The 288,358-nt window shown below is 38.2% G+C and overlaps 1 protein-coding gene and 1 long non-coding RNA gene across 17 annotated transcripts in view; both read left to right on the forward strand.

The window, feature by feature from the left end:
* The first annotated feature begins 24,954 nt into the window (after positions 1-24,954).
* Positions 24,955-180,368, forward strand: FBLN2 (fibulin 2). 4 transcript variants are annotated; one of them, XM_025174300.2, is made up of 18 exons: positions 24,955-25,071; positions 72,831-72,928; positions 73,496-74,922; positions 111,020-111,131; positions 120,767-120,896; positions 131,173-131,359; positions 136,987-137,193; positions 145,888-146,007; positions 146,443-146,544; positions 158,237-158,371; positions 160,404-160,541; positions 160,867-161,010; positions 164,660-164,788; positions 166,811-166,936; positions 168,186-168,302; positions 168,397-168,525; positions 173,084-173,207; positions 176,821-180,368. In XM_025174300.2, exons 3-18 carry the CDS (start codon positions 73,599-73,601, stop codon positions 177,176-177,178), a joined length of 3,582 nt encoding a protein of 1,193 aa, XP_025030068.1. In that variant the 5' UTR covers positions 24,955-25,071; positions 72,831-72,928; positions 73,496-73,598; the 3' UTR covers positions 177,179-180,368. The 4 variants fall into 4 exon arrangements, with proteins under 4 accessions (XP_025030068.1, XP_007421864.2, XP_087990281.1 ...); XM_007421802.3 differs by lacking the exon at positions 24,955-25,071 and adding an exon at positions 56,154-56,337; XM_088134155.1 differs by lacking the exon at positions 24,955-25,071 and adding an exon at positions 68,935-68,954.
* Positions 180,369-187,875: 7,507 nt separating this feature from the next.
* Positions 187,876-288,358, forward strand: part of LOC148216712 (uncharacterized) — a 134,119-nt gene continuing 33,636 nt past the window's right edge. For 3 of the 13 annotated variants that reach the window (XR_015794870.1, XR_015794866.1, XR_015794867.1), the window contains exons 1-5: positions 187,876-187,914; positions 231,683-231,799; positions 231,887-231,938; positions 233,049-233,277; positions 237,038-237,121. This is a non-coding gene — a long non-coding RNA (uncharacterized LOC148216712). The other 10 variants (XR_015794875.1, XR_015794874.1, XR_015794868.1 and 7 more) reach the window with 8 other exon arrangements.

The following is a 288,358-nucleotide window of genomic DNA, read 5'->3' on the forward strand; positions in this document are numbered from 1 at the left end:
CTTTGAATGTAAGCATATTTACATTTTTACAACGATAGTTACTGCCTGTGTATAAAATCAGTAATTGGACACTTTAAGTATTCCTGAACAGTGCTCATATGTGGTCTGAAATACAGAAAGGAGAGCAAAAACAAGAACTTTGAGCCTGTTGTAGTATTGGGATCAAATGCCTAGAAGGCTCCTTCCTTTTGTAGCAGCAAATGTTATGCATTGACACCCATCCTCTGTGATTTTATCTTCTTATATACCTATTACAAGCCAAGGCTTCTGAAAGGGGTAAGTGGGGATGGGGTGGGCAGATGATATCCCATGCACCACACCATCACAATACAAATGATGCAAATTGCATATGGTATGTCACTTCTGTCATGATGTGACTAACACAACTTATATTGTGTCATTTAACATTGACATCATGACATGTGTGATATCCTCATAGTTCCTAACTGTCCTATTGTCACAAGGAATCGTTTTGCCTTTGCCAGCTATTTTCTCAAAATATGCAATCACCAAAACACTGAAGACTTTAAATTTTCATTTTGATACAATCTGTATAATTGCTTCAAGAAATGTGTATTGCTTGAGGTTTCATGTTAGGGACTATTTTTTCATGCAATCAGCCTTTCCCTTCCTCTTGTACATTTCACATTCCCCCAATACACCATGAAGAATCCGGAGCAAATTTGGGTGGTATACAGGATGCTATAAAGGCAAAGTGGGATCTGTTACCTAATGGTGTCTCTAACTATGGCAGAGGGACATAAATAGATACAACCAGTATTGATTCAAGATGTATTAATAGAACAGAAATAGATTTTTAAGCTGAAGGGTTTTTTTTAAAAAAAAGATTGGAATTCTGGACCATTTAAATATGAAATATTAGGTAATCCTAAGATTAAGTCTAAGCCTCTTTGTTTTCCATTATGTAGATCACAGACTACTAAATGATGGTTGGCAGACCATCCTGCATTCCAACATACAGTGCACATTTAGCTGGAAATAAATTCCTTTGGGACTGACTTTCAGTTAAAAAAACACTGAATGATGAGGCAACAGCAAGGACTTTTATTTAATAAACCTTAGCCTTACAATGCTGTTATAGATTGAATAAGAATATAAAAAGCCAGGACAAGACATATTCCATATACTTTGTTTTCTTTGACTGTTGGTACAGCTGTAAGAAGCAAGAGGTAAATAGTGAATTATTTTGATGGGCATGTTGGCACTTGATAAGGCAGCAATTCTATTGGACAAGTCCATAAAAAATGTGCAATATTGTTATAGTAAAAGTGAATCCCTTGTCACAGTAATTTTCCTGTTTGTGATGAATTCATTGTTGGTTTCATTTGCATAGTAGAATAACACAGCACAGTGTCATAGAACTGTCTTTCATATATCTGTCCTACTGATGGATAATTCAATCTTTGTTATGGTCCTATAATTCATACACATTTATATAAAAAACACAAATAACAGAATAGCAGTAATAGTGACAACAACAAAATACAGTGGGTTTAGTTTAGCTGATAAAATCTATCATTTGAGTTTTGATATGCACAGGAATTAAAAATGTTAATTGTTTACTCAATAATGTATGAGACCTTATTTGACAGATAATGCATAACCCACTCTTTTATCCTGGTAAACTAGTCTGAAGTAGATAAATTACAGAAATGCAAATCCCAATATAAATTACCCTATGAATATAAATATGCTGGAGTTTCAGTGATTTGCCTTGGAATAGGTAGAATATTAAAGCAAAATATTGCTTTTTGCATATTTCACACAGTCAAAACACATTTTTCCCAGTCCATTTCCAATGAGTTGTGTTCTGTTTGAAAAAACAAACAATGTACAAGGTTAGGTGACAAAAAAATGAAAGTGACATTCCTGTAGTTCTATACTGTAGTTTAAAACGTCTTGAATTAGTTTTAAAATTAAAACCAAGGCAGTTCCAGAAACTTTAGAACATTCTATCTCCCTCTGGATCAAGGTGACTTTCTCAGACCAGGTCATTCCTCAAGGCAGTAAACAGTTACTAGAAGTAAATCTGCTAAACTGAAAGTGGTTTGAGGAGTTTTGGACATACCATTCTGGATGAAACAGGCTTGAGTACCTCAAATTACATTCAGTTTGGAGGGTTAACTTCCAGAAACTGCAATACCTCCTGTCCCCCTCCTTCACTTCATAGTCCAGATGAAGATCAGTCCAGTCCAGAGGAAAATGGAATGTTCCAGAATTCTCCAGAAGAGAGTGCAGTTCAATACATTTTGTACATCCCTATTCATAGAACCATCCATATTTTGCAAATTTTTCTTTCCATTCCCTGCCCTCTGGACATGCTCTACTTTGTCAGTATCCCTCTGAAATGCAGTGGATGTAACATTTTAGGTGTGGCTGACCAATGCAAAATCAAGACAAATGATAACTTCTCTTGATCTTGAGACCTGAGTTGCCTTGTGCCACTCTCCTCTCCAATAAACAGTTGTTCAGGTTCCTTCTGAATATGGACTGATTGCCCTTCTAGAACACTAGTAAACCCAAAAAAAGCAGCCCAAATAGCAATTGACAGACAGCGTTGTTGGTTGTGTTATGAAGTTGCAGATAGAGAACAGACCCAGGCAAATCTCCTCCACCGATAGGGCTGTCAGCTCCTTGACTGGATCCAAGTCTCTGAGTGGAAGATCTCCTTCATGTGCCACTTCTCCCAGTCTGGACAGCTGATTCCCAGGCTGGAGAGGTGGCAGGTGAAGGTGGGGGACAAATTATATCTGATGACTAAACCCATGGGATTAGCCATCTGTCAAAACCATTCTCAATCACAGCAGTACGGTGATTTTCTCACCCAGCTGACCCTGGGTCAGAAGGGGTGGGGAGGGGAAGGCAAGCCAGAACAGAGGCTATTGGGACTTTATTTATTTATGTAACTTCATATACCACTAATTATCAAATCTTCAGCAATGTCCAATTAATTGGCAATGGGGTTGATAATAGGAACAACAAAATCTATGCTAGTTTTGCTTTCTGTTGGCTCACAGACAGGAAAACTTTAACTGAGCCATGGGAAGTGTTAGCCATTCAAAGTAGTCCAGACAAGAACCACAGCTATGAGTACTAACTATCTTTATTGTAAAAGGTTACATAACAGAATCCTTCAAGACTGAAAGTATTTCTCCCCTCCTTTTACTTTCCATAAAATTAGGGATAGTCCCTTCTGAAATGTTTCCCATGCCCCTTATTCTTCTGTGGGCTGAGATATCTTTTGCATGACAACTGTTTAATTTGCAGCCCTTCCTCCTGTCTCCCAAGGTCATTCCCACATACAATTACAGGAGCCATATAAGGGTCCATGAAACCATAGCCTATAATAGCCTTCAAAATGGGTTGACCTAATTCAGCTCTTTGCTTCAGTCTAGTTCAAGGAGCCTCTGAGCTTCTACAGAGGCATCTTTTAACATCTGAATTCAAGGGCAAAAGGAACTCCAATCTGGTGTTGCCCCATATATACACATGATACACTGAAGGTGGCGAACATACCTCATACTCCTGCCTCTTATTTTCCCCACAACAACAACGCTGTGAGGTGGGTTGGGCTAAGAGTGAGTGCCTGGCTCAAAGTCACCAGCTGGCTTTCATGCCTGAGGGAGGCCTGGGACTCACCCTCTCCTGGTTTCTAGGCCAGCGCCTTAACCACTACACCAAACTAGGTGTGTTATGTTACGTCATGTAACATTATGTTAACATTACAGCAAAAGTAATCAAGATACAGAGTTCAAGAAATAAACTATAACAGACAAGTGATATTTGCAGCAGCCACAACTTCAAAAGAAAGGAGAAAACTATAAAAAACTAGAAATGTGGAACACTTTGTGATAATAAACACTGAACTTCTAATAGAAAACAGTGTTCAGTTATTTGAAGTTGCTTTATTTGAACATAAATTATACTAAACAACCAATGCATACTTATTAATTGAATATATATATATATATATATATATATATATATATATATATATACGTGTGTGTGTGTATGTATGTTTGTACGTATGAATGAATGAATGAATGAATGAATGAATGAATGAATGAATGAATGAATGAATGCCATAAAATAAGATTATGATCTCCTTATACAGAAAGCTGGTTATAATGGAAAATGGTAGTTAAATGAGTTAGGTTAAGAGCAGGGAATGATTTTGGGAGGGGAAAGAAATAGTTGACAATAGTTCCACATCTGCTTCTTCGTTTCACAAGGGAGACAAGTGCCCTGAATGGAAAGATGATAGGCTTGCTACTTGCACATCAAACGTGACTCTTGGCTTACTTAAGATACTTAAAGGCATTTGAGATGATTTTTTAAAAAGGCCTTTCTCCCTTTCAATAGATTTTAATAATTGCCATAAGTATGTCATTAGTTAATACTGAGCTGAAAGAAACCCAATTATTGAAATAGGCTGCTGTGACATGAATCTCCGGTTAGCTACTCATTCATGTTGAATAATGGAATTAGCCTATGGGCAATGCTGAAAAGAAAAATGATCATTATTACTTTGCCTCTCCAAACTTTAGATCAATGTTCTCTGTGGAGGCTTTCCCCAAGAATTTGAGGACATGCATTCCCAACATGTATGGAGGGCTGATTGACTGACTGATTGACTGACTAACTGACTGACTGATTGATTGATTATATGCCATCAAGTTGTTTTTGAGTCCTAATGACCACATAGATAGATTTTCTCCATGACTGTCTATCCCTAACCTGTTCTTTCAAGTCTCCCAAAGGTGCACTCATCACCATCGTAACTGAGGTATGGAGAGTACTGGGCTGGAAAAAGCTTTAGTACTTCAGTCTTGTTCAGGCTGGTACTCAGGCTGAAAAGCATAGCAGTGTCTGAGAATTTGTTCAGCATCAACTGTAGATCACTGTCTTTGTGCACCAGGAGTGCACAGTCATCAGCAAAGAGGGTTTCTTGCATGACTGTATAGAAGAACTTCGGCCATGTGTTCAAGTGGTGAAGATCAAAGAGAGAGCCCTCCAATCAGTACCTGATGTACACTTCAGACCCTGGATAGCACATGACAACATGCAAGTGAAGAACAGATTGAACAGGACTGGGGCTAGCATACAACCCTGCTTTACCACATTGGAAATGGCAAATGCAGCTGATGTATTACCATTGTAAAGAACCTGTCCTGTCATTCCACCATGGAGTAGCTGAATCAACTTCACAAATTTTCTCGGGCATCTATAATGTCTCAGGATGATCCAGAGAGCCTCCCTGTTTACAGTGTCAAATGCCTTTGTCAGGTCAATAAAGACAGAGTAAAGAGGCTGGTTCTGCTCAATGCACTTCTCCTGGACTTGCTTCATGGCAAACATCATGTCCGCTGTACTCTGTTCTGGCCAAAAGTCACAATGTGCCTCTGGGAAACTCCTTTTTGAGACAATGACAAGTCTGTTCAGGAGAATGCAGGCAAAGATATTGTCTGCGATGGACAGCAGTGAGATACCCCTGTAGTTTCCATAGTCTGATTTGCTTCCCTTATTTTTGTAGTGAGCCACACTGAAGACATCATGGAAGTCATCAGGCATCTCCTCTGTGGACCAAATGTCTTCCAAGGTGTCTTAGAATGCCTGTAAGGCATTTGGATCTAGTGCTTTGTAGATCTCAGCAGGAATGCCATCCTGTCCTGTTGCTTTACTTGAGTTCATCTGAGAGATTGCTTTCTTGATTTCACCAGTAGAGGGAGGCAGGTCTAGGGCATCCAAAGCTGGCAGCTGAGGAAACCGCTGTAAAACATCATGATCAATTGTGGATGGCCTATTGAGTAGATTGGAACAGTTCAGCCCAGCTGTTTTGCAGTCCTTCCTGGTCTTTGATCAGGCTTGACACATCAAATGACAGCAGGGGGGAGCATCCTGATTTAGAAGGACCATGAACTGACTTTATGGTGCTGAAGAACTCTCTGGTGGCATGCATATCTGCATAGCATTTCACCTGCTCAGCCTTTCTCTGTCACCACTTGTCCTGCATTTCTCACAGTTCCGTCTGTACTTTGGACTGCAGGTGCTTAAATTTGTCTTTCTTTGAGACAGAAGACTTCATAGGTCTTGTTCTTGGCCTGAAGGGCTGCTGAAACAGTCTTGTGGCTTTCATCAAACCAGTATTGATGTGCCTGGGTTTTCAGTCTGAGTATAGTTGTTGCCGTCTCCGTGATGACTTTAAAGTGCGTCCACTTTTCAGAACAGGTTCCTACAAGCGGTAAATTGCCAGAGAGTTTTTCATTAAGTACATCTTGGAAATGTTGGACTGGCCTGGGTCTTGCAGTCTGCTGATTTTGGATGTCTTCCTCATAGTCCTTGGTCGCTTATGATGTAAAGGGGCTATGTGCAGGTTGAGGACTGGCTCAAGTTATGGAGTCACACAGGCAATGGAGATTGCATTAGAATACTCTTTAAAAATAACATCCCTAATCTAGTATCTTTGAAGTGTCATGGAATGCTAGTGCATTGGACTCTTAAAGAAGTAAGTTTCATACGTCTTGTAAGTCAACACAGGATCAGGACAATGTGGTGGATCTTTGCAGTTCCCTGGCATCTATCCTTTTGTCTGGATTTGGGTCTAAAGACTGGGGGATAGTATGAATTCATAGAAAGTACATTATAAGTAGGCAAAATTTGTAAATTTGTAGAGCATTGTTACAGATCTCAGTTCATCAACCTTGGCACCATTTTTCTGACTTTATGGAGCATCAATCAATATGAGATAGCCTCAACCTTGTACAAGTAGGATTTTTGATCACTGAATTTTATGGTCTTCTCAACACATGTGGTAAGGCAGACTTGGAGGATATTGAATGTAATTGCTGTCTAATTCTTAAATCCCATTAAATCCATTTTAGTGCTTAAATCACAGTTTGAACTTACTTATGAACTACTCTTGTTATCTTAAAAAGGTTGGACTAAGTAATTTTTTTTTTTTTTGGCTCTTTCTAGCATTTCATTAAACAGATAGGAAACTGAGTCCAGCTTTTGGAAGTAGAATTACAAGGAAAAACAGTGTTTTTAGGTGTCTCAGGAATATCAAATAGCAGTTGTTTAGTGGAGTGCAGGCAGACTGGCTTGTTTATAATCAAGTCACTTCTTTGGGCTTATCTAATATCAACAAATAATGAGGAAAGCATATGCTCTTGCTCAACCACCATGATCTGTATGTCACCTATACGTCTATTAGACTACTGAGGAAACATCTTAATCAGTGATTCACCAAAGAAAAGGTCAGTGCTACTAACTGGCAGGTCTGCATGTGTTTCTTCTATGAGCTTTTCTTAGCTCAGCACCCTGGTCTCCTTCACTTTTGTTGTCTGTTTTTTAAAAAATACATGAAGTGTAATTTTATCACATTGGCTTTGATACTGAATTTGTGATTTTTTTTCCTGCAAAGACTACACAGAGTCAAATAAGTAAAATTTATTTTCTCTCATGGTGGCATATAATTAAAAGCATAGTGAAACAGAAATACAAAGCCATAATAAAAACATCAATTAAAGCAATCAGTTAAACGCAGCAGGAACACTGAACAACATGTGTAATTCTAGAGAAAACACAGTTTATCAGCACTATCTGATGCCTGAAATATAAACCTGAAAAGTATATTTCAGATGTACAGACATAAATACAACTAACAATGCAATTGCCCTGATGTCTGAGTATTTGCCATGCTGATTGGGCTGTGGCATTTGTAGCTCTTAATGAAGAAAACCTTGGTTTTCAGGTAAATATCTTTCTATCTAATAACCACAATACTCAGATGAAGCACTTAGGGAGCCTTGGCTAAATAAAGCTATTTCAAGAAAGAAGGGGCATTGGAGGACCTCCAAGGTAAAGGACAATGAATTATCAAAATCAGGGCTACCATATCTGGGCTGGAGAAATCCAGGTGACAACTAGGGGGTAGCAGAGAGATAATGAAATCATCAATGCTTTGCTGCCATCTAGTGGCTGATCAGACGTTTGCAGTTCAAATATGGCTTCCCTTATTCAGCATATAGGTTGTATAAATAAGGGGGGAGTACACAGCCTTGTCTCACTCTTTTGCCAACCTGGAGCCAGTCTGTTTTCCCCTGCTCTGTCCATTCTGTGGCTTCCGCATAAGTTCAATGAGATGTTCTGGGATGCCCATTTTCTTAAGCATGTTCTACAGCTTGATGTGACTGACACATCCAAAGGCCTTTCTATAATCAATGAAGCACACATTGACTTCTTTTTGGTATTTTTTGGCTTTTTCAGTTATCTAGTGTGCATCAACTATAATGTGTCATGTTTCTCTGCCTCTTCCAAAGCCACCTTGAACTTCTGGCATTTGTCTTTCCATTTCCATTGACGATCTTGAGTTTTTAGATCTGTTTCAGTACCATCAAGTGCCTTCTTTATAAGCTGCTTGTTATGGGATATGGAAACACTATGCTGCATTAATTCTGAGCCTAGCTGGATGGCCAGTTTTAGAAGGTGATTCTGTGAAATTCTTGAACTCCTTCATTTTGGAATGTGGCAGTGATCTTTTCCAGTGCAGGTGTATTGGCCAATTCCAGTTAGTAACTTCCTCCCATCTCTAAATTATAACTTCTATCTACTTTATCTTTGCTAATGGATAATTCAGAATGGAAGATATAATATATTGACAACTATTTATTTATCTTGGTATACCATTGACTACCTAAGTCTCTTATTTGTTTTCAATAATGCATATTTAAAATAGAGACATTAAAAACAATTTAAACAGCAATTTAAACAAGTAAAATAAGAAGAATCAACCCCCTTCAGGTCCTTCTGTGCTGCCTCATCATGGTGATGGTGGGGTATGTTCATCAGAGGGAATGAAAAATGCAGGGGGGAGGGAGGGGAGGGCAAAAAGCCAAGGTATATACTCCTGGCAGGATCATCCAAGTCATGAGGGTCATTCTAGCTGCCTGGTTAAAGCAAACAGGTACCTATAACTTTCAGCAATTATAAAGTAACACGTTGGAGGCAACATTTCATATTATGCAAATCAATGATCAATTTACCAATAAAACCACATGGATAGACACTTAGTTGGGACATCTAATTGCTGCTGTTGCCATGTAGGAAAAGAAAATCCAAAGCTGCAAAGACAGAATTACAGTGGGCACCGTGGAATGTATGATGCATGAACATGAGAAAGCTTGACACAGGGAAAAATAAAATGAATCAACTACACACTGACATTTTAGGCATGATCTAATTGAATGGACTGGAATTGGACATTTTCAGGCAGAAGATCATACAATTTACTACTAAGGACAGGGAAACAAAGAACAGTTGCTTTGATAGTGTCAGCCCTACAAGGTAGACCAGTTCAAGAAACCGACTCACAGGAAGAATGTAACTCTACTAAGATTGGCAATAATAACAAAACCTTGCAAGGTGACTTTTGACTTCCCTCCCTTTTATAGTCGACTGAGTCAGGGAGGAGGCAGCCTAGTCCTTTTTGTAATACTATCTCCTTTCCCAGGGCTCAGTTAATACTTCTCCCCTTGTTGTTTCTGTAACAGCTTCTGAATACTCCCTTTAAGGCCATCTCCACAGCTTTCTACCCATAGTTAAGCAGGATACAGCAAAGATACTACGTGGATATAATGCAGTCAATGACTGAAAAATGTCAATTAGACTTTGTGGACAACCCTTTAATATGATGATTATCCAAGTTTGTGCTCTAACTACTGATGCAGAAGAAGAGGAGAATGATTAGTTCTATGGTCAAGTTCAATCTGAAATCAATAGAACTCGCAAGCAAAATGTGCTTCTTGAGGTTGGAGACTGGAATGCTACAGTTGGACTATATGGCCTAGGAAACCAAAATGAAGCATGAGAAATGACTTATCAATTTCTGCCACTCCAATTATTTCTTCATTGCTAACACAGTCTTCAAACAACCAAAATGATACCTATATACATGGATATCACCAGATGGAGTACACAGAAATCAAATTGACTATAATATTGATACAAGGAGGTGGAGGAGCTCACTTATAAGAGAAAAGACAGGGCCAGGGGCTGGTTGTGGAACAGATCATGAACTACTCATGTGCAAGTTCCAAGTCAAGCTTAAACGAAAGAACAAAACCAACCAATTTACATAATCAAATCTTTCAAGGAGTATATCAGGAATTGTTTTGGTCCTGAACATCACTGATAAGTTACCAAAGCAACTTGGAATGAAATTAAATAAATCGTTAAGAATGAATGTGGAAAGAGACTGTCAAAGACCAAGAAACAGAAGAAAGCAAACTGAATGTCAGAACAAAGGGTGGAAATTATGCTGACCATGTCAACCTATGGAATGTCCTTGGGAAAATGGGAATCCCAGAACATTTTATTGTCTTCGTGTTTCTCATGAAGACAAGAAGTCTAGATAGAATATGGCAAAACAGACTGCTCCATGTCAGCAAAGAAGTGAAATATGACTGTATACTTTCTCCTTATTTATTCAAGCTATGTGCTGAATATATATTGAGGGAAGCTGGACTGGAAGAAGATGAGATGGTTTCTAAAATTGGAGGAAGAAACATCAATAATGTGTGCTCTACTGATCTAGACATTTTCGTAATGAAAGTTAAGGAGCACAGTTAAAAAATGGGTTTAAGATTAAATATAAAGAAGACCAAACTAATGATGATAGTTTGTTTTGTACTGATTTAAAAGACTTTTAAAATGTAGATAATAAATAAAATGTAGATAATGGAGCTGAGAACATTTCAAGAAAGGTTTTCCACTGGTTTGTTTAAAGTTTTGGTTAGGAGAAATGAAATGACTCCTCACAGGACAAAGATAAGTTATTGAAATGTGCTGTTTCTAAGTACATTTTTAGGCCAGTTTCAAACTCAGTAGCTTTTTTTTAAAAAACAAATGCAAGTCATGGGATCATTTTCTGCAGTTAGAAAAAGCCCTCTTCTAGCATTTGGATGAAGTATAACGAAGCACATAATTAAGCTAATGAGACTCATATGCTCCCACAATAAAAGGAAAGTGAATTTTCCAAATAAATGGAAAAGCGAAAGAAGAAAATGATTCAGAAGACATCTTGAAATAATGCTAAAAATGCAGACGTTGATTGTTTCTTGCACTTGTCTTCTCATGTAAATCACTGGTAAGTATGGCATCTGGTGGAAGAGCGTATCTTACTGTACAGCTATTGAACTCATTCTCACAGTAATGAAGCTAAACTGATTTGAGGAAAATAGTTAAGCTGCCAGAATCCCTTCAAATTGCAAAAGATGCCAAGTCACAATAAGAGACTCTGCCTTTAAAGGAAATGAAACTGAATAGCCCTATTATAAAATCTACATAAACCTAAGATTTCAGAGTATGTTTAACATACATTATTCTTGAAATTTGCATATTGAACCATGGAAGTTTCAGCTGAGTTTCTATAACACTTATCTCTCTCTGAGCTCTTTCATATTGGTGCTTTGTACCATTTGGGAATCAGTTCCTGTTTGATCTCACTACATAACCTATTTTTATTTCTGAATATGTTCCACTTAGTTTGAAATTACAGCAAAGCTGGCATTATATTTTGAATTGCTGTAACTCTGCAGAGCTTGCAAGTAGTCCATTTTCAAATTGGCAAGAATTCCTGCCTCACTTGCGTCTGGACTTAAGTCAGCCATTACTCACCCCTAGAGATTTAACATCTGGATTTTAATCTTTCTTCCTTTTCCAACCCTCCCCCCGGAGTCTTCCAATCCAGCTGCCATTGCAACATGCAGTCAGGGGACCTAACTGGGAAAAAGGGCCTGGCTGCAAAATTACTGGTATGATTTCATTTCTCTTTCACAGCTCATCAGGGTTTTTAAATGTAACAGAGGAATGGTGACAAAGCAGCTGGGAAGCTTGTGCAGAATTTCAATGCTTTTGCTTGAATTTTTAAAATAAACTTTCCTTTGCATAGTTTTCCATCACAGCAACCTCTTAGATTTCCTTTCCTTTCCTTTCCTTTCCTTTCCTTTCCTTTCCTTTCCTTTCCTTTCCTTTCCTTTCCTTTCCTTTCCTTTCCTTTCCTTTCCTTTCCTTTCCTTTCCTTTCCTTTCCTTTCCTTTCCTTTCCTTTCCTTCCCTTCCCTTCCCTTCCCTTCCCTTCCCTTCCCTTCCCTTCCCTTCCCTTCCCTTCCCTTCCCTTTTTTCTTTTGCAAACTACTGGCCAAAAACTGGATGGCAGCACTAACCATTGGTTTTCTTTTTGTGTGGAGTGGGAGAAAAGTGATTTTTCTTACTCCATGACATGTAGTAGTTCAGGGGACTAGGAGGTATATCTTTTATACACCACATTGGGATCCCGGAGGACAGGCAGGATAGAAATCTAGTGACACAGAGACAAACCACAACCATTAGATTCATGTAGCATGCAGAACCGACAATAGCCAACCAATTCTATGGCAGAGGATCAGCCCAGCACGGCTTATATGTAAAGATGAAATGAATTTTCTCCTAGGGAAGTGTCTGCCTGAGCCATTTCCAAATGTTATCTTGTGCTGGTCTTAAAAGATGCTTCAGCCCCTTTTGCCTAGGCAAGAGCTCGTGCATATCTCCCTCAAAGTCATTCCTTTACTGTCTACAAACACTGAATGCTGGAAGGGCTCCCTGCAGCCAGAGAATGCCGGGGTGGCGCATTCTCCAGGCAATGGGGTGGGGAAAAAATGAGAGCAGATCTGTCCCTGCCTATCAGAAGATAGTGGTTCTAAAAGGGTCTTTAAAGTGGATTTAAAATTCAGTTAGGAACAGAACAAGTGAATGAGGAGAAAAGATATATTTGGTTATGGAACCAATGCTACTTAAGTAAAAAACAAAAAAACCCCAAAACCTAGCATTTTAATCACCTTTCCCTATTTTCCAAATTATGCTTTTTATGTTCAGGGTCCATTTTCATGACTATCCCATTTAGGCAGTTTTGAAATTAACAGTCAAAAGTGCAACAACTAATTCATATTTGTTTTCCTAAGGAAACAAATGCCACCCCTTTAAACTAGTCACTCTGTTGGCAGTATGACCACACAACTAGCTCTTCCAGCAGACAAAACCCGCACATCATTGATCAAAACTATGCTGAACTAGATCAGAATAATATATTTTATGCTCTGCTTGCACAAGCCAGTTTTCTTTTGGTGAAGTTTTGATTTGATTTAGTCTCCTAATGCCTAGAATCGCTAAAAACATTTATTTTCTGGTCTGCTGTTTTTTTAAAAAATATATTTCTGACAAGTCAACATTTACAAATTAAGATACTATAATTAAAAATAAATGATATAAAATAATATTTTATTTGGATGATAGATTTGTTTGTTACAGCATGTGTGCTCTGGTCTTAATTTCTCCTCTTCTGCTTTTCTCCTTAGATAATGATTATTTGGTCTTTATGCATTTTGCCTCCTCCATCAGTCTCAGTAAACAGAAGAATTAGCACATGCTACATAATTATGTATTCTTCAGGCCTAAACTTCTTTCCTTTAATAATTGTTCCTTAGAACATAAAAAGTGTTTTCCTGCACCATCAAGTAACTACTTCCACCTTCCACACCTCGAAGATGAAGAGGAAATCTGATCTGGCTGGCTTCCCAGATGCCTCAAAGATGCAGGGGAACAACTGTAAACAGAAGAGCTTAGCATGAAAAGGCAATCAACAAAGAACCTAGTGGGAATCTGGCTAGGAGAAAAGATAACCTGGACATCTTGGACTGAACCACTTTTTATTTTATTTTTTTTTAAAGACAGAAAGGCAAAATTCAGCTGACACACACATACACAAAAAATTTACACTGAGCCTGAACCAACAACACATTGTTTCTTTTGTAGCAATATTTTTAGTTTTGTAGTAGACAGATGTGCTTAATTTTTAGTTTTTCTGACCAAGTAGCACCAGCAGTGTATCAACACAACTCAAGGAAACCTCCCATATTTATTACCCTCCTCCCCTTTCTTGCTTTGCAATACAAATGGTTCAACAAAGCATTTTAATACATTTGAACAAGAAAATCTTCCTGGTTGATTCAGTACTCGCATGGCTGATATACTTTTCCCCTTATTGTGTGAAGCCCATAGGCCAGTGCAGCCATTAATAACGACAACTGACCACTGACACCCAATTATCTAAACACTTAGGATGAATGAAAAAGAGTGAATTTCTCAGGTCCTAATTCCAGTACAAATAGTAGGTGCAGCGGATCTGTATTAGAAACATATATGGAGGTGAAAGGGGTCATTCCTCTTGGTGCCCTACCAGAGCCAATCAGATTGCCAGCCTCCCAGACCTTTATAGAAAAGATTCTGAATATGCTCAAGTATGATCAATCACCTTGAAAGGTTGTACAAAGATTCTGGGCAGGAGTTATTAGAGAGATTAACATCATGAATATTAGAAAATTTACTTACGGTCCAAATATATGTTTACTGTCATTATTTAGTGAGACAACAAAAAGAACTGAAAACACAACTGTTCAATTCATGATGGTTGTTGCAAGGATGGCTATAGCACAATACTGGAAAAATTCAGAGCCTCCATCATTGGATCTCTGGTATGAAAATTTATAGAAGATGGTTGTTAATGGAAAAAATGATGTATAAGAGATGAGAGATGTTTGAATATACTAGAAAAGTTGCCTTTGATTCAATCTGAGAAGCAGTTACCATTTTTTCAAAACATAATAGGCCAAATTCTTCTTTTTGTTTACCCCAGGATATACAAAAGTTGTTGGAATCTTGATTTGTTCTTTTTAATATGTTTGTTAATTCTGCTGTTATATTTTAAAATTTTAATTTCTGACTTTCATTCTCTGTTATTGTTTATACTGTATATTTTATTGTCTATTGCCAAGTCATATATCCCTTATCCTGAATCTGTCATTTGATTTGTTTTCTAAGCAAAATAAAGATTAAAAAAAAAGTATGATCAGTCACCTCCAAAGTGCTAAATTGCACTCCTGGAAGGTAAAATGAAAATGGCAGATTCCCTTTTCATGAGTAATCTAAAAAATCAGGCAGCTGCATTTTCTATACACACAGAGCAGTACAGAATAAATATTCCTGGTTTTCTATATAAGCATTAAAAAACTAGGATGAATGTTTTGCCATAAATTACTAAATTTCTTTCATTGTTAATTATTACCTAAGGTGTTTTTGTATTTAATCTTGGGTTATTGCAGTCTTTATTTCAGGGACTTCTTGGCCATCTTATGTTTTAACATTTACACACACATATATAAAAAGTAAGAAAGTAATAGGAGAAAGTGTAGAGCCATAGAGACAAGGCCAAACATCAACTATGCCTTTATTGTATTCTAGGAAATGGTAGCCGTAATAGTAAATCGTTTCTGAGCAAGCTGGAGTGGTAGTTCAGAATTTATACCCAATTAGATCTCAAACCTTTCATATTCACTTGCAGTGCCATCCTCTTGAAAGAGGAGATTTCCTTTTATGTCTAGTCCTAATAGTGTCAGTTGAAGATAGATGCTTGTTTACATTCTCTGCATTTTTGCACTCTACAGATTTCAAGAAAGTCCATTAGGTTTGGCTGGAAGCTTCCAGTCACTACCAAGCCCTCACAGGAAAGACCATTGCTTTAACTATTCTGACTTTTGTTGCCTTTGAAATGTCATTATCTTCTATGTGTTTGTTTAAGTTTATTATTGTTTTCTAAAGACTACTCTTCTCCTTACTTTTCCAGTAAATTATCCATCTTGATCTATTCTTAAGCTAGAAAACAAAACTCTGCTACTGTCACTTCACTGTTGACTGTAAATTTATTGAGCATGCAGATTGATGTAATCATTGTCTTATTAAACTAGGCTTTTCAGTTTACATGTGTAACAGTCCCCAAACTGATGTTCCCTGATTTAAAGATTCCAATGAGACAAGATTCTGTTTTCACAAGAAATCCAATAGCTTTGAAGAATTAACAAATTATTTATATTTGTGTTTGATAAAGTGTTTTTCTTAGATTTCAACTGTACATTTATTTAGTCAACATATCTTTCATTCCCAAATCCTGAACATTATCACCAGTCTTTCTTCCATTCTTTCATTTTTTAACAAATATAGGGAGGGGGAATTGACACTGAGATTCCACAAATTGGGAAGGAAGGAAGCAAGGAAGGGCTTATTGCTAAACTTGATTTCTCTGGGAGATAGAATATGATTACAAAGAGGCAAGCTGAAATTCCAAGGCCAGATTACTGAAAAAAAAATCAGATTGTTAACTAACATCTTGCAGGAATGTCAAAAACTGCCTGTTCTGTAATAAGCCACGTCTTTCAACTGATTTTTGACATGTGCACCCCATCCAGCCAAACCATTTCCTTGTAAGCTGATTTACAGATGCTAATCGTTAAGCAAGGTACCTGGGGATGGATCATGAAGTATCAGCAGCTGAGATGAAGGAAGTGAAAGAGAGATGGCTGACCTGGGAAGTACCATTACCTCAGGAGGATCAACTCTCTTCAAGTTCACCATAAGCCTTCTCCTTACATCAAACAGAGCATTTGATAAATGGAATTCCATTCACTGTTTTGCTGAAACAAGTGCTTAGATATTTGTGCTGCAAACCATGGTGTTTATTTAGGCAGTCATGGTTTTAATACAACCCCTCCCTCTACAAAATTAGTCCTAGTAATTAATCTGTTTTTCTTTTGTTCTAACCTGCTATTTTGATCCCCCCCCCCAAATAAATGCATTGCAGTAATATAATATGTCAGTAAATGCACATGGCTTTCACTTTTCAGATGAAAATATAGCTGTTCTGGAGAGGATTTGGGAATTAATTGTTGCACAGTGATGCCACTTTTACAAGCTTATAATTGGTAGCTTTGTATTTTAATTACCATCTTACTTTTTTCTGATTTGCATTCTGCTTTTAATACTTAAATTTGATAAGTTGATGTCAGCTCTTCAAGAAGCACAATCCTTGAATATAAACACTATCTTTATTGCAAGGTTACACTAACAGAATCATGCAAGTCTGAAAGTATTTCTCCCCTCCCTTACTTCTACTTTCCTGAAAACTAGGGAGGATCCCTTCTGAGGCATTTTCTCCACCCCCTTCTGTGGACTGAGATACCTTTTGCATGACAGTTGTCTAGTCTGCAGCTCTTCCTCCTGTCTCCCAAGGTCATTCCCACATACCATTATACAGTAGTTGCCTAGAGTCCAGCTGGATTCAGATGGTTAGATAAATTTCATAAATAAATAGACCAGAAACCAAAACAACCAAACAGGAACATTGTATGGACACTCCTTTGGAGTTTTGAAATTGAATAAAACATTCTGCTCAAAAGGGCACATTAGCAAATTTTCCAGCCACTTTTTGAGCGCAACACCATTCAGGCAATGAGGTTTTCTTGATCTGCCCCATATAGTTCTCAAAAAAGCTTCACTTCAGGGCTCAACAGCTTTCTCAGATGGCTTTGGTTCAAGCAAGAAGTTGTAGGATTATGGGCAAAGAATGTAAGACAGCTACTGAAAGAGAAAGTATGAGTCTTGGAGGGAAAAGTATTAAAATGCAAATTAATAATCCACAGAATGAATGGAAAATGAGCATAAGGAAAGAGGAGGATGTGGAAATAGGTTGGAACAAGTGAAAAAAATAACAATACAAAATGCCATAGAAGTTTGTGGATTTACTAATGGGAAGCATGAAGAAGGATGTCTGGTGAAAATATGAAGATAAAAAGGCTGTGGATGAGCAAAAAACTGTTTATAGGAGAACAATTGCTGCAAAACAGGAAAATGAAAGACGTTGGGTAATGTGCAGACAGAGAAAGCAATAATTGAAAGAATGTAATCTCAAGAAGGCAAGGAATGGTTAAAATTAAAAGAGGCAGAGAAAATATGGAGCTTTTTTTGATAGAAATAAAACATTGTTTTGATAGTCATGAAAAGCACTAAACACGGAACCTGAATGGGATTCAAAATAAAAGTGATGAAATTATTTGGGATGAAAATGTAGTGAAGCAATGTTGGAAGGGAGTGTTTTAGAGATTTGTACAGAAATGTCAATGACATGTTAAAGAATGGAATAAATTTTGGTATCCCACCAAAAATAATGAAAAGGAAATCATAGATGTGAGAATGTTGGAAAATAGTAAGGCTGGAGATGTGATGTGATGTGAGAAATGTTAAAATGTGGACAAAACACTGACAAAATCTTTTCTCTAGTGGCCCCTGCCCTGTGGAACAGCCTTCCTCCAGTGATTTGGTAGGCCCCCACACTTTTAGCCTTCTGGAAGGCCATAAAGAGCTGGCTCTTCCCATAGACACTGGAGTAGAATGAAACAGGATCCTGTGGATGGCCTATTGGGGGCATTCCAGGAGGGTGGCTGAGGCACTGGTTTTTGTTCATTTGCTTTTTGTTTGTTTGTTTTTACTGTTTTGTGGTCTTACTGTTGTTATGAGCCATACAGTGTTGTGTTCTAAGATGGGTAGCCATACAAATCTTAAAATAAAACAAAATAAAAATTAGAGGATGTAGATGTGTATTTTGCTGGAATGTCTACTAAAGATGGGGAAACATAAGAAAAAGCTCAAGACAGGGATTCCTAAACTTTTTGCCATCACACCTTCCTTTAATGTAATCTTAAATGTATTCATCTCCCCTAAAAATCCAACCACCAAAATGAACACAAATGAACAATGAAAACAATACTTTGGGAAAGGTGGATTTATTGTAACAGTGTACAACTAAAAGATTCTTCACACCTCCCCTGGACTCTGCACCTCCTCAAGGAAAATATACCACATAGTTCAGGAAACCCTAGTTTAAGATACACAAATGCTGATAGAAAGATAGTGAGTAATATATGACATTACTCAACTACCTCATTCCTTCAACTATTCATTCCTCAACAAGGAATGAATAGTTGAAGCAAAACCAGCTGTGTATAAGGATGTGCTTCTGCCCCTCTGTTATATTGAAATGAGAGTTGGGTATATCATGAGAATACAAGTTGAATTTGGTGGTAATGGGGTACTTAAGAAATATATGTGTGTAGTAAAATAAGAACAGATTGGGTAAAAAAATTAATGGGTGCTGAATGGATATAAATTGAATTCCAAAATGAGTGACCAGTGCAAAAGAAGTATATTAAGGTGATTTGGTCATAAAGAGACAATGAATGATGAATGAATGAATGAATGAGTGAATGAATGAATGAATGAAGATTGAATTATAAAACAAATACATAAAGGAAGTGTAAGTGGGATGAGATCAGAAAGGGACAGCTTGAGAAAGCTTTGGCTGGATGAAGTTAAAGAGAGGAGGAGATCCCCTTTGAGGTGCAGTATATCATTTACTCCAACAATGGATTTATTCCATCATTTACCATGCTCTAAATGATCATTTTAATATGATTAATGTAAGCATCCATGCAAGAATACTCCATCATTTTGCAGAATAATGCCTTGTATAAGTGCTGCCTATTATATAACGAGATAAAATATCTTCCCAGTCTTGTTAACCATTGACAAATATCTATCCAATGCATCTTTCAATTTGTTTTTCAATGGATTCTCATGTTCCCCATAGACTATAAAAGAGCTACTTGAGGGAGTAGCTTATGTTTATTTTATTTTAAAATTTGTATTGGATCCTTCTCCAGCTCTTCCACTTTTTTTTTCAAATTAATTATCCAACTGAATAAGGAAGACTGCTAATTTTCCTTAATTATAGTTTACCTGAATTCCACTGGTTTCCTCACCATCAACTGTAGAAGGTTACAGAATGGAGAGATGATTCTTCACCTCTGTCTCCAAAGCTTTTTGTGTGTGTGCCTTTGAGTCAGTCTTGACTCCCGGCGACTGCCTGGACTAGTCTGCAGTTTTCTTGCAACTGCAGCCCTCCTTCCTAGGGCTGAGAGACAGTGATGGCCCAAGGTCATCCAGCTGGCTTTGTGCCAAAGGTGGGACTGGAACTCACAGAAAAAGCTTACATGCTTTCCAAACAATCAAAGGAGGCTTCTAACTTTCCTTTACCAAGCAAGATGGAGTGGCTGTTGATTCAGAAATCTTCTGAGTTTAGGATAAAATTAACTTAGCACTCTTATGGAGAGAGCAGGCTCATAACTTCGGCATTTCTGGATTCACAGTTCCTTTTGGAAGAGTTGATGGAAGTTGTGGCCAGGAATGTCTTTGTCCAGCTCTAGCCGATAAGCCAGTTGCTGTCTTTCCTGGAACAGGATGCACAGAGGGCACTCACTCATCCTCTTATAATCTCTTGATAGGATTACAGTAATTTGCTCGACATGGGCCTGCCTTTGAAGACCACCCAGAAACTTCAGACAAAGTCTGTCCTTTCTTCTTAAACTGATTTCTGACAGCAGAATATGATTGCTGAGCAAGAAGGTCAAAAGAAAGTAAATGAAAGGGATATAGAAAGGCTTAGTTCCTCTCATTCCAGTTTTTACTCAAAAAGTATTCCAGGAAGTAAAGACAAAAATGAATGGAAGAGTTGTGACAATGAGAGTTGTCTAACGCCAGTTCCACATCAAATGTCTTATATGCACACAGTCAAATGCTGGCACTAGTATGAAAAGATAAATGCTAATTTTTTTTCAAAATGCTGGAATCAACTATTAGTGGTATCAAATCTTCTGGCTATTTAGAACTTGACAGAATGGCTGTATCTGTGAATCATTCCTAGCCGTGGTTGTACCTAAGGTTGTAGCTCTTCCTGAAGTGGATATTGCTTTTGTTTTCATGTTTGAGATTAATAATTGGCATAATTTTTGAATTACTAAAGCAGGAGAAGGAAGATGATGACTGACAGTTCTGCAGGCCACATCAAGAGTTGGAGAAGGGCTTTTTGTCCTGAAGGCACATAGGTGTTAGATTCTGTTAGTATATCGTTTACTGCTGGTATCAGAAAAATTATTGTGCTGGTGATGGCTCTGGATGGCAAACTATATTTCAAGAAGGGTGAAGGATTTTCCACCCCCACCTCCTGCTCATATGGTAGCTTTCTGGAAAAGGAAAAAGCTACAATATTTCACATTGACATTTCTAGCCTAAATATGTTCCTTTAAATTATGGTGTTTAATTTAGATCATGTTTCAGGTAAGACCTGATTTTAATTTGACATCTAATAATTTTGCTGGCGAAAAATGCATCTTTGCCAAGTAATCCAAGTTGTTAAGAAAGGACTGGGAAAGAGAAACCCGCTTCAGATGTTCTCAATCCTTTGTGGGACAACACCCAAGGGGAATGATGAGTGCAAATATTCTAATTCCATTCTCACTTCATTCTTGTTACACTCATCAGGTAGAGCATGAACTCCTAAAGCAAAATGCCTCTTCTGTTGATTTGAAGAACCTTGGAAAAGTCAGGATTGTAGAGAAAATTCCCACTTTCAAAATGTGCTTTGAGCACAAGGATGATGCTGACAACTTGGATGGAGTAAGCATAGCTAGCTTGTTCATTACTTGCTTTTGTTCTTCACATGTTGCTATAGTAAAATTCAGAACATGTGAAAAAGGCTAAGCTCAATTGGAATGTGCACTTGTCTTCCCCTTAGATCTTACAGAGTGGTACAGTTGGAAGTCCTGGATTTCTGGGATGCTTGGTTTAATCATCAAACTGCTCTTTATAATTTGGAAGGTTTTCCCAACATGGAACTGGAATCTGCCTTCTATTGATGCAGCCTAAAATGCATTTGCTGTTTTTGTGGCCATACTACACTGCCAACTCATATTTAGTTTGTGATTAACTAAACTTCCAAGATCGTACTCATCTACACTATTACTAAAGCAAGTTAATTGCAGACACACTTTCTTTTTCCTAAGTGAAGATTTTGCACATTCTTTTGGTTAAAATTTATTTGATTATTTTAGCCACTTTCTTAGACCTCTAAAAATCATCTGAATTGTGCTCTGTTTTCTAGAGAATTGTCATCTGCAAATTTGATAGGCATTCCTTACATCTTTTTATCCAAGTAATTAATGAAAAAAATGGAAGAGTATTGTGTCTAGGATTGAATTTTATTACACCCAATTGTATCTTAATGAGGGACTATCCATCGGTACTCTCTGAGGGTGATTTGCAAGCCTGTGGATCTAACTAGTACAGCAGTCAGATAATCCACCCCACATTTAATAGTTTGCTAATTAGTACACCGTGGAATACTTTCGCTCATCTCTAGAACCATCTATTGCTGTAGTTAAAATGTTTTGCATTATTAAAAATTGCTGGTGATTTCTTCTGGGAAATAATCCTTCAACACTGCAGTCAGTACCATGCTACCTGTATCAGTCATGATAGCTTTGAAGGATGTTCCAGTATGTTCCTTCCTATTGTTCATGGTATTTCCTGCCTGACATGTGCACACCCAGATGATACAAAAAGGGACTGATCAGCAGAATTTACACATACACACACATACATTTTGGGTGTGTTCCTCTATAAACAGAATCCAAACTGAATGTATCAAGCCAGAGGCGTTTAATTGTTTTAAGAGTTTTTAATCCATCACACCCAGAAAATATCTATCCAAAAATAACAGCTTCCTTTTGGTTATAGTTACACAACTGCCTTCCACAATTAAGGAAGAAGCATGATAGCCAAAACTTATGATCAGAGACATGAATAGGATAATAGAACATTTTCTAATTTATCACTTAAATGATAATTTTGATAGCATGAGAAAGAGAATACTTTATTACTTAAATGTGGGAACTCTTATATCTCTAGCTTTTCATAACTGCATGCACATTTTGCTTATGAGCTGAGCAATGACTGAGCCCAGTATGACCAAATTGTAGCACACTGAAGGACTAGGTCACCAGTACTGTCAAGAAAGGATAATAAGGGGAGGATGTTTGTCAAAATAATAACTCTCAACCAAGTTCCAAAGACTGACATAAGAAGACCTGTTCAAGATGCAGCTAATGAAAACACTGCTTTCAGGATTGTGATCTGTTGAGTTGCTTGAACAATATATCAGTTATTCTACCTTCAAAGGTATTTAAATAATGTATTCCCAGGCATTAAAAATTCAGTTGCCTGGAAAGCAAAAACTGTACTGGAGGAATTCATTTATTTAGTCCAACCTTCCTCTGAGACTACTTTTAAGATTAAGCTTTTGTTACGGCTTCACCCTGCCTACTTTATAATGTTTGAGTTCAGAGGTCATTTTCTTCCAATTGTCACTCTGCCATGTATCTCTGCCATTAAAAAAAAAAAAAGTTAAGAATAGTAAAAGAGAATAGCTACAACATTATTTTTGTTCAGTTGTCCTGAACGAAAGCAGTAAAACCTAATGTAGGATAGGCTGAAAAAGGGTGATCTCTCAGGTTCTGAGATTCAGTCAGGTTTCCATGAACTGAATAAAGAATATCGTAACCAAGCAAGTATATTATGTTGGTGTTTTAGGTGCTTCCATGTACTCACACTAAAGATTCAAGAGCCAGAACCCTATTTCTGCTAAGTTTTTTAGATGGACTCCTGAGTATGTTAATTCCTTAGAACAACAAAGCAAGTTACTGCCAGGGCTGCAGACTATGACTGTTGACTGTTCTGTCCCATTTCCTTGAAACCAAAATCCTCACTATGAAGAACTCTGGTACTTTCTCTGTGAGCCTTCAGAAGAGTTGAATGTTCACCAGCAATAGCCATGAGCAATTATGATGCTATCCCTTAACTAGATCTCAGCTTACATGCATTCACAGATGGTGGAAGTAATGTAGCTCCTTATCACTTGAATAACTTCTGCCTCCTTATTACTTTGAAACTTTGCTTTGGTTAATAAAGCTGATAGAGTCACCCCAGAGTGAGATGAGTGGCGACAAATTTGAAATATAAATAAATAAATTAAGCACCAGAAAAACTACCTTTTGGCCAAGCTATACAGGTTTATATGTTCTGTTTTATTCAAAGAGAGAAGAAAATGTGAGTAATCCACCTCCAAGGCAATTTAAGATATTTTTTAAATAGGATACAGTTTCTTTTCACTTAATTTTGTTTGTACAGTCCTACTGTAATATCATAGACTAAACCTCTGTCCCCCTTTTTATTTCTCCTTTGCCAGATTACAGATTGCAAATGCTTGGGGTGATGCCTCTCCTCATCTAAGATAGAAAATATTTATGACAAATTGTACTTTAAATTATGTACCCTTTCTTTTTCTTTCTCTCAGTGAAATGAAAATTTAGTGCACCTTCCATTACTGTTTCATTAAAACAGTAATGTTTTGTACAGCATGGTAAATGGCCCTATTTTGCTTTGAATTTTAAACTAAGGCAGCCCTTCCTTTCTCTTTTCTGAAGTAATGTTAAAAAAACAACCACCACCAAACACTTCCATTATTTCAATATGTGCAATTCTCCTTCCGATTGTTGAAAGCGATGTGCGTTTGTGGTTTGCTCTCTGCAGGGAGATACTGTGCCCAGTGTCTTTAGGGGGATGAGGTCGTCCTCACTAGAGAGCTCCTCTTTCATTCCAGAGTGAAATATTTCCAGACTTCCCTTCCACGCTCCTTTTCTAACCTTTCCCCATTTCTTCACAAACCGATTTCCCTGCCCAGGGATATTGTGCCCCCTCCCCCCACCGGTATGTTGTAACCCCCTCCCTGCAACCACGTTGCCCACCTAATTTGTATTAGTCCTGGTTCTCGCCCGAAGTCCCACATACTTCTCTCCCCACCCCGCCCCACCCGCTCCTTTGACAAAACTTTACTCTAAAGGCAGAGGCAAGCAGCGCTTCTCCTGCGCGGAGAGATGAAGGGGTGGGAGGAGAGGCATCCAGGGGGTCTCTAGACCTTTGGCATCCGTCTGCAATTAACGATGACTGATAGACCCCAGCCTCCCGCTTTCAGGTTAGATAAACAAGTTCTGCAGTTGGTCAGTTTCCCTGCACTCTTTTTTTTAAAAAAGCCCCTCCCTCCTTTCCCTTCTCCTCCCCTCCCGATTTCTCTGCCCCCCCCCTTTTGTACAAGGCAGCTGTACTAGTAGTGGCGGCGGCGGCGGCAACACAGCAACAGCAGGGTAGCACAACAGCGCCCGACGGTTGCGTGCATATGGGGGTAAGTCTTGGTGCAGGGCTGGTCTGCTTTTTGGGTGGAGGAGCAGAACCCGACCGATCGAAGGGCGCAGATGGGGGCCGCTGGCGGCAGGCGAGAGAAGGGGTCGCTGGTGAGCGGGAGAGGTGGAAGCCGAATCCCCAGGAGAGACTCTGGAGGCTTCCGAGTAAAGATCAGCTCCAGATCCGAAGCGGGCACTCCGCTTCGGCCCCTGGCGTTGGTCAAGGATGAGATACCCTCAGCCTCCCTCCGTTCCCAGGCTCGGCGGACTGAGGCTTCCGAGCAGCCCTCTCGGTCCTCACTTCCGGATTGCGCTCCCGGTGCCGAAATGCCCAGAGGACCAGGTAGCCCAGGGGGAGGCGAGCCAGCGCAGGTCACGGTGACTTCTCCCTGGGAAATTGGGCTGCTTTTCGGACTCCTCTGCAGAGGAATTAGCGCAGCACGAGCTAAGAACTCTCGAAGTTCAGCTCTTAGGCTCTTAGCCTCGGGACTTGGAGGGGCCGTTAATGCGACTGAGCAGCAGGAGGCCCTGATGGAGACGCTGAGGGGACGGGCAAATCTGCTTCTGGGCGATTGAATAGGAAATGGTAGAAGCCAGAAAAAGTCATTCGGAGAAAAGGAAAAAGGAAACGAAATCATAACGCTCTCCTTTGCTATTTAAAAAAGTACCCAAAGGAAGTGATGGGGAGATAAAAGACCACAAAGGCCGTGATTAAAATGTTTTTAAACCTCAGTTTTGCTGCAAACAATTCCCTGGGCAGAGGCACTTTGGTGATTAAGTGATACTTTTGAGAGAAGTCTATGGAGACAGAAGATGATTAAGCCTCACTAAATAAAGAATATAAGAAAGAAGTTTCCTTCTTTCAAACTTGCATTCCCAAATAATGGAAACGCTTTCTGGAAAAAACTTAAAAGAAAGCAGGGGAGTGGAGAGATCTCCACCACTGAGCAAATTGGAAAGATGATGGAGGGGAACCAATGTAAATATATTGCAACTTTCCCGACTTAGTACCTTCTACACACCTTGGGATGATGCCTTCTGGGTTTCCCAGTCAGAGTGGCCAAAGGCTTTGAATTCTGGGAGTTATGGTTCCAATTTATGTCCGGGGTACCAGACTGGGGGAGGCTACTGACCTCTGGTCAGATGTATGCCATACATGAAATCAAACACAGAAGTAACTATCTAGAGATAACTAAATTGACAAAAAAAGATTTTATCCTGCTTGGTTATATTCTTATAATCCTGTTGAGTGGTAGAAACATTTATATTGATGAGGGTAAAATATGTAGTTAAATGGAAGAGAGCTTTAAACAGTCTTTCTCTACACCACCTCACCATGAGTAAATCAGACAGGAAAAAATGAAGAATATCTTTAGAAGTCCTTTAAATTTTCCAGAAATTCTACTCTCTTTGGACAAACAATCTGGCTTCTTGTCTGCAGCACTGAGACATTTTACAAGATTTCTGTGACAGAAGGTAATGAATTGGATCTGAACTTTTATTATACAGTATTTTGGGTAGATCCTATGAAACCAAGGAATCTGAGTAAGTTCCATAGGTTTCTGTGGCTCCATTCTAAGTTAGGATCTAGTCTATGGTATGTGAAGTGTTATGATCATTTGTAGTAGCCCTCCACATAGTAGTATTATGTGTGTAGATCATTTTCTGCAACAATACAATCCAATAGATCTCCTTCTGTCTTTCTCTTTGACACTGAAGATACTACTTGGGATTTAGGAATGGTGGGAGGAGGAGAGATCAGCAGTGTGGATGATTTATCTCTGAATTATCTCTCATGCCAGTGGGGTTAAATAAAGTCATTCAGTAAAGAACTGTGATGTAGGTAAGTGACATGAACATTTACATACACTGCACTACAAATTAATGTAAAACCAGTACAAACTCAAAGGACAAGATGGTTGAAATACACACAATTAAAGAAAGCATAAAAAGCATATTGGAGGTTTGGTAAAATTGGAGGAGGAAATTAATGGGGTATCCAAAGGTATGAATTCTATAAAAAAGAGGAATAACCTAAATGGAATTGTACTGTAGACTAGGAATTATTGATGACTTCTTCATTCTTAACTTTTCTGCTGTTTTCAAATATAGATGATACTTTTCTCCTTTGTTCACTTTAAGCACTAGGTCTCCATGATTCAGGCCCTCCCTGGTTATCCTCCTGCGAATGGAAGCTTTCCTTCCCTGGGTTGGAGTCTCACTGGGATTTGGTTTGGGCATTCTGTATGTCTGAAAATACTGGAAAAACATCTCTTTGGCTCCCTGTCTCCTTGGCAAAAAAATTAGTTCATATTCAAATGATCTCTGAGAAATATTATTGAAGCCTCCATTGTATCATCTGTATAGCCTCACATCTACTCGGCTTCCTGCTGTCAAAATATCTAAGTTTGTGATTGCTGGTTCATAACACCTGGTCTTCACTCTCAGTGGTCTTCACTCCTTCTGGTTCACCATCCACCGTCATCTAAAAGTCTCTTCTTCTCTCAGACTGTATTCTTTCTTCCTTGCTGTCTTGGAACTCTTTTCCAAAGTATTTCCAGTGAGATAATACACTTTTAGTTTTTACAAAGCATTCCTTAAAACACCTTTTATGAGAAACCTTTAATGCAATTCTCTGGTTCTCAAACTCCACTTCAAATGATGCTGTAGATAAATATAAACATATGCAACTGAAACAATCACATATTGCTTCCATGTTTATGATACCTCCACTTTTCTCCCCTTCATCTGTTGTTTCCCTGTGAAAATGTTTAGTCTGCAAGCTCTTTGGAGCAGTTTTCTTCTCTGTAAGGTGCCCTGCACTGGTGAAACTTGCTATCTTAATGGTGCTGTTGTAAGAAACAAACAAACAAACAAAAACAGAGGCTCTGTGAATGAAAAAGAAGACATATTGATTCAGAAAACCTCAAAATAGAAATTGCAGGTTCAAAATAAATTAATATATTGCAAACAATTGACTAAAGTGTGATAGGAAAAGAAACCAGCAGATAAAAAACTGAGCTATTAATTAATTGATTGATTTATATTGGCGCCATTAATAGATTTGTTGCTCAAAAAACTTAGTTCTTCTTGAAGTGATAAAACTAGCAGGACTCAATTACTTTAGAGAGATGAAAGCTGGCATAGCTTAATGCTTCTCCATAAAATAAAGTTTAAACAACTAAAAGGAAAAAAACAACAACCCCAAAACTAGAATAGGCCCTCTGTCCCTAATATTTAGGTATTCAGAGATTTAAAAAAAGAAAAGCCATAAATCTGGGTGAAAGACAGCATAATGACAACTAAAATTAGTTGGTGGAAAGAGAGAGAGAAGCCAAATATCCATTTGGGATAATACTCAAGGAAGTGGTTGATGACAGAAAGCTCAATGAAAATGTAGCAGAAAAAAAGCAAATACTTATTGTGATTATTGGAAAATGATTGCAAGTAGAATGGGTGGGCCATCTAAGTGAGAATAAGTCCTTATTTAGTTAGCTTACAATATTTATCACGGGTGCTCCATAAACTAGTACTTATGGTAATTCCCACTGATTGCTGGGTAAGCCTACCTGTCTAATATGGGCTAACTTTTATACACTGAGAAAAAGATCAACTCTGAAAAATACCTGCAAGGTGCTCAGTAACAATATGAGGTCCTGGGTCAAAAGAGATCCCTTCGAAATGCAGCATCATATTAAAGGCAGTGTGTAACAGCTGTACTGTCTGCACAGTTGGTTTTTTCGTTTGCTGGACAGTTCCCTTGTAAAGGGTATCTGTTTAAACAGTTGGATAAGATTGTGGAAGAAGATTACCCTGAGTTGTTTACAAAGACAGATAGGCCTGCCTTTGGTAAACCACCCTGAAGACTGTATTAATGGCTAGTTGCCATTAGGAATATTGAAATAGTTCTCAATACACAAACTGCTCCATTTCCTTTTGACTTTGCCCCACTCCTAGCAAATTGAACTACATACAGTCCAGTAGAATTGTAGGATCAGTTGGTAACTATAATTACTTACAATCTCCTTCATGCCATCAGCTTAGTAAAAATTTCCAACCAGCCATGTATGCATGTATATCTTTATCTATACGCAAGTACTCCATTTCTCCATGTACTGAGTGTAATTACTGTTAAGGGACAAGTGCTAGCAGAATGCACCAATTCTTAGTGCTGATAAACTTCTATCCTTTTAAGCTTGTGTGTGTCTCTGTGTACTACATCCTCTTTAGCAGCAACTCCCTTTTATCAGAACCCTAATATCTGCTAACCAGACCCAGGTAGAAAGGAACATTAGAATACCTTTAATCATATTTTGATTTTAAGAATATGTTTTCAGTACCTCAAAGGAATTAAGCTATGGCTCACAGAATTCCACTCTTGGTTATTCAGTCCAGTTTGGGTAGGAAAAAGCCCTCTGATCTTGTTTAGACTATATTTTAATAATAGAGAGGGAGGCAAAGTTGTTGACCTACTACATTACAAGTCACCCAGAGATTTCCCAGTAGAACCTGATTATTGTTGGCCTCAGTGCACTGAATTTTCCAGCACATTGGAGAAGCTGTAGAAAGGGAAAAAATGGAATTGATACATATCTATTACAATAGGAATCAGTTCCTATAGAGTTATACAGCTAGATGTTAGGCCTGTGGGAATAGTCTTGCTTTACATTGATGAGGTACAGGGTGATTTGCAACACTTTTAGTTTCCTTTGGCACCTCCAGCAACTAGATGGGGCACTCCCCATGTGCAGAAGCAAAGCAATGTAGCAGTTCTGCAGGCTTTTTGGAAATCTGGGGCTGAATCGCTTTGCAAAGAAGCATTGAGGAGGTGCTTCACTTGAAGCATCATCAACACAAAGCATCCCTTTAAAGTTTGCACAGCTATAATGTTGACATATTTATTTAAAACATTTATATGGCCACCCATCTTCAAACCAAACTCTGGGCAGCTCACAACTGAATGATAAAACAATGTGCAAGCAGTAAAAAGAAAACAATAGATATAATAGATATATCACTTTTGCAAAAAGAATTTGTACAGTCACACGAACTGTATTCATGTACTGTAGTCACACAATGCATGTACTGTATATTGTATTCTGCACTGCAACTTCTGGTCATATGTATGAATTGAAATTAATCTAACCTTTTACTAAATAGATAAAGCAGCATTTGTCCTAACATTTTAACTTTTTAGCAATAGCACTGATTATTTTCTGTGCCTAGAACACAATGATCCAGTTCACACATAATGCTGAAGTATAATGTTTGTTTTTATCCTAGCGTGATGTGTGAACCAATGCCAAGTAGAAACCATGATTTATGGACCATAGGGGATGGCTTTGCACATCATACCCAAGTATGGCTTAAGGCTCCATATGAATCAGACCACTGATGCACCCAGTGTGAATATTTTATATCCCATTCACTAAAATGAAGAAATTAAATTAAGACAAATTATTATATGGGCATGGACATACACGTATAATTGAGATGAACTTTTCAAGAGAAGTTTTCAAGTACTACCATGTCAATTCCTGAATATTCAACATCAGATAACATTTCCTGCGAACTACTTGCCTGTTCAGATTGGTGAAAGTCCATTGCTTAACTGGCCTAGATAGGCCATTTCTAAAATATACCTTTCAGAAGCTGATTTCCTTACAATATTTATTATGTTCATGAAGGTTGACATGTTTTTTTATAGTCAATTTATTATTATTATTTAGCCGGAACAATTGTGAGGCGTGAACTTTTCTTATTGTGAAAAAAATCCATCTAGTGTTTCCTGACTTTCATCAAAAGAAATAACTTAGGAGTGGATACTGCAGTATTGGTCTGACCAGAAGGCTGAAGTCAGAAAAAAGCCATATCAACACTGGAAAAAGAAGAACTATTTGAGACTGTAGCAAAGTGATAGGTATGTATCTATGTATTTATACAGTTGAGTCTGTTTTCTGCTTGGGAAAATAACACTGAAGATGCATTGCTGCATTTTTCTGAAAAGCAGTTCAAGGAGTGCAAAGCAGATACATTCATAATTAAAAGAATATATTTATGTTTATATATATTGTATTGCATATTTGTGTATATGCCTTCAAGGCAGTGTTGACTCCTGGCAACTGCCTGGACTAGTCCCTGCAGTTTTCTTGGCCAAGTTTTCAGAAGTGGTTTGCCCTTGCCTCCTTCCTAGGGCTGAGAGAGAGTGACTGGCCCAAGGTCACCCAGCGGGCTTCGTGCCTAAGGCAGGACTAGAACTCACAGTCTCCTGGTCACTAGCCTGGTATCTTAACCACTAGATCAAACTGGCTGTCGTGTGTGTGTATGTGTGTGTCTATCCATCTTTCTATCATCTATACACATACACACCCACATACACACACATATACATACATATATATGCACATAGCATAAAGAACATACATGATTTATGGTTTTATTAGTTGTTATTGTTTTTAATGCATTTAATGACTTTTGTGGTTATATTTTGTGGTTGTTTTTGTATTGTTTTTTGTATTTCTAACTTTGAAAACCGCCCAGAATCTCAGCAGTAAGTTGGGCAACTATATAAATTTAATACATACATACAAGAAACTGGAGCGTTATGTGCAATAAGTAACTCAATTTCATAAGATGCATAATATTTATGCATATAACATTCAGAATGAGAACTATACCAAGAGTCTCCAACCAGCAATGGCAATGGATACCATGATCATCGTGCCATATTTTGGAGAGAATTCAAAATAACCATTTTCACCTCTGAACAATGGACACCCTTTTGCTATGACTTTTTTTTAGAGGGGGGAATTCCCTGTTAGGAAGTTGAGTAGGTGTGAGCAAGTAGAGATCAGCAGCTCTCACAGAAAAATAGATTAGCTCCTTGAAAGACAATACATTATTTCAAGAAATGCTAATGCATTTTTTCTATATATCCATGCCCAGTAAAATCTGTATGCAGGTTTTAATTTTAAGTTTATCCTTCTACTTCCTCAAGTTGCTTTTAAATGAAATATCCTCTCATTTTTCAAAAATGTGCTATTAAACATTGAATACAACAGTGGGAAAAGAACCATGCATTAATTGGGGGCCCAGGGGTGGGGTGGATGGAGGGAAGACAGAATGGAGAGGAAATGAAAGTTTAACTGTGCAGTCTTATTCACATCTTCTCCAAAATTTACTTCTAGCAAAAAGGCTTCAGATTACAATTTTAATCCCCAGTTAAGAGATTTAAGAGAAAAAAGGGAAGAGGAAGTTTGGGATCGGCATTTTGTGATTAATATTCTTCCACATTTGTTTATAGAATTAAATGCTGAGGAGAAGATCAGAGAGAAGTAACTTCTGTGGCATATTTATGTTGATAATATAACATCTCTGGGATTTTTTAAAAAAAATCCAAAAATGAGATAGGAGGAAAGAGATAATGTGTGTGTGTGTGTGTGTGTGTGTGTGTTCAGAAAGAGAATTAACTTCAAACTTCTTGTGAAAAAATCCCAAAAATCTCCCATGTTCAGAGCATGTCTCTTTGACTGGAAATATGGGGGAAAAAAAGGTGGAAAAGCTAAACACTGAAGAGATATCTTTTCTTTTTTAAAATTAGAATTTTTTGCAGAGATCTAAATATGTGATTTTAAAACCATCAAATGTATCAGAATGGTAAATTTAGTCCACCTTGCCTTAAGTTCTCAGAGCAGTGAGATACAGATGTTACATTGGCCCCATATACAAGGTTTTACTTTCTTTATTTTACACATTGTTTATCAACAATATAAAGGTATCACGTGTCTGGTTTAGATGATCATATATCCATTCTGGAATCCATTTACAGTTGCACGACATTATATCTGAGTAACTAAGCATCACCTCACACAGACAGAAATTACCCTTCCAAACTTTCTTCTTAAAATACATGAATGGAACAAAATAAAACTGGGCCAAGACGTTTGCTCAGCTATTTGGAAAGGGAAGGGAAGAAACGATTGAAGGAGGCGAAGAAGAGAATTGTCTGTCCTGAATATTTGTCGGTTGAATTTGAAATAGTGTTGTTTTTATTTTTTAAATGGCAATGGATTTGAGAAAGAGAAGAAAACCTTCTAAAAAGGTCCAGATACAGTGCACTACACATTCAGATATGGTACACCTCAGATTGCAAATGAAAACATAAAGGAGACACATATTGCATTATGAGCATAAAATAAGGGCTCCCTAAATCCCCTGCCACCAAGCTACTCATGAAGGAAGCTGTTCTACAGTGTCTGTAGGACTTTGATGGGCCCAGAAGATACCATTTATGTCACTTAATGTACCAACAGTATGATTCCAAATTATTATATTTTCTTCCCAGTTTTGCTTTAATTTGCCTGACCTGATCCTGAGGATCTTCTGAATTCCTTGTGTGTTCAAATGGCAAAATATTTAATACCTGACCAGATTAAGTGTGGGGTAGCAAATGTGTGCCACATCGAATGTTTGGATTACCATCCCCATAATCTCTTGTTATTGGCCAGAACTCACACAGCTGGAATTCAGCAACATCTGAAGAACATAGGCCCCCACTCCTAAAACAGAGAGCCTGCTTATTTATGTTTTTCAGGAAATGATTGGCAAGTTCATGAATGTTTCCTTTTAGAAGAAGCAATATAGGAAAGAATAGACCAACCTTTTCTTGATTTAATTTTGGACTGAGAGTGTCTTTAGGGTTGGAGTGCTCTGTGGACTGTTTACAGTAGTTGCATACTTCGCAAGGTTTGGACTATTGCTCCATGACTTACATGCTGATAAACTCTGTTTCTGGTCTGAGTCCAGAAAAAGCAAGAGAAAATATACAAGCTTTATTAGTGTTGAAATATGACCAAAAGGAATCGACATTGGGAATAATTATTTTTATACACTTGTTTAAAAAAAGATAGAAAGTAACCAATGAAACTGATTGAAGGCATGGTTATTGCTAAGTGTTACTACTGAATTAGTATGAATTACATGAATGAATGTAGGCAATGGAAGCTCTGCTGCCGAGTCCATTCCTGGCCATGCAGGGCAAGGAAATGTTTTTACCACAAGCCCATCAGAAACAGAGCACAGGTGAATGAACTGCTGAATGGAGAAATATTCCCTGGGCATCAGTCAGCCACCAAGAAAGGAGAGGTGCAACTTCCTTTTTACTGCCAATTGATGGTGAAAGTGCAGCGTTACCAACTCACATAGGACTGTTGCTTTTGAGGCATCCTAGAATGCAGGAGGCCTCAGGCAGCCTTCTCACCAGATTCCTCAAACATGCAAGACTTTTAGTGACGTTGGTCCTCTTTCTTAGAATGGCCATCAACTTTTAATGGTTATTAAACCCAAAGGAAGGTTGTATAAAATCATCCAATTACTTCTGAAACTGCGTTAAACTTCACTGGGGAACAGAGTACCTTACAGATTTTGTATCAGTTGTAGTCAGTTTCAGTGAAATAGCAACACATCCCACAGGTGAGTGGGATGACACTTAATTGTACATGTTGCTGATGGTTAAGCTGAGAACTCCTCACATGACATGATGCTCAACCACAATTGGCCTTCTTTGATTTGGGGATGGGGAGAGCACTGACAACTACCCTGGCTTGAATAGTGGAACCATTACCTCAAGCTGCTTACCGACCTGCATTTGTACCTATCTTGCTATTCTTTTCTGAGGTAAGCAGTGTTAAGCAAAATACAGAAAAGAAGGAAGCAATAGTAAGCAAAAGAAACGAAATGCAAAATGTGATAGAAAAGGAAATGTAGCTAAACTGAGCTTGAGCAGCATCATTCCTATGCCTCTCCTTACCTTTCTATCCTTGCAAATCATCCTTTGATCCAACACATCCATATCGTGTTGCATACATTGCCTTTTGATTTTGTTGTACTGCAGATGATTAAACTAAAACAGATTATTTGTCTGAAGAACCATTACATGAAAACCAGTAGTCGGTGACAGGGTTCTTGGTCTCAGAGACAGACAGATTGCATGTATGAGTGCAAAGCGTACCTGAAATGCTAGGCTGACTTTGCAGATTGAAAATAAATTAAACATTTGTCAGTATATTGAGTATAACATGGATATAATTGAACAATATGGTCATGTCCATCTAGTCACCGGGAACTGAAGAAAGACTTTACCTTTTTACAGGAAGAACAGTAAAGATGCAATATCTACTATGCTCCTGCAACATAGGAAATGAAATTTCTTCTTTTATATATATATTCCTTTATATATATTGAGAGCGAGAGAGAGAGAGAGATATAAGGATTACAGTGCTGAACTAGGAGTGGGGTTTTAGTACTACCTTACTGGGAAGTTGAAAAACATTCTATCTACCAACTCACACTGGACCAGCGTGAAAGATGATGGTCCATAGGACCTTCAACGAAGGTGGCTTTATCCTGCAGCAGACTGATTTCAGCTGACAATAATCACATTGCTAGTTTTATCTATATAAAAAACTGAATACTCTGTGTGTGTGTGTGTGTGTGTGTCTGTGTCTGTGTCTGTTTATATATGTAATGTGTATATGTGTATATTTATATATATAATGTACCATCAGTTCGGTGTTGACTCTTAATGACCACATAGATAGATTTTCTCCATGACAACCTGTCCCTAACCCAGCTTTCAGGTCTTGTAACAGTGCACCCATCACCACTGTAAATGAGCCCATCCATCTTGCTGCCAGTTGTCCTCTTTTCCCAGCATTAGAGCCTTCTTCAGAGAGCTGGGTCTTCACATAATGTGTCTGAACTATAGGATAATTTGAGCCTGGTCATTTGTGCCTCTAGTGAAAATTCTGAGTTGATTTGTTTGATGATCCATTGGTATGTTTTCTTGGCTGTCTATGGTATTCTCAGGAGTCTTCTCTGACAGCAAAGTTCAAAGCATCAATACTCTTCTTTTCCTGCTTCTTTGAAGTCCAACTTTCACTTCCATAGAGTGTCACCATGAATACCATTGCTTGCACTATTCTGATCTTTGTAGGTATAGACACATCACAGCATTTGAATATTTTTCCAAGGCCTTCATGGTTGCTTTATCAAGTGCTAGTTTGTGATGTATTTCTTGGCTGCTTGTTCCTTTACTGTCAATAGTTAATCCTAAAAGGCAGAAGCTATCCACCACTTCAACATCTTCATTGTCAATTCTAAGACTGGATGTTCTACCTGTTTTCATTTGTTTGTTTGTTTGTTTATTTATGCCTTCAAATCAGTGTTGATTCCTGGTGACTGCTGGACAAGTCCTTGCAGTTTTCTTGGCAAGATTTCAGAAGTGGTTTGCCATTGCCTCCTTCCTAGGGCTGAGAGTGAGCAACTGGCCCAAAGTCACACAGCTATCTCTGTGCCTAATGTGGAAGTAGAACTCATGGTCTCCCAGTTTCTAGCCTGATGCCTTAACCACTATACCAAACTGGCTCTCTCATCTTCTTTATATATAATTTTAATCCCTGCTTTTCATGCTGTTCCTTGATTTTTATTACTAGGGCTTGAAGATTCTTTGCATTTTTAGCTATGGTTAGTCCTCACTTACTAACCATTCATTCAGCGACCATTCAAAGTTATGATGGTGCTGAAAAAATAACTTTGCAGCCCATTTATGACCATTTACAGCCTTTGCAGTGTCCCTCAGTCACATGATCGCCATTACAGTCATCGTTGTCCTGTGCCTGACATGTGGTCCTCCCCCCTTGCAAAACAGAGAGATTAGAGAGAAAGGGATTGCAAAAAAGTAAGCAGTTTGCTCTTCTACAAATCAGAAGCAATGCAATTGTACCGGTAGTCCAGGGCTGGGAGCTGTGGACATGCAACGCAAACGGCTTACAATACTCTCTTGAAATCTCTTTCTCTCCAATCTCTCTGCTCTGTAAGGTATGGGGTGGCAGGGAGAAAAAAAGCAAGCAATTTTGGTCAGTAATTTCTTCTTTGCCTGAACCTTTCCCGCTGCCAGTGTGATTGCATTGCTTTTGATGTGTAGAAGAGCAAACAGCTTGCTCTCTTGAAATCTCTTTCTCTCCAATCTCTCTGCTCTGGGGGGGGGGGGGAAGCAAGCAATTTTTGTAGATAATCTCTCCTTTGCCTGACCAATCCCCCCACCTCACAGAGCAAAAGCCAAAGGTGTGAAATTAACCAGTCTTGTCTCTTTGCAGCCAGAAAGCACAGTTGCAATCACCTGCTTGCCCACTTAGCCACTGCTTTGTTTAGTGGCAGAGTTGCCAGTCCCAATTAGGGTCATTAAGTGTGTGTGTGTGTGTGTGTGTGTGTGAGAGAGAGAGAGAGAGAGGGAGAGAGAGAGAGAGAGAGGGAGAGAGAGAGAAAGAGAGAGAATGTGTGTGTATGAGAGAGTTCTGGATAAATTAAAATGTCCATTTCAGTATGCAGTTGTTGGGTGTATCTGCCTATTGCAGAATGACATCAAATGGGAAAATCCAGAACATTTGATTACAAAAATCAGTTTCTTGAACACATATCAAATCTTAAGAGATACTTAGATTAATATGTATCTCTTAACAAATAACCATAGATTTGTATGGCACCTTTTATTTCCCAAGTCTCAATAAAGCCAAATAAAAAGACTTGAGACGAGGCTTCTTTAAGATAACAGATGTATTTTGATCAAGACACAGCTGGGTGACCCCAATCAACACATTCAGAAGAGAGGTTGATGAAATCACACCTTACAACACAAACATCAGAGACTTTATAGACATGTAAATCTGTAATCAGATAGTACATCCCCTCACACCCATACAAGGGATTTTTGGGACGGTCTGAGCAAGTGAAAGGTGGTTCTTAGAAAGGTAAACTTAAATGTAACTTATTCTTCTGGTTACCAAGAGAATGGCATACAAGATTTTTCTTATCTCTCTCTCTGGAATGCAGGGCCCCACGACTGTTGCAAAAGCTTGGTAAAACAAACAACTTGTATTCATCTAATTGTTTCTTCGAAGACAATCTGGCATTCAGCAAAGAGATAAGGGGGAAGAAGAAACCAGTGCTCTTTACAAAGCAAAAGCAAGTTAACCCTTTAGAAATAAAATAGAGTGCACTGTTACAGGTATGGTTAAACATTGTGTGAAGCATATATAAAATTGTGTATATATAAAATATAAAATTGTATATCAAAATAATGCCCTTCATTTCCTCCCTTTGCTTTTGAACATAAGATGCTTCTTATGTAGTCAGTTTCACAACCTTGGGTTGTGACCAAGCCAACACATCTAGGTGTTTGTGTGGCTGGTAAAGTCTATGGTTTCAAATCTTCTGTTCCTGAATTAGGCCTCTACCGGTGGACCTAATTAGTCCTTGAAAAGATCTGCTGGTGAAGCTAGAGAGCGCTGCAATTTTAGTTTAAGTCCATCAACTGAGGAAACTTGCCAGGTATCTGGGGTTCCTTCACCTGCTTGATCCTGGATCCATACACCCAAGCTTTGATGCCTTCAACTTTTACAGCAGTGGGCGTGCTCAGGAGTACTTGCTTCGGCTCGGACCACTTTGGATCAGTGCAAGATGGGAACAGCTCCTTCACTCTGACCCACTGGCCTGGCTGGGCGATGGGTGGTACATCAGGAGCAACTGGCAAGGCGTCTCGAACCTGTAGTGAAATAAAAGATAGGACGTGCGCCAGCTTCTGCAAATATTGAGAAATGTTCTTTTCACCTGTCCATGCAGTTAGCACTTCATGAGATACAAACGGTCTCCCATAAAGCATTTCAAAAGGTGACAACATCAGTGGCCCTCTGGGCATGGCCCTAATACGTGTTAAAGCAAGGGCAGCATCTTTGGCCAGGGGAGCTGAGTTTCTTGACAGAGCTTTGCACAGCTGAGTCTTTAAAGAGCGGTTCATACGTTCCACTTTGGCTGAAGCCTGGGGCCGATAACTGGAATGTAGATGCCAAGGAATGTCCAAGAATTTGCTAACTTGTTGAGTGACATCAGAGGTAAAGTGTCTCCCATTATCTGACTCTAACCCTTTAGGGACCGAGAATCTTGGGATGATGTGTTCCACCAGGGCCTTGACCCACTTCTCCTGCCCGTTGAGATGAGGCAGGAAAGGCTTCAGGCCATCCAGAGAACAAATCTACAAAGACCAAAAGATGATTTTTGGGTCCCTTTTTGGGAAGCTCAGTAAAATCCACTTGCCAGGCTTCTCCTGGGTATTGAGCAGTACGAAGGTGGCCTGAAGGAGTAGATTTACCACTCCTTGGATTATTTCTGTGGCAGATAGCACATTGAGCCACAGCTGTTTGGCAGAGGTGCCTCAGCTTCTTGTTACTGTATCTTTGAGAAAGCCACTTGAAAAGAGGTTTGGGGCCACAATGGGCCATAGCATGACTTCTTTTGACAACCATCCATAGGATTTGAAGAGGTAACTGAACACGATTGTTAACAATCCACCATCCATCCTTCCACTTTCCTTGTGGATCAAGATGATCTCTTTGATCATAGAGAGGGGGTAGTGGGTGATCAGGCTCTATAGGAATGAGGGGTAAAAGCTGGTGAGTTTCTGCAGGCATGACATCACCGCACAGGCAGCTTGTTTGGCCCAATAATCAGCAGCACGATTGCCTCGGGAGATTTCACCTCGATCAGTCTGGTGACCTCTGCAATGAACTATGGCTAATTGAGTAGGCAAACGCACAGCCATAGCTAGTTCTTCAAGCAGTGGTTTCATCTTCAGAGCTTTTCCATCTGCCCCCACATAGCCCCGGGCTTTCCAGAGAGCTGCATGTGTGTGTGCAGCTAAAAAGGCGTATCTGCTGTCAGTGAAAATATTGGCTGTCTGCCCTTTGGCAAGATAACAGGCTTCTATAAGGGCTAACAGCTCAGCTGCCTGTGCTGACCAGTGAGAGGGCAGCTTACGTAACAAAATAGGTCCATCAGTGGTGACCACAGCCAAACCTGTCTGGCGGACCCCATTTTCAATAAAGGAAGAACCATCAGTCCAAAACTGACATTCTGCCAAGTTAAAAGGTTCAACTTGGAGGTCAGGGCGAATTCCAACAATAATCTCTAAAACCTGATGGCAGTCATGGGGGCCTTCCAATGAGCTAACCTCCTCTGATGGTCGAGGCAGGAGGGTGGCTGGGTTGAGCTGCTCACAGCGAAACAGTTTAACTGAATCATTTTCCAAAATTAAGCTGGCATATTTAGTCAATCGGGCTGAAGTGGCCCATGCAGGAAGTTTTGTTCCAGTAATGTCTGTACAGAGTGGGGTGTATATACATCAACTGTTGCTCCTAAAGAAATCTTTTCTGTCTCTTGAATTAAAAGCGCTGTAGCTGCAATTGAGCGAAGGCAAGCAGGCCAACCTTTTACCACAGCATCCAGAGTTTTGGATAGAATAAGCAACAGGAACCTTTTCCGGGCCTAATTTCTGGGTAAGGACGCCTAGTGCACATCCTTGCTTCTCAGTGACAAATAAATCAAAGCCTTTAGACTGATCAGGAAGAGCAAGGGCTGTAGCTCTAGCAAGAGAGTCCTTTAATTCCTGCCAAGCAGATTGATGTTCTCCAGTCCATTCCCAAGCCATATTTTTCTGTGTGAGTTGGTACAGAAACTGCAGCAGGGAGGGAATACCCAGGGATCCAAAGTCTTGCATATCCAGTTATGCCTAGAAATGTTTGGAGTTGTTTGATGTTTGTTGGCACACTTAGGGCTTCTATAGCACTCAGGCGACTCTGATGAAGCAGCCGAAGGCCCTTCTTGAGTACAAATGATGCGTTGAACAAGATCCACATATTGCTGTGGAGACTCACGATAAGGAGGCAATCCTTCTCTCCAGTTAAATAAATCACTGGTAGTGAAAGGAGTGTGAATAAAAGCCAATTGGTTGCCCATTGGTACTTGTCTAAGAGGGGCAAGGAGATTAGGGTCCTGCCCCCGTAGTGGAGCAACAAAAATATCAGGAGAGTCCGTGTTGTAAACAAGTCCTGTCCTGGTATGTGAAGGGCTACTCACAGCCGTTGGTGACTGTGAAGCTGCCACTAAAAAATCTTGAGAAGCTGGCTGAAAAGCAGCTGCAGAGGTTAAAGGCAGTGGGGGGGCAGTCCCAGCTGCGGGGGTTGCTGCAGCAGCAGAGCCCGTGGGGGCTGGCAATGGAGATGCCTGAGGAGCTGATGCAGGAAGCGGAGGAGGGGCCGTTGGAGTACAATAAGGGGGGGGAAATTCCTCCTCCTCCTCCTCCGTTTTGTGCTTTAGCTTTGTTTCTGTGTCCTGCTCAGCTCTCGGCTGCAGGGAAAAAAGTTTTACAGGGTTGGTTTTCAGCCCACATAGAACTTGAAGGTCTGGGCGAAGGAAGAGGTTAAAGAAAAATTTAGCATATATCTCTTCCTCAATTCTGCCACTTGAAGCCAAAAAGCTGGCAAAAATATTTATGAACTCTCCATCAACAGTACCTTCTGGTGGCCAAAATCCTACATTTGGGCCAATATAATAATGTGGCCAAACGAGTTCACAAAAAGTTTTTAGTTTATTCTTTTTAAAACTCAATTTCATTGCAACTCTGGGTTTTAAAATGTCCCAGTGCTTAAGAACACACTGCAGCGGCGTAGGGCTTTTTGCCGGCATAAAGCTTTCTGCCGCGGTTTCCTTCCTTGCTGTTTCACTCAGGCGGCTGTTGCTGTTCCCCATAGTGCCACCTAGTGGATTTTCTTCTTTTTCTTTTCTTTTTCCTTTTTCCTCTTTTTTTCTTTTTTCTTTTTAAGCCTTCTATTGCTGTGAGTTATGGTGCGTGCTGCCTAGAGGATTTCTCGGGTCTTTCCGTCAACTCGGGATTCTTTGAGAGGCACAGGAAAATTTCTCGGGCTGCCTGCTCCCTGTTCGTCTTTCCCTCGACGCAGGGCCTCAGCTCGGGATTTCTAGGAATTTCTCGGGCTGATTTTCCTTCATTCAGCTCGGGGTCTGGCCAGAGTACCCTCCCTAATGTGAAATCCTTTTCCATCTAATAGTGCACCCTCCTACCTTGGAATCCTCCTCTAGGACAATATATTCCAACACACACACAAATCAACCACGCGGATCGTCGTGGCCTCTATCGCCTCACATGGGTAATCAGAGGAAACGCACTAAGATCCTCACACACTCACTTCATGGGCAGATCTCTAACAGAAGTTTCCCATGTCTCATTCACGCACTCACAAGGCACCACTCCCCACCTAATAAAAGCATACTCACCCTTCCCAATCCGTCTTTATACAACGGAAGGGAGAAGCCTCAATTTTGGAGCATTCAGGCCCAGCAGGAGCGGAGTCTGCCGACGGCGATCAGCACAAGGTCACTGGAAAACTTCCCAGGCGCGCGCTTGACATTGATGGATGGTCTCCGTCGATTTTCCCCGTCCGCTGTTGTGAAGGCAATGAGGGGGGCTTAAAGCAGCCTCCCCAAGGAATCCCTGCCTTCGGGACTCCTGGCTGGCTCGCCAAAAATGTATGGCACCTTTTATTTCCCAAGTCTCAATAAAGCCAAATAAAAAGACTTGAGACGAGGCTTCTTTAAGATAACAGATGTATTTTGATCAAGACACAGCTGGGTGACCCCAATCAACACATTCAGAAGAGAGGTTGATGAAATCACACCTTACAACACAAACATCAGAGACTTTATAGACATGTAAATCTGTAATCAGATAGTACATCCCCTCACACCCATACAAGGGATTTTTGGGACGGTCTGAGCAAGTGAAAGGTGGTTCTTAGAAAGGTAAACTTAAATGTAACTTATTCTTCTGGTTACCAAGAGAATGGCATACAAGATTTTTCTTATCTCTCTCTCTGGAATGCAGGGCCCCACGACTGTTGCAAAAGCTTGGTAAAACAAACAACTTGTATTCATCTAATTGTTTCTTCGAAGACAATCTGGCATTCAGCAAAGAGATAAGGGGGGGGAAGAAGAAACCAGTGCTCTTTACAAAGCAAAAGCAAGTTAACCCTTTAGAAATAAAATAGAGTGCACTGTTACAGGTATGGTTAAACATTGTGTGAAGCATATATAAAATTGTGTATATATAAAATATAAAATTGTATATCAAAATAATGCCCTTCAGATTCATGGTTATTTTACATATATTTTCTCTAAACAGATAGCTGGTGTAATTCCTGATACATAATTATCAAGATATTTTTAATGGAAAAGGTCATAGTCAAAATTGCTTTTCATTTTGCTGTTGAAAGTTATATTAAAGCTGTGAGACATTTCTCATTGTTGGCAACAGAAATGGAAATTAAAGTCTGGTTTGAACATTTTCTGGATGTTTTTCTACTATTCTTACTATTTTGGCTTTAAAATAAAGACATCATTTTCTTTTTCTTCTGAACCAGTATAAAAATCAGCAATTGGGGTTGTTATTAATTTCCTTATGAAGATTGAAATAATTGCAGCATAAATTTCCCTAGCTCATATAGAACTAGGAAGTGAAAAAAGTTTCAAAAAGTGCTAGTTAACTATTTTGGCAAGAAAATATATTCAGAAGGCACATTTGAGAATCTTGTGTGTAACCCCTGCCACTTTTATAAACAGTGATAAATGTTCACAGGCCAGGATGAGAATTGCAAAGGGGCACAATCCTGTCAATTAGAAGCTTGGATTAATTTTAACATTAAAATAAAGGTGAATGAAATAGGGCTGCTTCAGTTGATTTTTAATTGGTTCTGAAATGAACTCCATTAATAATGAATAGATTTCATCATTACCATCATCCTTATGAAGTATCCCTCATTCAGGGATTGTGAAGCAGTAACAGAACTAATAGCCACCAGTTTCTTTTCCCAGAGTGCACCAATTAGTGCATCATTCTGAGACTGTGAAAGCAGAAGAGAAGGATCTCCTTTAGGTACTCAGTCATCACAGGAATGGATAAACAGCACCTTCCATTCTTTAGACCTTCAAGTTGTTTGATTACTTCAGTCTTCCCTGTGCAATGTGGATGACAGGAATCCAATGGTGAAGGATGTAAATTAATCCCTACTCTCCGTGCAGGTTTATGATTCTAAATTGTTGAAGCATAGAAAGATTGAACAGGGCTCATCTTGAAATAGATAGTTGTATTCACTTCTTGATAGTAAACCACTGGCTTCAGTCTTAGTTCTTTGGTTCATTTTGACTTTGAAACAGGAGTGCAGTGAACACTTTCTACAATCAATGAGGCTTTGTCACCCATTACAGTAGGAGAACTGAGTTGACCCATTATGTATCTCTGGAGTATATCATGTGTTAAAACTGGAAGCTCCTGGTTTACTAATTGCCTTTCATACTTTGAAGCCTGGGACCATTAATTGTTACCATTCTGAACCAAGAGTGCTTAAAGGTATAAGTTCATGGACTTATGAACTAAATTAACAGACTAGTGTGTTTATTTCAATTTTAGTCATGATGCACAGTTTTTTTAACACTCGGCAATAATAGCAACAATGAAATGGCTTTTTACAAAACAATTGTTTACAGAATAGATGATGATGATGATGATGATGATGATGATGATGATGATGATAAGCTTAGAAGACCACATAAAAGTCCTTCTGGATCAGATCAAAAACCTACTTAATCTGATTCAAATTGGAGGTTTGAAATTCAGACATGGCATGATATAACTCAATGTCACATTTCAAGGTTTGGAGGCAACACAGTCTGATTGCACCTAGTGTCAGATTGATTTGAACAAAATCTCTGACATAGGCAATAATTGAGAAGCATCAAAGTGCTAGCAGCTACTTCAATTTTGGCAGAACAGGATGAAAATAACAGGTAACTCTTTACAGGACATTACCTCTGCCAAGGTTTAACTGGATCACTTCAAGGGCTTCAATCACAGTAGCATTTGAAATATTCCTTCTGCCCCATTTTTAAGGCATGGATGAGGAAAGGGCAATACTGTACAATATTCTCCAAACTATTCAGCAAAAACTGCTGAACCAATGCGGAAAGAATCCCACTCTCCATTTTTAAAATAAAAATGTTCTTACTTTCCCATTTGCTTTTCTAGACTGGCAGGCTAGATGGAATGGCTCACTAGCAGGAGTGAGAATTATCATATAACTGTTTGCTTTCCTGGGGGCTGCAGGTTTGGCCTGGCACATTGAAGAGGGAAGTCTTTTCTGTGTATGATGCAGAATAATGTCAACTAGCAAGTCCTCGTGTGATGTAACTCCCAAGGTTTCCAGAACGAAGATGTTAAAGATATAAGAATCTAACCTTACAGAATGACAGGCAGGCATGAAAGGAAGCAGACTGGGGCAAGTAGGCTGGTATGGGAGGGGAAAGAGCCTTTCAGAGTTGAACAATTGCACCTGGCAGAGGAGGCAGGCTTTGGTAGAGTCGGATCAGCAGGTGGGCACAGAATGAGGTAGGCAGATTAGCATGCAAAGAGAGAGTGCCTTTCAGAATTGAGAGACCACACCAGGTGGAGACTAAGGTAGGTAGGCAGGCTGGTGGATAAGCCTGAATTGATCAATTGCACCAAGTCACTGGACAATTTGTCCACATTCTCAGAAAGATAAGCCTCAATGGAACACTTCCACATTGTCCACTTGCTGCAAATCCTGAGCCACCTGGACAGTCCAGGTGTCACAGAAGGGTGTTTTCTCACCTAAAACTTCCCTTCAGACAAAGGCTGCACATGTCAACCCACACGTATGATTTCTTCTTGAACAGAAGCTCCAGCCACATCATGATACCCTTGCTTAGCTTCCTTGCTCCAGTCTGCACTAGTGAGACCAGTTACTTCCCAAATCTGGAATCCTGGTTAAAAGGAAGCTCCCTGTGCACAACTAGAGAAACTTCACAAGGAAAAGCTCCTGACTGAGGATGGCTCTTATGAGATTGGTGTTGTGAAGAAAAGACTTGGAGATAAATGCAAAATGAGGGATAATGTTTCTTCTATCAACTGACACCAATCTTCTGCCTGAAGACTATATTATGGCTTTGCCACTGCTACTTAACCAAATAGTTAAGCATCATGCACATGAAACCATTGGTTGACTCTGACAACATTGCTCCAGCTTAGCCTGCAGATTGTCAGCCTCAGGAATCATCAAGCTATGATTCATCTGAGGCTGATCAACCGCAGGCATCTCCTGATCAACTGGAGCAGTCAGATGATGAGGCACAACCTCCAAGCCCTAGGTCTCAACACCTGCAGTGGTGAGCAGAGCAATGCCACTCAATGAGCCTCCTCACTGGGCAAAGGAGACCTGAGTAATTGCAGCCAGCTGCCTGCAGATAGATTTATGTAGCTGCTTTGCCTTCGGCCTTCATTGGAATCAACCATTCAGAATTCCAGCTTGTGACTCTTGTTCCTTGCTCTTGAATCCTTGACTACTGGACAGCTGACTATTTGATTTGGCTGACTCCTGGAATGAATTTGGACCATTCTCTTGCTACCTGAACTTCAAACAGAATTATTCAGGCAAGCACACTTTGCAAAGATCCTGATTTACGATCTTGTCTACTGTTATCTGCCTAGTTGTAGTAAATAACTCCTTAGCAACTGTGTCTGCATGTGTGTGCCTGCAACCTGAGTCAGAACATCTACAGTGCCAACACTGGCTTGTTTGCTGGTAGCCTTGGCATTTCAGATGAAAAGTGGAGCATGTGAACAAAGCAGCAAAACCCCTACACCCCTATGCACTGCCTTGATCATGTTGATGGTCACCATGAAAATATGGGTCAACAGCTTTTTATGTTATTCCTCCATCATATAATTCATGAGGTGACTCAACTCTCATGTAGCATGGAATCAATTCATTACTTCTGCATACAGAAGTAATACTGGTGACTTATCTTCTCATTCCCAACGTTCTCCCACCAATGCCCTCTGAAGAAATAAACGTATGGTCTCTCCCTCTGGAGACCAACATTAAAAGTGAATGTTGGGTTGTGTGGCCTTGTCATATTCTCTGCAAGAGGCATACAGGGAGGGTACCACTGTTCAGCTGAAGATAGTGAGCAAGATCATGCTGTATCTGGAGCCAGTGTTAGGTGATTAAATACTTTGCATTCCTCTGCACCAAACTCCACCAAACTACAATTATCCCCCTCTCCTCTGGATCACCTTGCTTGCCTTGGAGATCATTGGCTTTGTCCGGCTATAGTTCTCTGATGCTGTTAGGTGGTCTGCCTCTCTGTCAAAGAAGAGGATATTAGGACTTTGTTTTGCGGGGGGGGGGGGGCTTTCTCTTGGGTTTGCTACTGCCCAGCTATGGAGGTGGCAGGGCAAGAGAGTTCTTCTACTTCAAAGTAAAAGCATGGATGATATGTTCAGAAGCTTTACGTCCTTAGCATGCACTTGTGGAAGCAGGGAGGGTCCTCTTTTTTTTGGCCTGCTTGAATTGATCCCTTACAAAATTACCTGGGCATGTTTTAGGATGAGGTATGCATCTGCTGCTTGCTTCATAATCTTGTTGCCACTGCAACCAAAAGCTCAGTGGAAGAATCTTTACTGTGTGCTAGAAGGAAGTTGATTGCCCTCTGTCAGACAGAAGGCACAAATTGCCTCTTATACCCTGGCATTTCTGATGAGTTGCATTTTCTTTCCATGAGGCTTCAGCAGACTCTTTGCAGTGTGCTTCTTCACTTTGAAGTTGAGTAGTTGTTGATAGTCTATATAATTGACTTCTCCATCATTCAGTCTTTTCTTACATGAAAAGCAGCCCCATCGACTTCTGTGCTGCAGGAACTAGCACATAGCTCCCTCTGGGCCTCTTAAACATCCCTTCTGATGCAGGCGGCACAGAATTGCCTCCACCCATGCCACACTAACATAAGCCATCCCAAGAGGGAATTGAGAGTGGCAGGACTTCTTGGGGAATGTGAATATTCCCCCTCTACCTCTACCTTCCCTGCTAGGGCCTGCATCATGAGCATTGCCATGCTTCATATTTAATGCACAAATATGTGCTGCAGTGCTTGTTCAACTATATTGTAACCACATTGTCTTTAGTCCCACTGCTGAGTTAGAGCGCTATCCACCCAGCCTTGCATCAGCAGAAAACTATGCTGTTATGAAATTTGTTGACCTCACTGCATATCTCTTATCTTGCCTTTTTTGCATACATTCAAAGTCACCGCTAGTTGGTTGTCTGGATGATGTACATGCATTGCTTGATCAACAAAATAGCTCCACTGGCTATGCGGTCATTCCTCTCCACCACATTGTCAGTCAGTGGGAAAACTTCTGCCAATCATGGCACTGTAGGAACAGGGTGGGTCTCTAGGCTTCATTGTTGGCTCTTCCTTCCCCTCCACCACTTGATCATAATGTATGTCAAATTAAGTGAAAAAGCCCAGATAGGAATCACAAAAGGAGCCAAATCATTAGGAGAGATTTCTTTGGGGAGAGCACTTTTATTTAGGATTTCTTGCCTCCTCCTTTCTTTTCTTAATATCAGCAAGGGCCAACTTCCAGATTACTCTCCTTCATTGCCTGAACATCATTCAGAGGAATACAAGGGTGAAATAATATAATGATGGGTTTCCCTCCACTTACTCCCATCATTGCAGCCTTGCACAAAACTGATAAAGTTATTACTGTCAGCTAGAATAGCCCACTACTCTACCAGATACTTGAGGAACCAGCCACAGGGCAGCAGCTCAGGCTGGTGCAGCTGGTGCGAAGCTACTGAGGCTTAGACTTCTGAAAAGTGGCTTGTTGGGGGAAGTGGGACAGAGGTGGATCTCTGCCACTCCACCTGCCCCAAAAGAACTCAGTCAGCTGACCTACTGCTTCTGCCTCTGCCCATAGCTCTACATTGTTTTCCACTAATTTGTTTCATTGAGGAACACCTATTCTGAGCTTTACAAAAATCCATGGATGATTTCATAAATGGTAGGAGTATCCCACTGGGGAAGTGGAAAGAAAGTGGCCACGTTGTCCCAGTTCATGGAAAATTTTAACCACCCTGATTAAAGGTTAAAAAGCAAGCTTAATGAGTTCAAAAATTGTCAAAACTTCTAAGAGCCTACAAGAAAGGGGCTTGGAAGATGGGTAATGAAGCATGTCCAAGCTATGCAGCATGAAATGTGAGAGTAACAGGGAAATATGTGGAAGAAACAGAGACAGAGGTGGGAAGAGAAAGAATCTTTAGCCATGGAGAGAAGTGTTACCTGCCACCTCTGCCAAGTTCTTTGGGAATCAAAAAGTGAGAAATCAAATTTAAGATGTGCAAAAAAAGAGAGTTAGTAACAAGCCACACTATGCTAATCTTGGACAGAATAATGCTATAGTACTCTAACACAGGTATAGCTCAGTACGACTGAAACTTGTAAGAAAAAACCTGTTTCTTTTTAAACATTATTCTGATCAAATTAAATTTTCTTGATCCCTAAATTGGCCAGAGTAAATGTTCCAAAAGGTTTGTGGAGACTATCATGCAAGAAATTTCCTTCAGAATTCCTTCAAATGCTGACAATTAAAAAGGAGAAAAGCAAGCATATGGGTTGTAGGGTGGAATCTTTCTTTCTTCTTCTTTTCCTCAGAGACAAAGTCTTGTCATGTTGATTCTAAGAATTAATCTACCGGGGAAAACTTGAGTCTTGGGGTCCACAAGGAACACATCCTTCTAATGTATTTGACAACACATGCTAAATGCTGAGTATTTTTATTGCCATTTCAGATGCTGCTGTATCCATGTTTTAGTGAGACAACATCAAAATAGCAACAGAAGAGTTGACTAGGGAGGGACAGAATAGGATGTATCTGCCTCAGCTTGAAGTAGCCAATAAAGACATCATTTTTGCACCCACTAATGGTACCTGTCTCATTTATGGTTTAGGGATGAGAAGATGGCAGTGTTGTGGTGATACAGCAGAAAATATTGCTGGAACATATTTGTTTCATGATTACTTGTAAGTATGAAAAGGCCTAAAGCCATCAACTAGTGGAAAAAAGCAAGGCTTTTCTTTATTTGGGAGAGTAGGTATGGGGGCAGACATACACATAAGACTGAAAATTAGTGTAAGGAAAAAGTATAGAATTGGGGAAAGGTAGAGAGGATCACAACACGGGAAAAACAACAGCAACAACAAAAGCAAAGGAGTTATCTCTCTCTCCCCCTATCCCCCACTTTTTCATTCAGAAGAACTGCCCAAACATATTCTAGCAGGAGAGTAAGATACAAACAGCAGCAGCCTATAACTTTTCCAAGCACTGTGATAATAAAATTTGCAGAGGTGATAAAATTCATTGACTACCCGCTCATGCCAATATCAGAGAACCCATTATGCCATTCAACCCTCTGCCCCTGCTCCAGTTTTGTCTACATATGGAAAAGCTGCAATAATATGTCAGACTCTGCCAAAGCTAGAAATACCACAAAGCTCACTGAATTGTTAGATCAATTTGAAATGTTCCAAAATGATTTGCAGACATATTGTTCAACTCACAACTTTGCATCTATTTCCAGATTCAGTTAAGAAATCCAAGGTGATGCAGAGATGTAATCAAATTGCCTTCTTATTGAACCTTTGTGTAAAAATTTACATAGTTCTTCTATGTAGACCAGCATTCTATTCTTGCAGTAATCAACCAGATATTTGTGGGAAGTTCACATGCAAGACATGAGTACAATCTGTATTCCCCGGCATACTGCTACTTGGCATACTGCTGTTGAGATATACTGCTTCTGACCCTGAAGGTAATTTATAGCCATCATGACTATTAGGATTTGATAGCCTTATCGCCATGAATTGGTCTAGTGTCCTTTTAAAGCCATCCAAATCAGCAATGCTCATTATGTTTTATCATACTTAATTGTACATGGAAAGAAATACAGATGTCTCCTATGAATAAACTGAATTTATCCAGTGGATCCTTATGAGTTTGCTTTGCAGCACTGTAAAATCCCCTTCACCAACTTGCTTTTTGGTTCAGGAACTAACTAAACTCCTTCCAAAATATTTTGGTAAGAAAGAAAATCAGTAATGATAGCTATCTGAGGTTATCAGTCTCAGCTGTAACAGTAGTGCAGAAATGCTAAAAATAGGTATCAGGAGGAGTTTTGAGAAAATTTATTCTTCCCTGTTATTTCTCACCCATCAATAATAAAAGTTTTTTCTCTCCTGTATAGCATCCGCACACATCCACACCCACAAATATACACTTACATGGACTCCATGTTACATACATACATCACCTTAGTATTATGGACTTAAGCTTAGATCCTGAGTCAAGTCCCACCAACAGGACATTCTGCCGAGTCCCTTAAGCAACTCTGGAGGTAGCATAAGAAGCTATGGGGGAAGGAAAATCATGTTTTCCTCCCATAAGCAACAATCTCAATTAGATCAAATGGCCCTTGCACAAATGAAAAACAAATCTTTTTTCCTTAGAATGGAAATTCAGGGCCCACAACTTAATGTGCACACTTATTTGCATTCGACTCATATTCATATGCTTGTTTCTAATAATTCCAGAACTTCTAGATCATCTAATATGAACCAGAACATCTCTACAATCCATTTAAAGTTTTTGTTTTAATTTTCATAGATTCCAACTACACTTGCACTTAATAGACTTTGTTGGAGGAGAGCTGTGTTAGTCTATGATAGCAAAAAACCCAAAGGAGTCTGGTAACATCTTTTCCAGCTAGCATATTTTATAAAAAGGAATAAAGATCCTTAGGCAGAGAGCCAGATTAATCAATGATAGAAAAAAGGCATTGGATGAAGCAAGCTGCAGCTTACCAAAGCTTGTGCCTTTTAATAAAATTTAATAGTCCAAAAAGGTGCTACCAGACTCCTTCAGACTTTTGCACTTAAAAGTTAACCCAAGTGTTTGTTTCCTGTGTACTCTAGTTTTATGTTTGCTTTTTTTTCCTCTGAGCTTCCTTGTTCTTGCTTCGCTTTAATCTTTTCTTGCAGCTGTTTGCAATGCAACATTTCCCTCCAGGTGTCTTCCACTTTCCCTCAAGTGAAAGCCATTTCACTTAGCTTTTATTCCTGACTCCATTGTCAGGTAGTAAAACTGCCTCTCTAGAGCTAAAAACTGCAGTACATTGTAGTGGAGGAAGACACTTCACAGGACTTGTTTGTTTTTTGTTTAAAGCCAAACATAAACTTTTAAAAAGTATTTATATCCAAGGTTTGACAGAGTATTCTGAGAAAAAACACTGCTTATTAGAGCGGTTGATTTTATTTTCTGAGGCTAGTTTGATAGTGACTTCCATGGCAGTACAGTAGTTATAATGTGCTGGAAGTATAGTAAACAGTATCACTGTAGTATTGTCAGGCCTAGCCCAAGGAACTCCAAGAGACAATGCAAAATCAGTTCAACTATGTTTATTAGCTACAACCTCTAGCAAGAATCTTCCCAGACTGAAACCCCAGCTCCCAAGTCAGCCAGCCACAACAGTGTAAATTCCTCAGGGAGGTGCCAGTCTCATCCTCTTGTATCTCCCACGCTCTTGTGGCAAGCTAAGAAAATGCTTATCTCCCTGAGCCTGGCCTTCATAATTCCATTCCATCACAAGTATCCATGTTCTGAGGTATTTTTCTGTGGGGAAGAATATATAAAATACTCTTTTCTGATCCTACTAGATTCCTTGTATAGCACTTCAGGTAGTGGAGACGTGGTCCACACTTAAAGCTGAGTTAACATGTTTGACCATGGCTTGTTGAACAAGAGGCATGACTACTTCTGACCCTGTTGCCATTTTTATTATTTGTTTCAGATTTTCAAACAAATTTTCAATATGGTCTATAATAACAAATCAAATCAAATCAAAGTTTATTGATTAGCCCTAAGGCCCTGTCAAAATAACAATTAGACAGTAAGTAATTAATAAAACTCTTTACAAAAGTAATGTAGCAAACTGATTAAATAAAACATGAATAAAAATAGAGTAATAAGTATAAGTAGGTATACATGTAAGTGAAAATACAAATCATATTTTCATATCACCCCGGCAATTCACTCCAATCAACCCCACATATGTAGATCTCAAACGCATTGCTTTGCTTAAAAACAAGGCTACGTTGTATGTTATTTTTGGGTTTTGACCACACATAAAATGTTATTCTAATATGTGAATCCCAATGGGTCCTTCTTTTAACATATGGGCCAAGATGTAAGTCTCTCACCGTCTTATACAAGTTACAGTCGAATAGTATGTGTGCTATATCCTCAATTTCAGGTGCTCCGCATATACAGATGCGTTCATTATAAGGGAGTCTATAATAACACAATTCCAAATACAGTAAAAAAGTACAAGAATTGGACTATTCAAAAAATCAGTACAAAAATAGAAGATACTGTACAGATTAATACAAAGACCTGGCAAGGAAAAAATTGCATGTATTGATTCTAAAAGGATATGAGAATTGTGCTAGGTGTGATTGTCTGAGGAAAACATCCCAAAGAAAGGATGGACAACCACATACACCTACACTCCTCCTTTCCCTAGTAATCATACTCCTTACCTCAAAAGGTTGAAGAACCTGGAGAAGGGCCTCTGAAGAGCAGGTCATGCTATAATTTGAGTTAATCATCTTAATAAGGAGCACTGGACTTGTCTAATCCTCTCCAAGTGCAGCACACACACACGGAGGCTTGCTATAGAACAGGACTGGGTAATGATTTGGCTGTCAGGGATGTTGAACACTGAAGATATTGCCTAGCCAGGTAACGGAATGTTTGCAAGAAAAGAACCAAGCTCAGAGAACCCCAAGGACCCCACAGTTCAACCCTGAGCTACACATATTCGCCTCCATTGGTGTCAGGGATGTGCTGAAGTAGATTTCACTAGGGCTTCCTATTTGCAGGAAGGATCAGGGTTTTTTTTTTTTTTTTTTAAATGTATTATAAGCCTCAATGAAGACTTAACACACCAGAGTCTTTTTTTCATTGAAAAAGAATGGGCTCCGAAGTGCTTCCCCTTTCTTGAATTGTCTGCCAAGATTCATCTTTGTGATTTCTGGAGAGTCGGGAGCTACAAAAAAGTGCCACATATAGCTTGCAGGCTGCCAGATGGCCTCCCTCCCACCCTTGCTTAGTGTATAACATAATGGAAAAGGCTGATTGGCCGTCCTTTGGATAGCTTGGGAGTTCCACTCTGAAACATGATTTCAAATTCATCAAATACAAAAAGGGATAGAACTTAGACTGAGCCCAAATATTTATACATATTTTATCTTTTAAAATATTTTGTGTTGCTTTTCTGCACAACTCATTCTCTCTTTCTCATTGCACAAGTGATGTATAAATAAATTTAAATATAAACTTTAAGAAAGGGGAAGCACTTCGGAGCCCATTCTTTTTCAGTGAAAAAAAGACCCTGGTGTGTTAAGTCTTCATTGAGGCTTATAATACATTAAAAACAAACAAACAAACAAAGAACTATATGCTGAACCAGAACTTGCACTTCAGAGTCCATCTGAATTGAGGCAAAGGATAAAATTTCATAAACAATTAAATAGGAGATGTTAGTTTTTGAGTCTTCATGTTTTTATAGGGAAAGGAAAGGAAGACGGATGCTATGAAGTGTACCTCTCCCCGTGGCTAAATAGGTTAGATGTGTTCAGATATGAGTAAAACTATTTATTAACTTTAAAGGCTACCCAACTCTGTTTGGAAATTAAAATAGAAAAGAATTAAATTAAACTACAGTAGGAAAGAAACCTAAGGCTGAGCAAAAAGAACCATACATGTCTGGAAAACATACAATATAACAAACACAAGTAATAGAGGCTCGACACCCATCGTAGCCCCAAGCCCAGGAGAACAGCTAGTCTTCAAAGACTTTTGAAAGCTATATGGATCTCTGGGAAGAGAGTGTTCCAGAGGGCAGGCACCATGACAGGGACTTTCAAACTAGTTCTGAACAAGTCTATTAAATTTTTAAATAGTTTTCAGACAACCTACATTGTAGAGCATTTCAGGAACTTAATTTGGATGCCATCAACATTTACAAGTTGATGATTTCTAGCAGAAGTATCTACAACGGAGGGGTGGCATGGTCAAAGTATGCATGTACAAAGGGATAGGGTTTCTATCGGCAGTCAAACATCTTGGCACGTTTGCTCTTCCCCACCTCTTTAGATGCCCCTGATTCCCAGTTTTTTATTCATTCTAGATGGAAGAGATTGGAGACCTATAAATGGAAGATGACAATATCTGAATTCTGATAAACTTCTACGAACTAAGCCAGATGATTGCATAAAAAGCCCTGATAGATTTTTGAAATAAATTTTATTTAGCTTTCCAGGTCTTAGAATATTTTAATTGCTTATCTTTCTTGTTAGTTAGGGGTCGGTGAAGGCAAACAAATTCTTTAGATAATCCTATTGACCTATGATGCTATAGAAAATATTCAGAAATAAAAGAAGCTTCAATAATATCTTTAGTTCATTCTTCAAAATGAGAGAGTTGGTGAGTCTGTGATTCCAAAAAAATGTATGGTGACTACTGTGAATATATATCTATATCTATAGATATATATCTATCTGCACTCAGTCGTTACTGACTCTGCAGTGACTGCTTCTGGACGAGTCTTTTGCAGTTTTCAAGGCAAGGTGTTTCGGAAGTGGTTTGCCAGAGCCTCCTTCCTAGAGCAGAGCCCAGCTGGTGAGTGCAGGAAGCAGGGTTTCTGTTGCTTCGCGCCTTTTTCGGGTAAGCGCGGCTTCCGTGCTACCGGCAACTGCTCCCAACTCCTTTTGCAAGGCGCTGCCAGCATTTTTCCTCCCACCGGAGTGAGAGTCCCCATTTATCTACTCACGTAAGTTTTTGAACTGTTGGGTTGACAGGAACTGGGGGAGGAAGCAGGAGCTCCCTCTGCTACGAGAAGGCTGGGCTCGAACCGCTGAAGTGTTGACCATTTCTGGCCGGCAACTTTCAGCATCATTAAGCCGCTGCACCACCGCATCCCCCTGTGGATATTACTGATCTTCAACCCACTTTAAGTACCTCAAGAGTTTGTAGAAAGGTTAACCTGTATGCAGGATTAGGAACAAGTTTTATCAACATTCAGATGATGACATTTATTTAAATGCATTATTTTTTTTTCTTTTAAGATTGCCATAACTGAAGGAACTGCTGTTAATTTTCAGATCCTCACATTGGTGCTTTCTTTTGTTGCAAATCAGAGGGAGGTAAAACGGAATTAACCATATCAGAAGCACATGGTATTTCCCTGCTCAGATTACACCACAGAATCTGGGCAGTTCCTTTGGACAGGGTTGGAAAAAAGAATTTGTGAGCAGAAAGGAAGACTTGGGAGACAGAGCAGCAGTAGAATGATTGAAGACAAAAGGTTATAAGAAACTAACTACATTCACAGGTCTGTAAATCTACATATTAGCTGCAACTAAATGTTTCTGGTGACTATACATGCTTACACTTGGTTTACCTTTAGTTTTCTAACATGTGCTTTGCTGGTTTTGATTCTACTTTGTTTTGCTCTTCTTTGGTTCTGTTCTCAAGGTTTAACTCTCAGCCTTTTGAATTATTGTTTGATAGTAATTTTAACTTTGGCTTTACAAAATTTTAAAACATCTACTGGATATAAAAGGATTTAAGCAGGACGCTTAAGGTACTGAGCTCAAATTGCAGCTATGTTACACAAAGTTTCCTTTCAGGGTATTTAGGTTTTTTTTTATTATTAGATGTCTCTTAAGGAACTGGTTTATCTCTTCTCTGCAAATGGAAGACTTTTTTGCAGATGCCGCTTCTGGCTTTTTAACTCATGAATTAAGAAACATTTTTACCTTTCATCTTTAGCTAAAAAGTTTGTTGTTCTTAGGACAGATCATGAGGGAATTGTGATTCAGTGTGGCATGTTGAATGCAAGCCATATGAGGCTGCACAGAGTTAAACCTCTATAAAAACTGATGGTATGTGTTACAGAATAGCAGAGAATAATATAAATTGTGTCAAACATCTTTTCAAGTTTATCTTATGTGATGGAAAAATGCCTAGTAAGAGCCATATGTGGTACTTACAGGATTTTTAGATCTCTGCTGTGAATGAGTCTTAAGGAATTTTGCAAAGTAGAATGTTTAACAAGCAAGGTTTTTTTTAATTGTTTGCCATATAGTTAATTATAGAAATAACTGCCCTTGACTTCTGGATCAGTTCAAATAAACCATGTTTTAAAATGATATATTCAGATGTTCCCCATCCAAGTGATAATAGGTCTACTTTTAAAAAATAAAAAAGTGAGATGTGCTTTGCTCCAAGCATATGTCTTCTTTTAATAAGGGTTACATTTTTTTCTATGCATGTGATAGAATGTAATTTGCACAACTCCTATTAACAATGCATGCTGATTTGGATGAACATTTGATCCTAATCAGATTGTAGTGTTACTCCTGCTTTCAGGCAAAAGTGTTTGGGTTCTTTCTTTTTTTAAGGAATATTTTGATGAATAGATTCTTTCCAATCTGATACTTCTGTTTTGGAACAGAGACTCCATCTACCCACCCCTTGGCTATACAGAGGACAAATGAAAGACGTAACAGAGTTGTTTAGTGAGTCCTATTGTCAGTAAATCACGATGTCCCTGAGATAAATTCAAAATGCATCTGAACACATTTTTGTTTTCATACTTACCTAATTGATACAATCTGCTTATGAGTGATGACTTATGAAGTTTTTATGTACATAGTGAAGAAAAAGTGCAAAGGCAGTATTTTGTTCATCCAGATGTAGTTTTTAAACATTTATTATAGCGGATGGACTAGTATAATATGAAGTGATTAATGACATTATGATAATGGAGATGATAAAGCATAAGCTGCCCTAGATTTAAAAGTGGTTCCTGCTGGCAATAGCTTCTCCAGATGTTATTGGAAGATCTCCCTTTCTTTTGGAGAGAGGCAGCACAAAGTAGAGAATGAAGGTTCAAAAGCATGCTTAGGACAATAGCTCAGACAATGGTATGTCTAGGAAGAACTTAGAATAAAGGCCAGAGAGCAAAAGTGTCCACAGGACAGGGGGGAAATGATGAAAGGATCATGCCATTGTCATACAAGCATTTGCTCTTTTGTATATGCATTATGACATTGCATGAGACAGTGCTTGGGTCATAATAGTATGATGTGATTTCATAATTTTGATGAAAGCCTTTGGTCCTAATGGATACCTCTGCCAGACAGAAAAGTATGAAGAAAACATCTGGAAAAGAGAATAACACCAAGAATAAAAGCATATGGCCAGGCTATACACAAATGAGAGGTGCAAGATCCCAAATATTGCTCTGAAATGCACAGTCAAATTCTAGATTTCAGCCTTTAATCAAAGATTCAAATTGTGACTCTCTTATTTAAAAGTGTCTTTTCATAACTGGAGCAGTAAGCCAATCTTTCCATTTTGGCATCCTTCAGAATGTAATTTCAGAAATGCTAGCCAACATGAAGGGTACCAGACTGGGAAAGTTTTAATAATAATAAAAATGGCAGAATTAGTCACAGAATTGGCCTAGAAGTAATCTTCTCACATCACTGAGGTCACCTCTTCAATCCATGACCTTTAATCAAAGACAGAGACATCTTCTGGTGCTGTTTCCTGAAAACCATTCCATCAGAAGATCCTATTATTAGACTCCAAGATTGTCCTTTACCTTATTGTTGAGGAAACTGCCCAAACTAAACTCTGTTTTTAATTTATGGGATGATAAATAGTTTCTGGCCTTACTATACCTCTTTCAGGAAGATGGTAGTTTAAGCAAGTTTTTGCTTTGAGATGAAATGTTCTCAATCTTAGACAGGTCACATCCATCTGTAAGGAAGAAGTAGAGATTCTATAAAATAAATAAAAGCCACTCACAAGAATTTGAGTTCTGTTGTTTACAAATAAACAAAAAACAACTAAAGCAGAGTTGTTAGGAATACAATGTAGTCCTGTGCTTTTCCAGAGAATTTTGATTGTGTATCCCAACTTTTTTCAAGAGGCACTGTGAATATTAGATGTGTTGTTTCTGTCAGCTAGGTGAAAACTGCAAGTAATCAAGGAATGGAATGCTCATTGTTGAGGTAGTAAAGTGTAATGATTCCAAAGAGCTGACATCTGTCACAAGCCACCAATAAAGGGAAGACGTCTCTTTATACAAATACCACTGAATTAGCAGCACCAAGTGTGATCTAGGCCAAGCCAATCTTGGCCAGAATTTATGACCATCCTTGTAAAAATTAAAAAAGGTGACAATGTTTGTTCAATTTGTCAAACAGTCCTACCTGTTTGCACTTCTGGAAACAAAGCACTAATTGAAATATAGTAATTGTAGTTGGACTTTGTCAGATTGCTGTGTCAGCTGGCACTCCCCAGAGAGGTTGGAATAGAGGGCTAAATCTTTCTTGGAGGAACTAATGGGCCAGTGTACAGGTTTGCTACTCATTTTTCTTTACAGTAACATATAAAAACCTTCCGATGTGTTGGGATTAGCTAGCCAGTCATGTCTAGCCAATGGCTACACTGTCTTGGAATTTTACCCCAAGCACATTTGGAAGGTCCTAAATTGGGAGGGGCTGCCCTAAGGATGATCAAGGCTGCATTTCTGTGCTCCACAAGAGGAGTTCATTGTTCAGAAAAGGTCAATTCAACTGCAGGTTCAAAATGCAAAACAGAATTAGGAGAAAGATGAAAAGATCCATATAGTAAAACAAAATCTATATAGCAAAAGCAGTTACATTATGTTGGGGGCTGGTTGAGGGTTCTCTCTATTTCTAGCTGTGGCTGCTTAACTAAGGTACTCCATGTAGAATAGTCCTGTCCAATGTCTAAAGTGAAAAAACACATAGTCTACTTTATTTTGAGATTATCTTAAGTGATTGTAAAGTGGGTAAGAAACATACTGATAAAGATTTTTAACACCAAAAAGTCAAAATGAGACTGCCTTGCTTTGAATCAGAGATTTTTTTTAATGTGCAACACATAGAAAGGTGGATCAAAAAATGTGGCAACCCTTTATGGTCTCTGTTTTAAAACAAACTCTGATCCAGAACTACATGTGTTTCCCCAAAAGTTGGAATTTTATGTATGTAAAATAATAACATAGGAAATAAAAAAGATTTAAAAACTGCTATTTTATTTTAAAAATCTCAAAAGAAGACATCCTGAATATGTGTCCTCTGTACATTGTATTTGCATCCCAGTTGGTGGGATGTTTTGCATGATAGTCTGTAGATTAGAGATTTCAGGGTGAATCCACTTGGGGTGAAACTGGGCTTTGATGGCGTTTGTGGCCATAATGGGTAGTAGAGTCCAATATCTACCAGCTGGAGATGATTGTATCATAAGGAAGATTGTGACTTGGAATATGGAGGGAAGGAAGGAAGGAAGGAATGAAGGAAGGAAGGAAGGAAGGAAGGAAGGAAGGAAGGAAGGAAGGATTGTGTGTGAAACTAAGAGAAAGAGGAAGGATGTAATGATCACCTAATCTTGTGAAATGGAATTGATGAATACTTACAGGGAAATGAAGGTATGGGTTTTGTTATGAATGGAAGTGCTAAAATATATATGAAAAACTATGGATTGGTGCCACATAGGCTATTGTGGGGATGTAGGAATACATTTTCTTTTTTATCTGCACTCAATCATTACCGATTCTGCAGCGACTGCCTGGATGAGTTCCTGCAGTTTTCAAGGCAAGGTGTTTCGGAAGTGGTTTGCCATGGCCTCCTTCCTACAGCAGAGCCCAGCTGGTGAGTGCAGGAGGCAGGGTTTCCGTTGCTTCACGCTAATTACATGTTACACTTCCATGAAGAGCGACAATTAAAAAAATGGAGATTAGCTGGGAAAAAATTGTGCCACATTCTAATGAATGTGATCCAGGGGGAAAATATTGTTCTGCTAGTTGACATAAACAGGTGGGTAAGAATGAGAAAAGGTTATTGGGCAATTCATAGACTCAAGAGAATAGTAACTGGTATATAATCTGCTTAGAAAAAAATAGGTCTTTTTCCAGATAAGGGGTTTAAGCATAACCCTATCCATTCATACAGATAGTAAAGGAATGAATGAAAAAATTAAAAGCATAGTTAATTAAATTATTTATTATGAAAAATTGAGAGAATTAATGAAGACTACAAAGGTGATAAGAGGTTCTGACTGTGGGGCAGATCATTTTTTTGGTAGCCCCAAGAAACAAGTACATTGAGGTGCTTTGGTCCTATAAAGAGAACGATGGAGCGTTCTAACTGCAAAATAAGAATACGATAGGCATACGCAGCAAACTGAGATTATATTAGAATAACTGTAAGTGGATAATAAAATTGTTTTGTTTGTTTGGTGCTGCTTGAAGCTGTATTGTGTGATTCTGTTTCTGGGGAAAAGCCCCAGGATGAATTTCCATTCCCTACCTTATTGGGATCATGGGCTATTCCATGATTTTCATGAACCAAAATCCAGTTTCAGGCAAGTAGGAAAAGTGTCGTAACCATATGCAAAAAACATTGTTGGTACAGATAACCTCTGAAATAGTATGACCTTAAAGGCTTCTTTATACACATCAGTGGTTTCTACATGCTTATTTCTATTGCATGCCTGTTTACTGTCTTTGCTTTATCTTCTGTCAGTGGACTATGTATAACATGTGTGGATGGCTAGACCATTAATTCATTTTTCTTCTTTCTTCTAATAATGAGTTATATATTCCTCATCTGCGTTTATAATTTTCCTTTTCTAGAAAATGAGTAAGAGTACTTGTTTTCAGATGGAAGAAGAATGGGCAAAAGTAAAACATTTCATGTACTTGCCTATTATGTACATATAACAAATAGTCAACAAAATCAAGATATTGATCAAGATGAAGGAAGCCTATTTGTGCTTGTTATATATTACCCTGTATGCAAAAAGATGAATTGTTTTCATATCTGGTGGTAATAACAGCTATATTTTGGAAAGTCATATCTAATCAATATTCTTGAAGGAACGTAGCTTATATTTTTAAAAGCAGATTAGGATTTTAAATTATTGTGGGACAAGATCAAGGAAAGTACATGTGACTGTACATGTCCTGAAATGTTTTTTGGCTCTAAAAGGAAAAAAACTCTCAGGATACCCAAGTGGTCAACCTTTGGTGTCCACTTGTCAAGTGATAGGGTAAAAGTGGTAAAATTGGCTCAACTGATGAGAAATGTATGATTATTCCTGAAATTAAATTTATCCAGAGTTACTGCATTGACAGTTCAATTCACGTGAAAATAGTTTTTTTTAAAAGCTTATGTTTAAGTGCCAGTTCCTTGCCTTTTAACCAATCTATCTTGTCTCCACTTGAGCAAGCAAATAATATATATAACTTATGTCCTGGAAGCTAACCACACTGATAAAATATTTGCAGAATTAGGCCACATCTTTATCCTTTATTTATTTGTTATTAAAACCCTCCTGATATAGAATTAGTTTATAAACCACATATTATTTGGGAAAAGACCACAGCAACTTCCTGTGGTAAAAGGAGAATATAGTCTATAATTTCCAAAAGAAACCAAAACAGGCATTCTAACAGGATTCTGGGTTATAGAGGAAATGTGGCACAGAGCTCCAAGCTCGTTAAGAACTTACCACACATATACCTCAAGGACATAATTTGACTATGTGTGCATTGCCCCCGCCCCCCACCCCCCATTTCCCTGAAAGGCTTTTGCAGATGCTGCGCTTGGAGATGTTTTTGATTCCATATAGGAAATATAAACTGAATCAAAGCAACAATCAGCTCACTTATGAGTCATGTCACTTGTTGTCCAAAGCTTGGTGAATTTAGCACCAGACTGAAGCTTTCAGATTTCTTTGATGTGTACTTTATAGTTGAGTCCATCACTTCTTTATTTATGATGCTCCAGCATAATATCTCCCCGTGGCATATGACAATCCGCTTTGAAAAGCGAATCAATTTAATAATCCGTTTATTCTATATCAAGCCTGCTGTTTAAATAAAAACAGCAGTTAATCTTGCTTTCTATTTTCAAGCCCTAAAATGTGGTAGATTAGATTACATTTCAGTCTGCGGGAGTATCCCACGAAATGCACCTGATAAGGTGATTTAGTGTAATATCTTTTCCCCTCAATCCATGCTCATTGTTTTCATTTATAGAGGTGGTCTTTGCTGCATCTTACTTTATGGAAATGGCATCTTATTTGACATTCCATTCAAGTTTTCAAGACTTGAAAATCTGTTAAATTCTGTTAGCTCAATCCTTTGTTCATCTTTCCTTAGGAGCAAATTTGAATCTGAATATGCTTTAAAGCAAATCATAGAAGCAACATTTCCTGATCTGGGAGTTTTGCAAAAGCAGTCTAAATCACATCTTTGTCAGAAGATGATACATATGATGCATATATTGTGGGGTTAAGAATATACTCCAGTCCTGAGTTAGTCTTAAAAAGCTCCCGAGCTGAAGTGGTGCAGAGCTAGTAAACCTGGTTGCATGGAACAATTTCATCTTACAAAATATGAACAAAGGATTACAGTTTTGCTGCCTTCTTAACCATGTTTATTCAAATAACAGTAAGAAACAAAAACACTCCTCCCCCGTTGTATACTGTACAACTAAGACTGTGTGCTTATCTGAAGGAGTATTATTACCCTGAAATCCATAATTTTTGAAATCAAGAAAGACGGGAATCAGTGTGTTAATAGAGATCTAATCCAACAGAGGGGCAATTCTGTTCCATTCCAGTCATAGTGGGTACAAGTTGTCAGTGCACCCCTGGTTGTTAATTGAGGAATAAATAATGATGTCTCATATTTATATACAGGTAAATCTAATTAAGCTGCTGGAATCTCAAAAACTAAGAAACCACCTCCCAGTATCTGTAAGTGTTTCTCCTATCCTACAAAAAATGTAAGAAAAACTTTATTCCTCACATTGTTTCTCAGAATTTAATAATAATTATGTGGTGGTGTTGAGATACAGCATTTACAGTACTTCTACAGGTAGTCCTCAACTTACAACCATTCATTTAACAACCTTTTGAAGTTACAAAGGCACTGAAAAAAGTAACTTATGACTGGACCTCATACATACGATTGTCAAAGCATCCCTGTGATCATGTGATCAAAATTCATGCGCTTGGCAACCAGCATGTATTTACAAAGGTTGCAGTGTCCTGGGGCCACATAATTGCCATTTGCAACCTTCCCAGGGGCTTTCAACAAGCAAAGTCAATGGGGGAAGCCAGATTTGCTTAATGACCATGGCAAAAAAGGTCATAAAATTGGGTGTGACTCACTTAATAACTGCATCGCTTAGCAACGGAAGTTCCAGTTCCAGTTGTGTTTGTAAGTTGAGGACTAGCTGTATTAACAAAGTCCCATGATGCTCAGAAAGGAAAGTGCATACATCTTGCTGCTGCTACAGTTTCTGGTCTGAATTCTTTCCTTAGCACCTTTGGTATTTAAAGGAATACCAAAGTAATTCCTGTCAAATCCAGATAATATACAATTCAGGAAATGACCCAATATACAATTTCAGAAAGTTACACTTCTATTGCAGTTTATCATGTCAACAATTTAGAGTTTGGACATCATAAAAATCTGCAGTTACTCTAATGTGGAAGTTAGTGTAATGTGGAAGGGACATGCCAGTCCAAGGCTTGCCGAGGCATAAATTCATTCTGCTAGGTGGACAATGGTTGAGCATTACATTGAAATGTATCTTCTCTGTCCTCTATGCTGCAAGAAAGTAGCCATGTTTTTATGTGCTGAGATCTCTTACAACAGATAAACATATGGATACTCTATTGGATCTCTTTTATCTCGAGAAGAATATCTGATTCATTACTGATGGCTGACCGTCTGACAGCTAAATGTAACAGTTACAAGTAGGCTGAGGAATAAGTCAATTTGTTCTATGGTTGAATTGCTCTGAAAAGTGTTATTTGACACTCAAGAGAGCTCAGTTGTGAACCACAAAGAGAAGACAAAGAGGGTGGTGGGGGAAGAGATTACATTTTGAAAAGTGCCTAATGTACGTTTGCCTGCATTGCATGACCACCAGCTAACTTCGAGAAAAGATATGATTGGCAGACTTTCCTCAGGAGAATGAATGTTCTTAAATAGTCTGAGAGTGTTTGGAAGATCAAAGGCTAAAGTACATTTACAGGAGAAGGTTATCTGTAGTGATCAGCTTCTTGCTCTCAAAAATATGGAAATTGATAGAAACAGCTGGGGCTAAATATGTTGGAGACTGATATGGAGAAAACAAAATATGGCCCAATTGATATGTTACTGTATATTGGCACAGAATTTAACTATTCATCTTAGAAATTGTGTTGTCTGGATAATTTATTTCCCCTGTAAGGACTCTTACCGTGAGATTTATTGTGACACAGTCTATGATTCATTCAGAATTTATTTTCAGCCTTGAATCAATCTTGTGTATTGTTTTGGAGATCTGACTAAAACAACACATCTGACAAAAACAACACACAGATTAACTACGTTTAATTGGAAATGCAGAGGAGACTAGAAAAGAACAACCTTGAGATGGAGGGCTTCTGTATGTCAGTGTTAGATTTAGACTATTCTGGCTTGATTTAGTTTGCACTAGCGTGAAGATTAACAAACCTAGGAATACATTTTTGCTTTGAAGCCAAAAAACTGCTCATCTTCTTCCAATCCAGCTTCCCTCAATATATATGCAGCAATGGCAAAATAACAGTATATATTCACAATATAAAGTTTAACCAACTTTAAGCAAGAATGGTTCTCATACATACATGGTAAATATAATCACTTACAGTTTGGCTTCTAAGGGGACCATTAGAGTGTTAATAGAATAGACCAATAGAAGAGAAAATGTATAGTTGAACTGTGGAGTCCTTGGGGTTCTCTGAGCTTGGTTGTTTTCTTGCAAATGTTTTGTTACCCAGCTAGGTAACCTGAAAAGGCTAGCTGGGTAATGAAACGTATACAAGAAAACAATCAAGCTCAGAGAACCTCAAGGGCTCCAGGGTGTTAATAATTTCTAATCAGCATTGTTCTGTATAAATACCACTGTGTCTGTCTGTCCATCTACCTATCTACCTATCTTTCAGTACAAAGATTGAATAAATAAGAGAGTATACAGCTTTCTTTGCCCACCTGGAGCCAGTCTGATTTGCCATGTTCTCTCTGGACTGTGGTTTCCTATCCTGTATAGGTTTCTCAGGAGGACAATGAGAAGTTCTAGGATTCCCACATAATCGAAGGCCTTTGTATAATCAAATGAAGCACATACTGACTTCTTATTGGTATTCTTTGGCTTTATCCAGCATGCATCAGCAATGTCTCTCATTCCTTGGTTTTTTCTAAAACCAGCTTGAACATCTGGCATCTCCTATCTCATGTAAAGCTCTGTGCTGCATTGGATGATCCTAAGCCTTGTTTTGCTAGCATGTGAAATTAAGGATATTGTATGATAGTTTGCACATTCTGTTAAGTCTCCTTTCTTTAATTTGGTATCTAGATTGATCTCTTCCAAACTGTTGGCAACTGTACCATCTGCTGGCATAGTGTGGTTAGAATCTTTACGGATTCCTCTGCTGCTTGCTGTATTTCTGTAGATATTCTATCAATACCAAGAAGACGAGACTTGATAATCACCTGAGGTCAGATCTAACTTACTCTTTTAGTACTAGAGGGTTTTGTAAATAGAATATACCTTATCTTGAAAGGTATTTTGAATTCTGACATCTCTACTGTACAGAATTTCAGTATATAGCTAAATTGGATTTTCTTTCAATCAGTTCCTATCTTAGCATCTGCATCCTTTAGCATACCAATTCAAGTTCAGAAATCTTTTGGAAGATTTTCCTTGTTTTTTTCTGTATTTATTTCCATCTTCAATTCCTTTACAGATGTCATTGTAATACTACTTCTTGTCTTTTCTAATAGCTCTGTGAAAATCTTTGTTAAGTTGCTTCCTGAAATCTTTGTCTTTCTTGACTTTGGTCCCCCACCCCCACCCCTCCTTGGCAATTTCCACTCTTTGTTCTGATATCTAGTTTGCTTTCTTCTGTTTCTTTGTCTTTGGCAGAATCTTTTCACATTCATCCTTAACACATCTTTGATTTCATCCCATAGTTCTTTTGGTTCCCTATCTTAAGGTTCAGGATTTCAAAGTGATTCCTGATCCTTTCCTTGAAGATGGTGGGTATATGCTCAAGATCATATTGTGGAAACTGGTTGGCTTTGTTTTTATGTTTTACCTTGACTTGGAACTTGCACATGAGCTGTTTATGATCTCTTCCACAGTCAGTCCCTGACCATGTATTTGGTGTTCTGAATTAAGCTCTTCCACCTCCATGTTCCAATAATATAGTCAATTTGATTTATGTGTACTTCATCTGGTGAAGTCCATGTATGTATGTGTCATTTGGTTGTTTGAAGGCTGTGTTAGCAATGAAGAAATAAGTGGATTGGCAAAAATGGATAACTAATTATCTTAATTATTTCTGTTTCCTAGGCTGTACAGAACAACTATGTTTTCCTTCTTAGTATTTCCAACTTTAGCATTCCATTCTCCAACCACAAGCAGCATGAATTTGGATAACGGTCATATTAAAGGTTATCCATGAAGTCTAATAGATATTATTTGGTCATTGACTATGTTGTTGTTGTTGTTCAATCGTTAAGTCATGTCTGACTCTTCGTGACCCCATGAACCATATCGCGCCAGGCCTTCCTGTCCTTCACTGCCTCCCTGAGTTTGCTCAGTTTCATGCTCATTGCTTCAGCGATGCTATCTAACCATCTCATCCTCTGCCATCCTCTTCTCCTTTTGCCTTCAATCTTTCCCAGCATCAGGGTCTTCTCCAAAGAGATCTCTCTTCGCATTAGGTGACCAAAGTATCTGAGCTTGAGCTTCATTATCAATCCTTCCAATGAGCAATCAGGGTTGATTTCCTTTAAGATTGACTGGTTTGACCTCCTAGCAGTCCAGGGGACTCCTAAGAGTCTTCTTCAGCACCACAGTTCAAAGGCATCAGTTCTTCGGCGCTTTGCCTTCTTGATGGTCCAGCTCTCACCCAAATACTATCTTTGCTACATCTTTTCTGACTATGAAAGCAGTGCTATTTCTTCTTTGTTTTTCATGTCCTGAATAGTAAACAGTATGATCTTCTGAATGAAACTATCCAATTCCAGTCCATTTCTATTCACTGATGCCTAAGATGTCAATGCATAGTTAATTCATTTACTCTTTCACTGTATTTCCCATGTTCAAGCTTCTTATGTTCTATGTTCTTATTTTAATTCTGTCTTTGCAGTTTGGGACTTTCTTTTCCTGCACAGCATTATCGGCAACTAGACTTCCCAAAGGCTTTGATTTAACTGAATCACGAATACCATTAATACTCTGAAAAACTCAGTTCTTCCTCAGCAGCATGTTGAGTGCCATCTGACCTAAGGGGCCCATCATCCAGCACGATATTGTCAATCACTTATCTCGTCTATGCGTGTGGCTTTCTTGCTAAAAACAGGTTTACCATTGCCTTCTCCCACACAGTATGAAACGATGCCTTTGTCATTGTCACTAAAGTGATCATCTGCCTCCAGCATCTTTCTATGTCACAGCTGCCTAATATAAGGGCTTGCTTGCTTTAGCTGGGCAGCTGAGATGACCTTCATGCCTTGGGTGATCCTGCGAGAGTATATATCCTTGGTATACCCTGCCGGCCTGCTTTACTCTTCCCTCCCAAGAACAGGGGCGTTCATGCCATGATGAGGGAGCACTGCAGAACTAGAGGAAGGATCCAAATATATCAACAGTTAAATTCTCACCAGCTTCTATGGATTTTATATGAGACGGCTATCAAACCTTTGTTTTATAGCTGCAAGTTGCTCTTTCTGTCAACAGACTCATTCTTTCTGCTTTCCTCAGATTGTACTCTGTGGTCTCATTTGTGGTGCACTCAAACTTTTTGCTGAGAGGATTTATATCTTGGGCAATTTCATTCACCCCAGTAAGAATACACTAGGTAACTATCAGAACAGAGTAATGGTAAGTATAAGAGTATGGTCATGTGAATCAAGGGGCCCAGTTAAAGAGAATGTTTGATTTTCCATCACTGGAAATATGTGTTTAATTTGAACAGTGCAAGGGAGAGGAAAGGAAGGTTCTCATGAGAATAAACCAGGTGTATGGTCTTTCCAATGACACATTCCCCCACCCAGCCTTGGTAAAACAACTGGCTATTCATAGAGCCTGGGGTAACATTCAAATACATGACTAAGTCAAGCACTAAAAAAGAAGAAATGATTTATTTAATAAAGCTCGGTCCAAAATACAATATTTCTAATGGCAGAAGAAAGCTATTCATTTTATTTGCATGCTTTCCATTCTCTTCCAAAGATTGTAGCAAAGGAAGCATGTAGGCACGCTGTGGACTGAAAGCATGGGAGGCCATTGCACATGAATCAACAATGCAAACTTTCAGGAGAGCATATACAAAGGAAAATCCTCTGAGAGGTTAATTTTGATGCTTATCAAAGTTATCAAATCACTTATTGTTTATGTTCTAAATGCACAGGCACATGAAATACTGCAAAAATATCTCTGCTGAACACACAATTTCTTTTATTCAACACTTTAAGTTCTGAATTCTAAAAATTAACCTGGGCAGATTTGTAAATTAAGGCATAGAGAGAGAGGGAAGAGACGACATCATACCCTATTTTTGATGGTTTGACATGGCTGCTGATGGTAATGTTTTCTTTCTACTTTTTACAACACCTTCACCAACCAGCAACTGGTGAGCATCAGATGATAAAAGATGGATCTTTGCCATTTTTTCCATGATTCTTTTGACTTCTGTTCATCTACTTTTTAATCTTGCTCATCTACTCCCATTTTTCACTGAGTCTTCTAACCTTCTCAAAATTTAACAAACAGTGGTTACCATGACTTTTAGGTTTCTGTTACTAGTATTCATGCTCTGTTTTCTTAATACAGGTAGTCCTCGTTTAGCAGCCACAATTGGGACTGTCAACTTGGTCATTAAGCAAAGCGGTTGCTAAGTGAAACCATGACTCTGCTTATGATCTTACTTCAGCTTTCCTTTGCTTTACAGACTTGTGAAAGCTGTAAATGCAAGGATTGTTTGTAAAGTTACTTTTTCATCACCACTGTAATGGAACAGTCACTAAATGAGGCAGTTGCTAAATGAGCATACATGCATGCATGTGTGTGATCACAGGGAGGCCATGGAAAAAGGGTGCAGGGGGTGTGCCATCGCAGGGAGGCCATGGAAACAGGGTGTGGGGTACATGCATGCGTGTGTGCAATTGCCAGGGAAAGAGAGCACAGGGTGTGTGCAAACAAAGGGGGGAAGGAGGGCACAGTGCATGCAAGTGAAGAAAGGTGGGAGGAGTCTTACCCCAGTGACTTGCAACCTTCCTTGCTGGTTTCCTATTGATTTTGCCTGGGGGAAGCTGGCAGGGAAGGGTGCAAATGACCGCGGGATGCTACAACTGGTCATAAGTGCAAGCTGGTTGCCAGGCAACCAAATTTTGTTCATGTGACAGCGGGGGTGCTGCAATGGCTGGAACTTTGAGGACCGTTCATAAGTCTCTTCGTTTAGCACTGTCATAACTTTGAATGGTCACTGAACAAATGGTCGTAATTTGAGGACTACCTGTACAATTAACAGAAACCTCTATTTCTCTTGCCAGCATTTTCACAGCCAACTGTCTAATCAGACTAATGAAAAAAGAATAGATCATACAGAATATAAGTGTTTCACTGTAAGATGTTATACTTTGGAAACTGTGTACCATCATACAATTATCAAACCTTCCTTGTTTCATTTACTTCTGTCTTACCTATCAGTTCTCAAGATTGCAAAGGCCAAGAAAATGTGAAGGTGGGTAAAATCAGTATGAAAACATGTTTTAAACTGAAATGCAGTGGGAACAGACTTTCTACCAGATTTAAATATAAAATGTGCAGCTTTCACACATACCCTGATACCCTGGAAATGTAACTGAAATGCCCTTTACAACATGAAAGAACAACTAGAAATCAACTAAAATGATGTGCTGTAATGATTCTACATGAACTGCTCTAAAATGGAAACTTCAGGGTTCTCTGGGATGAATGCTTGGCCCTAATGGAATTGCAGCAGTTGAACGGTTTGGAGCTGTTGTGAATTCCAAGCTAACTGAGATAGTTGTATTAGCTAACACTGGTTTTTACTGGCCCGTCTCCTCCCTGCATACTGTTCTTCATTTATTCATGCATTAGTGACATCTTGGGGCAACATCTACAAATGCTTCCAGAACTCAGCCTGACCCCCCTATTAAAATGCCTCCTAACCTGAAGCATGTATTTTCCTGAGCTTACGTGGCTGTGACACAAGCCCAGGAAAAGGAATGGCTCCTTTGAGAACCTGTGGAGGCACAGTGAGGGTGCCCATGCTAGATCTGAAATACCTCGGCTTGCTTTGAATTCAAATAATACACTTCTCTACTTTTGAGGCTTCATGGGTGTTCTGTGAGCTGGGGTTGATGCCCATAGCTGTATATTGTTACACTGTTTATTTTTAATTCTCTGTTTTTATTGTATGTTTGGAGTTTTAATAGTACAGGTGGTCCTTGTTAAATGACCACTCATTCAGTGACCATTCAAACTTAGAACAGTGCTGAATGAGTGGTAGTTATGACCAGTCCTCATACTTACAGGCATCATAGTATCCGTGCAGTCAGTCATGTGATCATGATCTGGGTGTTTGGCACCAGCTCACAATTATGACATTATAGCATCCCACAATCACATCATCACAATTTGCAACCTTCATGTCAGGAAGTTGTAAGTCGTCATGTGAGGTCCTCACTTAATGACCTGCATGGTCCTCGCTTAATGACGGCAACCAGGACTGCTGGAACTGCCATCACTAAGCAGTGTGATCACATGGTTTTTTGACTTATGACCACTTAATGATAAGAGTTTCCAGTCCCAATTAGCATTATTAAGAAAGGACCACCTGTATTGTAAATCATTGGGAGTATATCAGTACCTTCATGTACAAAAGTGGATATGTAAGTCTCTTGCCATCACCTTCTGAATTTTATTATCAGTTTTATTTTCAATTCAGAATTTAATCATAGCTTTTGGAATCCCATATTTGGGATACATTTAAGAAGAAAGAACAGAAGTCTTTAAGGCAACCAAAATTTGCTTGCTGGTATGTAGAGTTTGTGTGCGTAAGTGCTGAAGCTACATGAATATTCCTATGTGGGCGTCCAATGTCTGAAAAGTAAAAGTGAAAAAAAGACTGTTGCAAAGTACTTCAATAGTAAGTTTATGTTTTGTGAATGATAAAGGAAAGCAAATGTGCAGTTCAGACACAGCCACACTGTTCTCTCTAGCTAATATGTTATCCCAGCTGAAGTGGAGCCAGTTTTTCCTACAGTGACATCCAGAAGCTGTGAGGGTCAGGAGTTTCACTTTCAACATCATAGTAGAAATGGGCAGACAGAAATCATTTGTCTCCCTGTCTCTTCATGACATTTTGACCTCCCACTGAAATGGTTGCTGCATGGTCATTTACTTTATTCTTCAAGTACCACAGGAAATAATAACACATGTTCTGTGTAAGAAAATAACATTACACAGATCTTTATAAAAATAGTGATATTCCACTTGACCTACAAGTCTGAGAAAGGACTCAAAGAACTGGTTTGTATTCAAGGTGGAAGACAAATCATTTTTAGACCAAACCAGATGGACTTTGGGATCTACTGTGCACTGTGCTCCCGATACTACCTTAGTGATAAAGACTCATGTTAGGGGCAAGATAATAGGTTATCATGGGAAAATAGCTTCCTGATTCCCAATATCCCTACTTTCATTGCAGGTCTTTCTCATGGTTCCTGGCGACCACACATCCTCCTGGGCTTGCTCATTATAGCAGTTAGTGCTTCACAGAGGCCCTGCAATGGACATTTACTGCAAGTAAGTTAAATTGGAGGTGAGAAAAATTAACTGTGGTAGAATAAGACTTTTCAAGTTAAATTCAGACTCAGTTGGGCCCAGTTCAGAATTAATTTGAATTAACATTTTGATGCTGCCTTGCCATTCATACTTTCATCAGAAGACTGAAGGAGATATAGTGCTGAAATATAGTCAACCTGTATCTGTAGAAGAAAGATTTGTATCTTTCTTTGCCAAGAGTTATTTTAAAAGCTGGAAGCTAAAGAAAAAGATACCCAAAAATATTAAATCCATAAACAGGGGTACTACAATAAAAATTATTGCTATTTATTTTACTGTGTGTTTATTTTATAAATAGATAAAAATACCCTTCTTAAACCCCTTTTTAAAAAGGTAGTGTAAACAAAGAAAGAAATTAAAAAATGCAGCCTGGAGTTTGGTGTCTACACTACTTGGATGAGGATATGATTAATTTTATATGTCGGTCTCCAGATGTTGGAGCTTTATCCCTTTTTAAAAATATCTCTAATGTTTAACAGGATATGGGTGAAGTATAGTCTTTAACAAAGTTCTCTTTCATAAACCCAGGCTCTAGTTCCAAAACAGAATCCAGGGAAATATTTCTGACCAAGAGCTGAATGAACAAGAATTTCAAGGGGGTGGTAAAAACAGGAAAAGAAGCCCATAAAAGATGAGAAAAGCTGGATGCTTGCCAAACTTATTTAGGAAGATTATGGATAGGCACCAAGTGTTCCATTCATATTGTATGAACGCTGTCCTCTTGGTGCTTATTTGGACTGGCATTGCAACAACACAGAAGGATTGCACAGGTGTGGAGTGTAAGCAGCCAGAAAATTGCATTGAAGAAGTTCTTGAGCCTGAAGAATGCTGTGCCTCTTGTCTGCAACATGGCTGTACTTGCGAAGGATACCAGTACTATGATTGTGTGAATGTAGGCTTTATCAATGGAAAAGTACCTGAAGGACAGTCTTATTTGGTCGACTTTGGAAGTACAGAATGTTCTTGTCCCAAAGGTGGGGGCAAAATCAGCTGCCAGTTTATGTTATGTCCAGACCTTCCACAAAACTGCATTGATGCTGTTCTACCAGCAGATGGGTGCCCGCAGTGTGGAAGAATAGGCTGTGTCCATGAAGACCAGAAATATGCTGCAGGACATACATTCCGCATGCCTACATGCAAAGTATGTCATTGCCCTAATTCTGGAGGTGACCTCATGTGCTATCAGCTCCCGGATTGTAATGAATCCACATTAACCTCCCCTAATCCATCTGATACCATGGAACTAGAGCAGCACTATGATGATCCATACAGTTATGACCAAGAGGCACCAGAAGGAGACACCACTCAGGTGGAGCCACCTAAAAAATACTACAGTTATTCAACACATTTGGAACAAGAGAGCATAGGCCAAGAACAAAGTGAGGATTATGACTACCTTGCAAGCAGTATCACTCCCCCTTCACTGACTCAGCCTATTTCATACCCAGTAATGCAGCAACAAACGAACACAAATATTCCTATCATGAATCATCCAGAAAACAGGAGCAACAGTGAAATTAGCAAGGTCAGGATTAACACAAGCACAGTATCAACAACCAGAGTACCGCAAGGATATAATAAGATCACCACTGCAAATACTATTTTAAAGGAAGAAGTCGTGGCAACAACTGAGACACCCCGGAATACGGCACAAGTGGAGAAGCTAAACGCAGTCAGCCATGGGAGAATTGAGCAAGGAGAAAATTCCCACTTTAGAATCAAACTAAACATGAGAAAAGACCAGAAACTAAAAGTACCCAAATCATTGGATTTCAAGGAGTCCAAAGGAGATAATTTCCCTGAAGTCAAATTTAATCCAACACCATCATCACTCATTGCACTGAAAGAAGACCATAACTGGATAGCCTCCAAACAGTCTCAAACACTTTATCATTACCCGCCTGATGAAGACGTAGATCCCAATTCTGTTCATACATCCTCCAGATTATCAGAAGGTAAGATTTTGATTTCAATGCCTTAACGTTAAATTAGTAAAAAAGAGTAGAACTGTTGTCTATGTTTGCCTACAATAATGAAATGTAGTTGTGATCTAACACTACTGACTCTCTTGCAGACTCAGGAGTCACAAACAAATCTTAGCTCTCTGTAGAATACTGATGTGTAGTTTTAGTGAAAGTGAGTGGGTAACTAAACAGCTGCAGTGTAATTCACCATTTTTCTTTTTATTTGAGGGGTTATGTTAAATAACATTGGACTTTTTCAACTATTCAATTTGATGGAAAAGAAACAGCTTTTGGTTTTTTTCTCCTCACGGAAAAGAAAATTGGATGAAATTCACATGGTTGGGATGTAGGCATTTTGCACTTACTGTACCTTAGTTCTGACATGACTAAGAAGGGTGTGTGAGTATCTTTCTGTCTTTTATTGCACAGTAATTATTAAAGTGTGCTGCCTTTCTGGCTTTGCACACTCCCAGAAGAAGATACCATAACAGCATTCCTCCCATGGGGAAATAGAGGCAGCCAGCGATGGGCAACCAGCATCTTCTGCCATCTTTCAGTGTTAACATGAGCTTAGAACCACCCCCAGATTTGATGGCTTTTTCCCCTATTTTTAACAAAAGGATACTGTGAATAAGGTAGACAAACAGGCGGCCTGTTCGTAGAGGAATACACTTTTAGAGGATTGCAATATAAATTTTAACACCTCATAAAAAATGTTATTGCTATCTATTTTACTTTAATTCACGTATCTTCATTAAAGATATTTGATCTAAGCAGATACTTGTCAACGAAAAAGGAAAATTAAAGTTTGAATTTAAGTGGCTTTAAAGATTTGATGAAAATACAAAATTATTATCTTAACTGAAAAAATAATTGCTATAAGTGTTTGGTCAATGTTAAGTAAGTTTGTAATCAATATTTGTTACTGACTATTACAATGTATTGGTTAAATTTTGAACATGTGGACTTCTGTGACTGCTGTATATATTCTGCGATATTATCTCAAACTGCAGTATGAACTGGTTTATGAACTGTGCTGAAAATGGAGCTGCTTGCTCCTTTGAAAGAGAAGTTCTTCTTTAATAACTGATTTGCTAAAAGAGCAGTGTTTATGTTAAATCTCTCTGTGGATTAATAAAAATATTAGTTCATCTCCTAGGGCAGTTTTTGTAGATTTGGCTGCTGTAGATAGCTTTGTCATGTGTTGAAAGGAACCAGTGATGTTAGCAATCTGAAAATGAAACAGAGAAGTTATCAAAGTTTCCAGCCCAACCAATGGATGCTTCCAGTGTGCCAGTCACCCATTGCCACAGGAACACTGAGATTATGCTCTCATGGCATGATTGGTGAGATGCAACCACCCGATATGCATGAACAGAGTTAACACAACTCATCAGTCTATGTTATGGAAACTAGAAGCGCCAAGAATGAGATTGCAGTTAGAGTAATTAAAAGAAGGACCAGTACTGTACCATAGCATTGCCTCTATAGTTACACTGTGTATTATTTTCAGACAAATTTAATATCACTTTTATGGCATGACATATTTTAATAAGCTGACCATCATATTTAGTTGGGCCCATGCCACATATCTGCAAAAGCATACAGGAAACACTGATTGTTTAGGAGCTTGACTTCTGTTACATTTCATCTCTGTAACAAAGAGCCATAAAACGATCTCTTCCTGTTCCCACTGTGATAAGTGAGATCAGATCATAATGGATATTGCCCAAAATAAACTATGCTTGCGATCTAAAGATTGCAGGGCTTGCCTCTCCCTTTCCTGTCACTCAGAGAGCCTCTGTGCTTGCATTTCTCATTTGTTTTATTGCCAGGGCTAACTTAATTGGTCATGCTTGCCATCCTAATCAGACGGAGACCTTATAGGCTTGGATTTCATTAAAATAATATCCTGATTCAGGTTAAAAAGTCTAGTGCCAAAAGATAAAACCCATTTATTTGTACAGTAAATGGGCTAAATTCCTGATTGCTGAGTGTTAAAGTTGGGAAGCTGCCATTTCATGACCTAAAGCATACATATAGAAAAGGAAGGTAAAGATCTGTGGAGGAAGAGAGAGAAAAAAAGAATCTTCTATATATTGGCATCATGAAACCTCCCAGTGGACTGAGCAACCAGTTCTCCCATTACACCGCAGAAGGCACATAGAAGTAATTTAACAAGATAGCAGTCCTTGGTTTTGAGAAAGAAGATTCTTGAGCAAGATGTCTTCAGTGATTCTCCCATCCCTTGACAAATCCACTCCCTGCCAAAATCCTTATTAGTCATTCAGTCACTCTTGCTGTCCAGAACAAGCGTGGGAAACCATGGCCCTCCAGAACTACAACTTCAAGCAACCTTGGCCAGCAAGGCCAATGATGAGGATTGCTGAAAGTTGTAACTCAGCAACAATTTCTCCATACCTTCTCTAAGTGTCAGGTTCAGCCCAAGAAACTCAGTGGGACAATTCAGGAACAGTTCAGTTTTTTTAATAGCTTACACCTACTAAACAGAATCTCGCCAGACTAACTCTAACCCCCAACGACCGCAGCTAAACACTCTGCATTCCGTAGGGTGGTGCCAGTCTCATCCTCTTAGTTTTCACACGCTCAGGCTGTGGGCTGAGGAGATGCTTGAGATTCCTCTCCAACTCCCAATGACCTTGGACCTCCTCACTCAAGTCTTCCATCCCATCAAGCCATACCTGCACTAGTACAAGAGGAGGATGCTTTTTTTTTTTTTGGCGTTTATTCTGCCTTATGGGCTTGGGGAGGACATCTGGAGTAAGGAGCATTAGAACTGAGAGCTTTGGAGATCAGCAGATTCTGTCCTGTGATGCAGGCCTAAATCCTTTGAAGAAACCACCGTTTAATATATGTTCTGTAACCTAGGATCTTTTTACCATGTATTGGTGCTCCTAGTCAGGACTATTATTGTTTAAACATTCTCTATGACAAGTCTGGAACTAAGTGCAATAAAGTATAAGTTGGCTGCTATTAAAAGCAACTTTACACATCCTTCTGCTCTTCTTCTCAATAATAATATGGAAGCTGTGATGTCACTGTACTGTGAGGGTCCAATTTTTGCAAGTAGCATCCACTGAGGATGATGACATAATGTCAGGTATTACTAGATGTTTATGTGTGGAGAAGTTGAAAAGAGAGGGCTGTGGTTTTCACTGGCAGCTTGGCAGCTTTTATTCTGCCTAAGAGACCCGTCGGAAATTCCTAGGCTGAAGCCACAGAAACCAGGACCAAAGCTCCACTCAAAGATCAGAGCTAAGATTCAAAGTTAGAGAACAAGCTAAAAGTACCTAAAAAGGTAAAATTTTGTGAGGAATTTATTTTATAACCTGAGCTAGGACTCCTTTATTTTTGTGGAAATTATGTACACTTCCAGCAAGAAAGTTTTGTGCAAAACTGCCCTTTCTTGAGCCTTCTGCAGCTCTGGTAAACAGTAAACAGCCTGACTGTGGGAGAGGGAGTTTCATTTTGTGTCTGTTAGCATTAAGAAAGCTAGTCCATCATTAGTACTGTTTCAGCACCAAGGCAGTTTCATCCTTCTCTCCTTTCCATAATCCTGACAGACGTTCCTCTCACCTATGCAATTAGCACTGGGCAAAAAGCTCCCAAAACATCAGTGGAAGGTTTATTTCATAACTCTAATTTACTATGCAAATAGAATACCATATCACTCAGAATCACAACTAGTGATTCTTCACCACTGTGGACAGTGGTGTTAATGGGATGGAGTGGCAAAAAAGGCAAGATGTTAGAAGCATGTCACAATGGAAGCCCCCCCCCCCTTTTGTATTGCACACATGTACAAAAGGGGTGAGGTTTCTTTTTCATTGTCACTTCCACCATCTTGCATTTTTTGAGATCCCCTGCAGGTGCTACTGGCTGATCTAGATTGTTACCCCTCTGTACCTGTATTAAGCAACAACTGTTTATGGAGTTTTGTACTACATCTCAGCTGGTGGCAGCACTTAGCCAACTTTGGACTTGGAAGCTAAGCAGGGTCTTAGATGGGAGACCATCAGGAAGTAGGAAGACTAGGAAGTAAACTAATATCTACAATGTTGTCAAGAAACCTTCATGGATGTATACATAAAATCATCAGGAGCTTGGCTCAGACTGAAGAAGGGTTTCCTTTTCTGTGTACTTCATTTGTGATGTATCAGGTAGTTTAAGTGTGAAGTATTCTGAGATGGGTAAATGTGTTTGTAAGAAATAAATGGTTGTACTACTTGCTCCTATAAACATCATTTGCACCCTCATGTTAAGAGGTTTCTGAAATAGTTCTCAGCATTGCTAAATACTCAATTTCTTTAGTCTTCCCAATAATTTTATATTAACGATTCTAGTGTAGGCACCAGGAGTAGATTTGGCATAATTTAAAAAGCATGTTTAAAAGGTTGCCAAAAGTCTGCTGATGTTGGACTGGATAAAGTTTTGCAGCTGTACTAGTGAATTTTCTAAACTATAGATTAACAATTTATGTTCCACTGAGAGAAATACAGAGGTAACTAGTGCCTCCAGAAATATATCATACAATAGATCATGATCAGGACCATACTTTTCTCCAGTTCTGTCCATCTAAGGCTTGATTTCATCACTGCATCCTGAACAATGGTCCTAGTACCACAATAAAACTTCAGTTATAAACTTAAGGTCAATAAGAGCAGTGGAAATAAAATCTGGATTAGTAATTTAGAAATTAAGAAGAAAACCCTTTCTATGCATTTTTAAAGCTTTTTTTTTTTTTAATCCACCCTTTATCCATTAATCTCAAACTGGGTTATAATGATTAAAATAATAAGTACATAATTTCTACAGTGAATCTACTTTAAAGAGACTAAACATAGCAGCATAAAGGAACTAATAAAAAAGGCCAACATTTAAAATACACAAAAAGACATAAAGGCCAGAAAGTGGCCTTAGCATCTAGGCTGGTTGAGGTGGAAGAAGTATGTACTTAGGTTCTGGACTCCAGTGAAGCTCTTTCTAAAGGTCCTCTCTGTTAATGTTTCAACTTTTGCCCTCTGGAGCAGCTGCAATTTTTAGGGCAACTTCAAAGGCAGCCCCAGGTAGATAAATGCTAGCAGTGGTCTGAATGGAGCTCTTGGAGCAGGGATAAGCTTGCTTAGACTTGTTGTTCTTGTTTGTACATCAGTAGGATAGAATTGTTGTAACAACACAACTGGTGTACATATGATCAGGACTGCACAGATTTCAGGAATCAAAGCATTTGTGTTATATTTTCTTATGAAAACAGGTGGTATTAACCCATTTTTTTCAAAACAGGAACATTATAAAGAATGTCATCATTCGGATTGCTTTCTTTCATTGTTGGGAGTGGAATCAGATTACTGCCTCGTGATGGTTGTTCCTTTCCTTGGAAGTAATAGTGACTCATTTGACTGTATCCATATGTATTTCATGATGAAACACATATGTTGATGTTTCCTTCTTTGTAACTCCTTGAACCAGCACAAATAATGGCTGCTGCAAGAAGGAAAATCAGTGGGACAAGAATGATCACATGCTTTTCCTTCAGTGACATTTTGAGTACAGGATAAAGGAAATGCTAAAAATGCTTTGTGGTGCTCAGAAATCCAGAGTGATTATCCTCGCTGACAAGAGGAACCAAATGATGTTTTTAAAGGGTCAGTTGCTAAGTCCACTGCTCTCTCTCCCCCCCCCCCCCCAGTTTTGGCTTAAGTAAGGTGGAACTGGTTAGCCATTTCCAGCTTAACAGGCACTGACATTCCTGAAAAAGCAATCTCCTGAGCAAATTAATTCCTTTTGTTTGACAGATTAGAATTCTTATTTGGTTCTTACTGAGCCCAGCCAAAGAGGGCAATGCATTTCCAAAGTGGTAGACTTTTCTCAAATTCACAGAGGTTTAAGGCATGGATAGATATTTAGTTCTGAATCATGCAGGGGACTGCTTGTCCTGGATATATATTGGCAAACTAAAAGCCATGTGTGTTGACCAAACAGCTTTTTGTTGTTCAGTCGTTAAGTCATGTCCGACTCTTCATGACCCCATGAACCATATCACGCCAAAATGTTAAATTTAAAGATTAAGATATATTAAGAAGACAAAAGCAAAGTCAGGCAACCTGCTTATTACTGAATGTATACTTGACAGTGAAGAACTGAAGGGGGTAGATATTTCTGTTTTCTTGGACTCAAGAAGAATTTAAGATGGATAGAGTCTTTTTGATTGCTGTGCTTATTATTTAATAAATAATAAACCAAAAGAGGAAGGCTGTGACAAACGTAGGTAGGATCAAAGGATATGAATTTTTCAATAACAATAAAGTTCAGAATAGTTAAATCAGTGGTCTTTTCAGTTGGTAATGCATAGCTGTGAAAGCTACACATTGAGAAAGAAAGAGCAAAAGAAGACTCAAGGAGGCAGTGATTAGTGGAAACTCACATGCTTTGAGGATGTGATGCAAGGAGATGATGGACTGGAAAAAGTGACTATGCTTGGCAAGGTTAAAGGAAGTAGATGGACAGGAAGACAACAGCTAAAGTGAATGGCCAAGATCAGGTATATCACTGCAGGTTGTCACAGGGTTAGACTGATGGAGGGCATCTGTCCATACAGTCAACAAGAGTTGGGCATGTAACTGATGAAGTCTGTAATGCATACCAACTTAGAAAGCCCTTTAATTGCTCTTGGTGACCTGGGATGATTCATTATGTAAGTAACATTTTCTGTTGCTACTCTCTTATTCTAGAAGTGTACCACCAACCCTCCCGGGCTGCATTTCACCCTCAAATCCTAGGGTCCAACCCCCTCAGATCTCCTGCAAATGTTGACGTCAAAATGTCACTTTTAATGTGACAGAAAGGGAAAACAAGTGTTAAATCTGTGAGGAGCAATTTTGCTAACTGTACTTTTAATTTTCAGACTTCAACTTGAAAAAAATGTTTTATGACCCTGTTTTACGCCTGTACATTGACTACAGTTATAATAAACAATATGTAACTCAATGAAGCTTAACTTTGAAGAGACATGCATAGGATCGCGTTATAAATGCCCATTTTTCATTTACATATATGGATACATACACATACACTAAGAAGTATCTTTCAAAAGCTCCAATTGATATATTTGTTTTATTAACACTTTCCTAGTCCCCCCCCCCATCATATGTGGTTGGTTACATCATGTCTTTAAACATCTGGCTTTACTGCTTATGTCTTTTTTAACTGTCTAGTGTTCAGCTTTCATCTTCTGAAATGTGTGAGCTTTTAACCTATGAAATATCACATAAAAATGTTGCATTTGTGTAGTTTCTTGTTTCTATGATTTCCATTTTTCATTTAATTTTGTATTCTACTGCAAAGCATACAGTGTTGCCTTTTTGGAAAGAATAACACTTATGGGCATGGAATAAGTTAAGATAATTACTAGAGGAACATTTTCTAACAATGTAAGCACAATGCAAACTTTGAGCATTACAGCCCTTCAGGAAACTAATAATAGGAGCCAAAGAATGCAAATTGCCCTTTGTTAGTTCAGGTGGGCTAATCTGAAACAGAGACAAATCAATGTGGTTTATAATGATTAGTATCTACATTATAGTTCAGTCGAATTAAAAGTTGCTGCTTTTAATGCTAAGGAAGATGAATTGTAGTCCATACACTTCAGAACAGTACTTATATGGTGGAGGTATGAAAGGTTATATGATAACTGCAGCATCTTTTCAATGTTATTCTTTATTAAACAAGTCACACAGCCACTCCAAAGCAAATCATATTTACTTTATAGCATTTCTCTAGTTAGGACATTTAAACCTGCACCTTTACAATTTTTCAACATTTTCACAGCATTTATTATTTCCTTTTCAGCTTTTTTTCCCTTAGACACTAATATTCATGGCATTAGTTTCTGATTCATTTTTAAACATAGTGTCTTTCTCTCAGAAAACTTCCAACATTTCCTCATTTCCATTTCATCCCAAATCATGTCCTTACTTTTGTTTTTAATTCCATTCAATTTGCTGGAGGCTCCTTGTTAGCCCATTCCATTCACTTCCAAGACAATGTTTTAATTCCATGAAAACGATTCTGCATTTTTTTTGGTCCATTTTAATTTAGCTAGGAATGTGCAGTGTTTTGGTTTTGAGGCTGAAAATGAGTGGGTGTGGGCACACTACCACACCTCTTGATGCTTTCTTAAAGAAGTTGCATCTCCCCTCCCCGCTGCCGCCATCCTCCAGGCCCTCATGATAGCTGCACAATCCCAGGCAGATACTTTTTTAAGTTGAAGAGATGCTAAGTGTATGCCCATGGCCGGTCCAAAGCACCTTGTCATCCCCTATTTGTGTCTTCTTCTACTTCTTCTACTTCTTCTTCTTTCCTGGGATTACAGTGTGTGGTTACTGTGTGAGATCAGCCAAAGATGCTGTTTCTTTTAGGCCCCACCAACTGATGTGGCACACGTACCCACTTGTACTTTGAAGCACCTTTTCAGCTTCAGCATGCTGGGCATCTCTAATCTAAATCATTCCTTGCTCTTTTGAATGACATTCTTTGTAACCATCTTTTTCTCTGTATATGCATTATATAGTTTCTTTTTCTTATCAGTTTTACAGCAATTATTCTCTTACATCTGCAGCTAGTAAAAACATCTTCCTAAGTGCTTTGGAATGCATTTGGTTTTGTTTGATATGGTTTGTGGATATCATTTGAAAGATAAAACATAATAAATATAATAAAGATTGGAACACAATCCTGGTTGGTTTAAAAAATACCTAGGCATTTTCACTTTTTTTGGGGGGGGGGGGGCGGAATACTGCTCTGTGGCTCAAGCTTCCAGGTGGTTGCTTACTAGTGGCAGAGAAGAAGACCTTGTTCATCCTCTGGAATGACCTTTTGCTGTAGTGTACTAAGAAACCCACTGATGATGTTTTAAATCATCTTTAAACCCCCCACTTTCCATTTACTCTTCTGACGTTGTATTGAATGGATCATTTTTATTCTGTTTGATTGGTTTTGTACAGTTTGTGAAGCTCCTTTGCAATAAGGTCCTTGAAAATACTTTGCAATTAAATTAGTATATATTTACTAAATAGGATTTAGTAACCATAACAATGGTTTGGACTCAATTAGTTCTTTTATAAAAACCAAAACAATATAATACTCTCACGAAAGCCTTATATAACATGTTAATTGCAGTAGTGAAAGGGGAGGAGGTGGTTGTTTTAGAAAGATTGCTTGTTTGGGGAGCTGGTAAAAAGTTATTCTGCTAAATCAGTGGCAGAATTCTTTAGGGACAATCTTTAGGGATTGTGAAATGGCAAGTAAAAAGAATCTAATAGCTTATAATGATTTTTCAGGTGGGAAAAGATTTTATATTATATTGACTGTCACCAAGCTGCTTTTACCAAGATGACTTGTCACCTAATCAAAATGTTTGATCTCATGCATGGCTTTTAGTCAAAGTCCTTCAGAGGTATAAAAGTCATTATATTATCATTAAAACCAGCAAAGCTCAATAGCATTTTGACCCCTTCCTGCCTTTGTCAAGAGGTCTTAAGGAACCATTGTTTTAGAGCATTTAAAAAAATCTCTGTTATGCTTGAAGTCTTTCGTTATGGAACTACATTATATATAAAATGGCAAGGATTCAAAAACTCAAATTTGGCTTGTAGTTTGCATTGTGATTGCATAAACTGTAAGGAGGAATGATAAAGACTTTCCATGATTGAAGGACTTCCCTTCATGGAAAATTGAAATGAAGAGGTTGAAAAGAATCTTCTTGGGCCAATGAATTGGGCTCTTTTGACTGCAATGCTTAAGGCTGTCTTTTTTTCCATTTTGCCAATTCCTCCAGTTTTCTAAGCTAAATTTTGAGTGATAATTTGAGTTTGTAAGATTTCTGAAAGTATAAACATATGGAACTAATGCAAAAATGGAACATAGCTGTGTTAATAATTAAAAAAAATCCAAGCAAAGCAAAACCTGTATTAGACCTAACCTACTCAAGGTCACAAACATATGCAGTGAGATCTCCAAAACATCAGGCTAGATGAAGTTTTTTTTAAAGCTGTTAACAAAAATATTCACAGAAAAAAGAGGGTGATAAAAAATTGAGCTGATATTGAAGTTGAGGTGACTGCATTGTCAGAGCCCATGATAAAATGTGGGAAGGAACAGTAGACACTCAGATTTATCTGTAATGATTTTCAGATTGCAGACAGGATTGTTAATATATTTTTTAGGATGAAAAAAGTGCCCACTTTCCTTAAAAATAACATCCAAAACAAACCAGAATTGTATGAAAAGAGCAGTGAATGTAGAATATAAAAATTATAGCTAAAACACAGGTAATACAAATTAAAGCTAATTCTAAGACATAAATCAATAATAGAATACTTGTTGCAAACAACTGAAACATTTTAGTAGTATAAGCACCACAGCCTCATTAGAATTAATATTTAAAATAGAAAACAATTGCAATAATTATTGTCCAAAAGAAAGCACGTGAGCATCATCAGTGAAGCTGCTTAAATTTTTATTAGCTAAATCAGATGCTTCAGCAAAACAAGAAATGGCAGACTGAAGATGGCTCCACAAAAAGTGGAGAAGCCGACTGCAGCACAATGAAGAGCTGGCGAGTAGACCAGCTCTTCATAATTCCTCTGGACAAGGAGAGGACTTGAGATCATCCACAAGTGCTCTAGGTATCTGCTCCTCATGAGGAGACCTCAAGATAGCAGTCTCTGGGGGTTTGAGACCTCTGGGAGATAAGAGAATAGCCATCTTGCTCAAACTGCGGTTGGCACCTTTGAAAGGACACTAAGTTTGCATACTTCCTTTTCTTGTTTTTGTTTTTGTTTTATACTAATTTTATTAAAAATTACAATTACAACAATAAAAACTAATACAAACCAAAAAAAAAACCCAAAAGAAAAAAAAGAAAAAAATAGAAGGTGCAGAAAAGAAAGAAAAATAGAAAAATAAGAAAAATAAGAATATAGTAAAGAAAAAAGAAAAGAAATATCCCCCTTCATCACAACACTTATAAACAATTTTAGTAAATTATCACCTTCTCTTAAAATACAACAAAATATGTCTTCTTCCCATATCCCATCTCTCATCTATAAACAAATCCTTAAAGCATTTTCCTTTTCTAATCACTTTTGGAAATTGCTTGTTAACTACTTTTCAGCTATTAGGAACCTTTGGATCAACAAGTTTTACAACACCAAATGAGTTTTCTTCAATCCTTAGCAAAAGAAGTTTTAACTACAAGTTTAAGAACTTTAAAAACATTTTTTGGGGGGGAATAAACAGCAAAAGAGTGATTAAAACTTTGATTTTAGAAAGTTACAAATGGACTAAGGGTCCAGATAAATTTGAAATAAGATTTTGTAATTAATTAAAAAGAATCCTTCCCTTGGGAAAATGCTTTTGTTTTGAATTAAAAAAAATGATAAGACTTTAAAAATTGGACACTAGAGGGAACTAGAAGGAACTAAATATAACAATTAAAGGAGAACACTCAAACTCAACTTACAATTACAGAACGAAGCAAAATATTTCAACAATGGACATATTGAAGAATGTTTTTGAACAATGGACCCAGAAGTTAATTTTAAGAGTGTCTGCCTCTGTAGATAAAAGAGGTTATGAAAGAGGAACAAGCTTTACCAGACAAGATTGAGACTGATCTGAAAGTGGATTTAAAAATGACAGACTACAAGAATGATATGGAAAAAGATGCTACACTGGACATACAAAAGAGACCAGCTGATGTCTTAATAATTAAAAGAGATATACAAATAACAATCCGAGAGAGTGACCTGGATAATTATCCTATATGAGACTTGTTAAAGCTTTGAAGAATTTTGTGAGAAGGGACAATGAAAAAATGAAAAGAAATCAAGTACTGCAACATTATTTGAATGGACTAAGGATCAAGATTGTTAGAAATGAAGGAAGGAAGGGATACAAAGTTGGTTTATTTGATCAAGGTTAAAATAGATATGTTGTTATTTCTGGCAACCTTTAATGGATTTTTGCTGATATCAGGACTGAAATAACGAGGGTTTGTGGATTTGTTTATAGATAAGAGATGTCAGGTTTAGCCCAGGGAACTCCAGGAGACCATGCAGATTCAATCCAGCAAGGTTTATTAGCTACAACCTCTATCAAGAATCTTCCCAGACTGGAACCAGTTCCCAGGGTCAGTCAGTAAACACAGCCTGCATTCATCAGGGAGGTGCCAGCCTCATCCTCTTATCTCTTCCCCGCGCTTCGGGAGACGAAAGAGGATTCTTCACTCCCCGATTCTGGCCTCCATAATTCCATTCCATTACAGAGATGGGATATGGGAAGAAGAGATCATTTGTTGTACTTTAAGAGAAGATGGTAAGTTACTAAAATTGTTGATATTTGTTGTGATGAAGGGGGAGGTCACGTCTTTATATATTTTTTTTCTTTACTATATTCTTATTTTTCTTTTCTATTTTTCTTTTTTTCTCTCTCTCTTTTCTGTACCTTCTATTTTTCTTTTTCTTTTATTTTTAGTTTGTATTAGTTTTTACTGTTATAATTGTAATCTTTAATAAAATAACTCTATATAAGAAAGAAATTTCTAAATTTCTAGTTAAGGTCATTGCCCATACAGATAGTAAATAAACATGACTTGATGTCACCTAACTAAGCCCATTATTGAGACAGCCTTCCCCTCCCTCATATTTCTGACTGAGATATAAGGTGAGCTATATATTCAGTCAAAATTTTTCAATAAGCTTTAATTAGAAATTTAGTTTTATTTATGGATTCTTGCTTATACATATACAATTAGTTTTGTTTATACATAATTAAGCTACCTTGGTGTGAATTTCACTAGGTTAATTGTTTTTTTTAGATACTATCAAATTTCAAATCCTAATGCATTCTTTTTAATATATTGCTTTCTTGGAATTCTTTAATGATTTCCAACCTTCTATTTTCCTGTTTCAGAGCTGTACGTATGATAGCATTGTAAAATGGTGATACAATGAATCATATCTGAGCTTTTCATTAAAATCACTAACATAGTAATACTGTGAGCCAAATACCAAGCTGTTTTTCATTGAAATCATTACCACTGCAGGTAATGTTTGATTCAGCTGATAACATTTATGCTTTTCTTGGTTCTGAACCAAAACATGTGAATTTATGGAATTTATAACAGTTTAATTCAAGAGAGACATAAGAGATATGAGAGTCTGCCAAGTTTTTAAAGTCATGAATTGCAGATACAAGTGAATATGCTGTTATCCATGTGGACTAACTTAGGTTGTCATTTGGGCTCTAATACTGTTTCACAAGCTCATGTTTTACTTAAGTGTAGCATTATTAAGATTTCATTGTCAGATAATTGATCGCAGATAGTAATCAGAGGAAGATGGAGATGATCCTGTCTTGTTATCCAGTAATGATAACCTGTTAAATTTCTGTTAAAATATATTTTGAGCAACATATTTATTATTTAAAATAAAAGGAAAAACTGACAGGATTAATGAAAAATTGGATGTTTTATGATTGCAATAATATTTACAGTATAATAGGAAAAATACAACACAAATATCTAAGACATATATATAGTAGCAAAACAGTCAGCAAACCCCACTCTCCCTCACATTGATGATGTTACTTAGCCTGGAAATGAATTACAGTATCTGCAAGAAAACAACCAAACTCAGAGACCACCAAAAACCCAACATGAATAACTGAAGCAATACATTAAATCACACGGTCAAAGAAAAACTGAAAGTTACAATAAAGAAACTCAGCCTGTATGTCAAGGTAATGAACAGCATTGAAACCACAGATTTAAAATGAAAAGAAAATGTTTTTATCATTTATGTAGGACAGAAGGGGACTCCAGAGTTTCAGCAGCACCACCAAGAAGTCTTTTTCTTACATTCAGTTCCAGTACAGATGGGAGAATATGCAAGGCTTAGCAATGTATTGTTGAAGGCTTTCATGGCCGGCATACGATGGCTGGTGTGGGTCTTCCGGGCTGTGTGGCCGTGGTCTTGAAGTTTTGTTTCCTAACGTTTCGCCAGCACCTGTGACCGGCATCTTCAGAGTGCAGGAGCACAGACAGGAGCAGTTCTCTCTGTGCCCAGGATGATGTGACCCTTCTGTGGGTATTTATAGAGATCTGAGGGGGAAGGGGGTTGGGGGTGTGTGTGGGGGGGTTGGGAGTGCAGCCACTCAGTAACCCAACCCCCACACACCCCCACTCCCCCCCCCTCAGATCTCTATAAATACCCACAGAAGGGTCACATCATCCTGGGCACAGAGAGAACTGCTCCTGTCTGTGCTCCTGCACTCTGAAGATGCCGGTCACAGGTGCTGGCGAAATGTTAGGAAACAAAACTTCAAGACCACGGCCACACAGCCCGGAAGACCTACACCAGCCAAGGCTTAGCAAGTTTATCTTAAAGACTAGATAGACTCACAGATGGTAAGCACTTGAACGTTATGGTTCACTGGACCAGCTATCATTTGTCAGGTTGCAGTCCTGGAAATAGCTTTGACTCCGAATAGCCAAATTCACACATTTCCTGTAAAATTATGCACATGAGTGGAGAATGGGCATGGCTTTTGGTAAGTTAAAGATAGAGAATGCTGGTTAGAATGTGGCTCGCTGACTTGTAGCTTTTATTTCTCAGCTGCCTTGCTTACTCTTTGGTGATCCCAACTTATGTTCTGACTTCTTCCCTGTAAGATATCAAAGATCAAAACTCCTGTCACTTGCTCCACACCCATCCTATTAATCCAATAAAACAATCCAATCCAATCCAATCCAATAATTTATTACACATGCACACACAGAGGTATGGTGTTCTGAATGGAACTCTCTTAATATGTTGAAAGTCAGATTGTGGAGGTCTCCATAAGCCCCAAGCCATGCTGAAACCCATTTTGTCATACATAGGAACTCAGCTTTGATGTGGAGAAGGTAAATCAAAAATGTTGATGCTGGAGTTCACATTGGCACAATATCTGGAAATTAAAATGCTCCCTTTTCAAGAGTTTTCTTTTATTCCAAAAAGTCTTTCAGATTTCTGTGATGTGCTGCTTTCTTGCCTTAAAGGATGAATTCTTATTTTCAGTCAAGGTCTCTGTCAAGGGCACTAGATTAATAATATTAAAGAGACGCATTCTTGTAAGTAAAGTATATCATATTTTCTTCTAAACAAAGTATCTCGTTAGGGATATCTCTAATGTTAGAAAATATGCCAACTTTGCCTTCATCTTCTTTCAGAATGTGTAAGGAAAACAAGAGCATGCTTTGGCTTGAACATAAAAAGCTCTTCCAAAAAGTCTAGTTGCCACAAATTAATTCTGCTTTAGGGACTTTGAAATATTTGGCTGCTAACCACATGTTTGGAATCTTTACTGTGAATGTTATTGTGATATGATGACATTTTCAATGATCTCTGGCAATTGCTCACTTGGATAAGCAAATAATGTTTTGTTTTATTTGTTTCTCTAATAGTAACAGTTGCAAAGGATGTATGCATGAATCTGTCTTGAAATGTCAGTTGCACAACTTGTGGTCCTCCAGATGTTGCTGAGTTACAATCCCTGGAATCCTTTGCTATTAGTTGTGCTTGCTGGGGGTGCTGCTTCTGTTTATGGACCATAATATTTCTGTGGGTCTCAAACTAAAAAGGAATTGGAGGTCTTGTTTTGAGATTTCCAGAAGGTAGTGCTAAGTTATATATCACCTGGGCATTTGAAGGAAGTGTTATTGACATGTTCCATTTTTCATGTTTATCTAATCCTGGAATTGTAGCTGATGTTCAGTCTGGGGTTAGTAATGGTTTGGACGTGGAATAATAATTCAGATCCAGTCTAGACTGGGTGTGCTGGGCATGATAGTCCAGTTGATGCTCAGTTGGTGCTTGTCCTGCTCTTGGTAAGAAGGTGCTCTACCTTAAGCATCAGGTTTGCTGTTTGAAGTGCAACTGGATAACTTTTCACCAGCTCTTATTTGGTATAAGGTTATGTCCTTGCCTTGGAAAGAAGTTGTTATCAGCCCAAACCTACAACTGGTCCAGAATATGGCAGTCACTTTTTCATCAAAAGTTACATACTTAAGTCCCTGCATTTTTTTTTCTGTTTGGCTTCACCAAGTCAGAGAGCAGATGTTCAGCTTTAAAGCCTTACCTCTAGAATAAGTAGACTTTTTTTTCCTGTTATGGACTGTATTACCACAGTAGTAATTCTGGGGGACCACATGCCAGTTGGAGAGCTGAGCTGAACAAATGGTGGATAAAGGCAGATCAAAGCAAATGCACCCTCTTGTCTCCCATCCTCTCCCTTTTCCACTCAGCAGCAGCAGCAGACTGCCAAGGAAGGGGCAGGTCAATTTGACCAGGGTTCTGAGTTGATCACTTGCAGAGGGCAGTTGAAACTGGCCCAAAATCTATGTGAGATCAGGCTGAGGGCTACATGGACTGCTTATCCTTTTCTAGCACTGTGAATGATCTGGTCCAATCTAAAACTTCTCCTATATTAATTTGTTTGGAACATATTTGTTCTGTGTTTCAAAGGCTGAAGTCAGTTCACCAAAAATATTGACCTGCCTTATGATTCATTAATCTCCAGAGCCCTTGTACAAAATGTCTGAGTCAAAAATAACATAGGAGACAGCAGCCAAACACCGTGGAAACTGAACTATCTTCTTCCCAGTTAAGTCTGTAGGTTTTTCTTTCTTTTTAATTGCAAAGATCAGTCTTAGTTAAGCATAATTCTGAAAGATAGTACGATACCTGATTTGACTTCTCTTATTGCAATAGATTTTTGTTATGGATTGTTTTACTCTATAGTTTGCACATGCAATTTTATTAATTGGAACTGAGGTTACAATCTTCAGCAAGCATTAATCTCAGCAGGAGTTGCTTCTGAGTAAACACATGTTTTTAGACTTCTTGGGGTTTACATTTTCACAGAAAGCCAGGATGTAAATATTTTAAACTCTCTCTGTTTGCACACATGTACATCTGGGCACACATACATGCACACAAGTTTGTGGCCAGTTTTTCAGAGCTGGCATAAGTCAAAACAGCAGTGTGGAATTTCAGCAATTGTGCTGCTCTGAATGTAGTTTTGCCAATTGACACAAGTCAAAATGCTGGCCCTTGAACTGTATAGTCTGCCTTTTATGATTTATTTCCTTTCCAGCTTTTCCCTTGGTAGGTGGTACAGAATAGGCATTTAATTAGTTGCAGGCTACAGACGCCAACCCAACCCCTCATGTTGTTTACATTTCAGAGCCAGACTGAATCTGGAATGTACTATGTGGTTGACTATGTTTGAGCCTCTATAGATTTCTTAGCTTGCATTTATGAGATGATAGCCATCTTTTCTACTGTACTGAGAAAAATAGTATTCGCTTCCAAATAGTGGACATTAATGCATACATAGTTAATTTTATGGTCATAAAACCCTTGAAATGATAGTTTCTTGAATTTATTTCAGGGAATGGCTGTATAGAGTTGCTTCATGTCTTTCTGGCTTTGCATATGCTACAGCCAAGTTTTAATGCCAAGCCAAGTCTGTTTGCATACCATTATCAGTGTGCTGTGGTGGACATATGTAGAATACATCCTGACTATTTCCAGTCCCTAGGACTGACAACAATTGAAATAAAGTGAAATAAACAAGAACAATTCAAATGCTTCTACATTTTAGCTTAGAAAATGGTTACCCATAGAGTTGTTTGATGAGACACTTGGATAAAGTCCTGGCTAATAATGTGTACTATGTACACCATGGACTTGCTCTTAATTTATAATTCTTGGGCATAGTAAGGGTAAAGCCATTTTAAGGATCACTGCTTCAATCAATACACAAATCAAACTCCATGCTTAAGAAACAAACGAACAAAAATAATTCTGAAACTAGTTGTGTAATGTCAAATTGGGCTCAACTTATGATGGCTACATGCACAAATGTTTATTATCACTTCCTCCAGTAATAACTCAGTTCTGTTCAAATAGGTTTCCAGTAAGTTCCTTGATACTATTTCTCAACTTATTCATGATCTTCCTATTCTACTTCACTCAACCTTGCTGGGCATAACTGTTTTTCTAGTCCATCATCCCATTGCATCACATGCCTAAAATATGTAAGTTTCTGTCTGCTGATCATCACTTTGAACAAGTGGACAGCCTTTATTTACTCCAGGACTGATTGACTGGTTCATCTTGCAGAACACAATGCTCTTAGTAACTGTCTCCAAATCCATAATTCAAAGGTATTTATCTTTTTCCTTTTCCTTTTTCTTGATGTCCAATTTTCACTGCTGTATGTTATTACTGGAAAGAAATATTGCTTTAATGATTCAATTCTTTGTTGTCAGGATGATGATGATGATGATGATGATGATGATGATATCTGTTCAATCAAGTCTGATTCTCAATGATTCTATGGACCAGCTTTCTCCACATTTTCTGATCTTGTATGGCTTCTTTCAGTTGTTTTATGCTCTGGTTGGTGTTGGCTTTGATGGCTATCCTTATCCTTCATAACCTTATTTAAACTTGTCATTGTCTTACTCCTTTTGATTAATCCTGTCTTTACTTCTCCAGCACACTGCATTTCTTCCTGAGTCCAAGAATCAAAACTATCTACCAGTTCTTTGAGTCAACTGTAAATTCATTAAACATGCAGGTTGACATTACTTTTGACTTCTTACTATTTCACATTGACTGGGATTTTTCACTTTACATTTTTAATTTCATCTAAGTCCTTTCCTTCAGCTAATAAAGTGATGCCATCAAGGAAAGTCTTTATAAATCTGTGGTAGTACAAAAAGAATTCTCCTTGCTTCATAGCTTGTAAGGTATTATAGACATGGCTCTTAATAAGGAATATATAAGATTGCATATGTGTTGTATCTTTCCCTGGCTTCATTTTCCCAACTCTGACTATATCAATAATGGATTAAGTGAGGGTTTTTTTGGCCAGCCTTTTGCTACAAACTGCTTCTTCCCTGAAGTGATTTCTGGCGCCTTTGGCTTAATTTGGCTATTTGCTTTTATTTTATAGTGTTCTTTTATTGCTTATGTCACACTGTAATTTGACCTGTAAGCAAGGACTCATCCAAAACAATTTGTTGTCGCAGAGAAAGGACAGAATGATAGTTCCTTCACTTCATAGGGGAAAGCATGCCAGTCTACCACTGTAACATTGTAAATTGTCCAGAGTCTTGGATTGAGGTGATCTTTTGTGATGGAATGGAATTATGAAGGCCAGGCTCGGGGAGATAAGCATTTTCTTAGCTCACCGAAAGAGCGTGGGAACCACAAGAGGATGAGGCTGGCCCCCTTCCCTGAGGAATTCACGGTGCTGTGGCTGCATGGCTTGGGAGCTGGAGTTTCAGTCTGGGAAGATTCTTGCTAGAGGTTGTAGCAAATAAACATAGCTGAACTGATTTTGCACTGTCTCTTGGAGTTCTTTGGGCTAAACCTGACATCTTTACATTTTATAAATAAATCGTTGACACTGGTAACAGACAAAAGAGTAGCATCTTCCATACCACTAGACCTGAAAATGACCAATAACTAAGAGAATATCAGATGACTGGACATATGATAAGATAGAGAGAGGTAGATAACTAGGACTAAGAGTTAGGATGAGAGATAGGGAACTGGCAGGGTAGTGTATCTTCTGCCCTATGCTCCCTAATTTAGGTGGCTATCCTCTGTTGCAGGTAGGATGCTGTCTACAATTTTGAAGCAAGATTCAGCTAACAAAAAAGTCCATTTTTGTACATGGAATGGGAGAACATTTTGCTTCTTTCCTCAGGCAGCAAAGTGGGTATAACTTCAGGAGACAGCAGACTACAGGGCAACATCGTTCTACCTTTTAACAACTCGCCTCCTCCTCCTCCTCCTCCTCCTCCATATTCACCCTCTAGGTAACAGTCAGGCAGTAAGGCCAAAGCTTGGTTGTGAGGACTGATCTGTGTGTGTGGCAGTGCATGGAAGTTTACCGTTCACTCTGTGAACTTTTATTTGTACAGTTTGAGGAATAGAAGGGGATAACGTGAAAGGGCTTTGGGAATTAAGAAAAAAAGTGTTGCTGTTTCAAGAAGTTACAGTAGTGGTTACATTTGCACCACCAAACTTTTTTGCCTTCATACTGGAAATACTGCACAGTCCCAGAAATTAATCAAATAGAACTTTAAGTTCTTCTCTTAGCGTGCTTTCAAGGAAAAGAAATATTTCAGTGGGACTATATATTGGACATGTAGCTCTCCATGCCTATACGTAAGTCTTCCCAAAATTGGTACCTCAAAGAGGGAGAGATAGGAAACCAAATGCAATTGTGAGCTTTGGATTTTAACCACACAATCAAAATAAGACTTGGATACAACAAAAGGACTTCTATTCTGTAACTCTGTGGCTTTTTTCAGAGTATTGTGTAAGTTGCTATTGACTCAGGTTTTCTTGATGTACATCATATATTTACTTGAGAATTGACTAGAACTAGAGGGAGTGTAAATGTAAATTCTGTACAAGTACAGCTGTGCTGTACTTTTTTCATATTGCTTTTAGGCATAATCCATCACGAAAGCAATCCTAGAAAAAATATCAATAACCAAAATATTTGAAATTTGATCCATCCAATCCTGAGAACATTTAATTTCCATTTATTAAAAAGAAGAAGAATATTTGCAGAACCATGGACTTTGTAGCAGATTGATAAGCTAGTATCATTCTGCGCTTGTAAGGATAAAATGAGTCTAAAACTAATACAATGTGATGTTTAAAGTCATAAAAGGGGAAAATGTTAAATATGTGATTGGCAAAGGATCATACTACATAGATTTAGTTTTAATTAAATAGAAAACGAGCAAGCCCCTCAAAGGCCAAGTGTGGTATTCAGCCATCCCCCAATGTACAATATACCCCCCTGTCCCTAGAGAAAAAGGGACTATGCGTGTAATAATAAATGAAATAACTAAGTTGTCATTGGGGCTATTAAAAATACAAGGGAGAAACTGTGGAATTACCTAGCCCATCTCTTGTTTACCCTGACTTTTCTTCTGGATTGTCCATGGTGTCATTAAATTCTGTTTGCTTTCTCCATCCTTATGGCAAAAATATGGCTCTTCAGGAGTTTGCTTTCCATTCTTTTCCAGAAAGTTAAGCTTTGCACACATGCAGCTCATAGTGGGAGGAGATGGACTTCTTAAAAAAAAAATTCCCCTAGATATTGAGAGAATCCATGAAGTATGCAGATATTCATACCCATCTGACTGGCCTAGAGGTTGGTAATCTCAACTTTAGAAGGATAAGATGACAGTGACTTCTAAAGATATTGGCAAGAAAGACAACATAGCAGATCTTGGGGAACAGGAGTAGGGGGATGCTAATGAGGGCATGTCCTGCTTGTGGCTTCTCAATGCCATCAGGCTGTGCACTGATTCAACTGCCTTCTAATTTAGCAGAATTCATATTCCTTTATAGAAAAAGGAAATATTATTTAAAGCATGTATTATTGAGAAACAATATACAGAAAGTTATATTTATTTTCACCTGTATCTAATCTAATGCACTAAAGAAAGTCATATTTGTGCATTGACATGTTGCTGACCAAAAGAGAAAACATGGCAGCCAATCCAAGCCAAAGTTGTGCATAGCTCAATTCTAGAAACATGCGCACATTTAACCATTTGATTGTCTTGTGATATCAAATCACATCTCACTGGTTTCAAGGTCTCATTCTTTTGGAGGAAAAAACAGAGTTGAATACAGTACAGGTAGTCCTTGACTTACGACCATTTGTTTAAAGATCGTTCAAAGTTACGATGCCACTGAAAATAGTGACTTATGACTGGTCTTCATTATGACCATCACAGCATCCCCACGGTCACGTGATCAAAATTTGGGCCCTTGGCAACCAGTATGTCTTTATGGTGGTTGCAACATCCTGGGATCATGTGATCACCATTTGTGACCTTCCCAGGGGCTTCCAACAAGCAAAATCAATGGGGGAACTGGATTCACTTAACAACTGCATGATTCACTTAATAACTATGGTGATTTGCTTAACAACTGTGGCAAAAAAGTCATAAAATTGGGTGCAACTCAATTAACTTAGCAGTAGAAGTTCCAGGCCCAATTGTGGTCATAAGTCGAGGACTACCTGTAGTGCCATTCTGGAATCATCCACAAAGTGATGAATTATTGAACTCAAGGAAAAATCATCCCAGAGCTGGCTGTATATAAAGCTATTTTTTGCATGTGACTTATGCTTCAATCTTCAGAGCACTTTACCATTTTTTAAACCTTTATATACTTTAAAGATGAATAAAGTATCAAATGAAAAAAACTAAAATGCATGCTCAGATATTCACCACCCTAGGGTTTTGTTTTGTTTTGTTTTTTTGCATAGAACAATATTTGATTTGCTGTTATGCATGTTTGACATTTCAGTAAGGAAGCCAGAGTGCCTCCAGAACTGAATAATGGATATGAGTTCACTCTTTATATCATGCTTGTCTTCATTCCAAAGCTATAGATTCAAGCACACTAACTAATTTCCCTGGTGAGTTTCTTAGTAAAATGCTCTTAATAGGTGGCAAGTTTATGTATTTGTAAGATCACCATGGTGACACAGCATCTGTTTAAACAGAACTGCCTCCTAGAGTATTTGACAGCCCAACCCTACCCCAATTTCCTATTTGCAAAGTGTCTATTACCAACTTTTCACCCCGTGCATGAGGTGCAAACAATAGGTTCCCCTACTGTTTGCATTATAAAAGGAATAGTGGCTATTTTATGTAGCCATCTTTAGTTACATTCAAAACCATTGTCTGATTAAAGACACCTCAGGAGTGCTTTCTCCTAGCACAGGAAATTTCTCTAATTGATAGAAGCACTCGTGCAACTGTATCTAATTTATATGGTGCCAAACATTTCAAAAATAATATTTATATGCAATTTCTTATCTTAGATCTGCCATGGCTATCTCTGCAAAACTTTCAGAGTTTTTTTAGTTAATCCAATAAAAATGTAAATGTGCAATTCTTAGCTTTAATAGAGTCCATGAGGATTGAGACAAAAGATAAATTGCGCAAATAAATATCACATCTAATTATGTTCCAAGTTTCTATAATCTTTGCGAATGCAACATGCAACCCCTCACCCCCCACACAAGCACATACAAACATACATCAACCAGACTTTCCTATTATACCAACGTGGTATATTCCACATCTAGGCAAAATGTGCCTAAGATGATAAGTGCCAATGTAAAGGCCACTATAACATCCTGACCTCAAACCACATGATGGGACAGTAAAACAAGCCAGTCCCAAATGAGCAGTTTGCTCTAAGATAACAAAAGCCTGGTCAGCCCATCCCGCCCTACTGGGCTCCACGCATTCCAGTTTCATGAGATTATGACAGAGTCCTGGCTTAGGCAGGGATGTTCCCCAGGATCTTCTTCCTGATACAGTCTCTGCTAAATGCTGGGAGTGCTCCCCTTTGGGTTATGCCCACATCCTTTTGCAGATAAGTTAGAAGCGTTTTTTGCCAACTGGCAAAGGGATTTTTCATTCAGACAGGCTTTTGCTACGCTTTTCATTATATGTTTGATTTGATTATGATTTATGGTTCATGGATCTGAGGAGCATTCTTGAAAAGTGTCATGTATACTCAGTTAATATAAATCTTTTAAAATGAGCTCTATCTTACCTCATAAAAGTAATCTGCTTCTTTTGAATAAGACCAAATATCTGAGTAGAAATACTCTGGTTAAACAAATTGCTGAATCCTAACCTTCATTTTAGAAAAGCACCTGATTATGAATTGCTCTGAAGTCAGAATAGTTGACGATACAGCCTCAACATACCTAGAAAGTACCAGACCGTGCATGGTGGTCACTGCGTTTCTTTTATTAAGGCAGTTTAAGCAATGTGAAACCTATGAATGATTGGTAGTCCAACTATTTATATATCTTTTTAAAAATGATAATGATAATTACTTATAATTTCTTTACTTGGCCTATAAATTAAGAAGACCGGTATTCCAGTTCAGACCACAGTACTGAATTTTGGGGAGAACCCACATTTGTTGATTACTTTAATCTCTCTCAACCATCTTTCTCACAATGAAGTCTAATAGCAACTACTGCTCCAGCCGCAATCATTTCCTGGGGATTTAAGAGTTCTCCTGGTTTAAAGAATCAAAGAACAACTTAAGGCTCTCAACTTTTTCATTAATCCAGGAACTATTGCCAAAATTTGTACACAAACGCTGATTACCGAAGCTAATAAACCGAGGAAGCTTCAATACTTAGCTTGTATAGATTTTATGTTTATTTGCCTCAGTGTAGAATGAACAGGTACCACCATTTCTACTTAAAAGCTAGTAGTACAAGTGACTTGATGTCTTTAGCATTAAAGTGAAGCCAAGCAATGCCTGCTTTTCAGTTTGTATTGTAGAAATGTTGACATCTTCTTCATGTCTGTTTAGAAACTGCTGTTTTTGCTCCTCAAACAGTGGCCTTGGGCCAAACACTATCTCAAAACATTTTTTTATATGAAATGAACTGGGCTTTAGAGGTTCCTGGGCTTTGAGAGTAAATATTTTCTCATTGCACCACATTAGCTTGATTTTGATTCTGGTTCCCATCAACAAAACTCACAAATGCTGTGACTGCAAACTAGAGCTCTTGCCTATATCTTCCATATTTCCAAGAATGTGACAAAAAAAATTATATCTTCTGTCTAAATGCTTGGTCCTGTGCCAAGCAAATACAAATTTGAAAGTCAGAATTGCTGTGTTGTAAAGCACCTGACAGTAGCTGGGGTAATTAGCCAGAGAGCGCTAATATATGCCTTTAAATCTGAGATGTCAGATTCTGCTGGCAAGAGAAAGGTGCAAATGTTGTTGTAAGAGTCTAGTGATTTAGCACCAGAGAATTACATGACCTGGTTCAAATGCCAAGCCAAGGTCCAAACACTGGATAAGGTGCAAGAGCTACAGTTTTGGAGTCAGAAAGTGATTTCTAACCAAGTGGCAAAGGCTTAGGGGCTGCTGTTATGTAGCCCCCAGTGCTGACATGGAATTGTTGCCTTCTCCTCTCAAGGAGGTATGCTGACCACCTTTCCTCTGCCCTTTGTAGCTGCTGGTGTGGATTTGGGCTTGGTGCTGGTTCAGAATCTGGGTCCTCACTAACACAGACTCACCTGTTCAGGCTCCTTGTATTCTGGAGCTGCCTCAGGTCTTTAATGGCCTACCACTTCCTCAGGCTGATGGTCCATCTGATCTCTCTCTTCAGCCTCTGAAGCAGTGTTAACCAGACAGTACTGACAGTGAGACTTCAGTCCATAGCAGGTAGGCATTCACTCCATCCCACAGCTGTTTTTTTTTTTTAATGGTCAGCTGCCCAGAGTTGATTGAGTTAGGCAGCTATATAAACATGATTAAATAAATAAATAAATCTCTACCCAGCAACCCAGATGCAGATCCTTCTCAGGCATTGACAAAAGAAGGGATGTATCCATATTTCTAACTCATGACTACATCTACAAAGTGTGGAATGCTGAGCCAGTTTAGCCTGAATGGTTGCCGTTGTTGCTACTGTCAAGTAAATATGAATGTGGAATGAATGGAAAATCTCAACTATGGTAGAAGGGAAAATTCCTGGATGAAAACCAAGTATAATATGAGCTGGGTCTGAATCCTTGGACTAGCCTCAGAAGGGAGTTAGGATTTCTAAGCTGAACAAATATATTCCTGAAATTCCTTCAGTCATTTTTCGCTGCTTTCACTCCTGTGAATTGCTTAATGACATTTCTGAAAAGTATCCTGGAAAACCTAAGAATTTGGAAATCAGTTGTAGCATGTAGCTGCAGTCTTGCAAGGCACAGATTCTTTTCTATCACCACATGTTGGATTTGATGAACCTGGAATTCCAAAAAGAAGTAGATGTCTTGGATTGAACCAATGAGCCTGCCTAGCATCCAGATCCCATCCTTGAAACAATGTCATCTAATGGGTCCCAGGAAGCAGGCCTTCTTGTCATGGTGCCTACCCTCTGGAATGATATCCCCCAGAGACTCATATTGCCCGATTCCTGCCATCTTTTAAGCAAACTTTGAAGACCTGGTTCTTTCCCCAGGTCCTGAGATGAGTGGTTTTCTATGGTTGTCTTTTTATTACCAGGCCTTGTTCCTTTTTTTGTGTCTCTATTACTTTCACCAGGTTGGGCCATCTCATAAAGGATTCTTCTGCTGGTTGTTTTTATGGTCAGCTGCCGAGAGTTGATGAGTTGGGCAGCTATATAAATATGATTAAATAAATATATTTCTACCCAGCAGCCCAGATGCAGCTAGGAAGCTTTGTAAGGCCTTTGAAACATTGTTATAATGCAGAAAAGTAAATGCTATTACTGCAAAAATGGCATTTTTTCATTTCTATATAAAGTACCAGGATGGACAATAGGGAGAATGGGAAGAGGAGAGTCAGGTAACTGACATGTCCAATCATGGGAAAAAGTTCATTGGCACTGTGCTTTGGAGGCAGCATTTGTCTATAGGGCATAGAACATTCACACTCACTGATGCCCCCCAGACAGGATTTTGACCATTGCAAAGCATTCTGAATATTGTAAGGAACATCTCCAAATTAAAATACTTGCCATAGGTAAGAATAAACTGTTTTATGCATTTTTGGAACTATTCCTAGGTTTTGTGTAACTAGCAAGCTTTCTAGCAAATGTTGTTTAATCCTGTATGGACAAAAAACCAAACCAAAAATCCAGTCCCCACCACAGATATTTATTTCTCTGAATGGCTCGTTAAAAGGCTCTGTATTGTTTTAACCCCCTTTCGCTCCACAGTTTTACTTGTGGATAATCAGATTTGCAGTGTGGAAATTAGCTTTAAAAAAAAAAAAAAAGGATTGTTCACTGCAGCATTGTTAAATGTTGGGGTGCCATTCAATATCAGCAGCAATGCAATATTCTGGGTAAGTTTGGAATGAAGTAGGAAAAAAACCCCAGTGTGTTTGAACAGTATTTATGAAATGACTTTTCATATGCTATTGTTCATGCACTATTGTAATGCATCCAGTTGAGGCCCTCATTGTTTCCTTCTGTAAGCAAAACCAAAACAGGAATGCTGAAATCCCATTTACTTCACTGCAAGGTAAGCATGACTAATATATGAGCCCAGTTATACCTGTTCCTGTTAAAGCTTTTCATAGTTGCTGCCACTAAGGAATCCTCGGCCTCCAGCTGCCTTTCAGCGTTGGCTTGTTGTTTGTGATATTAGCTAAAGGGTCAGTTGTCACACGCACCACTGTTTTCCTCTAACCCTGAGGATGGAGATGCTTCAGGAGCATGAGGCAATTATTGGCTCTCAAGACAAGTAACAATGAATGATGTCTTTTCTGCACAACAGGCAGGCAGGCAGACTGTTTTCCTTTTATGTCCCCTTTGGTGCAGAACTTTAGATGCAAGTAGGTGATCCAAGTAATTAGCAGGTAGGGAGATAACTCTTTCATAATTATCAAAAATTCACACGTAAGCCGTAGGCGTAAATCAAAAGAAAATATTTATAGAAATGTAAATAAAATGCATGAAAGGAGAAAGCAGTATAAGTATTTGGAAAATAAACCACAACAAACAAAAATACATAGAAGAGACTGATTGCTGAAAAATGAGGATGAGAGGCATCATACAATTTGTATTTAGAGAAAAAAGATAATTGCAAAAATGTAATGAAACAGAACAAGAAACAATTAAGATGAACAGATACAGAGAAAATATGATTTTGATGGAAATAAAATACTGTTTTGGAAATGGGTGAAGATGGCTAAACAAGGAGCCTCCAGCAGAGTAAATAGAATTTCAAAAAATAAGATTGATGAAACTAAATTTGGGATGAAACTTAAGGGAATGATGGAAGGAGTGCTTTACAGATTTGCATGGGAATGATGGGAATATGTTCAAAAGTGGAATTAAAACAAATGCTAGAAGTGTTAGTGTCCAAGACAAAACTGATGAAGTCATAAGCGCTGTGACAATTTTGAAAAATTGTAAATCTGCAGGTGTAGACCATGTAACTGGAGAAATGTAAAAATATGGGTGCAGTTTACTTATGGGATGGCTGTGCAACTTATGTGTGAAAGATGTTTCCTTGCCTGATGATTGTAAGAATGCAGTTACTGTTCTCCTATATAGAGGAAAAACATTCAGAGTGATTGCAAATTAAGTTTGCCTGGGATGGCAATTGATAGAATTCTGATTGAAAAGTGACAATGAGTAGAATTTGGTAAGGGGAGAGAGGCTTTGTGCTGGGCAGAGGCTGTACAGACCAAATTCTGCTCTTCAGCAGGGTACTGAGAAATGTATGAATGTGAGAAAGAAAGAGGATTTTTTTTGTTGTTAGTTTAGAGATAGTATAGGATTAAGTGAATTGGACTGAATTGTGTAATGTCATGTAATGTTCTGTGTGAATATGTAATTGAAGGTGGCTGAATACAATACGGTAACTGAAAGAAGTGCGAGAAAGGACTGATGTTTGGTGAATGGTTCAACTTTAAGGTGGGAGTAAGACAAGGATGTGTAATGCCCCTTAGTTCTTTAGTATATTTATAGACAAATGTATAAGGGATGCTTGGAGTGACATTAGAAGTCATTGGTAGGGGACATGAATATGTGTGTACTTTTGTACATAGATATATTGTTGGCTAAGAATGTGAATGATTTGCAGGTAATATTAGATAAACTGTATGATGCAATGAGGAATGTAGATCTGAACATTAATGTATCAAATACTATGGTTAGAGTGAATGATTGTAATTTATACGCAAAAGGTGAACACACAGATGAAACTATGTACCAAGACAGAATAATTACTAAAGATAGGGGATGAAAAAGGGCAAATGTAATAGAGAGGTAGTATATAGTTTGTTGCAAGCAATGAATATTTGTCAAAAGAAGCAAAAATGGTTGGGTTTAAGAGCCTATTTTGTTATGTGGAAGTGAGAGTTTGGTATATCAAAAAAAACATAAAAGTAAATTGAAAACAGGGGGAATGGGGTACTTAAGAAATGTGTATGGTACACAAGTGATTGGGTCAAGAATGTATGACTGCTGAATAAATGAGGACTGAATACAAAAGTGAATGAACAGTATATGAGAAAAGTACATTGAGGTGGTTTGTCATTTGGAGAGAATGAATGAGGATTGAATTGCACAGCAGATATAAGAAGGAAGAGTGAATGAGTTGAGAGGAAAAGAAAGACCAAGAAAGGTGTGATTGGATGATTTGAGAAGAACCTAGAAAAGAGGTGAGTTTAAAATACAAAAGACTACATAAGAATTTGTTTATGGGCATAGTGAGAATAAGGAAGGTTTGCAAGGATGGAACAATATGGAGAGGTATAGTGAATGGTGTTTGTGTAAGCCAGTTTTAGATGGCTTCTTTTTCTTATCTCATACCTCCATTTGTTGGCTTACTATCTCTCCTTTTCTGTGCTCTGCCTAACAGTGCTTATCTTGTGATTGATATGAATGTGTATATGTGCCCATGTAAACTTTCTAAATGATACTAAAGTGTTGGAGACATAACTCATACAAAACAAGGTAGACTGAATTAGGAATGAAAACAGAAATGTCTCCTTCCCACTTTTGGATTTTGAGCGGAACAGAAAAATTCCACAAAATATCTTAATGTCTTTTATGATAGGAGGTTGGACAAGTTTTAATTAAAATGGATATATTCCTTTAGCTATTCCTGGCAAATTTGATACCTCAAATGATATCCTGGTTTTGCATTTGAGAGTCCTTTGAAAGGTATGTGGCATTCATGGTGCATTATGATAGCCAGCTGGCTTGATCAAGGATGCTTGTGTTTTTGAAGTACTAAACACACGAAAGGCAGTTTAGTGTACTCGTAGCCACAGTACAGAAACACTTAGTTGGGCAGTGATACAAATCTCCTGAGTATTGACTGCATGTGGTTATTTATCTCTCACAAGGGTTTTGTGTTTAAATATGAATGGGTTTCTAACCTTCCTGGCAGTTCTGTTGATATCATTTCAGTTGCTGGAGAATAGCAATAGCTGCATTAAGATCAGACTAGGCAAGGTAACTATGTTCCACCTGGATCAAAATATCCATTAATGAGCTAAACGAGACAGCAGAAAATATTCTCAGCAAAACTATCATTTGATAAAAATCTGCATGACGGGATCAACTTTCAAAATTACTCAGTGAATTGCTGCATATGTTTGTAAGCAATAAAAGGAATGGTGCATCAAAAAGCAGAAAAAAATGTATCTAAGCTCCAGTGCTAATTAGAATGAACTATGACTTAAAAATAAACTAAGAATGTGATACTCCTGGTCAGAATGAAAGCCATTGCCAGCTTCAGTTATTTAACTGAAGCACTGCATGAAAACTAAGCACGATGACAATGTACCACAGATGTAAGGGTTTGCCTTCATACTTTGTTTTGTCATCCCATTTTAAAAATATTCAGAAGCTGTTTTCTTAGGCAACAGCTAAAAAAGAATAACCAAGAAAGTTTCAGATTTTTCTTCTCCAAATTTTCTCAGAGTGATTGGGTTCAAGGATGAAAGGATGAAATCCCCCTGCTACAGTGATTCATGAGCCAGTTCTTGCCTATAAACATGGGAGAAGAATTGAGGTAGTGTGATTCTACTAGCTGGCCCCATTGTAACTGAAATCAGTTTAGCAGTATTTGTGAATGGAGCTGTACAAGCAGGAATCCTTACTCTGTTGAAAAGCAAATGGCAATGCAGTTTCTCTGCCAAAGTAACTCCAGCAGACAAGACATGTGGCACGGAAATGAATTCTTTCTCCTGTATGGTCTCCCATATGGAGAAGTATCTGTTAGTACTTAAATGGGAAACCACCAGAAATACCAGGACTGTAGTTTGACTGGGGAAGGGGGGAAAAAAAATCCCAGAAGGTGGCAGTGGGAGATGTCAAGCAAGTAATGTGGGTGTGTTCTTGAAATCACCAGGAACTGAGCTTTACTTGAAAAAAGGGTTTTACCTGAGGATAGAACAGAGGTTTCGAAGCTGAAGGACTTTTGAGGATCTGCAGAGCCTTTCTTCACTTCCATTCAAGCTTAGCATTAAAAATCATGGTCTCATGAAAATATAAACGAAGCATGCTAAATTAGTTGACCTCTGTCCTGGCTAATTCAAAGTAGAATGATTATCCACCACTATGGTCCAGGAGGATATTAGCTGTTCATTTGTTTTAGGAACAAAGTCAATCAGATAATTCAGCCTGATGGTTATTCTGTTCTGCACATGAGATAAGGAGAGACATCTATTTATCCCATTTTATGTATGCCTTTTGGCATTCCAGATTTTTAATTTGAAAAGCCAAGCATAGCTGAATTATTTATTGAACACAGATTAATTTAAATGATCCTATTACTGGAAGCAGAGCAAAGACTTAAAAGAGAGATTCTAGGAGGAAGCAATGTATGAAAGCATGAATTTTGAAGGTGATACAAGAAACTTATAAGAAGGAAGAAAAAATGGTGAAAGGGAAATTGGTACATAAATACTTGTATGTGTAATTGTGGCTATATAAGCAGAGTTCCATTCAAGGTATTTGCCTGTTTGTCTTCATGTTAAGCCTGCAATTATGAATGTGGTGCCCAAGGCCTAATACGCATGCAGGAATTTCCTTTGATATCTGTCAGGCTCTGACATTTACATTAAAAAAATATTTTTAAAAATTAGAAGCAGACATGCTGCAAAACAAAGTGCCAACCTCCATCAACTTTATATTCAAGAGTGGCTCTGGATCCCACATGGACCCCAGAACTTTCCTTTAAAAAATAAACAAGGATGAGTAACTACAGACCAAGGCTTTCTCTGGAAGTGTGCCCACCTGCCTAAAGGATAAAGTCATGTAAGATAGTATGGAACATGTAGGATTGGGGTGGGGGGCTAGAATAAGTGCAGCTAGCATTTTATGAAAGTGGCACTTTGCAACTGGTTATGTTCCTCATGGCAGCTTTGTGAATGGGCACCCCCCCCCCAGCTGATTTGTGAAAGCATCCATAATATGTTTTCAGAATTCCAAACCTAAATCCCTAAAATGTTGGAGCTCTTCAATGTTAGTTATACAATTTTAAAACATGAGATACTAGTCACAATAGCAGTTGCTTCCAAATAGATAGGGAATATCAGTGAAGATTTGGAAGATCAACTGATCTGGAATGAAATATCAACAGAAACAGGAAAACTCTTTCCAGATGTAACTCGGTCGAGGGCCACCAACAGACTAAACTCTATAATGAAACTATTTTTACTTCCCTTGGGATGTCATTCTCCAACTTCAATCAATCATTCTTTGAACGAAATGCATATTCAGCATTTGCACTTGATCCAGTTACTTGGTTATGTTGTTGATATAGCACTCCATGCTAGAATCATCTACAATTTAATTATTTCAATGCCAGCTCATCTTCCTTCAACTAGAAGGTAGCACCTAGTGATCTTAGCTGATCTCAGAAGCTCACAAATTCAGGCCTGATTAACACTTGGAAGAGAAACTGCCAGGAAAGTCCAGGGTTGTGAGCTGGACTGGAAAGTTATAAGCAGATCCTAGAAGAAGACAGACAATGGCAAATCATTTTCATACTATTATCAGGAAAATTATGAGGGTGTTACTAATAGTCATCATTAGCCAAGGCTGATTTGAAGGAGACTAACCATTTTACAAAGCCACAGTCAATTATCAGCCATCAAATTTTACTCTATCCCTAGATTTCAGATTTTGATTCAAATACTTGAACATCAGAATTACCTGGACATTGTGGGAAAAAGTTGTATGAAGGAGAAATCCAACTTATTAGATTTGATTTCAGAACCTAGATATGATTCCACATAGGATGCCAACATGATGTTCAGTTTGCTGTATCACAGTGGGAGATGAATAGTCTAATGGTGGAAAAGATCCAGGTTAATTCAACAGTATTAATCTCAAGTTTAGAAAAGTAACCTTATGGAAATGTATTTTTGTTTTACTTGTACCATACTCTGCTTCAGAGAACAAAATAATACTCAAATTCAGAATGGGAACAAAAATGATATGGTGATCAGGACAGTTTAAACAGAATTTCCTACCCTTGGTCCTCTCTTTCTTTGGCCTTGTACCAGGTAATATCTCCCATCACAATATTCCATTTCAGAGATAATTTAGAGCAGAATATCTCCACAGCAGGAAATTAGACAAGATAATGTAAGCACCACGCATCTCCCTGATTCTGCTTTATAATAAAACTTTTCAAACATCTTTCTTAGTTCCTGAAAGGTAAACCAACTAAAAGGTTTTTCACCTAATGTATTTCAGAAAAGGCTTCAGGCCAAAGAAGACCTAACCAGTCCTGGCCCCCTTCCATTTGATTTATAAGTATGTGCAGAAGGACCTTCATCTGGATCATGACTCCCACTCAGAGGAGAAGATTTGATCCCTTCTTCTCTACCTGCTCTTTTTCAAATTACTTTCATAAGCTGTCTTCTTTTGTACTTCAGACTCAACTTCTTTTCTTTTTTCTATTCTCTTTCCAAGTTTTTCTTCTGAGCAGAAATTAAAACTGCAGGGCTTTTTTTTTTTTTTTTGCAATTTTTTTGGATGAAATCTAGCACAAGGAGCAAATTAATCAGTGACTGTAAGGACCTAAGTGTCCTATGGTTTCAGACATTAATGCCATTGAGTATTTAGAATGAGGGTTAAATTCAGCTTTGGCAACAAAATACATGTGAATTAATGTTTATCAACTGTAATTTGTTGTTCTACTTGGAAGCACTAATTAGTCTTTCAGTAATATCCCAATTACATTTGGAAGTGTTACTTGTATGCACTTATCTTGGTTTACTTTGGATGTTAATATGACATATACAACATTTTAACTAATTGAAGAATTAAAATTTTTAATGATGACAAACCTTTCTGTTTTATACCTGTTTTGATGATAGACTGAACTCTTGAGTGGCTCATGAGCTTCAACCATTTCTTCAACTGGACAGCTAATTTAGTATGTCTCAAATTATGGGCATAAACTACTCAATCTAAAGTTATCCTATTAACCTTCTGTATCGAGCCTGAGCATCAGAAGGCATATGGACCAGCAAAATTCAGACTGTTCCAAATGAGAGGACTTCATGGCCTCAGAGGAATTTTCTCTTCAATTAATATTTGACCAGTGATGCCTTATGTAACACTACTTGGACAATGATTTTACAAAGATAAATCATTCTTAAATAGTTGGTCAGTATTGGGTCAGTATATTACATTTTTGTTCATATCATTAGATAAAACAGGCTAATTCAAATTGGTTTTATTTGTAAAATGACCTAGAAAGCTTCATAAATATGTTCCAAAATATTTGTGAAACTTTCTAGATCATGTTATAAATAACACCAGTTTGAGAAAGAAAGATAGCTGTTCTTCCATCATAGTGATTGATTGATTGATTGATTCTTTTAAAAAAGTCAACTTTTTAAAACTTTGTGTTTTGAATCTGAGATGCTCCCTGTGCTACCATTGGCAATGCTGTCTGCTATCTGCTGTGGCATAGCTTCTTTTCTTGTATGTTCTCAGAAATCTGATTTGCCAAGCTCCATTAGAAAGAGCTGTTGGAAGTCTATGTTGGTGGAAATGAATAAGCAGCTTTGTTTTAGAGTTGTAAGGGAATGGCATGTATAAAAATGCATTAACTAAAAATGTCAGAGGCTTAATTAGATTTAAATTCTCCTTTACCTCCTGTTGCTCAAGATAGTTCATATAGTGGTTCTTTCTCCAATTTTATCCCCACAGTCTCAATCCTGCGAGACAGGTTGGGCTGAAAGAGTAAGTCATTATTAGCCAAAACCCATCTGGCAAGTTTCTGTACCTGAATATGGACTTGAATTGGTTCTCTTCAGTCTTAGTCCAATGACTTAGCTACTACATATGTAGTATGTACTACATTTAAATACAATCTGAAAGAAAATACTTCAGCGTAGAGGGCTTTCATCCATCCATCCATTTTCCAGGATATACTATTTCTTTTCTGTTCCCTCCCTTGTTCAGCAGTCAGCCAATATTCTGTGTCCACTGAATGTAGTTCTCATTATGTTCATTTGGAGATCTATTTCCATATATATTTAGTTATATTTTTGAAACACTGATGTTCTCTTGAGCCTGCTGATCCCTATTTCTTGTGAGTGGACAGTACCATTTAGAACAGAAGAATGATAATATGTCTATTCAGAAATAAGACATTATGTTCAGTAGGATTTGCTCTCTAGATTTTGTGTAATGTTTGAAGCCTCAATTATAGTTAATCAGATTGTTAAAGTCTACAGAAGTACATCATTGGAAATCTTTCATAGAAACCCACACTAGCCATCACTAGAGTCCATCATCTGGGGGGCAAGAGGCAACAAGAATCAGGCTCATATGAAGTCTATTCTAATTCTTGAGTAGCTTTCATAACCAAAGTGGCACTACACTCACACACAACAGAATGGTATCAGTGGACTTGAGTGAGAACCCCAAGTTTTCAAAGATTCCAAAAACCTTTAAAGTTGGGGAGGAAGGCAGAAGCACAAGCTTCCAGTCTTAGTTCAAAGTGTTACTATAGAACCCCAAATGATTTCAGAAGTTCCACTCACCCAAGTATTAAGATCAGCTGAAAGGTTCTTCTCTATGTCCCATTGCTGGGAGTTGTACGTCATGAAGAATGACTGATGCTTATTCTATTGATATTCTTTACCATGGTATTTATGATATAGGACAGGTGAGAAATATTTAACAAAACATATATACATAAAACAGCCCAATGCCGATTGAGCATGCTCAGCGTTCATGGAATTCCGATTATTTACTGAAATATCATCATAGAAATCTAGGATGGAGAAAGGGCAATAGAATGGAGTGGCCAAAATCCTTTATAGTGGCTTCCTGAACAAAATATTCTTTTATAGGCCCCGCTTATTTGCTCTGATATCCCAAACATATTTCATGTAGCTATATATCTGCTATTTTTCAGATTCAACGAAAGATTTAATTGAAACTTGCTGTGCTGCTGGGCAACAGTGGGCTATTGATAACAATGAATGTACAGAAATTCCAGTAAGTGGAACAGAAGGTGACATTTGCAGGTATGTAAAAGAAAAGTTTTTTTTTAAAAAAAACAGGCACACAAACATGAGTTTACAAACTTCCTGCACTGTATAATATAATCAACATTATATACTACATTCCAGGTGACACTACTGCCAGATATATTGCTTAGATTATTATTCATATGAAACTTTTCAGGCATTTTCTAGTAATATTTTGATTTAATGTAGAGGATATACTAAAATGCTCCATCCTAAACATTTCAGGTAAAAATCTGTTTCTCAAAATCTGTTCACATCTATTACTACTCATAACTTAGGAAGAAGAGTCTGCATTGTTAGACCTCTATGAATAATGTTTTTTCCAGTTGCAACCATCTGCATCTTATCCTTTACAAAATACTAGCTGTCATGTCAGGGCTGCTGTGAGGGCACAAGACACTTTTGTGCAGATTTTAAAAAGGTGTCCCTGAAATGGAGAAAGTGGGGAGCATGTGGGCCTGCTGTTTCATGTGCCATCCTGTTTGGTCAAGTGAGCAACCTCCTCAGGGACAAGCTGGCCACGCCTACGCGCTGAGCCACTCAAGGGTCCTCCCTTCTGCTAGTGGATCACTCATTTGTTTTATCCAGACCATGACAACTCTTGACTATCTTGTTATTAATAATATCGTTGATGTCTTTTAATTGTATTTGCTTTAATATTTTGATGTTATGATTGTTTTTATTCTAAGTTGCCTAGAGTCACTTTACGGTGAGATGGGATATATAAATATGATAAGTAAATAAATAAATAAATAAGGGAAGTGTCACTGATTCCTTGCACTTTGCTGGTGCCCCCTTAGATGTGATGCCCTTGTGCAATGCTCAGTCTGAATAACTGCGCACAGTGGCCCAAGGTTGTGTATTCTGTCCACATTCATATGACAGTTTGCTGAGTGCACTATTAGAGATATATGAAGGAATTGGATTTTTGAACTAAAATAGTATGGTATTCCAGTAAAGAAAAAGAAAAAAAAATCTAATTAGTCTAGCTGTGAAAGAAAAAAGGATCTAGCACAATGGGAAATTAAATTGTTGAAGTTCACATTTAAAATGCTCTCCTAGGAAAGAGGTGTTGTATTTTAATGGATCTTTATTTTTATTTCATATGCCAATGTCATACTGAATGCCTGCTCATAAAATTCTATTAATTTCAAAGCAACTTTGAAATAACATAATTTACAAAACATAACTAGTCTTTATATTGTGACTTTGCAAAAGAAAGCATCTTGTGATAAAAGCATGGCATTTAGTATTGTGACAGAATGGAGAAAATAAATACCATCTGCCATCCTGTCATGTGATCTCCCAACCATACAAACTGTACTTGTGATAACTTAAGGCAGGAAAAGAACTGAGAGACATGCACATACAGTCTGTTACAGGTAGTCCTTGATTTATGACCATTCAGCAACAGTTTGAAGTTATGACCGTGCTGAAAAAATGTAGGTACGACTGGTCCCCAAAGTTATGGCCATTGCAGCATCCCTGTGGTCACATAATCAAAATTGGAGCACTTGACAGTATGCCTGCATTTGGGACTGCAAGGGGGCTTCAACTCCCCCCCATCTTCCCCCCCCCCCATCTCTGCCCTTTTGGCTGCTCTGCACTTTGCCACCTACACCTGCCACCCCCCACTGCTCACAGCTGACCTTCACATTTTCAACCTCCTGCTGCTGACCTGGGATCCAGGCGCTGGGTGAGGGCGTAGCCCTGGGATAAGCACAGTGAGCACAGCAGGGAGGTGGAGCCTCATCTGCCGAAGGGAGCTTGCCAGGCCTAAAATTTAGCTCCCCTAGGCCGGTGCCTAACTGGCCTTAGCCTAGAGCCAGCCCTGGTTGCTTTGGGAAATTTAGTATTAGCTATACACCTAGCTACAACTTAGGACAGTTCCACCATCATATTAGCAGAACAGGGAGATAGTTGATCTTAGAATGGTAAAGCAGTTAGGTCATAAAGCAATTTGCTATACTCCATCTTGTGAAAGCAGATGGCAAAAGAGGGGAAGGAGAGCTGAAATTCTGTTTGTATGCATTAGCAGAGTGTTGCTCACATAATTATTTAGCTAAAAAAGTCAACCTCATAGAGAAACTAATGTCTTTCTATCCTCAACATGCTAATAACAACAACAGCAGCAACACCACCACCATCAAACAACATCTGCCTATCCCAGGTCCTTGGGAAGGAATCGATAGGTGGATAAAAATGCCAAATCAAATCTAAACATCTGGCTGATTGTGCAACCAACAACAACAACAACAATAAAAACACCAACTTGCTGAAAGAAACAAACCAACTAATGTACAGCACGGCTGCAGTGATAACTAAATAGCTTGGATACAAAATCAACAAACAAGAAAAAAAGCCAAACAGTACACCACCAAAATGGAAGATCAGGTTGGAAAATAAGATCAGCATGCTAAGATCAGATGCAAGCAAGCTAGAGTAGATGAAAGAAAGAAGCTGAAGAACAAGACCAAAGAATACCTGATCAAGAAATATCTCCTAGAAACAGGGAAGATCAAAGAAGCACTGGAAATAATAAAGCAGCAAATAACAACCATAGCCAAAAAGATACGAACCTCGAATTGCACACTATAGGTAGAATCTCCAGTTTCAATCAAATCAGAAATGTTTCTACCAATCCATCGATGGAGAGACTGCAATGAACCAGTCAACACCCGACAAAGAACCAACAGTGCAGTTCTGGGCGCAGCTATGAGACAACCCAAAGAAATACAACAAGAATGCAGTTTGGATAATGGAGGTGGATAAGAATAAAAAAGAAGCTGAAATGAAAGAATTTGTAATAACAGCAGAAATGGTGGAGAAAAGGGCAAAGAAGATCAAGAATTAGTCAGCACCAGGTGAACATGAACTGCATGGGTTTTGGTTGAAACATCTGACTGCTCTGCACCCACTCATTGCCAAACAGTTTAACAACATACTGCAAGGAGGTGAAATTGAAGATTGGTTAAGACCTGGCAAAACTACCTGATAATGAAAGATCCAACAAAAGGGGCAGCACCAGGTAACTAAAGGCCAATTACCTGCTTACCAAAACTTTCAAATTGCTAACTGGTGTGGTAGCTGATGCAGTCCAACACATCTAGTTGAAAACAAGCTCTTTCCATCTGAGCAGAAAGGAAACTGCCAAAAGGGCAGAGGAACAAAAGGTCAGCTCCTAATTGACAAAGTTGATTTTGGAAAACTGCAAGAGAAGTAAGACCAATTTGAATGTAGCTTGGATTGATTACAAGAAGGCATTTGACCCCCTGCCACATGAATCAAGTGCCTAGAAATAACAGTAGTCAGTAGAAACATCAGAAACTTTGTGCAAAGATCAGTGGTGCAGTGGAAGATACAGTTGCTGGTGAATGGTGATAGACTGGGAGAGGTTAATATCAAGAGAGGAATCTTTCAAGGAGACTTGCTATCACCACTACTGTTTGTCACTGCATTGATTCCTCTATCAACAATACTGAGCAAGTCAGGCCATGCCTATCAAACATCAAAAACATCTGCTAGGCTATCCCACCTCCTTTACATGGACAATCTGAAGCTGTATGGAAAAAGACCATCTGAAATAGAATCACTGCTCAACACTGAATATACAGCCAAGATATTGCAATGGAGTTTGGACTGGACAAATGGGCCACCCTTCCCATCAACAGAGGAAAAATAGTGAAAACTGAAGGAATCAAGATGCCCTATGGAAATAACATCAAGAGTCTGGATGAAGAAGTTCACTACAAATACCTGGGCCTCCTTCAAGCTGATAATGTCAAGCACATTGAAGTCAAGAAGAAGGTTAGTAGTGAACCTATGAGAGTGAAGATCTTAAAGTCCAAACTTAGGGGCAGAAATACCATCAAGGCAATTAACACTTGGGCAATTCCAGTCATTAGATACATAGCTGGAATAGTGGACTGGACTCAAGCAAAACTAGAAACCCTGGATAGGAAGACCAGAAAAATAATGACAATGAATCATGCCCTTCATCCACACAGTGATGTTGATAGACTCTACTTACCAAGGAGCATAAGTGGGTGTGGAATGTTGCAAGTACCCCAGACAGTTGAAGAAGAAAAAAGGGCATTGGAAGAATATCTGAAGGACAGTGAAGAAGATGCACTGAAGCTACTACACCATGAAGACTTACTGAATACTGAAGAGACCAAACTGGCCTATAAGAAAGACCAAATGAAGAACAGAAAAGAGACGTGGCAATGCAAAATATTACATGGCTAGTACACAAAAAAACTAGCAGGCAAAGCAGATAACAACAAGATCTGGCAATGGCTAAAAACAGGAAAGTTGAAGAAAGAGACAGAGGGGCTAATTCTGGCTGTACAAGACCAAGCCAGAACAAATGCATACAAAGCCAGAATTGAGAAGACAGCAACAGACAGCAAATGCTGCCTCTGCAAAGAAGCTGAAGAAACAGTGGACCACCAGTTAGCTTTTGCAAGAAGATTGCACAGACTGATTACAAACAACGGCATGGCAAAGTAGCAACAATGGAGCATTGGAATAACTGCAAAAGAGCATTTGCCTGCAAGCAAGAACTGGTGGACTACAAACCAACAAAGTAATAGAAAATGAAGAAGCTATAGTGCTTTGGGACTTTAGAATTCAAACATTCAAGCACCTGCCACATAACACCCCAGACTTAACAACTTCTGATAAGAAAGACAAAACAAGTCTGGATAAGGGACATTGTAATACCTGGAGACAGCAGAACAGAAGAGAAAGAACTGGAGAAAATCACAAGATACAAAAACCTGAAAATAGAAATAGAACAACTGTGGCAAAAAAAGCAAAGATAGTATCAATAGTAAGAGGCACCTTGGGTGTAATCCCAAAACATCTGGAGCACCATTTGAAGACAATCAGCACTGAAAAAATCACCATCAGTGAGCTTTATTTGGAACTAGTCAGGTCCAGAAATATTGGGACATCGACACAATTCTAACATCTTTGGCTCTATACACCACCACAATGGATTTGGAATGAAACAAACACAATGTGCCTTAACTGCAGACTGTCAGCTTTAATTTGAGGGTATGTACATCCAACTCAGGTGAACAGTGTAGGAATTTCAACAGTTTGCATATGTGCCTCCCACTTGTTAAGGGACCAAAAGTAATGGGACAATTGGCTTCTCAGCTGTTCCATGGCCAGGTGTATGATATTCCCTCAGTACCCCAATTACAATGTGCAGATAAAAGGCCCAGAGGTCATTTCAAGTGTGCTATTTGCATTTGGAATCTGTTGCTGTCAACTCTCAAGATGAGATCCAAAGAGCTGTCACTATCAGTGAAGCAAGCCATCATTAGGCTGAAGAAACAAAACAAACCCATCAGAGAGATAGCAAGAACATTACGCGTGGCCAAAACAACTGTTTGGAACATTCTCAAAAAGAAGGAACGCACCGGTGAGCTCAGCAACACCAAATGACCCGGGAGACAACGGAAAACAACTGTGGTGGATGACCGAAGAATCCTTTCCCTGGTGAAGAAAACACCCTTCACAACAGGTGGCCAGATCAAGAACACTCTCCAGGAGGTAGGTGTATGTGTGTCAAAGTCAACAATCAAAAGAAGACTTCACCAGAGTGAATACAGAGGGTTCACCACAAGATGTAAACCATTGGTGAGCCTCAAAAACAGGAAGGCCAGATTAGAGTTTGCCAAACGACATCTAAAAAAGCCTTCACAGTTCTGGAACAACATCCTATGGACAGATGAGACCAAGATCAACTTGTACCAGAGTGATGGGAAGAGAAGAGTATGGAGAAGGAAAGGAACTGCTCATGATCCTAAGCATACCACCTCATCAGTGAAGCATGGTGGTGGTAGTGTCATGGCGTGGGCATGTATGACTGCCAATGGAACTGGTTCTCTTGTATTTATTGATGATGTGACTGCTGACAAAAGCAGCAGGATGAATTCTGCAGTGTTTCGGGCAATATTATCTGCTCACATTCAGCCAAATGCTGCAGAACTGATTGGACAGCGCTTCACAGTACAGATGGACAATGACCCAAAGCATACTGCAAAAGCAACCAAAGAGTTTTTGAAGGGACAGAAGTGGAATGTTATGCAATGGCCAAGTCAATCACCTGACCTGAATCCCACTGAGCATGCATTTCACTTGCTGAAGACAAAACTGAAGGGAAAATGCCCCAAGAACAAGCAGGAACTGAAGACAGTTGCAGTAGAGGCCTGGCAGAGCATCACCAGGGATGAAACCCAGCGTCTGGTGATGTCTATGCATTCCAGGCTTCAGGCTGTGATTGACTGCAATGGATTTGCAACCAAGTATTAAAAAGAGAAAGTTTGATTTATGATTATTATTCTGTCCCATTACTTTTGGTCCCTTAACAAGTGGGAGGCACATATGCAAACTGTTGTAATTCCTACACCATTCACCTGAGTTGGATGTACATACCCTCAAATTAAAGCTGACAGTCTGCAGTTAAAGCACATTGTGTTTGTTTCATTCCAAATCCATTGTGGTGGTGTATAGAGCCAAAGATGTTAGAATTGTGTCGATGTCCCAATATTTCTGGACCTGACTGTACCTTTAACACCATCAAACAACATCTGCCTATCCTTGGGAAGGACTCGGTAGGAGGATACAAATGCCAAATCCAGTCTAAAGATCTGGCTGACTGTGTGATCACCACCACCAACAATAATGAAGACCTAGTTCTCTGTGTGCTCTGTCTTGTCTGAGAATTTAGGTACATAGCAAGGCTACCCAATCTATCTTCCAAGCATGCTTGTTTAATTGTTCATTGTAATTTTACTCCACCCATCTACAAGGTGATTATAAGGAAAAGAAAGATTTTAAACTAAACTAATGATAAATTTAAAGCATAATTTCAAACATAATCAAAACTCCATTAAAACACATAAGTGAAAGAAACAAGTGACATCCACCCACTTCAGCAGCTTGACCAGCTTACATGTCAAAAGCATGCTTGAATCAAAGCATTTTATTATAGGTCTTTTCTGGGCAGCCCCCACCTTATGGAATACTCTTCCCTCAGAAGCATGTGCATTCCCACTTTGCTGAAATTCCAGAAAAAGGTTAAAGCTGTTTTATTTCAATGTGCTTTTGGTCCCAGCTGAGTGTGGGCACTTACCTTGGGTTTTATTGGGTTTCATCTCGGCTTTTTCTGATTATTTTTGTTTTTGTTTTGTTTTTCATGACTGGATTGACCTATTCATTATTACACTTTTTGATTTTAACTTGATTTGATTTTTCTTTGCTGTTGTACACTGCTCAGAGTCCTTTGGGATTGGAATAGGTTATATACACTGTAAAATTAATAAAGTTTAGGCCAACTTCCTGTAAATTGAGATAAGCTACCCAGAAAGCATCTTCTCACATTTCGGTCAAACATCCCTTCTTTCCTGGGGCAGAGTTTTGAAGGTGTGGTTGTTTCTCAGATCCTGTAGCATTCTCTCAAGTCATGTAGGTTTTATATGCATAATTAGCACTTTGAACTGTGATTGGAAACATATAATAGCCAGCAAAGCTGCTGAAACTCCAGCGTAGCTGACATTTCTAGCTTCCAAAGATGGCCCGGTATCATATAAATCATGTTGCAACAGGCCAAATTCCAGGAATCAGTGGTTTTGTCCTTTACTGAAGCTTCAGTCTCAGTCCAAGTCCTTCACTGGAAGTATAAACACAACTATTGGATCTCCATTTTGTTTTGATGAACAGTGTCCTTGGGTTTGAAAGGAAAAGAGAGGGGGATTGGGGCATCATCTGCATACGGGTGGAACTAAAGCAACAGACCCGGAAAAAAAAATGGTTTCAACAATTCCATGTTTATGTTAGGTGGCATGGAAGATAAGATGAACCACTCATCTTATCAACAATTCCATGTTTATGTTAGGTGGCATGGATGATAAGATGAACTACTCATCTTATCAACAATTCCATGTTTATGTTAAGTGGCATGGGAGATAAGATGAACCACTCACCAAGTTAAGATGATCAGCAAGCATGGCATCAAATAGATATTTTTCAGTTCTGCTTTCTGAATCCCTTTCCCCCAACAAGAGCCACTACAAAGTTGTGCCTCCAAAGACCATTCCAATGAGGTTATTCAGAAGGATATCTTGAGTGACAGAATTCTCTTGCAATTTTTACTTGGTTACCTAGCTGTTGGTATACATCATCTGAACCTGGAGTTCTGGACTTATAATCAGACTGGAAATGAATCTAGCCTTACTCGGAAATTTTTGAAGTGTGGAGAATCCTTTTTTTTTTTTTATTATCACAAAATACACAGTTCTGACTCTTATAATGGCTTTGCCACTGCACTCTTGGAACAGATACACTGAAATAAATTCAGAACTAAAATGTGCCAGCCAAAGTATTTTAGCAATTACCTGATGCCTCTTTGCTGATGTGACAATACATAGCTTTGGATGAATCATGGCTCATGTTTTAAGTTGATGAAGGTACAGAAGCTGTGGGTATGTAGATATTTGTGTTCTGCTGGACATGTAGCATTGTAGTATGTAGTGGGACAACATAGCTATGAGCAAAGTGTCCATTTGAATTATTTGCCCAGCCCTAGAAAGTAGCATGCTGGACACATTGTGCTGTGTCAGGTCTGTATGGCTTGTGTAGAAATACATTATTTAGGCCTAGCTAACTATAAATATGAAGAAATAATAAAACTGGTTTTATTAATTGAGAAGAAATTCAGAAATGTAACTTTATCTCTTCCTTTTGATTCCGTACTTCCAGTCTTTTTACAAGCATGGCACCAGAGAGAAATAAACGGAGGCAAGATCTTTATAGCAAAATATAGGTATTTGTGATAAACTGAGCTCAAGTCAGAGCAGGCAAATCTGGTCTTGCATAGTGATACATAAAGTATTTTGAACTTGAAATTTCAGTAGTTCTAAAGGTTCAAAAACTGCATCAAAAATTTGAACCAAAATATGGCATGCTTTTTTGTGTTTTTTCCTTTTGTGTACAATTTCATAATGAACACATTTTTCCAAGTCACGCTCTTGAATTTAATAATCACATACATGTACTTTTCTTATAATGAAGAAAATCATATTCAAACCAAATAGAATTCCTTGATGTGTAGTTTTCTCTGCCCTTTTTTTTTTTGTATCTATGAACTTTATCATAACATTTAAATAGTACACATTTGGGTTATAACTTTGGGAGGTGTATATCTGTAAAACTCAGTTGTAGTTTTGTATAGGATTCCTTTCTTCTCCATTTTTAGTGCTAACCATTGCATTTTTATGCCTGAAGCAGGACACAAATGTGATTGTCCGGGCACATATATACCATCACTCTGCACCATTTAAATACATCTTTCTGTTGTAATACTCCATTCTTCTTGTTCAGAGAAACAAAACTACCTGCTAAGTTGTTTATGCTAAGCAAAATGATATAAAATAAGGTTAAAAAGAGCATAAGTTGACAATTGTAAAACTTGGTGTTTCGGCTTTAAAATTCATTTAAATCTGATATATATTTTAAACATGTACTGCTTGTGTCCTGTGCTTTCCATCTTCACTGTATAAGAGTGTTGCCAGTAGCAGCCTGTGAATTGAAAGCAATATATTTTTTATTTGTTGCAGAATTGCTCAGAAGCAGTGTTGTGTCTCGTATTTAAAGGAGAATAGCTGCATTGCTGGCATGATCGCTGCCAGAGAAGGTGATTTATGTGGATCAGATGAAAGTGACACCTGTGGAGGATCATTTTATAAGGCAAGATATTCTGCTGAATCTTTGGGGCATCCTTACTAATACAAACCAGCTTATGCTTGGTTAAACCTCTGTTTTTTTGTTGTTGTTTTTTTAAACCCTAAATTTTGCTCAATTGCAGAACATCATGGGTAAGAAATAATTTTTAAAAGTCACTTAGCTAAGCAGTTTGGCTGTTTGCCTCTATTTCAGAGCTTAGGCCAGATGTACAATCTATCTAGCTGATAAGAATTTCATTAGTGCTTTGCCTAAGCAGTCTGTCTCCAATATTATGGTTAACAGCATGACAGTTTTTTTTTTTTTAAATGATCACATTATAGATAAATTGTTGAGTTCCATGTGTGATTAGACGTATATATTGGCTTAAAAGTAAATTGAGCAATTGAATTGATTTAAACTTTAAAAATGTTTTATCTGATTATAGAAACTTTATCTCCTTTGTAAAGGTGGTATTTGGCAAAATCTGCAATACAGCTTAGTTTCTGCATCTCAAGATCTGACTCCTCATTTGGGAAACTTTTTCTTCCAAATCTTAACCATATTAAAGGTTTCAAAACTATTTTAACATTGAGGACAGTATATTTTTGACTAATTAGGTGCCATCAAGTTGCTGTTGCCTCTTAGTGCTCACATAGATTTTTCTCTGTGATGATCTGTCCCTAACCTGGTCCTTCAGCTTTTCCAATGGTGCACTCATTGCCAATGTAATTGAGCCCATCCACCTGGCTGCTGGTCATCCTCTTTATTCTTTCCTTTCACCTTTCCCAGCATTACAGCCTTCTCGAAAGACCTAGGGCTTTGTATAAGTAATTTGTCTGAAGTAGGACAGTATGAGTCTGACAGTATATTTAGCCATTTGATATCCACAAGTATATTTTGCATAGCCTCATCAAGATATGTGTTACCCAGGCTCACTGGGTAATATCCAAATGTCTTGCAAATACATTTATCAGAATGAAAAATATAAACCTGTTCATGGAGCAATTCAAGCTTTAATGGCTTGGTACGGAATAATTTAAACAAATATTATTTAAGGTTTTTTGAAACAAGAATAAATATTAAAGCCATAGATATCTACGTGGGGGCAAAGGATGAAATGTGCTTTGTGACATTACAATGGAAACTCCATCTGTGACATACTCGTGTGTGATATCCTGATGCAAGTATGAAACAGTGGAGCTGTGCCATGGACACAATGCTTGTGTCACCTCTTTGGCATCATTGTGGTTATGATGCCTGACTATAGTGTGATTTGGAGGAGAAGTCATTGTGATACAAATTTTACAGTGCATTTGGCATGAAATAAAAAAAAATCCCATTTAGTGAACTCTATTTCATTTGTATCTTGAGTACCTCAAATATCAGAGAATTGTATGTAGAGCCTATACATTGGTTTACAGTAGCCTTCCCACCTTTGCCCTCAAAGCAAGTTTCCATTACCCCGGTCAATGATGTGAAGATTGGAATGATGGAGTCCAAAATACCTGGAGGAAACAGAAAGATTAAAAAGTGATGTTTCTGTTGCTCTCCTAATGCAATTACATCTAATTATCTCGTAAAGAATAAGTACTTTGTAAAATGAAATGCACTTTATTATTTCTGTTAGCATTTATCCTTCTGTGGTTGTTAGGAAAACGTAACAGGGGCCCGGAGTAATCTGACTTAATTATTCCATTCCAAATGCTGAAATGTGCAAGCATTGGCCATCTGTCGGTCAGTGTGCTGAGCCTGTGTGAGGCCAAGGTACACCCACCTAAAGCAGTGCCTGGTGCTTAGTAAGCCACTGGCAACTAGAGGCAAGCCAAGTGCTGGACAAGATTGCCCGTGAGCAGCCTCTCCCTGCTGGCTGATCTCAGTAGACTCTTTAGTTTACTGAGAACTTCGGGGAAATAAAGTGGCAGAAATGATGCCTAGAGTGCTAGTGGAGAAAGATGAGAAGTTATTCTGATTAAACACGAGTATATGTTCATGTGTGGTGATGAGAGAAGTGAATCACTTTTACTTTTCCTCTCTTATTGGGTCATGGGGCTGTTGCCTAGTAGCCTTTTTGAGGGCGATTAATTCCCTATTAAGAAAGAGTTGACAGCAAGATGTTTCACTTGGTTGCTGTGACCGATTTGCGCAGCATTTTGCTGATATAGTTGCTCAGATTTGCCAGAATCTCAGGGATGACTTCTGTCAAGACCTGGATGTGGACAGTGTGACTCTCCTGGTCCTTTCAGATATCTCAGTGACTTTTGATACTCTCAGCCATGGTATCTTGCTGGACAACCTTATCAAGTTGTGCACTGGAAGCACCGTTTGTTTTTTCTTCACTGGGCAATCTCAGGCAGTTGTGGTGGGGGAAGAGAGGTCATCCTGGTGGCCCCTACATCAGAGGGTCCCACAAGGGTTGATCCGCTCTCCATTATTGTTTAACATCTCTACTAAGCCAGTGGTGAGATCTTCCAACATTACCACTCCAGGATAAATTGATGCCTATTCCAGTGCCCAGAGGCTGTTAAGGTCTGGATAGGACAGAACAGGCTGAATGAATCCTGCAAGATGGAGGTATTTTTTGTCCATCAAGGCTCTATATCAAGAGCCTTGATGGACAAAACTACCATCAAGGCAGGTAGTACTGCCTTGTCCAATGTTGTCTTTGGACAGGCAGTACTACCACTGAGGAAGTAGGTCTATGACCTGGAGATCCTTCTGGTCTTACAGCTCCTGTTGGCACAGCAGATGGAAACCATACCCAGCTTCAGCTGGTGCACCAGTTTTGAATTTTCCTGGTACAGGAGGACCTTGCTATAGTAACTCATTCTGTCAGTACCACCCAGTTGGATTACTGCAATGCATTTTACACAGGGCTGCTTTTAAAAACCATTCAGGAACTGCAATTAGTCCAGAAAGCAGTGGTCTGTGTCACTGGGAACATGTTGCATGTCTACTGCAAGCCAAGCAATGGCTGCCAATTAGTTTTTGGGTGCAATTTAAAGTGCTAGTTTTGATCTACCAAGCCCTCTAAGGCCTGACACCAGGTACTACAGACTGCCTCATCTAGTCTGAATCAGCCTGATCTATTAGATCTTCTAGAGAAAACTATTAGTGCTCATCAGGACATAAGGGAACTGAAGCCAGGAGTTCATTCAGGGAAACGTTAGAACTATTCTGTAGAACATTTTAATCTGACTGCGTCATGTTTTGGTTTGGTTTGGTTTGGTTTTCTCATTATTTCATTGTTAGAAATTTGTTTCTTTTTTTTAAACTTATTATGGATGTTTTAAATTTGTTTTATATTGTGTAAATCATTGAGAGTAAAATCAGTTGTAGTAGGATACAAATGGGATGGATGGATGGATGGATGGATGGATGGATGGATGGATGGATGGATGGAAAATGAGCCACATTTTTGGTCCCTGTCCACTTTGGAGACCCCAGGGATTGAAGAAGGAGTGTTGGCTGGTAGCAAGCACTTTGCAGGCTGCATTATTTTCAGCACTGCTCTTCAGGTATAATTGTAAAAGCTGATGCTTTTTTGAATGTCCTACAAAATGAAGTTAAGGTAAGACTTTCCAGTGGTGAGGTCACTTTATGAAATAGTTCCCCTGAAGATTTCTTCCTGGTGCCACTGCAGAATATTTTTAAAATTTTCCTGAGCATTCTAGAATTAGAAAATTCAGTTTTAAATTTTAAGTGCCCTCATTCTTGGGGAAGAGAAACATGTTTATGTATATTTTGTTCTTAGGCTATTTATTCTTGTATCATGTACTGTTTTTATTCCTTTAACTATGCAAAGAAATTTGTAATTGGGTAGATTAAAAAAATAGCAGTAACATTTCCAATTGGTTTTCAGAATTAGTTTTTAGTTGCTGAATTAGTATTTTATGTGGCAACAAAATCATAACTTTCCCTGTAGGTAGATGAGTTAAAAGATTAAAGATTTGCCTTTTTCAGAAAACGAATTCCATTTTTTTCACATAGTATGATGATTTAATAATAATATAAACAAGACTGTGGCAACTGGTATAAAATAAATAGACTAATTTCTGTTATAAATTAGTTTATCTGTTTTATACCTGTTGCTATGTTCTTGTTTATATAACTATTAAATCATTACGCATTATGAAAAATTAGTAAATGGAAAATAAAATGAAATGCCAATAATTTAATTCCTACTTATATAAAGGCTTTAATTCTACATAGCACACCTGTACTACATGCAGACAAAACTTGTCAAAGAAGCTTCATCTAGAAATGTGATTCCCCCTGTTCCACCTTCAGCAAGGTGTATATTGTGTATAGGGATGTGTGCCAGACTCAGGTTATGGAGAGCCAGTCAAAGTCCCATCTAGCCATAAAGCTGACTCTAAATTTAATCTCACTTTCATAATTGTTAAGGTTAAAATGGTGGGGGGGGGAGAATCCCCATTCACTCTGAACTTTTTGGAGGAAGGATAGAATACAAAGCATGAAATGAATAAATAATTTGATTCTTTGCCATAATTTAAGGCAATATCTTGAATCTACTCTGGTGTAAGAAGCTGCTTTGTTCTATAGTCAGCGTGCAATGGATTTATATTATCCTCCCCATGGCAATTGTAATACAGTAAAAATACTGTTCCAGGGATGGACATAATAAGCTGTAGTGTAATTCTAGCCAAAAACATATGTTCTGGGTTAGCATGGTCTCTTTTATCTTCTATATGCTCCATATGTGAAGGGGGAAAAATGTATGCATGCTTTTCATTCTAGACCAAAGGAACTTAAACTCCATTCTGTGAAGAACTATTTTGCTGATTTGCTTCTTCTCTGAGGATGTACTAGAAGGACACCTGAAACCCTCTGAATTCAGACTCATCATGTGTCATGTCAGAATCATTAGTGTGTTCATGGACAATACAATGAATAGTCCTGCAAATGTTTTGTAGAACTTTCTAAATTCTAGACCCTTACGGAATTATTTGTAGTTGCATGTTTATAATACTGTACAATGCAGTGGCACTTCTGTGAAAACAATATAATCAAATGATAAAGCAGAAATTACTGTTTTATAACTACAGAAGAAAAAAAACAGTAATGCTATCTTCAGGTTGAGCTCAGCTCTTTGGAATGGACATGCCCATTGAGTTATCTTGGCCACAGTATGGAAATGGTTTGTTATTGTCTTTGGTGATGCTTTTTGAAATCCCAATAGTCTAGAACTCTAGTATTTCCTGGGGATTCAGGCATTAGCTGGGTTTGATAATGCTTAGTTTTCCTAGCCAAGGTCAGCTAGGAAGATAGAAAGAAAGATGTATGCATTTTGTTACCAAGAAACAAATATAAAAACCTATATTTAAATGTTCAGGGGATTTCTGTATAATTGGTTGGTTTGCAATGGCTTTCTAGGCAGTATAAATATTTAATTAATTGATGATGATGATGATGATGATGATGATGATGATGATGGCCCTCAAAACAAAACAACCATATTACAAACACTATAAAAAGAGTATAAAAATGATCTAAAGGTAAATATGCTAAAATATTTTGTATTTTTTCAAACCAATACTATTTCTTGGAAAGGACAATTGATTAAATCCTTTATGACAGGTTCTTTGAAAGGATCAGCAGAACTGATCTAATGAAGTTCTCATAGAACAAAGTCACGGTGTAGATCTTACCTGACCTTTGGAATACTATTAATCTTTGGCACATAAACTACATGGTTTCAAAATATTGATTCTTAGGGATGTCTTTATAAGGAGTTTGGGGTGGGGGCAAAATGGTTTCTGGGTCAAGGCTGTTGTTTAGGCTTTTAAAAAGTAGCCTGGAATTAAACTGACAAGTGTTATGACCTGTAGGAAGTGGGCATTACATTTTCTTAAAAGACCTTAAGAGTCTTAGTCTTTGGTTTTTCTTTTGAGCTTGACAGGCTTAAAGCGATGGCTTCACCACTAATGTGGGCAATTCAGTTGTAGACATGATGAGAAATGGGGCAAAATATGCTCAAGATTGAGGGTATGATTTAAATATTTATTATGCCATTTTCTTGTTAACTGTGTAACCAGTAAAGCCATTAGGGGAGAGGCCTATGGGGAATAAAAAGTTAAGTTTCTTATATATGAAGCTTTCTGCCTGACTGAAGCAGCTGGGTAGAAGAATGCTGGAGAATTCAGCTTAAATGTTTTTTTAAAGGAATCTTTAAGTTTGCCTTGGATGTATGTGTATGTAATATCTTCTTTTAAAGCATTTCTTATTTTATTGAACATGTGAAAGATGATTTTGGAATAAGCTGATGTACTTTTGCTCTTTTATACTTTTTTGGAGAAATAAATGTCTTCTCTCCCCCCTGCCCCTCCATCTTTATATCATGCACTAGGAACGAGGACAAAATATCTCATATTAGTCTTTGTTGTTGTTGTACTTCGGAGATTATATGCAGTCTTCTTATTTGCTGTGGCTTGATTTAACAATTTGGAAATAGAATTATAAACTGAATATCTTGGGGGTAAATATAATTACCTGCTGAGATACATTAACTTTCTCAGTAAGAGATAACAGGTCTATTAGAGGCAAGTTGTTATTTGTTACACTAACAATAAAGTAGCTATGGATGAACTTAAGGACAGATGGAACTGTGCTGGATCAGACCACCAGAAAGGGTTAGCTAGGCCATATTTCTATTTCCATTGGTCAGTTTGACACCTGAGGGAAGCCCACAAATTGGATATGAACAGAATAATCTTCTTCCCTTGCTTTAGGTTCTCAAGCCGTTAAGGTAAATGGTACCTCTGAGCAATTCTCTTGACTGCAGAATGTTTTTGAGATGTTTTTGACTTCCCAGTCTAGCTTACAGCCCAGTATTACTTGGTGGACTTCTGTCCAAATATTAATTAGCCATGTTAGCTTCTAGACCCAGAGAAGATCAACCAAATGCTGCTGGATGGGATATGTAACTCTAGAAATCTGTGATATTCTATTTGTATTGTCAAATACTTTACTTTTTTTCCATACTAGTATCAGTGGCAAAATTAATGAGATATAGTCAAGGATATAATGGAAATATATTATATCTTATAACAAGGGTTCATATGTTACTACTTATTACATTTTTCAATGATTTGTATAGACTCTGGGATTTTTTTTTTTTTCTCAAGCAATAGGTTTGATTGCCCTATAAACAGTGACTTTCTGCCAGAGAACTTCTGTCTGTTCAGAAAGACTTTGCAAACATAAACTTTCACCATCAGCTTCACTGGAATGGACCAAAAAAGTGAGGAGGAATACTCTCTTCACTTTTTCTGTTACATGCTGGCTGTATTCTAGAAGTCCAACTTAGCAGGAAGAAGCCAAACTGGGAAAGGCTGGCCTAGGTTCATTGTGTCTGTCTGTCTATTTGTCTATCTCCCTCTTTCCCTCCCTCCCGCAATTTGGTGTTATTTCTAAAGCAGAGTTCCCAAACCATAGATCACCACCAATGTATGTGTGTATTTGTCTAGTGTGGGTGCCAAAATAAAAATAAAATTATAAAATAGGAAAATCTTGGGAGGTCTCCCAATAAACAGGAGTTAGGTGTTCTTGCTCAAAACTTCACACCAAAAGTCTCATAAGTCATTTAATGTTTTAAAAATAATTATTCTTATTTAATACTGAGGTCTTGTGGATGCCATTTGGGGAGGAAATGTATCAGAGATCCCATAGGCACTGTTTTGCTAACCCTTGCTTCATAAGGTAGCCCTCAAAAATTGTCAGTGATAATATAGTGGTCTGCACAAATAAGGTTTGGGAACCAATTTTCTAAAGCATCTAATGTATAATATTAAAAAGCCCTCCAAGGAAAAAAAAACTATCAAAATGATGAAATAATTTTCCTTTGAGATATGGTATGTCAAAGTTAATACGGTAAAACAGAAACAAGGCAAGGCATAAAGGCAAGAAACAGCAGCCAACAGAATATTGCTGTTGTTGGTTTACTTGTTTATTTCCTTGTGCTTTGGCTGTTTCTCCTATAATGTTTGACAAAAAAGTGAGTCTGACTGAACCCATATGAGAGCCTATATTAAGGAATACCTTGTGGCAATAAGGGCAGTGAAATCTGCTTATTTTTCCATCATTGTTGTATCTACTGATAGTTGCCTGGTGGCCCTGTTTTGGGTGATTCTGTCCCTCTTAGGTAAGGAGAGGCCAGGGGATCCCTTGCAGGGATGTTGTAAGGATGACGCTAAACATCTAAACAGTTGGAATGTGCTGGTCCTATGGAGGTGATTGAGGCCAGTCTCATCTGGATGGAATTGGATTTGATTACACGTGAGGAAGTGGACAGGGTTCTTGGGATGCTGAATGCTGCCACCTGTGTGCTAGATCCATGTCCCTCCTGGATGGTTATGGCCTCCCCGAAGTAACATGTAGCTGGGTTCAAGTGGGGGTAAATGCCTTTTTGCAGAAGAGGAGGTCCAGCCTGCTCTTAAGGAAGCAGTGGCCTGCCTCCTCCTCAAGAGGCCATCACTGTATCTGTATTGGAGATAGTCAGAAGTCATTTTCCGTTTCACCTTTCTACCTATTCTCACTATTTTAGTTTTTGTCTTTTTCTTTTAGTTCTATCTTCTTTCTTTTCTATACTTTTTGATTTGTATTTTATTTGTACTTTTTATATATCTTAATAAAAGTTCTAATTAAAAAAAAGAGAGGCCATCACTGCACCCAGACAATTTCCATCCAGGCTCCAACCTTCCTCTTTTCGGGAAAGTTGTGGAAAAGGTGGTAGGCCTGCAGCTTCAGAGATTGCTGGAGGAAGCGGATTATCTGGCCCTGTCATAGTCAGGATTCAGGCTTGGACATAGCTCCAAGGCAACATTGATTGAATTCGTGGAAGACCTCTGGTGGGCTTAGGAAATATAAAGCAATCAAGCTATTGCTTGAGAAAGAAAAATCCTAGAGCTATACAAACTATTGAAAAAATATCATTAGAAATAGCATATGAATCCTTGATAAAAGTATGAGATTCAATTTCCATTAGATGTAACTACATCCCATTAATTTTGCAATTGATATTAAAGATTACCATCCATTTGTATGAAAAAAAAGTAAAGTATTTGAAAATAATTTTCTGGTATGGACAAACTGAAACCAAGAATCATTTGGGACAGGGAATCTGTAAAATTGCCTTCTCTTCATATAAAACATGATCATAGTTTAAGATGGATCCTTTCTTTTTTGGGGTGGGGGGTGGCTTGAAAGCCACAGGGACAGTTTGGAGAAGTTCAGGAAATTGTTTTTAACCAGAATAGGTATGATGAGCCTACCAGAGACTCAGTGTACCTTCTTGAGAGCTTATTTTATGAAAAAAAGGAAAAAATGTGCTACTAAAATATAGTACTAGTAGTAGTAGTAGTAATAATAATATCCTGCAACAATACCTTTAACATCATCAAACAACAACATCTGCCTATCCCAGGTCCTTGGGAAGGCCTTGACAGGTGGATAAAAATGCCAAATCCAGCCTAAACATCTGGCTGACTGTATGACCAACAATAATATTGACAAAATCACCATCAGTCAATTGCAAAAGGCAGCTTCACTTGGAACAGCTTCCATCCTGCAATGATACCTTTAACACCTATCAAACAACAACATCTGTCTATCCCAGGTCCTTGGGAAGGACTCGATAGGTGAATAAAAATGCCAAATCCAGTCTAAATATCTGGTTGACTATATGACCGACAATAATTTCTACATTTAAGCATTGTAATGTCAGGGATCTTGAGGCTTCAAAAATGCATGTGAGGGCTGTGTGAGGACTATAAGTTTGCTACTTCTAGTTTAAGAACTACTTTTTGGAAGCTGTTCTCCATGTTCCTCTATCAAGAAAGGCTGGGTTGGTTGAAACACAAAATAAAGTCTAATCTGTGGTAGTATCTCAGTTCTGGAACTTTCTTTGAAAGACTAGACTAGGCTCTTCTTTGTTTATTTTTAGGTGAGTTATAAAAATCTTTGTTTCGCCTGACTTCCGAGTGATTTTTTTTTTAATTATTAGGTTGAAGTAGTTCTTAATTTTTGCAGTTTGCAATTGTGTAAATTGAATTAAATTCTGTGTCACACTGGTTTCTATTTGGCTGGAAAGATGATTCAGAAATAAATTTATAAATGAATTAATAACCCCTATGGGTTCTCTGAGTTTGTGAGAGCAGTGTTCATAAAACTGTCATGGACCAGCACTTTTTGATATCCATACACTTCAGCCAGCTTAAGGCATTTTGCTAGCACTAAGTTACACTAGCATAGTTGCTGTGTTAATGGCCCCTTTCTCTTTCAGCAATGTTGTGATTGCTGCATGTTGGGCCAACGAGTAAAAAATGAGGGTCAAACCTGTGAGCCCAATGCGAATCTTGGCTATCCTTGCAATCATGTGATGCTTTCCTGTTGTGATGGAGAAGACCACCTTATCTCTCCAGAACTGAAGAGACAACCTGAACCATTGTCAACAGTGACACCTGAAAAACGTAAGAGCTCTATTACTGTCTATAGGGAACAGAGAAGGAAGTCATCTTCTCACACTATTAAAAATAGTCAAACCTGAAGGTATACAAGATACTGCATTTGTTAGCAAAGCAATCATTTTTCTGTGGCAAGTCAAGTCCAAGAAATACAGGTGACTTTTAACTTCTATACAAGTTTGCTTTTGTGCAAAATTTGATTCTGCTTCTTTTTCTTCTAGGTGGTTTTTGAAAGAGGTTACATATTATCAAGAGGCCAGCCAAGTTTTTAACAAAAAAGTTAGGGGAATGTATATAAACCTATTTTTGTCATGATGCAGGTTGTTATCCTATAACACATGCTGTCCATATATGTCAGGGGACTTCTGGAATCAAAGCGATATTAAAGCATATAGATATATAGGTACTATGGGATACAGATGGTCCCATGTTTAATATGGAGACTTCCAGATAAAGAATGCCTGCTTAAATAAAGTTCATGATTTTCCTTCCCTAGAATATGTTCATCAAATGGAAAAAGACTTGTATAAACATAAGGCAAGATGCTTACATCTCTCTCTGTCTCTCTCTCAAGATATCTATTAGCAACTGGCAGTTTTGAGTTTTAGAATAACAAAATCAGCAATAACAAAAACACTTCTTGAAACGAACAATACAAGGTTCCAAAGAAGCCAGTAGATAGGCTCTTGCATTTTGATTATTAATTAGAAAATTATGTAGGTGAATGCATAGTCAAAAAGTGCTTTAAAATTCTAGTGTATCTTATGGCCACGCATGATATTCCTTTCTTGTTAAACAAAAAGGTGTTCAATTAGTTTGTAAAGCTAGATACTATAAAAACATATCCCCAATATGCTCAGATATAATAGTATTAAATAACAGTTCTTACATCCAGCCATCTTTTTCCTGTGAGAATTTTAGTTGCTGTCTTGCTACGTTGAATGTAGGGGAAAACTTCTCTTAGGACAGATTTGGACAGTATAATTCTTATATGTAGTTGCTAACTTGGAATTATGCTGCAGGACAACATAATATTTTTAAGTGTCATTTTTCATCATAAAAGAAATCCAAATTTAAACTGTACCCTTTCCTTGGTACAGATCAAGTTGAAACGAGAAAGAGGACTTCTGCATAGCATTCATCACTTGTGGACAGAGGTCCTATTACAGAAGAAGAGCGTAGCAGCATATTAGCATGCCAGGTGTATCAAATTCTTTTCTCTACCACCTTGAGGATGCTATAATCCATGATCCATCTGGCTTTCAGCCTTTTCCTGTCTCAGTGGCTGGTATTTCACCAGTACAGTAATATTTGTTACCTGGCTACAACATAGAAGTTCTTATGAAGTCAGTAGAACCTTCCAGGCAGATTGTCCCAGCTCTCCTTTGTTGAGAGCTGTCTCTGAAATTGCTAGTAATTGCATCCAACTTCTTTCTTGACTGGACATAGCAACAGGTACCTACAAATAAAGTATATGTATTTGGCATCTTTTAATTACCAGTTCCTGGGGACAATACATATTGGCCTTATGTGTGGGTCTGAGTCACCACTGGTTAATCTATGGGACTGATACTGTAAGTAGAAATATTTCATTATTTCATGTGAATTACGTCCACTATGATAAATGATAGATGCAGTATTTCCAAAAGTTGCAAGAGAAGTTCAGAACATTCCCATTTTTCCTTTAGAGGCTATATGGGTATGACTAAACTATTTTACATGAATGTTCCACAAATTATATTTCTAGAGGTAGACTATAATTAATGAAGTACACTATTGTTTTTGACATTTAATTAGGTTTTACATAAAACAGGACCGAGTCATGTATTATAGGAAAATCTATTCCAGGAAATAATGTGGTAGAAAGAATTATGCATTTCATTTTTATTTTTTTTTAGAGAATGAGCTAGCATATAGAAAATCATGCAGGTTTAAAATAAAGTTTCTCTAAATGTGTGGTGTCATTTTCATGGTAAATATATCTACTAACAAAAGAAGCCCCTAAATGAATGTGATGACATTCAAGGAAGTAGGTGAGCCTATGGAAACTCAAAAGAACAGGGGAGAAAAGTAGAGCTATTGCAGCTTTTAAAGAACGACAGCTATGTTGAAGTGTTTTCTTTAATACACCAGCCTCAGTGGATTAGCTATAAACAGGCATTTGGGTATTGTCTGAAAACCAAAATTAAAAGGAAAGATTAAAATATCTGTATGTATATGGAGTATTTTTGGGGTGTGTGTGCTCAAGTCCATGTTGACTCCCGGCAACTGCCTCAACTAGTCCCTGCAGTTTTATTGGCAAGGTTTTTTGGAAGTGGTTTGCCCTTGCCTCCTTCCAAGGGCTGAGAGAGAGCGACTGGCCCAAGGTCACCTAGCTGGCTTCGTGCCTAAGGTGGGACTAGAACTCCCAGTCTCCCGATTTCTAGCCAGATGCCTTAACCACTGTACCAAGCTGGATCTTATATGGAGCCTGGTGAGAAGAATTTCACCCCTGTCTTTCCCATTCCCTTTATGAACTGCAGTCATTTGGGCTCCTTTGTGGCAGTCCCTCAGATTAAAGGATCATCCAAAAGAGCCCATGAGCTACACAGAGTTTGCAGCCAGGGAGGGAGAATCCTCTGGCTGGCAGCCATCCAAAGCCTTGTGGGAGCTGCATGAGATGAGAAGGTGCAGCTAAGGAGAAGAATCCTATAGAAACTGGGTAGGAATATGAGCAGAAATACCTTCTGCTTCCGCTAGAATGTCATTTAAACCAAGGCATCATTCTTGCTATATATCATTGAACAGACGCACATATCCAGGCTCTAAGAAACAAGATTTCATTGTTGATGAATCCCAGCTTGGATTCCTCTTGCTTCAATTTTCCTTTAAAATCTTTCCATATAAATATATTTGTCCTTGGATATTTTTTACTCCAGTCTCAAAAGGTTCGTTTTTTTTTTTCCTTGGGCATGCTATATTTTTATATAATTAACTATGAAATTTAAGGAACACCACAAACCAAAAGCACAATAACACAGAAGTAGGGCTGTAAAAGAATTCAAGCATGAATTCCATTAGGAGCAAATTTAGCCATTCTGTTTCCACTGGACTTCACAGTGACTTAGATGTTTGAATCAAATGGAATCCGATAGGGTTCATCTTTCCCTAATTAAAAATCTGCAAACACCCCCCAATTAAATTAAACTAAACTAAACTAAATTAAATTAAAACATATGGTAATTGAAAGTTGCATGCAAGCAGCAGTCGTTATGTATTTTTTAAAAGCTTAGATACTAAAAGACTATTGGCTGAAAGTATGAACTGTGATCTATAACTGCTTATCTGGAACTAAGTCCAGATACCTACATGGATATGTGCAGAATCGTGCTGCTGGTTCACCAGCAAGTGGAATTTGCTTGGGACTGGAAGTGATGAGAAACAGGATCTTTATATTAACTGTGTCGTATTTCCCCTGGAATGCTTTTTCCTTGTCATTCCTTCCTTGTACCAAAAATGCAAGAACTATTTTTATTCTGTGGCTTGTTGCTCTTTGATTTATTCAATATTTTTGGGTGACTGATTGAGGAATTTACACTCCAGTCAGAAGTGTTCCCGCATGGATTCTTTTGGGTAAATGGTGGGCTAGAAAAATGATAAGTTGTCTTGTTACTCAAAATCTTAAAAAATTGATTATGTATGTTTTTCTGCTTCTGATAATAGGCCAGGCAGCTCCTGAAGTCATAAGAATGACTTTTGAATAAAAGAAACAGTGCTAGATTAACCTTGGGTTTTTATGGGTGGGTCACTCAATTTCATTTCTTCATATTTTGAGTAAACTTTAAAAAAAGTTCAGAGCTTCTTCATCAGCTAGCTATTTATTTATTTATTTATAAATCAAATTTATATCACTGCCTAACTCCCCCACAAGGAGGGACTCTGGGCGGTTCACAACCAAACAGTTAAAACCAATAAAAACATAAATAGCACAGTATAAAATACAATTATTAAATATGATAAAATCCAAGCGATGGTGGTATTATTGCAGCCTGGGATCAGATAATATTGGTCAGGTAGGACTAGAGAACCAGCCATCCCCGTAATTACCTTGATAGCTGTGGAAGACAGAAGTTGCATTACAACACATCTAGATTATACCAGGTCAGGGAAGTGTGATATACAAGTTTTAAAGGAAATGCATCATGTTTTTATGTAAAAGGCCCCTGAAGCTCCAAGGTTGTTTGCAGCCCCTGAAAACATTTGGACTCCTCTACAAGGTATCACAAAAGTACAATTTTTAAGGTGACAGAAAAGGAAAATGATTAATTATATGATGGAGAGTAGTCATTCATTATATTTTTGATAATGAAATATGGAATTATTTCATTAAAGGAATTAAATCAAGTGAGTATGGTCCCTGGTATACCATTCAAAGGCCAAACACAGCCACCCACAGCCTGGAAAAAATTGTGAACCTTCCAAGAAACCCATACATATGTATGTACACACACACACGCACAGGAACACAAACACCGAACAGTTGTGAGTTCTTATCATTTATAAACTTACTTGTTATAAATCTGAAAAGTGATAGAATACAATCAGATCAATCAAAAGTTTACATCAGCCACCGCCTATTGTGTATGACCAGAGCGAATCAATTTTCCCCTCTTCTGTTTCCCCTCTGTATTTGCTGACCAGATGAACTGTGTACTTAGAGCTGAAGCAATTGCTTTTAATCAATGGGCATTTTAAAGTTCAGCTTTCCTCTCTGAGCTTTTCTTCCTGCCAGTTTAGCAGATCAATTACGCTTACCCTTTAGGCTTCCCTTTCCTCTCCAACCCATAGCAATGAAAACCGAAGAGCTAATTTGTCCCATGTGTTAATGTTGCAGCATATTTTGAGCTTGCCGAGAGGCAAGCATCGAACCTGAACTTGAAAAAAGACATTTGCCATTAAAAACAAACCTTTTTTTCATATACATTTATCTTCAATCTTATAGAAGCTGATTCTATAAATCACTGCTAGATGTTATATCACTCATTCAATACATGCTTCTCTTTTTGCAAATGGATCTCGGCTTTGTGATCCTCTTAAAGTTGCTCTGCATGCATGAAACCTCTGACCTATTGCAAATCTTAATTCATGGGTCAGTGTCTTTATTGCTGCTTATCCCATATCTTTGCATATCATGCAGCATTTTTTGCAATCTGGAATGCCTACAAATAAGATCTCTTGGGATCCATCGCTTGGCTGTCTAGCAGCCATCCTGCATCCTTCCTATCCTCTGCAAGTTTATATGGGAAGGCTCATTGTGATCAAGTGACAGGGAAGACAGTGATTATTTGCCTTGGGAGAAGGGGCATTGTCAAGAGAAAAGTTCCCACTAAAGCATTTAGGGCATTCAGTTAGGGGCAGGCAAGAGCTGTTGGCAAGAACCTCCAATGGATGAAGATCAAATTATTTATGCCTACTGAAGACTCCCTGCCATCTGTAGTACTGTGTCCATTAGCATTCAGAGGTATGCTAAGCCATCCTGTAGAACAGATTATTCCTTTGTTAACATACTATGCTACACATAGTCATACAATATGCATAGACTAGGTATTTTCCATGAATTCTTATCATGATTGATGACTACGGAACATTGTCAGTTACAGAGACAGAGGATCACAATGAAGCCTTGTCAATTAGTAATGAACCTGAAATGTCAAACAGCCTGCCTGGGGATGACCAGGATGAGTGCCTTGTCTATCCAGGAGAGCTTTGTCAACACCTCTGTATCAACACTGTGGGATCCTACAAGTGTTCATGTTTCCCAAGTTTTACTTTGCAAGATGATGGACTCAGCTGCAATCCAGGTGAGAGAATAAACCCAGGTGAGAAAATGTATGTTGGGTCTCCCTATAACAGCACCACTTTCATAGTTAGTGGTTCCTTCACTAACAAAGTAACCATCCATTTCTAAATATATTAATAACTTAGTGATTAAGCATTTGGTGAACCTTGATCTCCAGCATTTACTTTTTAAAAACATTATCATTTTTATCTTTGCTGTTGCAAAGATGAGACATTGCATATTGCTTCAAACATCACAGAGAATACTCATCTGAACCCATCTTCAATAAATCCACCATGCCAAGGACCAAATACGAGTTGATTATGTTTATCCTCATATGTGGATAAAAGTTTAACAAGGGTTTTTCAAAAAGCGACTAAGTAGTCTACTAGAAACATTTAGCATTCCTTCTTATTTCTAGGGCTTGTTTTTTCATTCAAGTATATGTGGTAACATCCTGAATAATCTGAGATCCATAACAATCTCTCAGAGATTGCCAATAATGTATTTAACTGTAAATATCTTGTTTTACTCAGTAGAAAGCATTTTAGAAACTAATGAACATTTATGGTCCATATTTGAACATTCCAGCTAAGCAGCCAAAAGGACTTTATTATTTTGGACCAACCAGTTAGCAGTCTTCAAGAACATCCCTTTGAAATGAAAGGAATTCCCCTTCGTTGTCAGTTGGTTCATTCCATAGACCAGTGTTGTCCAAACTTGGCCACTTTAAGATGAGTGGACTTCAACTCCCAGAATTCCCCAGCCAGCATGGCTGGCTGGGGAATTCTGGGAGTTGAAGTCCACTCATCTTAAAGTGGCCAAGTTTGGACAACACCGTCATAGACCAAAGGTTCTCCCTGTAGTTATCTATCAGGTGCAGTTGTACTGAAAGAGGAAAAGATGGTCACAAACTTAAATAACTTTGCAAGGCTTTGTCATGATAGCTTTGTCATGATAGCTACAATACTGTCTCCAGGATCCAGAGGCAATGGGCTCTGTTGCTAGGAAAGAGGAGCTGCCAGCAGCCCCATTGATGGTTATGGGGTTCTGACTGACCACTTATGGGCTTTTATCCAGCAAGGTCTTTTGATAGACCGACTAATAGATATTGTACTGTATCTTTCAATTTTAACTCATATTTATAGATATTTCCAATGTTCTAAATGAAACTCTTTATAAATGTTTTCTGTATAAAATGGAATAAGTAGGTTATTCGCTTTCTGCATTTTAAGGCAAAATTAATTATTTCCCCTTTCTGAGTATTTCTGATTTTTAAAAAAAACTGCATGAACATTTGTATTTTCACAGCTTGTCATGCCTCCTAACATTTGTATGCTTTCCCCTAATACATACTGTTTTGCAAGCAGCTCCCTGTAATATATACATATATTTTATAGTGTATGGTATTTTGTATAACTTATGCATAACTGTACAAATCTTTTCTTAAAGTATGTTTTATATACATTTTTAAAAAATCAGAGATCTACATTTCAAAAGTTGGAGAAGTGCCAGAACAAATGTATAACTGCATTCTGGTTTATGTTTTAGTTTGCAGAATGCAAATTGGATTGATAAATATTAAAATGAGAACCAAATAAATTTCTTCCCCATCCCCACTGAAAGCATGGAAATGATTGCATTGGCAAAGAGTAAAACCAAAAACATGTACGCATTTCCGACATCAGGGTAATACATATGCTGAGGAGGAAAGCAAGGAAAACAAGACACTTGAAGAGTTTAAATTTACACTTCAAGTGTCTTTTTTCCTTCCTCATCTACCTAATAAAGAAACAAATACAGCATACGTTGTGACATTATGGAATTGTGTATTACCAATCTCAGCTAAGCATCATGGTATTGCTTCAGGTGCTCCATTGAACATGGAAAGTAAGAAGGGGGAAAAGAAACATGGAGGTGGAACAACTATGTATTTCACGTGGCAGAGGATTGCAGATGGATTAGTTTCCTTTGGGTTTTTTCTTTAGTAAATAGCACAAGGGGAAAGTAGCTATTAAAAACAATGCTACGGAGTGAATCAGGGGTTCTGTTCACACTGAACCAGAAACTAACCGAACCATATTTAAGCTTAGCATGTTGACCAAATGCAATCAGGTGAACATGTTGAGCCATAACATCAACCCCCAAAATTAACCCAGTAAAAATAGTTAAGGGTAAGAGAAGTCACTTGTGCAAATGCTGCTGGAAACTAGAATTTACTTGGAAACTCTCTAGCCCGTTTAATGCAATGATTTCAATTCTTTTTCAAAAGAGAAGAGGAAAATAGAGGAAAGTAGTATCTTAAACCTCTGCTTTCCTTCCACTGTTCAGAAAGAGTTGGTAGTCTCATACAGGTAGTCCTTGCTTAGCGACTCCCTGTTTAGCAACAGTTCAAAGTTACAATGGTACTGAAAAAGTAACTTTACAACTGGTCTTTGCACTTATGACCATTTGTAGCATTCCTGCAGTCACATGATTGATATTTGGGTGCTTTGCAACCAGCGGATATTTACAAAGGTCACATGACTGCCATTTGCACGTTTCACAGCCAGCTTCCAACTAGCAGAGTCAATGGAGAAGCTGGCAGTAGAATTGCAAGTCATGCTTACGTGATGTCTCGCTTAATGACCATGTTGCTTATTGACAGAGTTGCTGGTCCCAATTGTGGTTGTTAAGCGAGGACTACCTGTATTCATAATGATTAGGCTACCTTCCCTGTGCTCCCTATCCAGTATACAGCCACCTTCTAAGTTTTGCTCCTAGCAATAAGGCAGAGAATCAGATAGTAATCCGACTTTTATGGCACGACAGGATCTTGAAGAGGTGAAGAGACTAGCTGGTTGCATGAGCCAGTTGAAATGGAAGGGATTCTGATCTTTATAAAACTACCGTCTCCACAGAAAGGGCTGCTGTGGTGGGGTGAAGAGGACTGAATCAAAGTAAACCTAGGGGGCTCATGAAGAAAAGGTAGTCCAATAAGATTTCCTTATCCAGAAAAATGTGTAGCACACCTGCTCTTAATTATACCTCAAGATGATGTGGAAATGTGTTCCTTTGTATATTTGCCAGGCTTTTTATTTACCCGAGCATTTATTTTTTCCCTGCCAATACCAATAAACTTTCCCTTCTTTCTACCTCCATGCCTTCATCCTATTTTTGCTTCCTTATTTTCTTTTGGGGAAATGTCAACAAAATATCTGCCCAAAGTTGATAGTTTTTCTTAGGGAAAAAAATCCTGTTTTATTTGCATTTCAGCAGAATAATCAGCAAGATTTTGGTGCAGCCCCTTAGCCATGCTTGTTTTTCCCATTCTTTCCCATCTGCGGAAATGCATTTAGGTTCAGGTTTTTATCTTTATTCTCTGTCCTCAGTAAAGAAGAAGTTTTTGCTTGGATTTATTTCAGAATATTTTCACTCTCAGAAAATTAGGGAGGAAAAGTAAAGTGCATAAAGTTAGATTAATTTAAGTTGATTTCACTTGAGCCAGTAGCTTTTATTAGAAAATTCAGTTCAATTGGGCAACACTCATTCTAACTGGGGAGAACAAATAATGCTAACCGATCTTTTCGTTCAGCATTGTTCTCACCGAAGCTCTGTTTTTAAATACATAATATGTACATTTCTTAAAATCTGTACAATAAAGAAAAAATCTCATTTCTAATGTGATACTTTGAGATCTTGCCATAGAAGCTGACATTTTAAATTTAAATCTGAGAGTAGAATTGTGCTATGATGCCAGGTTTATAATAAGTCTGTTGCTATGGACAATAGGTCAGTTTAGATGTACTCTATTGCACTTGTTAGATTTCTCAAAGGAAAGTAAACCAAAAATCTGAAACTCCACATTTAACATTATACCTCCCCCTCTATTATTATTTAAATGGCTATTCCTCCATTTTTATGAACATGTATTTACAATGGTAACATTTGCTTGCAATACAAAATTCAGTGTAACATATAGGTTTCATAGTTATAAGTCCATATATGAAGCAGAATGTGTCGATTTGTGGAAGGTAATACTAACTTTATACTTCATTACTGTGGACTAATATTGGCATTTTCTCTTTTCCCAATTATATCTGTTCACATCCATGTATCTGTCTGTACATGGCAAAATTAAACACTTTAAATTAAATTAAATTAAAGTACCATTTTAAGTGAAAAATACTTAAATTCCTGCTTAATATACTACAGTTTAATGGGATTTCAGGTGTTCATTCCTGAAATGATTGATTATGTGCCAAAATTTTCTAGTTTTTTTACACATCCATCAAGCATGATAAAATGATCTTCCTTGTTGTTCACATTTCCAGCATAAATTTGAAGTGCCTTTATACAGTCTAGACAATTTCTGTAGTGACATATACTAACGGTACATCATTTTATAAAAGTTCTCTTTAAGATTATAACATAGTGTAAATTTCAGTCTTTTCAACCACATATTTTCCCATTGTTTGATCTGTATGTTATAGCCAACATTTGTAGCCATTTTATCATACATTCTTTCCCCTGTTCTTCTGTTTCAAATTTCAGTAAAAGTTTATACATTTTAGCAATTACATGTTCATCATTTGTACACAATTCTATTTCAAAATCACTATTACAGTGTTCAATACCATAAACTCTTTTGTCCAATTTAAATCTTTCTGATAACTATAAATAAGAAAACCATTGGCAGCTATATCCCTCTGCCACCAATTGTTCTCTTGATTTTATTTTGTATTACCCTTGACAAAATCCTAGTATCTCACAATAAGTTACCTATTTGTGTTAGCCTATTCTTTCTCATCTATAAAATGCTTCTTGTGCTGAGAGCCACAAAGGTATTTTTGGATACAACCTGAGTTTGTATCTGTTCCATGTTTTCAATTTGGCACATCTAACATAATGATTATTAAAATCCACATTAACCTTGACTTTATCATACCACAAATATCCATGCCACCCAGATCTCAGGTTGTGCCCTTCTTACTCCAAAAGCCTTCTATTTCTCAGCAGCACCCACTCTTTCATCCAAACCAAATAGCAAGCTGCAAAATAGAGTTTCAAATCAGGTAGACCAAATCCTCCTTTTTCCTTTGCATCTTGTAACATATTATATTTAATTTGTGGGGATTTTTCCCCTTGCCACACAAACTCTAGGTATATCCTTTTGCCACTGTTTAAATGGTGCATCAGTTGTCAAAACAGGTATTGTCTGAAACAAAAACATCATTCTAGGCCAGACATTCATTTTTATCACAGAAATTCTCCCCAGCAATGACAGTTGTAGTTTCTCCCTTCTTAACATGTCTTTTTAAACTTCATTCCATGTCTTAACATAGTTATTTTGAAATAACATACAATTAATATTTGTCATGGTGATACTCACATATTTTTCTTCTCAAACTTAAAATCTGTTTTATTCATTCTCTTTGATCCTCTATTTTCATGTTTTTTGCTAACATCTTTGTCTTCCGTTTGTTAATCTTAAAACCTGCTGATGTACCAAATTCTTTTAGTTTTCCCATTAGTTTCTTTTTTAAAAATAATTTTATTAAGAATTATAAATAAAAAAATTAAAAGCCAATACAAACTACAGAAAATACAAGCAGAAAAAATTATAAAAGAAAAAGAAAGGGGGCATGTAGATCAGAAAAAGAAAAGAAAAAAAGGAGAAAAAGAAAAAGAAAAAAGAAGTAACTTCCCCCTTGATCCCAGCAAGTAGAAACAAATTTAATCGCTTATCACCATCTCTAAATACAACATAATCTCTTCTCCCCATAGCTTATCTCTTAAGTAAAACAAAACAAAAACAAAATCCAAATACTTTGTCAGTTGTTCATCGTCAGCAAAAGTCCAGTAAGGCCAACTAGATATTACAGTGGTACCTCTTGTTACGAACTTAATCCGTTCCGTGACTCTGGTTGCAACTTGAGTTGATCTCAAGTCGAGGTAAAGTTTCCCATAAGGTTCAATGTAAATACGGTTAATCCGTTCCGCCCTCCGAATTTGGTCGCACTACAAGGCAAATTTCCCCATAAGGTTCAATGTAAATATGGCTAATCCGCCCTCCGAATTTGGTCACACCCCGAGGTAAATTTCCCCCATAAGGTTCAATGTAAATACGGCTAAACAGTTCTGAAACATATGCATTTTATTTTTAAACCTCAAAAACCTTCCAAGCGCCACAAAAACCTTCCAAACGCCACAAAACACACCACAAGCCTCACTGAACGTCTCCTTGCTACCGCGATCTCACCCACAGGAAGCCGCGACCGCGTGGCAGCAGGGAAAATGGCCGTGGATCCGGTTCGTAAGTAGAGGCGAGTTCGTAAGTAGAGGTACCACTGTACTATCTTCTTCTTTTAGCCCTGATCAAACAAGCCAACCTTGTATTCCTTCCCTAAGTTTTTAAAAATATCTTTAACCCTTTCAAAAGGAGTTCCAGAGGTAATTTGCTGATCATCTGTGTTTCAAGGCAAAAATCTTTCTGAACAAAAGGATAGACTCTACTTCCAATAAGTAGAGTTTATCCTTTTGTCGCTTCTAATAAAGTCCTTAACAGAGCTCTTTTGAATATCTAATTTTAAAAAAATATCCAAATCCATTTCCTGGCTTAATCTCTACATCTCCTTTAGGGAATCAGTTGTCCATCAGATCCATTTGTATTACATTTAAGTCCCCCTTCAAGTCAGTTTCATAAACATCTACTGAAATTTGTTCTTGTTCTATATCTTCATTACAACACAGTCTGTCCAACCTGTCAATCAGTTGATCCATTCTAAGAAGTTTAGTAGAAAAGTATTCAAAAAGATGCAGTATAGATTTCTGCTTCAATTTCTTTATGTGCTCCATATTGTTTATTCTCTAGCTCCCTCTAGTGTCTAGCCGTCAAGGTCTCCTTATCTTAAAGAGCCAAAGCAATTGCCATTTTCCCATGAGAAATTATCTTTTAATTAATTGAAAGCTATAATTACAAATCCCTCTGGCCCCTTAATCCATTGTTAACTTTCCAAAATCCATACACTAAGCACCCTTTTGCTGCATAGTCCAAAAAAAGCTATATATTTTAAAAGCTTTTAAAATCATGTTTACACCATTGTTCTCTAAGGAGGAGGAGACTCACACGATGAATACAGTAAAACCTTGCCAATCTGAAGAGTCTAAATCTATCCAGTAAACAAAAAGAAATAATAATAATAAAAAAATAAGATTAAGAAATGAGGCTTGGTCGAGCTTAATGTCTACAAAAAGCTGCTTTGTGAGCGTGAGCTTGATGAAATCCTGACTCCCAGCCACTCCACTCATAAGCCAACTGCAAAACGGCAGTTTCCATGTCTATTCATGAGTTGCAGCTGTAAGGAGTCACGTGGGTAATCTCAACGATATCTCCTTCTCCAGAGAGATTTCACCAGTCCGGATCCAGCATCCAGCTGCAACTATGCTCACAAACACTATCCTGCCATAGACAGGATGTCAACTCTACATGGCTCCCACAGGAAGTGTCCCCATTAATGTTTCAGTTCCCTTTAAAGGAACTTCCAAAACCAACATCAAATCATCTGCAAGAGCCCTTAACCTATAAGTTTCTTTTTTAATCTTTACTCCCATAATCCTCTCATCTTGTCTTATATCTCTATTCAACATTTCAAGGACTAAAATAAACGAGAGGAGACAGTGGGCATCCCTGTCTTGTTCCTTTTTGTATCTCACAAGGTGGGACAGTTTGATTACTGTGTTTTCCAATAAATTATAGGATTATTTGGGTACTGCTTTCTTGGAAATATGGACTGTCCCCTACTAACAAACTTTCAAATTGCAAACTTTCGCCAATATGAACAAGATGGACCTGGAAGTTGGGAGAAGGCAGGGAAAGGTTAGTTTCTGGTGCACTGGAAACTAACCCTTTCCCGCCTTCTCCTGCCTTCTGGCAGTTGGATGTTTACATTGGAGTTGGAGAGGTGGCGGTGGCTCCCTGGGCGAAGGGACGAGCTGGAGGCCAGGGAGGTGGCCACTGCCCCTTCTCCTGCCTCACCCAATGACAGAGTGTGCCATGCCCTACCAGCTCATCCCTTCACCCAGGGACCCACTGCCACCTCTCCTGCCTCACCCGGTGACGGAGCGCACCACATAAACTAACCCTTGCCAGGAACTCCAGCTCCAATGCAAACCCTTTCCTGCCTTCTCCTGTCTTTTGGGAGGTTGGAGGTTTGCATTGGAGCTGGAGTTTACAGCATGCATTGGGAGGATGAAACCTTCAGCCTTCCTCCTGCAAGGTCTCACAAAGGGACATTAGTTTCCAACGCAAGCTGCAGAGTGCACGCTGTGCGTCTAGGAAGTGCTTGCTCTTCTTCTTCCAGTTCCGCCGCCACCCTGAACAGTGCCTCCCGCATAGCCACCACCTTCACCCAGGGAGACACTGCTGCCTCTCCTGCCTCATCTGGCAATGGAGCGCACTGCGCCCCACTGGCTCGTCCCACTGTGCTCTCCACAGTTTGAGGGCTATGACTTTCACATTGGCAGCAGAAGAGAGGGCTCCTCTGCCCACACCACTGCCCTGCCTCCTGCCTCCTGCCTCCTTCTCTTTTTTTTACTTTTTACTTGGTTGGACTTAGGAACAAAATGGACTTATGAACAGCCTCTTGGAATGTAACCTGTTTGTAAGTAGGGAACTGTCTGTATAAGAATATGAAGGAATATAATTAAATTATTTCTATAATATATACTTTTTCAGATTTTGAAGAAGATGGACAAAACACCGCCTTAGGGGAGAAAGCCACTCTTGCTCCAGAAGCTTTAAATATCCAACCTGCAACCAACAACACTTTACAAGTAGAACAAGATAAGTGTAAAGGTACATCTAGTTGGGGAGCTGGCGACATATGCTGTTTTTTGCATGTCTGAAATTCATTACAAAGCTTCCTTGGCTCTTTTCATTTCAATACTAGTCCAAACAGCTTCCAGTAGGCTGAAGAAAAAAGAAAAACAGAAGCTCAGAGGGTAATGTGCTGCATAATTGGAGGTTAACATGCAAACTCAAGGTTATTTAATATTAGCTATTTAGAGTTGTTTGTGCAACACAGCTGTATGTGGTAATTTCAGCCTCACAGATGGGGATGGCTCAGGTGGTGTTTGCCAATAAAAGAAGATTCTAGAGAATGGATATAAGGGTACATTATTTGGTTGCACATTTACCTTCTGATGTGATGACCAAGATTATAATTAGGGGAACTTTAAAGGGATTTGCTTTAACTGTTTTTAATGTGTTTTGAAACATTGTATTCCTCAGATAATGGTCCCTGCAAGCACATATGTAATACGATGGAAGGGAAAATTGTGTGTTCTTGTTCACTTGGCTTTGTCCTCATGTCAGATGGTGTTTCCTGCGAAGGTAAGTCTGCTGAAATCGAAATCCTTACTTCTCAGCTACTCCTATTGAAGGGCTTTAGACAGTGTCAGAATAGTTCTATTATTCTATTTACTCGTAAGGATAAACATTCCTATAAAATCTGCATATTATATCCCTAAATCAGCTTTTGCACAATTAATTGTACAAACAGTTGTAAAACAGCTCAATCATATGCTTTCCCTTCATTTACAGTTCTCTGGTGCTTTGCAGTCTCTAGCTGGTAACCCTACCAACTTTAAGTTCCATTCCTTAACTTGGCAAAAAATATGTTTTAATTTTACATCATTCGTAGGGTACTTCCAGATGGATGTCCCCTAGCATCCCCAATTGAAGGGCAAGAAACACTTATTCTGTGTATCTTTCCTTAATGGATATTCTGTAATAAGAAAACCATGGGAAGGTTGCAGTTGCAAGATAAGGTTAATTAAACTCCTCTTTGAATGAGGCAGGGTAGTTACCTCTTAAAAGCATCCGGTAAAGCTACTTTTCAGCTTCATGTCCAACCTATCCTTAGATGTCACTTGGTTACAAATATACTGAAAACACAAAATATGCAGTTAAAATCAATGTAATACTGTCCTTCTGCTAAATCAGAAGTAAGCCCCACTGAGGATGCATAAAAATGTATCCTAACGTTAACTTCATTATTATTTATTACCTATCCATTTTAAGTATATTTGTATTGCTTTCCATTGTAAGTAACATTGTGGCTTACAAATGAAGCAGAACCAGAAATTTCAGCCATTAGGATGAGTAAATGAAGTAGTTAAGGTTCTGAACTAAGAGTGGGGAGACCTGAATTCTAGTTCTGCCTTAAGCACAGAAGCCAACTGGATAACTTTAGGCCAAGACAGACAGGCAGACAGACAGATGAATTATTCCAATGAGACTGATGGAGGCTTTTGAATATTTCCACTGGCACCAGAAGATAATTGCAGGGAAGACTTTCCACTTTCTAGCACTGTGCCATTTGGGTAGATTCTCTATGAGAGAATCACCTTGGTGGCTCATTGTATTAAAAGATCCAAGTTTGGGCTTGGGGTGAGATGAAGCAAAGGGCTGGAGTTGAAAGCCTCAGTAATAACAAGCTAGGTCTGGAACTCAGATGAAAGAAAAGCCCAACTGTTATTTTTAGAGAGCAAAGTTTGCAAGGATGTGGATGAACCTGAACAGCAGCATCTTTTTTACTTTGTGAAGATCTTAAATATTCTTAAGATCACACACATCAGTCTTGCTTATTTGGTTAATTGCCCTACATCTTAAAGGAGTCCAGAGCATTGTACAAAAAGAATAACAATCTTCCTACAAAATTGATGCCTCCTTAAATAATTAAACAATTCAACAGATAAAGGAAAGTTCAGGCTTAAAGATAGCCTGATGTTCCCCTTAACGGTGACATGTACCCAAGCTACTTTTTTTTCTCATGGAACAGCACGACTGTCTCCCCTGACTATTCTTTGCTGCATCTCCTCATGATCTGATAAGATTATTTTGCTGTGGAAGAAGTGTTATTTCAGCCCATGAATAGTGTAATTTCTAATATAATTAAATTTTCCCCTCTTCCTTCTGGCTGCTACATGTTTATAAAGACTTTGATGAGTGCCTTACAGGTATATACAATTGTTCTGGGTGATCACACTGGGATCATTCTACTGCACCAACAACGTTAGGGTTTTGTACTCAACATACATAGAAATAGTTGGTAAAATGATAGGTATACACAATTCATTCTGCATTGTCATTCTTCATGCTATATGCAGCACGTGCTATAAGCTTTCTAATTATATTTGAGTCCATGAAAATGATTGTTTCATTTTGAGGGGAGATGATTTTTAACATGGGATATACTAACATGACTTTTTAAAAATCATCTGCCTTTGTACAGACAGCTTTACTTTCACTGCTTTTAATGTTGAAGTTTTGGTAGGTCGACTCTCTATATCGTTGATCTCATAGAAACAATGAAAGCAAGTGCAGCAAGCAAAACTCAGAAAGTAGGAGAGAAATAACTTATCTCAAATAATGAATATATATAATTTGTAATACTTGGGCTAACTTTGGGATAGATCAGTTCTTGTTCTGACTGTTTAATAGTGTTAGTAAAACTTTACTAATATTAATGACGGTATTATTGGTGGTCTTGTTTTATGGCACTGTGCTACAAAGTAACTTTGAAATGGGGAAATGGTTCATGTATAGTATTGTTTATTTGTCATTTATTGCTTTATCCTGCTTTTCAACCAATAAAGGCTCTCAGTGTAGCTTACAGTTAATAACAATATGGTTCCTGCTATGTTGTTGGGGAATCTGTGTTCTTGTTATGTGGCAGAAAGCTATTACAGGTTTCCTGGGTACAGAAAGTGTCTGCATATCATGTTAGTGTACTAGTTGTCTATAGACTAGATCTGGTGGCTGAGTAGCAAAAGAATACAGTGATTAGCCAGGCTTTTAGGCAATGGCAGATGTGAACCATTGGTTCTGGACTGCAAATGATTCATACGAACCCAGGGGAAGCAATAGACCTACAAGGGCCTGGCAAAATTGAGTTCTTAAAGAGCACTGCAATCCCAATAGGTTGTTCTTTTCTTTATCGCTCCATTTGCTTTTAGTAATTAACAAAACCCTTAGAAGGAATTTGGGTTGATAGGAGCCATCTCTGTGCAGGAGTAATTGAGTTGCCAACTGTGAGCAAAATTTACAGATGCTTGGGGAGGGAGCAAGATTGCCTATTTTAAGATTTGTAAACTAGATTTTATTTTTTGTCCCTGTAGGTTTTTGTACCACTGCTTTTGAAGTTGATAATGTGGGGTACAGGAGTGAAATTCCACATATTGTCTAGACAGCAGCATAAGTGAGTTTCTTCCATTCAGCACCCCATCTTGCCCTGTGGGTGGCTGCTTGCAAGAGGCTTCTAAAATCTCAAATCATACTTTGCTAGGGCAGGACATGACACTTTCCAAACCAGGACTGGAAAGAAGCTAGTGGAGATCAGCCCTGATGCTCATTTATCCCACTAAAGAGCAACACAAGTGAATCAGTACAACAGAACTGTGAGAGATTTTGTTTTCCAAAGTCTCTTTCTGCACAGTACTTGTCCAGTTCTGGGGTACTGCAGGTTAAGATATTGATAGCTACTTTCAGTCTACTGCCTGGCATTATCTATTAAGAATGAACTTCAGGAAACCTATCACATGTTCAGGGAAGAATAAAGAGAGCTTATAATAGTCATGTTTTCCTCCCAAGAACACGTAACAGGGCAAGCAAGGTAGCCCAAATATGCATAAGCATGATGTGCTTTTCTAAAGATTGGATCAGGGTGCTAAAGGGAGCAATTTTCACACACCAGAAGGGAAAATCAAATAGCATCCACAAACAACAGCTCTTCTAACCAAGGAGGTCTTGAACCAACCACTCCCATTTGCACGACGCTCTGTGTACAGCAGACCCTTTACCATCTCACTGAATAGAGGGTCTACAGGGAATGTGACTTTCATATTCATTGATAGTTAAGTTATAGCTACCCTGTCCACATTCTTCTTTTCTGTTTTAATTGAACATGTGATAGGTTTCCTATATTTGTGACATCACAGTATTGTTCTTCAAACTGTCCCTCCGCCGAGAAGTACCAAGCATTCACTAATACAGTAATTGTCTTTCTGTATAGATGAAGATCATGTAAGCATAAGACAGGCACATAAGCTCACAGTATTCTATTTGAAACTGTGAAGAGAAGATAATTTTCAAAGTCAGGGGCTGTGAATGATTTGGAAATGATTCAGAAGAAATGCTTCGGATCAGCACAGCGCTGCTCTGTTGTTCATTAAGAAGCCTGTCTTGTTCAAGCTGAACATCAGCCTTAAAAAAAGCTGCTGTTGCTGTAAGGAATCTCCTTATTACAGTTCATGTGACTCTTAAAGCAGACTGGCTGGGAGGCCCCTAGATGACACATGCGCCATTCCCCCAACGCAGAAAGATCCCCGGGAGCTTTGGCACTGCAGGAATAGAGTGGGGGAGAGGCTTTCCTCGCTCTTTTGGGGCTGCAATGCCAACGCTGCAGGGGGTCATTCTAAGCCAAGAAAACCTGCAGTGGGGGGTGGGGCAAAGCCGCTTTGGAGACGTGGGTCTTCCGCCTGCACTTATGTAGGAAAAGAGTGAGGAGATCTGCTTCTTATCCTGCTCTCCCCTGCTTCACCTGCCACCCTGGTTGCACAGAATTTAAAACTCAATTCTTGACTCAAGAATGTATATTGCCCTGATCAACGTTGAGTCCATACTCAGAATGCTGAAATTTGAACTGAACCTCCACTTGTGTAGGCAGGAGAAACACAGAAATGTAACCATTTTTTAGAACGATGGAGAATGAGAGGAGGCTTGTTGCTGGATACATTCAGGATGCAGAGAAGGTGAATAAAACCCCAAACAAAACTAGCCTTGCACCCCAAAGAGCTTTGATTTGTAGAGAGGTGGTAAAAGTCATTGACACAGCTGTCAGAAAGTCCACCCTGTTATTCAGCTTTCCCAGCCTTCTTCATAAGACAACATTTTACATTGTCTGTAACAACCCTAAAAGCAGCAGAAAAAAGTAAAGAAGTGCCTGATTCCGTTTGCTGCTTTGATGCAATTCACCACTTTAATTTGTGAATATCCTTCAATAGGGCGATTTGGCAAAGCTTCACTTGAACTGAAGCACCCCTTGAAAGTTTTCAACAGCCTTGATAATGAAACACCACTCATAATTTTGTTAGCTGCTAGGAGAGGTTTTTCCAATTATTTTATTTTATTATTTAATTGTAAGAGGGTGGTGGTCGTTTAGGACCAGGACTCTGGATTGAATGAATTCTGAGGATTCCATTCATAAGTTAGCTATTATAAATCATCATCACCATCACTGTCATCACCACCAGTCAATTGCAAAAGGCAGCTTTACTTGGAACAGCTTACATCCTGTGATGATACCTTTAACACCATGAAACAACATCTGCCTATCCCAGGTCCTTGGGAAGGACTCGATCAGTGGACAAAAATGCCAGATCCAGTCTAATCATCTGGCTGATTGTGCGACCACCCATAATTTATTAAATTTATATGCCGCCTGACTCCCAGTGACTTTGGGCAGTTTACAATTGTTAAAACATTTAAAAAACAGGGAACAATACAAAAAGCACAAAAACAGCACAAGACAAAGGAACAAGGATGGCAAAGAAAATAAACCCAGAGGGGAACAGAAAGGAAGAAAGGAGCATCAGTCATCCTCTCCAACGGCCTGGGCGAACAGCCAGATCTTTAAGGCCCTTTGAAATACCAGTAGGGTGGGAGCTGTTCGAATTTCCAGGGGAACCTCATTCCAAAAGGCAGGTGCTGCTACAGAGAAGAATTAGATTATAATAGATTAGATCATTAGATATGCAATTCACGATTCTTCTTCTCTCTGAGAAATTCTCTTCAGACCCATTCAGCAGCTGCCTTCAGTTTGTTTAGCAGTGCAGGCATATCAACAACAGTGATCAAATTCTCTTGCTCCTGACCCTTCCACCAATTCTTTGGATGTCCATGGAAACCTCTATTGTCAAAGTTTTGGGGCAATGTCTAAGAAAAGTCAAAGCTTCAAAATGCAAGAGGGCCAAATCAGCACATCTGACTGCCTGTATGAAAAGAGCTGTCCTATGAAAAAGGCCTAGATGTCTTCTAAAATCGATCTCATTTGCTACCACTCAAGTAGCTGCTAGATAATGAGCTTTGTTCCTGACCCACATTTCTGCAACATGTGGTTCCCATTCCTGCATTTTCCTCTGCTGTACATGTAGTACATGGAACACATTTGTCATTGTTCATCTTTATTAAAGTCTTTTGGTACGTAGTAAACCACAAATGGGTGATGGGATCTAATAGTCCAAGTTGCTGTCTCAGACCCTTTAACCAGAAGGAATCTTTAGTCAGCTAAGCTTTCATGCCCCATTTTGAAGAATTTGAGGGAATGGGGAAGATGCAAGGACCTTGAAAACTTTATGTCTGTCAATTATAGAATTACAATGTTTAATTATTTTAATGACATCAGTATGTGTAAATGTAATAAAGTGACTATTTCTCCTGTCTCCATAATCCATCAGTTTAGAAGTATATTGTTCTTTGCTTTTCCTGGGTTAAATCATTAAAAGATTTAAATTCTAGTAGCATTCAAAAATTCTTGAACTCCTGATGGGTAGATTTGTTGGAAAAGTCACCATGTCTTTGTGCAATATACAAATACCACTTTTGTGCAGTCCTTTGAATAAGCCCTTGCTATGTGATTCTTGGAAGCTCCAGGTATACCATCCCAGAGAGAACCATTCATTCTGTAGGGTTGTGTATGTGAGTGTCCCTGGGTATTCTCACCCACAGCAGTGCTATATTGCTCTGCTGAACAAAACAGCCCATTGACCTCACCTTGTGGGATTCATCCACAGTTCATAAGGAAAGGGTAGAGGATATGCTTTGCTTGCAGAGGATTGCAAGAGCTAAGGGGCAGATAAGGTTGGGGGGGTCTGCTTCAGAATCTAAAGAACTGTTGCCAATCCGAGTGCCCAGCTGGATGAGTGTGTCTCAACTGTGGCAACTTTAAGATCTATGGGAATCTGGCAATTGATGTCCACAGATCTTAAAGTTGCCAAGGCTGAGAAACACTGAGCTAGATAAACAACGATTCTGGTATTTGGCACAGGCAGCAGCCATTATTAGCTCTGAAAAGTGCCAAGTTTGTTTGCTTGTAACATTTCTATCCTACCTTTCTTTCCGGAACTGCTTTCAAGTTTATGTATGCCTCTTCTATTAAACCTATAATTGTCTGTAACTAAAGAATAATCAGTTGCTATTTAAAGAAAAAGGAATAACTGTAGATGTGTTCCCCTTTGATCAACCTAGACTAACATCTCTCTAATGGCTTTTCTTTAAGTGAGAACTCAGAGTGGAGTCACAGTGAGCCTTTCCATCACCATATTCTGGAGTCACCAGAGTGAAGTGGTTTCCTTAAATGTCTCATGAGTCATCCATGCGTGTTGTAAATGTACGTGTGAGGGAAGGTTTCTGGTGTTCCTGCTAGAGCATTGCAACATTCATTCCTCAGTATGAGATAGTATCCAAGGAATGGCATGGACACTTTTCGTTCTGGACTACAATTTATTTATCACAGGAAGCTAGCTATACAACTTATTCCTATCCCTTTCCCAATCTATAAGAAGTGAACTTAGAGCAGTGTTGTCCAAACTTGGCCACTTTAAGATGAGTGGACTTCAACTCCCAGAATTCCCCAGCCAGCCATGCTGGCTGGGGAATTCTGGGAGTTGAAGTCCACTCATCTTAAAGTGGGCCAAGTTTGGACAACACTGACTTAGAGGAACCAGCAGTGATCAAAACTTTAGGAAAGTGCATATACCTGAACATTTGCCAAGAGGTGACTCCAGAACACGCAGATGGAAAGGCTGAGTCTGCCTCCAGTTCCTACTTGAATAAAAACCCGTTAGAGAAAGTGCAATAAATATGTACAGGGGATTCTGCAAGTAGTCAGAAACATTTTTACTGATGTTTCCCTTGTCTAAAGCTATCCAGGATGCAGTGTTAAAATGGAGTAGACCTTAGAAAAACAATTTATTTAATATCCAGAAAGGGTCAGTTTAAAATCTCTGCTCAGGTTTCACAACTGAATATGGAAGATTTATCATAGAATCATAGAGTTGGAAGGGATCTAAGAAGTTATCAAGCCCAAGCCCAACCCCCTGCACACTGCAGGATTCATTACACTATCTCCAATAGATGACTACTCAGCCTCTGTTTGAAAACCTCCAGTGAAGGGGAAGAAACCACTCCAGGCAATAACCTATTCCACTGATTGACAGCTTTTACTGTCAAGAAGTTCTTCCTAGTGTGTACCTGCATCCTTGAAGTTTCATCCCCTTAGTTCTAGTCTTACCCTTTGGAGCAAGAGAGAATAAGTCTGAACCTTCTACAATTTGACAGACCTTCAGATATTTGGAAACAGCTATCATGTCCCTTCTCAACTTTCTCTTCTGTAAGCTAAACATACCTAGTTTCCTGTGGGACTTGGTTTCCAGTCCTTTCACCATCTTGGTAGCCCTTCTCTGAACTTTCTCCAGTTTAATCAATGTCCTTTTTAAACTGGGATGTGCAGAACTGAACACAGTATTCCAAGTGAGGGGCATTATTACAACATTAATCCTCCTCTAGTCTTCTGGGACCTTGCCTGTTCTCCAGGACTTCTCAGAGATGCTGTCCTAAGTGGTAAATCAGTGACACTTCATTGGTAACTATTACAATATTTCAAGGAGCTTTGTAACCAATCATCCCATCAGATTGAGATACAATACTGTTATGAGCCCTATTGAGTCAGCAGATATAGAACCAGGACTGGAAACAAACTTTTCTGTAAATATTTAATTAAACTTTTATTTTTATATGTTTCCAAGTATTTCATTGTTTACTTCTGCTTGCGTTACTGAAAATGTCATATTTTCATTTTACACTGAAGGAATGGAACTATTTTCTTCATAGAGATGTTCAGGGTTTTTTTTTTTTTTTCCTGCTGAAGACAAGTTCACATTTTGTATTTCCTCTCCCCAGCTAAGACCCTGCATTCAACTGAAATCAATCAACATGCAAGTCAAACCTGTGAAATTGCTTTGACATGTATATATTCCCAGGAGAAGCTATTTATAAATCTTGCAGATGGGGAAAATAATTGGACACTTCTCTGTTTTCATGTTTCCATATCGTTTGAGCTTTAATTAAATATTCAAGGTCACTTAGGGATTCACTGTACATTTTGTTTTCTTCCATCTGTAATCTCTGAAGCTTTTTGACAATCATAGTGGATTGGGAAGGATAGTCTTGTGTGTCAACCTTCCCTTACTTGGCATCTTCCAGATATTTTGAAATTGCAATTCAGCTGATTGGGTACTTGTGTGAGTTGAAATTCTAATACAGCTGGAGGGCACCAGGATGGAGAAAGTACCTCTCCTTGGGGCAGGAAATCCAAGTGTCAGGGTACCTCCCAATAGTTTGAAGAGCTCCAGCAAGAGAGGGCAATAATCATCAGATAATTGTTTCTGTTATCCAACTACTACTTACCCTGTGACAGTTTTTCTACCATTTAGCTGAAACCTGCTTTTTCTTAGCACCCCCTTAAATCTGATTTTGTCTTTGGGAGCAGAAAATAAGTCTTTGACTCATCTATGAGGTAGCTGTTCAACTGTTTGAAGAGAACTACATTGATCTCCAAGTTAAATATAACAGGACCTTCTATGTTTCTTTATAGGATTTGGTTTTTGGACTATTAACTATTTTCACTTTTATATCGAGCAACTCCAGTCCTGAGAACCTTTTCATGCATAGTACTGCCAAGCCAAGTATCCCCATCCTATGCCTGTATCATTCATTCAATCATCCATAAAACCTGAACTTTGGATTTCATTTAATTTTGTCGATTGCTCCAGTTTCTCATTCTTTCAATGCCATTTTGATTTTTGTTCTTGGCATTTTATGTGTTTGTTATACTTTCCAGTTTTCTTTCATTCATAAATTTAATATGTATCCCTTCACCTCTTCATTCAAGTAATATCTTGAGGAATGCTGAGATCAGGATAGCATCTTGGAGCATTTCATTCGAATTCTTTCTCCAGCCTGATAAAGAACCACAGATGAGCATTTTGTGGATATGGCTTTCACCAGCTGCGAATTGATGAGATTATCTAGCCCACATTTTACCCACAATCTTTTTGAAAGAAAAATAACAAAAGAGAGACAAAGGGATATGACTAGTCTGTTAGGAGTGATTTTTTTTTTTTTTACAAATCTCAGCTGGTGTCTCTATTTCCTTATTTAAAACATTTTAACATTAATTTCACCCCACAAAATCTCCTAGAGCATTTTCAAAGATTTTAAAGCATGGTCATGATTCAGGACCCTTGCTTATTCCAGTTCTAGGCATGTGCAGAATTGCCCTTGCATTGTCCTCTTCAGATCTTCTCCTGAGCGTGGGGAGGCTGGAGAAGGAGGAGCAAGGCTATATCTCTGAATTGCTTTTTCCCCAGTTTGACGTCCGTGTCCATTCAGAAGAGTAGCCTGTTTCTCAGAATTCCCTTTGCTGATGGAATGGTTGATGTCAAAATGATGGCTGATGGAAGGAAGAGGCAGATAGAGGAGGCTTCTTAGTAAAGTCAATAGAATATTCACTGCTTTCTTTTTCTTCCTCTAAAGAAGTTGTGATAAGGCCAATTTCTGAATTTTAGAATATTAAATTATTATTAAAATGTTAACATATTCATACTTTTTATGAACCACTTTAGAGACTGAAGTATGACTGTGTGCTTTGGCAATGGGATTATTTTTCTATTGGTTCCTTTTCTTGATTTATAAACCCAGATATATTCATGTTTGGCACACACTGAGATGAAGTTCTATTTGTCCTATAATATTCTTGCTTAAAGGTTCAGTGTTCGTCACTCATAGAATTACTGGATGTTTCTTCTGCCTGCTATATTTTCTTTATTGTAGTGTTTGTCAGCCTATTTTATTCCTTGCCACTAAATGAGATTTCTACTGCTTGTCTGCCTTTAACCTTATCTTAAGATATATACTTTGCTTGTCTAGGACACAATCATTCTATCTGTAAAATGTGCTGTTGGATGCACAGTTTGCTTGGGGAGAAAGCATAATAGCCTACATTATGTTTTTGTAACTTTCCTTCTCATATCCATACTATTCGTGTGCGCACAGCATCATGTAAAATCTGTATTAAATTGATTGAAGATTCAGAAATGATAGTAAAACTGAAAAGTTTCTCTGACCCAGCCTTTTGCTATTCCTACCTATATACAGTACTTCCAATTGTGCTATATATGTGTTACATATTAATGTCTTTCATATATTGGATTACATTTCTAGGACTGTAAATTGGACAGGAAGCCAGAAAAGTAAAACATGTGGGATATGTGAAGATCCACACAACCTCATAATCTATATGCTGCCAGTCCCACTAGGATCATAGACAAAGTTCTATTGTCATCATCACACGCTGGGCATGAAACATGCCACTATGGTGGGCATAAATCCTAATTCAAAATTATGGCAAGAATTAGGCTCCATTTCAAATGTCAAGATCTCATCACAACTCCTACTTGAATTGTACAGCACAGTTATTCTTATGGGCTTCAAGCATCATTTTTCCTTCCTACTCATCCCTGTGGTTCTTCCTCGGCTGCTTTATCACAGTATTCCTTTGTGCCCTCTGGTGCCCAAGTGATTGCTTGTCTCAAAAACATTGTAATGGCTATAAAATCAAATTATATTTGCTGTATAAACTAGGGATAATCTGTATATAATGTGTGTGCTTGCTTTCAAAGCTTTCCTAACTTCTGTGTCTAATTAGTTCACTCCATAGTGGCCTTGACTGAATGCATCACTCAAAGCAAAATTAAAAGAAGTATATCGCCTAAAGTTCCGTATCAATTGAAAATATTGTAAACTTCTCTAAAATTGGCAAGATGTGTGAAAATGCAATCATGTAAGCTTTTCTTTTTGGACAAATAATTTCTGCTATATCTTTAAGGGATTTTCCTCTCATAGTAAACTTGAAAGAGGTAAATTCTTTGCTGTATGATATGCTGGCATGTGCTCTTTCACACAGATATTAATGAATGTGTATCAGACACTCATACTTGCAAGAGAGGAGAACATTGTATTAATACAATTGGATCATTTACATGTCTTCAACAACTCATCTGCCAATCAGGATATGAACTTAAGGACGGTGAATGTGTTGGTAAGACCAGAGCTTTTTTTTATTTATTTTTGCAGGAATAGCACTTTACTTTTTCAAGCAGTTTATAAACTCATTTGTCAAAATCTTGAGCTGAAGTACATATTGGTGATTTCGAAGCAACAGATTTAATAGTCTATTAATAGTAAACTTATAATAAAAGTTATTATTTTCATACAATGAAAGGGATTATTTTGTGTAACCAGAAAGAAACCCTGTAAAAAGGAATGAATAGTTAAATAAAACAGTTTACAGGTATCCTATGATCCCAGAACAGGCATTCCAGAATTTATGGTGGAGAGATATTTCCCCAAAATCTTGTTGTAGCAGTAAAAAATTCATCGTTGAGGCTTTGATAATAGTACAGGGGAAAAGCAGTCAATCAATTTTAGCTTGTAATTTTGTTTGAGACTTTCCAGACAAAGTGGAAAATGCCTTTATTCACCTGACTGAGTACAGGCCTACCAATTTTTGGAAGTGATACTTGCTCTTTTACAAATTCTCCCTCCTGTACCACCATAGGATTGCTTTGTAATTATCAAACCTTATATAGCACAGTACATATTATAAACTCTTAAATATTAATTCAGAATACTCAAAACAATTGTGATATTATTCTCATATTGCAAATGGAGAAGGAAGGATCATAATACCTACTTGCTGTGATGCATTCAAAGGTCTTTGTGTGGAAGAAGACCCAACTGGTGAAAATGATTTACTTCACTGACAAATTCAAGCTTTCTCAGGAAGCAAGATTTGCTTCCCCTCTTAAATTAATGCAGTGGCCTGAATTAAAGCACAGCTAGATATTTTAGAATCTAGATTTAATGGGTATTACCTCAATTGTGAAGCATGCAATTAACATTGTATGTATAGATTAACAGACAGCCCACCCTGGAGGAAAGGCCTGTGGGGCCAGTAACCTTTTCACTACTCCCTTTCATGTTTTGATTAAGCATTTTGAAGAAAAAGTGAGAAGAAATACTCAAGCAATTTCTTGCATCTTCAGATGCTTGCAAATGTGATTTCTATTTTTTTGAACACATTAAATCATTCCAAACAGTGGGTACTGATTTTCTTTAGGGATGTTGGGGAAGAGAAGGGCTGACTGTATATTACTGTTATAAACATACATGTGTTTAAAATCATCCAGCAGCCACATTTGATATCCCAGTTGATTTTATGTCTAGTGTACTCAGAATGACAAAACAGATTTTTGTGTGGTTCTCCAGTTAATGCCTGGACTCTGGGTCTATAATTCAAACTTCATTGTAATAAGCAATCTCTAATTATTTGCTATCACATCCATGCTTTTGCCTATGGTGAGATATTAAGCCATATTGAGCTATGATAATGTGCCATCAAGTCAGCATCACCTCTTAGCAACCATAGATGGATTTTTTCCATGTTGATCTGTTCCTAACCTGGTCCTTCAGGTCTTCCAATAGTGCACCTGTGGCTACTGTAACTTGAGTCCATCACCTTGCTGCTGGTCATCCTCTTCTTTTCTTCCACCTTTCCCAAAATTAGAGCCTTCTCTAGAGAGCTAGGTCTTCGCATAATGTGTCCAAAGTAGGATAATTTGAGCTTAGATATTAAGCATTAATGTTCCTCCTCTATTTTTTTTAGCAAGGAGATCTAACAATTTGAGTAACAACCAAAAGAATCCAAATATAAGTAATAGCTACAGCAAAAAGTATATGTCTTTGGAAATCTGGATCCATTTATTTGACTGTAAATGTGAATGGATGGCTTTCTATTTAGCTTGTTTTCCTTAAATAGATTGCATATAATTTTCCAGGGCTTTTACACATCAGGATTGCAGGCATTAATACTTTCCAAATGCAGCCAGGTTAGAAAATGAATGATTACTGTCTTAAAGTAGCTTACATTTAGTATTAGATATTAATAGCATCTTGCATTGTATCACCACTGTCTATAAGCTTACACAAGTACATGAACAAACCCAAGAACTGAAAGATGCCAGAAGAGAATTAGAAATTTTGTAGCTAAATTGTTTCATTTTTTAAAAAAGATATTGATGAATGTGAAAGAGGAACTCACAGCTGCAAGATAAACTTTGCATGTCAAAATACAGAAGGATCATTCTATTGTGAATCAAAGCAACGATGCATGGAAGGATTTTTACAAGATCCAGAGGGAAACTGTGTTGGTGAGTTCTATCTCTGTTCCTCAATTAATGAGTTCCAGATGCTATTCTATCACCTGCAGTAGCTTTGATTACATTTTGTGGTCTTTAAAGTTATACTGTTTCCCCTTCTGAAATTCATTTCCTTTTAAAACACCATAAAATAAGAAGTAAATATTAGATTTTTGAAATATTGCATTTTTAACTATTGGCTAAATAAATTCCTATCAGTCTGGAATTTATTGCACAATAAATCAAGACCAAATGAACAGGAAAGGAAGAACAGCTGGAAGATGGGTTGCTGATTAAGTAAAAGGCTGATAGCAATATATTAATATTTATTCCACAGACATTAATGAATGTACATCCCTTCCTGAACCATGTAAGGCTGGATTCAATTGCATCAATACTGTTGGGTCTTATACTTGTCAGAAGAACCTCTTAATATGCAGCAGAGGATATCATTCAAGTGAAGATGGAACCAGATGTGTTGGTAAGAGTCAGATTAAAGAACCTGGCTGAAAATATGGTTAGATTTACTGTCTCTATCTAATCTAATCTGGATTTCAGATAGTTTTGATATATATATTTATTTAAGCATGCATGTTGTGAATTCCAGTAAACACACAAAGGGATCTGTTGCAAACCTTTGTGCCCCTGGTAGAGATACCTAAAAGGTTATTTGGCTTACAATGACTACCTTAGTCGCCGTTCAAAAGAAATCGATTTATATACATTACCTACCTGTTAAAGTTTAAGATAGATTTCAACAGGTAAGGAACACAAGTCTGGCAAATTCTTGGCAGTGAATAATGTTACTGATTGTGGTTGCTTTTCACTAGGCAGCGTTATTCATCAGGAAGTGTTGACATTTATACCAGTGTTTGCCAAAATAGTTACTCTTGTCCTTGTTAATGCCAACAAGGAAATACAATCTGAATAGCTATTCTTATGAATTAATATAAGGCACATATATGCATCAATAGTATAGATGTTTTAGTGATCCATGCTTCTTCTCCTCACTGTGGTTTCTAAAAACGGAAGCAAATGTAACTCAGGCATACATAGCATCATGGGAAATGTCCTTTTACAGATCAGTAAGTATTATTAGAGAATACAGAGAATGGGAATAAAAGAACAGTCCTTTAAAATGGGTGGATAGAAATAGTAAGGCTACCCAGGGATTTGGATTAGGAGCAGTGGTATTTTACTTGTTTACTCTTGGCTCCAAATCATATATGAACAATGAGAGATAAGCTTTGTAAGTAACATAAAATGAATATGAAGTGTTCCAAAAGGATCTTTCCAAATAGTGATGGGAGACATTAAAATTGCAAACAAGATTTGGTGCAATCTATTGTACAGTGAAGCACACTGGGACAAAAAGCTATGTGGGTGGGTGGGTACATCCCAAATATTAAATCTTTTCTCATTACTTTGATTCCTTAGATCATTTTGATTTCTGTTTTCTGCAGTTCTCTAGTTCTACAGTATCCTTTTGGAGATACCATCAGTGACAGAACTTTACATATTCTTCCAAATATGGACACACCACACACTTAAATAAAATCATTAATAATGTCTGAATGACCCCCAGTTTAGGATTTGTTTTTTTCATCATATCCATTTAATGGGTTAGTGTCAACTACAATCTCAGAACTCCTTTCCCCAGCTCAGACACATATCCACATTTGGAATAGTCTGTATTGTTCTGGTCACTGCTACACACACACACACACACACACACACACACACCCCACCCTTAGGTAAAACTAGAGCAACTGCAGAAAATGAAAATGATCAAGAAGCTGGAGAAACCGACTGTTGAGGAAAAGTTTTAATGTTAGGCATTTTAAGCCTAGAAGGATGGAAATAAAAAGAGGGCACTGGAGGGGGCATAAAATTATGCATGACAGAGAAAAAATAGATAAGGAGAAATGTTTATCCTTCCTTATATCTCTAAAAAGCAGGCTCTTCCAATGGTTGGATGAAGATAATAGAGAAAGGAAAGTACTACTTCACTCTGTGAATTTACTACAAAGCTTTAGAATAAGATTAGACATAGAGAATAAAGCTATAAATGTCTATTATTTAGAATGATTATGTATTACTTCCAGTACTAGAAGTACTAATGTGTTTTAGCGGTAGTCACCTTTTAACAGGATTTTTGGTAGAAAATAAGTCTGTCTATTTAAGCTATAAATACTTGCATGGAAGAGATGAGCAATTTTCTTTTTTGAAAGTTGCTAGTGCTTCAAACTCAAATGCAATCTCAGTAAATTGAGCAAAGAAACAAAAGCTATTTGGTGCTCTCTTAAATCCATTAATGCACATTGATTAGGCAGTAGTGATGGTGTGATGCAAGAAGAAAAAATATAGGGCGGAACTTGAATGTAATAAATCATATAGGTTTTCCTCAGTGGCTGAAGTGGGATTTTAAACAGCAGCTACTGGTGAGCAAGAACAACGTGTCTACCTCTTGACTTTGGGGGAAACTAAGAACAGCTTGCCCCACTATCATTAACCAGCCATGGACCTGAACAGTGCTTTGAAAGATATCTCTGCTATAGTAGTTACACTCTGGATACCGTTGTTGGTGTGGAATTCTTCATCTTGCTCATTGCCCTGTCAGCTACTACCTAACTTGTAGTATCAGTAAGGCTTTAGAAACTTTTGGAATTATAGAAATCAAAACTGAGTTGTATCTAGGAACTTCATAGTTCATTGTAATATTAGTAAGTAAAGGAAAAAATGTGCCTCTGGCCTTGTAAGTGTGCATTTATGCTTAGACTTTAAACACTCTAATGTGTGTGTGTGTGTGTGTTAATGAGGTGAAAGTATAAACAACCAAATAAAAAGTCATTGTGGTTGTAATTTCCTCTTTTATTTTGCAAGAAATAACACAATGGATAATTAGATTTTAGATTGGAAAAACTTATGGTACTAGAAATAGATCATTGGGACAAGTTTTACGGAAGAATGGAGTCAATGTGGTTGCTTCTTATTGTTTAGAGAATTCTCAACAAATTCCTTCTTTTTAATGCAATAGTCTGGTTAGCAGCAGTTTGTTCCAACATTTAGCTGGAAAACACTGTAGTTATCATGAAATGTGATGCTCTTTTGACAGAATAATGTACTGAAACTAATTAAAAGCAGAATTCACTGGAATGCAGAGTTTCAAAGAAACTAATCAAAGAGTTGAACAAATGAATTAAAGGCAACTGATGTCGCTAATTGGCAGATTTAAATCTGTATTAAAATTAACATTTTAATGCTTGCTGTAAAGCAGAGATGCAAAGAGATGGTGCTTTAATTTTTTTTAAAAAAAAAAAAATCAATTATTGATTCCTACATCGTTAGGCTTGTTTAAAACAAGAGTGAATAAAAATAGATTAAAAGGGAAACTTTCTAACCAAACTCAAGTTTCATAAGCTCTTTCCCAGCTCAATTTATCTCATAGGGTTGCTATTGTGGTAAAAAATAGGAGAAGGTAGTGCTATATATCTCACCTTTAGCTCCTGAAGGAAAGGCAAGATATAAATCAAATATATAGTAAATTTGTTTTAAAAATGTAAAGCATTGTTCCTTATGGGCACGTATGAATAGATGAAAAGTATTATTAGTCCTCAGAGTGTATGATAATTGCTTGATTGGTATAGAAAGAGATAAAAGAAAGATCTCAATTTGTAATGAAATCTAGCCCTGTCTTTATTATTGTGCTTAATGAATTTATTACCGATTATCTGAAAATGCTGGTTTAATAATTCAGGACATTCCAAACAACACAGGAGAATTGCAGTATGATTTTTTATTATTTTTTTAAGGGAAGCTACTGTTTGTTTGGACCCAAAACAGAATGCTCTCCAAGGCTTTGCAAAGCTGCATTTCTATTTTATTTTAAATCACAGTATTTGTCTGTAAGAATCACAGAACTGCAGGAGGCCAGCTTTGGCAAAGGGAATTGTAATCGCTAATCAGTTTACCTGCAGCATCTGGGAAAAATTAACAGCACCTCTACTCCAGTTGCATGCTCAGGTTGCAAACATCTTCATTCAACACAGTTGCTGAAAATGGTGATATTAAGAGTGGCCATCAACCTGGCCCACTGTGGTTAGAGTAATTGCTACTTTTTGCTTCTATAGATGTTGATGAATGTCAGTCTGGCACACACCACTGTGGAGAAGGACAGATTTGTCACAATCTACCTGGAGCGTACCGCTGTGATTGTAAGATGGGATATCAGTATGATTCATTCAGCAGAACTTGCATTGGTATGTATAACACAGGAGAAAATGGTATTGCTGATTGATGAAATATGGATCTTTGGTCAGCTTTTATGTGCCATTGATCCCAGCGTTAAGTGTTAATTCCACTGTGCTAAAGCTCAAATAAGATTGCTTATTTGCTTCTGAAATGCCCTTCATTCACACTGGCTAATTTGCCTGTTCATAAGAATATGCTCCAATTTTATTTCAAGTGTGGGCAATTGATTAGGATGAACCTAAGCCAGTACTTATTGATGAGCTAAATCCTCTCCAGTTGTGATTTATCTTCACGCTTTACTAAGCACCTTCACACTTGCCAAGAAAATAGGCCCTGAATAATATGGATGCTAGGGAATAATCTGCCAACTATTCAATTTCTGAGTGGATGCTATAACCCAGTCAGTGCAGGTATGTGTTGTAGTCTCTCCTTATGACAAGTGCCATGCCACTTAATTTAACTAGGTAAAAATGAATGGCAGGTAGTTGTGAAAAATTGTGCATGCTTAAGGGGAAAAAAATCAACCAGAGGCTCAAGTTGTGATTATGATGATGCTCAGGGAAAAAAAAGTAAAAATATACTGTATAATATTGTAAGCTTGGAGGGTTGCCTAGGATTAGCTAGAATGGCATGAATATCTCTTCCCTTCCTCAGCTTTCTTCCACAAGGCAGGATAGAGGTCAAAATGGCTTTTGAAAAAGATGCACATGGAGATATGATTGAAGAATCTGATATTTGCAAATTCCTATATATGGTGGATGTTATAGATTGTTCCTTGCTACAAGAACTTCTGGATGTTATAAATAAATGAATAAAACTGGCAATCTCAGACACCACCAGCCAGTTTGTGCTCCTTTGAGATTCCAACTTCAGAAAATTAGAAAAAGGGAGCTGGGGAGGGGAGAACACTCCTACTTTACAGAATTGCTTGTATACCTCCAGGCCACTGCAGTAATTCTCTCCCCTCCTGGGCTGTTTCTGCTCCACATTGGATATGCTCTGGATTCTAAATGATTTCAGCTGAAGCAGAATATTCAAGAGAACTGATTTACTCACATTCATCCTGATTGGGAAAGTGTACGTGAATGGAATCTTGAGAATTCTGATTTAGAGCAGACAGATTCCAAGGTTATGAGGCTTAGAGATTGGAAGAAGAAGAAAACTCAGGGAGGGGAGAAAGTCCTGCAGCTTCAGCTGGAGCCTATGTATCTACAGGAGTCTGAGCTGAAGAATCTCTTCTCTATAGTAGCACAAGAAGATTGACATTGCTGGAGCATGGGACAGAGCTGTGATGGGGCAGAAAATGCAAGAGATTGACAGTTGAGAAAGGAGGTTGTGTCTCTATCTTTAACTAATAAATCATCCTATTTACAAAAGAATTAAAATTCATGAATTGCCAGTCTAAAATGGGAACATCATCTTCTCTAATTGGAGAGAGAGAGAAATATGACCTTGACAGACATGCAAATTCCATTGCCAAGGCGACAAAAGGCAAAACTTATTTTAAGTCCACAACAGACAGATAACATTTGGAAGTGACTCAGACGGACACTTTCCTAATTCACTGAACTATAAGTAGGAAGAGGAGGTAATCAGACTTGCACGATTCTGTTATTATAGCCAATCTCAATAAAGTAGTTTTAGCCTTCCTGTGGAATTCACTTCTTGGTCTGGTTCTACCTAGTGGAGTTGACACTAATGTATATTGATTAGCATAACTTCACTTTCTGGAGGTTTCCAAAACCGTTCTGTGTGTTATAAGAGCTTTGGCAAATCAGCAACATAGAATATAAATATGGAAAACTCTGCAAAAATGAAGTGGTTGTCTATTTGATAAGGCTATAACTGCATTTTTCTATACTTCATTATTTTTCCACACTGGTAGGTGAATAAAATAAAGAAATATAACATTCCCCAAGATGGAAGCAATTACACCAATCTTCCTCTAATACTTTTGCCCTTTTCGTGCCTTACCATTTCCCAGACCTATTTTATGTTCTTGTTTATCAGTTGTTTTTGTTTTGCAATAGACATAAATGAATGCTGGAATTATCCAGGCCGACTCTGCCAGCATTCATGTGAAAACACTGCTGGATCCTATCATTGCTCGTGTTCTTCTGGATTTCGCTTGGCTTACGATGGGAAGCATTGTGAAGGTATTTGTAGGCAAAGCTATCTCAAAAATGCAGTGGGGCTGGATTACACAGTGAGAAGTATCTTGTAGCACATAACGCATTTCTGGATGCAAGTCAGTGTAGTTTTGAAATCCTTATGCTTCCTTCATTATGATTTTTCTACCCTTTATTTGTCAAAATTAGCATCCCAATTTTCAAAAGTTCTTTATACAGTACAATACAAAAATGAAACCCAGCCTTAACTGCCATTGGGTCCTTTTTCATGTATTTGTATTTCACTGAAAATGAATAACTATAGCCTAATTTAAATTGCACTACTGGCTTATTGTTTTGAATAATATTACAATGTTAATAGCCTGAATAAAAAATGAGTTGTTAACTCAGATGTGGAGAAACTGTGGCCCAGGTCTGTGTGCAGACTGCTAGCATCCCTTTTGGGTCCTAGAGCCCCCTAGGTGGGTAAGGCTAACCTTAAACAGCAACTACTACTACTATTCCTTCTCCCTTCTTCTTCAGTTTGGTAGGCTTTTAAGGAGCAAAATGGGTGCCTTATACAGGTAGTCCTTGCTTAATGACCACAATTGGGGCCGACAACTCCATTGCTAAGTGAAACATCATGTGATCATGCCGGATTTATGGCATCACTCCTGCTGCAGTTGTTAAGTGAATCAACCATAGTCATTAACCGAGATAGCACATGACTGCAACTTGTGATTTTACTGCCAGCTTCTCCATTGACTGTGTTTTTTGGAAGTCAGCTGTGAAGTGCGCAAATGGCAATCACATGACCACGGGGATGCTGCAACAGTTGTGAGTGCAACTGCACAGGCAGTTGTTAAGTGAGGACTATCTGTATCTTACAAATGCTTAAAGCACCTATTTCAGCCTTAAACATTCTTGAAACCCTTCTCTGTAAGGGCCCTGGTTCCATCCCTTTCTGGAGTGTATGATGCAACTTTCTACAGAATTCAAGGCAACAAGAAGGATGCAGCCCAGGTCTAAGTTATAGTTATAATCATCTATGATTTAAAAATGCTTATTAATTTTTGAGGGCCAAACTTAATTTAGTAATTTTATCATATATTTTTTATCACATATATTTCCTGCATGAACAAACTACAGACATACCGTATCTTCAGGCTTCAAGATACTCCATGTTTTTAAAAAAGGCAATCCATTCAGTTAAGGGGCTTTTCTACTTTGCCTTCAATGACCAATATGTGGCAGCAACTGATTTTAATGTCCCTTTGATACTCATTTTTCAACACAGATGTCAATGAATGTGACAATAATCCGTGCAGTCAAGAATGTGCTAATATTTATGGTTCCTATCAGTGTTACTGCAGGCAAGGCTACCAATTGGCGGAAGACGGCCATTCTTGTAAAGGTACATCTGATGTGTTCCATTGCAGCACTAGTGTACATTTCTCTGGGAGAATAAAGTCGTTGGCCTCACATGTTTGCTAATGTACCGATTCCAGATATTGATGAATGCGCCCAAAGTGCAGGTATTCTGTGCACTTTCCGCTGTCTCAATGTGCCTGGGAGTTATCAGTGTGCTTGCCCTGATCAAGGATATACAATGGCAGCCAATGGAAGGACCTGCAGAGGTAAGAATGAGATTACAGATTCCATTCCCATCTCATTGTGAGTTGACCTGATTTTCATTCACTATACCTGTATGTGAGCAAAGTCTTCATTTTTTAAAATTTTGCAGTGCCGTAAAAGATATCAAGGTATACATAAAGTAGGAAAGTATGTGCAAACAAGCCTTGCCTACTCAAAGTACTGGGGGAAATCACTTTATAAAAACCCCATATATTAGGTGAAAAGGCATTCTAAAATATGATTTTAGGGAACCTTCTATAGCAGCACAAAAGTGCATGTATTAGAAATTGTGCACAAAAATATGTACAGAAGTTCATGCAGACATTTAAAAATATGCATAAAATTGTTCAGAAATGGAATGGAAAGAGTGTAAGACTGGGAAAATCAGAAAAAATCAAACTTTGTAGATTTTTCTTTAGAAAAATACCATTACATTAGGCAATTGTCTCATATTTCTTATTAATAAAAAGTACAATAAAAGCAACTACAGTCAGTCAGTGGCGATCCTTAAAAATAAGGAATGCAGGTAGAGTTGCAAGGTGAGATGCAATTTTTTTCACCTGTGACTTATTAGGGGGTGAATGTGATTCTACCCAGCAGGGTAGAGGGCTGTGGCAGCTCAGAAGAATTGCGGGGGGAGGAGGGCTTTGACCCTTTTCATCATTGCCCTTTGATGCTTTCCTGGAAGAATGATAGTTGGTCAAATCAAGACCAGATTAGCCAAATGTTGAAATAAAGTTTTGTTGCTTCAGTATTTATTTAATGTAGTATCAATGTATACAATGTATACAAGAGTCAGCTAGCATCAACTTCCAACACAGACCAGTTTTCATACAGTCTAAAGTCAGTCCAACATAGTGCTCCATAAAGGAGATCGCTACTATGTGTCTCTGATACTTTTTCAAATCATGCCATATCATGTGAGGAACAAATCTAGGCAATAGGCAGATTGGGCTTTTTGCCTCACCCTATAATGCTGAGGGTACCTTAGCACCCCCATGTATGGTATTTCTTTTATGGCCCTGGCAGAGTGCCCTGGTGCCTCCGCAGCTAATCTGCTCTTCCAGTACTAGCTATGATGTTGGCACCTTGCTGGTGATACTTTTGCGGACATCAGCCTTGCAATCCCTTTGTGCTTTCTCAAAAGAGGAAAGGTGAGGAACATCTTCCAGTCTCCCATTCGCCCTTTTGCTTCTGTGGTGGCAGTGGCACCATAAGAGTTTGAGACATAGATACAATTTCATGTGCACCAGCCAGTGCGATGATGGTCAGGCTTTGAATACCAAACCTTCTGAAAGGTACCATGTTGGGGAAGTTAGCATAGATGTCCAAGTGATATGATTCATATTTCACACTAGAAGCCATCCTTTCATATGCTCGCACATAGCTTCTTTGTAGCATCACCCAACCATCTTTGAAGGGATATAAAGCCTGCCCGTTACTGCTATTCCGGCCCAGAGAAATGTGTATGACTCTTGAAGACACTAATCACTAGTAAGGAAATGACTGGAAAATTGTGGAACAGCTTTTTTGTTTGAAATATTTAAGGGAACTCAATAACAATGAAAGCTTTTCAGTGCTAAAATTACTGGCTCAAAGAATTCATGTATCAGTTTTGATTGTGATGCAAATGAAAGTTGCTCTAGCTGCTAAACCTTGGGTGTTTCTTTTGTCCCATTCTTTAATTATATTTTCCATAAGTTTTTTTCCTGCTTTTGAAGACTAAATAGGAGCCAAAGCTTTTGGAGCCAAGATATAGGATAACATATGAATAGAGAATCTGCATCTCTAATGACTGTAAACCCAAAATTTCATGGTTGATTCCCAGGTTCTAGGGAGACAGTGAGTACATAAATTATGTATTATGGAATTTTAGCATATATTATATACAACATTTAAACACTGTACCCACCTGTGGCCCCTGGAAATCTTGAATCTGGGGCAGGTTTGGGAAAATACACCTTATACACCTAATATGTGTAGCAGAAAGTTTCTTCCCTGGTTGTTCTGTTATGAGATTGAAGAAATCTTTGCTCTTTTTCCTTTCCACTTCCTTCAGGGCTATTTTATGGCTTAGTGAATTCATACTAATCTGTTTGAACTATCGTATTATGTTATGGATTGTTGTTTTCAAAGCTGTGTGGTAAAGCTTCAGTTAGCGAAGACAGAGTAGTAAATCTTTTTGCAACTTCAAATACCATATGGGAACAACTTACCTGTTCACCTAGTTTCATAAGTCAATGAGGAGGGACTTAAATTACTTTATTCATTTTTTACTTCCTATTTAATTTCTTTTCTTATGCCTTTAAACAAGCCACACTCCATACAAGGGAATACTATGGTGTTGATTTAGGAGACTGTCTCCTCTGTAAAAATTGGCAGTTTTCCCTACAGTACTTTGCCCATGGATTCTCTGCTAGCATTTATTTTAGTGGCCAACCTCTGAATGCTGTCTAGACATTTGAGAATTTTCTGAATGGCTAAAGAGCTGAGCCAGGATTTCCTTCCCCTTCTCTTGCAGCCATCAGGAATTGACAAATGTCTATTTTGTTATCTTACTCTTCAAAGATTTTCTTGTAGGCTTTTCATTCTTATCTTAAGTATGCTATGTAGAAATAAATTCTTGTATCCTTCAAACATAACAACACAACTGAAATCGATAAAATGCTGGTCTTAAAACAAAAGTCTGTGATCTCCCAACCATGAAGTGAAGTATATGAGCAAAGAGGACTCTGCAGCCGTTTTATCAACATGCCTTGAAAGCAGGTGGAGATCCACAAACAGGAAAATCAAACTATACTTAGGTCCATCCCCCAAAGCAATCCTATTCAGTCACTGGAGTACTCATATAATTAAAGATCCCTGCAGATTGTCAGGGCAGAAATGGAAAGAGATTTGTGTGTATCTGCCCCTGGGCACTTCCACACAGAGCTTTGATAATACTCCTGTGGTGGCACCATGTCCTATGTGCTACATTGTCATCCTTTTTTAAGAGTTGAGCTAGCTTTCTTCTGGCTGTAGTACTGCACAGTTCAAGCTACAATTTACAACTTTTGATCTACAATGCTAGAACTCTGCAGGAATTGGTGGAGTTTTACTTTTTGCTTAAGCTGTCTTCTCCACCTGCACTTAGAGATCTCCAGAAGATTTCACAGGCAACCTTATCAGTGTATCCAGTCTTATTCTGTCTAGTAAACTTTGCATTGGTTTCATAATTCCTACTTTAAAAAACTGCTCAGTTTAATATTTTCTGTTTAGGTAAGCAACATATACTGAAGTCTTACCTTATCCCACCTATAGGTTCTGGGCTCATTGGGGTGGAGAAGAAGCCATTCCTTCTTCTCCACCCCAGTGCACAAACATAGAGGTTCTACACAGTAACCTATATCCACAAGTGCAACTTTGGTGAAGAGCTCCTGGTTGCAAAACAGTGCTATGCTATCATCACTGCTTTCAGTGGGAATTTATATAAATGAAGAACCCCCTCCTGATAGCCACACAGCTTTCCTCAGGACTCAGAGGTTCTGGAATTTAGCCAGACAAATGCATAACTGGATGTTCTGAAATGGGTTTGTATGGATGGACATAGATAGGATGAGGCAATATATTTTCTCTCTTTCTGTGTGGAGTGAGGGAAGGGGACTTTTACTGCTCCCGGAGCTATGGAAGTTTAAAGAGCTGAGCACTATTTTTTCTTTTACTATCATTCAGCTTGTTAACTGGAGGGAATGCTGATTTGTCCAATATGCTTCCTGCCCCTTCTCAGCAATCTGGGGTTGGCTGGAGTGAAGACCATCTCATAGATGACTACAAAATGCTTAGGAGGGATTGGGGACTAGTCAGGGGTGAAAGTGCCTTTTTATTATTTTTTTTCTTGGCTATTTCTTTAAGTATTTCACTTTGATTATATTCAGTGGAAAGGGATCAATTTAAACCAACTCAACATTATGGAGGGAGGGGGGAATGGCTTTTGGTTCAGTCCAAAATAGAAGTGCCCAACCCAACCCATACCTCTCCTTAGACTTTCCAAGATAAGAATTTCTATATTTACCAACAGAGAGAAGAAATTCTATTTCAAATTTCCCACTCCTGCCACAACTGTGTCCTTGGAAGGGGAAATCTAACCACTTTTATGATTCATGGTTATCTCAAAGGTCATAGGAGTACAACCTAGGTGTGTGGGAAAAGTACTGGCTTGGGGTGGTGGGATTTGTTTGTTTGTGTGTGTGTTTATTTATTTGGCTTCTTAACTGCAGATTGCAAAGTATTGCTAAATACTGATGTTAAGGCAACTCAGAAAAGATGCCTACACTCTTGCTGCAAGCAGTTTATGAAATGAGTCCATAACCTACAAACTGATTTGCTAATTTAACCTAAACCTTTAATATGTTGAGGTGAATGCATGCATTCTTTGCTTTTATTCGTAGAAATGGGTCATTGTTCTTGGTTTTCCCATATGTAACCCAGTGCAGTTGGTATGATTTACGCACTTTTGGAAGAAGGCTGCTACTAAATTGTTGCCATTGTTTTGTTTATTTTTTGGGTATGCTTCATCCTCAGATATCGATGAATGTGCAATGGGATCCCACAATTGTTCATCAGCAGAATCTTGCTATAATATTCAAGGCAGCTTCCGATGCCTTTTAATTGAGTGTCCACCAAACTACAGAAAAGTGTCTGACATGTAAGTCTAATGATTGCCCCTCAAACTCCTCTAACGTAGCAGCTGATTACATTAAGTAATACTCAGAGCTCTTAATAATTACTCTGCTGAACATAGGGTGTTTGTTCCACTTCTATTCTTTGCACTCTTTTCAAAAGTCCAATCTGCTAATACCAACACTTATTTACTTTTTAAAGACAAATCTGGTACAAATGGCTCCAGGCAAACATTTGGGGAACCATGTACCATTTAGGAGTGATTCTACAATCTGAAATGGATAGCGCTAGCTCTTATGGAAAAGAGTTCATGGTAGACTTTCCCAAACTCAAGCATACATTCACTGACACACACATACACGCACATTCTGTGCACACCATCCTTACTTACACTTACTCTATTTTCTCTTGTGAATTACTCCCCACACACTTGCCCATATTCTCACCTCTCCAAACTAAACCCCAGCAATAAAAATGTGACAAATACCACCATGAAGTTTTCTAGAAGCCTATTTGCAGTCAGTGTATTACATTGTTTTTTATACCATATAGTGGTTAAGAAACTGGAACTGGATGTGTTTAGTTATTCTGAGGAATAGGCCACAGCCCTTATGGCCACATATTTTTGATAGTCTAATAATTTTTTGATAGTCTAATCTCAAGATAATTGGCATTTTTTTAAAATAGGTGCAATAAGATCGATGACATTAAAAGTCATGCAGGTGCTCTTAGGGACAATTTCGAAGCTAATTTTATCCCTAGATGACTAGGAATGAATGAGGATCCAGGCATGTTCCCATTAAATGACAATTTTAGAAACAAATGGCATGCCACGCACAATAAATGATCTATGGACTTTATGTTACTCCTAAAGGAGGCCTCAGTTAATGAGAGAAAATAGCATCCTACAGAAAATGAGAAGCTGGAGGGGGACATTAGGGAGACACTGGGTGATCAATTTTTTAATCAGAAAGTTACCAAATAAAATAGGGGAATATATTTGAAATATGATGACCTAAAGAGATAGAAAGAGGATAAAGGGTACAACTGGAGGAGAAGGCACGATTTAGGGCTGAAAAGCAAAAAAATCAATGATGATCTTAACAGTATCAGGCACCAGTGATGGGAGTAGGCTGAGCAAGAGAGAAGGATCCAACTTCAAAAGAGCTTACATAGAAGTAGGGATTGCAAACCTATGGATTTTTATTGGAGAAAATTACTTTTTTTGGAGGCAACCATGTATTGAGAGTGTAGAAAAAGACACATAAATCCATCACACAGAATTATGCACAAGGAAGTGTTGCATAATTACACAGTGGTCTGAATTTCCAGCCATAGTTTATCTGAAATAAAGCTATAGCTTTGAAAAGAGGGCTATCATTTGTCCCTACCCCTAAAAATGATCCATTCAGAATTATGGTGGAAATATAACAGACTTTTTGACTGACTTTTTTTTAAAGGTGACAAAATTTCTCCTGCATCCACTAAGGGTGCCCGCCCTTTGGAACATCATTCCATCTGAGATTAGACTAACCCCAATCCTGTTGGCCTTTTCTAAGGCCCTGAAAACTTGGTTTTGTGCCTGGGCCAGTGGTCCTGGGTGTGGGATCAAGCCCGTCTCTTGGCTTTGCTAATAGTTGTTTTTATGATGCTATGTTGTTATGTGTTTTTATTTTTATGTTGTGTATTTTATCTATTTTATTGTAAGCTGCCTAGAGTCACATACTGTATATGAGATGGGTGGCTATATAAATTGATTTTGTTCTAATCAGGTATAATCTATAAATGCTAACTTCTTGGTGAGGTCTGAAAGCTGCTATTTGTTACATCTTAAGAAAACTTTACCTTTTTCCCGGCTGCTGAGATTAAAAAGAAATTGCACAACCCTTTACTAGATAAGCACAGATCCTGGAACATCTGTGGTATGCCAGAGCATATCCTAGCCTAGAAAAGTAGATGAATTCCATTTACAGGAGGTTAAGGGTACAAAAAGAGAATTTACTTAAATTATAAACTAAAAACAACTATTCAAAGACTATTAATGCCTTTAGCTTATGAGAGCCATATAATTAGAAACATAAGTTTTAAACAGGATATACAGTACCTGGCTTTACGAATGCACCACTGATCCCATAGAAATGAAGAAACAGTCTTAGGTTTGCAAAGGTGCGTGGTAATAAGGTAGAGAAGTTGCAAAGAAATGGTAGGCCCAAACCAAACAGATCAATAGTCATGTAAAAGCGTTATTTGCAAAAAACTGCTATCAATGCAGCACTTTAATCAATTCTGGAACAATAGGACCAATACTGATTATTTACTAGTATTTACATATAAGTTGTTCACTGTAACTTACCTGTTGTCCATTTCCAGAGATTGAGTGGCTTAGTGTATTAATATCAGAAGCTTAAAGACAAAAATCAGTTCTTACAATTATAGCCATTCAGTTTAATGTGCCACTATTTGGAGCAGTATGATGTCGCTTATTCCTAAATGCCTTTCTGAAGAGTTGTGTTTTTACAGGTTTCTGAAAATGTAGTGAGGAGGGTAGTGTTCTAAATATCTGGGGCTAAGGTGTTTCCAAGGAGGGTCCATCATGGAGAAGGCTCAAGCCAGGGATTCCTAAAGCTGATATTGTCTCAGTGGTAAGATCTGCAGCAAACCCTCTCCTCCAGATGTTACTGGTTGGGCAGTTTCAACTTGGAGAAGATGGTCATGAGGATATCCAGGCCCTGAGCTACATAGGGCTTTAAAGGTGACAACCAGCGAGTTGAATTGCATCTGGAGACTAACTGCCAGTCAGTGCAGCTCTCACAGTAGTTATGAACCCATAACTCCCCAGGATACTTCAGGTTTCATCAGCTGAAACGTAGGAATTGTCTTCTAAGGAAGCCTTATATAGAATGAATTGCGATAATCCAGTAATGCAAGGTAACTGTGAGTAAGGCCTCCTGATCCAGGAAAGGTCACAGCTGGTACACAAGATGTTCTTTTATAGTTTTATAAATTTGTATATAGTATAGGCTGGTATCTTACCCTGACCCTTTCATTGGATACAGTGTGTTCAGGCACATAATCATTCCAGAAAGTGTTGTGAAACACAAATTTTGCATAAATCAGATTGCAGTGCAATTAATGAAACACAATTTTTTTGACACACATACATAAATGCTTACATTACATGCACAACAGAGTTCCATGAAGGGACCGTCACTGTGGCTTTCATAAGGGGGAGAAGACGTTATGTTTCTGCACTAACTTTGTAGGCAGGAGTCCCTGGGATTTCATATGGCCGATCAGAGTACTGTGACTGGATGAATCACACAGTCCATTTCCAGACCAACCTGTGCAAAGCAATTCTGTCAGCATTCCTTTATGTTCATTGCAGAGTTTCCAGGAGAGGCTTTCAAGCTCATCACCTTTTAATATATGGCTGTCATCCTGACAGTTACATTGATGTAGTGAGGGTTGTAAAAGAAGAGCAAGCAGCTGCTAATTGTACAGTCAGCGATGTTCAACCCTGCTCTGTATCTGCTTAACATGTGAGACGGGTTTTCTGGAACTCTGCATACTGCCCAAGGACTAGTCTGCAGAATCTCAGCTACTAAAGTGCTAAATATTTCCTATTTCTATTCTCTCAGGAGATGTGAGCGTATCAACTGCTTCAACTATCTGGATTGCCAAAGCACTCCACTCCGTATTACTTACTATCAGCTTAATTTCCAAACGAACATTGTGGTCCCAGCTCATATTTTCCGAATTGGCCCCTCGCCTGCTTATGCCGGAGACAACATAATCCTTACAATCAACAAAGGAAATGAAGAAAACTACTTCAACACCAGGAAGCTGAATTCCTACACCGGCATCGTCTACCTTCAGAGACAAGTGAGGGAACCCAAAGACTTCTTGCTCGATGTTGAAATGAAGCTTTGGCGTCAAGGAACTTATACAACTTTTCTGGCCAAAATTTATATCTTCATCACATCTCACGCATACTGAGGTGGAGGGATTACTGTTGAAGCTCATTGGTGCTATTTTTTAAAATCTTTCCTGCCAAAGTTTGTGGTAATAGGGAAAAACTGATAGAAAATATAGCCTGTCATATTATTTTTCTAGCTCCTAAAATATCCTTGTTTTTGTAAAATTAACTTAAAATGTATTCACCTGTTTCTCTTATAACTCTGAATGTTTAGCTGAGCAAAATAAGGCTATTGAGTTTTGATGCAAATATGCACAGTAGTTATGCTGTGTTTTAAAAGTTACATTAATATTGCACCAGTGACAACCTCAGAATTAGTCACCAGGGATGGGGGCATGATTTACCCAAACTTAAACAATCCAGAAAAGATGGAACTCAAAGGGAAAAATAAATATGTAGCCACTGAAATCAATTGTACTTGAAAGGTGCTTAAGTGCAATTCATTTGAGTTCATGAGAGGGCAGAATGCCAATTCCCAGTCTTGAAAATAACTAAAAAAAAGAAGTTGCATGTCAGACAATGATCTTTTTTTCACTTACCGACAATTACCCAATGTAATTTTAAACAGACAAAAAGCTTCCTTTGCTGAAGATGCCAATAATATGTGGTGGAAACTTGCTGTGCCAATCAAATTCTGTTTTTATACTACCATCTTTGTCAAGCACATTAGTGAATCAGATGTTGATCTGTCTGCATGTTCCCCCTTGATTGACTTGCCCGACCAATTCTGAGAGCTGCTGCCTCCTCAGCTAAAAGTTGCAAATTATAGCTGTGGTAGAGAGGCACAAGCAAGTGACCAGGCATAAGTCTGACCCAACTTAACATGAATATAGCCCTCACAGTTGATTCACATGCAATAAACTCTTCATATAGTATTTGTATCATCAGGCTTTACTTTTTCCATATCTTAGAAAATGTCACTGTGAGCCGTTTCCACGGAGTTGGCTTTCCACCTCATGCAAGGTTACTGGTGCCCTAATGCAAGGGGATGTGAAGGCCACCCCCAACTCCTGAGACTTGCTACTTGCTGTGCTTCTCATGTAAATTCTTGGGACCAGCTTGCCAGGATTCATAGAAATACATCCTCCTTTCTGGTATGTTCATGCCAGCAGTACAAAATTGTTGCCACACTTTGTTGGGCAATACAATTCTTGTGTAAATCTCTCTTTGCTGCAAGAACTACATGAAGGGTGAACAAAATCTACTTCAAGTTGGAAGTTCCCAAGCAGCATTCTCAGGCACATGGGGAGAGTCCAGGGCCCCCCTACTGTACCTCATGATTGGGACATGCTACTTGTTGTTTGCTCACTGTGGTGGCTTGTTTTCTGAATGAAGCCTCATGAAAGATACATGTGCTGGGTGTCCCTAGTGAGCCATCCTTCCAATCCAAACAAGCCCTGACATTAAGTCCTTGGGTGTCCTCGGGCAGGTTTAAAAGAATGGCTTATCTCAGCCACTGGAGTTGCATAGCACTAAGACAGTGTTGTCCAAACTTGGCCACTTTAAGATGAGTGGACTTCAACTCCCAGAATTCCCCAGCCAGCCATGTCCACTCATCTTAAAGTGGCCAAGTTTGGACAACACTGCACTAAGGCTACAAACATCCAGAGGACTACTAGAGACAAAGAGAATGAGTGTTATGTCACTTCTGCTGCCACCTAGTAATTCAGATTTTGGCACTCCTCAGGGCTCTTTCCTCCCTTGCTATCCCAGGCTGAGGAATCACGGCTGCCAAAAAGGAAACCACAGCCATCTATTTAACTGTTTTCCTATGCCTTTCAGCAGTATGGTTACTGAAGATGAAGGCCTCTGTGGGCCAGAGTGGGGCATGTTATATGCAAGCATTTCAGCCTGTGTCACTTGTCCCACAAATAGCAATCCCTTCTTCTAGACACCTTTTCAAGACAGAAAGCCCATATCCTGTCTTGCACTCAGCATATATGATGAACAGCTCTTATGTGGTCCACATTGTGATGACAGATATTCAGAGAGACAAAGAGGCTGTAACTTAAATCCCGTTTACTTGGAAATTAGTCCCATTCAGCACAAGGTGGAGTTATTTCTGAATGGCATTGAGGATACTCTGTCACTCACTATTACATTTGTTCCTCCCCTTGAAGCATTTAAGTGGAAGCATTTAATTTAAAATTTAATTAGGACTTAACACCAAGTGGCAGTTGATCCACACTGCAAGTGAAGCATTTTCAGGTCAAAAGAAAATGATGGCTGCGTTGTGCTTTCTGGCTGAAATGTACCTTGCTCTTTGGGGTATCTGCTTGGTTTCATATGTAAATTCCGTTCTGAAGGGACACTATATTTTCAAGGAATGTTAGATGCAGACAAGATGTATTATAATTTTTCAAGGAAATACCAAAGATGAGCAAGGCCAAACCAAAGATACTAAAATGTTATTGAATACCTGATTGTATTGCATGGCTAGCCAATTAAGATCAAACTTGAAGTAAAGTGATAGGTGTGTTTTCTACTTTTCTAGCTTGAATTACCCAGCAAAAATGGAAGAGTATTTGGAAGTGTGTATAGACCAGTGTTTGTCAACTTCCGCAACTTTAAGATGTGTGGAGGTGGCTGGGGAATTCTGGGAGTTGAAGTCCATATATCTTAAAGTTGCTGAGGTTGACAAACAGTGATATAGACTATATCACACACTAATAGCCCAATGCAAAATGTACATTTTTTATATTGCTCTTACTTTATATAAAAACTGAATGAGGTCCAAATCTACAGCTCATATATACTAACAGATACCTTAATCGAAAGATTTGTAGAAATTTACAAATGAACAGTAATTGTTAAAAATAAATATTTGGGTTTTTTTAGATAAAATAGTTTCTAGGCTTCAACTTTTATTTGAATATTCATTAACATGGCTATATACTGTTTGCAAAAAGCATAGCTACAACCCACATCATCATGTATTTATATGCATTTACATTTATACAGTACCTATTTTTGGTAAGTTTGAAATATTTTCCTAATTGTGAAGACAGTGCCTCCCTCCAGCTGAGCTTAGCCCATGGTAACTCTGGTCACATCCATGGAGTTTTCTTGGCAAGGTAGAATCACAGCCATTTCTAAAATCTTTTCTTTCTTTCTTTCTTTCTTTCTTTCTTTCTTTCTTTCTTTCTTTCTTTCTTTCTTTCTTTCTCTCTCTCTCTCTCTCTCTCTCTCTCTCTCTCTCTTTCTCTTCCCTCCCTCCCTCCCTCCCTCCCTCCCTCCTTTCTTCCTTCCTTTCGATTTCCAAGTCTAGTTCACATATTTCCTGGTAGTTCTCCTGTTTAAGCATTAATCAGGTCCCTGGTCAGTGTTTTCCAAGATCAGTTAAGATCAGCTAGTTTGTTCATATATGCATTTATTTGCAACCATAGATTTTAGCAAAATTCATATAAAATTACAACAATCCATATCAGTTCAATACATCCCCTCTAATATTAACAACACTATTTGTCAACATATGCTTTTGTATCTTCCTTGCAGCCATTGCAAACAATGAAACTTGTTTTGTTACATGTTCATCTACATCAGTCAACAGAAAATAGATTTTTTCTTCTAAACTAGATTGATGCAGTTCGATTAACAAAGGCATGATGAATCTACTTCTAGGTTCCTGATTTAATTTGCAATGTAATAAGTAATGGATCAGATCTTCCACCTGTGAGTTATTACAAATGCATAAACAGTGTGTAGTTGGTAATCTTCTGTATCTTCCATCCAAATAGGCTGTTGGCACTGTTTGGATAGAGAGTTCTGTGAAAGCATGTCTCAGGAAATGGGATATAAGACACTGTAAATAATATGACATTTCTTGTCCATCTTTAAAAGATCGATACCACTTGGCCAACTTAAGCTTACATACCTGCTCTTTATCTTGTCTAAAATCTTTAAAAAATAAGTAGTCCCTCAATAGTATATGATAATTTATGTCATTCAACCATTCCTGATCTAGCAATAATTGTGAGAATAGTTTTAGACACAAATTCATCCATCTGTTACTCTAAAATTCTTTGTGGAGGCATTGTTTTGCCAAATAAGTATTGGGCATGATGACTAGTCTCCTATAATATAAGATTATTGCTTTCTTTACCCTTATATTAATTGATGGAAGACCTACTTCTAATTTCAACATTGCAGCTGGTGTACATGGGGGTAAGGTAAGGGGGTAATTGATCTCACAAATTTATCTGGACCACTTCTAATTCTTCTAGTTTACTGAAACTCCAAATTGGGGCCCCATGTATCAACTGTGGCCTCTGGAAAATCTTAAGCACAGGCTGTACGTACTAACCTTCCTCCTTTTGAGTAGAAGAAGGAACAAATGGCTATCATTGATCTTATGGCTGTTGTTCTTGTTGATGCTATTTGTGTTTTCCATGATAGTGTTTCAGTAAACTGGATACCCAAATACTTAAATGACCTCACTTGTTCTATCTCCTTACCATCTAGTGTCCATCTATGTTTCTTTGGTCTTTTAGCAAATACTACTGCCATGGTTTTGGAATAATTTATCTGCAAGTATTCTTTCCTAGAGTAAGTGCCAAATTCTGTCAGGATTCCTTTCATTCTAATTAATGTTGTTGACATGAGTACCATATCATCTGCATACAGTAATATAGGAGCCTTTCTACTTCCAACTGATGGGGCATAAAAGAAAGGGTTATTAAACTCTTCTGCAATGTTGTTTATATAAAAATTAAAGAGGAAGGGAGCCAGTATGCTGCCCTGGCGGACACCTTTTGTGGTTTTAATCTGCTTTGTTAGGTAGCTGCTCTGGTTTATCCATACTTGCTTGTAAGTGTCTTCATATAATTTATATATTAGGTAATCTATCTATATCAGTAGCTGGTGTGCCCCATATGCTGTAGTACACCCTACATTCTAGGGCTCTTCTGTTCCCCCAAAGGAATTCTTTTGCAATATATTGGAACATGTATACAGGCCCACTTTTCAAATAATTATAGCAACCACAACATTTGTAAGGCTTTGGAAGCATCTCCTGGGCTGTCTTCCACTGAAGCCCCCGCCCCCCCGAATCTTGGCAATGATGCGGCTGCTTTAACAATTTGAAGAGAGGTGCTTCATACGCACATGTTGCGGTGCACCTCTTTCAAAGGCTTTGTGTAGTCCTACTGTACAATTTATGTACTATATTGTATAAAACATCAGAAGGAAATCGAAGCTTAAGGACTTGTTATTACAAAACCAAACATCTAATACTAATTTGCAGTATGAACTTGTAAATGCTTCTTAAATATAAAGGGAAAGAGGACAGAGGAAAACAGTAATTTGGCATTCATTATTTTTCTCTGGAATTCAGTAGTGAGTCAAACATATGCACTTCTATAATCACATTTTGCTTTCATCTGTGCCTATCTGCTACATCTTCATAAATTTCTATAAAATTGCAATCCATCTCCTAAAATCTATCAGGAACTGGAGAGCATTTTCATCACTTTAAGGGCCCTGAGGGTGGCAAAGGGCAATCCCATGGCCAAAAATCCTCCTGCTACAATAAAAATTACTATTCTCTTTGCCATCCTTCTCTGTCACCTACAGCAAATCAAAGAGCACTTGCAACAAAGGTAGATAGTTGGGAAAGAGATCGTTGGAGATCTGACATAGGAGAGATGGGTTCCAGATTAATCCCGCATGATCCTAATTCTTAAGAAACCTCCAGATGTTTTTATAAAGTCATTTGTTGCACCACTCCACACAAAAGCAGTATTACTTACAGTATTCTCTAAATTATAAATCCAGAAGATCCTGTGATCCAGGCAAAGATCAGCAGAATTGGATTTATGGAAAGATATGTCGAATACCAAAAATTGCAGTCCCAATCTAGCTTGAAATATGAGCTGTAAAAAATCAGCCAGAAATATGTTTGTTAGACAACCTGCCAGATTCAGCTACAATGGGCAGGCAGGCAATTTTAACCCTGGATCAGTCATTTAGTTTGACTGCTAATGGATTAATGTACTAATGGATTCTCAAAGCTAGGGAAGGATTTGCCTACCTCCAGATCTGAGGCAGGACAACTGGACACATTTCTCTGCAACTCTTGATATCTGGCTGGATAGGGAAAGCAATATTACCGGAGACTGAAAGCTCTAAACATATTGTGCCATAGACATGGGCACCGGTGATGGAGTTCCAACTCACCCCCGCAGCACACACGAACAATCTGGGACTCTCCACCCACCCCTGTTTTCAAGCAGCATTTAGCAATGTCACTGAGCACCAGCACCATTTAAACTCCCATGATCCGTCCCCTCAGAAAAGTAATAGAGAGGCAATTTGTTATGTAGAGACCTGCTGGTGATGAGAAGCAATCATAATCAATTGTGGCAGTTTGCAGTAACAGCTTTTCCTTTGTTGTCAATGGGGAAATCAATAAGGAATGTTCAGAGTGCAGGTGGGGATAGAAACATATTAGTTCGCAGGAGGCTGTGAGTTTATTTTTTTTAAAAGAATTACTTTTTAAAATTGAACTTTCTATAATAGAAACTGACTTTTTGGCTTTTAAGAGAATGTTATTCCCTGCCCCTATCCCCCCCCTTTTTTTTTTTAAAGAAAAAGACTCTACTAAGTCAGATTTGATTTCTGGTGACTGCATGAACATATTCATGCAATTTTCCTGGCAACAGTACAGAAACAGTGCTTTACGTGCGTTGGTTGGCTTTTTCAGCCTAGTCCACAGCACTAGAATTTCTGATGGTCTCCCATATGGACACAAACTGAATCCTATCCTGCTTAGCATTTTTCAAGCTCAGTTGCCACCTGAGGTGGTCAGACTCAGTGGAGGTACGGCTATGGTGACTTACTGTACATGAGCATTGCTACCATAGTCTTGACGTTTCAGCCGATGCAGACATTACACATAAGACACGCATACTCAAAACTGATTCTCATGAAGTATTGTATGAGTCCAAAAAGAAGAATGATTGTCAATTCAACTTAAATTCAGGAATTTAAGGTGGGTCATAGCAACTGTTGCATGCTGCTCACTGCCTACTATAACAAAAAACCAGTAGCGCATGTTCATGTAGTAGAAAAAGTACCCACCTTTCCAGGGTATTTCAGTGTTTGGTATTGTGTTCTCACATTTCATAAAAGCACCGATGTTATTGTCATTATATTAGGTGCCAAAGGATCAATAAAGTTACATGAGGGCATCTGATTTCTAGAGGTAAATGCTACAAAACTTTGACCTAATCTTCAGTCTTTTAAGTGTAGATGATCAAGAATATGGAGCACTGTTGAATACATACTACTTCAGAATAGACCAGTGAACTCATGCAAAGAAAACAAGTCCTTGTGCATTTTTAATGCATTTTGAACAAAAATAGGACATCCAGCAACTTCTCCACCCTGCAGGGCATTGACCCATCTGTCTAAACAGTCTAAGTACTTGGGTCAAAGGAAGAAAAAGTGGTGAGAAAGAGGGGGAAACTCTCCCTTCTGTCTTGACCTGTGTAAAGTCAGCAGTACACAAGAAATGGCAATGCTTCCATTATGGATGTTCTCCCAGCTTCTTTGACACTGTTCTGCTTAGAAAATAGGGAAGTGTCATGACAGCATAGAGCATATATAAATTGGTCTCCTGGACTAAGCTACACTGAAGATGCCAGTTGCCAAAATGATAGCATTACAAGAAAAAGGACAACAAAGGTATTCTCATGAGTTTTCCCTCAGTCTAGTACCCTCCAACCTCAAGAAAAAAGTAAACAAGGGAAGGTAAAGATTTCTTCAAGTTGAGCTGGACACTTGGTGATTTCATGGTTATCTCCATCATATGTAAACAAGACAGAAGTGTTTTGCCATTGCCTTCTTTTTATATGTTTTCTCTCTCTTTTCATTTCCCTGTTAAGTTTTCATATTTAAAAGAATGCTTCTTCTAATGTCATTGTAATTTAAATCCATTAACTGTTGTCCTACCAACTGGTGCAGCCAAGAACAACTCTGCTGTCTTCCATATGACAATTTGAAGAGCACTACCATATCCCCCTCTCCTTTCCTGTATGTTAAGCAATTCCTTTAGATCATATCATTATAGACCATTCAAATGTAACAATGCTGTTCTTAAATTATCAAATCCAGAACTGGACACAATGATACCAAATGTGGCCTGGGAATAAAATAATGATTTCTCCCCATAATCTTGATACAAAGGTTTTGTTAATACATGTTATAGCCTGAGGCCCCACTATCTTTTTTTTTTTCCTTTGGTAGCAGCATTTCACTCCTGGATTATAATTATCACAGCAATACTGTGATTCACTAACCATACGCGTGTTTATTGGGAAGTAAGCTCTATTAAATTTAATTGAACTTAATCCAAACTAAATGTGTAAAGGGATGCAGCCTAAGACACCCAAATACTTTGCACGTGTACTGCTTCCGAGCCAGCTCATTCTTAGATTATAATGCAGTAATTGTGCCTCTAACTTGATTAGCAAAGTACTTTCCTCTTCAAACATGATCAACTTTGTCATACCTTACCCCTCAGAGTATGTTCATATTTTTTTTTAAAAAAAAGGAAAATGTCACAAGAAGACAGCGTTATTACTCGTTCTTCCATGCCTATCCATTTTTTATAGACAAGTCCTCTATGGTTTAATTGAAGCACGAGAACATGAAATGCCACATTAATTTTCAATTGTTGTGCTGCACTTGGTTGCATTTTGATTTCACTAGATGGTAAACAACAAATTATGTGGCACTTATGGGGAAAGACCACTGCAGTGTTCTTTTTTCATTAAAAAAAAAAGCTTATAGAAATTCACTGACAATCCTCCATCAGATGCTGGGATTCCATCAGCTGTCACAAATACCCCAAGAACATGACTTCTTATATTTTAACTCTTAGTTTTAATTTCATTATTTTCCATTTACTTATATTATGAGCTCCTTTTAAACAGCACACAGTAAGCCTATGATTGGTTTCTACTTACATTTCTCTTTTTTATGCTCTGTAAAAAGGATTTCTTAACTGCAGAAGAAGTATGATTTTCACCTTTTCTTTGAACATTCAAAATACCTCTAAGATGAAGTTATTTGAAATCTGCATTTCGGATGTCAAGTATTTTTTAAAAGCAGTGTGCTTTCTCAAAAGCAAATTCTTGCAAGATTTTCTCCACTAGGACTGTGTAGCTTTTCAGATTAGAAAGCAAAAAAGTGTTTTTTTGCCAGGATTGCACTACACTCCTGCAGGGCAATGGTCCAAACCAGGGAAAAGTTACTTCTTTTGGAGATCTTGGTATTTGCTGAGCTTGGTTGTCTTCTTGAAATGTTTCATTACTAAAGCACTGACATTGCCCACTTTGGTAATGAAATGTTCGCAAATGTTGCAAGATCCCAACATTTCAACCCTACACTACACATATTCTCCACTAGTTCCAAAGATAGGTCTGGAGTGAATTACAGGCCAGTGCTAGGTGGGCACCCTAAAGTGGCCCAAAGTCCCATTCTGTTTTTGAATCTGAAGCACTGCACAGCCTCTTACTCACCATTAAATGAAGTTGGGATGGAAGCTTTAATCTATTAATATTATGGTGTTCAAGGAAAACCCTCCTTGAAGCTATCTAACTGAAACACAATTAAAAATGTAATTAAAACATATTTACAGTAACAATTCTTGCTAGACCTGTCAGCGCTGTTCTTCTAAGGCAACATGCAAACTTCTTTGTTCATACAAAAGCTGACCAAAATCTTTGAATTTTTGCTGAACTTGCAGCTTTATCAAATTCATAATCATCCCCCAAAAAACCAGACCTGTCTTGAAGGCACCCATCAAGCTGTGACTACTTGGTGGTTTGAATCTTCAGACTCATCTGAAATTTCTTCCTGACTTGTAGTGAATGAATAATGTCATCCAGTTAAGTCTGGCAGGGATGTTCTTCTAAGGTATTTTTGTAAGTCCTTGAATTACTAGGGCATCGTGGGGGTGGGGATGGGGGTGGGGGAACCAACTATGATGCCTATTGCAAGAACATCCTCCTACCTCATTAAATGAGGCTGTATGACCCACCCATAAATTAAATTAATAGTTTCATTGAAGTTAGGTTTAGGAAGAAATTACCCTACTTACTTTTAGTAATGAAATGTTAATCTACATATCAAATAAAACAATGATACAACTTTATAAAACTAAATCATATCACCGGAAATAAACAAACAAACAATAAAGTTTAAAACCATATTTTGAATTGGAAGGATGTGTTTACTTTTGCATAAGTCCTGAAGTATGAGGTTCATTATAAAGACAGAAACCTTTACTCACCAAGACTGGGGTGAGGGATCAGAAAGATGTTTCCTTGCCTTAAACTGGTGTTAAACTGTTGCAGCCTGCAAAATGCTGGCAGGCTGTAAATTGTTTTGGTGCTTTCTTTCCTGGCATAGTGTGGACTAAATGACACTCACAGCCCAACATCAATTTTTCTTTCCAGCCTAATTGTTATAATTCCCTAGTGGCTATAATCAAGACAGATTATTCAAAAGACTTTAAAACTATTCAAAGCCTAGGAGTCAGGATAAGGTTGAAGAAACATACCTCACATTATGTTTTGTGGCTTGCAGGAGTTGTGGGAGATGGGGAGGGGAAGAACACGAGAACTCTAGCAAAGAAAACCATTGGTCAGGGAGAGAAATAGCTGAGATAAAGGTTGGGGCTCATAAACAATCTCATAAAACTTACCTAAGCACTCTGGTAAAGAAGTAGAAGAAAATCCTGCCTGGGCTAAAGGTAGGAAAAGGAGCTTGGGTAATGTACTACTTGGAGGCTGGTCCAGTGAGGAGATAGTAGGAAGCCCAAAGGTTCTTCTTTCTCAGTCAGTTGGGCCAACCAACCTCTAGGCTGATTTAGACCTTAAATAAGGCTTAGCTGAAAGCAAGGAAAAGAAATGAAGAGAAATAGAAAGCCTGAAGGAAAAAAGATGGGTGTCGTGAGTATCAACAGATGGGGGGAGGGAAGCATGGGATGAAATGTGTGTTGTGATGCAAGAAAGAGGGGAGCTTGCTTGGTGATATGCTGACATGTATTTTGTTAGTTTATGTCATCTCATGGCTAGCTGCAAGCATTTCTGACTGGTGTTGTGATTACTGTGCCAGGTGAATGGATTCCTGACAGGAAGAAGAAGAGCAGATTGGAGAGTGGCATTCTACTCAAGTGGAAATCTACTTAATATTAAGGCCCTCTGTGAAACAGACCCTGCAAGCTGCAGCTGTTACACCCCAATAGCCCCCTAAAGAGACAGCAGTTGGAGCTGGGAATGTTGCCAGCATCCTGTGACCTTGAAACAAGTTGGTTTTGTTGCTATCAGTGCACTGCTGGCTTGTGCAAGGGTTATTTTTTCCTGTAATAAATACCGCCACCCACTGTTTTTTAAACTTTGTAAAGCACGTGTGTGACTTCTTCAGCACCCCAAGGGAGAGGGAGCATTCCCATCTTGTCACTCCCACCACCATCCAGCTCTTTGGGAATCAGAAAGGGAGAAATGAAATGTAAAAAGCGGGGAATGTCAAACCAAGGTTGCCTTTTAAAAAGAATTCATTCTTCTCACTAAACTCTTTTTTCTGGAGATGTGCAAGCTGCCCTCTGCATGGAAAAAATGCTTTTGAAAGATCTTTGCACAAAGCAGAATCTGCGTGCTCCATGTGCTTTGCTGCATCCAGAATCCAGAGGGGGTGGTCTCTTCTGGGCAGAATCTGAAAGGCATGCGCTCCAGCTGGAAAAGATTATTCAGAGATGCCATCCGTTTCAGTTAGCACTTAGTAAGGCATCATCAACATAATTTACTCTTCTTCTTCAGACAGTAACCTTGAATTCTTAATTTCTTTTCCTCTTTATTCATCCTTGCACTCTATGCTTTGTGGGATTTTCTTGTTTATGGAGACTTTAGCCTGCATTGAGAAATTCAAAATTCTCTGGATGAGGGTGTGTGTGGGAGTGAACTGCACTCTCAGAGTTGAGTTAACGTAAGGGCTTAAACAGAGGCTAGATGGTCACCTGTCAGATGTCTTAGTAGTGGATTGCTGGGCTGATCAGGGTATTCCACTAGATGACCTCTGAGATCTCCTTCCAACCCAATATTTTATTATAAACAAGATGGGGCATTTTGCTGCAAAAGCATCCTTGAATTTCTTGGTCTGATAGTTTGCTGCAGTGTCAGTTTTTCTTTAGCACTTGGTTTGGGTTTTCTGCTGAGCAGGGTATGTGCATTACTATAGCATTTGTTGTGTGTGCTGCAGAATAGTAGTGATAAATGCAATGTACATTTAGGATGCAGAGCAGGCAGGAAATAATTTCTTGTTGCTGTTGTTTTCCAGGGCAGTCCATCTATCTGTCTGTCTCATAGAAACTGATTTTTTTGGTAGCTAGCCAATGCTGGACTGCTCCAAAGGGGGGAAAAGTACATATTTAAAGAACCTGACTCTTCATCTTCCTAGGTGACAGCAAAGAGTCCCCCCCCCCATATTTCTTTACTGCCATCTAAAGGATCCCCAGATCTCTGCAACTTCAAAATCCTGCTATTTGCTATGATACTCTAGGACTGCTTTGGATTTCAGATTGATGAAAATCAGAGCAGCAATTTCGGTCACTGCTCCAGATACTGGGTGGCCCAGAATGGAGGAACAGAAGTCATAGAGCACAGTGTGTTTGCTTTTGCGTGGAGCAACACACATTTTCCATTTTGGGCAAACCTCTACTCTTTTCTAAATGCCTAAACTGAGCGCTGCTGGTCATCTGATTTTGCCTCCAAGATAATGGATGATGAAGGATGACAAATGTTACATAACTTGAAACTGTTTTTGGAATCAGAATAAGGGGAAAACCCTTCCTTAACACTGATACAGCTGTAGAAACAAACAAACAAATAAATAAATTACTTAAGCCACTCTCACTTATCAGCTGGGGATGAGCTGAAGGCAACTTCATGGGAACAGCAGAAACAAAATTGCCATGAGTAGGTACAAGTGGGAAAATCATAAACGGAAAACAACTACCTCTGATCCTTTTCCTTTGGAGAAAGCTACATCTGTGGAAGGAGGGGAATTTTGGAGGGCTAGATTTCATCCTGCTTTCTAGATATCAAGGGGTGTTAAGGAAGGATTGGATTCTTGAGTCATATCCAGTTCTCCACTTAATCTTGGTAGCAGAGTTTTGGAGAATGCCAGAACCTGTAGGGGGAAGTGAGAATTGACAAAAGATGTCTCCCCATCCAGAATTTGCTCAGCTGGGGAAGAATCCAAGCCATTTGTTATTTATCCTTAAATGCGATATACAGAGTTCTCAGTAAGGATGTGCAGCTCACTGTATGGGCCTTTCCATCTACACCTTCCACCTGCACCTAATCTCTGCACTCACATTTGCAGCAGTGTCTTTTTTATGCCACATCCCACAATTTTGCTTTCATTTGGACCTCAGTCTTTACCTAAGCCAGAAAGTCATGGTAGTTTTCCCATGGAAACCATCTAAGGCACTCACTGACCATTTTGTCAGCACTGACACCTTGGGCATTGGGATCTCCTGGCACCTCTTGGCCACTTGAGGTTGGTGGAGGGAAGGCCCTCTCCTCTGGTCTCCTGAAACTGTCTACCAGGGTCACTCTGCTTTGGGCAACAGGAGAGTCCTCCTGTACATGACAAATCTCTGACATTATACCCATCTCAGGGACCTGGATTGCTCCAAATAGCAGGTGATCAATGATGGTGATGGAGGGGATTGTATAGTGGAGCGGGAAAGATAAAACCACCTCTGCCACTTCAGTGCACTCCAGCTCCCAACTGTCTGACAGCTTTGAACATGGCATTAGTAAACCTGGGTTCAAAAGTAGCCCAAACCACTTTAAACAGTTGGGGTTGCACCCTGAAGCAGCAGAAAGAGAGAGAGAGATGCTTGTGCAACCCACACCTCAGTGCCTGCCTGTCAGCTGTTGTTTAGGCTCTTGGGAAATTGGGCTGATCTCTGAGCTGGGATTTAGTCAGAGACTTGGCAGGTAATGTACCTTCCCTCCTCTCCCTTTCACCTGACAGGTAAAGAGGATGGGATAGGTTCTGCCAGGAGAACTCTGATGGCTGAACCCATGAGTCTTTCCATCTCACAAAACCATCACTAATCACATCACTGTGAGGACTGATTTATGATTTTCCAGTGACTGGTGATGTTGAGTGGGGGGCACAGAAAAGGGGAGGGCAACTTTCTTTGCATGGGAAATGAGAGTGGAAGCAACAACAGAAGCATATTGCTGGATATGGGACAGCAAAATCTATGCCTATGTAGCTTTTGCATTTAATTTCCTGCTAGCTCACAGACAGATGAAAAGGTATAAATGTAGACCTTGTCAGTAGTGCATGAATTCACCAAAATGATCTTGGGCACTAGATTTTACTAAGGTCCACAAACATTTTGGTTCATGATTTTTAGTCAATATTTCTCTGATAAGTTTTAGGAGGTATTATACAACATATTTTGCTGATGCTTAAAATCAGCAGAGTCACCAAATATAGCCTCAAGCTTCTTCTTGTCCTGCTCCAATATTTCAATATTGATCTTCTTTATCCATAAAATGCCCCAAATGAGAAGACATGTAGAATAAATTCCACAATGTATATCCTAACAAAGGGATGGATAATGTCCAAAGGGACAAAACAGTCAAGGTCTACATCTATAATAATCAACGACTATGAACACAATTTTCAAAAAACACTGACTGATGTCAATTAACATTTTCTATTCTTTCTATTCATTCTATAGATGTTTTTGTTCATATAGGGAAAATAGGTGTAGGGTTAAGTTCCAAACCATGTTCCAGAAGTTGCAAATTCTAATTTTTGTGATACATTCCTAATTTGTTTCTTTTGCTACATTTTAAAACAAAAGCATTTTTCTCTTCTCCCTTAAGGAAGCTTATGCTTGGCACAAACTCTGTTTGCAAATGTTAGGGACAAAAAATGAGACCAGAAATACAAGTCACACCTCCATTTTCTCATGTATCCAACAGTCTTCTTCAGTACTTACTCTGAGATCTTACATTTTTGCTGTCTCAAGTCAATACTAAACATAATTTCTGTACTGGGAACCAAAGCTTTTCCATCTATAATCCTGCATGCCAGTGGTTTGAAATAAAAGCTAGCAAGCCTTAGTTCATATCAACAGTTCATCTCCACCACTATAGAGGATATGGAGCATATTTATTACTTTTAGGCACCAACAAATGGGAAGTGGATACTCTTTATGTATCCTCAGAACAGTTTCTTACTGTGGGGAGGAAAGTAGTTAGCTTGGGATATAGAATTTGCAGTTAAAAGACGACTTCTTAATTTTACTTTAGGGAATATAAACCATTTTCCTCAAAAATCTTCAATATGTAACTTTTAAAAATGGTGAAGAGTTACACTTTGAAGACTCTTGAGGAAGATTTTTCTTGACCCTGATGTGTTATATGCTTGCCTGGTACTAGGGATGATGTAGAATATTATAACTTATTGTTTCAATTATTCAATTCAATTATTCCTAGACTAGTCATATGAGAGATCTTTACCAAAAATGGATCACCGATAGCAAAGTAATCAATTTATGGATAGGACAATTTTCTTAAATTATATATTTTTACAGCATTCAAGAAAAATACATATGCATTAATAAAAGACTAGGCATTTTCCCACATCCCCATAATACACAATTCAGTCTTAATCCCAAACCCTTGTAAGAAAAGATTATAATATATACTTGAATTTTTATATTATATGAAATGTATAATAAAAAATAATGTAGCTTCTTATGAAATTCTGTGGATAATTTAATTTATGGCATATTTAGAAAGTCAGGTTCATTTTCAAAATCAACATTAATTACAATAACTACTTTGCAATCAATGATGCTAAGATGTTCTCTGATTCCAGATCATTCATAGATCTTACGTAAATTTGTTAGAAAAAATGTAATAGGTCTGATATTTTATTGCATCATCAAATTGAGGCTCAATCTCAATATTAAATTATTTCTACAAGCAAAGTCATGTTTGGCAAAACTAAGTGAAATCAAAAGTGACATTCTATAATATACATGGGTATTTACTTTTCTATTAAAGCAACACCACTTTCCACTTCACCAGAAAATTATGGCAGACATATGAATATTAAATCATACTTTAGAAAGATCAAAACAAAAGCAAAAATAGGAGAAGAGAGGAAATAGAATGAAAGGATCATGAAACAGTAGTAAATTCTAAGTTTTCTTCTGAATAAGAATCAAGGATTTCTCCCCTACACACATCTATATACCAGGTATATACAGTAGATAGCAAGGGGAAAAAAATACATTTTGAGAGTTTTGAAATATAATGAGGGGAAAAGTAAGGATTATTGTGCTTTCCTTAAAATGAACAATGATTTAATGTTGATATCTTAAAACAATCAGAAATATTACAGTTGCAATTACTGTAATGAAACATTTGTATGTTTCAGGATTGGATTACCAATTTTATGCACCGAACAGGAGAAAACTCCTTAAAATATACTCTTTTATACCTGACAGTCTAAAGGATTGCTGTCAGATAAATGTAAATTGGACTGGACTGAACCTCCCATTTAGGCTTTGCAACATTGTACCATTGCTTTTATTTACTGGGGCATGAATGTGAAACATGAAATTAACTCGGCTAAAGGTGAGTTCCCAACTCATTCCCACCTCCATTTTTCTGCAATGTGAACTTGGCAGGATTTAGTAGATCAAAAAAAGGAAAGGAGACCCAATTGTTAACTTCCTCATCATTTGGCACAAGTGCTTTTATCATCTTTGCCAAGAATAAACTGTGTTGAGTGGCAAAGATCCAGGACTTCACCACAATCACTTGGGGAATGTGGATTCCCAGGGAAATGTGATGTCTGATCTGACTAGTTCAAAATGACAGGAATGCACAGGGCCACAAAAACTGCAGTGGGAGCCCATACACAGCTCAAACATTTCCCCTGTCATCTCTAAGCACTCCACAAGTACATCTTTCAGAGACAGCCTGGCATCTCTCTTCACTCTCACTTCTCCTTTTGATACCCAGACAAAGGATTGTGTTGAGACCAAAATAAATGCTAGCTTTGGAACATGCTTGGCATCCAAAATGCTTTTGTTCCCTAGATAGATATGTTGAGTTAACTAGCCCTTCTGTCAATTATGTGGTGCAGATGCACAATAAAAGCCAGGCCCTCATGGCAGAAGTCAAATGGAAACCAATGACTTGTTTTTGAAAATTACATGCCAGGTTTTCTATCATCTTTGTTTGGGATGAACATCATCCATTAAACTTGCATTGTTAGTTAAAATTCTAGGCAAAGGGATTTATTTCCAGGATGTGATGATGATGATGATGATTTCAATATATCCTGCTTATCTCAGGGTTAAGGTGCGTGATATATGAGCTCCCCTCTCCCTTCATTTTGTTACCAAAACACTTTCTGAGATAAGTTGGATCAAGAGAGGGTGACTGGTCCAAAGTCATCCTGTGAACACCATGTCAAACTCTCAATGTATTTTCTCTTCCCATCATTCTATGGCTATGAAACAAATACAGTGAAGTCCACAGCTACTTCCATTAGTCAGAAGACCAATGGGAAGCAGTTCTGTTCCTTTCCTATTTCTGGTCCCATGCAGTAAGAATGCTAAACACAGCAGCAAAAAATGTTAGAGGGCCTTCTTTAGAGTTCATCCAAATAGCTGCAATTTTCAGTTCATAAGTCAAAGCTGTAGAGCATGCAGTGTGAGTTTCAAGATGAAATATGAATAGCTTCAAGGAATCATATTCCAGAATAAGCTGGCAGTAAAGTTACCCAAGATCACAGCAGCAAGAATTAGAAGCTGGGCCAAAGGAAAGGGCAAAGCAGATCTTCATCAATATTTCCCAGGAAACGTACACTGTATGGTCCTTATGTCAATTTTGCTTTATCTGTAAAAGCCAGTTGTTTCTTTCTACTATGCACCATGATGTTTTTCTAGGGTTTCCTTGGAATGTTGTGGTTGGGGATAAGGAGGGGAGGAGTGCTGAAGCCAATCAGGTCATGTGGTGCTGTTATAATCCATTAAACAGAACCCTTGCTGATCTGGTTGGTCAGGCATGAAGCCATAATAGAATGGTAGAGAGCTGGTACACGCTGAGAGCCTTCTAGATTGCAAATTGTTGCTCATTATAAAAGCAAGAGAAAATGGCAAGAACTGGAGGTTTATGGCCACACATGCTGCTTCCATCATCTAATGGCAGGCCTGTCCAGGCTGGAAGTTATGAACTAGAGGTGGGCACAAATGGACTTTCAAAATTCCCCACTCAATTTATAGGCAGAGAAACTGGGGGCGGGGGGGAATGATGTCTCTCAATTTCTCCAAGGGAAGTGGATACTCTCCAGCAAGGCAGGACGTCTGACAGTAGCACTATTATGGGAGGGTGGGGAGAGACCCAGAGGAAGGAATTTCCCCATGACCCCTCCCTGGGAATTGAACTGAAGAGCGGAAAGTCCAGAAGGCTGCAGACTATTGGAAAGAGAACTGGACAATGAAAGGCAAAATATTTGTAGACATCCTTTGGCTATCTCAAAATGAAACAAGCACAAGAATGCTCCACTCCACTCATTCAAATTTCATTAAAATTCTCCACTGAAAGAAATTCCAAAGCAAATTCTTGTTCAAACTGAATGAAAACTGGTATTTAAAAATACTGAAGAATTTCGCTCTGCTGAATCAGTGTGCTGAAATCAGTGTGAATCATGATTAGGAGTTCATTGCTGCCAAATTCTGTCTCAACATTATTTGAGCAAATTCCACACCATAATTAGCAGTAACAGATGGATTCATTTGTAGCTAAGTATGTATAGTATAGTATTTAAATGTAAGACAATTTTGGGAATTCAGTGGGATTTACCACTATAAGCATTTATAGAATATTGATGCATGACTGAATGATGTGCTGAGAGATCAGTTTGAATTACATCTGAATAATGTTTTACACACACACACACACACATCTACGTAGCATGAAAATAGCTTTCCTAAAGAGAAAAAAGTCTGTGTATATTGGATCAATCCACTTTCTTAAATCTGTTCAGTCTCAATTGTTAAATCAATCTGAAATATAAAATCAATAATCAATTTGGCTCAGTTCATTGATTTGGATGTAAACATCTGATTGATTTGAAAGTGTGATTCAGTTAGGATAAAAGACCTTCTGTAAGTGAAGAATTAAATTTAATACATTAAATGGTCAAAGCTTCATTCAGTCAACACAATGAAGATTTGCATAGAAAATAAGGCCTGGAATTCCTTGGAGAGAAACTTAAAAAAAAAATGTTGCATAAAAATAATTTCCAGAAAAATACTGAATACTGCTTTGTCATGCCCTTTCTTGTTCCCCCAATAGCAACTTTTAATTTGCAGACTAATGTTGCTCTGAAAATTCTTTAGAGAAAATTCATCTGAAGTCAGCAGTATTGTGTAGCCTTAGTCATTAGTATTCTGTATCAGATTTACATCTGTGAATGATTATACTTCAATGCACCTGAAGGCTACCAAGTTTGAGAAGGCTGGTGTAGAATATGAAGTAATTATTAGCCCTGCAATACCATGCATAATGTATTTATGAGGAAACATCAGGAATAATTGATGGCACAATATTATGCATGAAATGAAAAATATTTAAAATGTGATTCAATGCCTTAATAATTTCCCTGGGAAGGTACATATGTGTTTTACAGTAGAAGCCTATGCAAGTATATGAGGAACAAGACCAGAAGTGGAACTCAGTGGGACTGAAACCATGCTTACTGATGGCTGATCAGCTTTGTTTCAGATAACCAGTTTTACAAAGAGATTACTAGAAAATGAGAAGAAATTCTGAGCTAGTTATCCTCTCTCCCTCTATGACAAGGTAAACTAGTTTAATCAAAGAAGATTGTAAGAGTAATTAGCAAATATGTTTTATGAAGTGGGTGATTTCATTCAATAACTTAAAATGTCTTTGGTGGGGAATAGTGGTGAAAGATGGAACCGGGACTTGCTCTATTCATATTTAAGATAATACCTTGACAGCAAACACTGTACAATCCACTACAAACCTAAATGCTAAATTGGAAGTTCTGCAGAGCTCAGTGGAGTTCTAATAGATATGTATAAAAATGCAAAGATCCTGAAACAAATGGAACTGTTCAGGATCTGCCTTTTTCTGATTGAAATTCTGAAATTTTACCAGCTACGTATTTGTCAGGCAGACACTGAACTGATGAAAACGTATACTGTATATCATTTCCAGAATCAAAAAAGCTATGTTGTTGAATTTCTTCTTGTCCTGTGGCAGAGTACCTCTATTATGGAAAATACAGCACTTCCCTTAACATCCACCTTTTTCAGCACTTCACAGTATTTCTTTTCTCTGCTTTCTTCAAAATCTCTAATGCATGTGTTGAAAGAATAAAAATCTCATTGACCCCCACCCCCAACCCAATTTCAATTAGAAATATAGCTTCTGATTGGGAGTTTTTCCCCGAGTGCCCTGAAATCTTCTGATGGATAAAAACTACAGAAAAGGCATCAGAGCAACATCTTCATACTCTCCATCCATGTGCTGCAGATCTCAGCATGGCCATTGGCTTCATTTTGTGCCTCTTGCAGGTGGGAAAATAGCGGACTAGAGAAAATCAAACAATGGATGGTCACTTTTTCCTTAGCTTGCACAGGAAAGAAGCAGAATTTAAAATAATTGGCAGGTGATCCTGGCCTTAAATAAAAATTGGAAATGACAGCTGATGGAGTTCAGATGACCTCAGAAGAAGATGTAACTAGAGGAGTCTCTATCCACACATTGTCAGCTGAGCAACAGTTTATTAAGGAAACTGGCCTCTCTTCTTGTCCCACAGAATGATAACTGAATCTATCATCAGAAATATGATCTGACCAACTTGCAGGGTATTTAGCAAGTCCCTAGGCTTTCAGACTAGTATATATCCATGTCCAGTCAATGGCTAGAATTTATCCTTATTTCAGAAATAATTTAAATCTCATATGTTATGTCTTGGAGAAGAGATGGAGTGAAGTTGAAGAGGCTAAGATTTGCTCAGCCATTCTCATTAATTTGACTGCTGGAGATTTATTTGCTCATTTCAAGTGATGTGCTAGTATTTGGAGTATGTTGTGGTGCTTATGAGGATCGCAATTCAAAGACAGGAAATGCAGCCTTGCAGGGTTTTCTCAGATAAAATTTAGTCATCACGTTGCACAAGTATAGTTTTATTTCTGACTTAAATGAAGAAAAATAAATACAAACATTAAGAGAAGGCAATACGCCTATTTAGGAGCACTCAGAGTACACTAGGACATTCAGTGCTCAATTTATAACTCTTAAAAGATACAGGAATCCACCTTTCCTTTGATATGTATCAAACATATACATATATAAACATATCTACATGGAAATAGAGTATGAAAAGCTAGATCGAATTGTGTCAGATCACTCATTTCAAATAAAATGAGAACCAGCTGGAGTTGGAAATTATGTAAACAGACCACAACCACCCATTATGGCCACCAAATGGCCCACCAAGTATCTGTTAATTCAGAAGGCAGGAAGAAAAGTCTTCATGTTTAAAACGTATACATTCAGTCCTCGTTTAGTGACAGACAGTGACCAACTGCAGTTACAACAGTGATGAAAAAGTAACTTTGCAACCAGTCCTCACATTTATGTTCTTCACAGATCTGTAAAGCAAAGCAAAGCTGAAGTAAGATCATAAGCACAGTCACAGTTTCATTTAGCAACTGCTTTGCTTAATAACCAAGTTGCCAGTCCCAATTATGGTCGCTAAACGAGGACTACCTGTAATAATAATTGCAACACACTCTACATTGGGCTGCCCTTGAAGGCACTCAGAAGCTTCCAGTGGTCCAGAATGCAGCAGCATGAGCAATGATGGGCATGCCTTGGTGTGGCCATGTAATGCCTCTGTTTCATGAGCTGCATTGGTTGACAGTTTGCTTCTGGGTGTGATTCATGGTGCTGGTTGTTACCTATAAAGCCCTACATGGCATGGGGCCTGGTTACTTGAGGGATTGCCTGACTTCCATAGCATCTGCCCAGCTGATTCAATCCTGCAGGGTTGGTACACTCTGGGTTCTTTTGATTAAATAATGCCATCTATTGGGACCCCAGAAGTCCGCCTTCTCTGTAGTAGCACCTGCCCTCTGGAATGAGGTTCCCACTGAGATCCAGATGGCCCCCACTCTGTTATTGTTCATAAGAGCTGTGAAAACCTGGCTGTTCACCCAGGCTTTTGGTGAGGGAGAGGGAGACCCCTGGCTTCATTCCATCTGGTCTGTTGTGCTTGCTCTCTTTGATCTTTTATTGAATTTATTGTAATTTCTTTGTCTGACTGTTGTGAACTGCCCAGAGTCATTAGGAATAGGGCAGCATATCATTTAAATAATGATGATGATGATGATGATGATGATGATGATGATGATGATGATGATGATGATTTAAAAGTCCCTGACATCCAACTGTTATATATATGGCTTCATTCAAGTGTTCTGCAGTAACATTTCTAATCTAGCCAAGCCATGTTTGTGAATTTTCTGGAAAAGTCAGTCGGACAAGCTGAGCTAAGGGTTGGGAGCTAAGTGATTTCCTGCTGAGCCCAATCTGACTTCCTGATTGCTCACTCCTATTTTCATTGATACATGAGGAAAATCATCACCTAGGGATGGTTTAGGATTAACACAGTGCCAGACGTCATCTAACAATCCAGCTAACTGTAGATAAAGCCTTTCACCAGTATCTGGGCAAGATGGGAAGAAACTAATACTGTATGCTCTTTCATTTCTTCCTCTGCCTCATCCTGCACAAGAGAGACCTTGAAAGTTGAGCACATGCAGCTAGGAGTCAGCAAAACTCCATTATCTGCTCAAGAAAAGTTGCCATTGTACACAAGGACTATTTCTTCCTTGCTGATATATATGATTTGATCTGCTGTGCTGGTATACTTGTGTCTGTGTGTGCACCTTTGAGTCCGTATTGACTCCTGGCGATGTCCTAGACAAATCCTTATTTCTTGGCAAGAGTTTAGAAGTGGTTTGCCATTGCTTGCTTCCTAGGGCTGAGAGAGATGACTGGCCCAAGGTCATCCAGCTGGCTTTCATGCCTAAGGCGGGACTAGAGCTCACAGTCTCCCTATTTCTAGCCTGGGGTCTTAACCACTACACCAAATTGGCTGTCCTATATTTGAGCTTTTTTATTTTCTTAAAGGAATTCATATGGATTCTTCCCCATCCCCAATCCAACACTATCAAAGAAGTATAGCCTTTTAGGGGCATCATCTTAATAACAGGGATTTTTTTAAGGGCAGGAGAAGAATTCTCAAGTTTGATTTCCTGAGCATACTGTATGTAACAGTCCCAAGCATTTCTGCACTGCAGTGGGCAATTAACAGTTGTGTGCATGGCTTCATTCTTGTCTGTAAAAAAAAGAAAAGTAATTTAGCCAAAGCATTTCTCTGAGCCTTCTGCCAAGTCTAGCTGAGAAGTTGAGCTAAGGGTGAAATTTCGGAAAGTTAGTGATTTATTGCTAAGCTCAAGTGTGACGCCTAACAGTAATTTTCTTGACTCCTGCCTTGACTGGTTTTTATAAGGCATTAGACATGCAGAATACAGGCAGTTTTATCACTACCATTTAGTCATGAATACTTTTTGGATTCTTCAGCTTTAAAGGAAGGGGGGTTATGTCTTCTCAGAGGTATGTCTTAAGCCATACAAAATATTGAACTTCATCAGTTCCTCCTTAGGCTGTGCTCTTCTTATATTCTTACAGTTGAGTGGAATTATACTGTAGTAATTTAGAATTTTTTTTCTAAGCAGAAAATGCTCATTTAAAATTTTAATTTATATATATATTTCATTTTACATTTGCTATAAATTTAAGGTTCTAGCTGGATAATGGGAGAACAGCAGTACTAGAACAATTTCCTGTTACATTATTTTTCTGAACTTGGTGGAATTTACATCCATCTAAGCATGCTTTGAATTGCATTTCAAATTTGCATAAAAGGAAATAGAAGCATTCAGTGAAAACAAATGTAGCAGTGAGAATAAGAAGAGGTTAGTGGAAGGAAGCCAGCTGATATATTGATGGAGGAACTGAAACTGCTGTTATTTTCAGAAGACATATTGAAGCACCAGAGGATTGTTTTGTAAATAAATCTGTATGTGTAGTAGAACATGCCTTAGTAATTTCTTAGAATGAAATAGAGAAAAAAAGCCATAATTCCAAATCAGAACCCTCTAATATAACTGAAAATTTATAAAAATGGGCAGAGTAACTAAATTTAATTTATAAATGATCAAATCTCCATGATTACCACACCATTGTTACCATGCAAACTAATATAATGCATTTACTCTATAATAATCTAGTTTCATAATTATCTGTGCAGTCATCAGCATTCTGAGTTGCATTAATGTGGAACGAAGCCCCTATACCAGGGACAAATTAAGCACTAGTATTTTTCCAGGAATGTAGCTCAAACATTAATTCTCAAATTCAGCTCCTTACCAAGAAACAGTATCTATCTATTCTTCCAGAAACCGGATACGAGAGAGAGGATAACTGGATCAGTCATAACATTAGAAATATATGTCATATAAGACACATAAGTCAATAGAGCTTAGTTGTTTCCAGACCCAAACTATGCCTATTTGGGAATAAGTGAAGTCAACAGTGTCATAGAGAATAGTTCAAAGCCACAGAAAGATGAAGGGTGAGGAATTCCTAATGGCACTGATTTCAAGCAGTTAGTAACCTTCTCCCACATTTTTTTGGTCCACAAAAGAGAATATGGTGCAATACAAAGCAGCCCCTTCCACACAGCCTGCCACAAATTGTATCTTCCCATGCCAGCCTGCTGCTGCTGCTGCCTCTGTTAACCAGCTAACTGTAGGAAGCCAGGGAGAGGACCTTGGTGAAACTATCTAGACTGTTCAAACAACCACAGGTGGAGAAGCATGGGACAAAGAGAGAGCGGAGTCCTTGGGGTTCTCTGAGCTTGGTTTTTTCTTGGCTGCTGAAAACAACCAAGCTCAGAAAACCCCAAGGACTCCACAGTTCAACCCTGAGCTACATATATTCTCTTCTTTTGGCAAAGGGAGAGTGTTAGGAAGAGATTCAGACTGGCTCCTCCCTTTCATATAAGAGGGTTGCGGGTGAGCAACAGAAAATACTGTCAGACTTGCAATACTCTGATATGGTCTCGCTCAAAAGATTATAGTTCTAGTCTTCTTATCTGGACAACATCATAGGGATAACACTAACACAGAGCATTGCTAGCAAGCCCCAGCCTGAACCCAAGGAAGCCTGTCAATATTAAGAGAATCCTTTGTGTGTGGGAGGGTGGGGATAAGCTTGCCAACTTTTCAGAAACTTCAGAAAGTCAGAGGCTTCAAAGCTAAGTCATGAAACAAAGGCATATCACTGGTAATTAGTCCAAGTCCTACCCAGAAGACACCAAGTTTGTCATTGTGTTCTGTATAACTTGGCATCTCACTGAAGGCAATAATCAATATTCTTTCCCAGCTTGCCAATCTCCTATGCCAACTTTTCTAACACCCCTCAAAACCCAGTGATCAGAAGCCACACCATCCCATAGACAAGTATATGGTCACTCTTTGATGTCACACCAAGCCTGACATCCATTAAAAGCAAGTGGAAAGGTAAGAATTTGACACTTGAGCAATAATGGCATGTTTTTATTTTTAGCCTGAATAGACACTTTCTGCACTGGAACAGCACCGCTATTTGCAGGATAATCGGAAGGCTATTGTGTTGTCCATTCCTCATCCTAGCTATCTCTACCTTAAAAGAGGCTGAGGGAGATCGAGTACGCTTTTAAAAAATGAAGGAAGCTTTTTGAAAAGCCCCCTAATATCTTTCCTGACTCATAAGTAATTGGATTCACTGGTAACTAATTTCCTTGTATTAGTTCCTATAAATGTGTTTTGACTTCTCAAGAGCACCATTAAAAAAAAAAATCCTTGTGCTCTTCCATAAAAATTTTTCTCAAATTAATGGTCCTTCCTTTTTTGTGTTCTGAGCCATAATTATCTCAGTATGTGCTGCTGATGCCAGTATGATGCTTTTTCACAGAGATAAAGTCAGACTTGTCATAAACAAAGTCAGCATATTTGTTATTCTACCCACAGACAGACACATGGTTCGTTAAGAGTATGTAGAAGCTCTACACACACATGCACACAGACACACTGGGGGGGCAGGAGGGTCCGATGTTCTACAATATCTCTGTAAGCATACACAAAGTGGAAACTTCTTGTATTTCTTTATGACCTGGAATATTTCCCTGCTTACATTTAAATATGGGTCAACCATGCCCTGGCACCCTCTTCTCTTCTGCAGTATCCCTTGACATCACCTTCATCTCACCCCTAACCTGTATCTAAGACAGCCTTAAATCAATCTTAACTGTTTTGGCCTTAAAGTGATGCTTTCCCCCTTAAGACAAATGCAATCCCCATCAGTTTGAAAAATGTGATATGGACTGCTGTTGGTGCTGAGGCTGCAGAGGATGGGATCAACCCAGTACCTACTTATTGACCACTTCAAACAACTGTGGTCACACACCCTTCCTCTCTAGTCCTTGAATATTCTCCTTCAGGACTATTCTGTTTTGAGGAGCCAGACAATCCAATTTTTTCACATCCAAGTTTCCTGTTGAACCCATCACTTCCCAAGAGAGAAAGAAAAGCCCACTGGGCAGCTGAGGAGCAAAGGAGCAAAGGATCTGATGATCTAGACCCAGCTGGAGATTGCCTTCTCCCTTGCAACCAGTGGGAACTTTCTGAGCAGAATAAAATGCTGTCTTCAGCCTAGCTGAATCATGACATATCTTCACCTAAGACTGTGTTGTCTTAATCTCATTAGCTTCTAGTGTTCTTGCACTACTGTCACATATGTTATATATTTAAATGAAAGACAGATTCATGGCTGACTTTTCCCATTAAATTTCATCTCCCCCCCTCCCCCCTCACACACACCTTTTGACATTGACAAATAAGTTTGATGTCTCAAGCCAACAGAGTGTCTTAGATGGTGGAAACTGCTGTACATAATTCTATGTAAGATGCTGAGAGTTTCTGGATTGCAACAGGGTAGAAATGTGGACAATAAATAAATAAACAAATAAATGGTGGCAAGCTTCACAGTGCTAAAATGCAGCTGCACAAAGGAATTCATTAACTAACATTTCGAGAGAGTCCTGAAGTAAAAAGCCATTCAGTAACATTTAATGTGAAATGCAAAGTGGAAAATGTTCTGAACCTGCATGAGGTGATGTTTGGGTATGATCTCAATGAGGACAATGTGAGCTTAGGAAGCAGTTATATTGGTCACTAATGTAGTTCTTTTATTTAGGTGGAACTGGAGTGAAGAAGTGCTCTGGAGTGCAACTGGAGTGCAAAACTGCCCTGTAAAGAAGGGACACTTATTTTGCTAGGAAGGGGTGGCTGGGAATGGCACTGAATATGTTTTGGGAGAGTCACAAGAGGTAGGACAACACTTCAAAGAGGGTGTGAGGATGTCACATATCTGGCTGGGCCAAGGATTTTCTCCCTGGATTTCAGGAGAGAAATAAACGCTTGTGTCCCCTCCCCCCAATTTTTTTAAAATGAAAAAAATATCCAAGGCTTATTTTAGGTCTTTCATTACCATTTTTGTCTGTCTGTCTGTCTGTCTGTTTATTTATTTATTTATCATATTTATATAGCCACCCATCTCACACAAGGTGACTCTGGGTGGCATTTAATTTTAACTATTTAGTACTTCAAAATGAAGGATCAGGACTTGAGGACTGCATATGGCCCCAGGGCTCAAGTTGCCCACCTTGTGCTATAGTAACACATGAAGATGCTCTAATTTTTAGGCAGAAATTCTCCCTGCAGATGGAAGAGAAGGGGAAAAGATAACATTTCTTGTGGGTCTTGTTGGACAGGCAGGAGAATACTGTAGGTGGAAAGCAGTGGTACAGAATAATAGCAAGGGTTCAAAAAGGTTGACTTCAGGTGTGCGAGGCTCTGAGATTCTTTTTCCTACCTTCCTTGACTGGGACCTCACAACAATAATGTGTTTGCCCTGTAGCCCTTTTGAAATTTCTTCTCAGTTTTATCCTAGCAATCCTGCTCACTCCTCCAAATGAGAGGCACAGAAGCTGGGCCTTGGGGGGGGGGGTATTTATTGAATTGTTATTGTATTTTTATACTATTTTTACTGTATTTTAATTAATACTTATTTTTTGTTTTTACTGTAAACCGCCCAGAATCACTTCCTAGTGAGATGGGCGGTGACCAAATTTGAAATATATATCAATATACAGTATAGATAGATAGATAGATAGATAGATAGATAGATAGATAGATAGATAGATAGATAGATAGATAGATATCAATCTGGGGAAAACAGGAGCATTTCACTTTTATTTCAATGGATCTTCAAAAGCTTCAATGGAAGTACACATTTCTAGTTTATTTCTCTAACCTGTAGCCTCTTTGGCTTTCTTGGAAAGGGGGAAGGGAAGATTGCATCATTTTGGGGTTCTGGGACTGTCTAGCTGCTTGGCTAGAAGATGAAGATAAGAAGGTGGCTGAAAACCCAACTGCTGGTCTTGCAAGAATATAGTTATAGAACTAACAAGAAAGGAAGCAAAAGCTGAAGCAGAACATGGTTGGGTTTAGTACACCAAAACAGAAAGACCACTTGGAATTATGAGTTTGTGGAGAAATGAAAAAGCAAAGTTAAAAAGTATTACCCTTAGTTTGATTAGTTTATTAGCTTTGACTAGGTTGGCAGGAGTGTTGATAAACTTGATCTGATAAAGCAGCTTGTCCAGATGTCTTCCTGGAGGAATGCTTCTCATGCTGAGGTATTTTGCAACAATTGAGAATGAATTAAGGTTCTATCTAGTTCATTCAGAAAGGACCTTTAAACATTTATTTAGAAACAAAATCAACAGGGAAAACTTCTACACAAAGCACATCTATGTTTCTAGGGTTTAGCATGACCTTTTCACCTTTGGATTGCTTTTCCCATTGTTAGGATGTGGAAATGTCTTTTTAAAATCAAACCCGCTTATTTAAGTGCAAGATATCATGGTCCAAGAGGAGATATTTTGCAACACACATTAGGCTAAATCAACTTTGTCAACTTACCTTCTGATTTTTTTCCATAGACTGAATTTCTTTAAATGTTTTGTGAATGAGTAATCAGAAATGTAGAAAGCTTGATTGGAATAAAACTTCTTCAAATTAGTCCTCTCTCTCTCTCTCTCTCTCTCTCTCAATGCCACCAGGAGTAATGGGCCCTCTCCTTACCACAGCACAGGGATCATATTCTTAAAAAACAAGTGACAAGATAGCATATCCAATGCAATCCATCTTTTGAGGTATTTGTTCTTTTAAATGCTTTCACCCAGTAGTTTTATTGCTGAAAAGTAAGGAGTTTTGCATTTCCTTTAAGAATATTCATGAAACCATTTTTCTCCTGGTCTCATTTATTTCTCTGTATTATGCTGAAGGAGGACTTTCTTTAGAACTTCCTATTAACTGTCATTGTCAGAGTGGGAAGATGAGGGTAACCTTTAACTCCCTTACCAGGGAGGAAATCAATGGCTTTATTAGGATCTCAGTGTGCTTTACTGTAAAGCTCAGCAGTTGTTTAGGTTATCTGCTTAAATTTGGATTCAGCTGTGCTTTCCAACAAAAATAGCTAAAGGGCATAGAGTACTTTACCAGAGGGCAACAACAAATTGACTTAGCACTGAAAACACTGCAGATTGTTATCTTTCTTGGGCAGAAGCCTTTCCTATTTCCAGTTAGCTCAGCTTACGCCGATATGGTCTATAATGACAAGCGTATGACAGACAGGACTGTGTCAGCAGGAAAGCCTGGGGGAGGAGAAGTGTGCTTTTTTGCTTAGACACAAGTAGCGTGGCTGTGCAAAACTTCACAGTTTCACTTTGATGATGCTTTGCACAAATCCCTTCAGTGCTGCTTTGTTCAGCATCCTTGAACTACCCAGTTCAAAAGGGCAACGCAAAATTACTGTGATGCTTTGCTTTGCAACCAAGCAATACCCCTACAACCAAGGATGCACAGAAACCTCTTCTGGTGCCTGGATGTACTGGAGGAGGCCACTGAAATGACCTGAAGCCCCTTAAGGAGATGAAATGCATCATATTTGTGTCTTGACAAGGGAAATACTGTAGGATCATTGCTAAACATTGATTAGTTTACAGGGGTCACGTCTGCAGCACAAAGCACTCTGTTGAAGCAAAGAATGATCACCTTGCCCAGACTCATCATGGATAAAAAGCTGGGATCCCACCATGCAGGTGCTCCCTTTTTCTTTCCTTTCCCTTGTTTAACTGATTTTTGTACTCCTAGACCACATAATACCACAGCCCTTCAGGCAGCACGCAAAACATCTAAAAACATTTTATACAAAAGAGAAAACAATATAAAAACCAATACAGAAAGGAAGACAATAACAAAACAAAATCATGGTCAGCAATATTACTAGCAATAAATAGAGCCCCACCCCCCAAAAAAATCTCAGTAGAAAACTGGCACTAAAACAGCATGAAACCGTTTTCGGACCTCACTGCTCAGCTGGGCTGAAATCAGGATTGGCAAATGTGGCTCTGCAATTGTAACCCACTCAAGTATAGCACTTCGATAGAGCTTTAGTCTCCCTCGCTGGCATTCTGGCCCTGAAAGATTGATTCTGCATCTCATGTATTCAGACAGCTTATAGTATCTTATCTCCCTGCAATGAAACCAGTTGTTGGAATAACTGAGCATCAACATTTTTCATTACAAAAGAAATCAAAACAAAAGGACCCCATATTAGTTAATGTATCACACCTCCTCAAAACTGCTGGGCAATAGCTACAGCAAGAACCCTATACTTTTTTTTAGCAGTATAGAACACGGGTTGGCACGCTCTATCAAAATGCAAATTATTAACACATAAGCATCTTCAGCAGAGCAGATTAGGAGCAATTAAAGCAATTATACCAGCTTTCTCCAATCTGTTGCGATTCTCAGCACAGAATGCACACAAGAAACCAACAAACGTCCTTTGCTTTGCTCAGTTGCTAGGTATTTATGAAGAGCCTCACATCTGCACCTGGCTGACTCTTATGTTTTTCTTTTTACAGCTCTAATGAAAAATTAGCTCTAGTTTGCTTCTTTTGGACGTGACCTGCTGCCATTACTATTCCATGAGGAAATTCTTCCCAAGCCTGAGTTGAAAGAGAGATGCATTTGGGGCTGAGGAACTGGCAGATTAGGTACTAGAGAAACTGAGGTACTGCTCAACGCAATACAGGTGGAATCTTATTTTTGATCAGTGGAGAGAAGGGATCTATCACAGATCATAAAGAATGCAGACAAGCTAAAAAGATGGCTGTGGGATAGAAAGGATTCACAAATCAACCAGAGCTATGGCAAAAGATCTTGATAACAAACCACATTCAGCAAGGCTAAGAAGGAAATATCCAGATCAAATAAAATAAGTAGCTTTCATTGTAAACCAGCCTCAGAAAGGAATAGGGAAACATTATTATAGTCCTGCTATCTACCAGATTGCAAGAGCAGTGACTAGAAATTACCTGTTTATGGTGTTCCGGAACTTGAAAGGAGAAGGAATGGATGACCAAGCAAGCATTCCTTTATAGAAAGTGAGGTGTTTCCCTATTCCTCCACCCACCCCTCAAAGCAGTTTACTTAAAAAATGGTGAGATATGCACCTAAGACTGCAAACCTATGCATATCAACCTACACTTACGTCCCAGTAAATACAGTAGAAGTTATTCCCAGGTCAGGGTTATAGGCTTTCAGTCCTACTGATATTCCAGGAAACGGTAGTGGGGTATCTGTTAGAGAATTACTCTTAAAGCTTTTTCCTAATTTAGAAACTTGGAGTTTTCTTTTTGGACAATTTGTTTGAAAATCATCAAGGAATGCTGTCCCATTTTGATAAAATCTTTGGCAGTTCCCGGGGTGGGGGCTTCACGTGTCTTGTTGTTTTTTTACGGCATTCATGTAACAGATTAATAAATAATATCCTTCTTGCTAACAACACCTGTTTTTGTTCTTGTATTCATTAATTGTAGCAATTGAAGATACACAGTAAAGCTCTACCTAGATAACTTTATTAGAACATATACAGCTTTCTAAGATAAAGTTGTTTGAATTGACTACTTTGGCATTTTTCTCCAAGGCTCTCCTTCTCTCAAAACTGCTTGAAAATACTTTTATAGGGAATCAACTTGGGCAGCTGAGCTATTTTGGTGGCATTTGCTTTCTATTTATATTCAGCATTCACCCATTACATTTCTAATGAGCTTAATTAGACTGTTGAGATAGCTGAAGTTTTATCTCAATGGGGAATGCAAGATCAAGAGAGGGGTGAGATCTTTTGCTCCTCTGCCTGCCACTGTTCTCTGATGAAAATATATTTTGATCCAAGGTTTTAATACTAGGGCAGATCAAATGTAGCTGCTGTGTTAGCAGAGTGACTAAAACCCCTGAACCTGTGGATTAAGAACTGTAGGTGAACTTTGTTCATTAATACAACCAGCTGAAGAAATTCTAAGCATGCTGGAACGGTTTTCAAATCAAATAATCTTCACAGCAGATCAGGACAGACTTGAGGGAGGACAAGACCATACATAAACATACATGCAGCACACTCTAAATCTACAGTATGTGGTCTCTAAGAGTGGACACCAACTTGATAGCACATAATCAATCAATCAAACTCTAAAAGCAGCCCCAGCACCTCACTGGGTTTTAGGCAATGCAAGTCTAATTGTGCGTCCTGGCTGGCTCTTCCTTTTGTACATTTTTAAGCCTTTAAAGATAAAGTAACCTTTTTTAGTTACCATAGCTGTTAGAACACATTCCTGATCCACTATATTGTCTTTCCTCCTTGACATTTGCTATGAAGTTATGTGTAAAATATCCATATTTTGCATACATATCCTTCATAGAGGCATATAAATTTCAACATCAATACATAAAAGAATTTTCTCATCATAAGATGTTGGGTGGCAGTCTTTTGTGAGTTGGTAAGTTGGTGTTAAGCTTTGTAAATTCTAATAAAAATCTGATTAAAATTAGGTGCATAAACACAGTGATTAAAGTAGTTAATTAATCTGTCAAAGCACAACACACAAAGACAGTAGCAAGGAAGCAGTAGCAAGCTTGTACTATGGACAAACAGAACAACTGAATATGTGCAAAAATGTAGATGCCCTTTAATGATCTTCCTGTCATTTCATCAGGCAAGAGATGGCAAAAAACGGGGTAGTAAAGATGAAAGCAAAATCAGGATGATTTTTAATGGATGATTTATTTTTATTTTATTTTTTTTTTGCTTTTGAGCTGTACACAAACATACTGTACATCTGCGCATTTGGAGCTAGAAATGAAGCTCAATATATTTTTAACTCATTTTGGGGGTAAACTGCAACAAAACACAATCTTCGGAAGATTTTTGTTTTGTTTAAATACCTTTAGGGTGTGTTCAGTTCCAGAGCGGAGCTAAAATCCTTTCAGACAGTTCAAGGGTGCCATCTACAGGATGGTCTAGTTTCATTTGTGTATGGAAGGACCACCTTAAGCATCAGGACTTTTAGTTAGTTGTGTGTATATACGTACAGCTGGTACGTTCATCCCAAGCATTTGTGACTGTGTTTCTGGTGTTTTGATTTGTATCCTGGTCCCTTCCTTTGCCCCATATCAGACCAGTTTGATTACACTAAATTTTCAGCTACATAGTGAATGCTAATTGCTTTGAGTAGAACTATGAAAAGCTGGTGCAAATGCTCAAAAGACTCTTGAAGGCTTTTAAAAAAGATTTGTCATGAGATTGAAATTTGATTTAGCGTATCATCTTAACAGTACCTATTAAAAACTTCTCTCACAAAATATAGCATTGTCTTATTACCTTATCTTATTCATTATATTTTTGAGGTGAGTTGTGGACTGAGAGCTGGGTTGCTATTCTGGGGACCATTACTTCATTCAGTGCAGAGGCGACATTATATTCTTTCCCCATTGTGCCCTCAAGCATATTGCTGTCATTACATTTTGTCCTCCTGTTCTTCATCTTTCTTCTGCTCTACTGCAGTGGTGTCTCTCAATACCCTTGGCCCCTCTGCTGTGAAATATAATTCATTGCTATTAAAGGGGGGGGGGGGAAATCAGTGCAGGGAAGCTCAACAGTTTCCATTTGACACTGTGATACAAGTTCTGCAGAACCACAACCAAATAATCTGTTTCAAGTTTCATAGGAAATATGTTTTATAATAAACTATCTGGATCCTTTTCCTCTGTCTCCAGCCCCCACCCATCCACCAGGTTTCTAGCTCAAAGAAGACTTTTAAGTCATCCAACACGCCAGGTGACTGAGTGAATGCCTTCTGATCCCCAGTGTAATATCAAGGTGAACTTCTCAAAGTGGGTTTACCAGGGGCAGAGCCTTTGGAATGAGATGGCATATTTGGGAATTTTAATAAAAACGAGTCCTCCATTTTATTATTTATTGATATGCCCTTGTGTCTATTTGCAACAAATTCAAGATAAATGAAGGCAGTAGTATGAATGCCTAACTTAGAGGGGCACTTGAGAATGTATGATAGGGCTCCTCAGTGACAGTTAAATAACATCCTGAGTATAGCAGCCATTGGCTGTGTGCTAAACTACTGTTATAAAATAAATATTAACAATTAGAGTACACAATGTAAGCATTAATAAAATTTCTGTTTTATCTGTGGACCTCTGATTTTTTTCCTATTTTTTATGGAGTACAAAAGGGTTTTTTTGTTTTGTTTTGTTTTTGTTCTTAAACTTTTTAAAGCACTTCTGGTATGGCAGCCAGATGTCAAGTTCGCAAGCCATTAAGTAGGTAAACCTTTCCGAAAATCTCCCTCACCAGGAGAGAGGTGAGGGTGAGGTTGCAGGGGAAGTCAACTGGGGTATGTTTATGTGCACAGAGATGTATGTATGTATGTATGTATGTATGTATATCTGTGCACATACAGCCCTAAACCTAAATATAATCCTAAACCCAGACTCCCCATTCAGATGACGCCCTCCAGATCTGTTGGATTACAACAGCCTATTGTAATCTCAGGGGTTGTAGTCTAATGAATCTGGAAGGCACCCACTTATAAAAGGCTGGTCTAGCTTAACTTTCTTCTTGCAGGGGTAGTGTAATGGTATGTGGGAATGACCTTGGGAGACAGGAGGAAGAGCTGCAGACTAGACAATGGTCAGATAAGAGGCAGCTGAGCCCACAGAAGGAATGGGGACATGGCAAACATCTCAGAAGGGACCATCCCTAGTTCCTTGGACTGTAAAGGCAAGAGGGGAGAGATGTATTTTCAGACTTGCAAGATTCTGTTAGTGTAAACTTACAATAAAGTGAGAGCTAGTACTTCTGGGTGTGCTTCTTGTCTGGACTACCTTGCAAGGCTGGCAGGTAGCTATGGGCCTTGGTACACACAGCCTCACAGTGGTAGTTATTCCCTATATTAGTTTCCACTATATGCTCATTCTGATCTGCCCATATAGTTCAAGGCTCATTCAACATTATGCTATTTTACTCATATCAAAATATATTAGTTTGAGTTAGCAATGTATGAATGAAATGGGGCAAAAAACCCACAGTATCTTGCAAGCAGCTCTCTGTTCCACCCTTGTGGTCCACCCTCCATAGAGATATGCAAAACTTGGAAAGTGGAATCCTTGGGGTTCCCTCAGCTTGGTTGTTTTCTTGCAGACGTTTTGTTACCCAGCTAGGTAACATCTTCAGTGCTAGAATGGAATGGGGTTTGCTCTCTGTTTATATAGAGTGGCATGCTCTGCCAGTGTTGGTGGGGGTGTGGGTTTTGTTTTGTTTTATTTTTTCCCTCTGGTAGTTCCTTGATTAAAGTATTGTTTACTGCTTCATTGTATGTCTGATGATAATCTTGGTGTTAATCTCTGTTTATCTGGGTGATGATTGCTGGTGAGGAGATGTTCTGGTCTTTTGTTTTCCTTTTTATTGTCTCTTTTGAATAGCATGTAGATGTTGTTTATCTCTATGTGCCTGTTGATGGCTGCCTTGTCTGAATACCAAGCTTCCAGGAATTCCCTCACATTTTTGGATTTAGCTTGGTCTAAGATGCTGACAGTTTCCCAGTTGAAACTATGGTTAAGTCTGTCCATGTGTTGTGAGATTAAGGAGTTTTCATCGTGTCTTCTGACTGTTAGTTGGTGTTCGTGGATGCGCTCTGCTAGCTTTCTGCTTGTCTGTCCTACATAGTGGTTGTTACAGTCTTTACACTGTATGTTGTAGATGACTCTACAGGTGTTCTCTGTTGTTCTGGGTTGCTGCAGTGTGTTTGTGCTCGTTTGAATAATGTTCTTACACAGCTCCTCTTGTGGGAGGTGGGGTTGCTACTTTGGTAATGGACTACTTGGTTAGTGTGGCTTGTCTTCCGATACACTTGGGTTTCTAATTTGGTGGTTTCCTCTGCTGATGAGGATATGCAGGAAAGGTAGCGTGTTGTTGTTTTCTTCCTCACTGGTGAATTTTATTCCTCTGAAGATGTTGTTGATAATTTCAGAAAACAAGAAAACAACAATACACTACTCTTCCTGGATATCCACATCAGCAGAGAAGACAACAGCAAATTAGAAACTCAAGTCTACCAGAAAACAACCCACACTAATCAAGTACTCCATTACCAAAGTAACAATCCAGCCTCCCACAAGAGGAGCTGTGTAAGAACTTTATTCAGATGAGCACAAATGCACTGCAGCAACCCAGAGCAGCAGAAAAAGGAAACAGAACACCTACACAACATCTTTCAACAAAATGGATATCCATGCAACTTTATCAAAAAGTGCCTGACCACTCAACCCATTACAGCACAACCAACACAAAGTATGAAGAGAATAACACTGCCATACATCAGAAACATCTCAGAAACAGCCAACAGACTTTTACAACCACATAGCACCACTACAGCACACAAATCAACTAGAGCTCTCCAAAACATCTTAAGTAAACCAAAAGACCCAATAAACCAAGAAGAAAAAATAGGAGTCATCTACAACATACAGTGTAAAGACTGTAACAACCACTATGTAGGACAGACAGGCAGAAGGCTTGCAGAGTGCATCCATGAACCCCAATTAGCAGTCAGAAGACACGATGAAAACTCCTTAATCTCACAACACAATGACAGACTTAACCATAGTTTCAACTGGGAAACAGTCAGCATCTTAGACCAAGCTAAATCCAAAAATGTGAAGGAATTCCTGGAAGCTTGGTATTCAGACAAGGCAGCCATCAACAGGCACATAGAGATAAACAACATCTACACACTATTCAAAAGAGACAATAGAAAGGAAAACAAAAGACCAGAACATCTCCTCGCCAGCAATCATCACCCAGATAAACAGAGATTAACACCAAGATTATCACCAGACATACAATCAAGCAGTAGATAATACCTAATCAAGGAACTACTGGGGGGGTGGGGAGGACCACCAACACAGGCAGGGTAAGCCACTGTATATAAATAAATAGCAAACCTCACTCCCTTCTAGCACTGAAGATGTTAACTAGCTGGGTAATGAAACGTTTGTAGGAAAACAACCAAGCTCAGAAACCCCAAGGACTCCACAGTTCAACCTTGAGCTACGTATATTCTCTTCTATTAAAACATGGAATGGTTCATTTTATTTGAATGAGATGTCACTGAATCATCCCTTCAGATTGAATATTTGAATAGACATGAGTCAAAATAAGAATAAATTCTTAAAGCAATAGCACCAGCATCTTTTCTCAAGGTTGCGTATAGCTTAAGAAAAGCTGTGGCTGCGCTCAAGCTCATGTGAGATTTGAAACATTTCTTCCAAATAATTTCTGAAATAATTTTTGATATGCAAAAGTTGATACTGAGCAAGTCTTTTTCACTGTGTAAGTTTTTCCCCCAATTGTAAGGACAAATTTTAGTACTATTAATGTTTTTAGGCTAAAAAACAAAATGTTTCCTGAAATATAAAGTCAGAGCAATAATATGAATGCCTAACTTCCAGAGTCATTAACGGAATGAATGTTTAGTAACATCTTGGGCATAGCAGCCATTGGCTTTTTACTAAATTATTGTTTAAAATAAAAAAAAAATTGCAATCCCAGTACACACTGTAAGTACTCATAAACCTTCCCTTTTATTTGTGAACCTCTGTGTTTGCACATTCTTGTAATTTAAGGAGTACAAAATTGATTTTTTGTTTTCAAACATTTTTAAAGTGTTTCTGGGCTTACAGCCAGAAGTCAAGTTCCACGAACATCCTTTTCTTTTTCTTTCTTTTTGTTGAGAAAAATAAATATATTAGCCAGCCTCTTGACTCATTCATAATGAATATGCTGAACTCCATATTCCGATTTAACTGTGGGACTCCATCCAAAACAGACAATCTAGACTGTGATGCCCACATATTGGAGCTACTAACCAAATTTATCTTCTTCCAAGCAAAGAATGTTGATGGCTTGCAACAAGACCTCCTGTACTTTAAAATGAAGAAATATTGCTCCTTAGCAGAAATTTCCACTGGACAAACTGGGAAAGGAAAGTCAGTCAAAGAGTTAAGGGGAAGTGACAGTGTTGTTCATTCCTTGACTGCGTTTGTCATTTATGATAAGCCCTCTACTAATTTCATTACTCGGCAAGCAGTTGGAATTGATTTTGGTTTCCCAGCTGTTAGCAAGAAGAAATTTACATTTTTAGTAGATTTCTGCCTTTCAACAAAGAAAAATGAGCCAATCAGGATTCATGATTGGCAAAGTTCTCTGGAAATGTAAAATGCTAGAGAAGTTCTATGTCAGCTGCCTGTGAGCTAGGGAAACAGGAAGGGAATGTGATGGATAGTTCTGTGTGGGTCTTCAAGAAGACAGTTCTTTAATATAAATCTCTGTAAGATAGGCATATCATACACATATTTGTAAGGTTGTCAGAGAAATTGCAGGTCAGGAAGAATGTGTTAGACTGGAAAAGTAAAGGGCATCACTATGATTACATCTAAGCTTAATTCACATTGTCAGTTTCCAGAAGGAGATCTAGTTAAAGCAGGATGTTGAATAAGAAATGTTCAATAAACTGAACTCAGAAATAACCCAGAAGATGGATTCAAAAAAAGTGGAATCAGTTATGGTGGTCCCAGTAACCTGAATCAAGGACACTACCAACCAATCAAATTATTTATTTTCACACTGAGGTGATACTAGAATTGCAACATCTTGACATGTGAGATGATGCCAGGGAGAAATGCATGTCATGTACTGTAATGTATGTTGTGCAAAAATCTATCATTAAAAAAATAGCATGTTCAGTAGTTGAGGTATGTTATAACAAAAGGAAAAATAATGCATCAAACCACAAGATAATATAATTCTTTCTGTGGAGTCCTTGGTGCTCTCTGAGCTTGGTTGCTTGGTTGCAGACATTTCATTGCCCAACTAGATAACATCATCAGTGTTAGTGTTTGTTCCCTGTTTATATACAGTAGCTTGCCCTGCTAGTGTTGGTGGGGGTGTGGTTTTCTCCTTGGTAATTCTTTGATTAGGGTATTGTTTTCTTCTTAATTGTTTGTCTGGTGTTAATCCCTGCTTATCTGGATGTTGTTGCTGGAGAGGATGTGTTCTGGTCTTCTTGTTTCCTTCTTAGCTTTTTTATTGTCTCTTTTGAATGGTGTGTAAATGTGGTTTATCTCTGTGTGTCTATTGATGGCTGATTTGTCTGAAAGGCAAGGTTCCAGGAATTCCCTAACATTTTTGGATTTAGCTTGATCTAGGATGTTCTCAGTTGAAACTATGGTTGAGTCTGTCCATGTGTTGTAAGATCAAATTGGACCCTAGAGGGAACTAAAGATTTCAATTAAAGGAGAAGAACACATAAACTTGTCTCACAGTTACAGAATGGTGTAAAATATTATAACACTGGAAATATTGAAGGATATTTTTGAAAAATGGAGTCAGAAATTAATATTGACACTGTCAACAGTGATATCTGCCTCTATGGAGAGACTCTGTCTACAGGATGTTATAGAAGAGGAACAAGTTTTACCTGACAAAACAGAGATTGAATTGAAAGTGGACTTACATCTCAGGTTACAAGAATGACATGGAAAAAGATGTTACACTGGACATATAAAAAAACTGGCTATTGTTTTAACAGTTAAAAGGGACATACAAACAAGAAACCAAGAGAGTGACCTGGATCATTTTTCTATATTAGACTTACAAAAAAGATTTGTTAAAGCGTTGAAGAATCTCGTGAGAAGGGACATGGAAGAAATGAAAAGAAATCAAGTTCTAGGACATTATTTGAAGGGACTAAAGATCAAGATTGTTAGAAGTAAAAGGAAGGAATATGGAGTTGGTTTATTTGATCAAGGTTAAAATAGATAGATTGTTATTTCTGGTAACCCTTAATGGATTTTGCTGACATCTGAACTGAAATGATGATGCTTTGTGGATTTGTTTATAGATAGAAGATGGGATATAGGAAGAAAAGATCATTTGTTGTAATTTAAGGGAAGGTGAATAGTTACTGAATTTTTTTATACTTGTTGTTATGAAGGTTGGGAGTCACTTCTTTATATATTTCTTTTCTTTTTCTTTACTATATTCTTACTTTTATTACTTTTCTTTTTTTTCCTTTCTTTTATGTCTTTCCTATTTTTTCCCTTTGCACCTTTCTTTCTATTTTCCATCTTTCTTTAGTTTGTATTACTTTTTACTATTGTAATTATAATCTTTAATAAAATTACTTGGAAAAAAATATCTTTACTCCATTCCCCCTACAGCCTCAGGCAGCTCTCCACAGCAGGAGAAAGACCATTTGTTAACAAACAGGAGAGATGAGAATGCCTGGACTGTGTATTAGAAGCCAAGTGTGATAAAGTGCATTTTCTTAACAGATAAAGCTTTTATCTTCCCCTGATTCCATATATGCAAACAGAAAAGAGCTCTAGAGGTACATTAAAAAAAATTCCTAATGTACATAATACCAAGAAAGAAAACTAAACCTTTATTACCCTACAAGATAGGTATTTCCTTTTGGCAAAGAAATTTAATTTATCTGTGAGTCATGTAACAATCACCTTCGTCAACCTTGCCATTTTTGTAATGTTAACTTTTTTCCTTTCCAAAGCTATGAACAGAACAGGAACAGCCACAACAATGCTGGTATAGTTAAAATATGATTTATTCAGTTTAATTAACACAGACATATTACCTATTCTTTTTTGGTATAAAACCAAGGGTTTTTTTTTTTTTTTTAATCTGCGCTCAGTCATTACTGACTCTGCAGTGACTGCTTGGACGAGTCCCTGCAGTTTTCAAGGCAAGTGTTTCAGAAGTGGTTTGCCAGAGCCTCCTTCCTAGAGCAGAGCCCAGCTGGCGTGCGCAGGAGGCGGGGTTTCCGTTGCTTCACGCCCTTTTCGGGTGAGCGCGGTTTTTGCGTTTTACCGGCAACTGCTCCCGACTCAGCAGAAAAAAAACTTTCTCCAAATTGTCACAGCGTATTTACAGTTCTTAGAAGCAGAGGATGAAGGTAAGGAACTGAGACGATGAAAGCCTAAGATAAATAGCTGTAAATATAGCATATATAGAGGAGACCCAGTTTGGTCAAGTGGTTAAGGCTCCAGGCTGGAAAGCAAGAGACAGTGAGTTCTAGTCCCTCCTTAGTCAGCTGGGCCAGTCACTTTTGCTCAGCCAATGACGTCAGGCTCAGGTGACAAGCCAGTTGGTCCATTCCTGTCGCAACCAATAGATCAACATTTGATTAATCTGAAAAAAAAAGAAAAAAAAGCAGACACTGCACCTGTGGGGAAAAAAGCTAGGAAGAAATATATATTTCTTATATATAAAAAGCTAGGAAGAAACGCCATACATGCCACAATACAGCTCTGAAATTAGACAGTTTATAGAGTATGTGGTAATGGCGACATCTACTGGTTCATTGTGATAATTAAAAATTCTAAAAGTGTTCTCCTTTGCAAACACATTATTGAATAATGCAGACAAGTTATCCATCCTTTCAACTGCTCGCTATAAATAATTAAATAGGAAAATGTTTAGTATAAAAATATAAGTGCTGTAATAGGTTGGAAGAACTAAATATATTCTATTTAAACCAGTTTAGTTGTCTTTTGCTTTTTGTTATTTTTTTAAAGTTAACAGTACAAAGCTGGCCTTTCATTTGTATGTCCCATTAAATTATATTTTAATACGTTAATTACTATCACTCCAAAATATTTATGAATCTGGAATTTTTTAAGAATCTATATGAATATTTGATACTCAGAATAATTTTTATATTTTGGAAGGCATTTTTTATAAGACATGGAAATAAATATTTATTTCCATTTTAATTCATGGCATTTTGCACACTGAAACTTTATCACAGAAGCAAGATATAATTGCATATTGTTGCCTGAAGCAATTTATATGGAGCATCCCAGAATAATCTAGGGAAGGAGCTACCAAGCAATACAAACTATACAGATCCTCACAAATCCCACATTATTCCTGATTATTCCAAGCTGCTATGTAGGCAGCTATAGATTATTCAGTATGTTGACTTAATCCTGTTCTCTAAAATCAGATGGTAAATTGTGGAAGATGCCATGTTCATAAATGTATTAAGTTTTCTTAATTTAAAATTTGTCGGAATTACTAGAAATGTGGAAACTAGCTGTCTTGCTAAGCAGTGGAAGAGCCTAATTCATATGGATTTCCAGACAAACAAGAAATATTATTTCACAGTAAATTCCCATTTAAGCCATTTACTCCACATTCTCAATACAGTCATTGTATGGTGTAAGAATGCACTCAAATCTATGGTTGTGTAATGCATGGCACATTAGCTTGTAGTTCTTGCATGATCTCATCCAGAAAGTGTTTAGGAAATACTGTAAGTGCTTTAGGTAAAGTTTGGGTGAATGGTTTTAAGTATGATGTCATTGATAATGCTACAACATTCCTAATTTCTTTCATAGAAGTGTACAATAGGTGACTTTACAAAGAATGTGTCAACATTCCAAAAGTGCAAGGTACCTTTTCTGCATAATTCAAGATCAGTGGTGCAAGTTATTAATTTTGTTTTGCAGAACAAATTGCTTTCAGACTTTGACAAAAAGTAAGTTTTGGACTCTTTTCCTCCAGGCTTCTATCCTTGTCATAGATGACACGGGGGGGGGGGCGGGGATGGAAAGTGCTGGGTGATACAGCTGGATTCCTCCACTTAACTCTTCATGCAACCATTTAATAACAACTTGAATGAGCTGGAAATGTATGTGTGTGTGTGTGTGTGTGAGAGAGAGAGAGAGAGAAAGAGAGAGAGAGAGAGAGAGAGAGAACAACCCAGCAGCAGATCTCTGGCATATCCAAATCAAGTATTTGGGGTACCAACCTTGGCAACATCTTTGCACAAAGATCAGGATACCAACCACTAAGTAGATTTAATACTACTAATTGACATTTTTGCCTTCATTTTCCAGAAGTGCCAAGATAAGGTGCTTTCCAAGGGTTCCTTTCTGTCCCTACTTCTCCCTCCATACCTGCCTATAATGAAAGCAATGAGACTATTCCTCATCTGTTTGGATATTGATTATTATAGAGTAGCATGGATAATGAAAACGGTGAAAGGGCGTTGAGCTGCAGCTATATGCCAGTTTAGTTGAATGCTAAAGTGTAGGTACCCTGGTCAAATTGTATATTTCAATGAATACTTAAGTGAACAGAAGCTGATCCAACATCCACATAGCACAGAGTTAAACATGACATCGTTCTACAAATCTGCATGCATGCTTACTATTTATGTGAAATCATTAACAAATTCAAAATAAAAAGCAGTGAATGTAACAGGTGCAAAAGTTTGGACACCCTGTCCGTCAGTACCTTGGTAATACCTCCTTTGGCTGAAGTAACAGCTTCCACATATTTCCTGTAGCCAGCTAAGAGTCTCTAAGAGATATTTCTTGGTCTTTAAGCAAATCTCCTCAGTGGTGAAGAAGGCAAAATGCTGGCCCCTTCTTAGAATTTTTCCCCACTTTTCCTTGTGGTCTTCTAGCTCAGAAATATATCTCTGCATACACTGCATGTTTGAGATCTTCTGATAGATTTTCAATAGTATTCTAGTCTGAAAATTGTAAAGGCCACTCCAAAACCTCTATCTTTCTGTTGTGTATTTCATAGTTCATTTGGAAGGATATTTCGGATCATTGCCTTTTGGAAATATCTAACCTCTTTTCAGCTTAAGATATGTTGATATTTAGTTGAATCCATTCTTTCTTCCACCAAGACAATATTTATTGTGCTCCAGGCTTCCATACGACTCCAAGGCATAGCAGAGCCCAGCTTCTCACCCTCCTCCTCCTGTGTTGATCAATTGACAAGCTGTCCCTTTCTTCAAATACTTCTAATGAAAGAGTTGGTCCCCAGATTGATAAACGTTCAGATACATCATGGAAACATCCAGCTGTGAGCTTCTCCATTATCCATGAAAAGAACCTACCACTTTGCTGGATCACAGGAAGGCAGAAAGAAAATAAAAAAGTCTCAACCCTAAAGCACACTGAGATATAATGATCCTAGTTGAGAAATAGTTCAGTTGTTGGGATTCTTGTTAAGCCCATCCCTTTCTTCTCAATAAATCTTGTTAAAAAGACTTTTGAGAATCATGCTTGTAAAATAATCACTTCCACTTTTAGGCACCTTTTTCTCCAAATTTATCTTGCATGATTGGGGTGAAACAGTTCTTTTTTTTTTTTTAATCATTCCAAAGCATTTATCCTAAAACATTTGGTTTTCTTTTGAATACTGTAGACAATTACTTTTGTGATGAGGTCAGAGAAAATATTTCCTTCCAACAATTATCCCATGTAGGTCATTGTGTAAACAACATTAAGCCATTCACATAATGTACCATGGACCTGTGAACTTTTTCAGCAGGTCATTTACAGAGATCTGTGGTTCTGTTTGGCAGGTCTGACCTGAAAATCAGAGATACAGTATTTCTTGGTCTTTAATTAAGCAAATCTCCTCAATGGTGAAGAAGGCAAAATATTAATAGGTAAGAAAGAAAAGACAAGAGTTACTCAACTCCTATTTTGGTTTAGTCTTCACCATCAAAAAATAACGTTTTCCATCAAGAATTTATGAAAGGCAAAATGAAGGGGCAGGAATTTATCTACTTACCTACCTATTTACCAATCAGTTTTTATAGCACCCCCCTTCCCCCAAACTCAAAAGACTCTGCGCAGGTTACAACAATTATAAAAGTAACAATAGGAACAGATCAACATTATTTTAAAAAACAGTAATAATAAAGCTTGAGAGTGAAATTGGGAATACCTCTCTACTCTGAATGACTTCAAAATCTTCTGGATCACACCTTAAAAGAAGAAGCAGATGATCTGGCCAAACCCAAGTATATTATCTTGGAGAATTCCAGGAGAACTGGTAAAGTCCTGGAGAGCAATTGTTGTCCCTCTTTTCAAAAAGGGGGTATCACAGGCTTTTCTGGGTACAGGAATGTGATCTAATACCAAGGACTAAAAAATACTGCTTGTGAACTTTTTCAGTTTCATTAACACAGCAAAGCAAGTCAAACAAGTTTCTACTTTTGATTTGAGTCAGCATTCCTTTGCAAGAGTTATTTGCAACTAGCTAAGCCCAAAGCCTTCCCTTGGCTCTCCCGCTCCCTCTGCCCACTTGATTGATAACAGCAATAAACAGCAGCTGAAGTTAGAAGTGACTGCCCAGGCATTTTTAAAGTCAACTGTTTTCCTTTACTGAAGACATAAACCACCAGAAAAAGTTTCCTATATCTAGCAAAATCTACCTTGTTATGCCTATAAGCCTAACATATCAAGTATAAGTATTATTTTTGCTATTTCTATGCCTAGATTCCCTTTCACTTTCTAATTAGAGATAAGAAAGGGGTTTATTATAGTAGCCAGCATTCTCTCTCTCTCTCTGTCTCTCTGGCTGGTAGAACTTGCTGTCTCCCATCTTGGCTTCAGCCTTCTGCAGAGAGACTTTGGGCACTGGGTAGATTTTGTTCTATTCACTGGTATTCTCAGATCCCACTGCATTCTCCCATTCTAGGGAGCTCCCCTCAAACCAACAAATCTTCATCAGTTCCATAACTACCAATTTAATGTGGTCTGCCTCCATCAACATTTTTTCTAAACCTTTGTTGAAGGAAACTTCAACAGCCAAAGCTGTCTTGAATCCATCACAGTTTTCCAGCCATTACATCTCCCTCTGACTTTATACAAAGGTTCCTTCTTCTTTCCAAAATCCCTTTTTTAAAGACTTTAGCTGTTTAGAGTTATTTATTTATTTATTTATTTATTTATTTATTTATTTATTTAACTGGTTGACATACAATTTTTAAAAGAATACATAATTTAAAAAAGGAACATGACCCCTCTGGACAAAACCACATGAGTAATATCAAAAAAGTTGCCAGGGGCTCCACAAACACTCTCATTCCAGCCTGAAAACAGAGCCAGATCTTAAGGGATTTACAGAATATTTGAAGGCTGGGGACCATATTATCTCCGGGGGATGCTGTTCCAGTGGGCAGGACCATGGCAGAGAAGGCACACTCGGTCAATCCTACAAGAAGACAGCATTTAACTGAAGGGACCCAGAACTTACCCATTCTGCCAGATCATACCAGGCAGGTGGAAACAATCAGAGACAGGTGGTCCCCAAATCACCAGGCGCTATGGCATGAGGGTTTGTATTAATTAATGAAATCCAATTTTGAGGCTGCCAACTCCTTGATGACTATGGGAGGTTTACAAATAAAATAAAAACAATACAGTACATATAGAAAGAGAACCCGGCTGACCAGAAAAACGGATGATGACCAGCTCCTTGAACTGCACCCAGAAGCTGACTGGTAACCAGTATAGCTCATGAAGCAGCAATGGCATGTGGGCTTATGAGGAACACTCATTACTGCCTGTGCCACTGTATTTTGAACCAGCTGTCTCCTATGGGAAAATACTATCTATACAAAAATGTGTTACTTAGTCTACACTCAGAGTTCTACTCTCAACTAAAAGAGCTGTGTGTCTGGGTGGCTAAGTTGCAGGATGCTAGAGAGCCATGGTCAGTAGCAGGTTCACATAGAAGGAAAAGTACATCCTGCAAACTACAGACCAATAGTCTGACATTCTAGAGTAGATCATATAGAAACTTATCTATAAGCACCATAAAAACGTGATAATTACCAAAAGTCAGTATGGCTTTATTAATAACAAATCTTCCTAGACAGTCTAATCCCCAATTCTGAATAATTTCCTTAATAGATTGTAGAAAAGTTATAGGCATAAAATACCTTAACTCCATCAGAGTATTTGACAGTTCCCCATGATTAGCAAGCTCTTTAGATGTAGGTTAGGAGTCATAACAATTAAATGGTTATACACTACTAGCTGTCATGGGTGGCTCTGAGTCCAATTCGGAGCCAGAGTCAGAGGCTCCACCAGATGAACAGCAGGCTGAGCAGTCAGAGGTGGGGTTGGACAGCATGCAGCCGGAGTTAGTATCCAATAATGAGGTGGAAGAGGTGGAACCACCTGATGTGAGGATGAGGCGCATGGAAAAAAGAGGCATTCGGTGAGGCTACTCGCAAGAAGGGAGCCTTGCCCTCTGAAATGAGGAACACCGGATGTCATTATAAAATAGGCATGATGGAAGGGGAGGCTTCGGGACAACAACCGTCTAGTACCCCCTTGTGCCTCCTTTGTATTTACTCACGTCTCATTGTGTGTCGCCAGTGCCTCGCTCGTGTCTCTGCTTCAAGTAAAGACTAGATTTGGGATACTTTAACTTGGATTCCTGCAATAGTCAGGGGGTTGGACATTATGTCTTAAATGTCCTCATCCAAATCTATGATTCTATAATTCTATATTTACTCTTACTTCTAAAACCATATATTCTATTGCCCTGTTGCTGTAATCTTCAAGATGCACAGCTTTGAAATAATGCCTTCTATATACATTGTTCATTACTGTGTGATCTTTTAGTTTTTTTTCCCCTCAAATGAATAACCTTTAAATAAAAGAAATTACATCATTCATCACTTTAATTTAGTGGTTGGAGTATCCTTCCATACTATATTGATTAAAACAAAGAGCTATATTATAATGTCTCAAGAAAGTAGCTACAAATAAGGATTGAAGATATTTCACTGATAGATTTTTTTTAAAGCAATAGATATTATTACAGTAAGTGAAAGGAAATTATCTGCTCTCTGTTGTAGACCTGGAAATAACCTTCTGTAAAGGGCAACTTTCATTGTTCTGTTCCAAATGTATTAATGCTAGAAAGGATTGCTAAATTATATGTTCAAAGACCTTAATTACCTTTAAAAATATAATTTTCTAAAATAATCTCAGTATAATGGCACTGTTTTCTCTTCCCGCTAGTTATACAACAATGGTTATGATTCTTTTTTTTTTAAATTATCATTCTGCCAGCACCCTCATAAATCTTCAGTTGTATTGAAAGTGTACAAGCGGGGGTGGGGGGGGGTAGGGAATGAGTACACTAGCTCTCTCTTTTCCCTTCCACATGTAGGTGATGTTCCCTTTGTCTACAAAAATATTCCATGCAAAAATCACTTGGAAAACCAGGGTTCCCAATCACAGGAGCCTCTGCAGAGTAAGGTTGGGGAAAGAAGAAACAGAACAAGATCAATCTGCCCCTCCTTGAGTGTAGGGCAGAAGTGCCTTAGTGCTATCAAAAGTCTTGGGTGCAATTCCCAAAGACCTCCAGAAGTCCCTCCTAGTGTTTGGTCTTGGACCATAGATACATTTTGATTGTTTGATTGGCCCTTCCTAAATTGTAATACTTAATGTGACAAGAGTAGGAAAATAGTAACATCAGGATGTATAAAAATGCTAGCTAAATCCCTCGTGAAAGCGTTTCTCAGCCAATTATTTATTCATTTTGATAATTAAATCAGAATAAACTAACTAATTTGGGAAGCTGGCAATAAGATTCTTTGGCATATCAAAGGTGATAAATTATAATATATTGTATATTAACAAGGAAATTTCTAAAATAAGTGCTTCCCTGAGTGGTAGTGAATAGTCTTTGATATAGTGGTGCACTAAGTATAATGATGTTGTTTTCCTGGCTTATTTATACATTGCCACCTTTTCTTTTTCATGTGTGTGCTTTTTTTGGGGGGGGGCTCAGGAAACAAGGGACTTATACCTTCTGGCATCTGTAGAGGCAAATCTTCAACAGGTATAGTTTTTCTCTTCTTGGAGAGGTAATAGCGGGAAAAGCTGATGCTGCTGAATTGCCCTGGACCTACTGAAAAGGCACAAGCAGAAATGTCCCACCAGGAGAAAACATAAAAATCTGCTAATTGGAAAGCATCCGTATGTTTACTGATAAGACAAGAGTAAGGCACAAAAACAAGTAATCTGGAGCATGTTTTGATGTTAAAGATTGTCAGTCCCTTTTGTCCACAACCTCTGTGCATTCAGCTGGGAGAAAAGACCTGTTCACATGCTCCAGAAAGAGAACTCAGCTCTCCTTATAGTCCAGAGCCCTTTTATCAGGGTTCCAGATCATGGGGACAGCTAAACCTGTGTTCAAGCCAAAGCTAGTATACCTCTCCTTCTGACCTTGCAACTGAATATGGGGAGGAAGGGAGTGTTAGGAAAAATAAGAGATGGGATATGCAGCCCCATTCTCTACTCAATTTGAAGCCCTCATGTGTTTTGGTGTAGAGATTAAAGAAGATGATCTTGACAGAGATATTGTCAAGATATCACACTGCTCTGTTGTCTAGGCAAAAGGGGCTGACACATTTTTTAAATCCAGAACACTGAGATAACATTCAGAAGAGGCTCAACAGATGCCTCCCTAGTTCACTGAGCTATAAGAAGGAGAAGGAGGAAGACCACAATCAGACTTGAAAGATTCTGTTATTGTGTTTTCAATAAAAGTAGTTTTAGTCTTTCTCTTGAGTTGATTTCCTGGTTCAGCCTACCTAATGGGCTGATATCAGATAACTACTAGATAAATATCAGTACACATATTGCAGTAGTTGTAGAACGTTATGCTCTATAGACAGATTATTATTATTATTATTATTATTATTATTATTATTATTATTATTTTAAAACTATTATTATTATAGTAGCAGTATCTTTATACAGTTTGATGCACTATGTGTTCATAATGTTAAATTCAGTGTAGGAGAAGTGACAAGAAGCGAGGGCAGAAGAGAGAAGGATAGAAATGGGAAAATATTCCAGTACTTTCTTGTGATTAGATTTACATTACACTCCTATTCATATCTCCTTGAAGATAAGTCCCATTAATTTCACAGCCTTTATTACCAAAGATTAGGAGTCTTTTTCACCTTCCACACTCTGACTATATCACTTCATTTTCACATCAGAGGTGTTTCTGCACTATTTTGGTACAGAAAAGGATGGGTACTGAAAGTCAAAGGTAATTAGTTATTACTGACCCAATCTGAATGACTGGGGAAAATATTCCCCAAATGAAAAGCCTGTTTGGTATTACAAGAAGGATTAACATCATCACACAGTGGAGATAGTCCCCACCTCCCTGAATCATACTGGTCACATTTGAATGTCTGCACTGAGCATTCTTCCATATTCAAAGGGTCTCTTGATAGCATAGGGTTAGAAATGTGTGAAAGTCAATACCACATATAGGTCTAAAAAGGAATCCCTCAGTGGAGGAGGTTCTCACTCAACTTGTGGATATCTTTCCAACTTAGATATCACATTTCAAGTTTGTTTGCTTGTTTGTTGATAAAGGCTAGACTCATCCCCATTGCTAGAGTGGGGAACTGGAATAGTTGAATGGGACTGAAGCCTTGGTGGCATCCTAGATGGAATTCTCAAAGTGAGAGATGCAAGGCAGCAATTTGTTTCCATGGCCTATTATAACCAACCATTGGCCTCCTTTCCTCAAAGGATTTGTCCTGAATATTTTCCTTTGGCTTCACCAGAGAAGACATCAGCAAAGTTCTCTCCCTTGGCTGGAATCAATTGCCACTTGGTCTCTTCAAGGTGGCTGAAGGAACCAACATAGAACCAAGTCTGATGTTACTGCTGTTTCATAAACTGCTTTGGAGGTTTTTGAAATTGATGTGGAAAGGAATACCAGAAACAAATGAATGTTACTGGAGTTGGCATTAAGCATCAAGAGCTCTGTAAAAATTGTATTTTTAATTTTCTAATAGAATGAAAGAACCAGTCTTAACTCAGCGCTGTGAATATGTGCATATCGACTTTAAGAGAGCCTTCAATGGTTGCTACCCCTTTCTTTCTAATATTGGGCCTCTTCTTCCTTTTGGCACAAATTTGGAACTGTGACAATGTAAATGAAATTCTTCAGAGGTTAAACTCCCTTTTGGAGTTGATAATAATAGTAACAACAGCCCCAACAACCATAACAAAGAAGCTCGTTTTAAAGCTGTCTTAGTATGAAGTGTGTTTTTTGAAGAGTGGAGCCATTATCTACTCCATGCTGAAGAGAATTCCACAGTCATTGGTACAAAATGGGTGCATAGATCTTATTATAGCAAATAGTAGAATGGCTTCTCTAGAACATTTTATGAGAATGGAGGAACATATCTAAAAGGGCATAGATGTTCAAGGTTCCATAAAGATTCAAGAGTTCCTTGAATTGAGATCAACCAGAAATGCACTATTTGTCAGAACATCTCATGCTCTAGAATGATAGAAAATCATTCTATCTATTACTATGGACATATATTTACCTGTCTCTTCTCAGCAATCCATTCCCCATCCAGAAAAGAGAGTTGCAAATGACCTTTGATGATCATAAAGCAGGCCATGTTTACTCTCTCTGCTTCCCCTTCCCTCCCATGATTTTCCATGGTTTGCTCATGGTTTCCTTGCTCAAAAATCCTGGAGAATCATTTTTAAAATAGTCCTTCAGTTACAATGCCTACAACTAGAGTATGACATTATGATCCTAGCTGAATGTATAATTCAGGTATCCTGTTGCAACTGCTTAGTGATTCGTTTTAATTGCAGAATGTTTGCTGACTTTTTAGAGGAGGAGGAGGAGGAGGAGGAGGAGGAGGAGGAGGAGGAGGAGGAGGAGGAGGAGGAGGAGGAGGAGGAGGAGGAGGACGGCGGCAGCTAATGTTAGCAATTAAGACAAAATCCAGGAAAGAACATCTTTTCTCTACCCTCTCTGAAATAGTATACCAGTTCATGATTTCTCCCTCCATCTCCTGGCCCTCCAAGTTGTAGCTGAACACGGTATCCTCTGCCTTTCCTTTCTGGCTGTGTGTCGATAGGGAGAGTGCATTCTTATTCATGTAACCCAGAGACCATATGCATGGAACTGACCTTCTGTAGTCAACAGTCTAACTAAGAGCTCTTCCTTATTAATTTCTAGCTGTCTTTTTCCTGAGGGAAAGCAAGGTTTGACAAATTATTCATTTCCACCATTCACTTTATCAGTGAAAATGTCCTTGTTTGACAGAATGCCAGTATATTTTTTGGAATACCCAGGCGTAGGAAATGAAGCAGAGATATCCTGTCTGAATGGGTGAGTGTTTTTTTTCGCAGCACCAAAGTCAGTGGAAATAAATACAGCACTTATGCCTTGTGCAGAAGAATAGTACCATTTCTGATTATGTTTAAGATACTTTCATCATCTTTCAGCATGAAAATCAGAGGTTTTTTTTTTTAATGTTCTAACAAGAATCTCCTAAGAAAACAATACTATGAGTATTACTTTTCTATGACAAAATGTAAAATGCAACTTTCTTTTTGGTAGGTATAATGCAATTTGTAGCTTCCTCCTATTTGTCCTTAATTCCAGCGCAGACCCCCTATGACTGGACTTTCAACTTCCAATGCACCAAAGGGCTATCATATGAGGAGTCTTTGGTGTTAAATGCCCCATTTTTGTCAGCTTGATACTGTATCATATATTAGGCAGTAGGATGAGGGCCAGGACCTGTTTTGGAAGGAGTTTAATGGACGAAACAGATGGCTTAACCATTTGCAAGGTTTTTCAGCCCCTCCCCCCAAATGCAAAGGGCTTAATGCTATGGCTCCACTCATTATGGGAAGGGCTTTGGGGATGAAAAAAGGGTAGGGGAAACCATTGTTTCCATGCCCAGGCAATATGTCACAGCCTACATCTTGTCTTCTTCCCATTTAATCACATGTGCAGCAAAGTTGCCTGCTGCAGAGGACATGGCGTCACCTTCCACCTTCCTTCCTGGCACGAATGACCTAAACTAGAGGGGAACTGTAGGAGCAGCAAGGTGGGGAGAATTAATATTGGGGGTGTGGTTTAATAGTAGGGGCTATTAATGTGGACATGAAGGCAGTGTATTGGGAGAGGGAAATGAGCATATAAAGAGAAAAGATATTTGGAGCTCACATGAAACAGAGGTACATTATTTAAGCTTGGGTGTTGCCAAAGTGAAAACATTCCTTTCTTTCCTTAGAAGAAAGTGCTGTCTAATCCAGCATTTGGTTGCAAACGCAAGTAGTCAGATGCTTTGGGGAACATCTCAAGCAGGGCAAGAAGATGAGTCTTTCCCTTGTTGTTGAAGAAACCGTTGTCTCGGTAACTAGGGATTAAAACTGTAACATGGCATACATGCAACAAATAAATTTCAGAAGGGGAAATTATTTGGGGACTTTAAGATTTTGAGTTTGTAGTCTGTATTAGTTTTGCTCTGACTCCACTTTTTCTTAGCAGGCTTTTTTTTTAACTTGGGATGATTATAATTATTTTAGCTGCTTATGTTATATTCTATTACAAGCAGAAAACCCAAAGAGAAACCAAATCAATACAACTTTATGGTCTTGGATAAATGGCTGTCTCCAAGTACTCCCACATCTAAATAGACTTTGGGTGCTTGTACACAGGGAATTAAGCCCATCTTTCCATCCTTTTCTGTCCCCAGGCTTAGGTATTCAGAAGTGCATTTAAGACCTGCGAAGTTTTAGCAGCAGCCTCATAGAACCCATATGGGAGAACAAGAGATTGTCTTCTAATGTGCTAAGAAGATCAGGGAGGTACAGTGGAAGAACACTACCTTCCTGAAATATGGAGAATTGGTGTCAAGTACTGTAGACAGTATGGAAATAGGTGGGCCAAGTCCAGTCATATAGCAGCTTCCTATAGTTGTATCATGTTAGAAGAATGAGGATGCGGGGGTGGGTGGGGCATGCCTACTTATCTATTTTTGGCATTTTACAGACAGGCATGAATGTCTCTTTCTGTTGGTTGTGATATCATTTGTGTTCCACTTACTAATTTATGTCCTCTGACAATCTGTTTTGCTAGGAAGTTATTTACAGTACACAGGTACATTTGAAGATGGAACAAAAAAACATGAAGTGAACTCTACAATAAGCTGGTTGTTAATTGCAGCCTGAGATCTTTCTGATGAGAGAAATGCAGGCAAGAGAGTATTCTATATCCATCCATTATTATTCAGTTGAAAAGGTTGTAGAAAGCAGACACTAATTTTTGTTTATTCCACTGCAGAACCACTGGAGGGCAGAACAGAGATAAATCTGTGTTCTAAAAGACCTTTGAGGTAACCTCTGATTTAATTCTTTCATATCATTATTTCAGTATACTGAACTTTCTCCCCTGTTCATTATGATGGATAAACCTGTACTGATCCTGCAGTCATGCACATACCAAAAATATCTCTAAACTTATACAGTTGCCTGATCAAGGCTACCTGAGGTATTTCTTAAACTGACAAAAGTAAATCTAAAAAGTACACTGCAAAAAACAATAATGACCAGAGAAAAAATTATACTAAGTTTAAATATGTCAAGTGTCAGCTTCTGGAATGAGACATATTTAGCCTCAGGGCTTCTACTCTTTCTCATCCAATTTCAAGACTTCAAAAAGAAAATGGGATAGAGAAGTCTCCTTTTTTAATCATTTTTGTGAAGGAAAAGATACACAAAGCTGTTGAAGAAATTATAGAATAATTCTCTGTTCTGACTTACTACATGGAAGTGTTAAGATATATTTTTTTAAAATTATGTCTCCATACCAGCTGCAGATGAAAATGTGTGTGTTCTTTTATTTACCCTTTATTTTACATTTTGAGTAAAACCATATATATTAGAAAACATACCTATGGTGAAGTAGTCACATAAAGCTTCTGGAAAGGGCAAGATGTGAGATGTTCAACAACTAAAAACTTGATCTTTACTACTCAAGTGTAAATTTGGGATGACTTGATGAAAGTGAGGGGTTACAGCATTGGGGGATTATTGGGCTAGAAAACAAGGCAAATAGTGACAGGCTGAAGAGAAGGATCAAGAAAAACAGAAAAAGCTTCCAAGGTTTCTCTCCATTTTCCTTTTGTGAGAATCCTGAGGACACTTTAGTTGTAGATTATGAATGGAATACACCTTATGAAATGAGGAACAGAGTTTTAGTAATGAGGGTTCAGTGGGAATGGGTGCTGGCATTGAGGTCTCCATTAGAAGAGGTGTTCTACTACTATAGATCCTGTGAACCATTTTGTGAATCTTTCCTTTAACTAAAAAAAAAAATGCAAATAAAATGCTAAAAATAATTTGTACACACCCTAACCTGCCATTATATTTTACCCTAAAAATATAAATGTAAAATGAACTTCTTTCTCTTTCTTTCTCTGTTATGCTGCTGCCAATCAAATCAGAACATAACCACGTTTTGCTGTGTGCATGTGGCAACCATGCAACAAAAAATGGATCGGCTCTGGCCATTCTTCAAAACTGCCCATTTTGTAATGTAAGCCATCTTCATTCTTTGGAATTACAGGTGGGAACTTACATATTACTTTTAGGAAAGCAAGCAAATGGAGCATTTTCCCAGGGCAGCCTTCTTGATGAGCCTGTTTCTGCTGCTACACCTGCTGCTCCCTGAGGGTAAGTGAAGGAAGCATGGAAATGATCTCCATTATTTATCCTGTACATGTGCAATTGCCAAGACATGATTGTGTTCCTTGACACAAGTGCCATCCCATCAGACAAAAAGAAACACATTTGCCCTTATCACCCCCAGCTTCCAGACCAAAGGATTTGCATATAGCTTGTGCTTGCTGAGGAAGAGGCTAGAGTTGGGAGAGAAATGGTGGACTGAAGATGGCTCTGCGAAAAGCATAGCCAATGACTGTGGCAGAATGAAGAGCCAGCGAGTAGACTGGCTCTTCAATAATTCCTCTGGATAAGGAGAGGACTTGAGATTGCCCACAAGTGCTCCACACAGTTGTTCTTCGTGAGGAGTTCACAAGACAGTGGTCTCCGGTGGATTTAGAGCTTTGAGAGACAAGGGAATAGTCATCTTGCTCAAAACGCGGTTGGTACCTTTGAAAGGACACTGAGTTGGCATACTTCCTTTTCTAATTACTTTCGGAAATTGCTTAACTGCTTTTCGGCTATTAGGAACCTTTGGATTAACAAGTTTACAGTATCGGGTGAGTTTCCTTCAGTACTTAGTGAAATAAGTTTTAACTACAAGTTTAAGGACTCAGAAATTTTTTGAGGGGAATAAACAGCAAAAGGGTGATTAAAACTTTGATTTTAGAAAGTTACAAATAGACTAAGGGTCCAGATAAATTTGACATAGTAATAAGATTTTGGAATTAATTATAAAGAATCCTTCCCATGGGAAAATGCTTTTGTTTTGAATTCTTTTTTAAAAAAAATAATAAGATAAGACTTTAAAAATTGGACACTAGAGGGAACTAAAGATTACAATAGAGGAGAACACTCAAACTCGACTTGCAGCTACAGAGTGAAGCAAAATATTTTAACATTGGTCACATTGAAGGATATTTTTGAACAATGAACCCAGAAGTTAATTTTAAGAGTGTCTGGCTCTATAGATAGGCTGTGTTTAAAAGATGTTATTGAAGAGGAACAAGTTTTCCCTTACAAGATTGAGACTGATTTGAAAGTGAATTTTAAAATGACAGGCTACAAGAATGACATGGAAAAAGAAGTTACACTGGACATACAAAAAAACCTGTATAAATTATTTAATTTAAAAATTAAAAGGGATATACAAATAACAAACCGAGAGTGACCTGGATAATTTTCTTATATTGGATTTACAAAAGAGGCTTGTTAAAGCTTTGAAGAATTTTGTGAGAAGGGACAAAGAAAAAATGAAAATAAATCAAGTTCTAGGACTTTATTTGAAGGGACTAAAGATCAAAACTCTGTATTCCTGAGTTTGTCTGTTTGATCAAGGTTAAAATACATATGCTGTTATCTCTGGTAACCCTTAATGGACTTCTGCTGACATCAGGACTGAAATGATGAGGCTTTATGGATTTGTTTGTAGCTAAGAGATGGGATATAGGAAGAAGAGATCATTTGTTGTAATTTAAGAGAAGGTGATAAGTTACTAACATAGTTTATATTTGTGATGGAGGGGGAAGCCATTTCTTTATATATTTCTTTTCTTTTCTTTTACTTTACTATATTCTTTCTTTTTCTTTTCTATTTTTTTTCCTGCACCTTCTATTTTTTCTTTTTTCTTTTTTTCTTTTCTTTTTTTAGTTTCTATTGGTTTTTATTGTTGTGATTGTAATTTTTAATAAAATTACAATTAAAAAAAAGAAAGAGCCTAGAGTTGGGAGAATCCTGGGTACTCATTGCCTCCTGAACTTTTCTTTAAAAAAATTCCCCCTGTGTGAGTCAGCCTTTCCCAGCCTAGTCATTTCTGCCATGCTGGCTCGGAAATAATGAAAACACTCTGATCTAGAAGTTCTAGATCCATGTTCCCAACTATGCTTAGTAGACTGCTAATGATCTGTGAAGAAACTGCAAATTGGGAGGAGAAAAAGGTATTGTAATAATCCTGTATATTTCTAATTATCATATTCAGTGTTATCTTATTATTAAATGTAATTGCTTCACATTCCTTATGTAATATTATTGTGTAACATCTAATGGATATTATTATTATTATATTTAATTTTAAATAGAAGCTGTTAGAACACGGGAATAAAAAAAACTGATAGTTTTTATTTGGCATGATGAAGCAAAGTGCATTTAAAAGGGCTTGATCGTCTGCATGAGTCCCAGTAAGTAATCTGCATAAATGAAAAGGCTGAGAAACACTATTCTAGATGAACAATTTCCCAAGAGTGGTCAGCATATTACCGTGCTGTTGTATGAGCTTTTTTTATGGAGCATATCTATGAAAAAACATTACCATTTTTAAAAAATTATTATTTTTAATTGGATTTAGGACGGAGCATATGAGTCCATTTTGTAATATAGTTCTTAATGTGCAATGATAAGAAAGTATCAAGTTTCTAAATTATTGCCTGCAAAACATAGAGAAAGAATTGGGGTACAAATGTATAGAGGTATCATTTCAGTAGTCTTGGCAATCAAATAATGTTAGTGTGCAATCAACCTCCTTTAGATGGCATAATTAAAAATCCACATCACATATCTAAATATTATTGATTGCAATATTATGTCACATTGCTGTTGGTTTCTCTAGTAGCAAATAAACTTCTTTTTATTCCCTGTTTTACTTTGTTTTATATATTTTTAATGTATTTTACTGTTTTTAGCTTTGTTGTACGTTGCCCAGAGTCACCTGTGATGAGATGGGTAGCTATATAAATTGATTAAATAAACAAACAAACAAACATTATATTGGTATCTAATCTTGATAGGAATAGTATCTTGCATTCTACATGCTTTTCCACTTTTAAATGTTATTTCTTTCATCTTTTCCTGCTCTGTTCTGTTGCTATCCAACTATTCAAAAGCAACCTAACATTTTCCACCTTAATACTCACCTGAAGGGAGTGTGTAAGAGTCTCCAATAATTGACTACTGTAGTAGAATATTCTCTTCTGAAAAGTTTGTTAATAGTGATTGAAACAATAGTGTTCATGCTGATAGGTGGAAGCTGCGATTTAAGAGAGGAAGGCTGAAAAAGCCCTTGCTTTCTTCACTAGCATTAAAATAATATTAAACTATATTAAAACTGGATTCACAATTATATCCAAAGTACTTTACCATGATCATGGGTGGCAAATGGGGGAGTGTTATTTCATTAAATTCTCCAGCAGCTCAGGAGAAGCCAGCTGTGTGTGTGAGTGTGTGTGAGTGTATGTGTGTACACCCCCCCCCCACACAAATGTAAATGTTGAGAAAATATTGCTCACCTTTTAAAAATGAAAACACTGATGGGAAAAGCCACTTTTCTTCTTTGAGAATAAAATAGATCCTTTATGTATAATAAATGGAATTCCACATGGGAGATAGTGAACATACGTTCCAAAGATGTCTTACAACTTTTCTTTAGAGCCTAATCTCAACCTTACGTTAGCCTCTTATTCCCAGCAAATAAATATATATTACATGTATTAAGATTTGTGATAAACATTTTGGGAAAGGGGGAAGAAAGCTTAATTGGAATGGTAACTTTTGACATGTTCTTTATCTCACAAGAGGGCAAATTAATTATGGTAACATTACGTAACGTAACGTAACATAATATAATGTATAACAACAAAAAACACTCTTCACCCAGTCAGCCCTAATTCAATCAATCTCCTTACCAAGTGTGTTCTGACAGCACAGAATCACACCAACTGGGTCAAAAACTCAGTTCCTCAGTTCCATTGAGGAACTGAAAAATTGCCTTCTCTCTTAGGAAGATGCTCTGCATCCTGGGAGCCCTTGAACTAGAAGAAGAATATCAAGGCTTTCAACCATTCTTCTCACCTTGATTAAGCAGGTAGGTAGCAGGAGTTGTGGCTTCGCTACTGTTGGAAACAAGTTCAGGGTTGCCAGGGACTCAGCAGTGAGTTCTGAATGGAGAAGCACACAACAGTTTTAGTGGCCTTTCTCCAAGTGCATTGTCTTGGAGAAAAGTATGCCCAGTCGGTCGGTTGATTGGGATTAGGCATTCTTAAAAATAACTATCAAATGGAGCTAGTTCATTGCTGTAAATTGGCTCTGTTGTGGGTTAAATTTAAGTGATTGGTCTTTTACCCAGATAAGATGACCCTTTGGGGCCATTCCCATGACACATTAGCTTGTGTTAGATGTCAAAAAAAAAAATGGCAATCATGGCCATGTGATTAAATCCCACCTCTTTTGTATGAGCATTGGCATCCTATGCACAGACGAAGGGCTGAGGCTTCAATTGCCCCACTGCAGCCACCATCTTCACTTTTTTGACACGCCCACACAGAGCAGATACTCCTGGCCCTTTTTCACTGACCAGTTAAGTTGCTTATTGAAAAGAGCCAATAAAGGTTTCTCTTTACAAAACCCTCAGTTTTGTGGTGCTGATCTAGCTTACAGCAACGAAGAATGAATTAGTCATATGATGGAATGGATTTGAGACAAAATACAAAAACTGACCTAATTCTTTTCCTTTATTTTACTGCATGGAAAGTGATAGCTAGCTGCTTGGAATAATAACAGAACTGACATTCCCGCTGTTAACAAACACGTATGCATAATTAAACATGTTTGTGTATTCACTGTTAAAAAGAAAAGGAGTACATTTTCTTTTAAAATTGGTTTCATTGCTGTCCCACCAAATAACTAATTAATTCTGCAAATGAATGCTCATTCTGTTTTTAGTTTACATTTACTCTATAGGCTCATTACTGAGAACAGTGTGAATCATAGGAATTATAAGGTCAAGATAAGAAATCGTATAAATAGGAACAACCTTTTCATGCTATCTATGACACATTTCCTCTTCAATGTTTATAGCCATTCAGTTCCTTTCCAAATCATATTTAGTATCATTTCAGCATTTGCTTGCATTGGCCATCCATCTCCTTATTAAAGAATAAATCTGCCACTTTTTAATTTTCTTGCCTTCTTGTCTCTGAAAGATTAAAGAAAATGTATCATCAACAATTGTTTAAGCTCATACATGTATAGTACAAATGAGCCACAGGGAGTGTTGGATAGTTCCTGATGTTGTTACATGTCTCTGAAAAGTACCTAGCAGTGTCTAAATCCATTTTGAAGGTGAAGGACCTTTGTATGGATGGAGTTTATGGATTCATTGAAAGGGACAATTTCTTTTCTCACTTGCACCTTAGCCCTGCCTCCTCTAAAGCTAATTTAAGTTTAGGGTTAGCCAATTTCCAGGGGCATCCATGGGGGATTAAAAAAAAACATCAAGATGCAGGTGTGATCCTGTGATCAAAGCCCCTCTCCCTTTTGTTGCTTTGTTGCTGCATGTCACAGCCACTGTCTTTGATTTTTCAGATCCCCCAACCCTGCCAATCTCATATTTTAATTAATAAGGTGGCAAGTATCATGCCAGCTGAATCTCACAGTTAGGGACAGTTTAATATGTAAAATTAATGACTGTTATTTCAATTTCCTTTCTTGGTTTAAATTTCTTATTAAACATTATTCTGCTTTTAATTCATTAACATTTGGCTGCTGGAAATCTTACTTCCAGAATTAACAAATCATTTTTGATTCACTCTCCTGAACAGATAAACATTTATAATGTTATTTTTCCTTGTAGCTAAAATTGTCTTTGCAGTCAGAGCAATCACCAAAGCTTGTTACCAATACAATTCTAATGTTTATTTTTTAATATGGCAGACAGGTAGTTTCTTGTCAGAAATAAGCACATCTGCAAGTGCAATAATTACTCTTTAATTAAGATAATTATAAAATAGGAATGTAAACACTTAAGGTGCAGTATGTCTGAACATTCTTTCCTTTCATATTATTCAAGCACTTACCTTATACCTGATTCCTTCCTGTCATCCTCCCCCCAACCACTACATCAATCCTGGATAATTATAGCAGCATAGACATAAAACAATCTCAATTACTAAATTTAAAATGGGTGGTTCATTGGATCTCATCTAGAACTCCAGAATACATATTTTGTCCTCATGTCATGTGGTCTTTCCATTGCACTCCCTTTCCATGTCCTCTCCTGCTTGTTTCCTCTGTACTGATAAAAAAAAAATACCCAGCGACACCCATTAGCACTAAAGCCAACACCCTGGAATTGCTTTTCAGAGTTGTGTTTTTAAGCTCATGGAATTTTTTTTTTTTTTTTGTATTTGGCCATAATCCTAGTTACCTATTCCACATAGCTTGCAGTGAATTTCTCACTTGGTCACTGATCCTTTACATACAAAAGTGGGTTGGTAGGAATTTGTGTCAAGTTGGCCCAGCTCAGAGCAATTATGTGATAACTTCAAATATGTTCCCTTAACTCATTTTCCTTGGCTCTTTTATCTCAAGTGTTATCTAGCAGGTTATCTTGCAGATCCCTTCCCATAAGGGAATGTGATAAGTGCAGCCACCTGCGCCCTCACTTGAAGTAGGGGATAAAGGAGAGGTCCTTCCAGGACCTTCACCCAATCCACTCCCCATCACCTGCTTTTTCTGAGTAAATAGCAAATCAGGAGGAGGGGCAGACAATTGGCAGCGCCCATAGTCTCTAAGTCAGTGTTTCTCAACCTTGGCAACTTTAAGATGTATGGACTTCAACTCCCAGAATTCCCCAGCCAGCAAAACTGGCTCTAAGTTGAACATACAAAAGCCCCTTCTCTTTCCCTGAGAAAGAGTCAGGAATATGCTAGGTTAAACATTGTCTTTATCTCATAATCTAGCACAGTCTGGATATTTCATAGAATCATAGGTTTGGAAGGGATAGAAGTCATCCAGACCAAGCCCCTGTTCAGGTCAGGAATGCGTTCTTATGATCTGAATCTTATGCAAACCAAGATATCATTTACCATATTAAGAGCTGCACCACACTGCTGGCTCATGTTTAATTTGTGGCTGACAAGGACATAAGATCCCTTTCACGTGTATTGCTTTCCCATCCTATATTTGTGCCTTACATTTTTCCTATACAGATGCAAAATTTGAATTTCTCCCTGTTAAATTCTATCCTGTTCATTGTAGTCCACAACTCAAGCCTGTCTAGGTTTAAATCTTCTCTCTTTCATGTAAAGTATTAGCCACATTTCCCAGCTTTGGGTCACCTGCAAACTTTATAAATGTCTCTTCGTTGATTAAAAAAATGTTGAACAGCATGGGAAAGAATCCTGTGGCACTCCACTTAATATTTTCCTCCAAGCTGAAGTGGAGCTATTAATGAGAACTCTTGGATATGGTCATTCAAACAACTGTGAGGCCATCTAACAATAGTATCATGGGACACTCTGTCTAGGTTTTGCTGAGCTCCAATGCACTGTATCTGTGGTATTCTCTTGATCTATTGAACTAGTAACTCTATCAAAGAAGTAGAGAAGGTTAGTGTGGCACAATTTCTTTGTGACAAAGCTATACTGCTTCCTGTTAATTGCATATGTCTATCCAGATACTCACAAGCATGGTGCTCGGTGATCTGTTTGAGGAATGTGGCCATTACAGGTATCAAGCTGATAGATAGTAACTTTGCCAGGTCCATCTCCTCCCCCTTTTTGAATCTGGGAATTGCATTGGCTTTCCGCCAGTCCTCCAGGGTGTTCTCAGTCAGGAATAGTTCTCCAGTGACCTCCTTCATCCCTTCATAACTGTAGGATGTAATTTGTCTGGCCTGGAGACCTGAATTTGTTTAAATTAGCTAAATTCCTCTTACAGTTTACTGTCTATCTCAAGCTGCAGTTTCCTTCTTCCTTAGTGACATAATGATGACCAGCTAGGGCTCCATTGCCCTATTAAGAGGAGCTTAGTAAAACTCTACTTAGAACGTCAAAATGAAGTTCTTCCCTCTACATTCACCAAGTTTACCCTTTTCTCCTCATAGCAGACCTACACCTTCTGATCTACCTTTTCTTTCCCACATAGCCCACCCCTCCCCCCAAAAAACCATTTCTTGTTGTTGTTTATGCTATGTATCACAAACTCAGTTCATTCTGAGCTTTAGCTTTTTTGGCAACAGTTCCTACAGCTTCTGGAAACTACCTTGCATCCTTCTTTGGCTGAATTCCCCTCTGTTTGTTTCCTATGCACATGCTTTTTTCTTTTCAGCATCTTAGAGAGCTCGGCTTATATCAGTACTGGGCTCTTTAGATTTCTCCCATTTATTTCTTGTGGGGATTGTTTGCAATTGTGCCTTCAGTATCTAATTTTGTAAAATTTACCAACCTTCCTGGACATTTTTCTCCTTCATAATTTCAAACCACTGAATCTGACCCATCTTCCTTCAGAGTTCATTAAAAACCTGCTCTTCTGAAGTCCAATAGGCAAGTCAGTTCCCCATCTTCTAGATATCACAAAAATCAAAGCGTCAGAGTCATTGAGCTGTTTCACCAAGAGGTCTACTGAAATAGTCTCCCTCTTCATAATTCTAAAGACAAATAATGGTTTGAATTGCAGTGAAACTTCCAGACTGAAGTACATGTTTGTATAGTGGAGATTGTCCAACAATGAGACTTCATGGTATTCATAGCGGCCTAACCTCCTTCTTCCATTTTCTTCTCGCAGATAATTCTTCAGATTTTGCTATAAAAACAGTCAAGTTCAATATAAGAAAATACTGTTAAGTCTGTCCTCAAAAATATTTAGGAAAATATTGCAATCTAATCATCCTAAAAGCCATTACATCTTGATCTTTGCTCAGCTGCAAGAGTAACACCTAAGATTATCAACTATATAATCAGACCTGGATGGGCAAAGAGGGTGGGTGCCTCACAAGGAGATGGGTATCTCTTGGTTTCAGGTATTGCACCAGGAACCAAATACAACTCAGGAGGAGTAGAAGAGGAGGAGTGGCAACTGTTATGCTAAAAACTATGAAGGGAGCCGGAAAGGCTGTTCTACAGATAAACCAAATGTGAACCCTTGTTTGTGAGGTTGGGCTTTAAGAACAAGCTTGGGGTCTTGCTATTGTATGGGCATCTTTACCATTCCTACCTGAGCTTCTGGACTTCATTGTGGGGTTGGTGTTGAGGTGTCCAAAGTGCTGGAAGATTTCAGTTTACCTTCCGTGGGAGAAGAGGCAGCTCATGTGTTCATGGCCATCATGTTAACCATGGCCATGTGCTAGGCAATCACAGGCCTGACCCTCACACATTAGACCTTGTTTGAGTCTTGATTCAGATAACACATGATCTAAGAGTCAGAATACTTTCTAGTTTCTAGGGAATTTTTCAATGCCACAATTCTCCACTGGGAGGAAAGAACTATTTTACTGGCCTGCCCACCTAATGGATCCAATAGGTTTTTCAAAGGTGTACCTGGGAAATTTCCAAAGGCTCTGGTGGTTAGTTCTGTAGAGTGCCTGGTCAACCACTGGAATAAACTTGACAAGCTTATTCCAAAGCAGACCCTCCCTGTCTTCTGATCCCTTGGTCTACTGAGGGGCTCTGGGAAATGAAGCAATAGAACAGACACATAGACCAATGCTAAAACAAACAACAAATGTGACCAAATATGGGTTAGAGCTCAAACTTGAGTCTACATCTTGGTGGTAAAAACACTGAAGCAAATTTATTTTCCAATTCTTACTACATTTGTAGATAACCTTGGCTTAGAGTTACCTGAACTTTACTGGGCAAGTCTGGACCAGAAGATGTGCTACTGGGCCATTATGAAAAAATCATTCAGCATCTGGAGGATAAAATGCTCACATCTACTCAGAGTTTCATACCAGCTCAGCACGTTGTTGAGATAATGATAGCTATATCTTGCATGATTATCCATGATTATTTTGCGCCCATGATCTTGAAGAAATGGATAGAGTATTCTGTGCCCTTAGTCAAGCCACACTGGGACTTGATGTCTGTTGTGCCTGGCTAGTGAAAGCTGATATGGAAGTGACAAGAGGTTGCATTTAGGTGGTGTGAAGCATCCTTCAGGGAGGGACACCTGCTTCCTACATTGAAAGAGGCAGTGGTACATTGTCCCCTCAAAAACTGTTGCTTGAGTAACCTATTTTAGATAACTATCACTTAGTCTTCAACCTTCCCTTTTTGGAGAAGGCTATTGAAAAGATAGTTGGTCACTAGTTACACAGTGCCCTGGAGGAAACAGATTATTTGGACTCATATCAGTTGGGATTCAGACCTGAGTATGAGTCAGAAACTGCATTGGTTGCTCTGGTAGATGGCCTATGGTAAGATCAGAAACTCTCCTGGTCCTGATGGATTTCTCAGCAATTTTTGATACCATTAGCTATGGAAACATTCTGGACCAACTCCAAGGGTTGGGAATGAGGCCATCATTTTACAGATAAGTCCTATATGGCTCAGAGCCTGGAAATTTATGAGATTCTCTGTTCCACCCTCCAGGTGAAATCAGGAAGAGCGGTCTTGCTGAAGATCCTTTCTTTGAGTGAATGCCATCTATGAGGACACTGGGGGCAAGAATTCTCAATGATGGCCTATGTTCTATGGAACAGCTTACCCCTAGGTATCCAGATTTCTTAATGCACCTGGTACAATTGACACAAAGGCTATCAGTGTAGTAGACTGGAATTTGCACTGCAAAGTCTTGCAGTGATTTTTCCTGTAATATTAGGAGTACATAAATGAAGAACTATTCATGATAAGTGCAACTTTCTGCCTTGTTCCCAACTAATCAAACAACTTTTGCCACCTCTATTGAAGACACGAGTTTTGGGGCAGCCTTCTAGCCCTTCTTTCCCTCTGTTTGTGAGCCACTTTGGGGAGACAATATAACAAATATATAGCACATCTATGAAATTTATAATGTGACAATAGTGGCAATTACATGATAGGAAGGAAATTTGAGGCTGGATGCAATGCTACTGTTTTTCAAACTCGTTTTTAAATTTAACTTAATTTTTTTGTTCTGCTTGTTACCTAAACAGAAATAAATAATTTCAGGTCTTCCAAAAATGTATCTCCTTTGGAAGATTTCTCATATTCTTTCTCTATCTCCCTCATACACAGACATATATACATCCAACAATCCTTCATCTTTTGGACCTCTGCCGACTGCTAAAGTATAAATGAAGATCAGACCACCTTTTGATAGAAAGCATTTTGCCTTCATGCACAAGAACTTGACCTAACAGTATAGCACATCCCTGACTATTATTTGTATAACTCTTGAGAAAATGAAAGGAATTTATTATATTTTGACAGCTGTTATATCACAAGGTTCACTGCTTGTCCATAAACCATTATAGTTATAACTTATACTTGTTCTCTCCCATGTTTCCACATCTTTAAAAGCAAGGAATAATAATGCCTTTCTAATTAGGGATGTACTGGCAATTATTTAATTGCTGTCTGCAAACTCTTTGAAGTTAAAACACCTGCTTCTCCTTGGTCTTGACAAGACTGATTATCTATATAGGCTGGGCAAGAAGAATGTCAACCATACCTTATAGTTCATTTGTACCAAAGTGGAAACCCATAAACTGAAGCACCCCCAAATAATGGAGTCTAATTATAACTCAAGAACTAATTCATACTAGAATTATCTGGAAGCACTCCTTCACTTGCTGCAGCAGAGAGGTGGAAGACAAGACCATTCATGGGGCTCCATTGGGTTACCCTCTCCTTCAGCAGCCATTTCATCAGGCTGGAGCACAGGGAGAAATGGGACTGCAAAGTCACCCCATTATCTCTGCCTAGACACTGAGCTCCATTGACTTCCCCTCTCACTCAATTCTTTCAGTTCAAACTGGGTGTTGGAAATAGCCAGGGCTACTTACATCCTCCTGGTACCGCAGCAAAATACATATGGCAGTACTCAGTGTTCACCAATGACAACCTTGTCTTTGGCAATGGGGATACGACCTACTGTCTTCTTCATGTTTTACTGCATCAGAGGGGGCCCTGGTGGCTGTGGCTGGTTCTCTCCTCCCAAGTTCTCCCTCCCTTAAAAGGAAAAACAGTAGGCACTGAGTACTAGGTAATTAGACCTGATGCTTGATTGTCCTGCTTTCTCCCACCACACCACACCACACCCCACCACACCCCACCACACCACACCCCACCCCTCACTTTCCTTTTTCTTTTGGGTTTAGATTGTAAATTTGCAGATGGGAATGTCCTCTTGCTCTTATGCAAGTCTGTTCAATGAAAGCATAACATTAACACAATTTTATTAAATGATAAATTATGTCCTTTGTCAGATTAAAAAAAAATAGAAATTACCCCCATACTTAAGCTGAGATACTAATTATTAATTTTGAGCTGAGGAGGGGTGGAAAGAAACCTGTGGCCTGTCAAATACTTTTGGATCAGCGCTTTCATCGGTCATGCTGACTGTAACAGATAGGACTAGAAATTCAATATTCCTGCCCCCCAGGCTGAAAATGAAAAGACTGAAATATTTAGCTTTTGTGTGAGTCAGTATCTCCTAAAAAAACGTAAAAGAATAGCTACATCATGTACTTTGTCTCATTTTCTTTACATTACATTACACTTTTTTTACAGGTGTATGCCATAAGAAGATACATACATATTTTATTGGATCATAGCTTCCACATAATCTTTTCAGCAGTTAAAATTTATTGCATATTACTGGCAAACAAAGTAGGCAGATCTAGTCACAAAGCAAGAAAGCTGACATTCCATGAGTCAAGCAGGTGATCTGGGAGGATAAGTTACAGTGTTAAGTGCAAACATGCAGACCTCAAAGAAAAAGGGATGGTACTTATCACGCAAAGAAGATTCTGTTGCTCCGCTCACTGTTGTGTGCAAACAAAAGACTTGCTTTATCATTTTTAAACAGGTACTTGAAAAGGGAGGGAATCCTTTGCATATTTATTTCAGAGGAAATTTGTTCTCTGGGATCAACTTCCAGGAGACAGGGCATAAAATTTTAGTTCCAGTTTTCAAATATAGTTTTGTTTCTGTTGGGTGTCCAAACTTATTTGAAATAATGGTGTATATTTCTTAGTCAATTTTTCAGTCCTTTTCTCACATGTGATCTTTACATTTATAGTCTATGATTTGGATTTCAAGACATTTTTAAAACTTTAAAAAGGCGGTACATTTATGTGCATTTCAATAGAGGTTAAAGTTCTTGAGAGGGGATTTAAAAAAAAAAAAAGACCATCCAATGCCATATTTACATTTCCCCCCCCCCCCTCCAAAAATCCTTAATTCAACTTCCATCCTGTATGTGTTATCCAACTGGGATTTGAAAGTATGTTCCCTCCCCTCTCTTGAATTGGCTGTTGGATTTGCAGGAGCACAAGGTTCACTTTCAGTTCAACATGATAATTGATCAGCAATTATGTAGCAGGCAGGTGGAAAATAGGAATTGGGTGGAATTTGCCTGAAAGGAAAAAAGGATTAGAGAGCCCTGGCTGTATGTGTCAGCCTGTAGTTCCTTTCCTGTTTCTAACCTTGGGGTGGTAAAGTGATTGGTATCTCAATCCCCTGGGGGATTCTTCTGTTCTCTCCCTCCCCGCCCCCCCAACACACACACCCTTTCTCTCTTCTTCCTTCATGGGCAGATTATGTAATTTAATTTTTCAAACACTATCAGTTGTGAATTTAGCCTGGTTTTCTTGGGTCATGGAGGTAGGGGAGGAACAGCCAGCATGTCCCAAAGGATTTTAGCAAAACCAGTCCATACACTGATTGTGATTTTGATTTGGGGCATCACGTTTGAGCAATCTTGGCTCACCCTCTGATAATAGCTGCATAGTTTAAAGGGTGGATTTCAAAGCCATTAGAAATGTGCCCTGATGTGGCTTTATTTAATTGATTTGTTACTCAAGCCTGTCCCTACAAATGGAGGGAAGTCATATGAAATAACCACAGGAATATACTGTAGATAAATAGCAATGCCGGGCTTCTCGGAGGGGGTGGAAGGAGGGCTTCTATTTCACCATGAAAACATTTAAAGGTGTGACATTCAAATTTTGAGTTTATAGATAAGAGAATCGATCCCTCTATACAAGGCAAGTTTTGGGCATTAAAAATGAATGTTGTACTCTGTGAGTGCAAAAACAGAGGCATCAGCTATCTGAGAATTTTCTCCTGTTTTTTTTTTTAAGGTCTACTATTCATCCTACTATACAGTATATGAATGTACATTCCTTTATGCCAAAAATCAACAAACAGTAAAACCACAGTGAAACATTTACTAGATCAATAGTTCCTAGCCTTTTCCTTTATACACACTACTACTGTACATCATCACTGACAGCTTCCATGGACCACCACTTTGGTCTTCACCAAAGTTTGGCAACATGGGTAACTGCTCACCTGTTTTTAAAAATGGAAAATGAAAAAAAAAATGGACAAAATCATACAAGATTTTCCAACCTTATATAATTTAGGGCAGGTAGGTAGACAGATACTGTGGGCACCTATAACATGAATCACTGCAGTATCACAGCTTGGGAGCCATTGCACTAGTTGCTTTTGACTAATTCGTTGAATAAATATAAATGTACATCAATGTGGGCTGTTTTGAAGTCCTCACCATGCATACATTTTTGTTGCCTCTAGCACTTGGATCTTATACAATATCAGGAGTGACAGTATAAAGCCAGATCTAGCCAATAGCAGGAATAGGGCTGGTGCTACCTTTAAGCAGCAGATGGTCAGCAATGGTGACATGTTGGAGCTATATTACTGCATGAGCTGCCTCTGTAACTTAGCATAGAAAGCTTCCTTTCTAGACATGTAGTGCATGATGCAAGTTTAGCACCAGTTTTGAAGTAAGATTTAGTTATCACGCTCATCAGCTTCTGTATATATAAAAAGGAGAACCACGTGGTGCTACATGATTGTGGCAGTCTACAAATCTAATAAATAAAAACTGGGCTAGTTCAGGTTAGAAAAATGTGGTATTGCTATGGAGACTCTAAATGGTATGTCCATTATCCATACGGCAACTGTACTACACGTTACATGTCAAAGGCAGGAATCTTTTCAGAAAAGTAACATGTAGATCACTGATGGAGGGATACCGTTATCCAAGCCAAGGCCCACTTTTGGCCTTTGAATGGTGTACCAGGGTCTTCACTTCAAAAACCCAGTTTGGTGTAGCGGTTAAGATACTGGAGTAGAACTGAGAGAGCGTGTGATCTAGTCCCCCCTTAGGCACAGAAGCCACTGGGTGACTTGGGCCAGTCACTCTCTCTCAGTCCAACCCACCTCATGGGATTATTTTTCTGGGGAAAATAGGAGGGAGCATTATGTACACGACTATCAGTTGTACAAAGTGAAGGTGGGATGTAAGTCTAATAAATAAGTCAACTTCAATCAGAGTCACCCAGTTATAACACCTTCACCACTAGACTGGAGTGGGGGGGAAGCAACCTGCAGACCAAAGGCTCCAAGGATGGGCTGCCATAATTTGATAGAAAAATGCCCAAATTTGAGCACATTTTTAGTAAGCACTTGCTAAAAGAAAAAGAAGAAACAGAAAAAGGTTATCTGACGGCCCAAATTTGTTCTCTGGGTCTTTTTTCCCCCAAGGTTCTTGAGAGGGGTCTGAAAGCAGAAGACATTTCGATGGCAAACTGCTGAAAATCCTATCCTTAAGACTCTGAAGGAGCAAAGCAGCGTTTCATCCCCACCCTTTCTTTAACGTCACAAGTCCCTGGACGGCTTTCTGTGGCCCTTTGGAAGGGCGGGAATTTGCCCTGCAGCCCTGAATCTCTCAGTGTCGTGGTCCTCTGCCTTAGACTACTATTTCCCAGCTAATGTACCTCAAAGGATTATGAAGAAAAAACTGAAAAGGGACCTCAGGGAATTCCATGAAGGAGGAGCAATGCCTACTCTGACATTTATTTATCACTTGTCATAAATAGAAGAAATGAGAAAGGCTACGTTAAGCATCTCTTTTTTCATTATATGCCATCTGAAAAACAGCTCTCATCATCCTGCTAGAATGTATTTTTATTGATTTTTTTTAAAAAAAATCATTTACAAACTCTGTGCCATATATTGTTTGAGGAACTAAGATTTTAATAGAAACAAATATTGATTTATAGGTTTGTTTTTTCTCTTTCTCCAGTAGATTAGCAATGATTTCACTTAGCTATTAAGAAAAAAAAAACCTTCTCAAAGATTAAATGCAGAATCTCCCGAAGGCGAGGCTTACTTTAAGCCTAAGTATTTAAACTATAAAGGAACTGGAAAATATTAAAATCTCTATTATTTGCGCATTAGAACATAAAGTCTTGCGATCAAATATATGGAACACCATTCCTTTTGGGGGAGGATGCTTTCATTTTAGTAATCAAAAACGCTTCACTGACTAATTGTGCATCTTATGCAAGTCCTTTAATATTATGGTGTCAATTCTATAAGAGATCTGATTAAAGACGCTCCATTAATTCCTGGCAACCATGGCCAGGGGCAAGGAATGTTCTTCTTCCATTCCTTTCCCATTGCCAGATCAAGGATCCTGTTCCAACAGTAGTAAAGGGATACAAGGTATGGAATACACTTTTCCTGCCAATCTTTCTCAGTTCTCTTCCCACATCCCCCCACCCACCCCTTTTATAAGCCTAATTGGGAAGAGTTAATAAAGTCTATTCCTTCCAGCTAAGAAAGTGACACCGTAATAAAAAAGTTGTCTTTTTCTTTTTTTTTCACCATATTGCAAAGATCATAAGGGCTGCCCTCATCTGGGAGAATGTCTCATGGAATCCTGTGGTTAGATATGGTTAGTATTCTGGTATAGATTTTATGCACATGTAATAGGTGAAAAGTTCTAATTCAATCTGTTCTAATAATAGAATTATACTCTTACTATATTGGGGCTAAAATATCACATTTAAGGTGTGAAACAGTCTATAGATATATCAAGAATGTGTGTATAGGCTTTGTTTGCATTACTCTCTTTGCATCACATCTAAAAGAAAAATCTCATGCCACTTATATACAGGACACAGGTCTGTACACGGAGGTACTTTTTCAAGTTGTTATGAATAAAGAACATTGTTTTGATTTTAAAGTAAGTTATTCTGACCTTACTCGATATGTTTCACTGCTGTTCAAATTATTCTGGAAGTGTTTTGAGGTTAAAACAGTTTTATTTCCAGTTCGGGTTAAGAGTTCTGTATTTCAAATGGGGTCATTTTATGCTTGGAGCGCTCCCAGAATTGGTGGAACAGTGTTAGACGCTTTCTGTAATGTCAGGACAGCTGGCACAGAACATTTCAAACCAGAATGGGGTGTCTTCAACATATCTTGCATTCAAAATATTTCACACATATCTATATCAAATATGTGGAAAAGGGAATGGAACCCAAAGGCATTCATAGATATTTAAAAACAATGCCTGGAGGGGAGAGAGTGCCACTTCCCACCCCAAATGTCTATCCCTGATCTCTCATATTGACAGGAATCTAATGTTTTTGTATAACCAAATTCAGATGAATGTCATTACTGTCTCTGTGGAAGTTGAAATCCTGTACAATCAGGGTTCCCAATTATGCAGAGCAGTGCAACTGTGTTGGTTCAAACATGGTTATGCTTTCACTCCAGGCCTTCTGCTCCAGCATAGGATAATGGGCTTGACCATGTCCATCTCTCTTCCACGTTGCTGTTTTCTTAACATTAACTGACAGAGTTGGACATCCAAGGAGCATAGTACACTGTAGTGTGATTAAAAGTCTCTGCTTTGCCTTACCATTTCATATAATGTGGGAAAAGATTATTCTCCTATCTCCTATCCATGCAGAGAATGTGTGTTGTTTCTTTTATTTTGTTCTTCAAATGAGGATATGTCTGTGATGGGGATAATTAGCAATCCAAAGCAGGAATATTGAGGAAAAAGGACAAACATTAAGGACAAGCTATATGAAAACAACCTTACCGTATAAGAAAGTTTATGATTCTAAGCACAACCTCTTGAGCTCATAGTGGCTGTTTTGTAATGAGGGATGAGAGTGATGCAGGTGACTGAAAGAGAAGGAGGAAAATGCTCTGCTCTATTCACAAGGCCAAATTTCAGCTTGCTCAGCTTCATTACATTCAGAGCAAGTAGCACGTGTATGTAATGGCAGACTTTGGCCTAAATCCAGGAGACTGATTACACGGTCACCAGAGCTAATCACAATCAACCGTGCCAAGAAATTAGGTCATCCTAGTCCCTAACTCAATAGTAGTATGTACCTCAGAATGATAACAGGGGCACTGCCAAGACGAAGCAACACAACACAGAACGAAGGCAGACATAAGCCCCATACTTTAAACTCAATAACAAGGAAGATAGGGAAGCAGGGAAGCTGACTTAAGGCGCATCCTCCCATTCTCCTAATTACAGCACAAACATGAGCTGGGAACTATTTTTATAGGCCATGTCCTCATGAATTTGCCTTGGTCTCATCCTAGCCCACAGCTAAGGAAGCATAAAGTCATCTCTGGTCGTTCCAGTTTTTAAAAACCATGTTTTTCATCTTCTCCCAATATTGTTTTTGCCATGGACATGATCTAGGACATTTCATTAACAATGTGCTTGATGACAAAGTCAGAGACTGGGACCTACTGGCCACTTTAGGCTGCTACAGACATAGCCTTTGTTCTCCAGTCCATGGACACTATTTTCTGGTGCTATTCTGCTTTAGGGGCAGGTTCTCCCCATTTATCCATCAGATTTCTGAACTAATCCTTGGCTTAGAGAACTGGATCAGGCCAAGTAGCTGTTGACCAGTGATGTCAGCAGGAGTGGGGCTTCCAAGGTGCAGCAGGATTGAGAACTGTCTATTGTTTCAGAGCTCAAGCTCCCATAATGTCATACTAAATATTAAACATGAATACCCATTAGTAACATTTATTTGTCAGAGCCCTGGTCACAGGAGAAATGTATAGCTTTTTACTCACCAGGTCTTCAATTGCACAGATCAGCTCTATGCAATTGAGAGAGACCCGACAGGTAAAGAGTTGGCTCCCGTCTCTCTCTACTTCTGTGATTGGAGATCTAGTGAGTTAAACAGCGGACAAACATGGAGGGATTAGGATGGTAAAATGGGAGAGATCCTACATCCTCATGGTTCCCTTAGGGGCTGTTTGGGCTGCTTTTAAAGACAACTTTAGCATTCCTTCAGAAGAGTGTATTTAAAACTAACTCATGAAACAGCTAACAGGTGTGGGGAGGTGGAAGTTTTAAGGTGAAGAAGGAAGGGACTCTGCAATTGCACCAAGCAATTGTGCCATCCCACTGTCAGCTGTTAGGTGGGCCACTTTTAAAGATGGCTTCACCTCTCTTCTGAAAGGACACTAGATCTATATTCAAAAACAGTTAAGCTCAGAAGAGTGCTAAGCCCATGCTTAAAAGTATTTGCTACCCTGAAAATCAGCTGCTAGCAAAGAGCTTTACTGGGCAGTCCCTGCCCACCCTGTGGGATCATCTGTTTTGGCACTAAGTTTTAACAAGTGATTAAACCTATGGGCCTAACCATCTATCAGAACGTGTCTCCTCCATCCACCCCAGCTCCATCCCACATTAGGGAGAATGATACGTGATTGTTTTCTGTACGATGAAACTTGCAGGAGGGGAAATGAAGCCAGGGGAATCTGCCAATCACTTATCTTAATCAGTCCTGCATCAGACTGAAATGACAGCACCATTCACCAGTTTCATTACTGAGGGTTGGGGTTAGGGCTTGGCCAGTAGGATAGCAAATTATCTGCTGGCCTTAGTTTTCAGCCAGCTCAGGGACAGGTGGATTGCATATTAACATGGTCTGTGCTTTAAGACACTGTTTGGTTCACAGTTTCTGTGCAGCAAGTGTCTTTGGCCTTCTTATCCAATTTCTGTAAACTGAATGATGTCCTTAGAAGGTGTTATCACATGGTGAGTCCTTGTTTTCTTCTACAGGAAAAAATGGGTCCCACCCCATTGCCAGTAGCCCAGGATACACAGTATTCTTACTTAAGTTATCCCTAATTTATCATTCCTGGGCCAGTTAATAGAGCAGATTTTCCTGAATAACATGGGTAATTTGGATCCAGTGCAATCCAGTTTTGGGCCCAATGTGATCTTAGTCACCCTGGTAGACAATCTTTTCTCTGGAAGTGGGAAAAGAGGCAGGTAGCGAAGAATGGGAGGAGTTCCCTTTCCTGTTCCTTGTTTCCCCACAGAGTAGCAAAAACCAGCTGCCTCCACCTTCATGTGAAGGTAACAACTTTGTTGGCCTTGTTTTTAAGATGCAACAAAAGGACTGCTGTTGGGGCAGAGGTTTTCCATCATCAGGGGTGTGGAGAAGAACCCAGTGTGCAAATATGTTGATTCTGCAGCAGTATACCATTGATGCACCTATATAGTGCCTCTCACTGGAGTTAAGTGAGATTCATATTTCAAATCTAGAAAGTGTTAAACCCAGCAACCTCTTTCACTTCAGTTTGCTTTCATGGATAGACATATCATTCTCTGCTGGTATGAACCAATTTCCATATTAGAATGTTTCTGTTATGACAGCCATACTGGAGGTGTGTTGACTGAAAGTACCACAATGTTTCCAGGTGAAGAAGCACATTTTTTTGCCTTTTATGTCTACACAAAATTATCCTGGGGAGCTATGTGGTTAAACACAGTTACTTTTTTCATAAAACTGAGTAGAATGTCTCAGTCAGCAGCGATGAACTAAATCGTAGGTAATTTCAGTCCCATCATGTAAGTTCCCCCTTTCATAATGCGTTCCAGTGATAGATAAGCATAGATTTTCTAGAACAGAAAAGCTGCCTGAAATTTATCTCCTAAACAGGAGCTTTTGTTGACATTGCTGAGATATTTGTATTCTGTCACTGGATGGGACTGTATCTGTTGGTTCCAGAGAGGTTCATCCAAGTTGATGTCTGTGCATTTGAGAGAGCATTTTTGCAGTAGCAAACTTCCCAACCCTTCCTTTCAAACTCCCAGTGAAGGAAAGTTTTGCCTGTGCGACTTGTACAGGGAGACACAAGGAACCATGGCCATAAGGTCAAGATATCTGTGAGTCTCCAGAACATGGCAGAAGATATATTAAGTAAAAAAAACTAAGCCAGTGGACATTAGTGTGGGAGGTTTCTTGTCTTGGGTTTATCAGCTATTTGACCAAAATCTTATGCTTCCTTTTTCATTAAATGTATAAACAATCTTCAATAGTAAGTGGTTAAGTTTGAGCTCATTTGTCTTACACAGTCATGAAATATTTTCTCTTGCTCATAAATTACAATTTTAATAATCCAGGACTTTGATTACTCTATGTGGTCTGACCTGCATTGTAATCTAGGAGAGACTATTTGATACCATTCCAAAAGTCAGTTCCTCTTGTATATGTTACAAGATCACAGTCTGGGGTGTGTGTGTTTTACTGGTAAACAGTATCATAAATGAAATTTTTTGTCACCTATGCTCCACTAAAAAAAGTTTTTCCACAAAGTGGTACTTCTTTTTTTCCTTTGAAAAAGATGAATTTTAACTTATAGTCATATATCTAACTCTTTTTTTTTTTCAGATTAGACTGGATATGTCATTCAAAACAAGGCTTCCATTTCTCCCTACAGCTGAGATCACTGAGTTGAGTGTGCAGAAACAAACATTTTGGATATGTTTCAAGGTTAAATGAAGTTCCTTGGAGTTTAGTGTTACTTAACCCACTTTCTATTAGTGTGAATCATTGCATCATTCTTTAACAAATACAAAAGGCTTGAATGGAGAAGGCTGTGTGTGTGTGTGTGTGTGTGTAAGAACTATGCTTATCTGAGGGCCTTTTCCCATTAAGACCTAACTGCAGCTCAACCATGCCCTGGCAATATCATTTTTCTGCATAACCCCTTGATATTGCCTTCATCTCATTCCCAGATTGTGGGCGAGACAGCTGCTCTGGCATCTACTCCCTTATTCTGGGACCATTCTATGAGCACCCATCCTTGTCTTGAAGGACAGTCAATTGACTGGAATGACTTGTAATAGAGGCAGGATACGGATTGGCAAAGAGGACAGCCAATTTCAGGCAGATATGGAGTTCTCATATCCTTCCTGTCTGGTCCAGTGCTTCAAGATTCCACTCTTAATTTGTAGCCCTATTTCTCTTTCTCACTGATTCCCACTTATGTACATTACAAATATTACAAGCTGGCAGTTCCATTAGAATGTGGATTCCTTCTGTCTGGCCAAGCTTCTCTTTCTTTCTATTTATCATAAGCTGGGTAGTACACCCAGAGGTTTTTTTTTTTTTAATAAATGATAAAAGATGGTAGGATGATTAATTAAACATTAATTAATAAAATCTGGAAAATAAAGTCAGGCAACCCAAATGTTCAGGAACATGTGAGTGCATTTAAAAAGACTACCTAAGTATATGCTATCTAAATCTGTTGCACAAATATAAAAAGAGTGTGGCAAGAATTAAAAAAACATTATTATAAAATTATAAAGGATATGGGATTTACTGTGAAATCTTCCCCATATATAAACCACATTGGGAATCTTGCTTTAAGTTTGAGAATATCTTGGAAAATTCTTTCTTGGTAATTTTGGATCATCTTTAACATTCTCCTAAGCTTCCCAGATAATATATGGTGTTGTGACCAAAGATATCCGGAGTGACCTATTCGGTCTCGTCCTCGATAATAGCACTCTTAGTCCCTCTAACATAGAGGGAGATGTATGTAATGCAGTCTTTTGTGTGCCTTGATGGCTATCACACACAAACCCCACGCAGGGACCATAGAGATTCAAAGGTATATTAACTAGTGCAGTTCCTTGCAAATTTAACAAGAAAATGGAACACCATTTCTCCAGAGATTAGACTTCCCTTACGGCTTTCCATAAGGCCCTAAAAACGTGGTTTTGCTGCTGAGCCTGGGGCCTGGGGGTGTGGTTGAGCCTGCATCATAGTTATGTTGACCATGTGGTTGATTTTATCTTAGCTCCCATATTTGTTATTTATTGTTTTGCTACATCTGAAATGGGCAGCCATAATAAATAAATAAATAAATAAATAAATAAATAAATAATCCTGCAAATCAGCCCCAATTTTATTAGGGAGTATTTTCTGTATCATCATCTTGCCTTGCCCACACATTGCATTTCTTGTTTCTTTCTCTCCCCAGCTCTTTGCAGCTTGAACAGTTGCAAACAGCAACAAGGAAAAACAATCCTTACATCATTGCTGCTTGCTTGGTAGGATTGTTGAGTCATCTGTAATAAATGACCTGTTTCATACCTTACACTAAGCCATAAAGGGGAAGAGGGGCTTGGCTCAGAGTTTGTGTGAATCCAGAAATCTGTGGCTTATTCAATAAACCTGGTAAAGAAAGCTACAGCTACATATGACATGTGAAACAAGGCATTTTCCGAGCTTGAAAATTTATGATAGCTTGGCTTCGCTGTAGAGTCACAGTTATAATGCAACCATTAACATTTCAAAGCTCTTCATTAAAAGCCATTCACTTAAACAGGCAATACGAAAAAGGAATTTAAAATTCACAGTAAGACTCTACTTTTGAAGACTAAGTTGGCTGGTTGCCTCTTTGACAGCCTTTCACCAGTTGGTGAAGACCTTCTTAGGGAAACATTTGTTTCACAGGGAATGCAAATTTTATCTGATGTTTTATTTTAGCTACTCAGTTTGCTTGCTTTTAATATGAGATTCCCATGCACTGTTTTTAATTGTTGCCAGCTGTCCATGTTTACAATGTAAACCCGGAAAGAGTTGGATATTAGGGTTCTGCAAATCCTTTCAAAAAGTCATTTCAGAATGCACACATAAAAAAAAGAAGAAGAAAAGAAAACTGCTTTTCAAATCATTAAAGCAGCCATGACTTTTCCCAGGTGCACAGGGCTGTTTTGAAAGTTGCTCCTTGCTGTCCTGGCATGTGTGTGCCTGCACAGCCATTTCACTCTCTCCAAACTGCTTCATCTTAGGGAAAACACAAATCTGTCCTTTACTAGAGGAAAGGTAGATGATATGAACAAACCTGGAGAGAACAGTAGATTGTACACAATCTTAAAAAATCCCTCATGATTCATAAAAACAGTAGTGCTTCTTTGCTCCATATGATTGTGCATCCAGATGTAGTAGTAAAATATTGGAATGGCTTCTTTGCCAACTTGATGGAAGCTGCCAAGAGAAGTGTAATGGTTTTATATATTACAGAGGCAGTGAGATATCATATAAGTCATAGGTAAACATCATATATAACTTTGTAATACATATTCTTTATGCCAGTGTCTTCCAACGTGGGGTTTCTGGATGTGCTGGGGCTACAACCCTCAGGATTCCCTAATAGCATAGACTGCTGGGCATCCTGACTGGAATTCATATACATGAATACCACATTAAGTGCTAGTGGTCCATTACAAACTGACCTTTCATTGGAAAACGAATGAAACATTACGCATGTTTCTAATTGGTCTAACCTGGTCTAAACTCAAAATCAGGACTGTTCATTTAGGAATGTGATCATAACCACTAGAGCAGATGTTGAACACGTCGCCTCAGCTTAATCCATTTTAGAAATTACAAATTAATTACTTTGTGATTTTTATAATTTGTTCTAATTTATTGCATTGTGTTATTTTTATGTAGCTCCTTTTTTTTCTTTTGTGAGCCACAAAAAGTTGGCTGGAGCCAGGCGGCATCAAAATTGAATTAATTAATTAATTAATTAATTAACGAAGCTGCTGACCCAGACCAGTGCCTTGATAATGATGTCATAGTAATTTGGATCTAAAGTTCTCAAACTGTAAACGTGGCTGAAAATTGCTTTGACTATAGTATTCCTTCCTTTCCAACAATTAGCATTATTTGAAGCTGTCAACTCATCTTTTAAACTTTTGAATATTTATAGCTCAATTAAGTTTGGTTTGTCTGGTTTTATCAGAGCGTCATTTCCTAGAGACTTCTGCACATGATTAACAATGAACTCTGCTACCTATTTTGATGATTAATGTTCTTACCTGTGATAAATTTCTGTTAGGTTATTACATGTAATGTGTCTTTATTATAAATGAACTGCAGTCATTGGGTTTGTTCTATGATACTGGGCTTTTTCACACAACTTCCTTAATATACATTTATTATTTATTACCACTGAATGTTTATAAATCACTGTAAACCAGAACTGTGATTTTTTTCTAAATAAACCTTTCATGACATGTTTACTATGACTGGTGAACCAGGGTCTCTACCCGTCCCTCCAACAAGTCACAAAAAGCCAATAACAAATCAGGGTTTGTGTTAGCAGGAGATGGGTAGGCAATTTTCAGGCTGCATGATATCCCTTGCACCCTGTGCACCAATGACTGAATTTTGGCAGCACATTTTATCTTGTTTTCAAATTAAGGCAATGTAGCCACAAGTATCAGGAGGTAAGTCCACATTCCACTGTAACCCCCAGCTCACAAAAAACTTTGAAAAATGGACCCCAAATCTGTCTGCCCCTTAGATACTGGAGAGAGGTTAATGGTGAGAACAGGTGCCTTCCAGAGGTCTCTTGCTCCTATTCCCACTTTTAATAATTGTCATAAAATATACCCCACAGATCTTACTACATCTCCAGGTGGCCTTCATTCAGTCAGGAGGCTCAGTTTCACTGATCATTTAGGAGTTGCCTAATCCCCATGTAACAATAAATCAAGTTTGGATAACCTGATGAACATTTCAGTGGAGAAGGCCGCAGATTTCATGAGGGCACAGGCATAGGGGAGACTGGATTTGGGGACATCAACTTTTTTTTTTAAACTGTGATAGACCTATTTTATTTATTTATTTATTTGTTTGTTTGTTTGTTTGTTTGTTGGATTTTTCCCCTGCCCATCTCCCCCACAATTTTAGGGTCTGTAGTGCAATTTTCATGTTTCCCATCTAAAAATAACAATAAGCTAAGTTGTTAGTTTTCAGCAATCATGGTCAGCAGGGGTCCCTAAAAAAAATAAATAAATAAAAAGTGGACTTAGGAGCTACTTCAGACTGCAGACTGTTTTAAAAAAATAAACCATTTAAAATTTTTCTATGATTTATTTAACTTCTCCTGGTAGGAAGAGCCAAGAGAGAGTATTGAACAACATGCACACTTTTGGAATTTGATGTGCAACAGTGACTACTCTGTGTGCTGTATACAATGCCACTTCACTGAGTGGATTACTGTAGCCTAGACAATTCATAATAGATATACAGAAGGATTTCAAATTCTGTACCAAGAAAGAATCTTAAATTATATAGGAATAACCAAGTTGACCATAGCCTTCAGAACAGATCTTGCATGTGAAGGTCAGAGGTTCAAACCTTGGCATCTCTAGTTATTTCTGAAAAAGCTGTTGTCTGAAATCCTGAAGAAAGGCTGCTGGTCAGTGTCAACAATACTGGGTTGGACTCAGGATAAGGCAATTTCCTGTGCTCTCATGTCAGCTGAAAAGGAATGGCCAAATTATAGTGGGAAAAGAGCTCAATGCGTGTTCAGGGCTGTTTTGCTGTAAATAATCAGTGGAGGCATACTTTAGTGTTACAAGTTTTGAAAAGAAATTATGGCAATTTCATTCATTGCATTAGAAATTTCATTAATGTACTATTTTTTGTTTGACCTGATTTGAAAAACCCAGGCTATAGGTGCTTGCACATAGCTGCTAGGGCCAACAACTCTTAGGCTAAGCAGAATGTTTGACGTGTTACTTATTGTTAAATTTCAAGCAGCATCTAGGCCCACAGAAAACTGACCAACTGTGGTGTCCATCTACCCTCACTGGTTCTACTACTTATCTAAAACTATTGTTTAGGCTGAAACAAGTCCACACTGCAATGCATATAAAAAAGAGCATGTAAAGGTCATCAATAAAGTTTTTCTTTCAGGACTGCAGCCAAGACTTGTACGAAAACTCATTTGTTCATGGATTTGGCAGCAAAGACTGACATGAGCATTTAACCATGGAGATTGTGTACATTCCTTGCAGTGTGTTAAATCTCACCATACAATGCAATTCAATAGTATATTTTGTTGAATTAAGTGGATCCTTGACACTTATGTTAATGTACGCCTTTACTTAGAAATATATAAACAGTTTTGTTATGGGTGATTTTTTAAAAAATCTGTAGTTGAAGTTAACACTTGAGTAAGTTCCTTTCTCTGTTTTTATTCTGTACCCAAGACTGCACGTATTTATTCTTAACGAAAAGACCACCTACAGTACCCTTCCATCCCATACCCTGAGATATCTCAGGGTATTTTTTACCACCGAAGTGTAACAACGTGGTTCCACAGCACTCATATGACCTGCTATGCCTTTGTGCATTTTTCTTTTTCCAAGTTCTCCTCATGGGTTTCTTGCCAACACCTCACCTTGAGTAATCACAGTCGGAGCCTGCCTTCTCTTCGCCCATGGAATTTCTTATGAAAGTCTCTGCCACTTCTTCCTCATTTCTCAAATTCCCTTGCAGTACATTCTTACATTGTTATTATACTTCATATCCTAATTTAAGTAAAATGACCTTTTGCTCTTTCATTCCTCTCTTTGGAGATCCTCAGGCCCTGGCAGCGCTCTAAATCGAGCACTTTATTCTCCATGGCTGCACTTATTCCTTAGGTCACATTTATTCTCTGCATTGTGGTCCTCTATAAACTGGAAAGAATGATCTATGACTCCATTTGCTTCTGCCTTGAACTTTTCTTTTTATGTCCCATTTTTGCACACTGGGGATTGGCTACCTGTGATACCACATACCAGACTTCCAGGTGACTCCCCACTTCTTGCCCTCTTGACATACCTGTGGAGAGGACTATTACAGTATCTACAACTCTTACTGGGGCTTTGTTTCTAACCCCTACGTTGTCAGGAGGCAGAATTCTCTGCTTAACATTGCATTTGATGCTCTCTTTTCATGTATTTTTGAAGACTTAAAAGTTATACCTGAGTATGGATTTTACTGGGGTTTTTACTATACATTGGCATGAAAGCTTTTATCTATAGGCTGACTCATGCATATGAAAAATAAATACATCAATACTGAAATACTCATAATCTTTTTTTTTCCTTTACAGTTCTACACTGTATATAGTTTTGATACAACTTCCAGACTGTATAATCAGAGGAATAATCTGTATTTTAGCTTATAAAATATATTGCTGCAATATTATTTCCTCATTGCTATTTTTCAGCAGCAAAGCAGTGGCTTTTAATAATATTGTTTATATTAGAATAGAGCCATTTTTAAAGCTTGGCACAAAATATGAATTTGTTTTAACACATATTAAATAAGTCTGCATTAAGTCTGCTCTGATAACAAGTATCCAGTTTAGATGTGACATCACTGACATCATAAAAGCAACATGCAGTCTTTTAATTCAACCTGACCTGAGATGTCAATCCTTGAAACATTTCTCCTGTAAGTGATATTTCATCCTGCATGCAACCTAGACTTGTGATGCTGTCCACCCCTTCTTTAGTCAGGTCTGTACAATTTGAAAGCAGTGATGCACAGCTAACTGCTAGTGCATTGTGTTCAGTTCCACCCATCTGTGAATGATTTCCAGAAGTTGATTATTCCAGGATGAATTGTTTTCTAACCAAAAGTATGTGCAGGTTTGCGAAACTGTGGCTCATATTTGCTATTACAAATGTGTAACTGTTAACCAAGTGTCCAACTTCATTGATAAATTATTCTTCAGTGTACTTCAATTTGTACGTTCCACTGACTATGTTCTTTGATATTTAACAATACGGTGCTCATGCTTAAATGATATATGTGGTCATGAAATATTTGGAAATGGCTAGGTATATGAGTGTAAGCTAAGTCAGTTATGTTATTATGTTGCCTTCCTTAGGGTCTTGGAGGGAGGCAGGCAGGCAGGCAGGCAGGCAGGCAGCAGGCCACTGCTGGAGCTCCAGTAATTTGCAGAGATACAAACAGCCTCTTTGAAAGACTCTTAAGTCTGCTTATCCTCTGCAAGCATTGTGACATTTTCAGCACCTGGTTGATACTCCATTTCATACACCTTTCACCAACTACATAAATATTTTTTATCTAGTTTATATGTGCAACCTCTGTTCTTTGAAGATAAAGCCAAACTCAATGCAAGAACAATTGTACACATATTCAAAGTTGTATTTGAGCTGTTAGATCCATGGAGAGCACTGTTGTACTATTAGTAGATTCATGGAGAGCACATGGCAGCAATGTATCTTTGTATGTAAGAGACCAAGTGCCGACAGCAAAGAAATTCAGCAAAGAAAATGTTACAAATTTAAAAAGCAGACCTCTGTCCTGAAGTGTCATTTCTCTGCAAGCAAGTGGTTCTCAACTTTGCATCCTTTGGTCATGATTGCTGAGGATGATTATGGTTGTAGTCCAACAGTATCTGACAATATCTTTTAGACAGGTGCTGCTTCCTTGGGATTGTTTCTGCTGCTATATGCTCTCCATTGATTTTCTCAAATTCCTCTGAGAAAATGATATCTCAGTCTGGTTACATTAAACATACATTGCTTTTCCATAGCATAATTCCAAATAGAAGCATTTCATTTTAAAAAACATTGTCATCCTTTAGCTGGAAAAGTATTGAGACTCCAACCACTCACTGCATCAGTGAGGAAAGATGATTGGGAGATTAAAATCCTATTACTGCCCGCAGGTGAATAGCCCTTTGTCAGATAGTGTATTCCTTAATTAAAGCAGGGGAATGGACTTGATGGTCCAACTCTGTGATTCAAAAACCAAACACTTGTCCTATTATTTTGTTGGAGATTAAATATAAATTAATATACTGTAGCATCTGATTGCCTTTATATCTTCCTAGCTTCCTGTAGGAGCCTTAGAGTTTCCCAGTTGCTGGATCCCAAGGAGAGTAAATTATAGTGCAGTTGTTGAAAGGGAAAGGGTAGGATTATGGAAAAAGCAGTAGAGACTTCTTCTATGCTCACTGACAGGACCTCCATTGCATTTCTTGGAATCTTCCCTTCTCCCTCAGAATTACCCCTGCACAAAGTGGAGCCCCCCAACTTTGAGGAATCTGGGGAGCATTTTAGGGCCTAGAGACTTAAGGAGATGTGGAAACTTGCATTTGTCCATTCTGAGGACAGATACTGAAATCCATCCTAATGTTTTGTATTCCCACCAATTTACGTTCATTTAAGCATTCTCTTTCTCTTGCTTAAACGTAACTAAAAATTCAGACAAGCAACTCTGAACTCATAGCTGAACTGTCTGAAAAGCAAGTGCTCTGCTTATTATGTAGAGAGAGTTCATAAATATTAAATATGAGGAAAAAGTTGCAAATCTAGTTTTAGGAAGTATGATGAGTCCAAAAAGAAATCTTAACAAAAGTGAAGATGAATGTGACCAAAGGCAAACATGATACATGAGATGCTATTTCGAAAAGCAAAAGAATATAATTGCACTGAAAATAGACAGTGTTTTGCTTTAAGTAAGTTGACTGATCAGGTGTAGACGTGTGGTTACAGGAATTTTTAATTCATTAGAAACCATTATCAGCATATTTGTTATGAGTTATTTCTGAGCAGTATCTTGTAACAGATCTTCACCAAGGTTTTGTTCACATATCACATCATCATTTTATTTTAAAATAATGTTTACACCCCAGAAATTGCTTCATCTTTAGCTATTTCCTCTTTCTTTTGGTCGCCTTTCGAATTCCCATTATGAAACCGATAAGACTCAGGGTCGGCCCAAACAACCACGGGGAGGAGGCCTAGAAAGAAGGAAATACCTGCCCTTTTTTAGATGTGGTTCCCATGGAAAGAATACAGATATATTGCAGCCAGTGAAAATAATTAGAGTTAAGAATAATTAGTACAAGGTTTAAGGAACTTTCATTCATTACTTGCCACATCGCAGGTCATAACAAGATGTAAATCCAGCCAAATGAAATATTGTAAATTTATCAGTACAAAAATTCAGAAACATTCATAAAGATGATTGAATTCTCATGACATAATTGGGAGGAAAAATAAACAGTCTTGTACTCATCCTAGTGGGTAAAATGGAAGAGATGAGGCATTTTGTCTTAGAAACTTAGCTGGTATTCTTTCTAGTACTCTTTCCAGAATTCCAGTTTTTTTTTTCTTTTTTTCTTTTCCTGGTAGGGTAGGCAACATTTTTCACCCTTGGGGCAACTCTTTGTATTTAAGCCTTTTGGAGTGTTTGAGCAGTAATTTAATGATATCACTCATGTGGATACTGCAAAGTTTTCAGCCCATGTTTTATTAGTGCTTTGGGAAAGGAGGGATTGAAAGGCAAAATATGTTTTGCAAGTAAGGTCTTCTTCAAGTCAAGCTCAACTCTTGGTGACCTGTAGTTTTCTACAAACATGGTTTGCCATTACCTTCTTTTGGGATGCTTGTCAACTTTCTATGCTAGTCAACTGCCATAGTGTTCTCTGGTGGACTCCCACCATGTCCTAACTGGGGCCACCCTGCTTAGCTTCAGAAGCCAGATAAGAGACCAGATAAGTGGGATTAGGCAGCATATACACTTGCTAAACAATAAACAATGAGGGAGAAAAACAAGCCTTTTTTGCAGGGAAAGTAAACTTTTGAAAAACTTTTTTATAACTGTTGATTTCTCAATTTTTTAAAAATATTCAACTAAAAATGATGACAAGGGTTAAAATTTAAATATACAGAACATAAGGGATATAAGAGAGTGCAAGAGTACAAGAACCCAGTACTTCACCATCCATGAAATCTACTTCCTTATCACTTAAACCCATTGTTTCTTGTCTTGTCTTCTGGAACAACTCTGAACGATTATGCCATCTTCTGCATGACAGCCCTCCAGATACTTGACAACAGCTAACATGTCGCATTTCAGTCTTATCTTTTCCAGGCTAAATGTGTGCAGCGCCTCCATCTGTTACTGATACGTTTTTCCTTCCAGGCCCATTGTCATCTTAGCTGCTCTCCTTAGGCACTTTCCAGTTTGTCAATACCCTTCCTAAACCATAGCATCTAGAACTGAAGGCAATATTCTAGGTGCAGTCTGATCAATACAAACTAGAGAAGAATGATGACTTCTCTTGATCTTAACATTAAAGAAAGGTCATACTGACACTGATCATCTTTAGACTCAACTCTTATCCCTGGCTTCTTTTTGCAAGTCTAAGATGTGGCAGTATACAGAAAAACCAAAGAGCTCCTTTGTTTCTTATTGTAGTCCTAGTGTGTTATCCAGCTGTCTTCTGAGTGATGAATGTGGATAGTTATGGCCTTGGAATTCATATCTCTAAGCATGAGTCATGTATGGGTCATTGTAAACTCTATGCATAAGTCATTGGCTGATAAAATCATTTGTATTATATCCCAACATGGATAAGTCTGTTCTTGAGGTGCCAGTAGTGGCTAAGGTGCATGAATGCCTTTCAGTCTCTAATTCTTTTAATGATGTTGCCAAGATCCTACAGCCTGATTGAGCTATCATAGGAACTCTTTACTTCTATGGCTGTTAGTTGAGCAAAGCATACTGGAGGATGCTGGATTGTGTGCAGACTAGAGCTTCAGTGAGAAAAGTTGGATGCTGACTCTATTCAGAGATAAGTTATCCAAAAAAAAAAACCCTTGATCTCTAAATATTATCAATTTAAGGAAAGTTATTTACAATGTGAGTGCTCTGTTTGTCCAGGACATCTGTAGATGATGATTCTCCCTTCACTTGAGGGCTAAGAACATAACCTCCTCCCCACCACATCATTATCATGCTCCTTAATCATTCAGAGTACAAACAGGGATCTAATTTTTGGCCCACCCACTCTGATGGAGGGAAGCACTTTTTCTGAAGACATATAGAAGGGGGAAGGCCAAGAAACTCATTCTCTTCTTGGAGGGCAGAATTCCTGAACAAGTTTTTAGTTTTCCCATTTGCCGTCTCAGCCCTCAGAAGATGGAGGGTTAATTTCATATAATATTCCTCACACATATACAAAGTGTAAGTTATGAGTTACCACCATTCTTGCCAATAAGCCTCATTTGGAGGAGTCCATGTCCGTTGTTAGCTTGTTTTTATTCATACACTATTCAGGAAGTATACTTTGCTGAGATTAACATAAAATCATCGGTCTCAATGTTACAGTCATTCAACTTCTGTTCAAATATTCAATACTGGAACCCACCAGATTCAGGCTATGAAAAAAACCTAGTAGCAATCACTGTGATTCTTCTCTCATTAAATTATGATCACAGACAAGCAGAGACTTGCAAGTACTACTTATTCACTTAACTGAGGTCTTCCATCTTTCACAGATTTCATTAATAGAATGAGTCCTACCACATGACAGCTCATGCCATCTGTAAGCCATTCCCAACATGTTTCTTCACTTCATCCTCGCCAATTTCAGATTGCAAATGCTTTCAAGAATTCAATATTGCCAGTGAGTCAGGATGCATGGCAAGGAAACTGCTTCTCCAGTGGAAAAAAAAATAAAAGACAGGAGAAACAGATGTAGAATGCAAGGGGGAAAAAATGCCAGAGGAGGTTGCTACGTATCACTGCTGGTCTGCGGTCAGTGTCATATGAGTATAGGTGCAAAATAATCATTGTATGACTCTGCAATTGCACTAGTTGTGCAAAGTGGTTATAAGAGGAATCAACAGCATATTGAGCATCTCTGCTGAAGACTAGATGCAATGGCAATGCTCTTTATAATACATAGATTTATGTAAAATAAATCAAATAAGAATAATTCAGCATAAGGGGATATTTCAGCCAAACATGGTATGTTTATCAGTCCTTGTTGCCGTACAAGTAGAGTAATGCTCATATTACTTAGTAGTGATACTATTTTGCATTTTATTTGAAACCACATCTTCCATTTGATTTTCTATAAATACATTCTAGAAGCAAATAATATTTCATAATTATTAGCAAACAATTAGGCTCTCTGTCAACAGTGTATCAACTTTTTACCACTGTGACAGCGACACAATAAATTTGATCTTTATGGCCCATGGTTAAAAGGTAAATGGTAGCTTTCATTATTATTTTGCAGAGAAACTATATGGAAACTGTGTTGGATCTTGTTGAGATATAATATTTCAGTTCAGTACTACAGGCTATGTAAATAATATCTAGGATATGGTTTTCATATTTTTAGCAAAAATGAGAAATGGCAGTATTTAATGTTGCCCCTGCCTTAAGCATTTTATTCATCAATGTGTTTTTTTCTCATAATATCCTGTCTGCACTTTATAATTATGCCATATAAGATAAAAACGTGGGAATCATTATGCTAAAGATCCTTCTTATCCATCTCAAATCAAAGCAACACCCATACATAGACTAGGAATAGACAAATTTTCCACGTTCAGTTTCTGTTATTTTCTCTATCTTTTTTTGCCTATTATGCCTTTGAATCAATCTTGACTCCTGGCAACTGCCTGGAATAGTCTCTGCAGGTTTTTTGGGCAAGATTTTCAGAAGTGGCTTGCCGTTGCCTGATTCCGAGGGCTGAGAGTGTGTGACTGGCCCAAGGTCACCCAGCTGGCTTTGTGCCTAAGGCAGGTTTAGAACTCACGGTCTCCCAGTTTGTAGCCTGGTGCCTTAATCACGACACCAAACTGGCTCTCTATCTCATGTCCAGGCCATTTTAATATGAGTTTGAGCTTTTTAAAAATGAAAATATATGTTTGTGTTCAGGTGCTAATTTACTGTATTCATCTTGTAAACACTTTTCAGTAAATACCCTTTTTTTTTTTTGCAAGCAATACCCCTAATATCACTGTGTTTTTAAATGTTCTCTTCAGTCATATATGATTTTAATATGTTTTATCAGAGAATTATAGCAGTGCATATTTCAAAGGATATGTCTGTTTTGGTTCATCTTTATTCTTCAAATGTGTAATTTATTTATTTATATTTATTAACAACATTTCTCTACTGTCCCAGTCTAACAACACTGAAATCCTTCAATCCAAAATACCCAAACATCCACCATGATCATATGTTAAGATGTGAGATGATGTAAACGATTCTGATGTAAGAACACTAACTCAAAAGATCTCAAACTTTGACCACAGAACACTAAAAGATTATTTCAAATGGCCTGTAGTGTGGGCACAAAGTAAAAATAAAACTAAAGTTTTAAAAGTGAAAAAAAAAATCTTGTGAGGTTATCAAACATTGTAAGGCTTGGGTGTCCTTGCAAAATGCCACATTAGGATATTAGGGTTGGCAGTGATAGTGGCCGACAGGAGGATGGAAAAGGACGGTGGTAGGAAAATAGGGAGAAAGGCAGATGGGTCGGTGGAATTTGCCACTCTTGGAGTTGTAGAGAGAAGAGATGGCTCACACCAGCTGTATCATACTTATCTCATAGGATCACTCTAAGATCTCTTTAGGATCCCTCTGGCTTTTATTTTGTTCAGAACCTGGAATGGTTTGCCAAATGTTCTAGAAACAAGGGTTCATTCTGGGTTGAAAGGAAACATACTGGGCATTGCATGCACAACTCCTATGTCCACTCCCTCGCTGCTTTCAAACATTTGTTCAGAACTTCTAGAGCATTCTTGGTATCACTTCTTTTTCATAAATATAATTTTTATTAAAGAAGTTTTCAGCAGAATAAAAACAATACAAATTTTGAATTGAAGAGAAAAAGAATAGGCAAAAGTAATAAAAAGTGAAAAAAAAAGGAAAAAAAAAGAAAAAAAGTAATAAAGTGGTTTCCAATCTTCTATATTCACAAAAAATGGAATGACTCTGAAATACCCACAATGGAAGAATGGTTGTGGAGATGACGGAACTAGTAGAGATGGCAGCATTTATATTTTACCCTCTCTTTTTAAGGTTACATCATAATTTCCTTCTTTCTGTAATCTACCCTTTCTAATCATCAAATCTATAAACCACCAGTTCATTTTTTTTCTTTTTTCAGCAAAAAGTCCATTAGGGGTTTCCACTCACTAATAAACGTAGTCATTGATCTTTCTCTAAGCAAACAAGTTAATTTTGCCATCTCTACTAGTTCCATCATCTTCACAACCATTCTTCCATTGTGGGTATTTCAGAGTCATTCCATTTTTTGTGCATATAGAAATCTTGCAGCAGTGATCATATATAAAATAATCTTACATGGCTCTTTCCTAATTTTCTGTCCATTAGTCCCAGCAAAAAAAGTTATGGTTTCAGTTGAATATTAATTTTTAAAATTCTTTGTATCATTGTATGTATTTGAACCCAAAATTTTCTGGCTTTTTTACAAGTCCACCAGGCATGATAAAATGACCCTTCATGTTGTCCACATTTCCAACACAAATTTGAAGTACCTTTATCCATACTAGATAATTTTTCTGGAGTTATATACCAATGGTACATCATTTTATAAAAATTCTCTTTTGAATTATAGCATAGTGCGAATTTCAATCCTTTCAACCACATGTTTTCCCACTGTTCCAGCAATATGTTATAACCAAAGTTCTTAGCCCATTTTATCATACGCTCTTTCACTTGTTCTTCCTCCATTACAAGTTTCAGCAAGAGTTTATACATTTTAGCAATTACATATTCATCATTTGTACATAATTCAACTTCAACTTCTATCTGCTGCTGCTCCCTTCCTAATGTCCTATTGTCTCCTTTAAATCTTTCTCCGGACTGTGCATATGAAAACCATTGAAGACTAAATCCCTCTGCAGGCAGCTGCTTTCTTGGTGTCATCTTATGTTCTCCATGCTCTTGTTCTAACATCTTGTTCTAACATCTCTCAATAGGTTATCCATTTCTCTTTGCCTGCTGTTTCTTTCCTATAAAATACTTCTTGTGCTAAGACCCAAAAAGGCATTTTTGGGCACAGTCTGGGTTTATATCTATTCCATAGTCTCAATATGGCACTTCTAATATAGTGATTTTTAAAATCTACACCAACCTTAACTTTATTGTACCACATTCTTGGTATTACTTCTAAAGGAGATATGCAGCTGGGAATCATTAATGTAATGATGAGCCACAATCCCAAAAATTCTAGTGACTTTTCTCAGTGAATGTCCATGTATGTTAAAAAAAACACAGAGCACAAAGAAGCATTTTTCTATAGGTCAAAGTCTGGGGGATTAAGATAAATTCACCTATATTATGTTCTGTGAGTGGACGACCAAATAAGATTATAACCACCACAAAAGAGTGTTTTCAAATCTTATATTCAGTTAATACTGCAAAATATCTAATTTTATGGTATCAAATACCACAGACCAGAAGTTTAGGAAGAAATCTTCCAGAATCACTCATATATTTTATCTCTACTTCAGTACAAGAGAAGCATCCTAGAAGAGTAAAATGACAGCAGGCCATCAATGTAGCCGTTACAGCAGATGAAACTGAAGAGGAATCTAGCATGCAGTTGTTTAATGTGCTCATACATTCCTTCCCCTGATTCAAATGGAAATTCACCTAATGTAAATTCCTTTTTAAAAATGTAACAATCATTGTTCTCCCACAACTTCTAGTAAGGTCTTTTTTCCCCAGATGTGGATTTTACAGATCTCTGATTCAGAGAGAGACAAATACTAACAGACTAACATTCTGCAAAGTGTCATGGGAGTTTCAGTTTCAGTTTCAGTAAAAGCAGGCAATGCTTTTATATGCCAATCTATCTTTGTGCCTTCATGTAGGTCCCAATTTCCCTAAATTTCTATACACATTCTTCATTTGTCCTGAGATACTGGGCTGGACTGAGATCTGATTCTATTTGATTTAAGTGAGTTATGATTAATTGAGGCCTTATTAAATATGATTAGGGTTCTGTTTTCTAAGATACATTTTTTACAAACAAAAATGTGCTCTTTTCATGAAACAGAGGCACCCTGAACATATGCATGGATAAGTCCAGTAGAACAAAGTTCAAAGCTCTAATTAAAAGGGAAACTAACAGCAGCGTTCCCCTCTTGGTGCCCTCTAAGTGTGCTGAGCATCAACTTCCATAACCCCCTTAGCAACCACGACCTTTAGCCATTCTGTCCAGGACTGGATTGCAGCTGAAGCACAATTCATTTAGAGGCAAATATGTGTAGCTCAGGGTTGAACTGTGGAGTCCTTGAGGTTCTCTGAGCTTGGTTCTTTTCTTGCAAATGTTTCATTAGCTGGGTAATGAAATGTTTGCAAGAAAAGGACCAAGCTCAGAGAAGCCCAAGGACTCCACAATTCATTTGGAGTATTCTATTAAACAAGATCATGTATCATGACAAAATGGGCTTATGGTTGTTCCCATCAACATTCATGACATCACATCTGCAGCATAAACCAGGGACGTGCTTTTTACATCAGCAGATTTTTAAAAATTAAATAATAAACTTGGTCCTTTGTTGGGGAATATAAACATAACTGAACTTGGTGTGTTTTACGTGAGATTAATCCTGAAGCCAATGGAGATCCATGTATAAAGGTAAATATACAAGCTACTCAGGACTGTAGCTTCATTTTTTTCTACAAGATTTGATTTAGCACAGTAGAGACAAGCAGTTGTGCTTAATTAATTCATGACACTGGCCTTTAAACAGGGATCTAAAAACCAGCAGTGCTATTTCCTTTATTGTACTTTCATTTAGTACACATTTTGCTAATGTTTGCTGAGATGGAGATTGCACAACATCCAGATTTTTTGATAATACTAAAAGCTGAGTTGATGAAGTAGGCTGCCCTCCGGGATCAACTTAGTTCTGTTTCAAAGTGCATGGATATATTCTCTAATTCTGCTGATGCAGAGATGCATCTCTTCATGTGTCCAAATATCTGTGCCAAGTAGATCTGAAACAGGAGTGGCCATGTGACATATCTTAAAGGTTTGATCCAATCATATTGCTCAATGTAACTAAAAGTGCTCAAGATATTATGAGTGTGCTCTGCATGCAGCCCATTAAGGCAAGGGAGGTGAATCCTGAACATCTGTGGTTTCCTTGGGTGTAAGAATGGTTACATTTAATGGAGCTTACTGCCTTGTAAATGGCTCTCTTTGGAATTGGTGCCCATTAATCATTACTGTTATTTTAATATTTGTGATCAATTCCCAATCACAGAACTGTAAAAAAATAAACAAATCTAAATATTGTACATGTAAAGCTTTAGAGTATGCAAAGCAAATATAAAAGAAAAATGATCCTATATATCATACAATACTGTATGGACTATAGTCTAGTATACAAAGGTGTATATAGCAATACCTAATATACATGTTAATTTGTATATGAAAAACTCACTCTTTAGAGTATATAAATAAAACTCTATGTCAGTGTTTCTCAACCTTGGCAACTTTAAGATGTATGGACTTCAGCTCCCAGAATTCTCCATCCAGCATGGGAGCTGGGGAATTCTGGGAGTTGAAGTCTACACACCTTAAAGTTGCCAAGGTTGAGAAACACTGCTCTATAGAGTGTTTATATGTAATTATATATTATTTATGAATAAAATACAGAATTAGAGAACAACGATATGCATACTTCTTCAAAAATGCAGCTTTGAGTTAAATCCTTCCAGAATTGATTTGGCCAGCATTCCTTCGTAAGAGCAGGATTGCCTCCCCTCTCTAAATTTCTATTCAGCAAATAAATTTAAAACATGCCCTGCAAAATATGGGTTGCTTCATCCAATCAGTATCCAACTCATAGGCCAAGGTGGAGATGAATTGAACATTTGCCCCAGTCTGCTACCAGCCTTTTTATTTTCAGTGCCAGCACGTGTAAGGTGGGTTGGGACCTATGTGAAATTACAGATTTAGGGATGGAACAATATAAACCAGATAAGACATGAGAAAAGCCTAAACTAGGAATTCTCTAACTTAAAATTTTTGTGATTCCCCTCATGAGTGAAACTAATTAATTCATTGCCTTGATTGGTAGGAGGCTTTGACAAATTGCTAGACCCATAGGTTGAGACATGTCTCTGAAATTTATACCCAGCTTTGCTCCCTGATCAATCTGTGCAACCCTGATCAGCTTTAAAGTTTTTACAGAACACCCACTTTGCTTGTGCAAGCCTGAGCAGCCAAACTGAGAAATAAATATTTCCAAGAAGATTTGAGAGCTCATGAAGATGTTGAGCTTCTGCTAATGTAATATTTATAGGCGTGTTAGGTGTTATTGCATGTAATGTATTTTTAACTTTGTACTCCATGTAGTGACGCCTGGCAAGTAGAATATAAACATTTTAAATAAATAAAGAGTAAAAAATAAATGGGATGAGGATCTAGGCATAGAATATGAGCCAACAGCAGGGCTGTGCAAATAATTTGAATGGGACTTCACTCATGGCATTAATGGAAACAAAGCACTTCTCTTAAAGCCCTGAGCCAGCCATCCTGATGGAAGTGCACATGAGGGAATGTACAGGTGACCCAAGAAGGCTCTAGAAGTAGCCCCACAAATGATTTAAGAAGAACGGCCACTTGATGCTTTGAGGAACCCATCCAAACCATGGGCCTTTGCTGCATTGGGAACAAGACTATGGATTTTTTTCCCCAAAGAGAACATGCCAGTGAGATTCTCACAGATAAGATGCTGGGTTCCATTGTTCAGACATCCCTCAAGGAGTCTGCAGCCTTCCCAGCTTCCAGGTCCAATCAGATCCTGAAGGAATATATCAAGCAGGAACTCTTTGCCCAGGGGTTTTCAGATAGGACAGCCTGGGAGTCTGGGGCAGCTAGGCAAGGCAGCTGGGCCCCAAAGGAGAGTGCAGCATGACAGACCAAGGCCACTTTGTCTCTCTTCATACATCAATAAACTCAAGAATTCAACTCTATAATGTCTATAAACTAAAGAACCTTGAGAATGGCCTACAAAACTTTACAGTTTTATAGTTCACAAGGGAATAAAACTTGGAAGATACAAAAGACAGTTTCTGTACAATATTAGTAAATAAAATGTTTTCATTAAGCATATAAGATGAGGAAAGCTTGCTTTTAAAAAATTATTCAGTTTTGCATGTAGGTCTAAAATAGATTTCTAAGCAGATTTATGAAGGGGTGTTTTACTTCTCTTCTTAGACACCCATAAAGTGATTAGACACCCATGTGATTTTCTGATTTCCTAAACAAAGAAGCAAAGCATAATGATATCCAAGTGGTTTATATGTTATATGTTATTGAATTCTTTAAATATAAAACACCTACTGGAGCTTTATACCTATTGTGAACAGTAGAGCTTATTCATAACTCTTTCAGCACATTTTTACTTGTTATTAAAATGTGTTAAAGTCTTCTATTATTAACTGGCTTGAGGGAACCAGTGAATGCAAATAAAATTGGCATAAATCCCACTGTATTCTGGGGATACTAAGGATTAAAGATGCTAACTACCAAACAGAATGATAGCAATTAAAATTAATGAAAAAGTTAGCACATAACACCCACACATACCAATCTGATACTTTCAACACTTTGCAGAATCCCAGAAATAGCCATTATAGAGGATGTTTTGGAAGAACACAACACATTTTAAAAACAATTTCAGAGTTTAATTAATATTTCCAAAGAAACTGGAAATAGTGTTTCTTTAGATTAATCTGTAATTATGGGATAGTGAAAATAAATGGCTATAGTATAGGGTAGCAAGTAACTAATGCAGCCAGTCTTCTGTGTATTAAGGCTACATGTGAGAGATTTAGCTCAGCAGTTAAGATGATACAGTAACACAGCCCCCACAATATTTTCAAGATCTGTCAGCCCTTTGAGGTAGTCAAAATGAGAAACCAAAACCATGAGTACTAACACTACCTTTATTGTAAGGCTACAGTAACAGAACCTTACAAGTCTAAAAGCCCTTTTCCCCTCTCCTGCCTTTACTTTCCAGGGAACTCAGGAGGGTCCCTTCTGAGATGCTTCCCATGCCCCCATACCTTCTGTGGGCTGAGATGTTTCTTATTTGACTGCTGCCCTGGCTGTGGCTTTTCCTCTTCTCTCTCAAGGATATTCCCACAGACCATTATATCATCTTTAAAAAGTATAAGAGACACAAAGGCACAAGCAGATCCTAGTAAGAAACAAGCAGTCTCCTTAAAACAGGTAAAATGAGAATTCATTAATCAAAAAGATGTTCCCATGGACTCAGCTTCAACCAATTTCCAGCTGTGGTTTCTCCTTACCTTAAATTCAAGCTATCTACTGCTTCTGGCTGTCTTCAAAGTACTAGCCTGAAAGTCTGTGGAATATTCCAAAGGTAGAGAGAGAGGTTTCCAGCTATAAAAGAATGGTGATATTAATTCATTCAATTTTAGTTTCAGAATGAGAGTCTAGTAAATGTTCTGTATAATCTATCACTCTGTTAGCTCAACACTGCAGACCCTAATTGGGTACATGGACATCAGGGCTGTATTGGCCCCATATTCAAGCCCAGCATGTTCTAGGAAACTACAATGGTAGCAAAAAATCAGAAGGAGACTGGAAGAAACTTTTCAGCTTATGCCTTTTAATAAAATTAGTTAGTCTGAAAAAAGTGCTATTAGGCCACTGTACTTCTGATTTTGGCTACCATAGACTAACATAGCTCTCGTCCTACAATGTCTACCAAGGTAGCACAAACTGAATTTCAGATCTTCAAAACTCTTGCCTTGATAAGTATTGTTGGATCATGTTTACTAAGCTTCAACTTTCCCTCCTTGGTCATAACTAAGGCGGTTCAGTGCTTCAGGTTTGAAAACTATAGCCACTCAGTACTGGAGAAAATATGGGTGGCTTAAGGAATTGCAGAAAGATGCTACATTAGTGCTCTGTGCACACCAAAGTACCATTTTACCTTTGAATCTGAAGCACCACACATTAGTAGTAACCACCTTTTAGAATGGGCCATGTGCACTATGATGTCAACACACACTCAACTAAGCTAGAACATAGGATCACATGAAGAAGTATAAAATATTGAGTTGTAGGTCACAGACTGGCTGTACATTTTCAGATAGTGCCTAATCCACTTCAGATGCAGGAGCATTGGCAACCTACTGGTCCCTTCCCAAATGTCCAATTATCATCTAATGAAAAGGAAAAAAGGAACAAAATTGCAGTGTTAATTCAATTTATTCTTATCTGAGCTTTGTTGGCATGTATGTTTGGGGCTGAAATTTCTTTTATTTATGATTTATCTTAAAATGGTGGTCTTAGTTCTAATACCAAGACTAAATAAAATTCAGTACATAAAATCATCTCATCATCTAGAGGTGATAGTGAATTTATGAATGAAACAGTGTAGCAGACAACAATTCTGTATTAAGCAATTTACTCAGTTTGCTTTGCCTGTTACTGGTTTCATACATGGCATGGAATTGTTTCTTCATTTAAACATAATGTCAGTCCTTTGAGATAGGCAAGGTCAGGAAACAGGAGAGGCTAGGAGATTTGGAATGTATTTTAAATGCAGTTAAGGTGTTGTATCAGAATCTCGAAGGCATGTCAAAGCTTCTCTCTACTTCAACTTATACCTAACACAATCAAGGAGGAGTTGTTTTGATTTTTTTCTCATGCTTTTTATTTTCCCAGGACTCAAATACATCTTCTATAATGGTTTAGCATTCTTCTTCCCCTTCTTTAAGTCAAACTGACATTCCATTATACTGTCTCTCTGGACAGAGTCACTCCATGTTCCCACATGAAAAGATGGGTGAGGCAGTTTGTCAAGGTCAATGGACAAGTCTGAAATGGAAGATTTAGGTGAAGCTGGAATGTGCCTCTCCCTCTTGTTTCCTGGCAACACCAATGGGAGAGACTGATGTTGCAGGAAGCAAACAGTCTTCTTCCTGAATACCATTGTCTGGTGAATGCAGAAGCAGTTCAGGGGAATGGGCCTTCCATGGGTATTTCAGATGGAACTAGTAAACAAGTTATGATGCATGAATGTTCTTTGCCATCTCCCAGTATTACCCTGTGTCAGGCTAGCACTTCCAGAGAATCAAATATTTGAGCCTTCCCCTCCTGCATCTAGAATCCAAAATATACTCTATCTTGTATTCTTCTTTGCTCTCTGTGAGAACTGGTGGGGGAGGGGAAGATGCTGAACATATGGGACAGAGAGCCCCTCCCACACAAGGAGAGAACAGTGAAACATTGGGTGTACTTTAATCAAGATGGGCAATTGCAAACAGAAAGCCATTGAGCTGCGCTGATCTATGACAGGGAAAAGGCCAATTAACCTTGAGTCTAATTTCCTGGATAGATCGGAGGAAGGTAAAAACTTAGTTGAAAACCATACCAAATCCCCCATAGCAATCTTGGCACTCTCTTGCCTATGCACACCTGCTGCATTTTGTATGCAACCTTGGCCAAATCTAACTGTTCATTTAATAGGAGCTATGCCGCCTGTCTCTCTTGGTGAAAATTAGAGAAATTATAGAGGTAGGAGTTTTAGAAGGCAAATAGTGTGGATTGTAGCCATAAACTGCTTGAAAGGGAGACATGCCAATCAAGGAATCCAGAGAGTTGTTATACCCAAGACCTACAAATAATGAACAGGCCAGTTGTTCTGTTGATAGGAAGCATTGAAACACAGATACTGTATTTGCCCAGCATGTTAGTCTTTTCTGGTTGCCCATTTAGTTCCAGGTGATGAGATGATAACAAATAAATACCAATATCCAGCAAGTGGAAGAATCTGGATGTAAATTAAGAGCCACGATCACATGATTGACTACGCTCCTGTACAGCTAGTCCCCAGGTTAAGAACGCCCAGTTTAAGGACAACCCATAATTAAGAACAGAGCCTATTGTAGCAAAATTCAAGTTAAATACACAATAATTTAAGTTAAATATGCAATAGTTCGAGTTAATTACACAATACTACTTATATAGTATTATACAGTACTGTTTCAGTTTACATACAAATTCAACTTAAGGACAGACCTTGGGAATGGAGCTCATTCTTAAACTGGGGACTACCTGTACTGAAAAATATGGTCTAGAAAGAGTTGTGCAATCTTCAGAGTAGATGGTAAACCTTTGCATGGAATAAAATGAGCCATCTTGGTAAATAGATCCATCACCACCAAAATGGTTGCATAAATTTGCACATCTATAAGATTGTTAATAAAATTAAGGAAAACTGTATCCCATGGTCCTGCAAGAAAGCAGTGAACTTGCCAGCTTTGCAGTGATGGCCTAGACCCAGCAACAGACATGACAAGATGACAAATAGTATTTGACATCTGCTCTCAGTCTTGGTCACCAGAATTCTCAGAGCAAAAGATGCATTGTTTTGCAACATTCCCCCCTGCCCTGCTATTTCATTGTCAGGTCAAAATTGTAATATATCTTCCCTGAGAGCAAGAGGAACATCTAAACAACTTTTGTGAAATTGTTGCCTTTCAGTCACAGAGAAAGAAGAATCAGTCTATGGGACTCTCTGAAGGCCCTGACATGTGAGTCTTATTGTGGTTGTTAACAAATCCAGTCCTACAGATCTATTATCTGCCTTGCTGTTCCTAGCTTCTTTGGAGGGACTCTTCTGGGAGGGGGCAAAATTGTCAGGTTTCAAGACCATGGCAAGGAGGAAGGCCAGGGAATATCAAATTCGGACATGTGCGATAGGGCATTTGGTTGTTTATTTTGTAAGCAAGGGACATAATTGATGTAAACATTGAAGTGGGAGAAAAATTGCATCCACCTGATGTGACATTGGATAAGGGTCTGTGCCTTCTGCATGTGGTTCGGATTCTTGTGCTCTGTGTGCACTTGCATTGGATAGATTGCTCACTCTAAGAAACGTCTCCACTGTTGAAATGCTGTTTTTATTCCCAGCAGCCCCCCGCTTTTTTATCCTGCCTTTCTTATTTTTATAAATAACTCAAGGTGATGAACATACCTAATATTCCTTCCTCCTCCTATTTTCCCCACAATAACCACCCCATGAGGTGAGTTGGGCTGAGAGAGAGCGACTGGCCCAAAGTCGCTTACTGAAGATATCACAGTTCCATTCAGCCAGGAGAAGGAATCTTGCACAAAGTCCTCCTCACCTCCCCCTGCCCCTCCCCCACCACAAAGCCTGGAATAGAACAGCTCCAAAACAGTTTGAGGACCCAGTTTGCATAATAGAGGGGTGGCTGGGATTCAGATGTCTAAATAGTGGCTAGGATGAAAAAAGACTCTTCAAGCCCGGAAAGGTGGCTTGCTCTTAAATTGATTGATTGATTATGTGTCATTGAATCAGTGTCAACTCTTAGAAATCACATAGATATATTTTCTACCTGACAATCTGTCCCTAACCTGGTCTTTTAGGTTTTTCAATGTTATATTGCTGCTGGTTGCATTTTTCTTCTCTTTCCTTCCACCTTTCCCAGCATTAGAGCCTTCTCCAGAGAGTTAGGTCTTTGCATAATGTGTCTAAATCTGATAATTTGTTATATGCTGGAGTCACCTGTGGTGAGATGAGTGGCTATATAAATTGGTTAAATCAATCAATCAATCAATCAATCAATCAATCAATCCTGCTCATTTATGCCTCAGTTGAGAACTCTGGGTTGATTTGTTTGATGATCCATGTGTTTGTTGCCTTGGCTGTCCATAGTATTCTCAGGAATCTTTTCCAATACCAAAGCTCAAAAGCATCAATACTCTTCCTAACCTGCTTCTTCAAAATCCAACAAAGTTCTCACTTCCACAGAGTGTTACAGAGAATACCATTGCTTGCACTAATCTGATCTTTGTAGCTATAGACACATCACTGTATCTGAATGCTGTTTCCAAGGCCTTCATGGCTGCTATACCAGGTGCTAATCTATGGCATATTTCTTGACTGCTTGTTCCATTACCATTGATGGTTGATCTTAAAAAGCAGAAGCTATCCACCACATTGATAACTACATTGTCAATTCTATGGCTGGTTGTTCTACCTATCATTAGTTTGATATTCTTTATCTTTAATTTTAGTCCCATTTTTTTCACTGTGCTCCTTGACTTTTATTACTGGAGCTTGCAGTTCCTTTGCATTTTCAACCATCAGGGTACTGTCATCAGCATAGCACAGGTTATTGTTTCTTTCTCCAATTTTAAAACAATGCCTATCTTCTTCCAGCCCAGCTTCCCTTAAAATATATAGTTGCACTCCTTTGCCAACCTGGAGCCAGTCCATTTCACCATGTTCTGTCCGTACTGTGGCTTCCTGACCTGTATATTGGTTTCTCATGAGGACAATGAGATGTTCTGGGATCCCCATTTTTATAAGCACATTCCACAGCTTGACATGATCGACACAATCAAAGGCCTTTCTATAATCAATGAAATACACAGTGACTACTTTTGGGTATTCTCTGGCTTTCTCAATTATTCAGCATGCATCATAAATAATATCTTGTGTTCCTTGGCCATTTCTAAAGCCAATTTGAACATCTGGCATCTCTTTTTCCATGTAGGGCTCTAATTTGCATTGGATGATCCTAAGCACTATTTTGCTAGCATGTGAAATTAAGGATATTGTATCATAGTTTACACACTGTGTTAAGTCTCCTTTTGGGGTGGGGGGTGGTATTGGAATATAGATTTACCTCTTCCAATTGGTTGCCAATTGGAAGAGGTAAACTGTGTTGTTCTCCAGAGTTGCTAGCATAGCTTGGTTGGAACCTTGACTATTCTTCTTCTGTTGCTTGCCATATTTCTGTGGGTATCCCATCAGTTCCTGTAGTCTTCCAACTTGGTAATGACCAGAGTCCTGATCTAACTTCATAATCCAGTACTAGAGGTTGTTGTGAGTAGTGAAAATCTTCTAAAGTATCTTAGATGTTGATGTCTCTACTGTATGGTATTTCAGTATATTCCTTCCATCTTTGTTTGACTTCCTTTGAATCAGTTACTTTAGCACACAAACTCCTGAGTTCAGAGATTTTTCAGTTACTTTACTTCAGAGAATCAGTTACTTTAGCACACAAACTCCTGAGTTCAGAGATTTTTTTAAAAACATTCCTTATTTTTTCATGTCTACTTCCATCTCCAATGTCCATCTCCAATGTCTTTACAGATGTTGTTGTAATACTGCTTCTTGCCTTTTCTAACAGCTCTCTAAAGCTGTTAGAAAACTCTAAACTCTAGAACTCTAAAGTTCAGTTCCTTCCTTAGATTTTTGGCTTTGGCTTCTCTGCCCTACTTGACAATCTCCACAGTTTCTTCTGACCTCCAGTTTGCTTTCTTCTGTTTCTTCATCTTTGACAGTCCCCTTTCACATTCATCTTGAAATCAGGTTTTGATTTCATCCCATAGCTCCTCTATTCAGTGTCACTAATGATTCTTGATGATCTCCTTAAAAATGATGGATATATGTAGAAATTGGTTGGCTTTCTTCAACTTTGGAACTTGGAAATTGCACATGAGCAGTTGGGAATCTGTTCCACAGTGAGTTTCTGGCCACATCTTTGCTGTTTAAACTGATCCTTAGAGATTACCTTCACCTATTTAAATGTCTTTTTGAACAGAAATATGTACTGAATGTGAATTTTAATATTTTGTATATGCCCTTAAGATGTATGCACTCCCAAACTATGTGTTTTCCTTCAATAGTTGGTGGGGGCTGGGGTGGGGGGTTTCTCAGTGTGTGTTTTTGTTTTTGTTTTTGAAGTTGTGTTACTGTATTGTTCATTCAAATAAAGTACTGAGGAATTTGCTCAAAAACCAAATTCTTTTTACTTGAGGAAAATAGCACTCATGTCTGCAGAATATACAGCTGTTCATTCACTTTTTAAAAGAATGAAAAGCAGAATTAATGTACCCCTTTTCATTCATGTTCTTGGGATAAATGATTGAAATGCTATTTGTTTCATTATTCTATTCATTGTTATTGGTTTTCATGTATTCTTAATGGCTTTCTATGACAGTAATTTATTTGGATATATTGTCTGCACAGTTCACAGAAAGGTCAGAGAGAAAAGGTAGCTTTTGGGGAGCACAAGGCATATAAAGAGGGGAAAAGGAAGACTAATAGGAAGGGCTAACAGCAGAAACGGAGTTCTGTTTAATATAGCCCATTCATTAATATTTGTATATTACAGGTAGCAGGCCTAGGATGAGAAAGAGTGGTTCTTCTTAAGGCCTTCTAGTAAGTTCATTATGAATAAAAATCATAGTGCTGTTAGGTATTCAAGGTAGCATTTGATAAGTTTACAAATTTCTGATTATTTAAACATTAACTTTTTTATACTCTAAAAAATTTGCTATCTATATTTTTCTTTTTGTTAAGCCACCAACTTTCTGTCTCAGGTCCTCCAAATATGTTGGAGCAAAATTCTCATCATCCCCAGATAATTACTGGTTATGGTGGGAGGTGAAGCCCAACACATCTGAAGAGCAACAATTCAGAAAAATCTGTCTGAAGCAGAGAGTGGTAGATATGGCTTTAAATATTTGAAATTTATAAATAAAAATTCTTACTTTCTGTTAGAATCTTTTTTAAAAAGCCTATAAGTATTATTCAGATGCTGCAATATATAACATGCATAAAACTTTAATTTATTCTTAGAACTTTAATTGCTTGACAGACAAAAGAGTGTTACATAAATTAAAGTCTGAATTTGTAGAGCCCTGGTATCATCTCATCTCTTGGAATGGAATGAAGGAAATCAAGATTTTTCATGCTGCAGTCTTTATTAACCAAAGACTTTGATTTCAGAAATTACACTGGACGCCTTCAATGAGCCTTTTCCAGTCTACCAACCTCCAGGATATCTGGAGGGTGGCAGGTTGGAGAAGGCTCCCTTAGATATTGTTATGGATCTCTACATTCATACAATTATTATGTCATGGTCTGATAGCTGGGAAATCCCAGACCAAGTCAAGTTAGTGGAATAAAATATTCTGACAACTTAAGAACACTGAATATAAATATTGGGCATACTTTCTTAAAGAGAAACATAGAACCTAATAGCACTAAGTCATATATTTGTTTCTTATCAAGTGTCAGGCATTCTTGAGGATTTGGCAGGATTCCCTAATCCCTCAAGCTCTGGATAATTTATTGCTCTCCATTATGTTCAGCAAAGTAACAATATGCCAGCTGCACAGTTTGCTCACTAGTGGCAGTCTTCTACTCCCTAATCCAAATCTGTATGTACCGAGAAAAGAGCCATGCCAGCAACTCCATAATTTTAAGTTAGCAAGCCCTCTGAGTTATGCCCTTCATCTGGATATCCTGTGATCTATTGTTTGATTCCTCTTTAGATAAAAAATGAGTCGTGTACTCTTTTATTTTCTTTATTAGTCTTTCTAAAATGGTTTAGGCAGCCAGAGTGCTACTGGTTTGATTGAGCCATTATTGTTTCCTGTTGTATGTTTGTGTTTCTTCAAAAGAGAAAGATAACACATGTATTAGGTTATCAGATATTTTTCTTAGTTTAATAACTAAGAATATATATATATGTTTTAAAAGCAATAATAAGAACTAAACTAAAATGGAACAGAGAAAACGAAAGAGAAAGAGAAATAACAGAAAAAGCTAAAAGTTCAATAAGAAAAGAAAATAGAAGAAAGTAGAAAAAAGAGAAAGATATAAAGAAAGATATAAAGGTATAAAGAAGTAGCTTCTGATATTCTTCACAGCAGTTATCAATACAATTATATTTTAACCTCTGTCTCTAAAGTTAAATCATGACTCTCTTCTTTCTATAATCTATCCTGTCTAATCATCAAAACCATAAATCAAAGTTCATTTTTTTTTATTTTTACACAAAAAGTCCATAAGGGGTTCCAGTCACCAATAAATGTAGATATTTTCCTTCCTCTAATCAAAGAAGTCAGTTTGTCCATCTCAGCAAGTTGCTATGGAAAAATTATTCTTGATAAATATCTATATCATCTATCCTCTGTAAGTAATAATTGTCTGTCACCACCTCAAGTTACAAAGAAGAAAAAAGCAAAATAATATTTAAGTCTTGCAAGACCCTACATATGTAGTAATAAATCAGTAGGACTATGTAGATAATTGGAGAATACAGAGAGTTCTTCTTTTTTTTTTCCCTAGACTTCTGTCTGATCTGAGGAGACCTCCATAGGGCAGAATTGTTTAGTTGCTTTAGAAGACAGGATAATGGGTATAAATTATAAGGTAGTAGATTTCGGTAGGGCATCATCATGAACAGACTTGCTTTGGGAAGTGGTGGTCTCACTTTTTGTTTGCGTTCAAAGAAAGGCTGATGGCCATTTGTCAGAGATGCTGAGCTACTGGATTCTTGCATTGGGCAAAAGGTTGGACTGGTTGATCCCAATCCTTGTTTTCTATGAAAATGGGTTTGGACTGCTAGATTGACTTTGGTACCTAACTCCATTGGTTGGGACTGGGATACGCGACCTTGTCAGTCTAATAAGATGCTTTTCCTGATAACAGAAGAGCAATGGGGAAAGTTTTTCTCAGTGCTGTCCCACTCGTGAAATATTTTCTTTAGGGAGGCATGAAGAGTGCCCAAACATCCATATCTTTGTATAATTTTTTTCCCCTTCTCATTTTTAAAATGGAAGAAGTACCCTGCTGGATTAGGCTCAAGACCCACCTGGTCCAGGGCCCAGAAGCACAATATGAGGGCAATAAAACCCTCTTGATTGTGTTCTCAGGAAACAGATTTCTAGAGGAGCTCTGCTTTTTCTGTAAGATGCATATACTGTAGTCATCTTTATTAATAGCCATTAGGCTAGTTCCAGCCGTATGTGAGAGGACTTCCTTTTCCTTTCCCTCCTCTCCCATCAAAAAAATTATAGTAAATAATTTTTTACTATTTACTATAATAGTAGCAGGGGAGAGAGTGTTTGCAGGAATGTAGGAGGAAAGATGAATATCTGGTAGTGATATGGCTTTGTCTTCTATGATTCTGGCAAATCCCTTTTTTAGTTATCCAAACTGGTGCCCATCATCTCTGTTTAAACTATCCAAGTTGGCAGCCATCATCACTTTCCAAAATTTTGAATATGCCCTGAGTTAAGAAACACTTGCTTTTCTCTCTCCTATATCTCTCACCACTTGCCTTCAAAGGTTTACCTGGAGTCTAATATTTATAAGAGTCAAAAAAAAATTCTATCATCTCCATGTCATTTATAATTTTAAAACTGCCATGCCTTCCTTCTTTGCCCTTTTTTCTGATCTAAAAGGTTTCTAATATGATATCTCTTGTTAGTAAATGAATTACCCCAGTTCTTTCATTATTTTGGCCACCCTGTACTCTATTTACTTTCTTACCTACATGCCACTTCAATCACACAGTTCTGAAGAGCTTATACTCCATATGCAGTAATACGATTAAAACAAACAAATAAACAAGAACCAGGATAACAGAGTAAGCCAATCACATAATACCTAGTAGCCCTGAGAATACAGAACAGCAGTCATTTACTTCCTCACTACAGAAGGGAGCAGAAACTCCAATCAGCCCCCCAAAGCCCTCTGAAACAGCCAGGTCTCAACAGGGCAATCTGATCATCAGGGAACGCTGTTTAAATGAAGGGGAAGAGTAACAAAGAAGGCCAGCCCCGTGTTCTCTGCTGGCAACATTCTGTAAGAGTAGATATCCCTTATGGATTTTATCAGAGGAGCAGATGTCACTAGGAGTAGGTGGTCACACAGATACCCAGGACCTGAGCCATGTAGGACTTTACAGTTGACAACCATCACTTTGAATTGCACCTGGAAACCAAATGGGAGCCAGTGCAGCTCTCAAAATAGTGATGTTACATGGCCAAAACAAGTAGTACCTGTAACTACTCAAGTTGCCGCATTTTGGACCAGCTGTAGCTTCCGGGCACTCTCATGTGTGGTACATTCCGACAGTCCAACTGAGAAGTGACAAAGGCATGAGTGGACATGAGAAAGGCCTCCTGATCTAGAAATGGTTGAAACTGATGCAGAAGATGGAGCTCTGCTGTGCATAATTTATCAGCATAAACACTATATTGGGAGTTTAGGCAATTTATAGCTAGACTGATATGATATCAGCATGACAGCATCAGACCATTGCATTTTACTTCCCAAGTTAAGAGTGTGCTCCATTTAAATTATGCTGAACTTTAATTTTCTTCACAGTCTAGTCTGTTATACTGAGTTCCTCTCAGAATACTCTCTAATCAGATGATAAGCTACTACCAGTTAGTACTGCTGGGAGACAATCTGCATTCCTACATGTTCTCCGAACTCCCCCTGAAATCCTCAGGGATTTCATGAACATGCTTATATACATTTTGATTGATGCTTTTCTATTTCTAAGTGTATAGTTAAGGCCCAGCTGAGTTATTGACTCAACATTTCGAAGAGATATTTGAGAGGGTGTGACTAAGTGTATTTTAATTGCAACCACACAGAAATTAAATGCAATTAAAGTGTATTTTAATCTAAACGATGCAACTGCAATTAAACTGCAGTTTAAATAATGATATGTTCCTTATGTAAATATTAGCAGAGGTAAACTGTGGTCTGTAATAGATGGTATACGTTGCGGAGAAAATACTAAAGAAAAGGCGCATTTGATTTATTTTTCAAAAAAGTTTTCCTATTTGCTTTCTGAAGTACATCCACATCTTTAATTCCTAGTGCAAAACAAACATCATTAGATGATGTCATTAGTTTTTACATGATAGTATTATAAATGGTTCACAGCATCTTCTTTAAAAAGCTTTTCAAAAAATTGTTTAAACAGAGAGGTTTGCAAGCAATGCCAAACCATTTACAAGATTTAATTTTACAGATCTGCGGAGAAAGTCCACTCAGTTCTGATACCTAAATTGGACTAGCCATTTTAGGTGATTGGAAGCCAATTTTGGCATAAACAAAAACTACAGTGGGCAGAACAAATATGAAAAATGGATGTAGCTCCATCATACATGTGGCTACCCACATGTATGATGGAGCTACATCCATTTTTCATATTTGCATAGACCAGGGTTTTCTGCTTGTTTTTGAAGCTTTGGGGGATGAAGTTGTATATTTTTTTAATGTACAGAAAATATTTCCACCATTGTCCTACATTTTCATGTGTTTCCACCTCAAAATGATGGGAAATTTTGCTGCTGAATTTTGGTATTAAGAATCTTCAAAAAGGTAGCATGTAGTCTTAGGGCCAAAGGTGGTCCCTCCTGGCGTGAAACACAGTTTTATATACTGTCAGGACCAAAATTGTCCAGTATCAGTTTTTCCCATATTTCAGTCCTATTCAGGGGTGCAAAATAGGTTCAGCTTTCTTTGGTGGGAAGGGGAGGAAATAGCTGAAAATCAGTGTGTATATGTATTTGTTTTCTTGAGGACTATCCTCTACTTGAAGGATTTGCAAATATACATTCTTTGGGGCTTGTATTTGAAGAGATGCATAGTTCAATTTGGAAGTAAAAAAAAAAAAAACAGTTTGACAGGGCTGGGCCTGGTAAGCCCTTGGATGGGTCCTTCAAGGACTACTAAAATTGCAGGGTTAGACTGGGAAGTCCAAAACATTCCAGAAGAAGGCAGTGGCAAGCCATTGCTGTATTGTCAAGAAAGCCACATGTACCTGTCTATGAAAACAGCCGATGTCAATAAAATGCACCCAACTATCCATTTTTCCAGTAAGGAATATGGTGCTCTGCATTGGGAGTGCCATGGCTTCTCGGAAAAGAATAAACAGCAGGCAGCACGATATATTGATATGTTGTCACCAGTCCAGATTCTTTGGAGTGGGTGGCCATAATGGAGAAGGAGAAGGAGAAGGAGAAGGAGAAGGAGAAGGAGAAGGAGAAGGAGAAGGAGAAGGAGAAGGAGAAGGAGAAGGAGAAGGAGAAGGAGAAGGAGAAGGAAAGACGCCTTTGGAATTGGAACTCTAACCCTGATAAACAGACTTCCCCCCTGCCCCCTCCCCAAAAAACATGCAGTGACAGCAGCCTTAACAAAAGGCCAGTGAGGAAAGGGTTACAAAAACTTCCACCTGCAGCAAAGGTCTATTTGTGATTCCCTATCCATTAATGCTCTTTTAATTAATTTTATTATTCTATTTTATTATTCTAAGCCACTTGAGAAAGACAAAGTTTGAGAAATACAAATGGAAAGGCCAGATATAGATTTAATCATAAATAATCATACTTTAATAATAAAGAAAAAGCAGCTACTATGAGTGTGATTATTCATTTAACATATTCAATTGGATCTTTTTTTAGCCATACTAGAAGTGACCTATAGAAATCAATGGTTTGTGATGACTAAATTAAAAAAAGCCTATTGCAATCTAGAATGCAATGTGGCCCTCAGTCAAACTGCA

Source organism: Python bivittatus, unplaced genomic scaffold, assembly GCF_059951505.1.
Source record: "Python bivittatus isolate LINGU-HERP-01145 unplaced genomic scaffold, Pbiv_v1 ctg000080_np1212, whole genome shotgun sequence".
Classification (NCBI taxonomy): domain Eukaryota; kingdom Metazoa; phylum Chordata; class Lepidosauria; order Squamata; family Pythonidae; genus Python; species Python bivittatus.

Bases quoted from the DNA above. Each gene is read 5' to 3' on its own strand.
- FBLN2 (XM_025174300.2), top strand. From the start codon at position 73,599: ATGAGAAAAGCTGGATGCTTGCCAAACTTATTTAGGAAGATTATGGAT. The intron at 120,897-131,172 runs GCAAGATATTCT...TTTCTCTTTCAG, and splicing joins GTGGAGGATCATTTTATAAG to CAATGTTGTGATTGCTGCAT. The intron at 168,526-173,083 runs GTAAGAATGAGA...CTTCATCCTCAG, and splicing joins CAATGGAAGGACCTGCAGAG to ATATCGATGAATGTGCAATG.